At 35.6% G+C, this 227,556-nt stretch overlaps 2 protein-coding genes across 2 annotated transcripts in view; one reads left to right on the top strand and one right to left on the bottom strand.

Annotated features, from left to right (window-relative positions):
* Positions 1–1,180, top strand: part of LOC148954708 (uncharacterized) — a 46,836-nt gene extending 45,656 nt beyond the window's left edge. Inside the window, exon 3 of the mRNA XM_089086703.1 lies at positions 1,043–1,180. The gene's annotated coding sequence lies outside the window, so the exon portion shown is untranslated. The remainder of the gene's footprint in view (positions 1–1,042) is intronic.
* Positions 1,181–38,201: 37,021 nt separating this feature from the next.
* On the bottom strand, positions 38,202–222,095 carry Mad1 (Mitotic arrest-deficient 1). The gene is made up of 12 exons (XM_089086702.1): positions 221,858–222,095; positions 193,696–193,865; positions 140,961–141,128; positions 138,225–138,431; positions 131,891–132,106; positions 123,088–123,272; positions 121,854–121,989; positions 110,264–110,410; positions 103,770–103,879; positions 99,247–99,419; positions 80,691–80,878; positions 38,202–40,448 (listed from the first exon to the last, which is right to left on the bottom strand). Exons 1-12 carry the CDS (start codon positions 222,093–222,095, stop codon positions 40,275–40,277), a joined length of 2,112 nt encoding a protein of 703 aa, XP_088942828.1. The 3' UTR covers positions 38,202–40,274.
* Positions 222,096–227,556: the final 5,461 nt, after the last annotated feature.

Below are 227,556 nucleotides of genomic sequence, written 5' to 3'. Positions count from 1 at the left end.
ATTGGTACAATCTTGTGCAATTCTTATCAATAACAAAAACCTTGCCAGCTTTTTAAAATGTCCATGTCTAACTCTAATGTCAAAGGCGTGGGTTTTCTTGTGCAATTCAATATAAGTTTTCATGTAAGTTTAGAAGTACTAGATAGGTTACTACTCATAAGCAATAACATATAAGAAACGCACATATTGCGGTAGGATGGCATACTGTATTCAGCGGTATAAAACATAGTTCTGCAGTTCATTTTGGTTGCTTAATAATATTTCAATTTATTTTATCCAAATAATATTAAAATTCCAATTTATCCAAAACCTTATTTCATGTCATTTTGGTTGGTTATCTATATTGTTCTCATTTTTGTTGCATATTTTGCACATTCGCATAAATAAATATTCTGCGTATACTGCACATTTCTTAGTTAGGAACATAACCACAGTATATTTCATTATGATATGAAATGAATATATGCAATCAACCTGTTTCGGTATGAAAGGTTATTTTATTCAGCGGGATGAAATATAATCCTGCAGTTATATTTCATATTATTTGGTTGGCTAATTATACTGTTCATATCTTTTCACTTACTTTATACATTCATATAGATGAAGATTTTATATATAATGCAATTTTTCTTAATAAGAAGTTTAATCACTGCATGAAACAAATATATGAAATAAATATATCTTGGAATGAAAGTTTTTCCTATATTCCGGTATGAAATATAGTGCTGCAGTTGTATGTATATATGTTGTAATATATACGTATACGTATATATATAATATATACGTCATAATATCAAACTATCAGTATATATGTTAGTTAATCTTGTGTTTCATGTCTTTTCACATACTTTACGTTTTCGCATAAATAAATATTTGCACCTGTTGCACTTTTTTTTAGTAAGAGGTACAACCGCATTATATTTCATTGTGGTGTGAAATGAACATATTGTGTGATTATGTTCTATTTATTGGTGTGAAACGGTGCTGCGGTTACATATAGTGCTATTTCGACTGGTTAACTAAATTGTTTTAATTTTTTCAGGGTTTCTCCTTGCATTCTAGGAAAAAGAAAGACAGGACTGTTGATTTGAATGAATTAGTCCCTGAAGAACTGATCGAAGATGATATTGCTTTTGAAGAATTTGAACAAGATATAGAAGTAAAAGAAATTGCAATTGGGTACCTAGAGGGGGCTGCGTATATTTGTTTAACAGTTTTTAATTTTGTAACTGCAGTTGCAACACAGTTTGAGTTCTATCGTAAAAAACTAGAAGAGGAAGAAGAAGCCGAACACGGAGAAGAAGGAGAAGAACATCATCCAGAAGAGGGGCATCATGAATCTGGTCATTCTCACAACGAAGCTGGAGAAGATCACGAAGGATCAGAACATCATGGCAACGAGTTGGTTCATTACGAAGGAAAAATTGAAACAAGTGAAATTAACAAAGGTAACTCTGAATCAAATGAGATCAATGAATTACATATTTCAACTGATGAGCCTAAAGAAGAAGACGAAGAGCTCGTTGATGAAACGCCAGAAATCGTGCATGATAAGGTTGAAGACAATGAAATAGACACAGATTATACCGTTGGCAAATCTCTCTCGAAACGAGGGAAACGTACACTGCGAAATTTCGTTAAAAATTGGGTAGCTTCGAAAATATTTAAGTTTATTTAAATATTCTAGAGAGGCATAAATTTATTATTTAAAGTGACTAGTCAATAGTGCCAGTAAATCGAACCTTATATTTGAAAGCAAAAAAAAGAAGCGAAGGGGATAAAAAAAAAAATCAAGCAAGTGATAATGTTTATTTATTTTATTTATACCAATAAATTATTCCAACTATTGTAAATGCTTAATCGTTTGTGTTCAACTAAGGCTTTGTTCAAACGCATGTTTTCAAACAGTTCATGGTAACGAACTGTAAGTAAGGAGCGACCCGGCTCAATGGTAACCGAAACTGTAGGAAACGGAATTTTGATACCAATAGATACATCAAAAGAATCAGATTTTAATGCTGATTTCAAATATATAAGTTTCATCAAGTTTAGTCCTACCTTTAGTTACGCGCCTGAGAAAATTTGGCTGATTTTTGAAAAAGGGGGGAAATACCCTCTAAAAGTCATGGAAACTTAATGAAAATAACACCATCAAATTCAGAGTATCAGAGAACCCTACTGTGGAGGTTTCAAGCTCCTACCTACAAAAATGTGGAATTTTGCATTTTTTGCCAAAAGAAAGATCACGGATGCGTGTTTATTTGTTTTTTTTTTCCCCAGGGGTGATCGTATTGACCCAGTGGGCCTAGAATATCGTGGGAGGATTCATTCAAATGGAAATTAAAAGTTCTAGTGCCCTTAAATGTGACCAAAAAAAGGAGGGCAACTAGGCCCCCTTCCACGCTCATTTTTTCCCCAAAGTCACCCGATCAAAATTTTGAGATAGTCATTTTGTTCAGCATGGTCGAAAATATGATAACTATATCTTTTAGGATGACTTAATCCCCCGAAGTCCCCGGGGGGAGGGCTGAAAGTTATGAACTTTACCCAATGTTAACATATAGTACTGGTTATTGGGAAGTATACATACGTTTTCAGAGGGGATTTTTTCTGGTAGTGGCGGCGGGAGTGGGTAGGAGGTTATGTGGGAGGATCTTACCATGAAGGAAGTTTTCATGGGAGAAGAGACATTGCTATGAAGGGGGCGCCAGATTTCCCAGCATTATTTAAATAAAGATCAGAAATTATATATAAAAAAAACAAGTTTTTTCAACTGAAAGTAAGGAGCAACATCAAAACTTAAAACGACAGAAAACATTACGTATATGATTGGGTTCATCCCTTAGTCAATACCTCGCTCTTTAAGTCAAAGATTATTTAGTACTTTCATAAGAGCTATTTATTCTAATTAATGGCATTTGTGATTAAGAGGTCATTTCTAAAGAATTGGAACAAAATTCGAACTCTAGCTTAAAGAGCAAGGTAGTGACTAGAAGGCGAACCCTCTAATATACGTATTAAAAATATAAGAATATAGAGGTTCGTTACGTAAGTTAATTCGTAAGTTACGTATATTTATTACTAATAAAAACGTTCGTAAATAAAATTAAACATGTTTCGAGAAAGCCATTTAACCAAATAAAAGTAAAATTAATATTCAATTTTTTTTGTATTACTCATGCACGGTGAGCCAAAATCAAAACCTGCATTAATTCAAAAGCGTTCAAAAATTAAATAAAAGAAACAAGTTTTTTAACTGAAAGTAAGGAATGACGTTAAAACTTAAAACGAACAGAAATTATTCCGTGTATGAAAGGGGCTGTCCCCTCCTCAACGCCTCGCTCTTTACGCTAAAGTTTGAATTTCCCAAAACTCTATTTTTTTTTAAACAATGAAAAACTTTAGCGTAAAGAGCGAGGCGTTGAGGAGGGGACAGCCCCTTTCATATACGGAATAATTTCTGTTCGTTTTAAGTTTTAACGTCGTTCCTTACTTTCAGTTAAAAAAACTAGATTTTTTTTTATTTAATTTATAGTAAAAACGATCGCTTTCTTGCAACAATCGGTTTATGTTTATTTTCTGAACTTCCTTTTTCTTCTTAAGATACAGAAGTGAAAAACCGATTTTTATAGCCTAAAATACGGCCATGAACAGGGGCGTCGTTTGGGGGAGGAGGGGGCAGTTGCCCCCTCCCAATAATGTGGAGAGAAAAATTATTATATATCCCATGCCCCTTGACAATCCGGATATGGAACCCTCTTGCCCTCCCCCCAATAAAAACGCTGGAGATTCGCCCCTAGCCATGAAAAACGATAGTAGAAGGGGGGGTGCTACTCGTGACGGGACTCCTAATATGGGCATAGAGTCCCTAGGGGAAATTGATTGCGTAAGCGATTGGGAATTTGGTACACCTGTGCTGTCAGTCATTAATCAAATTGTTTCCGGGCAAAGTTTAATAATGTCTGACAGGTACTGTCAACATTTCTCCGGGAATAGATCCAAGTCTTTAATGTTCTTTGCCTCGGAAACAGTTCTACTGGTCGAACTCCAAAAGATATTAATAACCAAATGCCATGGAAACAATTCTCCAAGAAACATCTTAGAGACGAATTGTTTTAGCGCGGGAATCAGGTTTCTTATTAATTTGAAATGCGTTAGCGCAGAGATGCCAATAACAAAGGAATACGCTGAAATTACGTTTAGGGATTATTTGGGCGAAACTGTTTTAGACATTTTAGGGAATTATTTCGAAGAAACAGATAGAGACATTTTAAAAGAAGATTTTAGGAAAGGTTTTAGAAGAGAATTTGAGGGTCAAACTCTATGGTCGTTATAATACACAAGTTCCATTTGAACAGCGTTGTGAGGTCCTCTACCACAACCCCAAGGGCTTCCAATCCCCCGACCCAACCCCGAAGGAAGCCCCCGGTACTCAAAGGTCCCTCCAGCTCCCAAAGAGCCCCACCCCCCCCAAACGCCCTCCTCAGACCCTCAAACACCCTCCCCTGGTCCTCAAAGGGCCCTCGGACCCCCAAAGGGCACCCCGGACCCCAGAGGCCCTCCCCCCGGTCCTCAAAGGCCCCCCGGGACTAAGAAGCGCCATGGGCCAGGAATGCGCCGCAGGGGGATGCGCCGCGGGTCGGGGCGCGTTCCACAGGAATGCACCGAAGGGAAGCGCCGCAGGAAAGTGCCACAGGAATGCGCCGCTTTTTTGTTAGAGTTCTAGTTTAGTTTAATTTTAGTTAAGAGTTTGATGTTTTACCTTTGAGTTTCAGTTAGAGTTGTAGTTTAGTTTTAGTTAAGAGTTTAGAGTTTTTAGCATAGAGTCATAGCTTAGAGTTTTTGTTGAAGTTCTAGTTTAGTTTAGTTTTTGTTAATAGTTTAGATTTTTAGCTTAGTGTCATAGCTTAGATTTTTTGTTAGAGTTCTAGTTTAGTTTAGTTTTAGTTAAGAGCTTAGAGTTTTACCTTAGAGTATTAGCTTGAAGTTTTTGTTAGAGTTGTGGTTTATTTTAGTTTTATTTAAGAGATTAGAGTTTTTATCTTAGAGTCTTAGCTTAGAGTTTTTGTTGAAGTTCTAGTTTATTTTAGTTATAGTTAATAGTTTAGAGCTTTAGCTTAGAGTATTAGATTAGAGTTTTTTTTAGAGTTCTATTTTATTTTAATTTTATTTTCTAGTTTAGAGTTTTAGATTAGTCTTAGCTTAGAGTTTTTTTGTTAGAGTTATAGTTTAGTTTAATTTTAGTTAAGAGTTTGATTTTTTTTCCTTTGAGTTTCAGTTAGAGTTTTAGTTTAGTTTTAGTTAAGAGTTTGATGTTTTACCTTAGAGTCTTAGCTTAGAGTTTTAATTTTTTTTCTATTTTATTTTATTTTTATTTAATATTTTTTAATTTTATCTTATAGTTTTTTTGTTAGAGTTCTATTTTAGTTTAATTTTAGATAAGAGTTTGATTTTTTTAACTATGAGCTTCAGTTAGAGTTCTAGTTTAGTTTTAGTTAAGAGTTTAGAGTTTTTATCTTAGAGTTTTATTGAAGTTCTAGTTTAGTTTAGTTTTATTTAATATTTTAGAGTTTTAGCTTAGAGTCTTAGCTTATAGTTTTTGTTAGAGTTATAGTTTATTTTAATTTTATTTAAGAGTTTTATGTCTTAACTTTGAGTTTCAGTTAGAGTTCTAGTATAGTTTAATTTTAGTAAAGAGTTTAGAGTTTTTAGATTAGAGTCTTAGCTTAGAGTTTTTGTTGAAGTTCTAGTTTAGTTTAGTTTTAGTTAACAGTTTAGAGTTTTATCTTAGAGTCTTAGCTTAGAGTTTTTGTTAGATTTATATTTTATTTTAATTTTATTTTATAGTTTATAGTTTTATATTTGTCTTAGCTTAGAGTTTTTTTTTGTTATAGTTATAGTTTAGTTTAATTTTAGTTAAGATTTTGATTTTTCTAACTTTGAGTTTCAGCTAGAGTTCTTGTTTAGTTTTAGTTAAGAGTTTTGTGTTTTAACTTATAGTCTTAGCTTAGAGTTTTAATTTGAGTTCTAGTTTAGTTTAGTTTTAGTTAAGATTTTAGAATCTTAGCTTAGAGTTTTTTGTTAGAGTTCTAGTTTAGTTTAATTTTAGCTAAGAGTTTGATTTTTTTATCTATGAGTTTCAGTTAGAGTTCTAGTTTAATTTTCGTTAAGAGTTTGGTGTTTTACCATAATGTCATAGCTTAGAGTTTTTAGTTAGAGTTTTAGTTTAGTTTAGTTTTGTTTAATATCTTATAGTTTTATCTTAGAGTCTTAGTTTAGAGTTTTTTTCTATAGTTAAAGTTTATTTTGTTTTTAGTTATGAGTTTAGAGTTTTTGTTGAATTTTTAGTTTATTTTACTATTAGTTAATATTTTAGAGTTTCATCTTAGAGTCTTAGATTAAAGTTTTTGTTAGAGTTGAATTTAATTTTATTAATAGTTAAGAGTTTAGAGTTTTAGCATAGAGTCTTAGCTTAGAATTTCAGTTGGAGTCCTATTTTATTTTAAATTTATTTAATAGTTTATAGTTTTATATTATAGACGTAGCTTGGAGTTTTATTATATTTTAGTTTTATTTAAGATTTTAGAATTTTAGCTTAGAGTTTTTTTGTTAGAGTTCTATTTTAGTTTAATTTTAGCTAAGAGTTTTATTTTTTACCTCTGAGTTTAAGTTAGAGTTATAGTTTATTTTTATTTAATAGTTTAGAATTTTAGCTTAATGTCTTAGCTTAGAGTCTTATGTTTGAGTTAGAGTTTATTTTAGTTTTGGTTAAGATTTTATAATTTTATCTTAGAGTTTTCTTGTTAGAGTTCTAGTTTACTTCAATTTTAGCTAAGAGTTTGATTTTTTAACTCTGAGTTTCAGTTAGAGTTCTAGTTTATTTTTATTTAAGATTTTGATTTTTTAACTTAATTTATTATCTTAGAATTTTTAGATTTATAGATAGTTTATTTTACTTTTAGTGAATAGTTTTGAGTTGTACCGCAGAGACATAGCTTAAAATTTTAGTTTAGTTTTAGTTAATAGTTTAGAGTTTTAACATAGAGTCTTAGTCTAGATTTTTGTTATAGTTCTAGTTTAGTTTACATGTAGTTAAGAGTCTAGAGTTTTACCTTAGAGACATAGCTTAGAATTTTAGTTTAGTTTAGTTTTTGTTAAAAATCGAAAATTTTATCTTAGAGTCGTAGGTGAGATTTTTTGTTAGAGTTCTAGTTTAGTTTAGTTTTAGTTAAGAGTTTAGAGTTTTACCACATATTCATATCTCAGAGTTTTCTTTATAGTTATAGTTTCTTTTTATTTATGATTTTAGAATTTTAGATCAGAATATTAGCTTAGAGTTTTGTTAGAGTTATGGTTTATTTGAGTTTTATTTAATATTTTAGAGTTTTTAAATTAGAGTCATAGCCTATAGTTTTTGTAAACGTTCTATATTAGTTCAGTTTTAGTTCATAGTTTAGATTTTCAGCTTATATTCTTATCTTATAGTTTTTGTTATAGTTGAAGTTTAGTTTAGATATAGTTAATAGATTAGATTTTTTATATTAGAGTCGTATACTAGAGGTTTTGTTAAAGTTATAGTTTATTTTATTTTTATTTAAGTTTTTAGTGTTTTAGTAGTATTTTCTTAGTTTATATTTTTTTGTTTATTTTCTAGTTTAGTTTATTTTCATAGCTTAGACTTCGTTTTTCAATTATAGTTCTAGTTTTTTTGATTTTTTTTAGAGAGTTTTATCTGATATACATTTATAGTAGTTTTTGATATTTTACCATTCGATAGTATTTTTTTTTCATTTGTTATTTTAATTGCTTTTACGTTTAGTTTAGATTAGTTTTTTTTACGAGTTTATATTTTTATCATAGATTCTTAGCTTAGAGTTTTGTTATAGTTATATTTTAGTTTAAATTTAGTTAACAGTTTAGAGTTTTACATTATAGACATAGCTTAGAATTTTAGTTTAGTTTATTTTTAGTTAAGATTTTAGAATTTTAGCTTAGATTAATAGCATAGAGTTTTTGTTAGAGTTATATTTTAGTTTAGTTTTATTTAAGAATTTAGAGTTTTAGCCTAAAGTAGGGGTTAGTTTATTTTTATTTAATATTTTATATTTTTAACATATAGTACTATCTTGGATTTTTCTTTCTATTTAGAGTATAGTTTAATTTTATTTAATAATTTTATATTTTACAGATGAGTTTAAGTTATTGTTCTATTTTGGTTTAATTTTAGTTAATAGTTTATAGTTTTAAATCTGATTTTTAGATTAGAACTTTATCTGGTGTTATATTTTTACTTAGTTTTAGTTAAGAGTTTAGAATTTTATATTAAAGTATTAGCTCAGAGTTTTTGTTAGAGTTCTAGTTTAGTTTAATTTTTGTTAAGAGTTTATAGTTTTAGCTTATAGTTTTTTTGTTAGAATTCTAGTTTACTTTCATTTTAGTTAAGAGTTTTATTTTTTTAACTTCGAGTTTCAATTAGAGTTCTAGTTTAGTTATAGTTAAGAGTTTGGTGTTTCACATTAGTTTCATTTAGAGTTATAGTTTAGTTTTAGTTAAGATTTTGGTATTTTACCTCAGAGTCTTAGCTTATAGTTTTTTTTTTTTATGGTTATATTTTAGTTTATTTTTATTTAATAATTTTTTTTTTTAACTCTGAGTTAAAGTTAGAGTTCTATATTAGTTTTAGTTAAGAGTTGTTTTTTTTAAACGTGGTTAGTTGCCTAGATTTTTTATGTATATTTCTAGTTTAGTTTAGTTTTGTTTGAGTATTTTGTTTTTAATATTAGATCATCATCGTAGAGTTTTTTTTTTATTTTTCTAGTGTATTTTATTTTGTTTTGAGATTTTATTTTTAAAAATTTTTTAATATCTTATAGTTTTCGTTGTATTTTTAGTTTATTTTAGTTACATTTAATATTTTGTTTGTTTAGCTTAGAGTCTTAGATTAGATTTTTAGTTAGATTTATAGTTTAGTTTAATTAAGAGTTTAGAGTTTTTACTTAGATTCATAGCTTAGATCTTTTGTTGAAGTTCTATCTTATTTTAGTTTTAGTGAAGAGTTTATATTTTACTCTTAGTTTCTTAGCTTAGAGACTTTATTAGAGTTTTGGTTTAGTATAGTTTTAGTTAAGAGTTTAGAGTTTTATATTAGAGTATTAGCTTAGAGTTATAGTTAGAGTTGAATTTTAGTTTATTTATAGTTAATAATTTAGAGGTTTTTTCTTATATTAAAAGTTTGGAGTTTTTGTTATAGATCTAGTTAGTTTAGTTAAGAGTTTAGAGTTATATCATAGAGTCATAGGTTAGAGTTTTGTGTGAAGTTGAATTTTGGTTTAGTCATATTTAAGAATTGAGATTTTTTATATTATAGTCATAGCCTAGAGATTTTTTACTTATAGTTAATTTTAGTTAATTTTTTGTAGGTCCACCTTGGAGTCGTATATTGGAATTTTACTTATAGCTGTATTTTAGTTTACTTATATCTATTTGTTTAAAGTTTTAGCTTGGAGTTATAGATTAGAGCTTTAGTTAGAGTTCTAGCTTAGTTTAGTTTTAGTTAAGAGTTTAGAGTTTTACCTTTGATTCTTAGATTTTTGTTTCATTTATAGTTCTAGTTTAATTTAGTTTTAGTTTAAAGTTTTGAGTTTTAACTTAAAGTCTTAGATTAGAGTTTTAGTTAGGGTTGAAGTTCCGTTTAGTTTATTTACAGCAAATAGTTTATAGATTTAGCTTAGAGTCTTAGATTATATTCATTGCTAGTTGTTGTGTTTCTATTATTTTTGTGTAATATCGAGATCTTCAGAATAGACTCTTATATTCTATAGGAACTTATATTTTAATATCATTAAAAAATATAATATAAAAAATAAATAAAATAAGAGTAATATTGAATAATTTTTTTTATCAGCATACTAGTAAAGTTAAATTTAAAAACAATTAAAGAATATAAGGGTCAGAGTGAATAATTTTTTTTATCAACATCCTTTGTCAGATGCATCGAATAAAAATTTAAAAAATTTAAATATCAGAATGAATAAATGCTTTAACAACATCTTTCATTCGATTTGTAGGTTAAAATTGACAAAATCTAAATAACAGTCAGATTAAATTCTACATGAACATCCTTTTTCTCGGATACATAGATTAAAATTAACAAAATCCAAGTGCTAGTGTGTTAATATTCTTAATGGCTTGTTAGCTCAGCTGGTTAGAGCGTCAAGCTAATAACGCGAAGGTTGAGGGTTCGAGCCTCTCACGAACCATAGTTTCGACCTTCGTATGGTAACTCCATAGGTTATTTTGCGTTTATATTTTATATCAACATGCAAAGTCGACATAGCTTTATTTCATTTTTTAAGGTTCCTTGAGCCGAGGTTACTTGCGCGCACGTAACCTCGTCTAAATGAACCTTAAAAAATGAAACCGGTGAGTATGGTTAGGTTAGACTAGATTAAGTTAGGTTAGATTAGACTAGGCTAGGTTAGCCTACGTACGCTTCACTTAGGTTAGCTTAGGTTAGGTGAGAGACATGCGAAAAGTTAGGTGTATGATTAGGTTAGGTTAGGTTAGATTAAGTTAGGTTAGGTTAAGTTAGGTTAGACTAGGTTAGCCTACGTACGCGCGCGTACGTAGGCTAACCTAGTCTAACCTAACCTAACCTAACTTAATCTAACCTAACCTAACCTAATCATACACCTAACTCTAAGGTAAAACTCCAAACTCTTAACTAAAACTAAACTAGAACTCTAACTGAAACTCAGAGGTACAAAATCAAACTCTTAACTAAAATTAAACTAAACTAGAACACTAACAAAAAAAAACTCTAAGCTAAGAGTCTAAGGTAAAACACCAAACTCTTAACTAAAACTAAACTAGAACTCTAACTGTAACTCTAAGGTAAAACATCAAACTCTTAACTAAAACTAAACTAGAACTCTAATTGAAACTCAAAGGTAAAAAAATAGAACTCTTAACTAAAATGAAAGTAAACTAGAAGTCTAACAAAAAAACTCTAAGCTAAAACTCTAAACTCTTAAATAAAATTAAACTAAACTAGAACTCTAACAAAAACTCTGAGATAACACTCTAATCTAAAATTCTAAAATATTAAATAGAAATAAGTTAAACTATAACAATAACTAAACCTCTAAACAAAGACTCCGATGTAAAATTCTAAATTCTTAACTATAAGTAAACTAAACTAGAAATTTAGCTGAAACTCAAAGGTAAAATATCAAATTCTTAACTAAAATTAAACTAAACTCTAACTATAACAAAAACTCTAAGCTAGAACTCTAAGGTAAAACTCTAGACTCTTAACTAAAACTAAACTAAACTCGACTCTAGGCTAAAACTCTAAACTCTTAACTAAAACTAAACTAAACTAGAACTCTAACAAAAACTCTCTGCTATGACTCTAAGCTAAAATTCTAAAATCTTAACTAAAACTAAACTAAACTAAAATTCTAAGCTATGTCTCTAAGGTAAAACTCTAAACTCTTAACTGCATGTAAACTAAACTAGAACTCTAACAAAACTCTAAACTAAGACTCTATGCTAAAACTCTAAACTCGTAACTAAAACTAAACAAAACTAAAATTCTAAGCTAGGACTCTAAACTCTTAACCAAAACTAAACTAAACTAGAACTCTAAATAAAAACTCCAATCTACTACAGTAATTTAAAACACAAAAATATTAACTAAAATTAAACTATAACTGTAACTGAAACTCAGAGGTAAAAAAAATCGAAATCTTGGCTAAAATTAAAATAAACTTTAACTATTACAAATAAAATCTAAGATAAAATTCTAAAATCTTAACTAAAACAAAACTAAACTAGAACTCAAATTAAAACTCTAAGCTAAGACTCTAAGGTAAAACACCAAACTCTTAACTAAAACTAAACTAAAACTCTAACTGAAACTCAAAGGTAAAAAAATCAAACTCTTAACTAAAATTAAACTAAACTAGAACTCTAAAAAAACTCTAAGCTAAGACTAAGCTAAAACTCTAAACTCTAAAATAAAATTAAAATAAACTAGAACTCTAACAAAAACTCTAAGCTAAGACTCTAAGCTAAAACTCTGAACTTTTAACTATAACTAAACTAAAATTGAACTTCAACAAAAACTCTAAGCTAAGGCTCTAAGCTAAAAAATCTAAATTCTTAACTAGAACTAAACTAAACTAGAACTCTAACTAAAACTCTTAGGTAAAACATCAAACTCTTAACTAAAATTAAACTAAACTAGAACTCTAACAAAAACTCTAAGCTAAGACTCTAAGCTAAATCTCTAAACTATAAACTAAAACTAAACTAAACTAGAACTTCAATAAAAACTCTAAGCTAAAAACTCTAAACTCTTAACTAAAACTAAACTATAACTCTAACTGAAAATCAGAGGTAAAAAATCAAACTCTTAACTAAAATTAAACTAAACTAGAACTCTAACAAAAAAACTCTATGCTAAAATTCTAAACTCTTAACCAAAACTAAACTAAACTAGAACTCTAACTAAAACTCTAAGCTAAGACTCTAAGGTAAAACATCAAACTCTTAACTAAAACTAAACTAAAACTCTAACTGAAACTCAAAGTTAAAAAAATCAAACTATTAAATAAAATTAAACTAAACTAGAACTCTAACAAAAAAACTCTAAGATAATAATAATATAAAACTATAAAATCTAAAATAAAATTAAAATAAACTAGAACTCTAACAAAAACTCTAAGCTAAGACTCTAAGCTAAAACTCTAAACTATTAACTAAAACTAAACTATACTAGAACTTCAACAAAAACTCTAAGCTAAGACTCTAAGCTAAAAAATCTAAGCTCTTAACTAAAACTAAAATAAACTTCAACTCTAACAAAAACTCTAATCTAAGACTATAAGCTAAAACTCTAAACTCTTAACTAAAATTAAACTAAACTAGAACTCTAACAAAAACTCTAAGCTATGACACTAAGCTAAAACTCTAAACTATTAACTAAAACTAAACTAAACTAGAACTACAACAAAAACTCTAAGCTAAAAACTCTAAACTCTTAACTAAAACTAAACAAGAACTCAAACTGAAACTCAAAGGTAAAACATCAAACTCTTAACTAAAATTAAAGTAAACTAGACCTCTAACAAAAAGCGGTGCATCCCTGCGGCGCATCCCTGCGGTGCATCCCCTGCGGCGCTTCCCCCGACCCCGCGGCGCATCCCCCTGCGGCGCATTCCTGCCCCGCGGTGCTTCTCGGGCCCGGGGGACGTGTGAGGACGGGGGGGTGGGCATTGGGAGTCCGGGGTGCCCTTGGAGGGGCGGAGGGCCCTTGGCGGACCAGGGGTGGGTCTTTGTGGGTCTGATGAGGGCGTTGGGGGGGCGGGGGCTCTTTTGGAGCTGGAGGGGCCTTTGAGTCCCGGGGGCGTCCGGGGGGGGGGGGGAGGGGCATTGGAAGCCTTGGGGGTTGTGGTAGAGGACCTCACAACACTGTTCAAATGGAACTTTTGTATTATAACGACCACAGAGTTTGACCCTCAAATTCTCTTCTAAAACCTTTCCTAAAATCTTCTTTTAAAATGTCTCTATCTGTTTCGCCGAAATAATTCCCTAAAATGTCTAAAACGGTTTCGCCCAAATAATCCCTAAACGTAAATTCAGCGTGTTCCTTTGTTATTGGCATCTCTGCGCTGAGGCATTTCAAATTAATAAGAAACCTGATTCCCGCGCTAAAACAATTCGTCTCTAAGATGTTTCTTGTAGAATTGTTTCCATGGCGTTTGGTTATTAATATCTTTTGGAGTTCGACCAGTAGAACTGTTTCCGAGGCAAAGAACATTAATGACTTGGATCTATTCCTGGAGAAATGTTGACAGTACCTGTCAGACATTATTAAACTTTGCCCGGAAACAATTTGATTAATGACTGACAGCACAGGTGTTCCAAATTCCCAATCGATTACGCAATCAATTTCCCAGAAATCCATCTCCCCTAGGGACTCTATGCCCATATTAGGAGTCCCGTCACGAGTAGCACCCCCCTTCTACTAACGATAGTTTTTACAGAAAAAATCCATATGAACGAATTATGAAACTCTAGGGTTTATTAGACCCTGTAAAACCCATAACAAGCATCGAAGGCAGTGATTCCTCGACCTAACTGTTCCCATGCTGCTGCTGTGTAGGAGGGTTTCAAACAATGAAGGTAAAGGGGTACAATGCTTTAAGCAACTGAGACAGTTGTATGCGCCTGAGCTTGAGATCTTGGAAAAACTATGTTTTAAATATGACGCTCAAAAATGTAAATTAGGTATATATATATCTTGGATTTTTATCAAACCTTGGGATTTTTTGCAAGTGAGTTTTGGGATAAGGTTAAACTGTCAACGGCAACCCTCAAGTACTTTTCTAAATATCAAAATCATGGAAAATAAAACAGCGTCTTTTCAAAAATTTTGCAAATAATAAATAGTTTATTATTGTACTATGTTAGCCACACAAGTTGTTGGCAAGCCTACCATCTGCATTCCCCCCTACCCCTTAAGTTACGTCTTGTTTTCTTGATAATCTTGTGTTTTTAAGCAAACTGGTTTTTGTAAAGGGAACGTCAGTAAAAATTAAGAAGTAACTTCTGCCTTCCTGAAAGACAAATTTAAAAGTTTAGATTTGGAGGAATCCGTAAAATCGAAAATATTTTAGGTTGAGTTTCAATATCAAGCTTTTATTCAGACTGGACTTGGACACGAGGGTAATTTAAATTTGAATAGTTTGAATTTAACATTTCGGTAAAGCCAAAGTCAGCTCTTCCGTACACGGAAACCCTTTAGATCTAAAGCTGGTTAACTTGCGAATTTCGGTAAACAAGAAATTTTGAGATATCTAAAATTCGGGAGGTTAATTGCTAATTTCGGTGCTCAGAAAAATCAGGGAAATATTAGATTGAACGATAATAGGAGGATTACCTGCCAAAATTGTTACTGAAGAACATAGAATTCAAAAGTGTATCTGAAGGAAAACGAGGGGCATTTAGTTAATGTTCTGCCGCCCTTCCACAAAACCAAAAATGTTAGGTAATGAGAATAGGTAGTAGGATTGTTCCACAATTTGCAATATTTTTTTCTTTTAATTAACCAACAGCTTTTCTGAAAATTTTTTTTCCAACTGTAAGAAGGGGAGAGGATGCGTCGACCAAATTTTCACTCTCAGATTAATAACTGAGAAGTGACCCCTTAGTCCTCAATTTTATAGATTATGAGCAAGGATTTGATTCAGCCGATAGAAGAGTTTTGATGAAGGTTCTATCCTTGTATGGTATACCAGATAAATACATTGACTTGCTATATAGGAGAAAAAAATTGCTGCGATTAAGGTAGGAAATGAGGTTAGTAGCTGGTTTCGTATTGAATCAGGAGTTAAAAAGGGTTGCATTCTAACCAAATTTATACGGATCATTTTCGTGGACTTTGTACTAAAGAGCACGGCAAAGGCTACGGCAGAGCAAGGAATCATAAGAGACGGTAAAAATCTCCTAGATTTAGGTTACGCTGATGACTTGATTGTCGCAGATAAAAATGTTAGCAAAATTAATGAACGTTTAGAGGTTTTGAGGGTTCAGGATGCAAGAATAGGCTTGAAAATCAGTGTTCAGAAGACAAGTCGCTTAAACTAGGAATGGACGAAGGTGAAGAAGCGATGCTGGGTAACAAGAAAATCGATCAAGCGAATAGTTTCACTTACCTGGGCAGTATAATTAGTAAAGATGGTGGGTGCAGTGAAGATGCAAAAAGTAGAATAACCAAGGCCCAGGGTGTTTTTTTCACAGTTGAAAAAGTTTGGAAGAATAGGGAGACAAGTCCATGAACCAAGATTATAATATTGGAAGCTAAAGTGATGGACAGCGGTCAGGTATGGTTCTTCCGAAGACGGAGGAGAACTTGTTACGGTTTTCCAGAGGAATTTTGTTTGCAAATTGTTTTGAATACCCGTTTGACTGACCGTATTTCAGACAGTAAAATGTGTGAAAAATGTGACTCTATCCTCACTTTCTAGGGCTATAATAAAAGAAAGTTTGAGTTATAGTATAGGCAAACTAGAACTTGACCCCAATTAAATTGTAACAGAAATGATTTTTACACCATGTTGTAGAGAAAAAAAAAGCTGATCAACATATCCAAAGTTGCACATTCTAGGTCAACGCAAAACTAGTTTTTGTTTGCTTTTCGTGTCAATTTTTATCAGGTTTTTCTTAAAAAAATGAACTGTCGGTAAATGTTCGTTTTTCTCTATATGAAATACCGTCCCGACGTAAAATGAAGAGCTGAACCCGAAAATGAAAGCAAATTTGATGTACAATGTACCAGAAAAAGTTTCATAATCATCAATATGTGATTTTAGCCTTCTCATGGTTGTAACCTCTTTTTTACCATACTATCAGAAGGCAACTGTTCTGAAATAAAATGATGAGCTGAGCCCAAAAATCAAATTAATCTGATGTAATGTCTTTTAGAAAACACGTTTCATATTCATCAATATGCACTTTTTCATTTTCATTTGACATGTTTCTTTTAGCACTTATTGTCCACCAATTCGTCAATTGTTGGTAAAAAAAATTTCGACAGAAATGATTTTTACATCATGTTGTAGGGAAAAAAAGCTGAACAACTCATCCAAAGTTGCACACTCTAGGTCAACAAAAAACTAGTTTTTTTTGCGTATCGTGTCAGTTATTTCACTTTCCTAACATAAAAAAAATTAAGTTCCGGTAATTGTTCGTTTTACTACTACTACTAAAAACACCGCAGCACCAAGCCGCCTGAGGCCAGCCCAGCTACGCATAATCCTCCTCCATCCCATCTATTTACACCCTCCCACGAATTTCCCATTTCCTTTATATCTTTCTTTATGATGTCCTCCCAGCCCAGACGAGGATGACCTGCTTTCCGTTTAGCCCTAGACGGTTGGCCAAAAAGAACAATCTGTCATCCTTCTTCCGCACAACGTGCCCTAGCCACCTCAACCTTTCCTCAACCTCAACCGCAATTTCTCTGGAAAACATCTAGCAAATCTTCATCCGCTTTTCGAAGCGCCCATGCTTCAAAGCCATATTTGACTACTGTCATCACTGTAGCTTCTAATATTCTAATTTTGGTTTGCAGACTTACATTACTATTCTTCCAAACTTTTTATAACTGTGAAAAATCACCCTGAGCCTTGGCTATTCTACTTTTAACATGTTCACTGCTCCCACCATCTTTACTAATAATATTACCAAGGTAAGTGAAGCTGCCCACTTAATCAATCTTTTCATTACCCAACGTCACCTTATCATCTTCACCTATTCTAGCACCCTGAACTCGCAAAGCCTCTAAAAGTTCATTCATTTTGCTCACACTTTCCTCTAGGATGCTTAAATCATCAGCATAATCCAAGTCCAGGAGATTTTTTCCTCCCCATTTGATTCCATGGTCTCCCGTTGCCTTTCCTATGCTCCTTAAGACAAAATCCATCAAAATAATCTACATAAAAGGGGATACAACACAACCCTTCTTAAATCCTGATTTAATACAAAACCAGCTGCTAACCTCATTTTCTACCTTAACCGCAGCAGTGTTATTCTTGTACATAGCACTAACCACTTTAATGTATTTATTTGGTATACCATACAAGGATAAAACCTTTGCTAAAGCTATTCTATCAACAGAATCAAACCCATGCTCATAATCTATAAAACTGAGGACCAAAGGTGTTTGAAAACTCAGGCTCTTCTCAATTATTAGCCTAAGAGTGGACATTTGGTCGACACATCCTCTAGCTTTTCTAAAACCGCACTGTTCCTTCTCTTAAAATTTTGTCTACGGCATCTCTCAGTCTAAAAAGTATCATACTCCTAAGTAATTTGCTACCTAAAGAAACCAGACTAATGCCTCGATAATTACCACACTCACTTTTATCACCTTTCTTATAAAGTGGCTTAATTAAGGTTTTCCTAAAATCATTAGGTACTTCCCCTTTTTTCAAAAATTATATTCATAATCTGCAGTAGCTTATTTCTAGCCTCAGAGCCACCACATTTAAGAAACTCATTTACCCCCCTATCAGCACCTGGAGCCTTATAATTTTTTAATCCTTTTAGTGCTGCTGCTAATTCTCCCTCACAAAATAAATCTTCCTTCATATTCAAGGTGTCATAAACTTTTTCATTTTCTTTTGTATCTTTTCCCGTAACTCTATCTCGGTTTAGCAAATTCTCAAAATGCTCTTCCCATCTCTCTTTAATTCTTTCCTTATCACTAATTGTGGCCCCATTCCTATCTTTAACTGGGCAGTCCTAGCTTTCTTTCCTACGACATCTTCAGCAACTTTACAAATTATTTTTCTAAAATTATTCCAACCATATTCCACATTATCAAATTTTAAACTCTCAAGTTTAGTATTCAACTGTTCCTTGAAAGTTTCTCTCAAATTCTCATGCTGGAGTCTACCAATACCAACATCACAACATCCCGGGAAGTAGTTACCTTTCCGAAATTTGAGCTCTAAATTAACCCTTGACACTACTAGATGGTGATCCTTACTTTTAACATCAATAACAGCACTCCTATATACCCTAGTATCCTCTATTGATCCTGACAGTCTTCGGTTTATCATAACATAATCAATAAGGTTTGCTTATCATCACGTGAATACCATGTTAATTTATGATCCATTTTATGGCCAAACACCGTGTTGGTTATAACTAGATTGTAATACCAACGAAATTGCAAAAGTCTGTATCCATTACTGTTTTCTTTTCCTGCACCAAATTTACCTAGCTAGTATACCATCTATCCCTATTTCTACCGACCTGAGCGTTAAAACTCCTAGTAAAAACATCATATTAATACCTGGGATCCTGTCTATTTGCTCCTGTAACTGTAAGAAAAACTCATCTGAGTCACTAGTATCTCCATCAGCCGGTTTTACAGGGGCATATACTACTATAACAGATACCCTGAACTTTTTTGTCATAAAATGAGCAATTAGTATTCTATTATTAATATTTTCCCCAGCCTAAACAAGACTTAGCAGCTTCCTTATTCATCATGAGCCCTACTCCCTGGCTATGTACCCCATCCTTCCTGTCGGAGTAAAAAGATTCTCTGTCACCTAATTTCAGGCTTCCTACCCCTGGGATATGATTTTCTGAAACTCCTAATAAGTCCAGTTTGAATCGTCTGAATTCGTCAGTCAAAATGTCGATACGATGGTCATTTTTTAACGTTGTAAAATTCCAAGTTCTAATTTTCTTGTTCTTTAAATCATTGAAATTATTTTGGCCTCAGGAAAAGCAATGATCCCGGATACCACTGCAGGACGGGAATCACAAATCTTCTCAAGTCTACACCGAAGTGCTTAAGCCGGCTTAGAATTCGACAGCAAGAAGTCCGTGGGACCTCCATGAATGGAGGCTTTGTTCAATCCTGGGCCCATCTTGGTCACAACATGGTTTTCAGCACTTGGCGATGCTCTTCTATCAACAAGAGTCGAAATCCTGCACAGACATTCTCAAGCCTATTACCTCCGACTCCTTATATATTCATGCCTACAAATATTATGCTACGACGGGGAGGCAACCCGTAATAAATACTACGTAATAAATAAATACTACTACGGGGAGGCAGCACATAGTAGATAAATTAGCTAGGAAGAGGTTTTTCAGCCCGAAGAAGCCCTTCAAAACATACCAAACCCAGAAGAATTATCCATTGATCAGAATCCCGTGCGAATGCTGTGTCGTTTACTAGGCTATAGTTTCCCTGAGGGGCGCCACTCCTCAAGTGGGATAAGAGTTGACCGCAAGGTCTCCAGTCTTGCAGGTACCTCCAAAGGGTCGAGGCAGTTCGCTTTTCTTGAGCTGAATTATTATTCCAATGTAAAAAGGCGAGATGAATGCGAAAAGATGAATCATCAATATGGGATTTTACGCTTCTCGTCGTCGTGACCTCCATTCTTTTTTACCAGACTATCTTTTGCTGCATAAATTGTCGGTTTTGAAATCTAATAATTAGTTAGCCTGAATCTGTTCGTCGCTGGCTTCATCACCTGATGGGTCGGCCTAAAAAAAGTGATTGCAAGATTATTAAAACATGAAAAATATTAGAAAAGGGAAATCATCTACAAAACTAGTTTTCAGCGACCGACATTTAAAATCCCTCTTAGAATAAACTATTATGAACACAGTGACTAGTCTTCACAACTGATAAGATTATCGAATAAGATAAGATTTTATTCATTATCAGTACACATACAATAATACACTGTGCTAGTCCCCCCAAAGGCTCCTTGGCCTGTAATTAGGGGTGTATATACGGATCACAAACTCAAAGAACAATAGCCAATTACTTACTGAGAGAAAAAAAAGAAGAAGAAAAAAAAAACAGTACAAAAAAAAACGAACAAATCAGATATCAATAAAGCCTAACATAATTCATTTCTCTGCATATTATTCTCAAATCAAAAAGGTGATCTTCATACCCTTCTACAATCCACTGATCACAATCAGATTATACAGAAAAAAAAAGAAAAGAAAAACAGAAACGAAAAACAATTAAATGAAAAACTATTACCAACCATTCAAAACACAAAAATAAGCCATGAGGAAAAAAAAACTTATACTCGCAGTCACAGAAAAAAGAGAAAAAGGAGAAGAAAAAAATATAAATAAATACAAATTATAAAGTAAAATTTATTGAGGAAGAATTAAAAATTTATCAAGGCAAAAGTAAGGAAAATTAATCGCATGAAAACAAAATTTTTTTTACTGGTCTTTTGAAGGTGCCAAACGAGTTGCATTCTCGAGCCGAATCGGGAAGGTTGTTCCATATCAAATGGCACGCAACAAGAGGATTAAAATCGGATCTTATTGTTGGTGTGTGGGGAATTTTGATATTTAGAGATTTACGGAGTTGATAATTTGACCGATTAGATACAAAAGAAGACGTAAATCTAAGGGACCTAGGATTATCACCATGGAGCTGAAGAAAAGCGAAAGACGCACAGGAAAGAATATAAAGTCTTTTAATATCAAGTAACGGTTTAGTTGCCGAACGATTTACATCCTGGATAAGATTTATAGCTTTATCGTAAGTATTCGAAAGCGGGTTGAGAAAAGAAGTGAAATACATCCATATGACTGGACAATAGGAAACATAAGAATGGATTAAGCCATGAAATAGAATTCTTAGAATTGATCCTGGAAGAATATGTTTGAGTTTTCTTAGAATACCGAGGAATCAACTTCATGAGCATTTGAAAGACAGGATCAAACACCGACTACTATTCACAATTTATTCTTTTAATTCAGATATCTAAGCTTTGACATTCTTCTCATCGTTATAGCTTTCAATTCTTGGAGAGTTAGAACATGCTGTCCCTTTGCAAGTTTTACACGCTGCAGTGCAAGCTAAGCCGTTTTTAGATAAGCGATATCTCGTTGAACTACATTCCAGTTGACAGGAGCACTTCACGATTTTCAGAAGCACACGAGGGGCTGGTGGGACGTCAGTAGTCAATGGATACAAGGAGTTATCATTATTTTTCCAACACCATTCCTCGGCTTTAAGTTCAGAATCAGGATCTGTACTCCATACCTCAAGTTGGTAGAAAACCCCGTACCTTGGGAATATAGCCGCATAAGAAACTGGTGGTAACTGATTTGGGTAGACGAACGTGCTAGCAGTAGTCACCTTCTTTTTAAAAACTTCCCTGCGGAGTTCATTCAGATTTCCCCCTTTGATAAGCCATATATCATGAGCAGAGCGTCTGCTCCAGCAAACCTTACTTCCTTCTTCGAAGCTGACTTCAGTATGAAAACTGCAGCTGAAGCACAAAAATCGTCATCTACCATTAGCTTCTTCAGAGCAAGGCCTTTTCCCACACTGTGGACCTGTAAAGTAGAGTCAAAGCCTAAGATGGCGTGAGCAAAAACAATCAGATGGCATGTTTCTTGGCCTAGTTTCTCTTTCAATTAGTGAATATCCCATATTCGAGGAGCTTTGTTCGAATTTGGGTCAGGTGCAGAGAATAGTTTCTTGCTTGATAGGTCACTATGATAGCACAATAAAACCAAAGGATCAGTATCATCTCCAATGACGGCAGTGTCGTAATACCGGGCTGAATCAACAGCAGCTTGCACAATTGGGACATCTGCATCACCTGGTGCCTGAACTACGACAAAGCCTTTTGATCGGAGATAAACAGCTAACGCGTAGATAAACCTGCCCTTGTTTTTCCTGCAGGATAAGAACTCATCCTTTTTTACCTTCTGCTGCATATCTGCTGTGAAGAAGATCTCACGACTGATTACATGACTTCTCTTTGACTGGGTCATATCCTTTATGGTAGCTCCGCCATCGTAGACGTCAAACACAAAAGGCAGATGTATACTTTTGGGTCATGTAAGTAGCATAATGCTCAAGGATTTCGGAGCATTGTTCATTTTTGGCCCACGGAATTCTGTGCTGAAGAGCTCCACTGTCGATGGTATATTGATTGTCTTTGAGAAGGGGAGTATATCACTCCACAAGATTACAAGCTTGTGATATAGCCTTAGCGAACTCTGGCTTGTTCGGAGACCGGAGCACGCAAGAACTGTCAAAAAGTGATGCCGGGAGGAACACAGTTCATGTTGAAAGTACTCAGTCTCCTTGAGAATGATTCTCTTTGCTAGCGTGATGAACCTCTGAAAAAGGATAGTGGGATCCAGTCTTTTTCAATCTCCACCTGGATTCTACTTTGTAGTAATTTGAAGTGCCTGTTGTTTTCGTCGAAATACAAAATCGGCGACCAGCTTTCCAGACATGGAGTCAATGATTTTTAGGCCTAAATCTCTAGCAGAATCAACGTATGCTGTCAGACCGTTGGTGATATTTCTTAATTGAAGATCCCCATTAAATGGTGATCATTTTTCTAAGAAATCGATAACGATCTGGCGTCTGTACAGTCTCTTAGCTGTCTCGGCTAAGACTTTTCCTTATGTTGTTCACTAGTTGCATAGAAAACCTGTGACATACCTTCTATCAGCAGATTTAATGCAGAGCAGACTGGTCGAGACAAAATCCATAAAGATCTTTGAACCTCTGTCATACCCCTTCCATCGGTAAGACCACAAGCCGTATGGAGACAAGGCATGAGCTCCGATCATATGCATCCCATTCTGGAAGGCTTGATAAACCGTGAAGTGAAACTTGATAAGCATTCGCGTAAAACTTTTTTAGCTTGTTAGGTGGTGGATATGTCGAATGACATTTTTGTATGTGTAGATGGCAAGATATCAAACACGGGCATTAACGTGAATTAATAAATGATAAATTGGGGTAATTTTTAATTTTGACTGTTTTGGTTACGGCTTTATTCGAGAAATCACTTGGACAAAGCGTTGGGACGAAACGTTGATATAATATATTGCCTACGAAGGTAATGAAAGCGGTGTAGCTGCCTTCTGTGCGTTAACTGGTCTTCTAAACGAGTCAACCATAATTTATCAGCCCACTTTTTTTCTTCTTTTTTTTTTTTACCAACAATCGACGAATTGGTGGACAATAAGTGCTAAAAGAAACATATCAAATGAAAATAAAAAAGTGCATATTGATGAATATGAAATGGGTTTTCTAGTAGAAACTACATTAGTTTAATTTGATTTTTGGATTCAATCATTCATCATTTATTTATAATTTTATGTCCGAATACCTTCTGATAGTATATTGAAAAAGAGGTCACAACTGTGAGAAGGGTCAAATCACATATTGATGGTTATGAAACTTTTTCTGATACACTGTACACCAAATTTGCTTTCATTTTCGGGCTCAGCTCTTCATTTTACATCGGGAGGGTACTTCATATACAGAAAAACGAACATTTACCGACAGTTCATTTTTTTTAGAAGAAAACTGAAAAAATTGACGCTAAAAGCAAAAAAAAACTAATTTCACGTCGACCTAGAATGTGCAACTTTGGATATGTTGTTGAGCTTTTTTTTCTCTACAACATGGTATAAAAATCATTTCTGTTGCAAGTTGTTTGGGGTCGAACCATATTTTTGGCTAGTTTGACTGTACTATTAGCTAGGACGCGTTTTGTGGATTAAAGATTGCCATATATTGTCTTCTCAAGTTATCCACGCAGGGCCAAATGAAAAGCGGGTCGTCCCCAATGGGATGATAATGAAGCCAAACTTAAAAAGAATAAAAATTACAGGAGCGGGACTTTATTTTATTGAAAATAAAGTATATTTTAAACATGTTCTCTTTTATAGCGGTAAAATACCTTCAGGCTTCCCAAGATATTGCAGATACTCCCTTTTGACAACACGGATGTAAATATTGTCTTTTGACTTAGTTCAACATCTCTCTCATCATTCCCTAAAAATTTCAAGCAAATACCCTTAGCCGTTCCCGAGATATTGCGTACCCTCACTTGAGATAACCTGGATACACATAGTGTCTTCTGGATTAGCTCAAGACATCCTTAACATTCCCCAAAGATTTCAACATCATACACTTAAACACCCTTTTGAAAACATCAATGCACATAGTGTCTTTCGATTTAGATTAACACCCCCCCTACATTCACTGACTGTTTCAATTAGGTTCCCATAGCTGGTTCTGAGATATTGCAGATAGACCCTTTTGAAAATCTGGATGTACACAGTGTCTTCTTGTTTAGTCCAACCCCCTCCAAACAATTCATGACAGTTTCAAACTAAATGACGTTAGCCGCTCCTGAGACATTCCATAGACCCCCCCCCCCTGGGCAACCCCACTTCCCTTCTAAAATTAATATCAATGGATAAATGAGACCCAAAATGAACATAAATTACAATAAATTATCAAGTCAAACTTAAAGAAATAGGAATTACCGCAAATAGGAGAAGGGCTAACCCACTTAAGCCTTCTAAAGGCCAGAGCGACATTCGTGCTTTCCTAAAAACAGAGTACATTTTAAACATTTACTCATTTGTAACGTTATGATAACCTTAGCCGTTCCAGCAATGTTGCAGATACGATCTTTTGAAAGCTTGGATGCATATACTGTTTTTTGATTTAATTCAAATACATCTCTTTCAGTATTTCGAGTAAGTTTCAACTAAGTATCCTACCCCGTTTCTGGGATATTGCCGATGCTCCATTTTGACCACCTGGTGGCATATCGTGCATATTTGATTTAGTTCAACATTCCCTCAAAGTTTCAACTAAATACCCTTAAGTCGATCCATAGAAATTGCAGAAACACCCTTTTTACAATGAGGATACACTAAGGTCTTTTGATTTAGTTCAATATTCCCAGAATGTTTCAGCCTAATACCTTTAGTCGGTACTGAGATATTGCAGATACGGTCTTTCGACAACCTTAGCGTAAAGAGCGAGGGGTGAGGAAGGGGTAATCTCCCTCATATATTAAACAATTTCTGTTCGTTTTAAGTTTTAATGTCGCTCCTTACTTCCAACCGAAACAAACACTTTTTTAGCTATAAAACAATTAGAGAACTCCATGGTAGAGGTTTAAATCCCCTATATCCAAATGTATGGAACTGTAAAACAACAGGGAATTTACCTAAGACAGTGAAATTTGTTTAGACCTAAAAATATTTCGGCTAGTTAGGGAGGGAGGGAGATACCTCAAAGGGTGCATTTTAATACCAAAACAACCCAACTCTCATTTAACCTTCAGATAAATACAGAATTAGTTCTAAGGGAGAGATAAAGGGAGAGTGGAGGTAGAAGCTGATGTATAATCCCCAGAGCCGTATCAGGATTTTTGTTTGGACTTTTGAATTCAGACTCAATTTAAACTTTAGCGTAAAGAGCGAGCTGTTGAATAGGGGGAAACCCCTCTCATATACGCAATAATTTCTTTTCGTTTTAAGTTTTAATGTTGCTCCTTACTTTCAGTTCAAAAAACTCGTTTTTTTTTGTTTAAGTTAAGATCGTTTTTTAAATAATGCCAGGATACCTGGGTCGACCTCCACGGAAAAATCCCCCCCTCCATAGAAATATCCTCTGGACAATTCAATTCTGGCAAAAATTTACCCCTGACGATTACCCTTAACATCTTTACGCGTAAAATTGAATCGGTAAAGAGAAAGCAAGACATATAAAGAAATTTTGTATAGGAATTCTGGCAAAATCACCCACTATAAAAATTTCCCCTGAAAAGTTCAACCCCTGGCATTGGCGCCCCTATGCTGAATTTGGGGGGGGGGGCTTAGCTGGTCTAATCGGCACTTCCGATGCTATATAATAGAAATCTCAAAACAAAAACACAAAATATAAGGCAGCATCATTCAGCCAGGGGGACTGGAACCCCCTCTGCCCCCCATATGGGCATCCATGCCCCCTGGAAACTTCGCTCTCCGTGGAAAATTCTCCCAACAGAAAATTCGCCCTCCCCTCGCATCCGAAAAATATATGCATACTTCCAATAACAAATAAAGCAATGGACACATTTGATAATTAAAAAACCTTTCCCCAGGGGCTGTAGGGGGTCATCTTGTGTCCAAACCCATAGTTATTGGGCATTTTAACTATGCTGAACAAAAAAGCTAGCTCAAAATTTTGATCAGAAGATTTTGGGAAAAAGTGGCGTGGGAGGGGGCCCAGTTGCCCTCAAATTTTTTAGTCATTTAAAAATGACACTAGAACTAGAATCAACCCTCTCCCAACGTTCTAGGCCCACTGGGTCGATACGATCATACCTGGAAAAAAAAGACAAAAACAAAAAACAACAAATAAACACGCATCCGTGATCTTTCTTCTGGGAAAAATTCCAAAGTCCACATTTTTGCAGATATGAGCAGACAGTCCCCTTCATACAAAGAATAATCTGTTCAAATAGGTTCCAAATCTGTTCCTTGCTTTCAGTTAAAAATCTTTTTTTTTTTTAATTTATGATTGTTTTCCAAATCATACCCAGGCCTAACCAAGATGTAATTTGAGGTACCGGTCCCTTAAATCCCTGGTTAATTGCTTTTAAAATGTGTAAATAAATAATTGTAGGTTGATTAGTACCGTTCTACGTTTAAATTTACAATTTCAATTTTGGATATAATTTAAATGTATTTAAAAAATTGGCGATGAATAGTAGTTTTGAAGAAAAGTCATTGTTAATATTACTACTAAAGAATTTCGGTTGGATGAAAAGGAGTATTATTGTTTGTATTGTTTGTTTGTATGGAAATTCTGTGAGAATTTTGATCTTCTACAGAACTGAAGCCATCAAAAACTACAATAGGATTTTCTTATCGATGAATACATTATATACATTCGTTTATATGCATTGAAATACTTCATATAAATAGAAAAAGAAAAATATTACCATTTAAAATTGCTGAAAACTAAGTTCCTAGCAGTATTTGTCCCCCCGAAGATATTTCCTCGCAAGGCTGATGATGATCTTCCATGTCTTTTCCACCTATGTGCTGGTAGATATGGGAATGTAGCATTTTAGCTGTATGGAGAAACATTTTAATTAATTCCTACTCCCACCTACATCTTTTAACATTTGTCTGAAGCCTCATGAAGAGTAATCAGTCTGTCCGTTAAAATGTACTTTTGTAGGAATCTACCCTACCCCCACCTAAGAAATGACCCCCTCCCCATTATAGATGATATGCAATTACAGATCACCAAACGTAGCCAAATTTTCATTACAAATAAACCAAATCAACTTGGTTGAATCCAGTACTGGCACCATGTGGCATTACTTCTTTTGCAACTGGGAAGCCTAAAATATAGTTATTGATACTTTTAAATCAATTAGCTTCTCAGGATTTTAATTAATAGCAAATTCGTCCTCTTTGGGGTAAAGTCGTAGTTTGGTGCCCTAAACCACCTGTCACCCAACCACCACTGCTATTTTGGCGTCTGCCCCCTGGAAAATTTTCTGCCAGCGCCCTTGCATCCAGATATATCATTCATTTGATTACATCTTATCCAGATACATCATTTCATTTTCAAGAAATGAATAATTTTATTTTTCATTTTGATATTCGTTTTATTTCATTTCGTTTTCATATTCTTTGGGAGGGAAGCCAAAAGTTTCACCAACAGAAGAGAGGAAGAACTGAAGAATTCCTAATTTTTCACTTCAGCAGGGTATTTTGAATATTTAAGCACGAATGTAGTGGGATAATGTTTTTCGATTTTTTTTTGTTTACGAAGACGCGGGAAACAAAATTATTTTTCAAAATCGAGGCGTGGGGGAATTTCCATTTTTTTTCAATTTTTTAGCGGAAATACCAAAAACAGGATTTTATCAAATCAAGGAGGGACGTTGGTCATACGGCCCTAACCTCGAAGGGTGCATTTTAAAGCCAAAACATCATCACAACTCTCATTGAGCCTTCAGATAAATACAGAATTAGTTTTAAAGGAGAGACTAGGGGAGGTAGAGTTAGAAATTGAGATATGCCCCCCAGGGCGGTATTCAGGACTATTGTTTGAGGGGGGGGGGATTTTTATCAGGGGGATACAAAAAAACTTTTAAAGACGCATCAAAAATGTGTTTTTATATTTTTTTTACGTTTTCACAAGTTGGACAAACAATTCCACCCCCCTTTTAGCCTTCAGGTAAATACAGAATTAGTTCTAGGGAAGGGGCGGGGGAGCGAGAGTTAGAAACTGATATTCAATCCCTCTTCTGGGAATATTTCTGGTCTACGCTGTTACTATGAAAGTAAAGAGTAACATTAAACCTCAAAACGAGCAGAAAGGAAAAAAAATGAAGTTTAAAAATGGGGTTTGGTGGACATTTCAGCTTATTTGTTTTTCGTAAATATTAGTGTGTTTATTTTTGTGTGTTGTAAAAGTAAGCTGAAATGATAATGTAAAAGAGGTTTTTTTTTGGTTTTTTGTTGTTTTTTTTATTTTTAAATATATATTTTTTTTTTGTAGTGGCTTCTTTGCAGAATTGGAATTTAAGAAAATTTTGTCTGTTGTTGTAAATGGCCACCGCAAGCGGGGACTTCCTGTGGAGGGGGGACGTCCTCTCTGCGGGAGAGCATTTTATTTTATTGTTATTAATTTTTAAAAATTATTTTAGTAGAAGTACACTAATGCGAAGACCACTCTTTGGCTGCTAATTTTAGTAAAATGTAGAGTGTAGGTGGCATTTAGATTTTTTTAATGTTTAAAAGTAGTTTTTTTTTAATGTTAGTGCCCCTGAGAGGAGAGGAGGAGGGATTTAAAAAAAAAAAAAAAAAAAAAAAAAAAAAAAAACGAGCAGAATTTGTTCCATATAGGAGGGGGACTGCAGTCTGAAATTGAGAGTTCTAGTACTTTTTCATAAGTCGAAAGTGATTGGAGACCAACCAGCCCCCGTCCTAAAGCTGTTTTTGATATCTGGTCCTTTTGTTATCCCTTAGGACATCTGATCGACATTTTGAGGTGCCTATTTTGTACTTCCTCTTTGGCTGCTCAATTTTGCATGTGGGGGATTCTCTCCACTATTCTCCGCTAGGGGGGATTCTCTGGGGGGTGTTTTCTGGGGAGGGGGAAAGATTTTCCAGGTAAACACGGGCTCTCTTACTGTATGTACCAGGATCTCTAAATTATGCCAAAACGGTAAAACTGTACCGCGTTGGTAACAGCTGGTCATGTGCTGGACCAGTGGATTTATTGACAGCCTAGAGATACGTGGCCTGTAAACTTTTGAAAATTCTTTTACATTTTTCAGGGATTGGTAATGACTACAAGGCGGAATTCAGCGAATGTGGATATAAGTGAAAGGCGCATCATAGATAAATCCCTTCTCGGTCCAGACAAAGACATTGTTGAACTTTTAAGGAGTAAATACGAAGATGAGGAGGCTCAAGCCATCGCCTTAGCCTACTTGGAGTCTGTAGCCTACCTCTCTTTAAGTGTGTTCAACTTTGCAGAGACCGTAGCTAAACAGAAAGAATACTATAAGAAGAAGAAGAATCAAACAGTATCAGCTGACGCTAGGAGGCTCGATAAGGAAGATCATAGAAACACGCTTTTAAATCTTTTAAGAAAGTAGAACTAAAGTGAAAATGTTTTATTTTCTAAGCTAGTCAATATCCAAATATTAAACGTTTCTAGCAGCAAGTGAAACAACCAAAGCCACGCTTTCAATTATAAAAAAAACAAAAAAAACAAAAAAAAACAGAAGAACCTCCAATCTTGTTTCTCTAAAAAAGCAAAAAGAAGGAAAACATATTTTTCCAAACAGTAAATGAAACGCACTTAGATTCAACAATATGCTATATTTCTAAATGAATGGGCGCACTCAACATGTGCAAACACAGGGGGAGGGGCTATGCAGCGCACAAGTCCTTTAATATTCCCATTTGTTTTTTTTGATTGTTTAATGTAAAATAGTGAAAAAAAACGACCCATTTATAATAGTCCTCTATTTTTTATTTTTGTAAGACATTTTTGAAGCACAACAAAGACGAACACAATCTTAATCAGAATTAGTTGTGCGTGAATCAATTTAATATCTATTCAAAAGTTTTATAGCATAAAACGGGTTAAAACCAAATCTTATAGGTACTTCTCAGTTAGATGACCTATGGCTATATTGCTGCACGATACTGTATCGATATTATGTACCACTCAATGATTTTACTACACTGTCACGACAATCTGCATATTGTGATATTAATGACTCAACAAAGAAATATATCTAAGGCGAATTTTGATAAATACAAATGAATTTAAGTGCTTGCTGACAGTGTATTACCCTATTTTCTCGAAGATATATCCGTTGTGTATACCTTTTGTATTAATAATATATCCAGTTAAATGTCATAAACAAAAATGTATTAGCATCTTATTTTTTACTTCATAAATTGCACCTTAGCTTTAGAAAAATTTCTTCTGATTTTAAAAATTACTTTATATGGAAAAAGCAGGCGTCTCGATCAAATTTTATATGGAAAAGCAGGCCTGATCAAAACCGCTGATGGCAAAGAACTGTAAATAAAGAGCAACCCTTGCAAATAGTAACTCAAACTCTAAAAAGAGAAAATCAAAACATTCCATATATCAAAATAATAAAAATTTGTATTAAATTCCAAATGTATAAGCCAAGAGATGTGGAATATTAGGAGACATGTATTAACATTGGTAAAAAGAGTCATGTTTTTATATTAACTTAAATAAAAAAAAACAAGTTTTTTTAACTGAAAGTAAGGAACGACGTTAAAACTTAAAACGAACAGAAATTATTCCTTATATGAAAGGGGCTGTCCCCTCCTCAACGCCTCGCTATTTACGCTAAAGTTTTTTATTGTTAAAAAAAAAATAAGAGCTGTGAGAAAGTAAAATTTTAGCGTAAAGAGCGAGGCGTTGAGGAGGGGACAGGCCCTTTCATATACGGAATAATTTCTATTCGTTTTAAGTTTTAACGTCGTTCCTTACTTTCAGATAAAAAAAACTTTTTTTTTATTTAATTTTTGAATGTTATTGAATTAAGTCAAGTTTTGATTTTGGCTCACCTTACGTGAATATTTAAAACAAAATTTTCATTTTAATTTTAATTTTTTCTTGTTAAGTGGCTTCCTCAAAACTTGCCTAATTTTATTTACGAACATTTTTATTAGTAATAAATATGCGTAACTTACGAATTAACTTACGTAACGAACTTCTATTTTCATATATTTTTAATAAGTATATTAGGGGGCTCGCCCCCAAGTCAATACCTCGCTCTTTAAGATAAAGTTCGAATTGTGTTCCAATTCTGTAAAAATGAACCCTTAATCCCAAAGGCCGTTATTTAGAATAAATAGCTCTTATGAAAGTACTAAAAAATCTTTGGCTTAAAGAGCCAGGTATTGACTAGAGGGTGAACCCAATCATACACGTAATATTTTTCTGTTCGTTTTAAGTTTTGATGTTACTTCTTGTTTTCAGTTGGAAAACTTGTTTTTTTTTTACATTTAATTTCTGATATTTTTTTTAAATAATGCTGGGAAATCTGACGCCCCCTTCATAGCAAGGTCCCTTCCCACATGAAAACTTCCTGTATGGAAAGATCCTCCCATATAACCCCCGACCCACCCACCCCCATACTACCAGAAAAAATCCCACCTGAAAACGTCTGTATACTTCCTAAATGTTAACATTGGGTAAAGTCCATAACTTTCAGCCCTCCCCCCGGGGACTTTGGGAGGTTAAGTTATCTTAAAGGATATATTTATCGTATTTTAAATCATGCTGAACAAAATGGCTATCTCAAAATTTTGATCAGGTGACTTTGGGAAAAAAATGAGCATGGGAGGGGGCCTAGTTGCCCTTCATTTTTTTGGTCACCTAAAAAGGGCACTAGAACTTTTAATTTCCGCTCCAATGAGTCCTCCCACGATATTCTAGGACCACTGGGTCGATACGATCACCCCTGGGAAAAAAAAAAGTTCCACGTTTTTGTAGATAGGAGCTTGAAACCTCTACAGTAGGGTTCTCTGATACGCTGAATATGATGGTGTGATTTTCATTAAGGTTCTATAACTTTTAGAGGGTCTTTTCCCTTTTTTTTAAAATCAGCCAAATTTTCTCAGGCGCGCAACTTTTGATGGGTAGGACTAAACTTGATGAAAGTTATATATTTGAATTCAGCATTGAAATTTGATTCTTTTGATGTACCTATGGGAATCAAAAACCCGTTTTCTAGAGTTTCGATTACCGTTGAGCCGGGTCGCTCCTTACTTACAGTTCGTTACCACGAACTGTTTAATTCCAAATATGTCAACCAGGAAGGAATATTTGGAGGCATGTGTTATCCTTCATAAAAACAATCAAATTGTTATACTAATTCCAAATATGTTAACCAGGACATGTGGAATATTTGGAGACATGTGTTAATCTTGATAAAAAGAATCAAATTTTTATGCTAATTTCAAATATGTAAACAAAGACATTACCTATCACAAGTTAACAGCACAAGGAAATACGTACAGTTCTCGAAAAATAGGAAAACATCCCCATAAATGGTGTAATCTGGGTAAAATCGCATAACAAAATTCAACATATTTTGTCCCCACAGAGGAAGTTTTCTTATATAATGAAGAGGAAAATTTCGCATTATACTTGAGAAGAATTGTATTTTTTTTTTTTTTGCTTTTGCTTCACCATGGGTGGTCCTGCCAAACTTATTGGGTTTATGAAACTGCGAGAGCACCCAGTCAAACAAAAGTATAATCACCTACGGAACAAGTACTGACAAAACTCTCCAAAAGTGACCCCGCGTACCTCAGCGCCTCTAGACGCAAAATGTTGTACTACTTAATCGCTCCGAGCCAAAGTACTTTCCTTTAGCCAATAATTATGAAAGAGCGTGATTCAGAGAACAAGTGACCGGGATGAATTACGTAACTACGGTTTTTAGTTGCCAGGTTCGCATAGGTATACAAAGGGTCACTTTTTTTGTGTGGAGAGGATATATTTTGTCAGTACTTGTTCCGTAGGTGATTATACTTTGAGTCAAACCAAGAATTCGAGTTCTGGTTTTCATTTGCGTAATATATGTAGAGAAAAGAGCCATTTTCGGCCGTTTCGTGCATCAAAGCAACAGTTTTGTTCAAAGACGACCAAAGGCTATTCAAAATCAAAACATTGGCCTATAAAGGAAGATAAACTAACGCGACCCTTTTTAGAAAATCTTTCAATTACGTTAAGCTCATTTGGTTTTCGGTTATATCGCAATGAATAACTGCCAACAACAAATACAACCAGAGACGGAGTGAGAGAGAGAGAGAGAGAGCGGGGGGAACTCGAAAGAAAGAAAGGGAGGGAGAATGGACAGAAAGAGGGGAGGGAGAGAGATGGAAGGGGAGAGATTTATCACCTCTTTAGTTTGCTTGTGCTAACCGAACTAAGAAAATCGTTTTTTGTTCTTGCATGAACTTTCTACAGGGGATTGTTATTTTTGCTATTAAGTCTAACTATTACTTCATATTCACATTATTTAAGGTGCATGCAGCAAAGCCTGTCAACTTACAGGTAAAAAAAACCGTGGCCTGCCTAAACTTATTTTTAACAGTCGAGGAAAAAATTACCCCCCCCTCCCGTAAAAGTAAAAGGGGGAGGCAAGGATTTTTTACGTTTTCTTTTTAATGAAGGTACAAGAAACTATTTTTCAGATATACGGGGGACGGGCAGTTTTTTTCAATATCTCCAACGAAAATATTTACATTTTTTTCAAAATCTAGAAGGATTGCCCCTAAACCTTTAGGCAATCGTACTTGACATATAAACGTCAATCGGTATTTAATACCTTGTCACTGCCGCGGCAAAAATACTTAAGTAAACTTCCTGTATTTTTCTTTGCATTAAGACTCCGGTGTTAATTAGGACAGTAAATATCAATAGTGCTTTGTTCGAGAGATCTCCAACTTTCAGAAATCCCATACGACAGGTGGCGCCTGTCAAGCGTGGCGAAAGTGCCATGCGTGGCACTTTCTTGAGCGGGGTGGGGGCGGTGCCCCCCACGGCCCCCTGGATCCGTCAGTGTAGACCATGAGGCTAGAGAATCGCCGCATACGTTGAATACTAATAGGTTTTAGTCTACCGGCAGTTTGAGACAGGTACCTCTCTGCTTGGCTCCTAGATCCAGCTTTCCACTCAAAAGCAGAAACACGGTTTGAAGAATCCAGACCTTGGCAACAAACTTCGGACATCCCTCCAATAGAGACTATATAGCTCTACTCCAACATACATATATAGGCTTTAGCTCAAGGACAAGTAAAATCATACTTTTTACTCCAGGTACAATTACAATTACTTTCCAAATTAAAACGTCATATTCATGAATCCAGCAAGAGATCTGCAATTTCTGTAAAAACCCCAAAGGTCATATTCTCATCACTTTCTTGGGATTAACTGAAATCGACAATGGACAAAACCAAAGCGCTGATCCCCCAACACAATTAAAAAAGGTACTCACATATAGGAAAGAAAGTTCGGAATATTGCAGGGTTATTTTGACTGAAAGACAAAAAAAAATTACCCCCCCCCCCAAAAAAAAAATAGAGGAAAAGAAAATATTTTCTCTATTAAACCGAAACCGGCGATTCCCAAACAGGAGCACATATTCACGATACAAGGGAGGGGAGGCAATGATTTTTTTTTAGTTTAAAAAAAGGAGATTTAAAAAATACTTATAAAAATATAAGGGTAGGCCTATAGCTAAAGGACAAGACAACACCATCCTTTTGATGTTTTTTTTTTTAAGAAAAACATAATATATATATATATATATATATTAATATATATATATATATATATATATATATATATATATATATATATATATATATATATATATATATATATATATATATATATATATATATATATATATATATATATGTATATATAAATATATTACCCCCCCCCCCAAAAAAAAAAAATAGAGGAAAAGAAAATATTTTCTCTATTAAACCGAAACCGGCGATTCCCAAACAGGAGCACATATTCACGATACAAGGGAGGGGAGGCAATGATTTTTTTTAGTTTAAAAAAAGGAGATTTAAAAAATACTTATAAAAATATAAGGGTAGGCCTATAGCTAAAGGACAAGACAACACCATCCTTTTGATGTTTTTTTTTAAAGAAAAACATAATATATATATATATATATATATATATATATATATATATATATATATATATATATATATATATATATATATATATATATATATATATATATATATATATATATATATATATATATATATATATATATATATATATATATATATATATATATATATATATATATATATATATATATATATATATATATATATATATATATATATATATATATATATATATATATATATATATATATATATATATATATATATATATATATATATATATATATATATATATATATATATATATATACATATATATACATCAATATCTCCATAGGTAGAAATGCAGAAAAATAATGAAATATGCTTTTATTCAATAAAGAAAGAAGAAATACAAAATAAGCAAGAGCAAGTTAGTTAATGCAGCTAAGTGGGCAGGATGAGATTCTGCTACTGCTGAGCCCTAGGATCAAATTAAATGGCAGCACCTCACATTTATACAAAACGATACCCTTCAGCACCAAATCCTTTTTGATGCATCTAAAAGTCACAACTGACAAGAGCCGTATCCAGGATTCTTTTTCGGGGAAGAGGGGTATTTCTTCAGGGGGGAGGGTAGCAAAAACAGTTAAAAACACAACAAGATTTTTTTATACGCATTTTTGTTAATTTTTTACGAATATTTCGAGGGTGGGGTGGAGGGTTTAAACCCCCTGGATACGGCCTTACACCTGATACTAAGCAATTTCAAAGTGTTTTGAATCTTGAACCAAAAACCATTAAATGAGAATGTGGATTTCTGTAGACTCGAAAATAGAGTTAAAATTGTTTTATTGGAGATTAACAAAATATTTAAAATGGAAGAGCAAGGCCCACCCTCAGAAATTTTACATCCCGCATTGTAGGCCCATCAACTAAATGCTTTTCTCCACCGCCGAAACAAAAAACTGCTCTCTAACAATGTTAGAGAGAGAATTTACCAAACAAATCAAATTATTGCTAGATTTTTTTTAGAATTTTTTTTTGAGAATCTGAAGTGCAGTATTCAAGAATCATATAATACAGCCAAACAGGATGACTGGTGTATGCTTATAACACTGATGGGCAAGGGCGGATCCAGGATTTTTTTTCGGGGGGGGGGGGGGTACTAATTTTTGACTCAGTTTTCGACTAATTTTACTGATTTTTACCTAGGTTTTACTAATTTTCGACTTATTTTTGACTCGGTCGAAAATTTCGGGGGGGGGGGGGTTCAAACCGGGTAACCCTTCCCCCCCCCTGGATACGGCCTTGCTGATGGGGAATTCGGAACTGCTAATATTTCTAGACACAATTTTAAGACAAATTAGAGACAACTTTATGCAACGAATTGAAGACACAAACATTTTAGGCTATTATGACTTGATCAATGAATACACTGAATCCTTTTGCTCCCTTGAGGTCATCTTGGCCCGACAAACAATCCCTGAATTTTCAAGTTTTATTTCCAAGCTTGTCTTTTTTTCTTTTCTTTTTTTAATTTTAGTGTTTTTTTTGCGACTCCACCCCCTCCCCTTTTAAAGGCCAGAAACAAAAAGTATGTAAAAAATAGAACTGAAAGATTATTTCGACTCCATCCCCCTTCCCTTTTAAAGGCCTGAACCAAAGAGTATGTCAAAAAGAGAACTGAAAGATTATTTCGACTCCAACCCCTCCCCTTTTAAAGGCCTGGACCAAAGAGTATGTCAAAAAGAGAACTGAAACGACTCCACCCCCTTTTTTTAAAGGCCTGAACCAAGGAGTGTATCAAAAAGAGAACTGAAAGATTATTATGACTCCACTCCCTCCACTTTTGAAGGCGTGAAACGAAGAGTCAAAAGGAGAACTGATAAGAGATGAAACTGTGACTATTTGTCATTGTGATTTTGTCGTTTGTAATTTCCATCGTGATTTGGAAACTATTATTATAAATTACAAGCTACTAGGACCACTGAGAGTGCAGCTTTACAGGGGCGTCAATTGGAGGGAACAGGGAGCCAATTGCTCCCCAATAATTTTTGCCCTTCCCTAGATTTGCAAGAATTAATCCTTTTTTAGTATTTTCATTGAAAAATACCACTTCTTGGAATTCTCAATGAAATAAATAAATAAAAAAATTACCACCCCCCGTATTCTGAAAATATATATTCCCCCTCCACGTACAGTTTCGAAAATTAACGCCACTGCAGTGTTGCCCAGAAAAATTGAAACATTCATAATAACGTTCAGCTTAATTCACTTAATTTGTATTGTAGCTAAAACTCCAAGTTTATTTGGTCTATTAAACAGACATAAGTAAATATTGGCTCTTTGAAGCAAATTTTTCTCAATTAAAATCACTGCTACTGCCAATGTTGCCACTGTTCGCCCGAAATATTGGCCTGTAGCTCTTCCATAATTTGTGACTTATTTATAAAACTTTTCCTTTCAAATTCCTTTGAAATTTTGTGACCTCATAGGCCCACGTTGGGGCAAGTTTTTAAACTTGTTTGTATCCTAAATACTGAGCTCAAGAGTTACTTGTAAAAAACTACGTAAGTAAATGGGATCACATCCAGGATTTTTTATCGGGGAGGGGGAGTATTTTTGTCGGGGGAGGGAAGGAGGGTTGACTTAAAAGTAAAGATAACTGGAATTAAAATTCTGAAGTATATGTTTTTTTTGCTTTTTAGACAGGAAGATAATCCTTACAATGCAAATCTGCACATTTCAGAATCTAAGCAGGCAGTTTTTTGTACTTTTTTTTTATCAATCATAAAATAATTAGGGCTAGGTTATTCTGCAAAATATAGGCCAGTTAACGTGAAAAACAAAATTAACGAATATATCTAATCTGCCCTTCTGGATGAATTGGTTCTTTTACCTCCGTGCCAATTTGAAAACTAAAAACAAATTAAAGAATACGGAGCCGGATTTTACAGTCCGTACGGGCGGTGCTGACAGGGACTGTGCTGGTAGGGACAGTGTATGTGTATTCCACGATGAATAAATCTTATCTTATTTCACTGCCCTTCAGCCAGGTATTGCGATGGGGGTCGGGGCCAGCCATCCTGTGCTTTCGTAAACCCTTCCTGTTTACCTTCCCCAGATTTCTCAAGGTACCCATTTAGAGCTGGTTCGACTCTGACTGAGCTTACGAAGTCCCGTCATTGATCCCCGTTCAAAACCAAACAAACAGCGACACCAGGACCCGAATACCTGTCGGGTCCATCGAGGACAAAATAACTAACATTTTAGTTAAGGTGGTCATAACTAACTTTATGATATTGCCGGCAACACCAGATGGTACTAATACCCCCCCCTCCCTATTACCGCTACTGCATTTTAAGCTACTACAACCAAAATTACCCTACAACTTAAAAGGAATCAGCCGAAACTGAATTCGAGTGCTATTTGATAGACAAATTTCAATTGGAGAATTTAACAACAGTGTTTAAGGATACGGCAAGCCTATTGCTGTTTTATAGCGCTAGAACACTTCTCCATCTTCTGTACCAAAGTGAATTTTAGGAATTTTTACTTATCTCCTGATATAAAGAAATGCAATAATATTTTTTTTTTATGATTACCCAAATTTCTACTTCATTTATTAATTTGGCCACAATCAATGGCGCCAATTCACGAAAACACCGGGGGGTGGAGTGAATTTCTCAAACCTAGGGGGGGGGGGAGTACAATTTTGTTCAATTCGATTTTTTTTCAATGAAAAAAACAAGAGAAGAGTCTTTCAACAAAAATACCAAAATTTATGTTTTTTTTAGTGTTTGTTCGTTTTCTTGCATTCGAATATCTACTCTAGAGGGGTGCAATCCAGGGGGAAAATTTAGCAAAAATTTTAGTTTGGGGAATTTCAGAGCGCTAGAAAAGGGGGGAAATGTAGGACAACCAAGTGATTTTAGAGCCAGTGAAAAAAAAAATTCAGCCAAAACCTCCGCTAAGTCGTCCTCAGTACAAATAAAAAGACAAAAATTGTCAAAAAATTGTAAAGAATAAAAAGAATACACAATATATAGGAAGAAAGTCCATAAGGGAACTCGTATGTTGTTTTTTTTCATAAGAAAGGGACTTCAGAAAGGGTTCCTTCTCTTTTGTTTTGTGTTTTTTAAGGTCTGTCTTTTATAGAGACCCCATGACTTTTTCTTTACTATTTATTATTTACTCCAAGGACGACTGAGCAGAGTTGTCAGCCAAAATATATACATACTTCATTTTTTTCACTGGCTGTTAAATCACCTCGTTTTTCTTTGTTGTTCCACATTTTATCCTTTTATTAGCCAGTGCGGTTTCAGAAATTATTTTTGAAAACACGTCTTATAGAAATGTACATGGCGGTCCTTGTAAGTGTTAATTTGCCCCCCCCCCCCAAATTTTGAAAAATAACTTCCCCCTTAAACTTCCATGAATTTGGTCCCCTGTTTAGCTAGGGTGAAGGCCCATGGAATGAAGACCAGCACCGCCAGTGTATGCAATGAAGTCTAGTGCCGTTTCTTTCCTTTTTTGTCTTTACCTGTAAAGCTACAATTTTTAGTTTGAATTTATACTCTGCTGGGACAAGAAAATTTCAATGGAAAATTCAGAAGATTTTTCTTCTAAAAACCTAAATGGAATATTTGTGATTCATAATTTAGTTGACGGATAAATCTGGCGTCGGTACTGTAATCAACCCTTTTAAGTTAATCCACAATGGTGGTATCTTCTTCCATAAACTGACTATTAAACAGATCGCTAGTCAAAGCGCCCATGAACATCGGCACTGAATTGCTTTTTTGAAGATACTCCTCCATTAAAGGGCCAAGTTTTTCTGAAAATTCTGTGTGCATCAACTGAATATCTCCATTATCGTCCATCTGCAATATAATATGCTCATTATATGATTATAATATAATATATGCTCATTATATGATTTTAATGACAAAAGTATAATTTTAGAGTTTTAATTTTAGAGTATATTACTGATAAAAGTATGCCATAATGGTTGTATATTGCTCTTTATAATAATACAATCTGTGGCTCATATTCAGAGGCGGTTATACCAGAGGGACAGAGGGGACACTTACCCCGGGCACAGAAATTTTTGGGGCCCAAAATTTCAAACAAATAATCTAATGGTTTTTCAAATTAATAACGGATTTAATACTAACGGATTTGAAATAATAACGGAAATTAATAACGGATTTTCAAATTTTACCAGTTAATAAACGAAAATAATTAATAAATTATTGATTAATTAATAGAATAAAAATAGATACAATTTAAAGAATGACTAAATAATAATAGTAATAACACAGTTCATATAATTAGCAGTATGATCATTCTCTATCTCACCCATTATAAAAACCCGGACCGGGGTGCGAGTGCTCCGGAAAACGTTTTTGCAGATATAAACATAGGCGAAGTCAGATTAGCGGGAATGCAGGTTAGTCTGTTTCCGATTGTTTCCATCAGAGTGCATTGAAACAATCAGAAACAGACTAACCCGCATTCCCGCTAATGCAGAAATAAGTGGGAGGAGCTTTTTGTTCGCACCGAGAACGAAGACCAGAAATGATCTGCGATAAGCTTACTGGTATATTCTGTCTACTGTGAGTAATAATAATTAATACTAATTAGTTAATAACTTAAAAAAATTATGTTAATAAATGATAATTATGCTAAAATTTGGCCTGGAAATTTTGCGGGAGACAGGAGGGGGGCGCTAATCAGGATACTTCTCCGGATGCAAGAGAGGCCAGAATCGCAACTGCTCATATCATGAATAAGCTGCATGACCAACAGAAACCAAACAGGAAAACAGACACCCTCTTTTGGAGAGTAATCTGGATCTTTCGTTTATGCCTTTTGTTTCTTAGCTTGGCAATACCCTGATAATATTTTTTGCAGTAAATATCATATTAGACATGGGATCTGTACATAAAGTTAAATAATAAAAACAAAGTTTTTTCTTCAACTGAAAATAAGCAGCAAAATTAAAACTTCAAACGAACAAAAAATACTACGAGTATGAAGAGGATTGTCCCCCTCCTTAACACCTGGCTCTTTAAGCTAAAGTTTTTTAGTACTTTTAAAAAAGCTTCTTATTGTTCTAATTAGACGACCCTTGTGTTTCAGGAGCCTTTCCTAAAGAATTCCTAAAGTATTGTTTTAATGTTACTTCTTACTTTTAGTTGCAAAAACTTATTTTTTCATTTAATTTCTTATGGTTTTTTAAATAATACCAGGAAATCTGGCTGCACCTCCATGGAAAAATACTCCTCCCCCACGGAATAATTCTCTAGACAATTCAATCCAAATGAAAATTTAACCTAGACAATTACCCTTAATATCTCCGCGCGTAAAATTGAGACGGAAAAGAGTAAGACATAAAAACAACTTCGTATAGGAATTATGGCAAATTTCCCCACTGTATAACTTCCCCTGAAAAATACACACCCTAGAAACTTCCCTTCCATGGAAAATTCCCCCGTCGAAAAAACCCCTAGCAGAAAATGTGTCCCCCTCACCCGAAAATGTATGCATACTTCCCAATAACAAATACTAGGCGTAAACAATGGGCGAATTTTACAACTCAAGGACCTTACCCCTGGGGCCTGGGGGTGCGTCATGTTATATTCAAAGACACACTAATTGGGCCTTTCAACTATGATGAACACAATGGCTATTTCAAAATTTTGATCAGATGATTTGAGGAAAAAAGGGGCGGGGCCTAGTTACCCTCAAATCTTTTTGGCCACTTAAAAAGGGCACTAGAACTTTTTAATCTCTGTTCGAATGAGCTCTCTTTCAATATTCTAGGACCACTGGGTTGATACGATCGCCCCTTGAAAAAAACATCAAATAAACACGCATCCATAATCTTTCTTCTGGCAAAAAATAGAAAGTTTCACATTTTCGCAGATAGGAAGTTAAAGCCTCTACAATACGGTTCTCTGATACGCTGAATCTGATGGTGTGATTTTCAGCAAGATCCTTTCGACTTTTAAGGGGTCTTTCCCCCCTTTTACGAAAATAAGGCAAATTTTCTCAGGCTTGCAGCCTTTGATGAGTAACACTAAACTTAATGAAACTTATATATATGGAATCAGCATAACAAGCCTATTCTTTTTATATATCTATTGGTATTAAAATTCCTTTTTTTAGTTTCGGTTACTATTGAGCCACGTCGCTCCTTACTTATAGTTCGTTACCATGAACTGTTTGATTAAACAGAGCGGAACATTTGCATATTACACGCATTAACACTAATTTTTTACTTACCCAACAAGGGACAAAGGGACTTTGACACAAGAGACAGAGTTTTGAATTAAATCATGACTAATAATTTACTGACCTGTGTAGATGAGAAGAAAGGAGGAGCAGAGTTGGAGGAGTTGGAGAGTGGAGGAGAAGAAAGGAGGAGCAGAGTTGGAGGAGTTGGAGAGTGGAGGAGAAGACAGGAGGAGCAGAGTGGGTGTTGTTGGAGAGTGGAGGAGAAGAAAGGTGGAGCAGAGTTGGAGGAGTGGGAGAGTGGAGTAGAAGAAAGGAGGAGCAGAGTTGGAGGAGTGGGAGAGTGGTGGAGAAGAAAGGAGGAGCAGAGTTGGAGGAGTTGGAGAGTGGAGGAGAAGAAAGGAGGACCAGAGTTGGAGGAGTTGGAGAGTGGAGGAGAAGAAAGGAGGACCAGAGTTGGAGGAGTTGGAGAGTGGAGGAGAAGAAAGGAGGAGCAGAGTTGGAGGAGATGGAGAGTGGAGGAGAAGAAAGGAGGAGCAGAGTTGGAGGTGTTGGAGTGTGGAGGAGAAGAAAGGAGGAGCAGAGTTGGAGGAGTTTGAGAGTGGAGGAGAAGAAAGGTGGAGCAGAGTTGGTGGAGTTGGAGAGTGGAGGAGAAGAAAGGAGGAGCAGTGTGTGAGTATTTGGAGAGTGGAGGAGAAGATAGGAGGAGCAGAGTTTGTGGAGAAGGCGAGTGGTGTAGAAGAAATTAGGACCAGAGTTGGAGGAGTGGGAGAGTGGAGGAGAAGAAAGGAGGAGCAGAGTTGGATGAGGTGGAGAGTGGAGGAGAAGAAAGGAGGAGGCAGAGTTCAAGTCTAGCTCTATGAAATTAGAAAAGTTCACCATTTTCCAATAATTCATGTATTTTACAAATAAACTCGCCTATCCTTTTGTAGAATATTTTCAAATTTACCCCCCCCCCCAATAGATACCTGCGTACAAACTTTCTCTAAAACTTTTAAATACTATGCACAGATTAAAGCTTCTTTTTATAGCATAATTTTCAAAATAATACGCGAAGCTATTAATGCTTTTTGTCTTCTTATCGACCCCAGAATTTTCCACATCTAAAGGTGAGTTTTCTAAAATAATGATGTTCTAAATAAATTTGAAATCCTTGTTTAGATCGATAAGCTTCATAATTGGAATCACGCTTATGTCGGGGAGGGGGGGGGGGAGGTTTAAATCAGAATTGCGTTTTAAAATAAATTTCCTTGTAATTTTCATCATCTGAATTTTGCTATTCTGATGTTTAGAGATCTCCCAGAATAATGCCCCCCCCCATGAGAAATCTATTTACAGGTTTGTCTTATCAATACAGCTTAATGAATTGAAAAAAGCGACCGAGCCAAAATGATAAGACTATCAAGGAAGGTTGCACATGAATGGTTCAATGATATGCTTAGAGACTAATAGCGATCACTTTGCGGTAACTAACCATTTCAAGCTTAAACGTTGTCCTTACTTTACAAGGGCTGAAAAGTAATTTATAGATTCGAATCACTGGCAGAGCTTTTAAGCCTTACTATGGGCTTGAGAATTACCTTACCATAGTTCCGCATGTAGCATCAAGGAAGAGCTTCCAGTCACTCGTCAAGTTCGCTGCAGCTACGACGTCCTCGTTGGTTCTGCCTGATATTTTTGCCATGGCGTGATCCGGGACCTTCCCCTTTGACGGGTGCCCGACGGATGTAAGTACAGGACAGCCATAAGAAGCGTTTGGTTGTTCATTTGTAGGACATGCCCTAAATACCTCCGTCTTCACACTCTGATGAGGCTGGTCACAAGCGATTGTCTCGTTGCATCTCGTATTGATTGATTGATTGAAATGGTAAGAACGTCAGACGTTCTTACCATTTCTAGGTTTGGTTGATAATGGTATTTAAAAAATGTGGTAAGTGCCAGTTAAGTATGATGTAATTATTAGTTGAAAATAAAACCCATCTCATCTGATCTCAGGAAATATTGATGATTGAGCGTCAAAATTGTAGGTGGTGTCCGACCGATTCACAATGAAATTAAATACAAATTTTTTTTTTTTTCCTTGAAAGTAAGGAACAACGTTATAACTTAAAATCGACATAAATTATTCCGTATATCAGGGGGGTGGGTTGTCCCCTCCTCAATACCTCGCTCTTTACGCTAAATTTTGACTTATTGTTCCAATCATTTAAGAATGACTCCTACAACACAAGGGCAGTTTATTTAGAATAACAAGCTTTTTTTTAAAGTTCTAAACACTATAGCGTACAGAGCGAGTTATCGAGGAGGGGCAACCACCCTCATTTACGTAATAATTTCTGTTCATTTTAAGTTTTATTGTTGCTCCTTAATTTCAGTCGAAAAAACTATTTAATTTGTGATAGTTTTTTACTAATTCCGGGAAATCTGGCCCCCCTCCAGGGAAAACTCCTGGGCGAGGTCCCCCCCGTCCCCCTAGATCCACCAATGGCACTAGAACTTTTGACTTTCGATCAAATTAGTCTCTCCCGATCTTCTAGGATCACTGGTTCAATACGATCACCCCCTGGGAAAGAAAACAAATTAACACGCATCCGTGATCTTGCTTCTGGCAAAAATTCAAAATTCCATATTTTTGTATATAGGAGCTTGAAACCTCTACAATAGGGTTCTCTTATATGCTGAATCTGATGGTGTTGATGGTAAGATACTTGGTATTTCCCCATTTTTAAAAATCGGGCAATCTTTTCTGAGGCTCGTAACTTTTGATGGGTAACATTAAACTTGATGAATTTTATATATTTTGAACAAACATCTAAATTCAATTTGATGTATCTATTGTTGTCAAGACTCTGTCTCTTGAAGTTTTGATTATTATTGAGCTGCATCGCTCCTTACTTACAGTTCGTTACCACGAACTGTTTGATTTTTTTTTATTGGCTAGTTCAGGCTAGTTGAGACAGATAATTTTCCTTATACGGTAAAATTTCAATACAGTTAAAGACTCAAAATCAAACTTTCTGATTTGCTGGCCTTAGCTGAATTCCAAGAAGTTCACATAAATTGAACTTCTATGCCGGTTCTAGCTAGCTCCGAAATTTAACCCTATCTTAGAATGAATGAGCCTTCTATCAGACCTATTATTTCATATAGTCATGCGCGCAGAACTTTTTTCGAGGGGGTACCAATAAAAAAGCTTCATAATTTGAATAAGAAGTGCCCAGAATGCTTCAGTGATTTCACATACGTTCCACGATATCAACTTTTTAGTCATATCATATCCATACTGTAAATATTTAGGTAAAAGCAGGGGTATGCAAGCCGATTTTTAACTTGGAGATGAAGCAAAGAGGAGGGATTTGAGTAATCAACAGTAAAATAAATAATAATAACAATAGTCATTTATTTATAACCCACTATACAAACAGGAGAGATGGAATAGCAAAAAGTAATGAAATCTTACTGAAATTTCACCATCAAATTCAGCGTATCAGGGAACACTACTTTAGAGTGTTCAAGCTCCCATCTTAAAAAATATGGGATTTTGTAGTATTACCAGAAGAAAGATCACGAGGTATGTTTATTTTAGTTTCTTTTTCTTCAGGGGTGATCGTATAGAACTAAAGATCCTAGAGAATCAGGAGAGGGCTCACTCAAACGGAAATTAAAAGTTCTAAATCACTTTTTAAGTGACCAAAAACGTTTTTTTTTACCAAAAAAGATACTGGAGAGCACGGATTGACACGCATGGCAAATGGATTTTTTCATGCATCTAAAACCAAAAAATGGAGGTTTTGACCCCCCCCCATCCCGAAAAAAAACTCGCTTTTATGTAAGGGGAGCAGTGACGCGTCTTCTATTTTCCCTCTATTGTTCCTCCAGGGATAATAGGCTACTTCAAAATCGTAGAGAAATGTTTACTGACTCTTCTAAAAAGTACTGGTACATTCTGGTGCTATTTCTACAGTGGAAAGGCTGGAAAGTATTAGAAGAGCACCATTGTAATCTCTATGGTCGAAACTTCCTAACCAGTGGTTTAAAATCCCCCTTTTGTGTACTCTCCGTCCACCCCCCTTAGTTAGTGAAAACTAAAAAAACACGTTTTGAAGCAAAAATTATAATGGACAAAAATTCAGCGATTTATTTCATTTTTATGACAAAAAATAATTTCTTTTTGTCTCCAACTCTTCAATATACCTCTCGGACTTTACACAGTTGTACCTGCCTCGTCGGATTCAAACTTACATTTAATTGAAAACCTATATTTAATGCCCTGTTTTACAAAAAAAAAAACACATTGACTTCTTGGGTTTCATTGCCTATGTTAAACACAGATCTGTTTATAAAATGTATTGGGTATATTAAGAAAAAGATTAAAAGAGAACAAAAACAATTTGAAATGCAAAGTTTTTCTTACGGTAGTAAAGAGCGAAGCTGAAACATAAAACGAACAAAAATTGTTGCTTCGCAGATTATACAAGATATATCTACACAAACAGCTCAAGCAAACTGACACGTGATATTCCTGAATATGCGTAAATTCTAAACACTAGCGCTTTACTGAAAACACAAAACCAAGCCAAAAAAGCAAAATGTTCTCTTAGGAGCAGGAAATTCCACAAGTAGCCAGCAGAAGACATGAGATTAATTTATATGGCTGTCCACATTCATACGCCGGGCACGATATTGATAACTTTTAGTGTAAAATCATAATTATGTAAAAAAGCCAAGCGAGCTCGGTTTTCAGTAAAGTGATAGTTTATAGAATTCTACAAACATTGGGAAATATCACAAGTCAGTTTATTCGAGCTAGTTTTGCAAAGATACCATCCGTAGTCGGCCAAGCTATGATTAAAGAAAGCTTTATTTTTCACAAATTAATTTTGCTCGTTTTATTTTTTCTTAGCTCGTTTTGTCTCGTATTTACAATTTTAAAGATCCTGGAAAGAAAGAATTGTTTTTCAAGCTATGATCTTTAAGTTACGAGGCGTAAGCTACGCTTGAGACCTATTTTGGAGAGAAGACAAGGATAGAGAGGGGGAGCTTGAGTAAGCGACAGTAAAAGGTATTAGGCCAGTAAAATTATTTACAACGTGAAATATCCAAAAAACGAAGGACTCCTTTTTAACAGTTATAAAATTGAGAAAGGATGTCAATTTGTTAACCATTACATTTTCGCACCTTGCAAATTTATGTAAAATCAAGCTTGATACCCAGTTTGTAGAGTTAAAATGCTGAAACAGGGAGGGCGCGGCGGAGTACGGGGCGGAGGGAGGGCGGAGTACGTGACAATAATGGTATAAAATTGTAGGTCACACACATCTGAATGAACATCAATGATGTTCTGAAAGAACATCAACAAGTCACACACAATCTGAAGTTTATAGGAAACATTGCACTATTTTTAACAGTTTTAAAATTAAGAAAATACCTTTATCGGTTCTCGAATTAGGATAATGGTTCTAAATGGACCAGAACATGTATTAGATAATAAGCTGAATATAGATTATTGCGCAATTTGTTTATACAATTGATTGACATTCATGAAAACCAAGTTTACGCATGAACTATTATGCTCAAGCTTACAGAGCGTAAACATAACTAAATCAACATAATTGATTTTGATTGTTTTTTTCCATATTTATATTTGCATGTGTTTGTTCAGCCCATCAGGGCTTGAGATAGTTCAGTTTGCAAAATGAATCTTATTGAAACAGGCCACTGATAATCAGTCAATGGCAACACGCATATCCAGGGCACTTTGCATAGATCCCCTCCAAATCTTACGATTACTAAAATCTTTCCATTAAATTCCTACATATCTAAAAAAATTTGCCCGTTTTAATATATTTTTTTAAATTTTCCTCCCTCTCCCGAAATTAAATCATGGATATCTGATTACCCGGTCTTGGGTTTCTTAATGCTATCAAAAATCTGATGAGGCCGCCATTTTATCACTTCCCTTCTTTTTCTTGGGATTAATTAAAAAAAAAACTTTTTCCACAAAATAAGTTTTTCAAAGAAAATTAAAGAACTCAATTAAACAAAAATGAGCAAAAATAAAATCAAATAATCTACGAAGCGTGAAACTACCACAAATCAGCATCGATAAATAAATGAAACCCAAAACGAACAGAAATTAAATAAATTACCGAGTTAAACTCAAAACGAGCAGAAATTAACATAAGTTGGGCTCAAAACCCCTATGCCTTCCCAAGGCCAGAACAAAATTTGCACTTTACTAAAAAAAAATATAAATCCTCTTTCTTTTATAACTTTAATAAATCAAACGATATTAACATTTGATTAAAAAATATCAGTATATGTATATTAAACTGACAATGTAGATTCATTTGTATTTTTTTCAGTAAAGAGCAAATTATGTTCTGGCCTTGGGAAGGCATAAGAGTTTTGAGCCCAACTTATGTTAATTTCTGCTCGTTTTGAGTTTGACTCGGTTATTTATTGAAATTTCCCTTCGTTTTGGGTTTCATTTATTTATCAATGCTGATTTGCGGTAGTTCTACGCTTCGTAGATTATTTGATTTTATTTTTGCTCATTTTTTTGTTTAATGGAGTTCTTTACTTTTCTTTGAAAAACTCATTTAGTGAAAAAAGTTTTTTGTTTATTAATTTTTGTTCGTTTTATATTGACATAGTTTTTTCAGGGAAGAAGAAAATAATACTTAAAATCTTTTCGTTTTTTTAAGAATTTATAGTTTGGCCTGCTATTTGTATGCTGGAGAAAAATTTTCAGCAATTTTTAACAACATACACCCTTTTAAAAATCTGGACACAAATAGTAGTGTTTAATTTAGTTTCATACCTCTTCTAGTTGACCTGAAATAGAAAACTTGATACCATTCGCAAAAAAAATCTTCTTACTTTCTTTGATAGCTTGAATACACTTACGCTATTTTGACTTGGTTAAATTTTAAGAGCAGATGTAGCCCAAAAAGTTTGCACATAATACCCTCAGTCGTTCTTGGGATACTGCTGAGATGCCTTATTGGGACTAAGCATTAACACAGTGAATTTTGATTTAATTTTGATAATTTTGATAGCAACATTTAGATTTTAAACATAAAGGCAAATGGAACGGTTGGCATGGGAGGGGGATTAGTTGCCCTCCAATCACTTTTGACTATTAAAAAGGGCATCAGCCCTTTCTATTTTCAATCCAATGAGCCCTTTTCGAAGTTTCTACGACAACTCCTTCGATACGAGGTGCCCTGGTCTAAACAACAACAACAACAAAAAATCGTACATTATACCCACATCGATCTTTACTTTAAAAATTTCAAGCCTTCCAATCACTTTCGACTATTAAAAAGGGCACTAGACCTTTCGATTTCCAATCGAATAAGCCCCTTCTGAGTTTCTACGGCAACGCTTTCTATAAACACCTTATATGCCCCCAGAGCATAAATTACAACCCTTACCCTAAGGGCAGTAAGGGTGGTTGTCATCCTCAAACACGTAATTTCCAGAACTTTCAACTACGTTAGACAAAATGGCTATCTCAAAGTTTGGATTGGATGTGTTTAGGAAAATGGTGGGCGTGAGAGGGGCGTTGGTCGCTCTCCCATCACTTGCAACTGTTAAAAAAGGCACTAGCCCTTTCAATTTCCTATCAAATGAGCCCTTTTGAAGTTTCTACGATAATACTTTCAATAAAAACCTTATATACCCCCAGGGCATAACTTACAACCCTTGCCCCGAGGGCTGGGGGGGGGGTATCACCCTCAAAGACATAATTTTCGGAACTTTCTACTACGTTGAACACAATGGCTATCGGAAAATTTTCATTTGATGTATTTGGGGGAATGGTGCGCGTGAGAGGGTGGTTAGTTACCCTTCAATCACTTTCGACCATTAAAAAGGGCACTAGCCGTCTTAATTCCCAATTGAACGAGCCCCTTTTGAAGTTTTTACGACAACTCTAACTATAAAAACCTTATATGCCCCCAGGGCATGACTTACAACCTTCGCCCTGGGGGCTCTGGGGGGTTTGTCATCCTTAAATACATAGTTTCCAAACTTTCAACTACGTTGAACAAAATTGCTACCTCTAAACTTTGGCTAAAGGTGTTTGGGGAAAGGGTGGGCGTGGGTGGGAGATCAATTACTCTCAACTCAATTTCGACTATTAAAAAGGGTAATTTCCATTTCCATACAAATGAGTCCTTTTTGAAATTTCTACAACAGCTTTTTATATAAACATTATATGCCCCCAGGACATAACTTACAACCCTTGCACTGAGGGCTCTGACGGGGTTATCATCCTAAAAGACCTAATTTCCAGAAGTTTCCACTACGTTGAAAAGAATTGATATCTCAAAATTTTGATTTGATGTGTTTGGGGAAATGGTGAGCGTGAGAGGGGGGTTAGTTGCCCTTCAATAACTTTCGACTATTAAAAGGGCACTAGCCCTTTTAATTTTCAATTGAATGAGCCCTTTTTGATGCTTTAAAACATCGCTTTCTATAAAAACCTTACATACCCCCAGGGCATAACTTACGACCCTTGCCCTGAGGGCTGTGGGGGTGGAGGTGCTGTCATCCAAAATTTTCAACTACGTTGAATAAAATGGCTATCAAAAAATTTCGATTGGATGTGTTTGGGGAAAAGGTGGGCGTGAGAGGAGGGTTAGTTGCCCTCAAATCACTTTCGACTATTAAAAAGGGCACTAGCTCTCTGATATCGATAGATCTCTTTTTCAAGTTTCTACGACAAAAATTTCAATAAAAACTTATATACCCCCAGGGCATAACTTATAACCCTTGCCCTGAAGACTGTGGAGGGGGAGAGAGTGACCTGCTCAAAGGTATAATTTCCTGAACTTTAAACTGCGTGAAACAAAATGGCTATCTAAAAATTTTGATTGGATTTGATTGGAAAAGGTGGGCGTGAGAAGTGAGCTAGTTACCTTCTAATCACTTTTCACCACTAAAAAGAGCACTGGACCTTTGAATTTCCAATCGAATGAACCTTATTTCAAGTTTCTGCAATAAAGATTTCAATAAAAATTGACATGCCCATAAGGCATAACTCACGACTCTTGCCCTGAAGACTGTGGAGGGATTGCATTTCTCAATGGTATACTTTCCAGAACTTTAAACTGCGTGGAACAAAATGGTTATCTCAAAGTTTTGATTAGATGTGTTTGGGGAAACCGCGGGTATTAAAAGAGTATTAGGTATATTCCAATCAGATTCGACTATTAAAAAGGGAACTATCAATTTCAATTGCTTATCGAATCAGCCCTTTTTGAAGTTTCTACGACAAAGCGTTCTATAAGAACCTTATATGTCCCCAGGCCATAACTTACAGCCCTTACCTTGAGGGCTGTGAGGGGGGTTGTCATCCTCATAGACCTAATTTAAGGAACTTTAAACTACGTTCAATAAAATGGCTATCTCAAAATATTGATTGGATGTGTTTGGGGAAAAGGTGGGCGTTGCCCTCTAATCACTTTCGACTATTAAAAAGGGCACTAGCTAATTTCCAATCGAATGAGCCTTTTTTGAAGTTTCCACGACAACACCTTCTGTAAAAACTTATATGCCCCCAGGGCATAACTTACAACCCTTGCCCTTAGGGCTGTGGGGGAGTGTCCTCCTCAAAAACATAATTTCTATCTGGAAATCAACTATGCTGAACAAAATAGCTATCTCAAAATTTTGTTTGGATGTTTTTGAGGAAATGGTGGGCGTGGAAGGGGTGTTAGTCATCTTCCAATCACTTTTGACTATTAAAAAGGGCACACGCCACTCCAATTTCTAATCGAATGAGCCCTTTTCGAAGTTTCTACGACAGCTCCTTCGATACGAAGAGCCCGGGCATGGAAAAAAATAAATAAATACATTGTGTCAACATCGTTCTTTACTTAGGCAGCGCTATTGCGCTGCCTATGACTAGGACTCTCTCAAACAGGCTCAGCCCTCCGGATCTCACAAATATAACCTGACGCAACCTTCTTCCACCTGCTACAGTTAATCAATAGCTTGGGCCTCCGTCTCTCGCGAATTTGTCCTCACACGCTTATTACCATGAAGTGACATTCCAGGTTTAAAATTTTTCTGATTTATGCTAGATAATTCGTCGCTGTTACGAAAGGTCATATCTGCCGTTTTCATGCTTCTGATATACTTGCCAAAAACAGTTGGCTAAGCTGTTCTCAAAGGGAGGAACACAAGGCCGTGCCCAAGGGGGGTGTTACCTGGTTTGAACCCCCTCCCCGAAATTTTCGACCGAGTCGAAAATTAGTAAAACCTTAGTAAAATTAGTCGAAAACCGAGTCCAAAATTAGTAACCCCCCCCCCCCCGAACAAAAATCCTGGATCCGCTCTTGGAGGAACACCGAGATAGCGTAGATCAGGAGGATCGAAGTATGATTGAATCAGTGACGGTTCTGAACTTTCTTGCGCCCGGGGCAAAATCTTGATTAACCCTTCCCCCATGTCTCCCACAAAATTATTTTCAATTTATTAACTATTATTAATTATTTATTTATTATTTGTTCACAATTTTTTAGTTTATTATTTAAATTATTTAACTATTATTAATTATTTTAAATTTAAATATTCTCTTTATTATTATTTGATTATTGTTTTATTTTAATAATTAATTTTTTTCACATATTAACTGCGCCCTCTACTTTATTTTAAGAAAAGTAAATATCAAAAATTACAAAATGATTATAACCATTAAATTATTTATTTGGAATTTGGCACCCCGGGGCATCTGTACCCGGGGCATGTGCTCCCCTTTCACCCCTCTAAAACCGCCTCTGGATTGAATATGCATTAGCCTGCTGTCCTTTCCTTTAAATACAGCTCAGCAAACAGTTTTTGGTAACTGTTTCAGAAATTTGAATATGTCAGGTCTGACTTATACGCGTAACAGTGACGATATGTCCATTAACATCGTTCCAATTTTTTTCTGCCTTATTTTTCATGTTTCTTGCTTAATTAGATTAGCTTACTTTTCAACGCAAGAAAAATGTACGCACACACAGAAGCACATATTTGACGATATATTCATTATTTAAGACTTTTCTATGTTTTTCTGTTTTTTAATATAGTTCCCAATCATAAAAAAATACAAATTATTTAAGAACTTGAATAAGAAGCGCCCAGAAATTCGGTAAATATGCTAGGCTACTGTCAATTAGCATCGTTCCAAAGTTTTCTGTATAAACTCGCCTGTTTCTTGCTTGCCTTTTCGGCTTATTGTTTCGACTCACTTTTCAATAAGCAGGAAGAAATAAATGCACGCACACAAAAAAGTAAAAAAAGGTAAAGAATACGTAATTGGATTTTACAATCCCTACCGGCGGAGTTGATCTCCGTTTCAAGGCCCTTCGGCCAGGAAATGCAATGTGAGCCAGCCATCCTGTGCTTACGCATATCCTTCCTGCAGTGGCGTATTCAGGGGGGAGGGAGGCACCCCCCCTAACGTAGTCTGAAGTAGTCTAATTTACTTAATTAACGCAAGTTTGCGTTAATTAAACTTGCTCCTACCCCAAGTTTATCGGATGAACGTATTTTGCGCCCTCCCCTAAAAATCCTGGATCCGCCCTTGCTTTCCTGTTTACCTTCCCCAAATGGGGCGGATCCAGGATTTTTTTGAGGGGGGGGGCAAAACAGGTTGATAGGGCGTTAGGAGCAAGTTTATTTAACGCAAACTTGCGTTAATTAAGTAAATTACACTACTTTAGAGTATATTAGGGGGGCGCGCCTGCAGTGTCACGCCATTGACCGACGTTCAAACCAGATCACCAGCGACACCAGGACTCGAACCTCCCTTATGGAGGTTAAGGAGGTACTCGAACCTGTCCTTACGGAGGAAGTGTCCTGACTTTTCCATTTGTTTCTATTTTTCTTCATATACATCACCAGCTTTTCTTGCTGTTTCAGCAAATTTACCCTCCCCCCCCCACTAAAAAATCCGATGGCCGTTCCAGAAGATGAGTAAACTAGGCAGTCTCCCACTATTTCTGAGCCCAGTAAAAACACTCCATTTTGACAAGAAAAAAAAAATATGTAGCACTAATATTTACAGCAACCTAAACCAAGAAAGTTAAAAGTGGCAAATTATTCCAATATACTATATGCTATAGTTTTGATTAAGACTCAGTGGCATCAATTGAAAGAGGAGACATTTGCCCCCGCCCTGGATTTTTGAAAATACTTTTTTGTGGATTTTTCACAGAAAAATGTCTATTTTTGTATTTTCATTGGAAAAATGGAAAAAAAAACACACTAAATAACCCCCTCCCCAAGATTTTGAAATACATTCCTCCCTAATTTTCGAAAACTGACGCCAATGTTATGGCTCCTTGAAAATCAAAATTTTTAATGTTTATTTATGCTGTTTATCCAGAACTAGTTAAAGAAGTGAAATAACACTACCGGTACGAAAGGTAGCTTAATACAAGAAGCAAAAATAAAATTAGTCGAAAACTATTCATGTACAACTAATGAAGGAAACCGCTAATTTATAAACTTTACATGCTGAGTAAATAAATCAAAAATGCTAATAAGAGCACTTCTCATTTAAATTTATGTGCAGCTTCTCCCAATTCGATTTTGCGTTGGCTATAGAGACTGATTTTTCTCACACTTTCTTTTTTTTATTTTATTTTTGTTCAGCCAGGTGTAAAAAAAGAGAGAGAAAAAAGAAAGCGAGGTACGCAAAAATAGATTGGACCAACTGATCTAACGTGACAAGTTTAACGTTATGAATTTTGAACTGACGATTTTAACGTTAATATAACCGTGTTCAATAGTGGAGTTAGTTGTGCTTTTTTCGGTTTTTCTTCCTTTTTAAAATAGCGTAAATATATCAAAATGCAAAGTAGAACACTTATAGTTTAAATGTTTCAGTTTTGTTTCGTTCTATTTTGTTCCATTTGTTTTGTTCATTCATATATATATATAAAAAAAAGAGAGAAAAAAGACAGCTGTGTATCGTGAAATGGGTCGGACATCTGATATAGCGTAACGACATCGCCGTATTGGTATCGCCTTAGCAATGAATTCAAGAACTCCTAAGCCAAGTGAGAAAGTGAGGCTACCAGGTTGGCCTAAAAACAAATATGGAAAAAATAAAATGCATGGCCACCACAGATTCATCCCTGAGCATCGCTTGTGGAGACTAAGTTAGAACAAGTCGTTTATTTTAAGCACCTAGAAGCATAACTGAAAACACAAGATCTGCCATAAAAGAAATGCTAACAAGATTGAGTCAAGCCAAAGAAGCCTCCAAAAGACAATAGAAATTTAGGAGGTCACAAACTTTCTCTCTACGGCTGAAACTGTGACTTTTTAATAGCAACGTCAGATCAGATCTGCTTTACGCAGCAGAAACCTGGCACTTAAAACCACGAACAGGAGAGGAGAATAGCTTTCGAGAACACATGTCTCAAAAGAATTCTCGACATCCATTGACAACAGAGAACAACCAATCAGTCCATCCGCGACAAGAAGGGTCAATCTTTTTCGAAAGACGTCAAAAGAGTTCGCAAATGGAGATACCCTGGCCATGCAGTACATATGGACAATCCTCAGCTACCAAATGCAGTCCTTCGCTGGCAACCTTCGGGTGCACGCCGCAGAGGCAGACCCAGAAACACCGAAAGTACTAAACAAATCTGCGAAAACTGAACACCTAAATCCAGACTCAGCGGGAGGATATACTGGCAGCAACAAAAATGCCGAAGGCTCCTACTTGATGCCCTTGGTGCAACTGTAGGCACAGGCAGATCTAAGGTTTAAGGCACAGTTTATATAATATACCAGTAAGTTAACCGCAGATGATTTCTGGCTCTTCATTCTCGGTGCGAACAAAAAGCTCATCCCACTTATTTCTGCAATTATTGTCCACTTATTGGTTGAGCCGGCCAAGTGGTTTTGTCAGTACTTGTTCCGTAGGTGATTATTCTTTGTCTAACCGTGAAAAGATGTAATGCCGCTTATGTTTATATCTGCAAAAACGTTCTCTGGAGCACTTGCACCTCGGTCCGGGTTTTTATAATGGGTGAGATAGGGAAAGATCATACTGGATAATTATATAAACTGTGGTTTAAGGTAAGGATATAGCGTGACAACTTTAACGCTATTAGCGTTGATTTGACGTACATTAACGCTACACTGCACTAAGTCTAGTTGTCGCAAATTCAAATATGCTCTTAGCACAAAATATGAAAAAAAATGCAACTGCAGCTTCGAGTTACGAGGCTGAACGGAAATGATACAGCGAATATTGTTTCAATCAAGGTTAGGTAAACAAAAAAAGGGTACATCTAGCAATCTTACGAAAATCAAACAGTTCGTGGTAACAAACTTTAAGTAAAGAGCGACTCGCCCCAATAGTAACCGAAACTCTAAAAAACGAAATTTTGATACCAGTAGATACTTCAAAAGAATCAGATTTTTATGCTGATTTCAAATATATAAGTTTAATCAAGTTGATCGAGCCTGAAACAATTTGCCTTATTTTCGAAAAAAGGGGGAAACACCCCATAAAAGTGATAGAATTTTAACGAAAATCCAACCATCAGATTCAGCGTATCAGAAAACCCTACTGTAGATGTTTCAATCTCCTATATGCAAAAATGTGGACTTTTGTATTTTTTGCCAGAAGAAAGATCAAGGATGCGTGTTTATTTTTTTTTATTTATTTTTTTTTTTCACGGGTGATCGTCTCGATCCAGTAGTCCTAGAATATCGTGAGAGGGCTCATTCGAACGAAAACTGAAAGTTTTAATGCCCTTTTTAAGTGAAAAAAAATTGGAGGGCAACTTGGCCCCCTCCCACACTCATTTCTTTCCCAGTTACCCAATCAAAATTTTGAGAGCCATTTTGTTCAGCATAGTTGAAAATCTAATAAATATGTCTTTGAGGATGACTTAGTCCCCCACAGTTCCCGGGGGAAGGGTTGCAAGTTATGAACTTAGCCCATTATTTACATATAGTATTCGTTAATGGAAAGTACACAGAAGTTTTCAGGAGTGATTTTTTTCTGGTGGTGGGGGAAGGGATCGGAGGAGGGGGTTAAGTGGGAGGGTCTTTCCATGGAGGATTTTTCCTTGGGAGAAGGAACATTTCTATGAAAGGGGCGCCGGATTTCCCGGCATTATTTAAAAACAATCAGAAATTAAATAAAAAAAAACAAGTTTTTACAACTGAAACTAAGGAGCAATATTAAAACTTAAAACGAACAGAAATTATTACGTATATGAGGCGGTTTGCACCCTATTGAATACCTCGCTCTTTACGCTAAAGCTCTTTTTAGTACTTTCAAAAGAGCTATATATTCTAATTAAACGGCCTTTGTGATTCAGGGATTTGTGTTTCGAACAAAATTCGAACTTAAGCGTAAAGAGTGAGGTATTGACTAGGGGGCAAACCACCTCATATACGTAATAATTTCTATTCGTTTAAAGTTTTAATTGCTCCTTACTTTCAGTTGAAAAAACTTGTTTTTTTATTTAGTCACCAGTCAACACAGCAGGGCTCGTCAGAGTATATGGTGCTGCTACCCCCAATCCTTCTCTTGCGGGGAAAGTGTTTTAATCTTATAGGCGGTGTCGTATTTTAGAGTCGAAGAAATGGCAACAATATAATTAAAACATTAGAAGGGGGAGTACAGTCAGCATAGGGGGTGGTGGTGGTTAACCCTGCCCCCTATCTTTACCAAGGGAAAAAATACAGTTACCACCAAGAAAAGCTACAATTCCGTCAGTCAGCAGAATCAAAGAGAGAAAGGCATAGGCTATTACTTTCCAGTAATTCCATGCTAAAAAGTGTGCTTTAATTTTCTTCGTCTTTTGTCTGTGACGTATTTTCGTAAACCAATCATATTACTCCTTAACCATATGTCAGAAACAGCAGCCAATAACTCCACTTTTTATAAACCAAAGTAGTCTTGGTGTGTCTTTCTAGACAGTGAAAAGAAGAAAAAAAAAAGTTAAAATTCTTCCTGATTGGTTCTGCTACATTAAATTTTAAGCCACTCAAAGGAACGAAGCGTTTTTGAGTCATAAGATTTTTCTATCAATCCTCCACACATCATCAGTACCTTTTAAGTTCATTGGCACTAATTTGCCAGCATTTTTCTTGGACTAGTATGACCAAAGGCTATACCCAAACCATCTTTCGTAATCTTCACAGGTCTACTAAAGACCCCCTGTCCTTTTTATATCCCCCCCTCCCCCCTCAGAAGTCTTACGATAATTGGCCGTACATTAATCTAAGGTGAAAATACCACGAACATGGAAGCCTTTCGTTTTGAAACTTTGGAATAAGTAAGTTTCCTTTCTAGGTCCGTGAACTTCACTATTGGTTTCCTCTCCCTGTACTTTCTTCTATTCTTCGTCTACGACATTATTATATATATTTTTTTGTATTCTTTTAACTATTTCAGTCACAGGTTTCAGTCAAAAATTAAGTCCTCTGAAAGCGATTATTCACCCTAACTTGAAAATGGATAAATTGTGAAGATTCACTGTTTACAGATCTGGGCATACTGCCCGCTATTGTTGAAGAGAACTTGAACGCTGAAAGAACTATCCTACCATATTATTTTGAAGAAAGTAGAGCCGGAAGAAATTGTCCTAGGCTAGTATTTAATTACCTACTTTAGTTTTCAACTAACTATATCTAGGTATTCCAAATTTTAATATGGAAACATTTTCGAATAAGTCTCAGCCCTCAATTTCCCATATTCTAGTGGCGGGGACACACTGCCTATTGGCATAGAGGAGAGCTTAGCTTCTCAAAGAATCACTCTAATCGACCTCAATATGCATCAGATGGACCACTTAGGAAATGTCCCCTCAAGAGGTCACTTAGAAATTATCTCTTAAAATTTTGCGTTAGTTTTCTCTCACCAAGACTGTATCCAGTTGGGGGGGGGGGCAAGGTTTGAGTGGAGGCTGAGACTGTAGATGGACGGACTTCAAGAGGCCACTAACGAATTATCTCTTAAAATGTTGCATTATTTTTCTCTCACCAAGGCTGTGTCCAGTTGGGGGGGGGGGCAGGTTTGACCGGACCTCAAGAGGCTGAGACTGAATATGGACGGACTTCAAGAGGCCACTTACGAATTATCTCTTAAAAATGTTGCATTAGTTTTCCCTCACCAAGGCTGTATCCAGATGGGGGGGGGCAGGTTTGAACGGACCTCAAGGGGCTGAGACTGAATATTGACGGACTTCAAGTGGCCACTAAGAAATTATCTCGTAAAATTTTGCATTAGTTTTCTCTCACCAAGGCTGTATCCAGTTGGAGGGGGGAAGGTTTGAACGGACCTCAAGAGGCTGAGAGTGAATATAGAAGGACTTTAAGAGGCCACTTAGAAATTATCTCTTAAAATTTTGCATTAGTTTTCTCTCACCAAGGCTTTATCCAGTTGTGAGGGGGCGGGGCAGGTTTGAACCCTCCCCCCAAATTCTGGTCTGACTCGTAAAAACGTAAGAAAAATGCATATAAACAAAATTTTATGTGCTTTTGAAGTTTTTTTGTACTCCTCTACCCCCGAAAAAAAACTTTGAATACACCCTTGTCTCTCAAACTACTATAAGTAGCAACTCTGAAGCAATTATGAACTTATCTTAATATTTCCAAGATAGTATTTGATATGAAAAAAAGCTGATTAATTATCACTTACAGAGAAATTCCAGCTTTAATTCTATTGCATGTTAGATTAATCATATCGAATATTGAATTTTCTACTTTTTCAAATGATATCGCCAGACGCTACACTGTCGGTGGCGCTAGTTGTTTTTAATCCCTATCTTTCGACTATTCTAGGCCTAACTATTTCCAGATAGCCTATACTGTTATAATGTGGAAAACATCCTGCAATTTATAAAAGATACTCGATTCGAACTACGTACTTAACTTGCGGAGGAACGAACAAGATGCTTTGAGAATCGCAGGCATGACGCGGAAAAACCGCAAAGACCCTAGTCTTATATTGTAGAAGTTTCAATCCACTGGCTGCTCTTAGACTTCTATTAGTGCTATTAAATCTGTATATATAAAATCAAATGTATGTCTGTTTGTCCTTTATGCATTACTACACTGTTCATCCAATCGCGTAGGTTTTACGTATCATTTTTTTCTCCCCATCTCCAAAAGACTTCTTAATTCTTTTCGCACTGACTGAAATTAGAGATCACTCAACAAAAAAAACTTGACAGTTCCTTCCGATCACAATAGTCACATTTTACGTATATTCAACTAACGGGTTTGTTTATTATGAGTTATGTCATCTAACACACTTCCGTAATTATACAATTTCTTTTACAATAAATCCTCTGAATTTGGTATCCAACAGTTTCCGTAATTTGGTAGGCCCTATCCCACCCATTTTTTCAGATAATTTTCAAATTTAAAAATACTATTATAATTTTACAGATAGATAAAATTTTCCAGGAAGGCATTGTCGGAAGGGGATTCCACGGGGGAGGTGGATTTTCCATATTAAAATAAACTTGATTTGCATGTCCTTTTCCAATTCTTTGCACTTGTACCGTGGGAATTTTTCCACGGGGGAACATTTTTTTGGAAGATTTTTCTTGAGTTTCCTTTCTTTTGAGGTCGTAACAACGCGCCATGGGTAAGCTAGTAATCAATAAGATCTCACGAATTCCTAGGAAATTTCATAGAGATAATAAGTTTTTCAACGCAATCCGTTTTTAACAATTAACTATTCACTTGATTCCTGAGCCCGCTTCTTGCACGCGTTGGAAAATTTCAATGTATGCGAGTTTGGCGTTATTCCACAAAAATCCTGGCAAAAAATTGTACGCAATCAACAAATCACTGCGGCTTTCCGCAAAACACAGCTTGTGGGAAGTAAGGGTTAGATGAGCGTCCAGGAGAGAAACCTCCAAATGTGGGATTATGAACAGAGCGATTACATACTGCTTCGCTAGTGTTGGGCGATATTTTAATTAAACGATAAATCGATATTTTCACTTTCGATATCGACAATCGATATGTCGATTTCGATATTTCTGATCAATTTTTTGCCCAGATTAACTTTGGGGTTTGGCAAAATATAATAACAAAATTTGCAAATAAAGAGTATTTTGCGCATCTTAATTTAAATTTTAAATTAATTTAAATTTTTAATGAAATTTCAATTTAAATTACACATTACTTAAATTTTTCGTAAAATTAATAAACTTCCACTACATGAATGAACATTACGAAAACCCTGACTTGGAATTACTCGGAATCAGGATAAAGAAAAATAAACTTGTTATTTTTGGATATTCAAATAAGCAACATGTCAATATTTTCACCTCAGAATTGGTTCTGCCTTTCAGTGATCAAATAAAAAAAATTGGAATTTTTTCAACTGAAAGCAAGGAGCAACAGTAAAATTTAAAAGAACAGAAATTTTCCCGTATATAAGGGAGATAACCCCTCCTCAATACCTCGCTCTTCACGCCAGGGTTTCTTTTTGTATTTTAGATCTGCTAATATAATTAAGCAATTCTTGTGTTTCAAGAGTTGTTCTTAAATAATTGGGACAGAAAGTTAAAATTAGCGTGAAGAGCGACGTATTGAGGAGGGGGATCTACCCTCATACACGGGGTAATTTCTGTTCGTTTTAATGTTACTCCTTACTTTTAGTTGGAAAAATTAGTCTATCTCATTTAATTTCTAATCGTTTTTCAAATAATGCTGGAAGATATACCTCTTCTCTCCATGGAAAATCTACCCAAAAAAAATTTTCCTTGGAAAGTTTCTCCCGCGTAAGAAAAAAAAAACTTTTTACAGCAATTCCGCCTGGAAAATTGTTTTTAACCTACCTTCGTTTTAAAAAAAAATTATTTTTCTTTTTATTTCTAATCGTTTTTCAAATTACGCCAGAAATCCTCCCTCCGTGGAAATTTTTTTCCTGGAAATTCTCTCCTCCCAATGTCTCAACGGAGGTTTCTCTCGTGTAAAATTCCCCAATGGGGAATTTCTCCTGCGGAAAATTACCACCCCCACGAAAATATCCCCCAGACAACTTTAACTTCTTTAAAAATTTTACCTGGGCTATATCCACGGAATTTCTTCAAATATAAAATTTAGTTCGCAAAGAGAAAGTAGGTCAACTTAAAATGAATTTCGTATAAGAATTCCCGTAAATACCTACGTGTATAGTTTCCCTTTGAAAGTTCATCCCCAGAAACTTCCATCTTCACGGAAAATTCTCCCCTTGGAAAATCCCCCCCGCAGAAAATTCTCCCCACAAAAAAATCACCGCCTCCAAAAATGTCTGTTTACTTTCCAATAACAAATACTATATGTAAACACTGGACAAATTTCATATCTTACAACCCTTTCCCCAGGGATTGTAGGACCATGTCATCCCCAGAGACATGATTACTTGACCTTTCAACTATATTGATCAAAATGGCTATCTCAAAATGTTGATCAAATGATTTTGGGGAAAAGGAGCGTGGGAGGAAGGGGAAATCTAGTTGCCCTCCGATCGTTTTGGTCACAAAATGGGGAGCTAGAACTGTAATTCCCGTTCGAGCAAGCCATCTCCCGATCTTATATGACCATTGGTTCAATACAATCACCCTGGCAAAAAAAAAAACAAAAAAAAAAACAACAGAACCTACAAACACGCATCCGTCATCTTTCTTCTGGCAAAAATTACGAAATTTACCATTTTTGCACGTGGAAGCTAGAAACCTTTGCAGTATGATTTTCTGATATGCCTAATCTGATGGTGCAGTTTTTATTAAGATGTTTTGACTTTTTAGGGGCGTTCCCACTCTGTCTAAAAACAATTTCTACATAACTTTTCCTGCAAATTCTTTGAGGCTCGTAGCTTTTGATGAGTACATGAGTCTTGATGAATTTTATACATCTTGGGTCGGCATAAAGAGTCAATTTATTGAATGTTTTTATGGCAATCGAAATTCTATGTTTAAGAATTTCAGTAGCTATTTGGTTAAGTCACTCTTTACTAAAGATTTGTTACCACTAATTATTTAATTAAACTGATCAGGCTTGGAATCCATTTTCAGAAAGGACATTGGTGGCGGACATGGACAATAATTTTATGACAAGTTCGTATAGGTATTTCTGAGACCCATATTACAAGACTTCCACGACTTGAGTGGATCAGTTTTTCTTGGAACTAAAGACTCCCTACTGAAAATCTGGAGAGCCGTGATAGATGCAGCTGCTGATGAAGCTTACTTTGCATTGACTACTGAAACTCCGTCATGTGCTCCCCACAAACTGGCTTGATTCTGCAGTGGCTGAATCACGGCACTGCAGTTGTGACGGCACTTGCTTCTTTTGATACAGATTACAATAAGGCCCAATCCATGTCTCTTGCTATTGTACTCTTAACTTGGAGATGATTGTCATAGTTAATACACAATTTCTAGAAACGTGAATTGAGGTATGTCGCAATCGTGACCTGACCTTGAGTGTAATCTGAGCAATGCCTATAAGCTTAGAAGATATTTTATGTAGCCAAGACTTCTGGAAGTTCTCATCAACATTTGAGAGTCTACCCACATTAAAGGTAGTTTAAGAACAAGCCGTTGTCAGCTTATGGATACAGCTGTGCATGCTTTGTATCAGCAAATATGAGTCAGTGAATTGAATACATTATTCTTCTTCTCGGCCATTTGCGAAATAAATATCTATGTTGAATATTTTCTGCTGGAAGTTCCCTGGTAGATACCAGAAAGAGCCGAAATAATATAGTTTTGATATCGATATAAAGTTTCCGATATTCGATATCGATATTTGGTGCGATATATCGATACACCGATATCGATATCTAATATCGCCCAACACTATTATTCGCCTGGAATCTTATTTTAGGCATCAGTAACCAGTTGGCTCCCAGTCAATGCTGACATCATGCCATTAAAAAGGTTTGTTATCAACCTCTTGAAGTACCAAGGATAATGAAAATGAAATATGATTTCTCGAAAACTTCCATACCCATACATATTTTGAGAAATTAGGGGGAAATCAGGAATCCAATTTTTACTGAAAAAAAACTCCATAATGTAGTTTTTGGTTATGAGGGAGGGAGGGAGGGGGGGGAAATTAAAAAAAAGAAAAGTAGGTAAAAAATACGCCAAAAACATACGGCACTGAACACCTTAAGAAGGTGTAGCTTTTCCCTGAAGGTGTAGTTGTCTTTGGGAATCAACTGATCGCCATTGTTTATCTTTTACGGAAGGGAAGCGTTGTCATATTTAAATAAGTAGTTTTATTTATTTATTTTGACACTTCAACGTGACAACACTTACAAAAATACGGTACTACTAAAAAAAAAACAAAAAAAAACTTCATAATTCTTAACCAACCAATAGAAAAATCTTAGAAAATTGCAGTTTTTTTTTAATAAAACGAGGGTGGAGAGGAGACCTTAAAATTCACGTACCTGTTTTGGGAGAAGTTCTAAATCCAAAAAAAAAAACACAAATAAGGCGAATTATGTGGCATAACCTTTTTGGTGCTTTTTAGGTCAAGCAGAGACACAACAATTTGGGCATGGGCCCCATCTAATACATATATATATATATATATATATATATATATATATATATATATATATATATATATATATATATATTAAGCGCCTAATGCATTGAAAATATACACGCAAACCTACGCCTGAGGCATGAATATGCGTGTATATTTTCAAGTAATTGGGTTACCAGGGTCATTTGCCTATTACAATGACCTTCCGGTTTTTCTGGTAGGTAATTCTAATCTAGAGGTCAATACATCTTTCAAAGAGGAACGAGTACGCAATACCGGTCCTAGTGTGATTGATTTTTTGGACAATTGCCTTTAGTCAAGACTAGTTTGTTAGGAATGTGTTGTTGCTAAAGCTAACTCTCATTGGAATAAAGGGGTATAAAGCTTTTTGTTTTTGATCAGAATTGCACAATGAATGTATTGTTTGACGTGGGCATTTTTTATGAGCCAATCAGAGGTTGTTCAATATACGATAACTTGATTTGTGGTTGGGATTTGAATAAAAGAAATGGTTATGTTATTTGCTTGCGTGTATAGGAATTCCCATGTTATTTGCTTGCAGGTATAGATATTCCCTTGTTATTCGCTTGCATGTATAGGAATTCCCATGTTATTTGCTTGCGTGTATAGGAATTCCCATGTTATTTGCTTGCATGTATAGGAATTCCCATGTTATTTGCTTGCGTGTATAGGAATTCCCATGTTATTTGCTTGCATGCATAGAAATTCCCTTGTTATTTGCTTGCATGTATAGGAATTCCCATGTTATTTGCTTGCCTGTATAGGAATTCCCATGTTATTTGCGTGCTTGTATAGGAATTCCCATGTTATTTGCTTGCGTGTATAGGAATTCCCTTGTTATTTGCTTTCATGTATAGGAATTCCCATGTTATTTGCTTGCATGTATAGGAATTCCCATGTTATTTTCTTGCATGTATATGAATTCCCATGTTATTTTCTTTCTTGAATATTAATTACGAAGTTATTTTAGTACATGTAGAGTAATTCCCAGGTTCTGTGTTTGCGTTTACATGTATTCCAATTTTTTGTGAGTGAAGGGGTATAAACCAATAAGTTAATTTCTTTCCGGTACTGACATTGCCACGTTATTTTGCTTTCGGGTATTGGACGCCAAAGGTTATTTGCTAGCGAGTCTCGTAAGTTCAAGTTTATGTACGTTAAGGTCTAGATCTAAACAAGATCTATTATGGGATTTATAGGAATCTACATGTTATATGCGTGCATGTATAGGACTTCACTAGTTAGTTTCTTGCGAGTATAGGAATTCCCTTTTTATTTGATTGCGTGTATAGTAATACCCATGTTATTTGCTTGCATGTATAGGAATTCCCTTGTTATTTGCTTGCATGTATAGGAATTCCCATGTTATTTGCTTGCATGTATAGGAATTCCTATGTTATTTGCTTGCGTGTATAGGAATTCCCATGTTCTTTGCTTGCATGTTTAGGAATCCCCTTGTTATTTGCTTACATGTATAGGAATTCCCAAGTTATTTGCTTGCGTGTATAGGAATTCCCTTGTTATTTGCTTGCTTGTATAGGAATTCCCAGGTTATTTGCTTGCGTGTATAGGAATTACCATGTTATTTGATTTCATGTATATGAATTACCATGTGATTTGCTTGCGTGTATAGGAATTCCCATGTTATTTGCTTGCATGTATAGGAACTCCCATGTTATTTGCTTTGATGTTTAGGTATTTCCTCGGTTATTTGCTTGCTTTTATAGGAATTCCCATGTTATTTGCTTGCGTGTATAGGAATTCCCATGTTATTTGCTTGCATGTCTGTGTGAGCCTCTTTTGGCTGTTTGTGTCTTTTCGGGCATTGTGTCTCTCTGTTGGATGTGTGCGTCTCTTGTCTCTTTGGGCTGTGTCTCTCTTTGAGCTGTTTGAGTCTTTTTGGTCTGTTTGTGTGTCTCTTTGAGCTGTTTGAGTCTTTTTGATCTGTTTGTGTCTCTTTGGGCTGTTTGAGTCTTTTTTGGGCTGTGTTTGTCTCTTTGGGCTTCTGTCTCTTTGGGCTGTTTGTGTTTCTTAGGGCTATGTGTATCTCTTTGGGCTGTTTGTGTCATTTTGGTCTGTGTGTCTTTCTTTTGGCTGTTTGTGTCTCTTTGGGGTCGTGTGTGCCTCTTTGGGCTTTGTCTGTCTCTTTGGGACGTTTGAATCTTTTGGTCTGTATGTGTCTGTATGGGCGGTTTTTTTTTTTTGTGTGTGTGTGTTTCTTTTGGCGTTTTGAGTCTCGTTTGACTGTTTGAGTCTTTTTGATCTGTTTGTGTCTCTTTGAGCTGTTTGAGTCTTTTTTGGGCTGTGTTTGTCTCTTTGGGCTTCTGTCTCTTTGGGCTGTTTGTGTTTCTTTGGGCTATGTGTGTATATTTGTGCTTTTTGAGTCAATTTGGTCTGTGTGTGTGTGTCTCTTTAGGCTGTATGTCTCTTTGGGCAGTTTGAATCTTTTTGGTCTGTGTGTGTTTCTTTTGGTTGTTTGTGTCCCTTAGAGGCCATGTGTGTCTCTTTGAGTAATGTGTGTCTCTTTGGAGGGTTTGAATCTTTTTGGTTTGTATGTCTCTGTATGGGCGTTTTTTTTTATATTTTTTCTGTGTGTGTGTCTCGTTTGGGGTTTTTTTTATATTAAGAATGTTTGTATTTATATTTATACTGTGTGTTTATATTTTGGCAGTGTGTGTATATTTAGGCTGTATATCTCTTTGGGCAGTTTGAATCTTTATGGTCTGTGTGTGCCTCTTTTGGCTGTTTGTGTCTTTTTGGGCTTTGTGTCTGTCTGTTGGATGTATGCTTCTCTTTGGGCCGTGTAAGTCTCTTTGAGCTGTATGTGTCTCTTTGGGCTGTGTGTGTCTCGTTGTGATGTGTGTGTCTCTTTAGGCTGTGTGTGTCTCGTTGGACTGTGTGTCTTTTTGGGGTGTCTGAGTCTTTTTGGTCTATGTTTGTCTCTTTGGGCTGTTTGTGTCTCTTTGAGCTGTGTATGTTTCTTTGGGCTTTGTGTGTCTCTTTGAGCTATGTGTCAGTACGTTTAAGCAATAAATATCTTTAAGCTTAACCCGTCTTTATTCTTTAGAATAGTTCTATTGTAAGCATGTAACAAACTCGTTCCTGAAGTCACCTCTTGGATACACAATGCAGAAACTTCATTTAAGAAACTATTAAAAAATTGTAAGTAAGTAACAAACTCTTTATTGTTTTCACGAGTTAGATATACGATTTAGAAATTAAATTCAAGAAATTATGAAACAAAAAGACATTTCGTTCAAGAAATTATGACAAAATTCTAAGTAAGCAACAAACTCTTTCTTGAAGTTACATCATGGATACACAATGCAGAAATTTCATTTAAGAAATAATGAAAAAATTTTAAGCAAGTAACAAACTCTTTCATGAAGTCACCTAGTGGATATGAAAAAATTGTTAGTAAGTAGCAAATTCTTTTTTGAATTCACCTGCTGGATAAACAAAAAAAGACATTTCATTCAAGAAACTATGACAAAATTCAAAGTAGGTAACAAACTCTTTATTGTTTTCATGACTTAGATACACGATGTAGAAATTAAATTCAATAAATTATGAAAAAATTCTCAGTCTAAGTAGTAAATTCTTTCTTTAATTCACCTGTTGGATAAACGAAAAGAAATTTCGTTCAAGAAATTATGACAAAATTGTAAGAAAGTAACAAACTCTTTTTTGTTTTTGTGAGTTAGATAAACGATGTCGAAATTAATTTCAAGAAATTATGAAAAATTCTCAGTAAGTAACTATTTCTTTCTTGAAGTCAACTCGTAAGTAACAATTTCTTTCTTGAAGTCAACTCTTGGATACACAATACGGGAATTTCATTCAAGAAATTATGAAAAAATTGTAACTAAGTAACAAATTCTTTCTTGAATTCACTTGTTGAATAAACAAAAAGACATTTCATTCAAGAAATTATGACAAAATTCTAAGTAAGTAACAAACTCTTTATTGTTTTCACAAGTTAGATATACGATGTAGAAATTAAATTCAAGAAATTATGAAAAAATTCTCATTCTCAGTAGCAAATTCTTTCTTGAATTCACCTGATTGATAAACAAAAAAAACATTTCTTTAAATAAATTATGAAAAAATTCTAAGTAAGTAACAAACTCTTTATTGTTTTCACGAGTTAGATAAACGATGTATAAATTAATTTCAAGAAATTATGAAAAATTCTCAGTAAGTAACCATTTCTTTCTTGAAGTCAACTCTTGGATACACAGTACGGAAATTTCATTCAAAAAATTATGAAAATTTTTGTAAGTAAGTAACAAAATCTTTATTGATTCCACCTCATGGATATACAGTAAAGATACTTCATTCAAGAAATTATGAAAAAATCACAAAGAAGTACCTTTTTTTTCTCTTTATCACATACAATTTTCACTTAGCTACATGATGCGGAAATTTAATTCAAAAAATTATGAAAAAATTCTCAGTAAGTAACAATTTCTTTCTTAAAGTCAACTCTTAGATACACAATACGGGAATTTCATTCAAGAAATTATGAAAAAATTGTAACTAAGTAGCAAATTCTTTCTTGAATTCACTTGTTGAATAAACAAAAAGACATTTCATTCAAGAAATTATGACAAAATTCTAAGTAAGTAACAAACTCTTTATTGTTTTCACGAGTTAGATATACGATGTAGAAATTAAATTCAAGAAATTATGAAAAAATTCTCAGTCTAAGTAGCAAATTCTTTCTTGAATTCACCTGTTGGATAAACAAAAAGACATTTCGTTCAAGAAATTATGACAAAATTCTAAGTAAGTAACAAACTCTTTATTGTTTTCACGAGTTAGATATACGATGTAGAAATTAAATTCAAGAAATTATGAAAAAATTCTCAGTCTAAGTAGCAAATTCTTTCTTGAATTCACCTGTTGGATAAACAAAAAGACATTTCGTTCAAGAAATTATGACAAAATTCTAAGTAAGTAACAAACTCTTTATGGTTTTCAGGAGTTAGATAAACGTTGTAGAAATTAATTTCAAGAAATTATGAAAAAATTCTCAGTAAGTAACCATTTCTTTCTTGAAGTCAACTCTTGGATACACAGTACGGAAATTTCATTCAAGAAATTATGAAAAAATTGTAACTAAGTAGCAAATTCTTTCTTGAATTCACTTTTTGAATAAACAAAAAGACATTTCATTCAAGAAATTATGACAAAATTCTAAGTAAGTAACAAACTCTTTATTGTTTTCACGAGTTAGATATACGATGTAGAAATTAAATTCAAGAAATTATGAAAACATTTTCAGTCTAAGTAGCAAATTCTTTCTTGAACTCACCTGTTGGATAAACAAAAAGACATTTCGTTCAAGAAATTATGACAAAATTCTAAGTAAGTAACAAACTCTTTATTGTTTTCACGAGTTAGATATACGATGTAGAAATTAAATTCAAGAAATTATGAAAAAATTCTCAGTCTAAGTAGCAAATTCTATCTTGAATTCACCTGTTGGATAAACAAAGACATTTCGTTCAAGAAATTATGACAAAATTCTAAGTAAGTAACAAACTCTTTCTTGAAGTTACCTCACGGATACACAATGCAGAAATTTCATTTAAGAAATTATGAAAAAATTTTAAGCAAGTAACAAACTCTTTCATGAAGTCACCTCGTGGATATGAAAAAATTGTTAGTAAGTAGCAAATTCTTTTTGAATTCACCTGCTGGATAAACAAAAAAAGACAATTATGACAAAATTATGACTTAGATACACAATACGGGAATTTCATTCAAGAAATTATGAAAAAATTGTAACTAAGTAGCAAATTCTTTCTTGAATTCACTTGTTGAATAAACAAAAATACATTTCATTCAAGAAATTATGAAAAAATTCTAAGTAAGTAACAAACTCTTTATTGTTTTCACGAGTTAGATATACGATGTAGAAATTAAATTCAAGAAATTATGAAAAAATTTTCAGTCTAAGTAGCAAATTCTTTCTTGAATTCACCTGTTGGATAAACAAAAAGACATTTCGTTCAAGAAATTATGACAAAATTCTAAGTAAGTAACAAACTCTATATTGTTTTCACGAGTTAGATATACGATGTAGAAATTAAATTCAAGAAATTATGAAAAAATTCTCAGTCTAAGTAGCAAATTCTTTCTTGAATTCACCTGTTAGATAAACAAAAAGACATTTCGTTCAAGAAATTATGACAAAATTCTAAGTAAGTAACAAACTCTTTATGGTTTTCAGGAGTTAGATAAACGTTTTAGAAATTAATTTCAAGAAATTATGAAAAAATTCTCAGTAAGTAACCATTTCTTTCTTGAAGTCAACTCTTGGATACACAGTACGGAAATTTCATTCAAGAAATTATGAAAAAATTGTAACTAAGTAGCAAATTCTTTCTTGAATTCACTTGTTGAATAAACAAAAAGACATTTCATTCAAGAAATTATGACAAAATTCTAAGTAAGTAACAAACTCTTTATTGTTTTCACGAGTTAGATATACGATGTAGAAATTAAATTCAATAAATTATGAAAACATTCTCAGTCTAAGTAGCAAATTCTTTCTTGAATTCACCTGTTAGATAAACAAAAAGACATTTCGTTCAAGAAATTATGTCAAAATTCTAAGTAAGTAACAAACTCTTTATTGTTTTCACGAGTTAGATATACGACGTAGAAATTAAATTCAAGAAATTATGAAAAAATTGTCAGTCTAAGTAGCAAATTCTTTCTTGAATTCACCTGTTGGATAAAAAAAGATATATCGTTCAAGAAATTATGACAAAATTCTAAGTAAGTAACAAACTCTTTCTTGAAGTTACCTCATGGTTAACCAAGGAAGAAATTTTATTTAAGTACTTATGAATAAATTTTAAGCAAGTGACAAACTCTTTCATGAAGTCCCCTCATGGATATGAAAAAATTGCTAGTAAGTAGCAAATTCTTTTTTGAATTCACCTGCTGGATAAACAAAAAAAGACAATTATGACAAAATTATGACTTAGATACACAATACGGGAATTTCATTCAAGAAATTATGAAAAAATTGTAACTAAGTAGCAAATTATTTCTTGAATTCACCTGATGGATAAGAAAAAAGACATTCCATTCAAGAAATTTTGAAAAAATTATAAGGGATTAACAAACTCTTTATTGTTTTCACGAGTTAGATATACGACTTAGAAATTAAATTCAATAAATTATGAAAAAATTATCAGTATAAATAACAAATTCTTTATTAAATTTACCTGTTAGATAAACAAAAAGACATTTCGTTCAAGAAATTATGACAAAATTCTAAGTAAGTAACAAACTCTTTATTGTTTTCACGAGTTAGATATACGATGTAGAAATTAAATTCAAGAAATTATGAAAAAATTCTCAGTCTAAGTAGCAAATTCTATCTTGAATTCACCTGTTGGATAAACAAAAAGACATTTCGTTCAAGAAATTATGACAAAATTCTAAGTAAGTAACAAACTCTTTATGGTTTTCAGGAGTTAGATAAACGTTGTAGAAATTAATTTCAAGAAATTATGAAAAAATTCTCAGTAAGTAACCATTTCTTTCTTGAAGTCAACTCTTGGATACACAGTACGGAAATTTCATTCAAGAAATTATGAAAAAATTGTAACTAAGTAGCAAATTCTTTCTTGAATTCACTTGTTGAATAAACAAAAAGACATTTCATTCAAGAAATTATGACAAAATTCTAAGTAAGTAACAAACTCTTTATTGTTTTCACGAGTTAGATATACGATGTAGAAATTAAATTTATGGTAAGTAACCATTTCTTTCTTGAAGTCAACTCTTGGATACACAGTACGAAAATTTCATTCAAGAAATTATGAAAATATTTGTAAGTAAGTAACAAACTCTTTATTGATTCCACCTCTTGGATATACAGTACAGATACTTCATTCAAGAAATTATGAAAAAATCGCAAGTAAGTAACTTTTTTTCTCTTTATCACAAACAATTTTCACTTAGCTACATGATGTAGAAATTTAATTCAAGAAATTATGAAAAAATTCTCAGTAAGTAACAATTTCATTCTTGTAGTCAACTCTTAGATACACAGTACGGGAATTTTATTCAAGAAATTATTAAAAAATTGCAATTAATTAGCAAATTCTTTCTTTAATTTACTTGTTGAATAAACAAAAAGACATTCCATTCAAGAAATTATGACAAAATTCTAAGTAAGTAACAAACTCTTTATTGTTTTCACAAGTTAGATATACGATGTAGAAATTAAATTCAAGAAATTATGAAAAAATTCTCAGTCTAAGCAGCAAATTCTTTCTTGAATTCACCTGTTAGATAAAAAAAAAAACATTTCATTCAAGAAATTATGACAAAATTCTAAGTAAGTAACAAACTCTTTATTGTTTTCACGAGTTAGATAAACGATGTAGAAATTAATTTCAAGAAATTATGAAAAAATTCTCAGTAAGTAACCATTTCTTTCTTGAAGTCAACTCTTGGATACACAGTACGTAAAATTCATTCAATAATTTATTAAAATATTTGTAAGTAACAAACTCTTTATTGATTACAGCTCTTGGATATACAGTACAGATACTTTATTCAAGAAATTATGAAAAATCGCAAGTAAGTAACTTTTTTTTTTCTCTTTATAGCAAAAAATTTTCAATTAGCTGCATGATGTAGAAATTTAATTCAAGAAATTATGAAAAAATTCTCAGTAAGTTACAATTTTTTTCTTGAAGTCAACTCTTAGATAGACAAAACGGAAATTTCATTCAAGAAATTATGAAAGTATTTGTAAGTAAGTAAGTAACAATCTGTTTATTGATTTCACCTCTTGAATATACAGTACAGATACTTCATTCAAGAAACGTGATTAAACACGTTTTGAAACTACATGCTATTTGCATGCCTTTCCTTGGCACCTTTCCAAATGAGCGGGGATTCCCCACTGCTTCCTACACATTGCAAAAAGTGAGCAGTATGAAAACTCCACGTTTTCAACCAGACTGGTTTTTTAGAAAACACAACCACATAGATGACACACATACATAGAGACGAGACCCGCACAGACACGACACACAAACAGAGTCATAGTGAGAGAGATATCCAACACGTTGGGTTAATCTAGGTTCACTTAGACTGGCGCGCCAGTCTAAGTGAACCTAGATCAACCCAACTTTTTGGATATTTTTTCGATTTTTTCATAATTTCTTGAATGAAGTATCTGTACTGTATATCCAAGAGGTGGAATCAATAAAGAGTTTGTTACTTACAAATATTTTCATAATTTCTTGAATGAAAATTCTGTACTGTGTATCCAAGAGTTGACTTCAAGAAATAAATTGTTAATTACTGAGAATTTTTTCATAATTTATTGAAATTAATTTCTACATCTTTTTTCTAACTTGTGAAAACAATAAAGAGTTTGTTACTTACTTAGAATTTTGTCATAATTTCTTGAACGAAATGTCTTTTTGTTTATACAACAGGTGAATTCAAGAAAGAATTTGCTACTTAGACTGAGAATTTTTTCATAATTTCTTGAATTTAATTTCTACGTCGTATATCTAACTCGTGAAAACAATAAAGAGTTTGTTACTTACTTAGAATTTTTTCATAATTTCCTGAATGGAATGTCTTTGTTTATTAAACAGGTGAATTAAAGAAATAATTTGCTACTTAGTTACAATTTTTTCATAATTTCTTGAATGAAATTCACGTATTGTGTATCTAAGAGTTGACTTCAAGAATGAAATTGTTACTTACTGAGAATTTTTTCATAATTTCTTGAATTAAATTTCTGCATCATGTAGCTAAGTGAAAATTGTTTGTGATAAAGAGAAAAAAGTTACTTACTTGCGATTTTTTCATAATTTCTTGAATGAAGTATCTGTACTGTATATCCAAGAGGTGGAATCAATAAAGAGTTTTTTACTTACTTACAAATATTTTCATAATTTCTTGAATGAAATTTCCGTACTGTGTATCCAAGAGTTGACTTCAAGAAAGAAATGGTTACTTACTGAGAATTTTTTCATAATTTCTTGAAATTAATTTCTACAACGTTTATCTAACTCCTGAAAACAATAAAGAGTTTGTTACTTTCTTAGAATTTTGTCATAATTTCTTGAACGAAATGTCTTTTTGTTTATCCAAGAGGTGAATTCAAGAAAGAATTTGCTACTTAGACTGAGAATTTTTTCATAATTTCTTGAATTTAATTTCTACATCGTATATCTAACTCGTGAAAACAATAAAGAGTTTGTTACTTACTTAGAATTTTGTCATAATTTCTTGAAGGAAATGTCTTTTTGTTTATCCAACAGGTGAATTCAAGAAAGAATTTGCTACTTGGACTGAGAATTTTTTCATAATTTCTTGAATTTAATTTCTACATCGTATATCTAACTCGTGAAAACAATAAAGAGTTTGTTACTTACTTTTAGAATTTTGTCATAATTTCTTGAATGAAATGTCTTTTTGTTTATTCAACAAGTGAATTCAAGAAAGAATTTGCTACTTAGTTACAATTTTTTCATAATTTCTTGAATGAAATTCCCGTATTGTGTATCTAAGAGTTGACTTCAAGAAAGAAATTGTTACTTACTGAGAATTTTTTCATAATTTCTTGAATTAAATTTCTGCATCATGTCGATATGTGTAAATTGTATGTGATAAAGAGAAAAAAAGTTACTTACTTGCGATTTTTTCATAATTTCTTGAATGAAGTATCTGTACTGTATATCCAAGAGGTGGAATCAATAAAGAGTTTGTTACTTACTTACAGATATTTTCATAATTTCTTGAATGAAATTTCCGTACTGTGTATCCAAGAGTTGACTTCAAGAAAGAAATGGTTACTTACTGAGAATTTTTCATAATTTCTTGAAATTAATTTCTACATCGTTTATCTAACTCGTGAAAACAATAAAGTTTGTTACTTACTTAGAATTTTGTCATAATTTCTTGAACGAAATGTCTTTTTTGTTTATCCAACAGGTGAATTCAAGAAAGAATTTGCTACATAGACTGAGAATTTTTTCATAATTTCTTGAATTTGATTTCTAATTCCTATATGTACCTCTTTATAACAATAATAATTTTGTTACTTAATTCTAGTTTTGTAATAATTTCTTTAAAGAAGTGTCGATTTTTTTATTAGACAAGTGAACTCAAGAAGGAATCTGATCATTAATTACTATTTTTTAATAATTTAATGTTTTAAATTTACTCATTGTGTATAAATTAATTGACTTCAAGAATGAAAGTGTTACTTACTGAGTTGACTTCAAGAAAGAAATAGTTACTTACTGAGAATTTTTTCATAATTTCTTGAATTTAATTTCTACATCGTTTATCTAACTCGCGAAAACAATAAAGAGTTTGTTACTTACTTAGAATTTTGTCATAATTTCTTGAACGAAATGTCTTTTTATTTATCCAACAGGTGAATTCAAGAAAGAATTTGCTACTTAGACTGAGAATTTTTTCATAATTTCTTGAATTTAATTTCTACATCGTGTATCTAAGTCATGAAAACAATAAAGAGTTTGTTACCTACTTTAAATTTTGTCATAGTTTCTTGAACGAAATGTCTTTTTTTGTTTATCCAGCAGGTGAATTCAAAAAAGAATTTGCTACTTACTAACAATTTTTTCATATCCACGAGGTGACTTCATGAAAGAGTTTGTTACTTGCTTTAATTTTTTTCATAATTTCTTAAATGAAATTACTGCATTGTGTATCCATGAGGTAACTTCAAGAAAGTTTGTTACTTACTTAGAATTTTGTCATTATTTCTTGAACGAAATGTCTTTTTGTTTATCCAGCTGGTGAATTCAGGAAACAATTTGCTACTTACTTACAATTTTTTCATAATTTCTTTAATGAAATTTATGTATTGTATATCCAAGAGGTGACCTCAAGAAAGAATTTGTTACTTACTTACATTTTTTTCATAGTTTCTTAAATGAAGTTTTTGCATTGTGTATCCAAGAGGTGACTTCAGGAACGAGTTTGTTACATGCTTACAATAGAACTATTCTAAAGAATAAAGACGGGTTAAGCTTAAAGATATTTATTGCTTAAACGTACTGACACATAGCTCAAAGAGACACACAAAGCCCAAAGAAACATACACAGCTCAAAGAGACACAAACAGCCCAAAGAGACAAACATAGACCAAAAAGACTCAGACACCCCAAAAAGACACACAGTCCAACGAGACACCGCCTAAAGAGACACACACATCACAAAGAGACACCCACAGCCCAAAGAGACACATACAGCTCAAAGAGACGTACACGGCCCAAAGAGAAGCACACATCCAACATAGAGACACAAAGCCCAAAACGACACAAACAGCCAAAAGAGGCACACACAGACCATAAAGATTCAAACTGCCCAAAGTGATATACAGCCTAAAGAGACACACAAAGCCCAAAGACACACACACACATATAAAATAGACAAAAAAAACGCCCATACAGAGACATACAAACCAAAAAGATTCAAACCCTCCAAAGAGACACACATTACCCAAAGAGACACACATGGCCTCTAAGGTACACAAACAACCAAAAGAAACACACACAGACAAAAAAGATTCAAACTGCCCAAAGAGACATACAGACTAAAGAGACACACACACACAGACCAAAATGACTCAAACAGCCCAAAGAGACACACATATCCCAAAGAAACACAAACAGCCCAAAGAGACAGAAGCCCACAGAGACAAACACAGCCAAAAAAAGAATAAAACAGATAAAATATACAAAAAAAGAAAAAAAAGAAAAAAACATTAAAACTATACAAACACCCAAAAGATAAGAAAAACGACAAAAGAAACAAGCAAAGACCAAAAAAAAAACCGCCCATAAAGACACATACAGACCAAAAGATTCAAACGTCCCAAAGAGACACACATAGCCCAAAGAGGCACACATGACCCCTAAGAGACACAAACAGCCAAAAGAAAGACACATAGACCAAAATGACTCAAACAGCCCATAGAGATACACCTAGCCCAACTAAACCCAACCAGCCCAAAGAGACAGAAGCCCAAAGATACAAACACAGCCCAAAAAAGACTCAAACAGCCCAAAGAGACACAAACAGATCAAAAAGACTCAAACAGGTCAGAGAGACACATAAACAGACCAAAAAGACTCAAACAGCTCAAAGAGAGACACAGCCCAAAGAGACAAGAGACGCACACCTCCAACAAAGAGACACATGGCCTGAATACACACAAACATCCACAATAGTCTAACAAAGAGGTGCAAGCAAATAACCCGGGAATTCCGATGTAAGCAAGCAAAATAACATGGGAGTTCCTATACCAGCAAGCACATAACAGTGACAAAACCAAAAAATGAAAGAAATGAACAGGGGAGTTCCTAAACATGCACGAAAAAAACATGGGAATTCCTATACACGCAATCAAATAACATGGGAATTCCTATACATGCAAGCAAATAACATGGGAATTCCTATACACGCAAGCAAATAACATGGTAATTCCTATACACGCAAGCAAATAACATGGGAATTCATATACACGCAAGCAAATAACTTTGGAATTCCTATACATGTAAGCAAATAACAAGGGAATTCCTATACACGCAAGCAAATAACATGGGAATTCCTATACACGCAAGCAAATAACATAGGAATTCCTATACATGCACGCAAATAACATTTGTATTCCTATAAATGCAAGCAAATATCATTTTAATTCATATTCTTTAAAGAATCATAAAGGGTTCGTAAATTAAACTACCTAAAAAAAAATGGGTAGTAATTTTCCTTAAATATACGATCATGTGTCTTCCTATAGACGCAATAAAATAACTTTGGAATTAATATACATGCCAGATAATAACATGGGAATTACTAAACACGCAATCAAATAACATTGTAATTCCGATACAATAAAGCATAAAACCATGTAATTAAGTAAAACTAAAGCAAAATAAAGTTGCTTTACATATACATCCACGCAAATAACATGGGATTTCATATACAAGCAAGCAAATAACTTGGTAATTCCTATACACGCAAACAAATAACATGGGAATTCCTATACATGCAAGCAAATAACATGGGAATTCCTATACATGCAAGCAAATAACATGGGAATTCCCATAGAAGGAAGCCAAAAACATGTCATTCCCTTTACTCTCTATAACATCACATTTGAATCATTTGAAAGGTAATCAAATGCCAATGTATTTACTATACACGCAAGAAAATGACTTTGGAATTCATATACACGTAATCAAATAATAAATAAATACTTATACTTTAAATCAAATAAGATTTTCATTAATATCCATACAAGCAAATAACAAGGGAATTCCTATGCATGCAGGCAAATAACTTGGGAATTACTATACACGCAAGCAAATAACATGGGAATTCCTATACATGGAAGCAAATAACATGGGAATTCCTATACAAGTAAGCAAATAACATGGGAATTCCTATACATGCAAGCAAATAACAAGGGAATATCTATACCTGCAAGCAAATAACATGGGAATTCCTATACACGCAAGCAAATAACATAACCATTTCTTTTATTCAAATCTCAACCACAAATCAAGTTATCGTATATTGAACAACCTCTGATTGGCTCATAAAAAATACCCACGTCAAACGATACATTCATTGTGCAATTCTTATCAAAAACAAAAAGCTTTATACCCCTTTTTTTCAATGAGAGTTAGCTTTAGCAACGACACATTCCTAACAAACTATTCTTGACTAAAGGCAATTGTCCAAAAAATCAATCACACTAGGACCGGTATTGCGTACTCGTTCCTCTTTGAAAGATGTATTGACCTCTAGATTAGAATTACCTACCAGAAAAAGCGGAAGGTCATTGTAATAGGCAAATGACCCTGGTAACCCAATTACTTGAAAATATACCCGCATATTCATGCCTCAGGCGTAGGTTTGCGTGTATATTTTCAATGCATTAGGCGCTTACTACTTATATATATATATATATATATATATATATATATATATATATATATATATATAAATTGAACTGGTTCCAGATAGATGTGCCTGGCCGAACTAGGTTATCTTTAGAGTACCTTTCCCACGTATATCCTCCTTGAAGAAATCAGAGTGAATGGTGCTTAGGGTTGCTGCTCCTGAAAATTTATCGTCAAATTCTTTTTTACTTTTTTTCTGGATTTAAACCTGCTTCAGAAATATTCTCTTTTCCAGAAATAAATTTATGTGTGCGGACCTAGCCTCAGCAGTCATCTTCCAAGTGGACTCTCGCCTGACATAAAAAAAAAAAAAAAAAAAAAAAAACTCACCACAAACAGCAGACGATCGTTTTCAGAAGCGCTGTAAATAGACCTCATATAATATTTGGGCGGAATGGAGTCAATCTTATAGCCAAAAACTTGTCTTATGGTCTCCCGAAAATTTGAGGAAGTCGTACGAAACGCTTCTTTCAATCTTTCTTGGACACGATTGGATGACTCTAGCTGAGCTTTTAATGCTAAAATCCATCAAAAAATATATTGTATAAATATGGGTATCATTGCAGCATAAAAGATATTCAATACAGGTATGCATGCAGGAATCCTTTTTTTGGGAGGGGGAGGGGAATAGAAGTAAAGAAAGTCTATTAGACAGTTTGAATAAGAAGTACACAAAGATATGGAAAAAATTAGGATTTCAACCCCAACCCCTGCGTACGCCCCTCAGCCAATATAACCCTTTGGATAACCTTAACCTTTCTTAAAAACTACTACCCACATGGAAAGTTATAAATTTAGGGTTAAACTCCTTCGTCCTTTAGAAATATCTTTTATTATTCATTTTCAATCCAATTTAATTTGTAATTTAACAAACAATACAAAAAAAAACACAGTAAACCTTAGTTCCCCCTTCCCCAAAAGCAGGGTAACACAGCAGGGGCATCAAAAGAGATGCCCCTCAAAGAAGGCTTCGCCTTTGGGCCCCGGCAAAAGCAGGTCCGATTTCTGACAATGATATCTAGTAAGCTTCAAACTTTTGGTTTTCTTTTTTTTGGTTTTTGAATTGTTGTAAACCCTTGTTAAAATATATACAACTATTTTTGCAATTACCAGCCGCCTGGCCCGGGCACTAGGCACGTGGCAGGCTTCTATATATGGATTCTTATTGTCGCTTGTCTTCTAACCGCAGATAATTTGCTGTCTTTTCATACTGCAGTTTTCTCAAAGATATTTGATTATTCAAGAAAGTACAATTCCTAATGATGATTTCTACTAAGCTTCAAACTTTTGGTTTTTTTTAAGGTTTTTGAATTTTTGTCATCCCTTGTTGAAATATATACAAATATTTTAGCAATTAGCAGTTTTTTGCTCTTTAGGCAACGTAATATATATTCATACTGAAGTCTATTCAGATATTTGATTATTAGAGCATGTCCGACTTCTAACAAGAGTTTCTACTGAGCTTCAAACTTTTGTTTCTCTTTTTGAGGTTTTTGTATTATTGTAAGCAGTTGTCAAAATATATGCAAATATTTTTGCAATTACCGGTTTTTTGTTCTTTACGCAATTTAATGTCTTTTCATACTGGTATCTATTTAAAAATATTTGATTATTACAGCATTTCCGATTTCTAACGACGATTTCTACTAAGCTTCAAACTTTTGTTTCTCTTTTTTAGGGTTTGTTTCTCTTTTGTCAAATTAAATGCAAATATTTTTGCAATTACCAGTTTTTTGCTCTTTAAGCAATTTAATATAAACTTTTCCATGCATGAAAATCTACAATTTTTCCACATAAGTGTGACAAGTGTGACAACGCCTTTGCAATACTGATGTATATAAAAAGGACGTCATTCACATTTTTTTTTTCTAAAATTAATACTCTTAACGAATTTCCTCAAACTTCTGACCTATCTAGATCATTTTTTTTAGGCCAGAATATCACAGGATGCCAATTTTCCCGGAAAAACATGGAGCCGTCTTCGAGAACGTCTGGCATTGATACAATTAAAGCTGTCGAATTAAAGAAAAAAAATACCAAAAATATGTACATATATTTATAATATAATAAACAAACAACAAACATAAATTTTAATAAAAGAGAAAACCAGAACTATTTATAAGACAATTTATGAAGAGTATTTCCACCATCCCCAGTTTTTCAGAATTTCTCCGAATCCCCCCCCCCCCAAAAAAAAAACTTTATGCTCACCCAAATCCTCCAAAAACACATGTTCATAAATACAGGGACGTTAAGAAAAAATTCAAATTGTCACCAGTTAAGTTTAAATACATCCTTTTCGGAAGAATAGGAATATAAGTCTGCGAACCCAGATTAGAATACTGGAAGCTACAGAGATGACAATGGTCAAACATGATTCTGAAGCAAGGGCGCTCCGAAAGACAGAGGAGGACTTTTTAGATCTTTTTTTTTAGAGAAATCGTCAATGGATTGTTCCGGGTAGCCGCCTGACTGGCCGTATTTGAAAACAGTAAGTTGTACGAAAAATGTGTTTCAATTCTGCTTTCTAGGGCTATAATGAGAAAAAGGTGAGATAGCTAGGACGCGCTCTTCAGATGAAGGATCTAGGGTCAAACAAAAAACAGGTCGTCCACGAATGGGAATAGTATCCCTAAATGTCCTCAAAAGAAAGTTTTTCTGACGGTTTTTTCAACCGAAAAAGGAAAGCAAATTTCAGAAATGCTATTCGGTAGTAACTAACGCTATAACACAGCTTTGAAGTGCCAAAAAAGTATTCTTACGCTGAAACACTAAAATCATAGGACTGCAGGAAAATGTCATATCAAGAACTTGGACAGGGGACATAACCTTAACTCAAACTTTTAAAACAAATAAAATCCCCTCTTATATATGACCATTGTGGTTGCCGACTTTTTGGTCCATGAATGTGTTCCCTGAGCCTCCAAAAATGTTTCATCTTTAGCTAAAATGTGTTAATTTAACACCTCAAACACTAGAGGTGATTTTTTATCTGTTGTATTATTGACCAAAAGACGCTTTGTGAACCTCTTTCAAAGCGACCAGTTAACATTAAATATAATAAAAAACGAAAAAAAAATCCATATAAAACTTTCATACAAAATGACATATTGTGAAAAGCACGAAACTCATACAAACATGTAAATCCCTAACTTTGGAGACAATCCTTTACTTACGACATCTCTGGCGAAACCTGGATGCTAAAAAAAAACACAAAAAAAAAAGAAAAGGCACTACTTTGATGAAAAATAATATTTTTTCCAGAATATATTTCCAGTTGCGAAATGTTTCGTTATTTACAAAATATGCCCCTTCTTTGCCCTTTTATGTCCCAAATTTCTAAAATGTGCCACTTTTTCCCCCAATTTATGTCACTGTGTCCCGGCACATGGGAATGTGTTCTTTTGACATAAGTTGTGCCCAGTTGGCAACCCTGTTCAACAATAGTCGGTTTACTTTCTCACTATCATATTTACATAGCGCATTCAAAAGCAAATAACTACCGGTACTCATTTTAGTCCAAAAACAAGCAACAATTAACCTGGAGAACCACATTAAAAGAAACGGTTATTCTTCAATTATGCAGAGTTACTCATGCAAATAACTCTTTACAATTACCTTTAAACTTGATGACCTTTACATATTTAGAATCTTCATAAAATGCAAATTCTGTTTATGTACATTAATTGGCAAATTCTTATTTTTTTGAGTTTCTGTCACTATTAACAGGGTTTACTCTATACTTACAGTTCATTAACTATTTGAAAAATTAAATATGACAAATCGATGATAAAAAAAAATATTAATTAAGTTTCTCTGCCCCTCTTAAGCCCTGGATATAATTTCAAAATCTTGGGAGACAAGAGCCGGTTTTCAGGTCACCCCACATCCAAGACGAAGCTGGACACGGGTTATGCGGATTATCGAGTGCTTGTGCTCGGGTCAGTCAGAACTCGTACTGAACCATGCTATTCTGGGTTGTTCTAATTTTGAAGAACTGGGTTCAAATTCTTTCGAACCCGCTTAAAACACGCTCCAAACGCAGTGCCTGAAAACGGGATACAAAATATTTTTTCTTTTAAAACAAATTGTGTTCAAACAATTGTGTTTTAAAACGAATTTTTGTATTCTTTTAAAACACGCTTCAAACGCGGTGCCTCATAAAAGTGTATTACTGAGCCTAAACTTGTCACTTGTCACAAGGCCGTATCCAGGGGGGCTACCCGGTTTGACCCCCCCCCCGAAATGTTTGTTTGACTCGTAAAAACGTAACAAAAATGAACATAAACAAATTTTGTACGCGTTTTTTGAGGTTTTTTGTGTACCCCCCCCCCCTAAAAAAAATTAGTAACCCCCCTTCCCTCCCCCCCCGAACAAAAATCCTGGATCCGCTTCTGACTTGTGACACATCTCCTATTAGAAAAGTCTCATTTAGCGAGGGAAATTCCCAGAAAGTTGATTAATTCGCTAGTTAAAAGACAAATATACCATTCAATTCGCCTATACCATTCAATTCACCAGCTTCCTTTCTGAATATAATTACCGCCACCTCGCAATCGCCATTACATCCCAGCCTCTCCCCCTAATGTCTTGACACGGTCCCAGGCTAGACACTAAGTTTACTAATTTTTGCATATTCTTTTTTTAATTGACACTATCATCCGACTATTGATAAGAAATAATAAAAAGAAATTTAATTTACATATTTTCTAGAATGCCTTTTGTGAATGAAAAATGACTTTCATCAGTTTAAAAAGAAATGGTATTTTAAAAGATTAGTTCAAAGAAAGTACAGTTAAAGAAACCCTCCCGCTGCAGCTTGTGACCCAGTGTTCTATTTTTCAAAAATGCTCCTGACGGAAGACCTTCGCTTGTCTATGCAAGCCTAAATTTATAGCATCAATTTTTTAATACCGAGAAAACTTGTTATACTAATCTTTGCTGTTGCTAGTTTCAGGTAGAAAAGATAAATTTTTCCAGATCTGCAAAAGGTATTTATAATAACTTGCGCTTCAAGAGTGTACCCGGACGCGAATTGCACTGTAAAATTATTTAGTATTTTTATCAACAAATAGTAAAATTGGACTTAGGAATTATACTAATGATTGTAGCTAAATAGAGAAGGCGTGAATTGGGGAGGGAGGCCCGTGGCCCCTAGATTTTTTTGCTTCATCTAGATTTTGAGAAATTCTTGTTTGGGATATTTTCATTGAAAAACGGTTTTTATGTTATTTTCATTAAAAAAAAATAAAAATAAAAATAAAAGCGACGAATTCTCCCCCCTGACTTTGAAAAATAAATCCCCCCCCCTAATTTTGAACTGTAAAATTATAACGTTGCAAAAATTACTTATTATTTCTATCAGTGGGTGGCAAAATTGGGCTTTAAAGTTATACTAATCATTCGAGCTAAATAGCATTGGCGTCAATTGGGAAAGGGACTGATGACCCCTAGATTTTTTTGCTTCTCCCTAGATTTTGAGAAATTTTTGTTTGGGGTATTTTCATTGAAAAATGGCTTTTCTAGTATTTTCATTAAATAAATTGATAAGCAACCAATCCCTCCTTAACTTTTAAAAATACCCCCCCCCCTTTAATTTTTTTGAATTGACGCCATTGCTAAATGGTCACTAGCTTTTTTTGGAATTTTTTCAGAGAAATTAGTAGTTTTTTAATATTAATTTTGAAAAAAAAACTAAACAATTGTGATTTAACACGTTGACCAATTTTTAATTCATATTTTGTGTTATTAATTTAAAAAAGATTTTCCACAAGATGAGTTTTGCAAAGGGAAGTAAAAAGCTCCAATAAGCCAAAAATGAGCAAAAGTTAAGTAAAATAACCTTCTAAGCGTAAAACTACCAAAAATCACTATCAAAAAATAAATGAAACTAAAAACGAACAGAAATTACAATAAATAGCCGAGTCAAACTCAAAACGAGCAAAAATTAACAAAAGTAGAGCTGATAACCCCATGCCTTCTCAAGGTTAGAACATAATTTGGGCCTTACAGTAAAAAAAAAAAAAAAAAAAAAAAAAAAAAAAAAAAAAAAAAAAAAAAAAGACCGTGGATTGTCAGTTTAATTGACATATACTGATATTTACTCCTTAAAGTTTTGATAATTTTTAATTTATGAAAGTAAAAAAAGCGAAAACATTTCAAATGTGTTCTTTTTTTCAGCGAAGCACAAATTGTGTTTTAGTCTTGAGAAGACATGGGGGTTATCAGCAGGGGTGTCCCGAGGGGAGGGGCGTGCCCCCCCAACTTTTTTGCATTCGGTAAAATTACCAAATGCCGAATTTTCCGAAAATTTACCGAATTTTAGGTAAATTTTACCCCTCCCCAACCCTCGGGACGCCCCTGTTCCATTCAATTCCGATAAGATTTGTTGCCCCTTCACTTTTACTTGATATTTGCATAATATCAAATATCAATTTCCTTCTAAAGCTATGCAGATTTTAATATTGAATGCCATTTACCCCATATGTTAGCATAAGTGTTTTATTATCGAAATTGGATCTTTGATTGAAATCGTGGAATCTCGGTCTGAATTCAAATTTTGGGACTTTGTCTTATGAACAAATATTTGCATTAGATTTATAGCCCAATTGTCTCGGCTGCCGATTTTATAAGCAGCATCAAAAACAAATAAATTACTGAACGGAGAAAGGAAAATTATATTTTGCTGAAAAATAAAAAGTCTCAACCGTCTTGGAGGATATTGCAGGACAAACCTACATATCAAATTTACTATTTACCAAATCAATAAATTTATAAATGCTTATTAATTTTTCATATGGTAAACAAACGTAGCTCAGGCACAAACACTTTCTAGATAAAATGAGACACGCCTGGAACACCAGCTCAATTTATTTTACAGTATGATTGGTAAAAATAACACAGCTGCATTTTGAGCAATGGTACGACTTACAGTGATCTAGTTCGAAATGGTACTGAATTATTTGTTAATTATTGTTAAATCAAAACTGTATTAATTTATTGGTACTTATGTATTATACGAGAAACACACTCGAGAACTTGTATCGCGAACATGAGACATTGCCCGTTTTTCACGGTGTTAATACCAGACAATTAGCTTTGGCTGTGGAAACTACAACGAAGAATTACGGAAGGGGAGCCACCCAGAGCGCATTATATTAAATACGAAACCTAAACTAACTTAACCAAAATACCAACTAAAAATTTAATTAAAATATAGATTTAATTAAATAAAATTTAATTAGAAATATAACAATGTATTTTCCACCGAGCCAAAGCTAATTGTCTGATATTAACATCGTGAAAAACGGGTAATGTCTCACGTTCGTGATACAAGTTCTCGAGTGTGTTTCTCGTATAATACATAAGTAGATAAGTATGACGGCACTAGACCCTAAGGCCCAAATCGGCGGTGCTGATCTCCGTTTCGTGGCCCTTCAGCCAGGAAGTGCAATGGGGGGGGGAGGCTGGGGCCAGCCATCCTGTGCTTTTGCACACTCTTCCTGCTTACATCCCCCAGATTTCTCCAGGTACCCATTTTAAAGCTGAATCACCAATTTATTTCAAGGGCTAGGAATTAGTAAACGCTTGTTAATTTCATATACCGTAAATCTATGGCACAACCGCGTCCTGGGCACAAATTCGATTACTTAGGATTTTTTTTTCTTTTTTACAGCAGTTTTGGTAAAAACGACGCAACTGTGTTTTCAGCAATGGTACGATTTACTGCGATATATTTTGAAATCGGTTCTAAATTGTTTGTCAATTATTGTTAAATTAAAAACTGTTTAAAGGGTTTAAAACAATTTGTTTAAAGGGTTAGGAATTAGGAAACGCTTGCTAATTCCATATATGGTAAATCTCAGGCACAACCGCATTCTGGGCACGAATGCAACCACTTGGGACAGCGGATCGGGATTTTTTTTTTTTTTTTTTTTTTTTTTTTTTTTTTTTTTTTACGGCAGTTTTGGTAAAAAAGTTACGCAATTTTGTTTTTATGGTACTAAATTATTTGTCAATTGTTAAAAAATGCTTAAATCTTCTGAAGACCACATTATGTTCTAAAGGCCACAAAATTTTAATGTCAGAAACGTGTTCTATCAAATTCCACTCATAATCAATAGTCAGAAGAGATGTGGCAACAAGCTAACTCTGGTATACAACAATGAATATCCTAATTTTGTATTGAGCTAAAGGTAGGCTAGAGAGACCTGAGCACCAAACTTGAATCAAGTATGTCAAGCAAAAGATACATTTTATTTCATGTTGATATCGGTGATATAAGCGTGAAAAATGGAAGCAACGCGAGTTATCGAGGTGACTTACTTGTACGGCAACCCTGGTAGTAAGAGTTGAGCATTTAGCAGGATTTTTATTAGCTTTGGAGAAGGATCTTTAGATTCCAGGTGGGGTTTTGAGTAACTTAAAGTGGCTGAAATCACCCTCAAGGATCGGAAATGGAGAGGGCAGATTGAACGGACATGTGCCTATCTGCAAATCCAGATGCTATGGTAGATAGTGATGATGTTTTAAGCAACTTTTGCAAGAAATCAAGAAGCATTAGAATCAGGGGCGGATCCAGGATTTGTTTAGGGGGGGATAGGTTTATCCGATAAAAACATTTTAGGGAGGGGGGAAAAATAGGTTGATCCGGTAAACTTGCGTTAGGAGCAAGTTTAATTAACGCAAACTTGAGTTAATTAAGTAAATTACACTACTTTAGACTACGCTAGGGAGGGGGGAGCGCCCCCTCGCCCCCAGGATCCGCCACTGATTAGAATATAAGATCATATATGTTCATGTGATTGTGTATGTGATCCATAGTTTAGAAAGGCTTATTGTTGTAGAAAACACAGGTGACTGAGGGAGTGGCCAGAGGCGGTTTTAGGGGAGGGACAGAAGGAACACTTGCTCAGGGCCGCAGAAATTCTAGGGACGTAAAATTTAAATAAATAATCCAACAGTTGTAATCATTTTTTAACTTTGCAAAATTTATTTTATTAAAACAAAGCTGAGGGTGCAGTTAATAAATGAAAAAATTTAATAAATCTATAAATTAATTGATAAAATAAAAAATAGTAAAATAATAATAATGAAAATAATTAGATTCAAATAATTAATAATAATTAAATGATTAAATAATTTAAATAATAAATTATAAAATAACTAGCAGTAAATTATTAATTAACTAAAAATGAAAATTTTTGTTAATATGTGAAAACTTTGTTAAAATTTGGCCTGAAAATTTTGTGGGAGAAGGGGGGGGGGCGGCTAATCAGAATTTTACCCCAGGTGCAAGAGACGCCAGAACTGTCACTGGGGTGGTAGTCACCTTGCAGCCCTGAGTTTGATATCAAAACGTGAAAAGAATTTTTAACTGAAAGTAAAAATCTGCGCAAAACTTATTCTATATATGAGGTGGACTACTATGGAGGCTTATTATTTTAGCTCTCAGGTAAGCTTAGGAATGATAAAAATTCGGGGAAGGGGGGGGGGGAATAATAGAAAAACTAATAAGAAGTGCATAGAAACTCAAGAAACTCTTAAATAAGATAATGGAAATAAGCTTAATAATAATCTTGCATGCAAATGCCAATTGAGACGGAGAATGTGTCAGTAATAATCGATTGCTAGTAAACTTTTGATCATGCGGTAGTTCTTAGCACATGATCCAGGACCGTATCCAGGATTTTTTTTTCGGAGGGGGTTTTACTCAATTTTTTTGGGGGGTGGGGAGGGGGTTTACACAAAAAAACCTCAAAAAACGCATTCAAAATTTGTTTATGTCCATTTTTGTAACGATTTTACGAGTCAGAAAAACATTTCTGGCAGTGGGGAGGGGTTCCAACCCCCTAACTCCCTGAATACGGCCTTGTCATGAACCTCCCCGCTCCCTGAGCCAAAATTCTAAGTGCGGAATGATATGCACATATAAACATTAATAAAAACAAAAGTTAAGCTTGAACTATAAAGGTATTAAAAATGCGTTAAAAAACAAACGTTAAACACGTTAAAGCATATCTATAAATCGTACCTTCAATAAGACAAGCCAAAGCTTCGGAGCTAGTGAAGCTCCGCCTCTTTCCCGGTTCCTATCAAGCTCCGAGTCCTAACTCATTTTTTTTCTGTGAGCATTGCTTTACACTAAAAAGTTTGTTTTTAATCTTACAGCTACAGATTTATGTCAATGTAAGTCCTACAATTACAAGAACAAAATTTAACCACGTTTTATCTCACCTTGTATTGTCTTATTTAATTTAAGTAACTTTTTTCTTATAAAAATTTAATCGACGTTAGTAAGACGGATTACCACAAGTTTAATAAACATTCATTAAATAACATTTATTAAATATACCAAGTTTACTTTTTAATATTCAAATTCATCTAGGCAGAACAAAATAAATTAAACTTGGTAAAATTGATAAATTTACAACAGACTATTTTGTAAATTTAACACATATTTTAAGTAACTTTGGTGAAATTGGTCTGTCTTCAACAACTTATTTTGCAAATCTTTATGAGCCTGGGGAAATTATTTAATATGAAACAAACTATTTTAAAAATCATAGTTAGCGCAATAGCGCTGTCTAAGTAAAGAGCGATGTGGGCACAATGTATTTTTTTTTTGTTTAGACTAGGGCACTTCGTTTCGAAGGAGTTGTCGCAGAAACTTTGAAAAGGGCTTTAGATTGAAAATTGGAAGGGCCAGTGCCCTTTTTAATAGTCGAAAGTGATTGGAGGGCAACTAACACCCCTTTCACGCCCACCGTTTCCCCAAACACATCCAATCAAAATTTTGGTATGTCAATTTTGTTCAACATAATTGAAAGATCCGGAAATTATATCTTTGAGGATGACGCTCCCCCCCACAGCCCTCAGGACAATGGTCGTAAGTTATGCCCTGGGGGCATATAAGGTTTTTACAGAAAGTTTTGTCGTAGAAACTTCAAAAAGGGCTCATTCAATTGGAAATTGAAAGGGCTAGTGCCCGTTTTAATAGTAGAAAATTATTGGAGGGGAACTAACACCACTCCCAAGCCCACCATTTCCCAAAACACATCCAATCAAAATTTTAGATAGTCATTTTGTTAAACGTAGTTGAAAGGCCCGGAAATTATGTCTTTGAAGATGACAATCCTCTCGAAGCCCTCAGGGCAAGGGTTGTAAGTTATGCCCTGGGGCATATAAGGTTTATATAGAAGGGGTGATCGTATAAACTTTGGAGGGAGCTCATTGGATTGATAATCAGAGGTTCTGCTACTCTTCTTAAGATTCAGAGTGATCAGAGGGCGGATACCCCCCAAACACACACACACACACCTCGTATTTTCCCGAAATACAACCAATAGAAATTTGGAGATGGTCATTTGATGCCGTAGACACTTCGAAAAAATCTCATTCGATTGGAAATTGAAGGGACTAGTGTCGCTTTTAATAGTAATCAAAAGTGATTGGAAGTGAAATAAACCGCCGCACACGCCCACCATTTCCCCTAACACATCCGATCAAAATTTTGAGATACCCATGAACCGAAGTTCAAAGTAGTTAAAAGATCCGGAAATTATGTTTTTGAGGATGACCCCCCCCACACCGCCCTGGGTTAAGGACTGTAAGTTATGCCCTGGGGCCATATGAGCTTTTTTTTGTTTAGAAATGTTGGTCGTATAAACTTTGGAGGGGCTCATTGGATTGGTAATCAGAAGTTCTAGTACCATTTCTTAAGATTCCAAGTGATCGAAGGGCGGATACCCCCTAACACCTCGTATTTTCCAAAAATTTATCTGGTAGAAATTTTGAGATGGTCATTTGTTGTCGTAGAAACTTCAAAAGAGGCTCATTCAATTGAAAACTGAAACGACCTTTTCTAATAGTCAAAAGTGATTGGAGGGTAACAAGCCCCCCCCCCCTCACGCCTTCAATTTCCAAAATATATCTAATCAAAATTTTTAGATAGCCATTTTTTTCAGCGTAGTTTGAAGGTCTGGAACTTAAGTATTTGAGGATGACAGCCCCCCCCCCCCAGAGTCCTCAGCACAAGGGTTATACGTTTTGCCCCGAGGGCAAATAAGGATTTTATGGAAAGGGTGGTCCTATAAACTCCGGAGGGGGCTAATTTGATTGGAAATCAGATTTTCTATTTCCCTTCTAAGGTTCAAAGTTATTTGGGGCAGCTGTCCCCCCCCCTCTCTACGTTTCATTTTCCAAAAATACATAAAATCAAAATTTTGATATAGCCATTTCTTCAAAAATAGTCCAAAGATCATATAATGAGACCTATGAAGTTGACAGAATTCTCCAGAGTCTGGAAGAAAGGGTTGTAAGTTATGCCCTAAGAGCATGTAAGGTTTTTATGGAATGAGTGGCCGTGTGAACTTTAGAAGAGGCTCATTTGATTCGAAATGTATAGTTCTAGGTCCCTTTGAAAATTCAAACATAATGAAGAATAAATAGCCCCCCTCCCTGCCATCCTCTTTTCCCAAAAACGCATTTAATTGAAATTGCGAGATAGCCATTTTGTTACAAATAGTCCAAGAATCAGATAACAATGTTTTTAGGGTGGACATAATCCCCCAGAGCCCATCGACAAGGGTTGTAACTTATGCTCTGGGCATATAAGGGTTTTATAGAACGGGTAGTCCTATAAGCTTTGGATCGGATGGAGCCCCTTTGATTGGAAGTCCGAAGTTTTAGTCGCCTTTTTAAGACTCAAAAGTGCATGGAGGGACGTCAGCCCCCCCCCCCCCAATCCCATCATTCCCCAAAATATATCCGATCGAAATTTTAAGAGAGCCATTAGGTCCCGTTATTGGGGATGTCAACCTCCCCACAGTCCTAGGTACAAGGGCTGTAACTTAGGAAATTTGTTCATTGTTTATATATAATATGTTACGGTATTGAGAAAGGTATGCATGTTTGAACTTTATTTTCCAAGAAGACGAAGGGTATTCAGATCAGCCTCTCATGTTGAGGGGAGTGTCGAACTAAATCGATACACGTTGTTTGTATATGGATTTTAAAAAGGATATAGCACATAAATGACCGAATCTGCAGTTTTGGGAAATTGGTGAAATAATTAGACAGATGATCAAGACGGCAATATTTGTATTATATCGATACTACCGTAACTACTGCCTCTACTTCTACCTCATTTCTTTATTTAGAGTATTAAGTGTAAAGTCTGATTAAACCAAAAGACGCATTGTGCATGCAAACTGTCAAAATAGCATTTCTCAAGAATTGATTTGGTTGAAATGGAAATTTTCAGAGAATGCCTAAAGAGGAAGATCATCTGACCAAAAGGCAATATGTGCAAACTACTGCTAATGCTACTGATACTGCTACATTTACTACCACTACTACTACTACTTCAATTGCAACTACTTGTGGGGCTAAGAGCATTGAGATGAAAATTTCAAGGAAGTATATGAACATACAGGCTATCAAAAGGACATGTCAGCAATGTCATGGCAAGGGCTAATTGTATTAAGTTGAAACCTCCAGGACTTGATGAGAATGATATTCAACTGATCAAAAGGAAATAGGTTAATACTACTACTGCTAGTAATACTACCAATATACAATAATATTACTAGTAATATCAATAGGCCTACCACTGAAGGCACATAATGGGGCCTCAATCCTTCAAACCTTATTCCACCTCACCATCAACGTTTTAGCACAAAGGTTGAGGTGTTGCCTCTCATCTGATTTATTTCAATTATTTTCAATCTATATGATCAAAGACCAAAATGAGACAGTATCCCTTCCAACATCGTAGTTAGTTAACAATTTGCCATTTGTATGACTAGAGGCACAAAGAGGATCCTTGGACCCTCCATTACCACCATCCCACCCACCAGCTTTAGAGAAGAAAGGCAGTTATTTTTTTTCTAATCAGCTTGACACTTATGGGACAAGTACCTTGAACCAATGGGAAACGTGAATGACGATTTTAGGGGCGTACAGTCAACACCCACCTTTGCAAAAATGTGCTTGGGTTCATCTGAAGCTTTTTGGTCAAGAAGTATGGGTCAATGGGAAAGACGAAATGGATTTTCAAAGGCACAAACATCTTTCAACCACTACATACCTTCCCTACGAAAGTACCCAGTTTTGTTCGAAATTTGGTGGGTATATAGCTAGTATCAAGGAGACTTACCCAAAGGAATTTTAAACCACTACCCAATTCGGTATACCCACAACCCAATTAAACCACTACAACGCTTTACAGTCTCAAAAGGCGAAGATTCGCGAAACAGATCCTGTTAGCTCCTGAACTGCAAAGATATGCGACCTAACATTTCTTATGGAACATTTTCTTAGCCCTAGGTAACTAACTCCCCAGCTTCAAGTGAATCTAGCCAGTTTTGATTTCTTGGTGACTTCCCTGCCAAGCTATCACAGAAGTTATCAATCTCAAGCGACCAATCCAGGGTAGATCAATCAAAGAATTGTCAGTCTAAATTTGTTTATCACGGTAGAGTCTCCTGCCTATTGGCTTCTCAGCTTCACTACCTCACCCCAAAGCTATCCCTGTGTGGCAATTGTATCTCACGATTTGATCCCCTTTTATTGCACTGGATGAGTAAAGGCACTAATAGGGACCGTGATCACTCCAACTTCATCCTCAACACCAATAAGGCAAATATTCTAAATCCAAAAGTTTAATTCCCCTTCGAACCCCCTTCACATCTACCCCACTATTTTTCGTAAGAATATTATCAACCAACATCCACAGATGACCGACATTTCGACCAATTGGTCAAAATGGTGCCTAACATACAAATCAGAATCCAACATTTTCATACTCAAACAGAAAAGGTGAAAAGTCAATTAAACAAATAATCAACCACTAATTTCAAAAAAGGCTTTTCAGTGACTGATGTTTTGACCAAATATTCAGATTTCGTATTGGACCCGAAGGCCCTTACCCCCCTCCTCCCAACAAAATCTTATATTTCGTTGAATTTCTGTGCACCTCTTATTCAATTTAACAAATAAAGTTTTTAGATTATCCCCCCCTCCCACGAAAAAAAAAATCACAATCTCAATCACAGAAAAATCACAATCCATTATTTTGGTGCTTAAGCAGAAAAGGTTAAACATACTCCACAAATAATCCCAAAATCCCTTTGTTATAAAAATATGTTAATTAAAAAATAATAAAACAGCAATTTCGAAGAAAACTTTTACAAAAAAAAGTTGCCGAGAGAAAAGTAAAGAGCGATATTAAAATATCAATAGGCCTATTTTTTATTTATTAATATGATTGCATTTTTCTTCTCCTTTTGTTTTTCAATATATATGTAGTAAAATATTGAGTCCTGCCACAAACAAATCTGTATAGATTTTCACGTGGTAGGTCTGTTTGATATGATTTTTTTTGTGACTATAAGTCTTTAATAAAATTGAATTTCTCTCTCTTAATAACATAATAGAAGTAAAAAAAAAAATTATAGCGTTTTACTAGCCTTTTGTCACAACTAAAACAAGATCCAGCCTGTGACTATATTTTATGTGGTTGTCTACAACCCGTGTAACTTTTTCCCGGGAGATTCAGGACAAAGAGAAGGTAGACTAAAATTAATAAATTTTTGGAGTTTCAAAGAATTTCTTACGATACAACGAAATTCATTAGACAATACAATAAATGCTAGAATTCGATCATGACCAAATAATAATGACAATCATTTTAAACCCCCCCCCCCCGCCCAAAAAAAAGTTAGAGTAAGCTAATGCCTGCCACCTTAGCAGGCCAGCTAGGAATCTTACTTGTCCTAAGCCGGGAAATACCAGATTCATAAAATAAACCATGAGCGTGATGTGCAGTTTATCTACTCAACATAAAATAAACCATGAGCGTGATGTGCAGTATATCTACTCAACATAAAATAAACCATGAGCGTGATGTGCAGTATATCTACTCAACATAAAATGAACCATGAGCGTGATGTGCAGTATATCTACTCAACATGGCGAAACTGGGGACTGAGAAAATGAGAATATTGACCTGAACAAAAAAATTGAAATTGGATCGAAAAAAGATTACATCAATACTACTACATCAATACATACCCTACATCAATACTATTTTTAGCCCCCTCTAACCCATTAAAGCACCAAAAACAACCATACACATCTTAAAAAGTTAGGAAAGACCAGGAAGTCAATTTTTAATGAAAAAAACTCCATATGCAGTTATGTAGTTTTGGCAGTAGCGCGTTCTAAATAATTATAGTAATAATAATATAATAATAATAATAAAATATAATAATCATAAATAATAATAGTAATAATATAAAAAACGTCGGTGAAAAACCAGCCATATATATATATAGCACCAAACAGCTAAGGAGGGGCTTTTACTTTTGGTAATCAAAAGATTGTTCATATTCAAATTTTTGACAGACGAAAGGCATGGTCGAATATAACTAATTGGTCAAGTTTATTTTATTTTCATGGTTCAACGTGGCAACACTGACCAAACTGTGACACAACCTTAAAAACTTCATAATTTTAAAACAACCAAAGGATTTAGAAACCTTCAGTTTTCAAATATGATTAGAACAAAGATGGGTCCATAGTGCAAAAAAATAGTTTTATTTGATATCCTTGGTACTTTGAAGCCATGTAAATTCATCATTTGAAGCCGTTTGAAGACATTTGAAGCCACAATTAGACCTAAGATGGGTCCATGGTGCAAACAATATTTTTATTTGATGTCCTTGGTACTTTGAAGGCATGGTTTTCCATGATTTGAAGTCAATTGATTTGGAGCCATGATTAGATCTAAGCTGGATCCACAGTGCAAAAAATATTTTTATTTGATGTCCTTGGTACTTTGAAGCCATGGTATTTTGTGATTTGAAGCTATTTGATTTGAGGTCATTCGAAGCCATGATTAGACATAAGATTGGTCCATGGTGCAAAAAAATATTTTTATTTGATGTCCTTGGTACTCTGAAGCCATGGTACTTCATGATTTGACGCCATTTGAAGTCCATGATTAGACCTAAGATTGGTCCATGGTGCAAAAAAATATTCTTATTTGATGTCTTTGGTCCTTTGAGCCATGGTACTTCATGATTTGAAGCCAACTGAAGCCACGATTATATCTAAGATGGGTCCATGGTGCAAGAAATATTTTTAATTGATGTCCTTGGTGCTCAAAGTGATGATACTTCCGGATTTGAAGCCATGATTATAAATAAAATGGTCCATGGTGCAATTTTTTTTAATTTGATATCCTTGGTGCTTTCAAGCCATGGTACTTCATGATTTGAAGCCATTCGAAGCCATGATTAGACCTAAGATTAGTCCATGGTGCAAAAAATACTCTTATTCGATGTCCTTAGTGCTATGAAGCCATGGTACTTCAAGATTTGAAGCCAATTGAAGCCATCATTATACCTAAGATGGGTCCATGGTGTAACATTTTTTTTTATTTGATATCCTTGGTGCTTTGAAGCTATGTTACTTCATGATTTGAAGCCAATTGAAGCCATGATTATACCTAAGATATGTCCAGGGTGCAATTTTTTTTATATCCTTGGGGCTTTGAAGCCATGGTACTTCATGATTTGAAGCCATTCGAAACCATGATTACACCTAAGATTAGTCCATGGTGCAAAAAATACTTCTATTCTAAGATGGGTCCATGGTGCAAGAAATATTTTTAATTGATGTCCTTGGTGCTATGAAGCGATGATACTTCCGGATTTGAAGCCATGATTATAAATAAAATGGTCCATGGTGCAATTTTTTTATATTTGATATCCTTGGTGCTTTGAAGCCAGGATACTTCATGATTTGAAGCCATTCGAAGCCATGATTAGACCTAAGATTAGTCCATGGTGCAAAAAATACTTTTATTCGATGTCCTTAGTGCTATGAAGCCATGGTACTTCATGATTTGAAGCCAATTGATGCCATCATTATACCTAAGATGGGTCCATGGTGCAACATTTTTTTTTTATTTGATATCCTTGGTGCTTTGAAGCCATGTTACTTCATGATTTGAGGCCAACTGAAGCCACTAGTATGCCTAAGATGGGTCCATGGTGCAAGAAATATTTTAAATTGATGTCCTTGGTGCTCTGAAGCGATGATACCTCCGGATTTGAAGCCATAATTATAAATAAAATGGTCCATGGTGCAATTTTTTATTTGATATCCTTGGTGCTTTGAAGACATGGTACTTCATGATTTGAAGCCATTCGAAGCCATGACTAGACCTAAGATTAGTCCAAGGTGCAAAAAATTCTTTTATACGATGTCCATAGTGCTTTGGAGCCATGGTACTTCATGATTTGAAGCCAATTCAAGCCATGATTATACCTAAGATGGGTCCATGGTGCAACATTTTTTTTTATTTGATATCCTTGGTGCTTTGAAGCCATGGTACTTCATGATTTGAAGCCAATTGAAGTAATGATTATACCTAAGATGGGTCCACGGTGCAATTTTTTTATTTGTTATCCTTGGTACTCTGAAGCCATGGTACTTCATGATTTGAAGCCATAATTAGACCTATGCTCGGTGCATGGTGCAAAACACATTTTGTTTGATGTCCTTGGTATTTTGAAGCTATGTAACTACGATGGCTTTACCTGATACTTATATTTTACTTGGGAGGGAGTTGCTCTTTATTTAATGTTCACTGCTGTGAACACTATCATCCTGAGAATATGATGAATGAAACGAACGAAGTGTCGAATAAAAGAATAAAAAGGATAGAACATAAGAAACATAAGGAATGAAAGAAATGAAATGAAAAGAACATAAGAAACATAACAACATAATAACAAAGAAAAGAACAAAAGAACATAAGAACAAAACAAAGAAATGAAAGAACATAAGAAATGAAAGAAATAAAAAGAAAACAAACCTTCAATTTCTTTTGTTGAAGCGGATTTAACCCGCTGTCCCACTAATTCTGTAAGATCCTCATTTTTTCCTTCTTCCATAAGTTTTATTCTGGCTTTTAATGATTCATTCTCTTCTTCTATTTTCGCTATCTTTTCTGCACGCTCTTGTCTTGCAATCTCGACCAAACTATACCTACAAACATTTATGAAACAATTATAAAGATCTCCAAACTTTTTTTTGAAAAAAACATGCTTTTCAGAGCAATATTCCTAGGCAATGTGTTATAAAAACGAACATTCCCAGAGAAAATTCCAACTTGATTTTAATAAAATATATTCTAACTTGATTTTAGCACCATACTGGGGAAAACATTTTTGCCATTTTTTCTGAACGCTCTTATCTTACCATCTCCACCAAACTATACCTACAAAAAAAAACAACACATTTATCAAAAAAATTATATAGACATAGACTCCAAACATCTTAGAAAAGCTTTTAAAGGCAATGTTCCAAGGCAATGTTATAAAAACGTACATTTTCAAGGAAAATTCTAATTTGATCCTAGCTTTGATCCCAGGGTTTTTTTTTTGCCAGGCACAGTTTACACAAAAAATCTAGAAAAAATACAAACAAATTTGCTTATATGCGTTTTTGCAATAAATGCAAAAAATGTGTTTTTGCAAGTTGGACAAAGATTTCCTTGGGGGTGGGGTCTAAACCCAGTAACTAATTTGATCCTAGCTCCATTCTAGGGCAAACATTGTTGCTATCTTTTCTGCTCGTTCTTATTTTCTAAACTATGCCTTCATCTCCAAACTATATACTTGTATCTCTATCAAACTATACCTACAGAAATTTACCAAAGAAATTATAAAGAAGAAGACTCCAAATGATGTTTTTTCTGATGCTTTTTATATAGAATAAGATTCCAAATGATGTTTTTGAACTTTTATTTCTAGAGTTTTTAATGTCCACTTTTCTAGTTTAAAATAAAAAAAAATCATTTGAAAATAAAGAAAAGATGAAAAGGAAAAGCAAAGGGAAAAGAAAAATTTTAATTCTTACACTTTGAAATAGGAAGGTTTAAAAATACCCCTTCTAAGTAACAAATCAATTCTTATAATTTGTAATTTGTTCCATTAAGGATAGCGCTAAATTATTATTATTCAATTTGAATGCCGAGCCACCATGGTGGCTCAGCAACCTAAACAATTAATTATTTTCGCTAAAAACTTTCGTACACTTTTAAATTTACGTTTACTGTTTTCCGATTGAACAATACTTATTTAAGATCTAAAATTCAGTTTTTCACCCAGAATATAATAGAGGCCATCGGCATTGAATGGTCAAAAAAGGTCAAAGAGTTTGAAGTTTATATAACAGCAGCTTTCTTATACTTCATTTTTCCCGCAGAACATAATATAGGTTCCTATATTGAATAGCCGAACGGCAAAAAAAAAAAAAAAACTAAAGAGAAAAGCCGTATCCAGGATTCTTTTTTTTTTTGGGGGGGGGGGGGTTACAACCCCCTAACCCCCAACCCCGGGATACGACCTTGCCAACGAGTTTGAGGTTTAAACAGCAGCAGCTTCCTTATACGTCATTTTTTACTCAGAATATAATAAAGGTTTCGAAATTGAACGGTCGAGCGGCCGAAAAGAACAAAAAGTTTGAGCCTTATATAACAGCAGCTTTCTTATACGTCATTTTTTCCTCAGAACATAATATAGGTTCCTATATTGAACAGCCGAACGGTCAAACAAGACTAAGGAGCAAATCCGTATCCATGATTCTTTTTTTGGCGGGGGGGGGGGGTTGTACAAAAACTCTAAAAAACGCATTATAGAATCTGTTTATATTTATCTTTGTTACGTTTTACGAGTCGAACAATTTTTTTTTTTTTTTTGGGGGGGGGGAGGGCTTTTAAACCCCCTAGTCCCCATCCCTTGATACGACCTTGCCAAATAGTTTGAGGTCTAAATAGCAGCAGCTTCCTTATACGTCATTATTTACTCAGAATACAATATAGGTTTCGACATTGAACGGCCGAAAAGTTTGAGGCTTATACGTATAACAGCAGCTCCCTTATACGTAATTTTTTCTTCATAATATAATATAGGTTTCGACACTGAGCGGCCGTACGGCCGAAAAAGACCAAAAAGTTTGAGGTTTAAATAACAGCAGCTTCCTTATACGTCATTTCCACCCTCTCCAGAATATAATATAAGTTTTGACATTGAACGGCTGAACCGTTGAAGATCAGAGAATTTGATCTTTAAAGAACATCATTGTCATCTTACGACAATTTTTCCCAGAATATAAAATAGGCTTTTGGCATTAGGACGGCACAAAAATTACTTTATAACAGGGTTTATGGGCATTATCTATTTTATGAACCCGCCTTAGGCGTTTTTCAGCAGCAGTCCGGATAATAAACTCACAATGTCGATTGAAAAAACTGGCATTCCACCAACTATAGAACGAAAGGCAATTTCATCAGCAATCCGGAAATTGTTTGTTCACCCACACAAACTGTTCCAAAGAATGAAAAGTAGCACATCATAGTATATCAGATGGCACGAGGCCATAAATCAGGACGGCATACAAATTGAATTAAATTTTATTTTATGAATCAAACTTAAGTATTTTCCAGCAACAATATAGATAATAAAATTTAGAGTGTAAATTATATGAATTGGTTTCCCACAAACTATCTAATCCGATCTACCTGCTCATACCCCAATCCAAATTCCGGTATTCTTACGAGTATTAGTCACGAAAAGTAATGTTATCGGTTATTTTTTTGGTTACAAAAAAAAGAGTTAGCTACAGGTCTCATTGCGTTCGAAGGCCAAAAAACATTACCTTCTGGCCTTGTGTCTTTGCCAGCAACAATCTGAATTATAAACTCGGAGTCTTTGTTATAACCACTGAGATATGGTAAAAAAAGAAAAAAGAAAAAGATAAGTTAAAAAAGAGAAGAGAAGAACAAAAAAGGAGATACGTTAAAATTTAAAACCAACAAATTATATCCTCTAAAGAAAGGCGTTACCACCTCTCTCAACCTCCCATTCTTTGCATTAAGGTTTCCCTTTATTCAAAACTCTTCTCATTTGGCTTAAGACGTCTTTGGCTTAACAACAAAATTTTCATTAAAAATGATCGCTGAACACTAAAAACAGCATTAAAAAATTACCAAAAAACTATCGCTGAAGAGAACGCTTGGCATGTCCAGCTAGATGTATTTGTTACGTCTTAATACGGCTTCAGTTAACTAGAACTTAAACTAGCGATAAAACTGGGAAGGGGCAAGGGGGGAGCCTCATAATATTTTGGGCTGTTTATGTCCATTATAACGTTTAACCCTTCTTTTTACTTTCATTTGAAAAAAAAACTCCTTTTTACTTTAAATTTACCTTTGACTCGTTTTTAATTAACTAATTAAAATTTAAAAGCAAATAAGGGGAGCTACCAATAGTTCAATATTTGATTTCGTATCAGTGTAGTAAAATATAATAGTTTTAAAAAGACTTTAATCCTTTATTTCTACTTAATAAGGACAGCTTTAAAGCAGCAAAAAAGGCAAATAAATTTTGCAAGGATATAAAAGATATGATACTATAAGGATTATGATTTAAAGAATATAAATTCCATAAATTTATATCAGCATCTATATAGTGGTGGCGGGCGGGGTGGCGGTGTCGATTTTGGGTGGCTGGCTCTGGTGGTCGGTTTTGGGTGGCGGTGTTGATTTGGCTGGGGGGTGGTCCCGAAATGGTTAATCTGTAAGCTTTCTATTCCAAGCTGTTGGTTCACGTTCTGTTATATCTCAGTTGTATATTTTATTTCTTGACTTTCTAAATGCACTTTTTAAGTTTAAAAGCCAAAAATTAAAATAAAAAAAAAGGCCAATTGATGACAAAATTTCAGTATGTTTATGTTATAAGTGGCATTTACATATAAAAAAACAAATAAAGGTCAGCTTCTCGTTAGTTTCTCATAATTATTATATTCTTCAATACAAAAATAGCACGAATTTAGAAGAATGTTTTATTTCTAGTTTTTATTTTCAAAATTTTTCGATTTCTACGGATATTTTATGTAGTCTAATAATTTATTTTCTGTAATTATAGCAACCCTGCTTGGAGTTGTTATTCTCTTTTTGTCTTTTTCTTCTTCTTTATGCTCGTCTGTTTTTGAATTTTCAAACACAGACCATATTTTCAAACCAGTTTCTGAAGCTGTCCAGAAACTGGACAGCTTCTCGTTAGTTTCTCATAATTATTATATTCTTCAATACAAAAATAGCGCGAATCTAGAAGAATATTTTATTTCTAGTTTCTATTTTCAAAATTTTTCGATTTCAACGGATATTTTATGTAGTCTAATAATTTATTTTCTGTAATTATGGCAACCCTGCTTGGAGTTGTTATTCTCTTTTTGTCTTTTTCTTCTTCTTTATGCTCGTCTGTTTTTTATGTATTAATCGGACCGTAAACAAAAAAAGAAGGAGCCAAAAGAAAAAAAAAGACTTGGACTTACTTGGGTTTCAGAATTTTTACTCCTTCTTCCTTAGTTTTTTCCTTTAACTGTTCTTCCAAATCCGTTATCCTTTCTCTGAATTTTTGAATCTCCTCTTCTGTTACACATGTCTGAAACATTACAATTTTTGTTAAAAAACACCAAAATAATGTAAAGGCAAAGTCGTACAATGATTGCGAGATTTTAGGAAACACGAGTGCCTAAACAATCTTCAAAAAAGTTTTATACCTAAGCATTCTAGAAGTCAAATTGATCAAGTCCATAAAAACAACGAAAGAAATCGAAAAAGACAATTATTTACTGACTATTTACTTTAATTTTAACTAACTTTAGTTTAATTAATTAATTCAATTTAATTAATCATTCTAACTTATCACTCGCTGCAAAAAACGCAAAACAGTACAGGATTTTTTAGTATTTACTTAAAATACCAAGGACATCAAAATACAGTTCTGCCCCCTTCTTAAGTCTGTTCATACTTGAAAACGAAAGAAAGATTTTTCTTTCGGCTGTTTCAAAATTATGAAGTCTTTTAGGCAGACCAGATTTTCGTCAGTGTTGCTACATTGAACCTTGAAAATAAATGAGCAAAATCAAATGTTTACAAACCAAAATAAAATAAAGTGTTAGATAACCTGCATGTTTCTACTAGTTTTATTTGTTTAACAGTGAACGGGAGCAAAACTAATTATATTAGTTTTAGCCATACCAGGATTATTGATAATGTTTTCGGTTTAGTTAAATTTAATAGCATGGAGATTAAGTAAATATTTGATACAACGTATGTTGGTTTACATATTGATTGTAATTTAAGTTGAAAAAAAAAAACACATTTAAATATTTGTCAAAAAAAGTTGAGCAGGGTTTGGGGTTGCTTCGTCGATTCAAACATGTTTTTCCTGTTTCATTTTTAAAGTTCTATATAATTCACTTGTTCATCCTTACATTGTATAAGGTTGCTCTGTTTGGGTTAGTAATTTGGGGTGCTACCATTTCGGCGAACCGTCACAAGCACAAAACGTCATAATATGTCATATTACATGGTCTTATGACCAAAGATAACATGTCTTTGGTCACAACACCAAAGTCACAAGCACGAAACGTCATATAAGTTTATTTAATAGTAATAAGTATATAATAGTTTAGAAACAAATTTCGGCTATATATTTGCACATCAGGGGGTGGGGTAAAGCATAGCAAATAATAAATACGTAACCTAACCTAACATAGGTACCTTTTCCCCCCTAAGTCCCAAAAACCTAAAGTTTTAAAATTTTCGATGTTATGACGGTTCGAGGTTCTGACGGATTTTTTTGTCGATGTTATGACAGATTTTGTATTGCTTCTGACTTTCGTGCTCCTGACGGTTCGATGTTATGACGCCTTCCCATTTTATTGTAGATTTTAAGGGGATATTGATTCTGCAAAATAACAACCTTCCCATTATATTGTAAATTTTCAGGGGATATTGATTCTGCCAAACAACGCCTTCCCATTTTATTGTAGATTTTAAGGGGATATTGATTCTGCAAAATAAAGCGTTGTCAGACCAGTATTGTCAGACTGGTCAGACCAGTATCAGACCAGTATTTTTGCGTATCGGTGTTAAAAGAAGCTAGGACCTCATTATTTCTGTAATGTTTTATCGGCCAATTCTGTATATCACTCTTATGTTCAAAAGGAATTCAGCGGCCTAATACACGAGAGACGACATAATGCAAGGTCTCGTTTTGTACTTAGTCACCTGGTGTTTCGGCTCGGAATAGTCTTCCTGAAAGGACTAGGATTACCGAGAGTCTATCTTCCTTTAAAAATCAGATTAAGAACCTCTTAAAGAGCAGAGATGGGTAAGAAGGACGGGTGACTTCTGTAAATATCGATTCTAAGTTCCTATGAGGTTTATTTTTTATTTATTTATAAAAATTGTATTTTTTCTTCTTTCCTGTTCTTTTTTTATGTATATACCCTAATTTCTGAAGCTCAGAATTTCTTCTGAGAAGTACCCTTAAGTGACTGCACAGAATTTATTTCTTCTTTGCTTTCCATATATCAATTAATCTTACCCCTTTCATACCCCCATAAAATAAATATTTCCTACTAGTAAAGGAAAAACGGAAAACAAGAAAAATACAATTCTTCCAAAATCGCTTATTTCACGTTGATATGGTAACTGACAAGAATACTAATACCTACAAGATTGTGTTTATGTTGGAAATATGCTCCCTATCGCGGTCGAACCAATTATAATTTACTTGTATAATTTACAGTTATAATCATTAAAAATAAAATTACAGATTAAACACAAATTCCTAGACATTTCAAGATATAAATTACGCGTTTCAATAGTAACCAACAATCTAAAAAAAACACTTTTTGAATAAAACTGTACAATGAAAATCATTTTTTTTAGTCCTGCCAATGACAAATCTGTGCAGATTTCACGTGGCAGGTCTCTTTGATATGATTTTTTTTTTTTTTTTGTCAATATTGGTCTTTAAATTAAAATGAGTGTTTCTCTCAAAATATAAGTGAATCGAATATTTGGCTCCATGAAGATACTTTTTCGTTTGAAATCTGGCAACTGTTTTTAAGTTTATTTTAATTTTTCATTACCATCAGAAATTCCATTAAAATCCAAGTGCCAAAACAATTCTTTCTAACCATACTGCTTCCTAATCCGAATCCCTCCATTTCCCAAAAAAATCCAACCAACGCTATGTATTTTATTGTGTTGCCCCCTCCCCCCGAGAAATATAATTTGATTCCCCCAGATATTTTTGCATGAACTTCGGCTATCGTCGCTTAATTTGACTGCCCAGTTTGACTCATGTCACAACCTAGCTTTAATATTTCTCATGGTTGCAACAATAGGTGCATCCTAGTAAAGAGCAAACCTAACCCATTATAATAACCTGAAAATTTTTTTTTTAGATAAACCTTGGAACGTAAAAGAGCCGCCGTTTGAGACTGATTCAGTAATGGTGACTCTTATCAATGTTCAAATAAAAATTAAAAGTAATGACAAAAACAAATTTATGTGAATTTCTAAAAAGACCATGGAAACCGGCAAAAATAGTGGAAGATCGAAATAAAATTACATTATGTAACACTTTGTTGAACAAAAACTATCATAGGCAGCGCAATAGCGCTGCCTAATTAAAGAACTATGTTGGCACAATGTATTTTTTTTTTTTTTTGTTTCTTGGTTTTAGACCAGGACACTTCGTATCGAAGGAGTTGTCGTAGAAACTTGGAAAAGGGCTCATTCGATTGGAAATTGGAAGGGCTTGTGACCTTTTTAATAGTTGAAAGTGATTGGAAGGCAACTAACACCCCTTCCACGCCCACCATTTTACCAAACACATCCAATCAAAATTTTGAGATAGCCATTTTGTTCAACGTAGTTCAAACTTCTAGAAATGTCTTTGAGGAGAACACTCCCCCCAGAGGCCTTTGGGCAAGAGTTGTAATTTATGCCCTGGGGGCATATAAAGTTTTATTGGAAGCGTTGTCGTAGAAACTTCAAAAGGGGCTCATTCAATTGGAAATTGAAAGATCTAGTGCCCTTTTTAATAGTCGAATGTGATTGGAAGGCAACTAACCCCTCTCATGCCCACCTTCTCCCCAAACACATCCAATCAAAATTTTAAGATAGCCATTTGTTCAACGTAGATGAAAGTTCTGGAAATTTAGTCCTTGAGGATGACAACCCCCCCCCCCCACAGCCCTCAGGGCAGGGGTTGTAAGTTATGCCCTGGGGACATATAAGGTTTTTATAGAAAGCGTTGTCGTAGAAACTTCAAAAGGGCTCATTTGAATGGAAATTGAAAGGGCTAGTGCCCTATTTAATAGTCGAAAGTGATTGGAGGGCTGGTAACCCCCCTCTCACGCCCACCATTTTCCAAAACACATCGAATCTTAATTTTGAGATAGCTATTTTAGTGAACGTAGTTGAAAAGTTTGGAGATTCGGTAATTAAGGAAGATAACCCCCACCAGACCAACCTAGAAAAAGGCTGTATTGCAAGCCCTTGGACTATCAAAGGTTATCATGGAAAGTGCTGTCGTAGAAACTTCAAAAACGGCTCATTTAATTGGAAATTGAAAGCTCTAATACCCTTTTTAATAGTAGAAAGTGATTGGAGAGCAACTAACCCCCCTGTCAGGCCCATCACTTCCCCAAACACATCCAATCACAATTTTGAGATAGCCATTTCTTTTTTCAACGTAGTTGAGAGTTAAAGAAATTAGGTCTTTAAGGATGACACCCCCCCCCCCAAACACTCTCAGGGCAAAGGTTGTAAGTTATGCCCAGGGGAATATAAGGTTTTAATAGAAAGTGTTGTCGTAGAAACTTCAAAAAGGGCTCATTCGATTGGAAATTGACAGAGCTAGTGCCTTTTTTAATAGTCGAAAGTGATTGGAGGGCAACTAACCCCCTCTCACCCCCACCATTTTCCCGAACACACTTAATCAAAATATAGAGATAGCCATTTTGTTCAACGTGTTTCAAAGGTCCAGAAATTATGTCTTTGCCGGATTACAAACCCCCACAGCCCCCAGGGCAAAGGTTGTAAGTTATGCCCTATGGTCATATAAGGTTTTCATAGATAGTGTTGTCGTAGAAACTTCAAAAAGGGCTCATTTAATTAGAAATTGAAAGGGCTAGTGCGCTTTTTAATATTCCAAAGCAATTGGAGTGCGAATGCCCCCCCCTTCCCCACGCCCATCATTTCCCCAAACACTTCCGATCAACGTGTTGATATAGCCATTCTGTTGATCGTAGTTGAAGGGTCCGGAAATTATGTTCTTGAGTATGACAACCCCCCCCCACAGCCCTCAGGGCTAAGAGTATTAGTTATACCCTGGGGGCATATAATGTTTTCATTTAAAGTACTGTCATAGAAACTTCAAAAAGGAATCATTAGACTGAGATTGGAGATGATTAGTGCCTTCAGTAATAGTGCAAAGCGATCGGAGAGCGAATGCCCCCCCTCCCCACGAGCATCTTTTCCCCAAACACTTCCGATCAAAATTTTTATATAGCCATTTTGTTCAACGTAGTTGAAGGGTCCGGAAATTATGTTTCTGAGTATGACAACCCCCCCCCCAAAGCCCTCAGGGCTAAGATTGTACGTTATGCCCTGGGGGCATATAATGTTTTTTATAGAAAGCGTTCTCGTAAAATCTTCAAAAATAGATCATTGGATTGGAAATTAAGAGGGCTATAGTCCTTTTTGATAGTCGAAAGTAATCGGAGGGAGAATCATCCCCGCCCCATGCCCATCATTTCCTCAAACATTGGTGATCAACATTCGGATGCGGCCATTTTGTTCAACATAATTGAAAGGTCTGGAAATTATTTCTTTGAAAATGACAACCCTAGCCCCATAGCCCCCGAGACAAGGGTTCTAAGTTATGCCCTTGGGGCATATAAGGTGTTTATAGAAAGTTTTGTCGCAGAAGCTTCAAAAAGAGCTCATTCGATTGAAAATTGAGAGTACTAGTGCCTTTTTTATTAGTCGAAAGTGATCAGAGGGCAAATGCCCCCCCCCCCTGCTTATCATTTCTCCAAACGTTAACAATTAAACTTTAGATATAACCATTTTGTTCAACGCATGATACTAGTCTGGAAATATTACCTTTGAGGAGGATAAAAAAACCTTCCAGCCCTCAGGGCAAGGGTTGTAAGTCACGTCCTGGGGAATATAATATTTTTATAGAAAGCGTGGGCATATAAACTTCGGAGGGTGCTCATTGGATTGGTATTCAGACGCTCCAGTGCTCTTTTTAAGAGCCAGAGTGATGGGAGGGCGGCTACCCCTCTCCCCCACACGTCATATTGTCCCGTGTAAAGTAAAGAACTACATTAAACCAAAAATGAGCAAAAATAGAATCAAATAATCTACCAAGCATACAACTACCACAAATCAGTATCAATAAATAAATGAAGCTCGAAATCAATAGAAATTAAAATAAATAACAGAGTCAAACTTAAAACGAGAAGAAATTGATAAGAGTAGGTTTCTAAGCCTCTTGCTTTCTAAAAGCCAGAATATAAATTGTACTTTACTGAAAAAAATTCTTTTAAATGTTTTGACTTTTATAACTTTAAGAAATCAAAAATTAATTTAGACTTTAAGGAATAAATATCAACATATGTATATTAAACTGACAATACACATTTTTTTCAGTAAATTCATTTGAATTTTTTTCAGTAAAGTAAAAATTATATTCGGGCTTTTAGAGAGCATGGGGTTTAGGACCCTACTCATATGAATTTCTGCTCGTTTTGAGTTTTACTCTGTTATTTATTTTAATTTCTGTTTGTTTTGGGTTTCATTTATTTATTGATGCTGACTTGTGGTAGTTGTATGCTTGATACATTATTTGATTCTATTTTTGATCATTTTTGGTTTAATGGAGTTCTTTACTTTTTGAAAAACTTATTTTGAAGAAAAAGGTTTTTTTTAATTAACATAAATAAAGAATTACCAGAGGAGTCGACTTGTCACCAAAGTCTGTGCGATACTGTTCTAAAATCTCTTCAAGCTGTGACACCCTTTGGGTCATCACAGAGTCAAATCGGATCGTCATATCTTGCTCATAGCTATCAAGGAATTTTTTATACATATCTCTTTCCTGAAAAAAAATTCTCTAATCAGTTTCGACAATAACAATTCTTGAAACTATTTGGCCAGCCACAATCAAAATAACTTAACACAGGTCTTTTAAAAGTGAAACACTGACTGGTTCATCACCCAAGTACTTTGGAATCTGCCAAACTGAGCATACCAATTTCTTGGGCTACTAAATAAAAACAATAGCAAACATACTTCTAAAATACTAACAACTGATTCAGCAACAAGCCGTCTGAGGCCAAGACAGCTGTCCACGCTGCTCCTCCACCCCAATCCATTTAAAACCTCCCATGTTAACCCCTCCCATGAACTCAAAATGTCCTTTAACCCTTTCTTGTTATCTCTTCTCACTCCAGTCGGAAACTACCTACTTTTTGTTTAGCCCAATATGGAACCCCAAAAGCACTAAATTTGGCCTTCAACCGCAAAACGTAGCCTGTAATTATGCAGAATACATATACAAAACATCGGGTCGTATAAATCTGAGTAAATTAATTTCTTTGGCCCTCGAAAAAATAAGAAAAAATTAGCAAGCTTGCAACTGTTACTAATAACTATTGCAGCACCAAGTCAAATGAGGTCAAGAGAGTTGCACATGCTCAACCTCCACTCGTCTATTCAGAGCTTCTATACATTCCCACGAAGTTCTGATTTGCTATATACCATTTCTTAGGACCTCTTACCACTCTAGTAAGGGACGACCTGCATTTCATTCGACCCCAATTGGATGAGCGAAAAGCATAATCTTTGGCAACATTCATCAGTAAAACCTGCCTAGAACTATATAGAACATAAATATAATACATAAAAACATAGTTTATAATATTTATTGCCCAAGCAATGCCTCCCTCTCTTTAGTTTATGTTCAGTGAAGTTTCTTTGAAGCTCAGTGAAGTATGTTCAGGGTAGTTCCCGAAATATAATATCTTAAGAAATTATATGGTTTCAGATTGCGATGGTTTCATCCCTCTCCATCCCTACTTCAAAGTATTAATTATACAGCGTTCCAAAGCGAACCAGGCTAGCTTGGTTACAAAGAAAATGATTTGAGCCCAAATTCAGCAGCTGGACACTCAATGGCTACTTCAGACTTCAGCTTAGGATGGAGCTATTTTATTCACTTTCTGAAAAATTAGAGCTACATCAATTCAGCTAGATTGTCAATGGAGATTACAGCAACAAATAAAGCTTCTCTATGCACTATACACCAAAATGAGCCCAAATTCAGCAGCTGGAGTGTCAATGGTGACTTCAGAATTCAGCTACAAATGGAGTTAATTTACGCATTTTTTACCAAAATAGAGCCACATCAATTGAGATAGACTGTCAACGGAGACTTTAGCCACAAATAAAGCTATTCTATGCAATATATGCTCAAAATGAAAATAAAATCAGCAGCTAGACTGTCAAAGGCGACTTTGGACTTTAGCTACAAATGGAGCTATTTATGCAATATTTACCAAAAGTGAACCACATTGATTCAGCTAGACTGCCAATGAATATATTAGCCATAAGTGAAGCTTTTCTATGTATTATATACCAAAACGAGTCTAAATTTAGCAGCTGGACTGTCAAAGGCAACTTTGGACTTTAGCTACAAATGGAGCTATTTTATGCAATATTTACCAAAACAGAGCCAGATCAATTTAGCTAAACTGTAAATGGAGATTTCAGCCACAAATTGAAGCCACGAATTGAATCAGGCACAAATGAAGCTTTTCGATGTATTATATACCCAAACAAGTCCAAATTTAGCAGCTGGACTGTCAATGACGATTTCAGACTTAAGCTACAAATTGAGCTACTTGAAACAGTAATATCAAAATTAAGACCCGTTCTTCAGCTAAACTGTTTAACGGAGACATTAAACCTCAACTATAAATGGAGCAATTGTCGTGCCTGTACTACTATACGCTTCAGAGATGTAGGACTTAAATCAACAGTAAGAAAGACAAATGCAAGCGTTCAAAAATACCTGCCTTTCAGTGCTGACCATTTACAAGACACAGAGAATGAGTAATCAATCAGTCAATAAGAGATTGCAACGAGACAATCACTTCGTGACCAGCGTCCTCAGAGAGCGAAGATGAGAATATTTAGAATATGCTCTATGAATGAGCGACAAAAAGCTTTCAAATACTGTCAGTCACTCAGATCCATTGACATCATGATTGGGAGTTCATACTGTAAACACCTCTGTTGGATATAGTCTGGATATAATATCATTATACTGCAAGACTCAGTTATGATTCCCTATGGACTTATCATAATCAACCGTTTTGAACTTGGATTTGAACTTGAACTTTTGAACTTGGATTATTTGGTTATTTGATTTCCCTACGGACTTTTATTGAAAATAGTTTCAGAATCAGAATGAATTAACACCCTAATTTGGAAGGAAATTGATTTTGGACTTATTAACTAGTTGTATTACCATTAAAATTGTATGCTGAATTTGATACGAACCAGAGCTACTTATATCTGCCCTAGATGTGAAAGGCCGTGTGGGAAAGGTGTGACGATTCAGTGCTCAAAATGCCTTTTCACTCACCTTTGGAGACTTTCACTTCCCACCTGTGCTGGAACCACGCCAGTATTACGACAAAAAAAAAAAAAAACACAACTGGAAATGCAGCTCATGTGTTATGGCTGTTGTAACTGAGCACTCTGAGGCTAATGCTCCTGCATACTCTGTCGTTAACCCCAACAATATGTTTTCACCACCTTTGAAGAACTCACCCCCTAATATTGTTATGGCTCCAAAGTTATGGCTGTTGCAACTGAGCAACCTAAGCCTGATACTCCTGCATACTCTGTCGTTATTGCCAACAATATGTTTTCCCCGCCTTTGGAGAGCTCACCCCCTCAAAATTGTTATGGCTCAAAAGTTAAGGCTGTTGTAACTGAGCACCCTGAGGCTGATACTCCTGCATACTGTCGTTAAACCCAACAATATGTTTTCACCACTTTTGAAGAACTCACCCCCTCAAATTGTTATGGCTGTTGCAACTGAGCACCCTAAGCCTGATACTCTTGTATACTCTGTCGTTAACCCCAACAATATGTTTTCCCCACCATTGGAGAACCCACCCCTTCAAAATTGTCCCAAAAGTTGTGAAAGTTGCCTTTCAAGAGACAATTTAATCCTGCAACTAAAAAGACTCACAACATGGAAGTAAAACTTGAATCTCAAGCCCAATCCCTGTCGATGAAACAGACCGAAATCTAAGCTCTGAATTTACAGCTATTCGAAAAAAGCTGTGACGTTGTCGTGAAAATTGCTGAAGGACTAGGAATTACCGAAAGACGAGAAACTAAGAAAAAGTTGTTTTTTTTATATCAACTGTTGCATGCAAACTTGGTGAACAATGTACGTTTATTAATGAAAGCCAAACGTGAATGATAAGAAGAAACAACCAAATCAGCGAGAAAATTCCCGTGTAAATAAAGTTTGCAACCTCCTTCCTCCTTGAAAGTATTCCTCCTCAAACCTCCTTCGAAAGTATTTCGAAGGAGGTTCCTGCAACAAAAAAGAAAACTGTAAATTTTTACATATATGCCGAAAATACCAACTGAAAATGTGCAAAGCAACAAATTGCAATTTCGATCATGTCGATCTTTGCCCTATGATGGCTTGTGCCAACAAGTTGTACCGTTTTGCTCATTGTGCTAGGAATTTAAAATGTCGATTAATCGCTCAGTGCCTTTTAAGAATTTTGACCGTTTGTCTCGTTTTAAACGTGATCCAGTATTCAATTATAGTATGCCAAGCCATAGCCACATTGTTTATGGGAGCAATGCTTTAAGCAATAATCCTAGACCCAAGCCGGTGTAAAAAAAACTTGTCGAGGCGAGGGGCCAACAGCTGAGCCAAAGAAACCCGCCTTTCGGTTCCCCTCCTCCCAATCGCGCCCACGACAACCTTTTTCAATACCGACATCGTGTTACTAGATCCCTTCTTCGAGATCACCGCGGGTCAGACGGGCTCAGCCTATCCCTCCGGTTCCTTTCGGAGCTCTCCTCCTTCCTTTCTTCCCACCGACCCTCCCCCAACCCCTAGATCTATCCTTCCTAAAATATAAGCCTCCCGCGTTTCAACTATAAGCCAAGCCGTCCCACTTAGTAACAGGTTTTCGCCATTAGAAGAAACTAATCTTGCAGAATGGTTAGAAAACCCGGAAACTGTCTGCCCAAGGACTAAGGTAGAAACAAAGGTAAAAGAATACTCTTCTGACATTTTTGCTCTGCCTATTTTTTTGTATAGTAATGCGAAAAGTTTAAATACAGATAAGATTATTGAGCTGGAGAATTTAGCTCAAGTAATTGGGGCCTCAATAGTAGAGGTAACAGAGGTTCATAGGCAAAATCCGAATCTACTCAGTTTGTCCGGTTATAATAAAATGATAAAGTTACGACAAGATGACCACTGGCTCGGAAAAAAGGGAAGAGGTCTTGCAATTTATATTAATAAGACAATTCCTTCTTTTCAGATAGAGGTACCTATGCTTGATGATTATGATGAGATTCTTTGGGTATTTGCAAAGCCCAGACGTCTGCCCTCCCATTATAATGGTATAACGTTTGTGTTCTTTATTATCCGCCAGGACAAGATGTCAATTCTCAAAAAGCTTTCCGGGGAAAACTTCAATTAAGTGCTGACTACGTACAGGGTAAATACCCCACGGGTGGTATGTTCTTGCTTGGTGACGCTAACGAACTACGACTTGAGTATTTGGAAGCAGGATTAGGTCTAAAACAGTTAGTTAGTTGCCCAGCAACAAAACGTGATACGGCTCTGGACCGCAGAGCTACTAACATGTCTGAATTCTACAGGAAACCCTCCCCAGGCCCCCCAATAGGAGGAAGCTACCACTTCACCCTTGAGCTACACCCCATAAGCAAAGTCCAGGTCACGTATACTACAGAAACAACTACAAGTCGGCCAATCACAAACAGCGGATTGTTTGGTTTTGGTAATTGGCTCACGACTGAAAAATGGGACAGTGTAATTTCTACGGCTAATGCTGATGAAATGGCCACAACTTTTCAAGAAAAATTCCCGGCAAGTATCATTTCTATTTTCCTGAAAAAGTTAACAAACATTTTTCAGCAGGTCGTCCTTACATTACAAAAGAAATCAAAGCACTAAACAGGAAAATGAGACAACTTTTCATGAACAAAAAAGCATAAAGAAGCTACTACCCTGAAGAATAAAATCAGAGGAATGACCCGCCAGGCAGCGGCGTTGTACTACCAAAAAGGAAGTATCTCATTTATTGGATTCTAAGCCTGGACAGTGGTAAAAAAGGATAAAGCAAATGACAGGTAAAACGCAAACTGGATTTTGACTATGATGAGCCGGACAAAGAAACTGCAGATCGCCTAAACACTCACCTGGCAGCGATTGTTCAGTCACTTCCACTACTAAACTCGGAGGATTTTCCGCATCCATCTCCAGATCTTATGGATTTCCCAATAATCACAGAACCCCAAGTTCGCTTCAAATTGATGAAACTGAAGAGGACCAGTATTACACCACTCAACATTCCTGTTGATCTCATTAAGGCTTTTCCTGAATTTTTGAGTGCTACGTTAACTTATTCAACAAGATTATAATGTCAGGCCAGTATCCACAAAATTGGAAAAATGGATTTATAACCCCTATCCCTAAAAAAAGGAGCCCCCTGTGATTTTACTGGTGTGCGGCCTATGTCAATGACATCAATTTTTAGCAAGATGTTTGAAAGTTCCATCGCTGGGTGGCTGAAAATTTTTATTCCTGCATAAAATTGATCCTCAACAATTCGGTAATATTCCCAAGAGTTCGACAAGCCATTACTTTTTTAGTTTGCTTGATAAGATTTTAAAGCATCTAGATGAACCGGAATGCTGGGTCAACCTCATCAACGATTGACCTAAAGAAAGGCATTTGACCTGATTTGCCATAGAACCCTTATCCGCAAGCTATGGACAAATTTTAATGTTGATGTATATTTGATAAGAATAGTTGCAAATTTTCTTTCAGGTAGAAGTAAAAAGACTAAGTATAAATCAGCCTATTCTGATCCCCAGTCAATTTGCTGTGGAGTTCCCCAGGGAACAATTTTAGGCCCTCTACTTTTTTTGGTTATGCAATTGAGTTGGCAAATGATGAGTTGGATCACTTTAAGTTCGTTGGTGATCTATCCGTTCTGGAGCTAGATGAAAAGAGTGTTTCAACTGAGGCAAGCAGAATAATGGCGAGTTTATCACGCTAAGCTGAGGAGGGCAAAACGATCGTCAATCGTGAAAAATCGCTCGTATTAACTTTCTCTTTTCTGAGGGACAGTCCATCCCTTGCTTTCCAGAATGTTTCAGGTATCATAAATATTAAACTCTTGCGAATTTATCTCGCACATAACCTGAAGTGGGAAAAACAGACACAGGGAAAAACAATTGGCAAAACTGAGCGGAAACGCGGAATTTATCGAAACTGGAAGGTAAAATTGGTTTGACTTAGTAGAGTACTAAAGTGTGGCAGAATGTAAAATTAGTAAAACTGAGTAGAAATACTAGTCTGGCAAGGCTGGAAGGTAACTTTGGTAATATTGAGAAGAAATGCTAAAGTATGGCAGAGTTGGAAATTAACATTGGTAAATTGGAGCAATAAAGCTGGAATCGGCCAGTTGGAAGGTAAAATTGGTTAAATTGAGCAGAAATGCTAGAGCCTGCCACATTTGGAAGGTAACATGGACTATACTGAGTAGAAATACTGAAGTGTGGCAAAATGTAACATTAGTAAAATTAAGGAGAAATACTAGTATGGCAGAACTGGAAGATAATTTTGGTAAGACTGAGAGGAATAGGTGTGGCAGAGATGGAATGTAACATTCGTAAAATTGAGCAGAAATGCTAGAACCTGCTCCAGTTGGAAGGTAACATCGTAAATAGTGACGTCCTGGTTGAACTTCTTTGAAGTAATGATGCTAGGGCTGTTTGGAGAATATTTTAGTTTTAAAAGATTTAATTTTAATGTGAGTTCTTTTATATTCGTTTTATCTTCATTTGCTTTGCTGAGGACGGCCCTTGGATATAGGGAAGAAATATTCACTTAAATTTACGTTCCACTGTCTTACATAAAAAAAATTTCCCTATTGTTCTACTTGTTGTTTAAGGTAACATTGACTATACTGAGTAGAAATTCCGAAGTATGGCAAAATGAAACATTAGTAAAATTAATTAGAAATACTAATGCGGCAGAACTGGAAGATGATTTTGGTAAGATTGAGCAGAATTAGTGTGGTAGAGTTGGAGCGTAACATTCGTAAAATTGAGCAGAAATGCTAGAACCTACCACAGCTGGAAAGTAACATTGTAAATAGCAACTTCCTGGTTGAACTTCCTTGAAGTAATGATACTAGGGCTGCTCAGAAAATATTTTAGTTTTAAAAGATTGTATTTTAATGTGAGTTCTTTTATATTCGTTTTATCTTCATTTGCTTTGCTGAGGACAGCCCTTGGATATAGGGTAAAAATAACCATTTAAATTTATGTTCCAATGTCTTTTATAATAAAAATTTCCCTATTGTTCTACTTGTTGTTTAAGGTAACATTGAGTATACTGAGTAGAAATACTGAAGTATGGCAAAATGTAACATCAGTAAAATTAAGAAGAAATACTAGTGTGGCAGAATTGGAAGATCATTTTGGTAAGACTGAGCAGGATTGGTGTGCCAGAGTTGGAATATAACATTTGTAAAATAAACAAAAATGCCAGAGCCTGCCACAGTTGGAAGGCAACATTGACTATACTGATAAGAAATGCTGAAGTATGGCAAAATGTAACATTAATAAAATAAGGAGAAGTACTAGCGTGGCAGAACTGAAAGTTAATTTTGGTAAGACTGAGCAGGATTGATGTAGCAGAATTGGAATGTAAAATTCGTAAAATTGAGCAGAAATGCTAGAACCTGCCACAGCTGGAAGGTAACATTAACTATTCTGAGCAGAAATGCTGAACCATGGCAAAATGTAACATTAGCAAAATTAAGGATAAATACTAGCGTGGCAGAACTGGAAGATAGTTTTGGTAAGATTGAGCAGAATTAGTGCGGCAGAGTTGGAATGTAACATTCGCAAAATTGAGCAAAAATGTTAAAACCTGCCACAGTTGGAGGGTAATATTGACAATACTGACTAGAAATGCTGAAGTATGGCAAAATGTGACATTAGTAAAATAAAGCAGAAATACTAGTGTGGCAGAGGTGGAAGATAATTTTGGTAAGATTGAGCAGAATTAGTGTGGCAGAGTTGGAATGTAACATTCGTAAAATTGAGCAGAAATACTAGAACCTGCAACAGTGTGAAGGTATCATTGACTATACTGAGTAGAAATACTGAAGTATGGCAAAATGTAACATTAGTAAAATTAAGGAGAAATACTAGTGTGGCAGAATTGGAAGATAATTTTGGCAAGACTGAGCAGGATTGGTGTGCCAGAGTTGGAATATAACATTTGTAAAAATGAACAAAAATGCCAGAGCCTACCACACTTGGAAGGCAACATTGACTATACTGATTAGATATGCTGACGTATGGCAAAATGTAACATTAATAAAATAAGGAGAAATACTAGTGTGGCAGAGCTGGAAGTTAATTTTGGTAACACTGAGGAGGATTAATGTAGCAGAATTGGAATGTAAAATTCGTAAAATTGAGCAGAAATGCTAGAACCTGCCACAGCTGGAAGGTAATATTTACTATACTGAGCAGAAATGCTGAACTATGGCAAAATGTAACATTAGTAAAATTAAGGATAAATACTAGCGTGGCAGAACTGGAAGATAATTTTGGCAAGATTGAGCAGAATTAGTGCGGCAGAGTTGGAATGTAACATTCGCAAAATTGAGCAAAAATGTTAAAACCTGCCATAGTTGGAGGGTAATATTGACAATACTGAGTAGAAATGCTGAAGTATGGCAAAATGTGACATTAGTAAAATTAAGGAGAAATACTAGTGTGGCAGAGTTGGAATGTAACATTCGTAAAATTTAGCAGACATGCTAGAACCTGCCAACAGTTGGAAAGTAACATTGACTATATTGAGTAGAAATGATGAAGTACGGCAAAAATGTAACATTAGTAAAATTAAGGAGAAATACTAGTGTGGCAGAACTGGAAGATAATTTTGGTAAGATTGAGCAGAATTACTGTGGCAGAGTTGGAATGTAACATTCTTAAAATTGAGCAGAAATGCTAGAACCTGGCACAGGTGGAAGGTAACATTGACTATACTGAGTAGAAATGCTGAAGTATGGCAAAATGTAACATTAGTAAAATTAAGGAGAAATACTAGCGTGGCAGAGTTGGAATATAACATTCGTAAAATTGAACAGAAATACTAGAACCTGCCACAGTTGGAAAGTAACATTGACTATACTGAGTAGAAATGCTGAAGTATGACAAAATGTAACATTAGTAAAATTAAGGAGAATAAACAAATTATCGCTATCAATTTCCTAAGTGAAATGGGCGCCAAAAGTGACTTGCTGCGTCTAGTCGCTAATTTTCTTTCCCAGCGAGAGCAGTGCGTTTTCACACTTAGCGAAGACGATTCAAATTCTGCATCTATCCCAATCACTTGCGGTGCCCCTCAGGGCATTAAACTAGCCAGAATTATTTCCCTCGCTGTGATTAACTTCATCCTGCGTACTTTCAAGGACAGATATAAATTCGTGGATGATCTTTCATTCTTACTCAAATACCTACTAGAACGCCAATCAGCGATACCCCTTTTTGATCCTAGTCTACCCCCGGTTTTTCAGAATGAATGCGAGCGAGCTAGCCTTACCCTCAATGAGCAGAAGTGTAAGGTGTTGCGTTTCAAACCTCTTAAATCAGACTTTCAGGAGCCCCCTACCTTGTTTAAAACAGTTGGCAGTGAAAAATGAAAGGCGTAATTTTCTCCGTTGATTGCAAGTTCGACAACCACGTAAGTGACTTTGTGCGAAAAGGGGACGAACCGCTGCTGTCACTGGTTACCCTGAATCGATCCGGGTTCAGTGTGAATTCCATGATACTTGCCTTCAAGGCATATTTCCTACCCATCATTGAATATGCGTGCCCAGAGTGGGGCCCTAGTGTACAGTTAAGTGCTGGGATGTGTCAAGATATCGAAGCTATCCGAGTTCGGGCTTGTAAGATTATGCTGGGTCAGGCCTTCACTACGTATGACAAAGCGCTTAAGGTTTTTGGCCTCGAGTCGCCTTTTAACCGCTGTCAAAGAGTGATTTGCCAGTTCGGCCATTTCCTACTCCATAGTAGCAAACACTGGACGATTCTGCCCCCACTAGCCCCCGTTACGTCCTGTACCCGGAGACAATACAAGCTCAATTCAATGACATGGCGTACGACTCGCTACCAGCATTCCTTTGTCCCCTTTTTTACAGACATGGTCAACAAATCCTAAGAATAATAATATGTTTTTTTCAATTTTTTATTGTCGTATTTGTTATTTAACTTTGTCGTATTTGTAAAAACCCTTGGTATTAGTGCTTTTAGCGCTAAAAAGAGTAAGTTTAATAAAATATGTCTAAGTCTATGTATGTCTAAGATTCAGCAGAATTAGTGTGGCAGAGTTGAAATGTGACATTCATAAAATTGAGCAGAAATGCTAGAACCTGCCACAGCTGGAAGGTAACATTGACTATAGTGAAGAAATGATGAAGTATGGCAAAATGTAACATTAGTAAAATTAAGGAGAAATCCTAGTGTTGCAGAACTGGAAGATAATTTGGTAAGATTGAGCAGAATTAGTGTGGCAGAGTTGAAATATGAAATTCGTAAAATTGAGCAGAAATGCTAGAGCCTGCCACAGTTGGGAGGTAACATGACTATACTGAGTAGAAATGCTGAAGTATGGCAAAACGTAACATTAGTAAAATTCAGGAGAAATACTAGTGTGGCAGAACTGGAAGATAATTTCGGCAAGATTGAGCGAATTAGAGTGGCAGAGTTGGAACGTAACATTCGTAAAATTGAGCTGAAATGCCAGAACCTGCCACAGTCGGAAGGTAACATTGACTATACTGAGTGGAAATGCTGAAGTATGGCAAAATGTAACAATAGTAAAGTTAAGGAGAAATACTAGTGTGGCAGAACTGGAAGATAACTTTGATGAGATTGAGCAAAATAGGCGTGGCAGAGTTGGAATGTATCATTCCTAAAATTTAGCAGAAATGCAAAAATTTGCCACAGTTGGAAGGTAACATCGGTTAAATAGAGTAAAAATAGAGTAAAATAGAGTTAAATAGAGTAAAAATACTAAAGCGTGGCAAATTTGTAAGGTAATGTTGGTAATATTGAGCAGAAATAATAAAATACGGCAGAGTTGGAAGGTAACAATCTGGCAACGGTGCCACAGTAGGAGAATAAACATATTGAAATAAAATAATATCTACTTATACCTTAGTGATGAGGTTAAGTTTTTTATTTATTTTCCGTAGTTCATCTTCACCAATTTTGGGTTTCACAGCAGGCTGCTTTTCAGCAGTTTGAAGTTTATGCTGAAGCAATCGTACTTCGCTATTTGCATCTTGTAGCCTGAAAAAAAATCACTAACACGTACCGAAAATAACATAAAATCGAGTAAATAAATGAAGTAAACAAACTTGTGATTGCATAGCAATAAAAGTACACAGATGTATCTTAAGCATAGAAAAATAACAAGAAAAAAAACACGCAAAAGCTCCTAATTCATTACTGCTACTACATTTTTCACACCTATATATTTTATAGTTACCGAAGAAAAAAAGACAGTATAAAATATCACAAATTTCGTTTTAATTCAAAAAAATGCAAACACACAAAAGAAGCTGAAATCTGCTGACAAAAGAGTATTAGAAAATAAAGGCCCCAGTTCTAATGTCCAGTTACTTTTGAATAGAGATTAAAGAGAAAAACTGCAAAATAAAATTTATATAAAAATCTCAAATTTTGGTTTTACCTAAGGGAATAATGCAAAATACACAGAATATAAAAGGATATGGAGGAGCGGGGACTAATAACAGTTTCCAAGTATGGTTTTTATTTCAAAAAATAAGTTTAAAACCTGAATAAAGAAGATAAAAAGTCCCTGGTTAAAATACATGATTATTTAAAATGTTATTCAGCATAATTAAATGTTATTCAGCATATTCAGCATAATTAGTGAAGTGTTAAAATACATATTTTCGATAGTTTTTCACATTTTGGGACATCAGTGAACATTCAGAATAACAGTTTCCAAGTATGGTTTTTATTTCAAAAATAAGTTTAAAACCTTAATAAAGAAGATACTGGTAAACTAAGCAGGGGAGCAACGAGGATTTCGTTAAGGAGACCATGAATCCGTTAAGGAGGAAATGGAAAAGATCTGGGTCATTGTTAAAATACATATTTTCGATAGTTTTTCAAATTTTATGGACGTCAGTGACAATTCAGAACAACAGATTTAAAGGATGATTTTTATTTCAAAAAATAAGTTTAAAAGTTGAATAAACAAGATAATGACAAACTAAGCAGGGGCATGGCAAGGAATTCATTTCTTGGGGGGGGGGGTCTATGATGACAAATTTTGAGATCATTTTTAAAATACACTCTACAAAACTTTTTCACAATTTGGGCCGAGCGGTCTGAAACTTTTGAAATTATGAAACAAACCTCTGATTCAAATCTGCCAACCTCACAGCAAAATCCACTTCAACAGATTTCATTTTATCAATAAATTCGAATAAATGTTCAGTCTGTAATTCACCATCGACCTTAATAAATTCTCTCAAGCTGTTTTGCCATTTCTCACTGTCACGCTTTAATTTTTCAATGGTGTCATAAAGATCAGGAATAACCTACAAAAAAAAATAAAATAAAAAAAAAAGATTAAAGAAACGCTAGAAACTACAAATATGGTACTACTATGGTTTAACTCAAATTAGGTACAGAGCTTAACAGTAGGCCTATATGAATACTAGGTACCATAAATACAAACTGAAAAACAATGTTCAATTTACAATCTATCCTTGAGAATTCTCTTAAGCAATTTCGCCATTTCACACTGTCACAACTCAATTATCCAGTGGTGTAATAGAAATCAGGAACAACCTACATAAAGAAAAAAAAAGTATAATACATATTTTTAAAGAAATGAGAGTAAGGCAGGATTTGAAGCTTTGACGCTTCTGGGCCCAAGCGTTTTTGCACTCCGTTTTTGCAAGATTTTCGGGGAAATTCCCCAAAAAATCGCGGATACCGAAATCTCGGCTGCAATTCTTGAGGGGAAATCTGACTGTTTATTAGTAGCTACGGAATTCCTGTCCTATTTTAAAGTCACTTTTCTGTGAATAGGCAGCGTTTGGCGGCAGAGTGCATCTGGCACTCTGACGATAAATCAGATCAGTCCAGTTTTTGTTAAGAAAAATATCACCCAGTAATAATTTATTGCAACCCTGGCATTGTGCACCCCTAAGCCTTGGCCTACCAGGCCAATTGGGAAATCCTGGCCTGAATGAGATATATAAATTAAAAAGCGGGGTACAAGGGTTAAGGGTTAGGTTATGGCCTTTGCAAAACAAAAGTGATCCGTTTATCTGGCCTCCCCCAGGCCATTCAGCGTGTCCCCAGGTGGCGATAGGGGAACGCTCTACAGATATGTAGGGTACCTCCATAGGAGGCCAGCCAAGGGGGTACCTTGTCCTTGGGGGTCCATAATAGAATCTGGGGCACTCTCGCCCGGGGTCATATATACAGGCGGAGGAGAAAGAAGGCCCCTCAAACATAGACTCAAAAGGGCCAACTGGTTTGTCCACAAGTTCCATGAGTTACAAACCTTCTCCCAGTAATGGGTTAAATTGCATGGTGATGCAGAAAACCATCGCGGGAGGATCTTCTAGAGGAGAACATCTGTGGCAGGGCGTAAGATCCAGATCTATGGACAACGGCCTCTGCAAAGGGCTGCCACGACCTTTTCGGGGTACCTGCAAGACTGGGGACCTTGCGGTCAACTCTATTCCCACTTGAGGAGTGGCGCACCTCAAGGAAATTATAGAATAGTAAACGACACAGCATTCGCACGGGATTCTGACTAATGGACAATTCTTCTGGGATTGGTATGTTTTGATGGGCGTCTTTGAGCTGAAAAACCTCTTCCTAGCTAATTTATTTATTACGGATTGCCTCCCCGTAGTAGTATAATATTTGTAGGCATGAATATATAATGAGTCGGAAGTAATAGGCTTGAGATTGTTTGTGAAGGATTTCGACTCTTGTTGATAGAAGAGCATCGCCAAGTGCTGAAAACAATGTTGTAACCAAGATGGGCCTAGGATTGGACAAAGCCTGCGTTCATGCATGTCCCGGGACTTCTTGCTGGCCGGTTCTAAGCCGGCTTAAGCACTTCGGTGTAGACTTGAGAAGATATGTGATCCCCGTCCTGCACTGGTATCCGGGATCATTACTTTTCCTGAGGCGGAAATAATTTCATTGATTTAAAACATAAAAATTGGAATGTTACGACATTAAAAAATGACTATCTTACCGACATTTTGATTGACGAATTCAGACGGTTTGAATTTGATTTATTAGGAATTTCGGAAATTCATTTCCCAGGGGTAAGAAGCATGAAAATACGTGATATAGAATTTATTTACTCAGGAAAGAAGAATGGGGTATATAGACAGGGAGTAGGACTCATGATGAATAAGGAAGCTGCTAAGTCTTGTTTAGGCTGGGAAGGTATTAATAATAGAATATTAATTGCTCATTTTATGACTAGAAAGTTCAGGGTATCAGTTATGGTAGTATACGCCTCTGTAGAACCGACTGACGGAGATACTAGTGACTCAAATGAATTTTACTTACAGTTACAGGAGCATATAGACAAGGTCCCAGGTAGAAATAAGATGTTATTACTGGGAGATTTTAACGCCCAGGTTGGTAGAAATAGGGATAGATGGTATCCCAGCCTAGGTAAATTTGGTGTAGGAAAAGAAAACAGTAATGGATACAGACTTTTGCAATTTTGTAGGTATAACAATCTAGTTATAACAAATACGATGTTTGGTCATAAAATCGCTCATAAGTTAACATGGTATTCAAGTGACGGTAAGACAGCAAACCTTATTGGTTATATTATTGTAAACCGAAGACTGGCAGGATCAGTACAAGATACTAGGATATATAGGGGTGTTGTTATTGATGTTAAAAGTAAAGATCAGCATCTAGTAGTGACAAGGGTTAATTTAAAGCTGAAATATCGGAAGGGTAATTACCTCCCGAGAAGTTATGATGTTAGTAGACTCCAGGACGAGAATTTGAGAGAAACTTTCCAGGAACAGTTGAATACTAAACTTGAGAGTTTAAAATTTGATAATGTGGAAGATGGTTGGAATAATTTTAGAAAAATAATTTGTGAAGTTGCTGAAGGTGTATTAGGGAAGAAAGCTAGAACTGCAGCTAAGAATATTAGTGAAAAAGCTTTATGTTTAATAGAAAGGAGAAAGGACTTTTACAAGAATTATCTGAGTAATAGATCGTATGAAAACAAAAGAAATGTAAAGAAAGTAGAGAAAGCATTGAAATATGAACTAAGGAGGTGTGAAGTGGAGGCCATGGATAAAATTGCCGAGGATCTGGAAGATGCAGCTAGACGGCATAATAGTAAAATATTGTACTGGCACGTTAACAAATTGAGTGGTAGTAGTCAATCTGGACTTGTCCCAGTTAAAGATAGGAATGGGGTGGCAATTAGCGATAAGGAAAAAGCTAAAGCGAGATGGGCCGAACACTTTGAGAACTTGCTTAACCGAGATAGAGTTGCAGGAAAAAATATATAGGAAAATGAAAAAGTTTGTGATACCTTGGATGTGAAGGGAGATTTGTTTTGTAAGGAGGAATTAGCAACAGTACTAAAAGGATTAAAGAATAAGAAGGCTCCCGGTGCTGATAGGGTGGTAAATGAGTTTCTTAAATATGGTGGCTCTGAGGTTAGAAATAAGTTATTGAAGATTATGAATATGATTTTTGAAAAAGGGGAAGTGCCTAACGATTTTAGGAAAACCTTAATTAAGCCACTTTATAAGAAAGGTGATAAAAGTGAGTGTGGTAATTATCGAGGCATTAGTCTGGTCTCTGTAGGTAGCAAATTGCTTAGCAATATGATACTTTTTAGACTGAGAGATGCCGTAGACAAAGTTTTAAGAGAAGAGCAGTGCGGTTTTAGAAAAGGTAGAGGATGTGTCGACCAAATTTTCACTCTTAGGTTAATAATTGAGAAGTGCCTGAGTTTGCAAACACCTTTGGTCCTCAGTTTTATAGATAATGAGCAAGCGTTCGATTCTGTTGATAGAGGAGCTTTAGTAAAGGTTTTATCCTTGTATGGTATACCAGACAAACACATTAAAGGGATTAGTATTATGTAAGAGAGCAGCGCTGATGTGGTTAAGATAGGAAATGAGATTAACGTCTCTTTTCGTATTTCATAAAGAGTTTAGCAGAACTGTGCTGTATCCCCCTTTTTTTGGATTATTTTGATGGACATTGTTTTAAGAACCCTAGAAAAGGCAATGGGACACCACAGAATCAAATGGGGAGGAAAAAGTCTCCTGGGCTTTGATTATGCTGATGATTCAAGCATCCTAGATGAAAGTGTGAGCAAAATGAATGAAGTTTTAGAGGTTTAGCGAGTTCAGGGTGCTAGTATTGGTTTAAAAATTAATGTTAGGAAGACTAAGTCACTAAGTCTAGGAATAAATGAAGATGAAAAGGTGACGTTGGGTAATGAAAAGATTGATCAGGTGGGCAGCTTCACTTACCTTGGTAGTATTATTAGTAAAGATGGCAGGAGCAGTGCAGATGTTAAAAATAGAATAGCCAAGGCTCAGGGTGCTTGTTCACAGTTAAAAAAAGTCTGGAAGAATAGGAAGATAAGTCTGCAAACCAAGATTAGAATATTAGAAGATACAGTGATGGCAGTGGTCAAATATGGCTCTGAAGCATGGACGCTCCAAAAAGCGGATGAAGATTTGCTAGATGTTTTCCAGAGAAATTGCTTAAGGATTGTTCAGGGTACCCAGCTGACTGACCGTATTTCAAACAATAGGCTATACGAAAAATGTGGTTCAATACCGCTCTCTAGGGCTATAATGAAAGAAAGGTTGAGGTGGTTAGGGCATGTTGTGCGGATGAAGGATTACAGATTGCCGAACATTGTTCTTTTCGGCCAACCATCTAGGGCTAAACGGAAAGCAGGTCGCCCCCGTCTGGGGTGGGAGGACGTCATAAAGAAAGATTTGAAGGAAATGGGAACTTCGTGGGCGGGTGTAAAAAGGGAGGCTTTGAATAGATTTGGGTGGAGGAGGAGCGTGCGTAGCTGTGTTGGCCTCATGCGGCTTGGTGCTGCGGTGAGTTGTTAGTAGTAGTAGTAGTACTGCTTTACTTTGGCCCAAGTTAGGTAATAAACGTACTTACTTACTTAGAACTTAGGTCCTCCTGAGCCATCTGTGGTGCATAAGGCATCGACAAAGCCTCGGTAAACGTCACATATTGGTGCTGCGGCGACTACATCCTCCCACTGGGCTGTGATATGTGAGCACTGCATAGATCACGATCGTACGTGCGTTTGAGCGTCTTTCTCGGTCTTCCCCTCTATCGACGCCCACGCGGCTGCCATTGTTGAACCTGGTATGGGATTCTGGAGTCCTCCATCCGAAGGACCTGGCCAAAATAGCTCCATCTCTTCTTCTTAATCACTTCAGTAATAAATGACTGGCCAGTTCTTCTGCGGACCTCGATGTTGCTGACTATTGGACGCCAACTGATATTCAGCATGCGTCTCAAGCACATATTTTTGAAGGCTTGAATCTTTTCTCTGTCCTAATATATAGTTTACAGCACTCACCGGCATACAATAGCACGGAAAAAACGTTGCTATTAAGAAGTCGCAGCTTTACTGCAAGAGAGTACTTCTTTGTTTTCCATACTGGCTTAAGTTTGTTGAAAGCAGCGTTTGCCATGCCAATTCTTGTCTTGACGTCATTTTGCCTCTCCTGTATTGACCTCTCCTGTGTAATCGATCCAGCTTCCGATGTACTTAATTTCTGGACTGGTTCGACTCTGCCATTTTTGTACAGGAGCTCGACTCGCGAGCTTGATGTTGCCATTGATTTTGTCTTGTCTATGTTGATGTTTAGGCCGACTTTCTCAGCTTTAACGCTCACTTTGTTAAGGAGCTCCTGGAGTCTCTGCTTTGTCCTCTCCAGAAGCGCCACATCATCCGCAAAGTTGAGGTTCGAGAGGATTTTATTTCCAACTGTTACTCCAAAGCCCAGTCGCTTCTCGCAGAACATAGTCCATTAAAATGAAAAATAAAAACGGTGATAAAACGCATCCCTGTCGCACTCCTGACATATTTTTGAAGTATCTAGTTGTTCCGCTCTCTGTCTTTACGCAAAATTCCGTATTTCCGTATAAGGCCATGACAAAACTTATTATTTTCTTGGGGACACCATAATACTGTAGAATTTTCCAGAGTGTGTAATGGTCCACAGAATCTTAGGCCTTTTCAAAAACAATTGAGAGCAAGTATATCTTCTTGGACCACTCATTCGCTTCTTCTATCAGAGCCCTGAGCGTGAATATTAGGTCTGAACAAGATCTACCTGTACGAAAGCCATGTTGCTCTTCTCTCAAATACCGATCGAGTTCTTTTTTTCAGGAGGTCGAGTTTTTCAAGCACTACAGCCTTACTTGGTACTGATATTAGGTTTACACCTCGCCAGTCATCGCAGATAAGTGCATCACCTTTCTTAAATATCTTAACAATTATCCCTTTGGTCCAGTTGCAAGAGACCTTTTCGGACTTCCAGACTGTTGCAATCAGTGTATCCACACTGAGAGGCGTGTCCTCATTGATGCCTTGATCATTTCCGAAGTTATGCAGTCTTCACCTGGCGATCTTCCATTCTTGAGTTTCTTCACTGCAACAAGTATTTCCGCAGATGTGGGGGGATTTTTGTAATTTGCAGGTTAAGAAATGGCATTGAAGAAATACTGTATTGGTCAGTTGGTCTAGGTCTATTTAAAACCTTTTCGAAGTGGGATACCCACCTCTCGTCAACTTTCTCAGTTTCGGTGAGAACATTTCCGCTCTCATCTTTGACTTGGCTGGATCTGCTGGGCAGCTTTTCTAGCATTTCATTTGTTAGCCTGTAAACTACTTTGGAGTCTCATTTTCTAGCTGCTTCCTCTGTCAGTCTAGCCTTCTCTTCTACAGATCTCCGCATGTCAGCTTTTGCCGACTTCTTGATTTCTATGTCCTTCATTCTACACAAGACATTTGCGAAAACCGAAGGTTTGTCGCCGACATCAGAGAGAATTTGCTGTCTCGGGCCATTGCGCTCATCGATTAGTTTCCAAGTTTTTTGTCGTATCTATCTTTCCTTCGGAAACATATAAACTATATGTTCAGAATAGTTCTAGACCATGTTTCACGGATAAAGAATGATAGATTACTAAAGTTTGTGCTTTTAAGTCATCCACTTGAAGCCAAGCGAAAAGCAGATCATCTCCGATTGGAGTCGGTAGAGATCATAAGAAAGAACTTAAGGAAATTAAGATTTTATTGAACGGAGTCAAAAGGGAAGCATTGAACACATTGATGTGAAAGAGGAGCATGCGTAGCTTCTGGCTTCTGTCTTGGCCCAGCTTAGGTAATAAGCCTGATTATAGACGTTGACAACAAACTAAACTATGTCTTCAGTCTGAGCTTCATCATTGACTCTTACGAGCCCTCCCGAGGTACTTTGTGATTTCTCACTTTGGAGCTCAACTTTTCAAGCGCATAAAGAGATCGAAGTTTGTTTTTTAAAGTTATCCTTTTGAAGTATCTATTGAGATACTAAAAATGAGACTAATCTACTAGTTAACCCACGTTGATTCAACTGTCCGGTACCAGAATTGTCCAGTGTATTAATTCCTAATCATGACCCAATGCAGCAGCCAGTTCAATAAAGAGGTAAAAGAGCCTGCCCTTGGACCTCGTACTTTGTTAAAAAGAATAAGATTAAGATTACGCTAATACACCTTTGGCCAGCCAACTTGCGGTCTACCAGACACTGTCTTGTGAATATTCTACATACCTAAGCGTCTTTTGGGCTATTTTTGGAATTATCTATTATTTTTCGTCAATTCCAGAATTTAATTGCCTTATTGTTTAAAGTAGCGCCAGTCCAGAACACTATTTATAATTAATAGCTGGCAATATACAGTCCTTAACCTGTGGTAGGACAGTAGATTAATACTCTGCTTGGCCATATAGGGCCCAGGGATCAATCCCCGCTGCAGCAAGTTGGGCGACAGGCTTACTAATTGTCCCTGTGAAAAGACCCAGCAAATGACATGTTGAATCAACGCCCTATGCGCCAGCAATGGCTGTGGAGTACCTTTATTTTTTTTTTATATGTGGCCTCGGGTCACACAGTTCCAAATTCATGCAAAAAAGCCATTTCTGCAATTTTTGCTGATTTTGATATAATTTTATGTTGTAAGTAAGAAAATTTTAAATGAAAAAATATAATAAAAACAAAATTAAATTAAAGGAGACAAATTGAAAGTAGATTATTTGATATAGTCTGACTCAAGTTAGGAAACTGACAATGAATGTTGATCACAAACAACAAATCAATGAATCTTCACTTTGTAATTCTCTTAGACTTTAATCAATCCTCTTAGAACATTTCGTCATTTCACATCGTAACAATTCAATTTTCCAATGGTGTAATAGAGATCAAAAAGAACCTTTAAATGAAAAAAATGGGTTAGTGACGAGACTCTGTAAGCTCAGTGAGAGTCAACCCAGCCCTAAATGGGTAACTGGAGAAATCTGGGGAAGATACCGGAATAGTGTGAGAAAACACACGATGGCTGCCCCACTCCCCATTACAGTTCCTGGCTGAAGGGCCTTGTATTCTTTTAGCACTCTTTTAGCTTAAATTGGTTTCAAGCGTCAAGATTTTCTCACGCAATAAATCTTTTTAATTCCATGCATAAAGATTTTTGGCTACTCATAAATTCTTCTATTTAAGTCCGTGCATAAAGGTTAAACTCTAATAAAGTGTTAACTTGAGGGGAGGAAAAGGAGAAGGAACTTAAAGGTTTTGGAAAATTAAAAAAAAGTATATTTAAAGAATGGAAAGAACTGAAAATTAAAGGAAGGTTAAAGAAATTTCTATGTTTTAATTATTTAAGTGATTTTTAATAAAAAAAAAAATATAATAAAAATTGCTTTTGACCAAGTCTTGCAAGGAAGGCAATAGAGTTATTTTTCCAAGAGATAAGGGCCGAAAAACAGAAATAAGAGTGAACTTCAGCCCATTTTTCTACTTCTTTCAGAGGGGGTTCTCGTAGAACTCTAAGGAAGGATTACCCCCTACCTCTTCATATGCGCAGATTCAGTGGATATATAAGTACTTACTTTCAGACGCTCTTTTGTTGAGCTTAAATTGGCTTCAAGTGTCAAGATTTTCTCTTGCAATATATTCTTCTCTTTAAGTCCATGCATAAAGGTTCTATTCTGCTGTTCAAGACGAGCAATATCTGACTTCAGTTTTGGCAGTAGGCCAATTTCTTCGGTGTAAATACTCGACAGCTTCATTTGTTCCTCCAATCCTGACACTTGTGACTTCAATTCCTAAAAAGAATCAGAATCATTGAAGCTACTGTAGCCAAAAGTAAATTCTAATTGAACGGCGTTCGTACTTACAGTACAAGAATAAAAAATAATAAACACCAAAAAATTGGCTGTAGGGCCTTGTAGGAGTAAACAGTTCATCCTTTAAAGGTCAGGTCAGGGGACAATTTTGACTTGGTATCATGACTCGTACTTATGTTTAGAAATCTTTTTCTTGATTTGCTAAGTAAGCTAACTCCTAAATTTTTTCAACTCCTAAATTCTTTTCATCAGAACACCTACCAGAAGTGACCGTTGGAGCTTGACCAAACTTGGTCAACAGCAACACTTATGGTAACGAGCGTCCATGCTTGAACTAACTTTTATGAGGAAAGGCGAAAAGTAAGATTGGAACTAAAATCTGACACGTCTCGTGACACGTAGCTCATGTCTGTAATGACTCAAGTTGTTCACTTAAGTAACATTTGATCTTAATTTGAGGGCTCCGTACAAAAGGTGGAACTAGAGCAAAATCCTGGGGGAAGGGCAATGTAATAAGTGCGTCAGTAATTGAAAAAATTGGCAAATTTGTTTAAAAAAGAGTGAATTCAGAAAAACACCGAATGAGAGCGCAAGAAAAAATCTTGTGGGGAGAGGGAGCGGAGTCTGCTCCCTGGATCCGCCGGTGCTCCGTACAGAACAAACATATTCTTAATAAAAATTTTGAGTTTTATTTAATTTTTTTTTATTTTGGTGCTTTCAGCAAAGTTAAAATTCCTCAAATTTAACTCTCCACCTTAGGAAAATTAAAAAAAATAAATGACTTATAGCTAAAAACTAAAAACCTAAAAAACCTCAAACTTCACAATGTAAGTTAGAATTACTAAATAAAAAACTCTATACTTTATTGTCCTATTTAAAGGAAATATTGTAGAATTTAATTTCATTAATTAATTCATTTTATTGGAAAATTTTAAAAAAAATGACTTATAGTTAAAAACTAAAAAACTAAAAACCTCAAACTTCACAATGTAAGTTAGAATTACTAAACAAAAACTCTATACTTTATTGTCCTATCTAAAGGAAATACTGTAGAAATTAATTTCATTAATTAATTCATTTTATTTATGAAATTTAATTTCATTTGTTGTAGGTTGGGTGGCTTGTGACTTCTGCAAAGCTATAATGCCTCAACTTCGACTCTTTCCCTAAGAACATTTAAAAATATTAAAAAGTAAAAATACTTCCAGACACGTAGACTTTTAATTTTGTCGGCTGGATGCTTATACTACTACTAACAACAACTCGCTACAGCACCAAGCCACCTGAGGCTAACAAAGCTAGGCATGCTCCTCCTCCGTCCCAACCTATTCAAAGCTCCACGCTCCTCTTTGCACCCTCTCAGAAAGTTTCAACTTCCCTTAAATCTTTCTTTGGTAGCTCCTCCTACCCCATTCGGGAATGGACAGATTAGATACCTCAAATATTTGAAATTCGAGTGGAAGAAAAAAAGTTCTCTTTTTATTAGCGCTTCAGATGATTAAATACCACTTGCCACTGATGGCTGACAAGTGATGGGTGACTCTCTTCTCCAGTGGTGCTTGCACAACCCTGTCTAAATCTGTCATATGGAGAGGGGGGGGCAATTGTGGACACCATGACACTACCAAGGAAGGCTCTTTAAAAAAACGGGAAAAATACAGCCAAGCCTTATCTCAAATTACCACACCCGAGGGTGGAACAATAATCCAATGGCTATGGGCCTTAGTGGCCTGTGCCTCTACTCAGAGACGTTAGACTGCTAATCATAATAATGACAATAGTCACATCAATAGACTGGCGACAGAAGACGCTCAAACACCATCTTCAAACCACCTTTTTTGAGGTGGTAGCGCATTCTTTAAATCATGGTGGATTCTGGTGGTAGATTCTTTAAATCAGCGCATATTTCAACGCAAATTTTTTAAAAGATTCAGCTTTGGTTCAAATTAAATTAATGTCGAAACAGAAAGTTTCCAGAAGTCAAAGCAAAAATTGAACATATCTGACAATTACTAGAAAGCTTTATCCATTTACAAATTATTACCCCTTTATGAATAATTGCCCCTTTACGAAACATCTACGTAACAGGTAAATTAACCGTTTATGAATAATTACCCCTTCACGAAACATCCTTTGTCCCTGGGGACAGATTTTTTCATACGTTTGCCCCCAATAAAAAAAACACAATCAAATATGTAAGTTAGATAGAAAGAGAGAGAGAGAGGGGGAGAGACAGAGAGAGAGAGAGAGAGAGAGAGAGAGAGAGAGAGAGAGAGAGAGAGAGAGAGAGAGAGAGAGAGAGGGAGGGAGAGACAGAGGGGAGGTATTTTCTTGGCAGGGTTCGATTTACTGAAACTTCTGAATAAACGGAGTAATCAGTATTTAAATGAGCTAAGTCCTTTTTCGGAATTATAAATGTAATTTCTAAAAATTTTACAAATATTTTCTGAAAAATATCCATTATATTTCCTTTTTTTAATCCTTATAAGGTGGTTTGGGAAAATTTAGAAAAAGAAATTCCCCGATTCCAATATGTAAACCCAATGTTTTTCAATCCAATCACTAACTCATGAGGTGCCTAATATATATCAGCACATACTGCAGTCAACACCCTCCTTAATGATTAGCTCATGATTCATACGCCTAACATAAGTAAGTTATTTAACAGAGTTTTGTCATCAACCCCCTAACGGGTTTATGATGGCTCAAAAAAATATAAGATATTTTCTCAGAGCAATACCAGATCTATGAAGTATGCTTCCTAGTACCTTTCCTAGTAGCTAACTCCCAATAGTTTTCAGACCTAATCCTTCTCACCTGATGAACAGAAAGTTAAAACACTTCACATAACAAATTAGACAATAGATATACGTAGATTAATAGATATAAGCCATTTTTACATTTCCTGTTCTTCCCATTTTCCCATTTTTTTTCAGATATTTGACGCGAAATTTTTAAATGCAACACATTTTACGAACCTGCAACAATTTGCTGAAAAATATTTGGTTGAAATGAAATATATATAAAAAACAAGAATATATAACTTTAAAAAAGTGAATGTTTCTTCTATTTGGTTAGAGTTCACTTAAAAGTTTTTTGTTTTTTTTACTTAGGATAGCTTAACGTAGGTACTTGCCAAAATATCTGCTTTTGTTTTTTCGCTTCAATCACCCAAGTTTCCCTAATTATTATTATTTTTTTTTTGTATTTTCTCTCTTTTATTCAAACGTCATTATAGGTATTTAAAAGGTATTTAATGTAAAAATCTAAGAACTACAAACAAAAAACTTGAAAAAAAAAACAAAAAAAAAACAGGTGCTAAAAAAAAAACAACTTTTTTTTTGTTTTTTGTAACTTGTTTCGCCCCAACAGAAACAAAATAATGACACAAATTAAGTATTTACTGTATCTTAAATGTTTTCTCAAAATAGCGTCTGTGGATAGTCTTAGGTACTCCTTTAGCTGACCGTATATAAAGCAATAGGCCGTACGAAAGATATAGTTCGGCCCTACTTTCTGGGGCTGTACTAAAAAAAAAGTTAAGATGGCTAGGCCACATTGTACGGATGAAGGATGACAGATTGCATATGATTGTGCTTTTTGGCCATCCATCTAGCTGCGGAATCCAACCTAGCTGCGGAAGGGTAAAAGTCGTAGGTGACCTTTGGGGATAGGAGTGACGGCATTCTAAGTAGACATACAAACCAAAGTGAGGTTTGTTCAGCAATTCCGAAAACCATTCATCAATTCAGCAATTCAGATTGATTGGTGAGCTGAAGCAACCTTTCGATGCTAACTAAGTCAAACTATCGCGAAACTTCGATCCTTCTAAGGCTGTTTGACTGATAAACGTCTACGGACTTGAATTGCGACTGATGATTGTCACGTCTCTGCTCAGTAAAGCAACAGAGGGAACGAGGGCGTTGAAAATCCGCAGTTTTTTTGTACGCCTATTGATTGTTTTCTGCTAGAGTTAACGGTTCAGCCTATCCATGGCAACTTGGATATTCTCGCTTTCTTCTCAGAGAGAATCAAGTCATTAGAAGAAATTATGGAGTCCAAGTAGGTGAACTTTGGAAAAGATTAACTGCGAGTGATGCTGTCCATGTTGACTAAAGAGTCAGCAACAGGAAATGATGGGTCAATGGCCTAGATTTTTTTTTTTCAAGTTTTTTTTTTATCAGAAGTTTATTCAAGTTTCTTTCTTCAAGTTTATTTTTTATTTTTGTGTTTTTTATCTGAAGTCTAACTTTGGCTGCTTCATGTCACAGAATTTGTAGTGCTTCCAAAAGTTGCTCCATGAGCCCAAGTCATCAGGAAGGTCAGCGTCTGAAATAACACAATCTCCAAATCTGAGCTTGAATCTGAGATGAGAAGTAGTTTTTGCAATAAGTAAGGATTTAGGATACTTGAACTTCATTGGAACTTCGTCGTTAGATTAGGGTGGAGGAGGAGACTCTCCAAATGTGTTTGGAGACTCCATCACCAAATTACTGCAGCACCATCAGGCGGATTGGTGCTGCAGTAATTCACTAGTAGCAGTAGTAGTATTTAAGAAATTTCTTTCACATTCCAAAAATATAAGGTTTTCGAAATCACAAGGGTTTAAATTGCCTGAATTTTCGATAAAATTTCCCGAACCACTTATTTTCGGGTTGACTCCAAAATTTTCTCAGAAAAGTATAAATAAAAACAGCTATAGATATAGATCAAGTATAGTCTCATCATGGTGAGAAAACACAAATGCTAATACTTATTTCCTGAAATTTCTGAGGTGTCGAATACGAAGGTTTCAGGGAAATAATACTCCTAAAAATTGCTGCAGGAAATTTCCAAGGTATCCAATATGAGGATTAAGGAAATACTATTGCGAAAAATGATCGCCAGATTTTTCTGGGCTCTCAAATATGAATATTTCTAGGAAACTTTATTACCCGAAACTTATAAAATCTTAAATATGAAGGTTTCCAAGAAAATTATAGCCAAAAACTATTGTTGAATAGTTTTGACCTCTCAAATATGAAGGTTTCCAAAAAAAATTACGGCCAGAAATTTTTGAGCTCTGAAATGTTCATTATTTGTCTAAAAATTAATGCCAGAAATTTCTGAGCTCTCAAATATGCAGGTTTCTAGGAAATATTGACAAAAATTTCCGAGTTTTCAGATATGAAGGTTTCAAGGAAATATCATTTATCTAAATATTATTACTGGATATGTCTGAGCCCTCAAGTATGAACCTACCCATAAAATATTGTGCCTGGAAATTTTTTAATAATAAAATTTGAAGGTTTCCAAAAAAAATCATTACCAGAATTTTCTGAGCTCTCAAATATGAAGGCTTCCGGGGAATATTATTGCAAAAAATTATTAAAGTACCAAGGCCATCAAAACAAAAGCATAATTGTCCCCTGGACCTACCTCATGTCTATTCATACTGGAAAACCTCGAGTTTCTAAGATTCGTCTTTTGGCTGTTTCAAATTATGAAGTTTTTAGGACAGTATAATATGTTTCGTCAGCATTGCCATGATGAATCGTAAAAATATATAAGCAGAACTAATTCGTCAAATTAAACAAAAATTTTCGTTCGTGAAAATTCAAATATATTAATCTGTTTACTCTTAAAGACAACTACACCTTCAAAGACCTTCTACACCTGCTAGACCTTCTTGAGCTGGTTGATGACAAATTTAACCTTATTTTAACATTTAATTTTTTATTATTATTTTTATTTAATTATTTTTTTAATTTGGCAGCCACTTCTACAAGAAACTGTATAACAGTACATAAGAAAATTTTCTATTAAAGACTTAATTCCCAGCTTTTCCGAATTTTTGATTGTCGAAAATTTTACCTTGAAAGCTACTTTTTAAAGGACTAAAATTACTCGCCGATGTAATCATGATGGGAGTTTTACTTTTGTTTATTTAATTCTATTTATTACTAGATTTTACTTTTTTTATGTTATTCTTTGTTCATTTATTTCTTTTAGTGTGCTATTTATAGCTTTTGTGATATTAGAATCGATGATTTCGAGAATAGTTCAATATTTACAACAATAAAAGCTTTCTAAGTCAACAGAAACCCTGGCAACTTGCCATATTCTCATTCCGTAATCTTTGCTTTTCTTCTTCTTCTTTCATCGTGTTTTGACAGTATTCCTTTAATTCACCATTTCTTTTTTGTAAAGACGATATTTGATGTTCATACTCTGCTTGCTGGCCTTTCAATTCATAATTTTCTTGGTTTGCTTCCTGAAGTTGACATCGGAGACCGACTACAACATCGTGCATGGAAATTTTGTACTAAAAGAAATGCGCAATATATGTACATTAAAATATTGGTACATGTACAACCACAACGTGTATGTACATATGCGTACATGTATAAGTGTACATATATGTGCATAAGTACAACCATAACACATAGAAAAGTTACGCTAAAGAAATAAAAATTACATCGTTGCTGTCACACCTAAAGGTCTCACACTTCTAAGATAAAAACTGTTTCCTAAGCTGTTCTCAAAGAGAGAATTAGCAGCGCAATATAAATGAAGAGAATTAAACTTTGATTAAACGGGCATTGCCTTGCTGATTCTAGTTTTGGGAACAGCTTATATAACGGTTTTTGGAAATTAACTCAGAAATTTGAAAATTTCAGATAGGACATTTAGGCGTAGGATACGCGCATGGAGAGAGTAGGCTATATTTGCCATTTATGTACCAGTTTAAAGTACACTGGAAAATTTGTGCTAAAAAACAAGCAATGTATGTATGCACACGGCGAAAATATATTGTGTCCATCGTGCATGTTATTTACAGTCATAGCATCGACCAAAAAAATGTTGCGCTAAAAGAAATAAACATGGCATCGTTGCTGTCACGCTTAAAGGTCGTATACTTCTGAGATAATTGTCATAAACTGTTTGCTAAGCTGTTCACAAAGAGAGGATCAGCATGCAATGTACATGAGGAGAATTAAAGATAGATTAAACGGGCATTGTCCTGCTGATGCTCGCTTTGAGAACAGCTTAGATAACGGTTTTTGGGAATTAACTCAGAAGTTCAAAATGTCAGAGAGGACCGCAGTCAAAGCAGGCACTTAAAAGAAAAGTGGGACAGAGGAGGAGCATTAGGCCACAGACAGTTTAAAGGTAGGATAGGTAAGCAACAAAAGCAGTCGAACATATGTCGGCAGCGAATTAAACCCAGATTCTCCTAAACATTATTCTTTCTACTATCGAACCCCTTATACAGCAGCGACAAATAGACTTGCTGATATAGTAGCCTACAGCAGATGTTGCTGGTACTCAAGTAGTTTTTTTTTGTAGGTATGGGAGAGACGCTGGTTGTCCTATGATTAATTTTGACCCTTGGAAAGGACAAAAGAACGTCTACTTTCCAATCGAAGCCCTTTCACAACTTTCTACAACCACTTCTTCCATAACAAGAGGCTGAACAAATAGTTTTTGTTCTTTTTGATCCCTTTTCGGAACCTGTTTTGGGGGGATGATTTTTTTTTTTCGCATCTTTCCTTCTCCGTTGAGGTACCCTTGGTCTAAGAACTTTAGAATACAATTTTCGAGGCAATCGAGAAAACAGGTTTTTTTAACTGTTTTATATTCCTTTTCGTAGTGAATCGTGAACACGAACAAAATTTTTTACACTAGCTTCCACTTATGACCATAATTTCCAAAATGAAAAGGGACGAAAAACTTGCTGGAACCATTGATCCCCCCCTTCTGTTTGACAACAAAATGTTTGATCCTTTGACCTATAAAAAGATTTCATGACAGCTTTGAGATAATCGCTCACCAATGTCCAACAATCCCCCCGTGAACCATTGGAAGACCTATGCATAGACCACTGGTGATTTGCATCATTTACTACCCGTTAACCAGGGGTATTAGAGGTCATTTCATCCCCGGAGGAACAATTATTGGACCTTTCGACTCTTTAGAACAAAAAGCCAAACTCTAAATTTTGACTGAATGTCTTCCGGAGGCAAGGGAGGGATTGGGTAACAAAAAAAGGGCACTGGGATGGCTGCCCTCGCATCATTTTCACGCTAAAAAGAAAACAAAACAACTTGAACTTTCAATCTCGAGTCAAATGAGCTCCCTCTAAGTTTCTACAACCCGAAGTCATCACTCTAGCGTTCCAGCACTTCAAGGCTCTAGCAGGGTTGCCTACCAGTTCAATTGGTGCAAACTTTCTCTGTGTTATGTAATAAATGTTAAGATACTTGAGAAACTTCTTTTATGGAAAGTTCCTTTTTTAATTACTTAAAGGCAATAGAGAAAGACACATAAACACAGTACTGCCTCCTGCGTCAAACTACTTCAAACACCGAAAAAGAGATCTTAAGAAACCTTCGCTGGTGGCACATACGACCACACTACGGCCTGTATCTTATTATGAATTAAATAGCGGCAGAGACTGTTGAGCGACAGGCGCAAAAAAAAATAAGAAAATCATATACTCTTTTCAATGACCAAAGAAAAATTATTTTTGCCACGTTTCCCTTACATAAAATTCAAATTCTCATTGCCCTCCCTCCAAAAATAAGTTGTTCTATAAGTTTAAACCGATCCCCAAACCATGAGGCAAAACAGGGTTAGCTTACCAAAAATTCGTATGAAATTCGTCACCATTTCCATGAAACATACAGGCTGGATAACGAAAAATACTCACTTGGCTTCAGGTACCCGTCGCACAACGTCACAAGATTGTTCTCAGAGCTTATGAGTAAAGGTATATCCTACTATATTTAAAAGATAAGGTAAACAGATTCTCAAGGATGAGATATGCTAGAATAATGAAAGAAGGACTTACTTTTTCTTTTTCTTCTTCCATATTCCTTTTTTGCTCATGAACTTGGCCCTTCAGTAGGTTCATTTCATCTTGAACGTCCCTTAGCTCTTTCCGGCTCTTGGCTGAGTCTTGCTTTGCCTTTTCAAGTTCTCCTTTGAGATACTCATTTTTCCTTCCAAGACTTTCAAGCTGAAAAAAAAAAAAAAAAAACTGAATTATTAAAAGATTTCAAGCATTGGAGCTGTTAGACTTATTGTTAAGGTTAAAAGTAAAAAAAAAATGTCAAAGAATCTAGACAATATCTTTTGGAAAACAACAAAGACACAATACAAAAAACGTTCAATATCAAATTCCCCCCCCCCCCCTAGAAAGGCTCAATAGTCAGGAGTTCAAAGAGAAAGATTAAAACAAAACACAGAACATTTTTGGCCTAATTAAAAATCTGACATAATTAAAGTATGGGTAGAATTGGAGTTATTTTTAAAAAAGTTAAAGAAAAAAATTTCGGAGGATTTCGAGTCTAGAGCCATAATTACTGCTTTGTTATAGCAACATTATCGCAATATTGGATCCTGGCCAAATTGAAAATCTGACCTAATTCAAGTATGGGTGGAATTGGAGTTATGTTTAATAAAGTCAAAGAAGAAACTTTTGGTAGAATTTCGAGCCGGGAGCATTATTGCTCTATTATAGCAAAATCTCGCCATATTAGATTCCGGCCTAATTAACAATCTACATAATTCTAATATAGTAGAACTGGAATCATTTACAAGGTTCGAAAAAAAAACGATTTCAGAGAATTTCAAACAGTGCGTGGCAAAGCACTAGTTTCCCATCTATCATTTCTTACTCTTAAAAATGGGAATAGAAATTTGAATTTTCAATCGAGTCAATACTATCCCCAGTTTCTAAAACCACCCCTTTCGATAAGAAAAAAAAACTTCACACTAGGGTAAACCAACTCACGTGGAGCCTAAACTCGTAGAAAACAACAGATGGCATTGATAGTCTGAACATGGCACACAGTAGCTAAACTTGAACACCATTTTGTATGTATTTCCGACGGGTCCCTCTCTCTCTCAGAATCATGGACACCCAGTTGGCACTTCCTAAGCATGGGGATACTGTTCGAAAAAACGGAAACGGATTGAAAAAAATACACCACTGGAATCGCTAGGGTTGAAAGCCCTGTACAGAAACTTACTCCTCTGATTTGAACAACAAGGAAAATCACTTTTCTGCATGGAGCAGGGATGTGTCCTTTTTTTCTATTTCCTTTCTTCACTACTTGCGGGGCAATTGAACATCATAGAGACCTGTTTAAGAGCCCATTTTAAAGAAAGTTGCTATATCTATTGCTTTTTGTCAATACCAAACCATAATATTTTAAATAAAATCCATTTTTTGACAAAGAAAAAACTAAATCTTAATATGCAAGATAATGAATGACGTCGTATATTTCAACAATACATGACGTTACAGTAAAAATAAAAGATGGGTTCAGTTGCAACGACGTCAGTACCAATATAAAGGATGACAGATCAAGTCGGTGATGATAGCTACAAAGAAAAAAAAGATATCTACAAGGCCGTATCAAACCATAGGCAGCGCAATAGCGCTGCTTAAGTAAATAGCGATGTCGCCAGAATGTATGTTTGTCTTTTTTCACCGGAGCATTTCATATAGACGGAAATGTCGCAGAAACTTCGGAAGGAACTCATTCGATTGGAAATCAAAAGTTCACGTGAACTTTTTTAAGAGTCAGAAGAGCCAGCACTCCTATCAGGCCCATTAACTTCCTAAACATACCCAATTAAAATTTTGATACACTAGCCATTTATCTGTTCACCATAGTTGAAAGGTCCAGTAGCTATGTCTCTGGGAATGTCAACCCCCCCCCCCCCACAGAACTCAAGATTGTAGGTTATGCGATTCGGCCATTGCTTACATATAATATTTGTTATTCAGCAAGAGGTTATATTTGACCTATGGTCATGTGGGAGCAACATATTTTTTTTTTCTATCAAGGCGGTTCGTATAAAGGATATTGAGATAAAAACTTGATGAAACATAGAGGGGAAGGTTTAAGTAGATCAAAACACACTATGTATATATCTATAAGTAAGAGGGCGTATATAAGTTGTTAAAGGGCAATGACAAGCCGCCATTTTCAGGCGTTGCCTCTACGGTTGACACAACCCTCCAGAGCCAAGGGCCAAGAGTTGTAAGTTATGCCCTTAAGGCATATAAGGTTTTTACGGAAAGGGTGTTCGTATGGGCTCATTGGATTGGAAATAAGAAGTTCTAGTGGCCATTTTAGAGTCAAAGGGATCGGAGGGCAGCCACCAACCCCTCCCCCACGTCGTATTTTTCCCGAATACATCCGATATAAATTTTGACATGGCCATTTGTTGTCGCAGAAACTTCAAAAAGGGCTCATTCGATTGGAAATTGAAAGGGCTAGTGCCCTTTTTAATATTCAAAACTGATTGGATGTCAACAAGCTCCTCCCCCCGTCTTTGATGATGAAAAACCCTCCACAACCCTCAGCACAAGAGTTGTAAGTTATGCCCCGAGGGCATATAAGGTTTTATGGTAAGGACGGTCGTATAACTTTAGAAGGGGTTCATTGGATTGGAAATCAGAAGTTCCAGTGCCTTTTTTAAGAGTCAAAGTGATGAGAGGGGGTAAGAGTTGAAAGGTATCCCCCAGGGGCATATAAGGTTTTTATGGAAGGGGTGGTCGTGTGAATTTTAGAATTGAAATTGTGAGATAGCCACTTCGTTACTTATTATCAAAAAATCATGTAACAATGTCTAGAGGAGACAACTCCCCAGAGCCAGGGACAAGGGTTGTAAGTTATGCCCTGGGGCATACAAGGTTCTTATGGAACGGGTGGTCGCATAAAATTTGGATCGGATGGAGCTCATTTGATTGGAAGTCTGAAGTTTTAGTGCCCTATTTAAGAGGCAAAAGCGAATGGAGGAAAATCAACCCCCCCCCCAAGCCTATCATTCCCCAAGACACATCCGATCAAAATTTTAAGAGAGCTGTTTTGTTTAAGAGAGCTATTATTTTTGCTCCTTTTTGGTTTAATAGCCTTCTGCTTTTCTTTGAAAAACATGCTTTGTGGAATTTTTTGTTAATTAACTACTCATAGAACTTTTTTTTTTCAAATAGCTTTAGTCTCCATATATCTCTAAGCAAGGTTTTCATCCTATTTGAAGTCCCCTTGTCTTTTATCTGTATGTCCTGTAGGTCTACGCTAACCCGAGGAAAAAAAAAGACTGTTGACCCAAGTTCAGATGTCACAACTGATTTTCAAATTATATGAGTATTTAGTTCTAACTTGCCTAAGTGCCCTGTAAGTTACAAGTCTATCAGAGAGATACAAAACTGTGCGTCATTTTTGGGTGTCACAAACCATAGCACCCCAAATTTAGTTTCAAATGTAATCTCTGCCTAATGATAATCAGAAAACGTATGAGTAGTCTACTACATTGATAAGTTGGAACTAAACGGCAGTTAAGTCACTTTCACTTTCTTCCTCGTGATCCAGCAGAAAAAAGCCGCAGTAGAAATACCTCCTACTAAAGCAGCCACAAGAAAAAATGAATTGGGTTTTTCCTCGTTCTCATTAGTTTCATTTGAAGAGTTGGTTGGTTGGTTAAGTAATTCGGATTTATTCAATATATTGTTACTACTGTTTACCTCGTTCTTTATTAATGTTGCATTTTTTGTTAACTTTGCATTTTTCTTTATTTTTGGCTTCGTTTAATGTAACACTATCCGTTTTCTTCAGTCTCAACTTTCTTGTTTAACATTTTCTTTGCTGTTTGCTTCCTCTGTCTCATGTTTAACTGGTTCTGTGTTTTCTTCCCCTTGTTCTTCAGTATCGCGAATGTCCTCGTTGTCTCATTGTTTTCATCTGACAAGTTAGTTGGTTGGTTAAGTAATTCGGACTTATTCAATATTGACTACTGTTTAAATTACCTTCGTCGATCTTTATTAACTTTGGATCTTCTTTCTTTTTCGCTTCGCTTATTGTAATTTTACTGTCATCTTTTGACTGTTTCTCTTCGGTCTCAAATTTCCTTTCTTGTTTAATTTCTTCATTGCTTTTTTCTTCCTCTGTCTCATTTTTCACCGATTCTGGGTCTTCTCCCCCTTGCTCTTCAGCTTTAGACTTATTCATTATATTTTTTCACTTTCCCTATCATTATTTGCCAGTTTCTTCAGTCTCAGCTTTGCTTTCTTGTTTAAGTCCTTCATTGTTTTTTTCTTACTCTGTCTCATTTTTCACCAGTTATGGGTTTTCTTCCCCTTGATCTTGAGCTTCAGACATAGTCATTAATATTTTCCCTACTGTTTAAATTACCTTCCTCGGTCTTTATTAACTTTGCATTTTCTTTATTTTTGGCTTTGCTTAATGTAATTTCACTATCATCATTTGCCAGTTTCTTCAGTCTCAACTTTACTTTCTTGTTTAAATTTTTCTTTGCTGTTTCCTTCCTCTGTTTCATTTTTAACTGATTGTGTGTTTTCTTCCCCTTGTTCTTCAGTATCGCTCCTTTCATTGGTCTCATTGTTTTCATTCAACAAGTTAGTTGGTTGGATTATTCAATATACTGTTTATAAGTAGAAGTGACCCTATTGACACCATTGCCCACCCCTGCTGCCATCTATAATTTAGTTTAATGCTGACGGGACATAATTTATTCAAGGATTATCGATCGAGTCTAATGTGGGTGTGTCAAGGTCAATCGATCTGTTGTTGTTTGGCCACGTGCGAATGGCATGAGGGATGATTTACATAATCGATGGGGGAATTATTGATTCACGAAGGGGGGAATTAAGAAACAAACATGGCTTCATTGTTGTTTGGCTAACCTAACCTGTGAAATTGATTTACATAATCGTCGGGGAAATTGTTGATTCACGAAGAGGGAATTAAGAAACAATCAGGCTTCTTTAATCTGTGATTTACATACTCGCTAGGGGAAATTATTTATTCACGATGGTGGAATTATGAAGCAAACATGGTTTCATTATTGTTTGGTTAACTTAACCTGAGAAATTGATTTACATACTCGGCGGGGAAATTGTTGATTCACGAAGAGGGTCTTAAGAAACATTAAGGCTTCTAATCTTTAGGCCTGAGGGATTTATTTATTATTGTTGTTTTTGGACAAGTGCATGCTAGGGGTGAATGTCAAGGTGTCCTGGAATAGGAAACAGTTAGATCACATGTTTCTTTCTCAGCCAATCAGAGAGTCGGATACATCCTCCTTCTCAGCCAATCAGCGGCCTGCTTACATATGATTTCCCCGTTACTATTTCGGCAAAACAGATAGAGACATTTTAAAAGAAGATTTTTGAAGAGATTTTAGAAGAGAATTTAATGGTGAAACTCTGTGGTCGTTATAATACACAAGTTTCATTTGAACAGTGTTGTGAGGTCCTCTAACCCAACCCCAAAGGGTTCCAATCCTCCTACCCCAACCCCGAAGGAAGCCCCCGTCCTCAAAGCCCCCCAAACTCCCAAAGGCCCACCGGCGCCCCCCAAAGGCCCACCCAGACCCCCAAAGGCCATCCCCAGGCCCCAAATGTCCCCCAGGCTCCCAACTGTCCCCCCGCACACTCAAAGGCCCCCCAAGCTCCCAAAGGGCCACCGGCGCCCCAAAGGCCCACCCAGACCCCCAAATGCCATCCCCGGGCCCCCCAAAGGCCCATCAAGCTCCCAAAGGACTAACGGGGTCCCAAAGGCCCTCCACCGGTCCCCAACTGCCCCTCCGGACCCCCAAAGGCCCTCCCTGTGCTCCAAAGGCCCTCCCTGTGCCCCCAAAGGCCCCTCCTCAGGTCCCCAAAGGCCCATCGAGCTCCCAAAGGACCAACGGGGTCCCAAAGGCCCTCCACCGGTCCCCAACTGCCCCTCCGGACCCCCAAAGGACCTCCCTGTGCCCCAAAGGCCCTCCCTGTGCCCCAACGGTCCTCCTCCGGTCCCCAAAGGCCCATCGAGCTCCCAAAGGACCAACGGGATCCCAAAGCCCCTCCACCGGTCCCCAACTGCCCCACCGGACCCCCAAAGGCCCTCCCTGTGCCCCAAAGGCCCTCCCTGTGCCCCAAAGGTCCTCCTCCGGTCCCCAAAGGCCCATCGAGCTCCCAAAGGACCAACGGGGTCCCAAAGGCCCTCCACCGGTCTTTCGTTGAAATGCGAGAGTTGGAATATTTCAGTAGTGTTTGGTTGTGGTTTACCTTGTCACAGTTACATTTTCTTGATTTTTCAAAGTTCATTTTGAATTTCTTTCGTTGAAATGCAGTTCATTCATCTAACCACCAAAAACAATAGGTTAGGTTAGGTATAAATAAATATTAATAAATAATTAGAAACATTTCTCCATGTTTAAGTTAGGTTAGGTAAACTTATCACGAGCGCTCATGATAAGCTAACCTAACCTAACTTAAACATGATAAAAAGATTAAATTAGGTTAGGTTAGGCTAGATTAAGTTAGGCTAGATTAGGTTAGGTTAGGCTAGGTTAGCCTACGTACGCACGCGTACGTAGGCTAACCTAGCCTAACCTAACTTAACCTAACCTAATCTATCCTAACCTAACCTAATTTAATCTTTTTATCATGTTTAAGTTAGGTTAGGTTAGCTTATCATGAGCGCTCGTGATAAGTTTACCTAACCTAACCTAACTTAAACATGGAGAAATGTTTCTAATTATTTATTAATATTTATTTATACCTAACCTAACCTAACCTATTGTTTTTGGTGGTTAGATGAATGAACTGCATTTCAGCGAAAGAAATTCAAAATAAACTTTGAAAAATCAAGAAAATGTAACTGTAACAAGGTAAACCACAACCAAACACTACAGAAATATTCCAACTCTTGCATTTCAACGAATGAAATTCAAAATGAACTTTGAGAAATCAAGACAGTGTAACTGTGACAAGGTAAACCACAACCAAACACTATTGATATATTCCAACTCTTGCATTTCAACGAAAGAAATTCAAAATAAAATATCAACAATCAGGAATATGTAACTGCGACAAGGTAAACCATAACCAAACACTACTGAAATATTCCAACTCTTGCATTTCAACGAATTAAATTCAAAATGAACTTTGAAAAATCAGGAAAATGTAACTTTGATAATGTAAACCAGAACCAAACACTACTGAAATATTCCAACTCTTGCATTTCAACGAAAGAAATTCATAATGAACTTTGAAAAATCAGGAAAATGTAGCTGTGATGAGGTAAACCACACCCAAATACTACTGAAATATTCCAACTCTTGTATTTCAACGAAAGAAATTCAAAATGAACTTTAAAAAATCAAGAAAATGTAACTGATATAAGGTAAACCACAACCAAACACTACTGAAATATTCCAACTCTTGCATTTCAACGAGAGAAATTCTAAATGAACTTTGAAAAATCAATAAAATGTAACTGTGACAAGGTAAACCACACCCAAACACTGCTGAAATATTCCAACTCTTGCATTTCAACGAAAGAAATTCAAAATGAACTTTGAAAAATCATGAAAATGTAACTATGACAAGGTTAACCATAACCAAACACTACTGAAATATTCCAACTCTTGCATTTCAACGAAAGAAATTCAAGATGAACTTTGAAAAATCAAGAAAATGTAACTGTGACAAGGTAAACCACAACCAAACACTACTGAAATATTCCAACTCTTGCATTTCAGCGAAAGAAATTCAAAATGAACTTTGAAAAATAAAGAAAATGTAACTGTGACAAGGTAAACCACAACCAAACACTACTGAAATATTCCAACACTTGCATTTCAAAAAAAAAAAAACAAAATGAACAATTAAAAATCAAGAAAATGAAACTGTGACAAGGTTATCCACACCCAAACACTACTGAAATAGTCCAACTCTAGCATTTCAAAGAAAGAAATTCAAAATGAACTTTGAAAAATCAAGAAAATGTAACTGTGACAAGGTTACACACGACAAAACATTACTGAAATATTCCAACTCTTGCATTTCAACGATATAAATTCAAATTGAACTTTGAAAAATCAAGAAATTGTAACTTTGACAATTTAAAAAGCAATAAGACACTACTGAAATATTCCAACACTTGCATTTCAAAGATAGAAATTAAAAATTAACTATTAGGAAAAAAGTCAATGTAAAAGTTAAGAGGTAAACAACAATCAAACACTACTGAAATATTCCAACTCTTGCATTTCAACGAACGAAATTCAAAATGAACTTTGAAAAATCAAGAAAATGTAACTGTGACAAGATAAACCACATCCAAACACTACTGAAATATTCCAACTCTTGCATTTCAACGAAAGAAATTCAAAATGAACTTTGAAAAATCAAGAGAATGTAACTGTGACAGGGTAAACCATAACCAAACACTACTGAAATATTCCAACTCTTGCATTTCAACGAAAGAAATTCAAAATGAACTTTGAAAAATCAAGAAAATGTAACTGTGATGAGGTAAACCACAACCAAACACTACTGAAATATTCCAACTCTTGCATTTCAACGAAAGAAATTCAAAATGAACTTTGAAAAATCAAGAAAATGTAACTGCTATACGGTAAACCAAAACCAAACACTACTGAAATATACCACCTCTTTCATTTAAACGAGAGAAATTCAAAATTAACTAAGAAAAATCAAGAAACTGTAACTTTGACTATTTAAACCACACACAGAAACTGCTGAAATATTCCAACTCATGCATTTCAACAAAAGAAATTCAAAATGAACTTTGAAAAATCAAGAAAATGTAACTGTGACAAGGTAAACCACAACCAAACACTACTGAAATATTCCAACTCTTGCATTTCAACGAAAGAAATTCAAAATGAACTTTGAAAAATCAAGAAAATGTAACTGTGACAAGGTAAACCACAACCAAACAATGCTGATATATTCCAACTCTTTAATTTCATTTAAAGAAATTCAAAATTAACTTTGAAAAATCAAGAAAATGTAACTGTGACAATGTAAACCAGAACCAAACACTAGTGAAATATTCCAACTCTTGCATTTCAACGAAAGACATTCTAAATGAACTTTGAAAAATCAAGACAATGTAAATGTGACAAGGTTAACCACACCCAAACACTACTGAAATATTCCAACTCTTGCATTTCAACGAATGAAATTGAAGATGAACTTTGAAAAATCAAGAAAATGTAACTGTGACAAGGTAAACCACAACCAAACACTACTGAAATATTCCAACTCTTGCATTTCAACGAAAGAAATTCAAAATGAACTTTGAAAAATCAAGAAAATGTAACTGTGACTATTTAAAACAAAACCTAACACTACTTAAATATTCCAACTCTTGCATTAAAAAGAATGAAATTAAGAAAGTACTTTGAAAAATCATTAAAATTGAACTGTGACAAGGTAAAAAAAAACAAAACACTACTGAAATATTCCAACTCTTGCATTTCAAAGAAAGAAATTAAAATTTAACGTTTAAAAATGAAGAAAATGTAACTGTGACAAGGTAATCCACATCCAAACACTACTGAAATATTCCAACTCTTGCATTTCAACGAAAGAAATTCAAAATGAACTTTGAGAAATCAAGAAAATGTAACTGTGACAAGGTAAGCCACAACCAAACACTACTGAAATATTCCAACTCTTGCATTTCAACGAAAGAAATTCAAGATGAACTTTGAAAAATCAAGAAAATGTAACTGTGACAAGGTAAACCATAACCAAACACTGCTGAAATATTCCAACTCTTGCATTTGAACGAAAGAAATTCAAAATGAACCTTGAAAAAGCAAGAAAATGTAACTGTGAAAAGGTAAACCACAACCAGACACTACTGAAATATTCCAACTCTTGTTTTTCAACGAAAAAAATTCAAAATGAACTTTGAAAAATAAAGAAAATGTAACTGTGACACGGTAAACCACAACCAAACACTACTCAAATATTCCAACTCTTGCATTTCAACGAAAGAAATTCAAAATGAACATTGAAAAATCAAGAAAATGTAGTTGTGACAAGGTAAACCACAACAAAACACTACTGAAATATTCCAACTCTTGCATTTCAATAAAGGAAATTCAAAATGAACTTTGAAAAATCATGTAGATGTAACTTTGACAAGGTAAACCACAATCAAACACTACTGAAATATTCCAACTCTTGTATTTCAACAAAAGAAATTCAAAATGAATTTTGAAAAATCATGAGAATCTATCTGTGACTATTTATATAGCAATCAGACGATACTGGAATATTCCAAATTTTAAATATCAACTAATTAAATTCAGAAAGAACTTTGTAAAATCATGAAAATGTAACTGTGACAGGTTAAACTACAATCAAACACTACTGAAATATTCCACCTCTTGCATATCAATGATAGAAATTTAAAAGAACTTTGAAAAATCAAGAAAATGTAACTGTGACAAGGTAAACCACAACCGAACACTACTGAAATATTCCAACTCTTGCATTTCAACGAAAGAAATTCAAATGAACTTTGTAAAATCAAGAAAATGTAACTTTGACAAGGTAAACCACAACCAAACAGTACTGAAATATACCAACTCTTTCATTTCAACGAAATAAATTCAAAATTAACATTGAAAAAACTAGAAAATTTATTTGTGACAAGGTAAACCACAACCAAACACTACTGAAATATTCCAACTCTTGCATTTCAACGAAAGAAATTCAAAATGAACTTTGAAAAATCAAGAAAATGTAACTGTGACAAGGTAAAGCACAACCAAACACTACTGAAGTATTCCAACTCTTGCATTTCATCGAAATAAATTAAAAATGAACTTTTAACAATATAGATAAGTTATATGTTACTAGGTAAACCACAACCAAACACTACTGAAATATTCCAACACTTGCATTTCAACGAAAGAAATTCAAAATGAACTTTGAAAAATCAAGAAAATGTAACTGTGACAAGGTAAACCACAACCAAACACTACTGAAATATTCCAACTCTTGCATTTCAAAGAAATAAATTCAAAATGAACTTTGAAAAATCAGGAATATTTATTTGTTACATGGTAAAACACAACCAATATCTTCCGTTACATTCATTAACGTTCATTACATCGAACGAAATTCAAAATGAACTTAGAAAAATCAAGAAAAGGTAACAGTGACCAGGTAAACTACATCCAAACACTACTACATTTGTCCAACTCTAAAATGTCAACGACAGACATTAAAAATAAACTATGAAAAATCACGAAAATGTAACAGTGACAAGGTGAACCACAACCAAACACTACTGAAATATTCCAACTCTTGTATTTCAATGAAAGAAATCCAAAATAAACTTTGAAAAATCAAGAGAATGTAACTGTGACACTGTAAACCACATCAAAGCACTACTGAAATATTCCAACTCGTGCATTTCAGCGAAAGAAATCCAAAATGGTAAACCATGACTCTGAAAAATCAGGCCTGTGGGGCGTCGGGGGCCCGGTGGGGGCGCCGGTGGCGCGTTGGGAGCCCGGGGGACCATTGTGGACCGGGGGGAGGGCCGTTGGGGTCCGGGGTGCCCTTTGCGGGTCCGGGGGCCCTTTGAGGACCAGAGGAGGGCCTTTGAGGGTCTGAGGAGGGCGTTTGGGGGTCCGGAGAGGCAGTTGGGGACCGGTGGAGGGTCTTTGGGACCCTGTTGGTCCTTTGGGTGCTCGCTGGGCCTTTGGGGACCGGCGGAGGGCCTTTGGGTGCCTGGGGGACCTTTGGGGACCGGTGGTGGGCCTTTGGGGGTCCGGAGTGGCAGTTGGGGACCGGTGGAGGGCCTTTGGAACCCCGTTGGTCCTTTGGGAGCTCGATGGGCCTTGGGGCGCGCGGGGGGACCTTTGGGGACCGGTGGAGGGGCTTGGGGGGGTCGGGAAGGGCATTTGGGGGTCTGGGTAGGCCTTTGAGGCGCCGAGAGGGTCTTGGGGGGCCTGGGGGACATTTGGGGACCGGTGGAGGGTCTTTGGGCCCCCGGTGGTCCTTTGGGAGCTCGCTGGGCCTTTGGGGACTGGAGGAGGACCTTTGGGGCACCGGGAGGGCCTTTGGGGAACAGGGAGGGCCTTTGGGGGTCCGGAGGGGCAGTTGGGGACCTGGGTAGGGCCTTTGGGACCCCGTTGGTCCTTTGGGAGCTCGATGGGTCTTTGGGGACCGGAGGAGGACCCTTGGGGCACAGGGAGGGCCGTGGGGGCCCAGGGTGGGCCGTGGGGGGCCCGGAGGGTGTGGGGAGGAGCGGGGGAGGGCCTTGGGGTCCCCGTCGGTCCTTTTGGAGGCACGATGAGTCGTTGGGGACCGGAGGTGGGTCTTTGGGGCACCTAAAGGACCTGTGGGCCCCAGGGAGCTCCGGTGGGGGACTGTAGGGCCCGTTGGAGACAGCGGGAGGCCGTTTGGGAGCGCGTTGGTCATTTGGAAGCCCGTTGGGCCTTTGGGGGCCGGAGGATGGCCTTTGGGGGTCTGGGTGGGCCTTTGGGGCGCCGGTGGCCCTTTGGGAGCTTGGGGGGCCTTTGAGTGTGCGGGGGGACAGTTGGGAGCCTGGGGGACATTTGGGGCCTGGGGATGGCCTTTGGGGGTCTGGGTGGGCCTTTGGGGGGCACCGGTGGGCCTTTGGGAGTTTGGGGGGCTTTGAGGACCGGGGGCTTCCTTCGGGGTTGGGGTAGGAGGATTGGAACCCTTTGGGGTTGGGTTAGAGGACCTCACAACACTGTTCAAATGAAACTTGTGTATTATAACGACCACAGAGTTTCACCATTAAATTCTCTTCTAAAATCTCTTCAAAAATCTTCTTTTAAAATGTCTCTATCTGTTTTGCCGAAATAGTAACGGGGAAATCATATGTAAGCAGGCCGCTGATTGGCTGAGAAGGAGGATGTATCCGACTCTCTGATTGGCTGAGAAAGAAACATGTGATCTAACTGTTTCCTATTCCAGGACACCTTGACATTCACCCCTAGCATGCACTTGTCCAAAAACAACAATAATAAATAAATCCTTCAGGCCTAAAGATTAAAGAAGCCTTAATGTTTCCTAAGACCCTCATCGTGAATCAACAATTTCCCCGCCGATTATGTAAATCAATTTCTCAGGTTAAGCTAACCAAACAATAATGAAGCGATGTTTGCTTCATAATTCCCCCGTCGTGAATCAATAATTTACACTCGAGATTATGTAAACCAAAGATTAAATAAGCCTTTTTATTTAATAATTTACCCTACGTGAATCAATAATTTCCCCATCGATTATGTAAATCAAGTTCTCTGGTTAAGCTAACCAAACAACAAAGAAGCCATGTCTGTTTCTTAATTCCCCCCTTCGTGAATCAATAAGTTCCCCAGCGATTATGTAAATCACCCCTCTTGCCATTCGCACGTGGCCAAACAACAACAGATCGATTGACCTTGACACACCCACATTGTACTCGATCGATAATCCTTGAATAAATTATGTCCCGTCAGCATTAAACTAAATTGTAGATGGCAGCAGGGGTGGGTAATGGTGTCAATAGGGTCACTTCTACTTTTATATTACCTTCCTCGGTCTTTATTAACTTTTGATCTGCTTCTCTTCGGTCTCAACTTAGCTTTCTTGTTTAATTTCTTCATTGCTTTTTTCTTCCTCTGTCTCATTTTTCTCCGGTTCTGGGTTTTCTTCCCCTTGCTCTTTAATTTTGAACTTATTCATTGTATTGTCGCTGCTGTTTAAATTATCTTTCTCGGACTTAGTTAACTTATTTTTGGCTTCGCTTAATGTAACTTCAATGTCATCTTTTGACTGTTTCTCTTCAGTTTTAACTTTACTTTCTTGTTTAATTTTTTCATTGCTTTTTTCTTCCTCTGTCTCATTTTTCACCGGTTCTGGGTTTTCTGCCCCTTACTCGTCAGCTTTGGAATTATGAATTAAATTTTCCCTACTGTTTAAATTCCCTTCCTCGGTCTTTATTAACGTGCATTTGCTTTATTTTTGGCTTCGCTTAATGTAATTTCACTATCATCTTTGTTAATTTCCCTTCAGTCTCAACTTTAATTTCTTGTTTATCTTTTTCCTTGCTGTTTTCTTTATCTGTTTCATTTTAACTGGTTCTGGGTTTTCTTCCCCCTGTTCTTCACTACCGCTCCTTTCCTCGGTCTCATCGTTTTCATTTGACAAGTAAGTTGGTTGGTTAAGTAATTCGGACTTATTCAATATATTTTCACTATTGTTTAAATTACCTTCCTCGGTCTTTATTAACTTTGGAACTTCTTTATTTTTGGCTTTGCTTAATGTAATTTCACTGTCATCTTTCGCCTGTTTCTGTTTTATCTCAACTTTATTTTCTTGTCGAATTTCTTCCTTGTTTTGTTCTTCCTCTTTCTCATTTTTTACTGGTTCTGGGTTTTCTTCCCCTTCGACTTTAATGTGAAGTTTGGCGACAAGTTTCTGTTATCTGTTCATTTTTATTTCAATGTCGGATTTAGCTGCTTTTAATTCCCCTTTTTTAATTATACCAAAGCCAACTCGCTTACCTCTGTTTATTAGTCCAAGCTATATCGTCAATATATTGTTACTACTGTTTAAATTGCCGTCCTCGGTCTTTATTAACTTAGGATCTTCTTTATTTTTCTTAAATTTGTTAACTTTGGATCTTCTTTATTTTTGCCTTCGCTTAATGTAATTTCACTGTCATCTTTTTACTGTTTCTCTTCAGTTTTAACATTGCTTTCTTGTTTAATTTCTTCATTGCGTTTTTCTTCCTCTGTCTCATTTTTCATCGGTTCTAGGTTTTCTCCCCCTTGCTCTTCAATTTTGGACTTATTCATTATATTTTCCCTACTGTTTAAATTACCTTCCTCTTCTTTATTAACTATGCATTTTCTTTATTTTGGGCTTCGCTTAATGTAATTTCTTACTTACTTACTTTATTTACTTAAGTCCCATACATCCTCATAGGACGTCTTGGGACCACTCCTTCCAGAATCTAATGAACTAGGGCTCGATATGCTGTTCTGTCAAGTGCAGCTGGGGATAGTTGGGCAATGCGTTGTCGGTCCAAGCTTTCGATCCATCTTTTCCGCGGCCTTCCCCGTGGTCGAAGTCCTTCAGTTGTCCCTTCAAGTGCGATCTTGGGCAGGCGTTCGGGATTCATTCGCTTTACATGGCCGAACCCGCGCAGCTGCTGTTTTCGGATTTTGTTCAGAATAGTGTCTTGCGACTTCAGCCTTCTTCGGACTTCTTTGTTTGTGATATGGTCAGTATATCTGATCTTGGCTATCCAGTGCAGACATCTTATTTCGAACGCAAGGAGGTTTCGCTCGTTTTCAGCTTTTAATGTCCAGGTATCACACCCATTCAGAGCAGTGGGTATGATCAGACTGTTGAATAGATGTACTTTCAAATGGTTCGAAAGGTGGCTAGATTTCCAGATCTTTGATAGCCTTTTGAAGCTAGTGCTGGCAAGACCAAGGCGGCGTTTAATGTCGACAGTGTGGCAGTTTTCAGCCGTCAAAAGACTGCCGAGGTAAAGGAATATATCGACTGTTTCCACTTGTTCACCGTATATTACTATCGAGGGGGGTTCGTTATCTCCTGTCGTAATGTTTGTTATCTCCTACCATCATTTACCAGTTTCTCTTCAGTCTCAACTTTAATTTCTTGTTTAACTTTTTCTTTGCTGTTTCCTTCCTCTGTCTCATTTTCAACTGGTTCTGGGTTTTCTTCCCCTTGTTCTTCAATATCGCTCCTTTCCTTGGTCTCATAGTTTTCATTTGACAAGTTAGTTGTTTGGTTAAGTAATTCAGATTTACTCAATATATTGTCACTATTTTTTAAATTACCTTTCTCGGTCTTTATTAACTTTGGATCTCCATTATTTTTGGCTTCACTTAATGTAATTTCACTGTCATCTTTCGCCTGTTTTTTTTTTTTTTTGTCTCAACTTTATTTTCTTGTCTAATTTATTCCTTGCTTTGTTCTTTCTCTGTCTCATTTTTTACTGGTTCTGGGTTTTCTTCCCCCTCGACTTTAATGTGAAGTTTGGCGACAAGTTTCTGTGATCTGTTCATTTTTATTTTAATGACGGATTTAGCTGCTTTTAATTCCCCTTTTTTAATTATACCGTAGCCAACTCGCTCACCTCTGTTTAATAGTCCAAGCTATATTGTCACTACTGTTTAAATTGCCGTCCTCGGTCTTTATTAACCGATCTTCTTAAAGAAACCGATCTCTTTAAGGATCTTCTTTATTTTTCTTAAATTTATTAACTTTGGATCTTCTTTATTTTTGGCTTCGCTTAATGTAATTTCACTGTCATCTTTTGACTGTTTCTCCTCATTTATTTACTTTGCATTTGCTTTATTTTTGGCTTCGTTTAATGTAATTTCACAATCATCATTTGCAAGTTTCTCTTCAGTCCCGACTTTACTTTCTTGTTTAACCTTTTCTTGCTGTTTTCTTTCTCTGTCTCATTTTTAACTGTTTCTGGGTTTTTTCCCCTTGTTCTTCAGTATCGTTCCTTTCCTTGGTCTAATGGTTTTCATTTGACAAGTTAGTTGTTTGGTTAAGTACGAGGCATGTTTTTTAAGTAAGTACCGTTTTGGAATTAAAAAAAGACGTGCAAAGATATTGCAATAATTTTATTTTTACAAGAAAGCCTGTACCTTAATCTACTTTTCTAATTAATTTATGTGTAATTTGGATTACACAATAATATGTGTAATTAATTTATGTGTAATATAATCGTAATTTGGATTTATTCAATATATTTTCACTATTGTTCAAATTACCTTCCTCGGTCTTAATTAACTTTGGAACTTCTTTATTTTTGGCTTCGCTAAATGCAATTTCACTGTCATCTTTCGCCTTTTTTTCAGTCTCAACTTTATATTCTTGATCTAATTTCTTCCTTGCTTTGTTCTTCCTCTGCCTCATCTTTTACTAGTTCTGACTTTAATATGAAGTTTAGCGACAAGTTTCTGTGATCTGTTCATTTTTATATCAATGACCGATTTACCTGGTTTTAATTCCCCTTTTTAATTATACCATAGCCATCTCGCTTAATTCTGTTTATTAGTCCTACAGCTTTCTTTGCTCTTTCATTTGGAACTTTACCTCAAGTAATTCATTTTCGTTGGCATTGAGATTAACTGCATGATTCCAGATGGGTCTGAGGCCATTCTCCACTTTGCTAGTAGATTAATCCTTACCATTGCATGAAATTTTAATATAAAGCGTTGGGTTTGGGTTTCTTTCAAAAACAGACTTTTCTAAAACATAATGTTCTACAGTTAATGTCTCATTTTTAAATGTTCCAGGGTTTTCTTCCTCTTGTTCTTCAGTATCGCTCTTTTCCTCGGTCTCATTTTCATTCGACAAGTTAGTTGGTTGGTTAAGTAATTCAGACTTATTCAATATATTGTCACTACTGTTTAAATTACCTTCCTCGGTCTTTATTAACTTTGGATCTTCTTTATTTTTGGCTTCGCTTATTGTAATTTCACTGTCATCTTTTGAGTGTTTCTCTTCGGTCTCAACTTTGCTTTCTTGTTTAATTTCTTCATTGTTTTTTTTCTTCCTCTGTCTCATTTTTCACCAACTTTGGATTTTCTTCCCCTTGCTCTTCAGCTTTGGCCATATTCATTATATTTTTACTACAGTTTAAATTACCTTCCTCGGTCTTTATTAACTTACATTCTTCTTTATTTTTGGCTTCGCTTAATGTAATTTCACTGTGATCATTTGCCAGTTTATCTTCAGCCACAACTTTACTTTCTTGTTTAACATTTTCCTTGCTGTGTTCTTTCTCTGTCTCATTTTTAACTGGTTTTGGGTTTTCCTACCCTAGTTCTTCAGTATCGCTCCTTTCCTTGGTCTCATTGTTTTCATTTGATAAGTTAGGTGTTTGGTTAAGTAATTCGGACTTATTCAATATATTGTCCCTACTGTTTAAATTACCTTCCTCGGTCTTTATTAACTCTGAATCTTCTTTATTTTTGGTTTCGCTTAATGTAAGTTCATTGTCATCTTTTGACTGTTTCTCTTCGGTCTCAACTTTATTTTCTTGTTTAATTTCTTCCTTGCTTTGTTCGTCCTCTGTCTTATTTTTTACTGGTTCTGGGTTTTCTTCGCCCTCCACCTTAATGTGAAGTTGGGCGACAAGTTTCTGTGATCTGTTCATTTTTATATCAATGACGGATTTACATGCTTTTAATTCCTCTTTTTTAATTATACCATAGCCAACTCGCTTACCTCTGTTTATTAGTCCAAGCAGCTTTCTTTGCTCTTTCATTCGAAACCTCACCTCAAGCGATTCATTTTCGTTCGCTTTGAGATTTGCTGCATGATTCCAGATGGGACTGAGGCCATTCTCCACTTTGTTAGTTGAATAATCCTTACCATTGTATGACATTTTAACATAAAGCGTCGGGTTCGGGTTTCTTTCAAAAACAGACTGTTCCAAAACAGAATGTTCTACGGTTAATGTCTCATTTTTAAATGGTCCTGGATTTTGTTCCCCTTGTTCTTCAGTATCGCTCCTTTCCTGGGTCTCATGGTTTTCATTTGACAAGTTAGTTGGCTGGTTAAGCAATTCGGACTTATTTAATATATTGTCACTACTGTTTAAATTACCTTCCTCGGTTTTTATTAACTTTGGATCTTCTTTATTTTTGGCTTCGCTTATTGTAATTTCACTGTCATCTTTTGACAGCTTCTCTTCGGTCTCAACTTTGCTTTCTGGTTTAATTTCTTCATTACTTTTTTCTTCCTCTGTCTCATTTTGCACCAGTTCTGGGTTTTCTTCCCCTTGCTCTTCAGCTTTGGACTTATTCATTATATTTTCACTAATTTTTACATTACCTTCCTCGGTCTTTACTAACTTTGTATTTTCTTTATTTTTGGCTTCGCTTAATGTAATTTCCCTGTTATGATTTGCCGGTTTCTCTTCAGTCTCAACTTTGCTTTCTTGTTTAATTTCTTCATTGTTTTTTTCTTCCTCTATCTCATTTTTCACCAGTTCCTGGTTTGCTTCCCCTTGCTCTAAAGCTTTGGACTTAATCATTATATTTTCCCTACTGTTTAACTAACCTTCATCGGTCTTAATTAACTTTGCATTTTCTTTATTTTTGGCTTTACTTAATGTAATTTCACTATCATCATTTGCCTGTTTCTCTTCAATCTCAACTTTACTTTCTTCTTTAATTTTTTCCTTGCTGTTTTCTTCCTCTGTCTCATTTTTAACTGATTCTGGGTTTTCTTCCGCTAGTTCTTCAGTATCGCTCCTTTCATTGGTCTCATTGTTTTCATTTGACAAGTTAGTTGTTTGATTCAGTAATTCGGACTTATTCAATATATTGTCATTATTGGTTACTTTAATGTGAAGTTTGGCGACAAGTTGCTGTGATCTGTTCATTTTTATATCAATGATGGATTTACCTGCTTTTAATTCACCTTTTTTAATTATTCCATAACCAACTCGCCTACCTCTGTTTATTAGTCCTAGCAGCTTTCTTTGCTCTTTCATTTGGAACTTCACCTCAAGTAATTCATTTTCGTTGGCATTGAGATTAACTGCATGATTCCAGATTTTTATATCAATGACCGATTTACCTGGTTTTAATTCCCCTTTTTAATTATACCATAGCCATCTCGCTTAATTCTGTTTACTAGTCCTACAGCTTTCATTGCTCTTTCATTTGGAACTTTACCTCAAGTAATTCATTTTCGTTGGCATTGAGATTAACTGCATGATTCCAGATGGGTCTGAGGCCATTCTCCCCTTTGTCAGTAGAGTAATACTTATCTTTGCATGACATTTTAATATAAAGCGTTGGGTTCGGGTTTCTTTCAAAAACAGACTGTTCTAAAACAGAATATTCTACAGTTAATGTCTCATTTTTAGATGATCCTAGGTTTTCTTCCCCTTCTTCTTCAGTGTCGCTCCTTTCCTCGGCCTCATTGTTTTCATTTGACAAGTTAGTTGGTTGGTTAAGTAATTCGGACTTATTCAATATATTGTCACTACTGTTTAAATTACCTTCCTCGGTCTTTATTAACTTTGGATCTACTTTATTTTTGGCTTCGCTTATTGTAATTTCACTATCATTTTTTGACTGCTTCTTGTTTAATTTCTTCCTTGCTTTGTTCTTCCTCTGTCTTATTTTTTACTGGTTCTGGGTTTTCTTCGCCCTCCACCTTAATGTGAAGTTGGGCGACAAGTTTCTGTGATCTGTTTATTTTTATATCAATGACGGATTTACCTGCTTTTAATTCATCTTTTTTAATTATACCATAGCCAACTCGCTTACCTCTGTTTATTAGTCCAAGCAGCTTTCTTTGCTCTTTCATTCGAAACTTCACCTCAAGCGATTCATTTTCGTTCGCTTTTAGATTAACTGCATGATTCGAGATGGGACTGAGGCCTTTCTCCACTTTGTTAGTTGAATAATCCTTACCATTGTATGACATTTTAACATAAAGCGTAGGGTTCGGGTTTCTTTCAAAAACAGACTGTTCCAAAACAGAATGTTCTACAGTTAATGTCTCATTTTTAAATGGTACTGGATTTTGTTCCCCTTGTTCTTCAGTATCGCTCCTTTCCTGGGTCTCATGGTTTTCATTTGACAAGTTAGTTGGCTGGTTAAGCAATTCGGACTTATTTAATATATTGTCACTACTGTTTAAATTACCTTACTCGGTTTTTATTAACTTTGGATCTTCTTTATTTTTGGCTTCGCTTATTGTAATTTCACTGTCATCTTTTGACTGCTTCTCTTCGGTCTCAACTGTACCAGGAGTAAAAGGCGATATATTTAAAATACAGGATTCTTTCCTTCTAAAGATGATTCGGGCAGAAATTAAACGTCCCCTAATTGAGTTCAAATACCGCTTCCAAGAGTCTAAATTCTTAATCAGCAAAAAGAGAAATTGCATTTCGATCTTCAGTCAAACAACGACGTAGTCGTTCGAATTTCGCTAAGATAATTAGTAGCCAAAAAAATGCTATGCATAATATTTCTAAGGAAGTTTAAATGGCAAAAAAACCGTGTGAACGCCTGAATCATCAGGAATATTTAAAAGAAATTATTGGACGAAAGACTCACATCCTTGATCCACTTGAGCCAATGGCGAGCAGTCCTTACAGCGCAGGACGAAAGAACTGCGTTTGGTAGTGGGGTAGATGTGTTTTTTAATTGAAATCTTAAGTCAGATCTGAAAGGATTAGTACATCAGACCTAGAGAGATTCAGACGAAATTATTATATTTTGGTCACCGTTATTGTCATTGAAGTGACCCGTTCCTGTGCAACTAAGCATGTAAGTTCAATAAATCTATTATCATTTTTATCTGTGTTTATTTCATTTATATGTCTGCGTGTAGTCTAATAATAGGTAATTAGTTCGCATGTCTCCAAGGTAAACGCTCCCAAAGGAATCTGATCTCCAGATAGCTCGAGAAGAAGAGGCCACGTTTTTCATCCCTACAAACACCAAAAGTCGTTATCGCCACAGCTTAGAAAAAGTTTATAACCCCTGCTAGCCTATAAGAATTCGTATCTCTTAAGTCAGATCTAATTGTGCCATGGAAACAAAGCTCTGAGACGTCAAAACTTATAGCTCAATAAACCTTAATTCCTCTAAAACCTTACATAACAAATGGCACGATTCGGAAATTAGAGAAAAACTTGCGAACTAGTTAGGATAAGAAACTTTGTAATTTTAATTTAATTATTGATAAAGATACAGATATATTGGAAAAGTTTTTAGGCATAGTGATACTAGGCTACGATAGGAAACCCTTTATATCTCATAGGAGATAGTAGTATCCCCCAAAATATGTTAATTAAAAATAAATTTATTTTCAATTGATTCAAAAAAAAAATTGAAGAACTGAACGATTTATTAATAGTGCAGAAGCTAGTCGCAAAAAATATAGAGATTGTAAAATCTATACCAGAGTACAATGGTCAGTCAGATATTGACGAATTTAATATCCAATTGACCCAGTTTGTACAGCTAACAAAAACAGCTGTCAGAGCGTTAAAAGACATGCTCCTACTACGATTAAGAGGCCAGGCCCTAACCTTTCTAAAACAGGTCGAACATACAATAGGCAATAACGCCAACTTGCCAATAAATACGGTTGACGACTTGTTAAAAGAATTCAAAGAAAGATTTATAGAAACCAGTTCAATAAACAAATTAAAACAAGAAGCGGTAAACTTTGATCTTTCACAGAATATAAGGAAATATCTTGATAATATACGGATTTCTGTAGAAGCAAAATACGGAAGTGGTTCCGGACAACTGTAAGAAAAAGTCATACTAAATACATTTTTGCAAGGGCTACCCCCAAAACTATACAGAGTAGTAATATCCAAAAATATTCAGCCGTTGGATCTTGCAGTCCAAGAGGTAGAACGACTAATTGAAGTTGATAAAATGGTTGCTAATCATAGAAATGCAAAAATAAATAGCCTAGATGACTCAAACGCGAACCTTCAAGGGCGATCAGGCATCCTCCAATTTCTTTTCAAGGGATAATTCCCCAGTAGCACAAAGAAACAAAACGCCAGAACCCGCTAGGCAGAAAACAGTACGTTTTCAGCCCATTAACCCTACAATAATAAAGTGCTATAATTGTACTCGTGTTGGCCACATAGCGAGAGAGTGCCACTATGTCCCCAATCCCATACCAAGAAATGCTGTCGGTAATACGCAAAATCACGGTAACCATTTGTTCAGAAGAACAAATTTTAGCACCGGTCGTGCAATAGGCTATAGCCAGGCGGGACTGCGCCAATCAGTACCTTATAATGCGTACCAACCAAATTCGTATAACCCTCCCCCCAACAGGCAAATTAATTATCGGTTTGAAAACCCCAAATACTCGCCAAGGCAAATATAATGCGAGAATGCAATATAGAAATCATGAAAATTTGCCGATGATAAATGAAAATTTTACAAGCCAACGGCACTGGCAGTCAGCGCCAGCAAACGGCACTGACACGAGACATCCACGTTACCATAATAATACATGGCGGAGACAGGCAGAAGTAAATCATTTAAATATGCCTACGGAACCTAATACGTCTGAATATCTATTACAGGCACTGACACATGAAATAAATTCTCAGGGAAACGCTTCAGGCCCCTCAAAAACATAAATTGGACCCAGAGGGTGCCAGGAATATTTAATAGGTTCAAGACAATATTAGTGCCTTCTTGTAATTATATTATTAACAAGTAACCTATATTAAATGATTTTTGTGAAGAAAATATTTATTTTAAAGCTTTGATTGACTCAAGTGCAACAATCAGTATCATAAACTCTTGCGTATTCAATATGTTGCCTCTTCACATTAAACGACAGAGGAACCCTAATAATCCCAATTTAACAAGCGTGACAGGTCATAAGTCAAATGCAAAAGGGTAAATTTGGCTAAACTTAAGAACAGACAATAGAACGTTCACGACAAATTTTATTATGTGTGATAATTTCCCATATGAAGCTATTATAGGGGCAAATTTTCTAAGATCTAATAGAATACTATTAGACGTAGCCAACGAGAAGCTTGTCTACACAGCAAAGGTAGGGGTAGAAATTTCTACCTTAAGAAATCGTAACAGAGGTTACAAAGACAACATAACAGTAAAAAAAATTTCTAGTGGTATAATGTCGAAGTATTTTGAACCTCATGTCTCGCAAAGACATGGTATAATTGGAAATTTATTCAATTACCCTAAGAGATATTGCACAAATGAAGTAAACTTAAACAATAGAAGTAGTGAACATGTAAAAATAAAAATAGGAAATATGCGACAGTACAGATCAAACGAAATAAAGAAAATACTGGAATTATGGAAAAACATAATAAAACCCAACGTGACGCCACAAGATACAGCAATGGCGCAGCATAGCGCCACCATGAATCTAATAAACAATGAAAATGAAGAGAAATATTACGGATTTGCGATAAGGAAAACAAAAGTCCCTCCCAAAACGATTCAAAAAATTCAAATATCACAGATGATCGAGCCAGTAATTAGCAAATCAGAAATATGGTTTGCGACACCGTCTGAGATACCCGAAAATTTGTCATGCGAGGAACATATTATATCTTTAGACAAAGTGGAAGTTTTTTTTTGGGTAGCCAATAATAACTAAAACGATACAATTACAATTAAAAAGGGAACATTTTTAGCCCAAATCCAGGTTTTAACAGAGAATGATCTATATGGATGGGAAAATTCTAAAATAAACCTAGTCAACGGCATTAAAACTTCAAATAACAAATATCCTCTAACTAAATCGCAATTTTTAAACAAATTTAAAATGGATCATATTACGGATATGGAAATTAAGAAAAAATTATGCGAATTATTTTGTAATTTTAAGGATGTATTTTCTGCATCTTAAGATGACATCGGGTTAATACAATTTTACGAACTTTCAATTTTAACGACTGGTAATCCCGTAGCAAAACAGCCATATCGTGTGCCATATAAGCACAAAGAGTGGTTAAAAAATAAAATCCATGAATTAGAAAAAAAAACGAAATTATACGCCCAAGTATAAGGCCGTATAGCGCACCAGTGATTTTAGTACCTAAAAAGAATGGAGATCTTAGACTCGTAGTAGATTATAGGGCTCTCAACAAACAAGTAGTTAGCGATAAATTTCCTCTACCAAGAATAGACGAAATTCTTGACTCTATTTCAAGCAAAAACAAAATTTTTACTTCTTTGGACCTTACCCAAGGCTACCACCAAGTGAAAATAGCCGAAAAGAATGTCCGTAAAACTGCATTTTCAGCATCCAAATGTGGTTCTTATGAATACCTAAGAGTACCACTTACACGTAAAACAAGTTCAAGCGCGTTATGTAGATCTCCTTTGCATCTGTTAGGAGGATTAAAGAGTATGATTCATTTTGTTGATGATATTATATGCGTGGGGGAAAACACTGAACACCACTTAGCAACGTTAGCTAAGGTGCTCGAGAGGTTCCGACAAGGCAATTTAAAATGCCGGCCTGAGAAAGTAAATCTATTTCAATCTAAGGAGTAGTAGTAACCCAGGGAGAGATATCCCCAGGCCCTGATAAAATAAAATGTGTTGAAAACCTCAAGCCCCCCAGAACTATGAAAGAATTAAGGGGAATTTTAGGACTTACTGGCTACTTTAGAAAATTCGTATGCAATTATGCCCAAATTCCGAAACCCCTCACGGAATTAACCAAAGGAAACTCCCATAATGTTACCTGGTCCCAGGAAGCTCAAACTTCCCTAGACCGACTCAAAAAGGCGCTCACTTCTGAACAAGTTTTATCAGTCCGTGATTTCAAAGACTGAAAATTCATCGTTACCACAGATGCTAGCTCAAAAGAAATAGGCGCTATCCTTTCGCAAATAATCCCTGTAGAAAACCCTAACCCCCTACAGGGAACACTCAAACAAATAGAAAAGTTATATGCCATTCAATTAAAACTTTATCAAAAGGCGAAGGTAGTTGTTCCGCCACAAACGTAGAATTATTATCCTTTTTCTACCACTTGGACAAATTTAGACATTATTTAATTTGTAGAAAATTTATATTACAATCAGACCATAAAAGCTTGCAGTACCTGCGCACATTTAAAAACCCCACGGGCATTCTAGCTAGATGGATTTTGAAAATCCAAGACCTAGATTATGAATTTGAACATTTAAAGGGAAACCAAAACGCAGCTTGCAACTTTTTAAGTAGATACCCAGATAATATTCCATCGGAAGCTGAAGAAAATGAAGTTGACGCCATAATTGCTAAGAGCAGTCATGGATGTAAGAAAAACAAAATCAAAGACGAAGTAAAAGAAAATAAGATTAACTATTGCCCCTTGTCTTTGGAAAATATAAAAAGAAAGCAAAAAAAGGACGAAATGTGTGTAGCACGAATTGATTATTTTGTGAATGATAAGGCATTACCCGATAAATTCAAAATTCTAAGAAAAGAGATAGACAATTTTTACTACGAAATCAATGAAGAAATTACTGTGTAGAAGCATGATTACTGAGACAAACGAAAACCAAATTTCGATAATACCTGTGTTACCACAAAAGTTAAATGAGCCTACCTTTGAATATTTTCATTGGGACACAGGTGGACATTTAGAATCTATGAAAACGTTCCATAAGTTAAAACAATACATTTACGCACAATCTGCCCTGACAAAACTAAAAGAATTTGTAAGTACATGCAAAGCATGTAATTTGAGAAAAATCCACCCAGCGTATCCAAATCCTCCATTGGGAAGGGTCCTGTTAGCAAAGTACCCCTTTAATATTATCTCATTTGACCTATACGGGACAAGTGGAGGCTTACCTGTTTCTAGCAGAGGTAATACTTGTATTTTTTCGGTTATAGATCATTTTTCCGGATTTACTTTTGCAAAAGCATTAAAAAATCAAGGTGCTTATGCCACAAGTAAGGCATTAGCAAAATTATTTTTACAATTTGGCATTTCTAATAAAATTTTGAGTGACAACGGGAGCAATTTTGTTGCAAAAGTAACAAAAGATTTAATGAGTTTTCTCAATATAGAGAAAATGGTGACAGCGCCGTACCATCCACAAGCTAATGGCAAAATAGAAAACAAGCATAAAATATTTTCGAACGTTCTAAGTATTTATACGAAAAACAATAGGAGCGACTGGGATAAATTCTTACCTTATTTAACCAACGTAATCAACACTGTTTATTCCGAAACAACCAGAGACAATCCATTTTATTTACTTTTCGGTCGTGATTTTAGAATCCCGTACGATGAGATTATTGAATCTCGGCATTATTATAACGACTCAGAAGATTATAAACAAGAATTCATAAATAGGATGAGGAAAACTTATAAAATAGTTAGGCAAGAGCTGGAAAAATGTAAAATAAACCAAGAGCTTAGAAACCAACCTAAAGTTAAGGGGAATATAAATTTCAAAATAGGAGACTTCGTTTACCTAAAGAACGAGGCAAAAACGGAAGGAAAAAAACTTTTCAACAAATATTCTTGACCGCACAGAATAGTCAAAAAGTACGATAATGAAGATACATTTAAAATAGAAAACCCCGATAGCAGAAGAACTTACAAGGTACATGTTAGCTAAATAAAAAGAGCAAAATTCCCAGAGAGACGCGCGCGAAATCCCTTTTCTACTATTCCGTCAGATTCGGAAAATGAGCCCCCTAAGTCAAGACTGGCAGAACTCAAACCCTTTAATTTCAAGCAAGACTATTTTGAGAATGACAGTGACCAGAGAAATTTTGAAGAATTTTTAGCAATAGAAAATGTAGTTGTTCCTAAGAAAAACTCCCAAATACCAGTAAAAATAAGAACGCCAAAAAGTCCAAAAAGTTATTCATCGGCGAGCGCAGGAGATTTAGATTATACAATATCTCCAAAAACCCAATTTTTCCCTAATAAAATTTCGACCCCATGTCCCCCCAAAAGATTTCCTGACTATGTGTTTTCCCCTGCAATACCAAAAAAAAGATACATGTCTATAAAGGAAGAATCAAAGTGAGCTATAAAAACCCCCGGCATTAATGTGAAGAAAACTCCTCCCAAAGCTTTAACTAAAAAAAACCTGCGATAGGCTATGGATTTAATTAATTTTCCTATTAAACCGAGTCAAAGCACATTGCCCGGGAATAAAACTCCAACGGATGACCAGCAAGATCAATATCATGACATAATTGTGTCCAAGGTCAAACCTAAAAAGTGGACTTCATGGAGAGAAACTCTAGTGCAAAAAATGCCCCATCGCTCTGAGGATATGGCCTTCAAACAATGGAGGAACCCCGCAGAGACTAATGATTCCTCCCAAAACTCTCAAGAATCTTTTAAATCTCCCGAGTTGAGGACTCAAAATGAGCACTTAGAGAATAAACCTTTTACGTCCAGAGGAATAGAAATTTATGAAGAAATGACAGGTGAAACCACAAAAAGTACCACCTCTAAAAGTTCCGAATCAGATTTCTCATAAAGAAGCTGCAAAGAATCCGAAGGCGTATAAGACCATATAGTAGCTAAAGAAATAGAAAAATCTAGACCGAAATCAGCAGCCGCAAACGGAAACAAACTAAATTAAAAAACAAATGATTTTTGAAAAAACAATACAAAAAGTTCTACTTTATTTCAATAGAAAAACTGAAAAATAAAAAACTGCAAGAAACAGAGGAGAAAATAACGACACAGTGAGGTAGAACGGTTAAAAAACCTGACAGATGGAAATATCCCTAATTAACGTAAAGACAAATTTCAAAGATAACAAATTTAACACCATAATAAATTCAAAAGTGTGCAAGAAAAGTTAACTAAGTAAATGTTAATGAAAAAAAATATATATAATACAAGTTATGTCAGAACGTGGGCGATCAGGGAGAAAGGCCCAAGGTGGGAAGCTCGTGGTCGACCGTAAGGACAAATAGTATTTTTAGGTCCTGTGTGGCACATTCTGCCTACTAGGTAGCTACCTTACGAAAAAAAAAATAACTATACCCCTATAAATGTGAATTAATCAGTTGGACAACCTATAATGTACCCAATCATCGAGATCAAGAACGGAATTTATATCATGGGGAGGGGAGGTTCGGTTTCCCCTACCGACCGTGTTTTCGGGGTCAATGTCGTCAATTCTATACGTGTGGTTCCAATGACCAAGTATAACGGTGGCACGTGTGGAGTCGACGATATTGACTTTGAAATCAGAGAATTTCGGGTGCTCACCTAACCCAAGTAGCCTATTCTCCATGGAATTCAACTTATATTCTACAAATGAACTATGGAAATTATCCCCTACTCAGTATTAAGTTGTGTAATTAAATCTAAATAGATGGACAAAGTTTTGTGGGAAGCCTGGGGATAAACTCAAAGCCCTTGTAGCTTTTAATTTTTTGGTTTTTGGCGGTCCCCTCGGATTTTCTATAAAAAAAAATCGACCCAGGTCCTGACTGTGAGCATTTTCAGATCATGACAATGGAATCAAAACCTACTGGAAGGGCGATAATTGATACTGAAGTTCATTAGCATAATGAACGCGAAGGAAAACATTGTATATTCGGCAGCTATGTTAGTCGTGGACGAACAAGGAAATCAAATATATGAGAAAGAATGGGATGTAACCTACAACCTTAAAGGGTATGCACCCCACACTTATAAGTATGGTTTAGCACTTGCAAATTCCCCCAAGTATCGTCCGGCTAGAGAGGAGGTCAAAACAAAATATAGGAGAAGAAGCGCAAAGCAACTTGGCAATTATTGATAAGACGCCTACAAAAGAACCTCAATATCAAGTATTTCTATTGCAAGGGAACCACTCAAAAAGACTTATTACTCCTTGATAAATGCAGAGCCCCCAAAATTTGCTATAACCTCGAAAAAAATCCCCAATGTCTCAAATATGAAGGCATACATCATCCTTTAGCGGAAATCCAATATTACAAACAATTTTTATTTGACCCTGAATCTGAAGAATACAAATCCCTCGGTAGCAAATTATTCCTGAAACGGATGAAAACTTACCAAAGGAAAAGAGACGCCCATAAAAATAGTAGCAAGAAAATTAAGAAAAGATTCTAAACTCAAAACTACCCATTAGTAGGTAACTTTAGAAGAAATTAACCTCCTATGCATAAACTATTTTGTCATAGTGCAGATTATAATTATTTTAGGCCTACACACAAAATAGGATACCAGTGTAATTATGTGCTGCACGCCTGCTTACTCATATGTTCCTTACTCGAGAAATATAATGTAAAAAATTAAATGATATAACGATTACTAGCTAAGCTTTAAAGTTATATCTCAACCAGTCTTAGAGGTATATCACGACCAGAATTAAGCTCTGAAGTCTCAACTTTACTTTCCTAACCTATCTAATCATTAAATAATCATTCTGTTTTACGCTTAAAAATCAGTTTTCTTTGACCAATGCCACAAAATGATTACATAATAAGAAACAAACTAAGTAAAAATTAAGTTGCCTTTGAAAAAAAAAATACATATATATAATAATAACAAAAGGAGTATACAAAATAAGTTTGCAAAAAAAAAAGAGGTACAATATATGATAAATTAATTCTAGAAACAAACAATAAGATGAGGCCTAAGAATATCATCCTTATCCTCGTTGTTCACGCAGTGGCCCAAGATATTGTAAAACACGGAGCAATATTCAAACATGAAAATTCACTCCTAGTCAGCCATGACGTATGGAAAATCTTCATGAAATTGGATCCCAAACCTTTTGAAACTTTGTTCCAGCAAGTAACAAGGCTAGAAAAAAAAAACACGAATGAACTCAAGGAATCGACATTTCAATACCTTAGATCGAACAAAGGACTATAGGCCAGTAAAATAATGCATAATAAAGATAATAAAGTTTCCAACTTCAGTTGTACCCATACAAAAATCAAAATTCATAATAGATGACCCTGATGAGAAAAGGACAGGAATTGACATGGCACTTGGAACGAGCACTGAGGAAGACAAAGAGAAAAGACTGGCGAATAATATGGAATACTTAGCGAAAGACGTTGCTAAAACAAAGTCGATACTAAACCCTAAACTACTGACTAAAGGGAACGGAAAACCTTACGATTGAAACTACGCAACGACCGAAAAACAACCATTGCCAAATCTAAATGAGAAAAGCACGCAAACAATTTCAACTCACCAAGCCTACTTAATACAATATAGACAAAGATTAAAGGCCCTATTTGAATTATTCAGCACGGAAATACAAAAAATAAAACAAAGTACCACGAAGATTTTCGAAGTATTCTTTCAAAGAAATAAATACCGTAGATCTACAGGCCTAATTCCCATCATCGGAGAACTCGCCTCCCAACTTTTCGGTTTAACGACAGAGGAAGACCTAAACAGCCTAAGGGAAGGTGTAAGAAAGTTGAACAATGTCATGAACGTAACATTACACGTTGAAGAGATACAAGCCAGTGTAGCAAATTACCAGAGAGATAAAATCGATATAATATCTAAGAGAATCTCAAAAACTATAAACGTAATGAATTACTTAAGGAATGAAGTGGACCGCGTGGTGATAGACGCGAGCTTAACCATGGTTTCACTCGATACAATTACCATGTCATTACTAAATTTGGCAACAGACGTCAGCAAGTTCGAGTTTGCACTATTTGCCCTCACGGGGGGAACTTTGTCCTACGACCTAGTAAATCCTTCTAGCCTAAAAAGTATGCTAGACAAAATAAAAATGCACCTAACGTTTGGCTTACATTTGCCCATAGAACCAGAAGTATCAAATTTATTCCATTACTATGCTAAACTAAAAGTCCACGTCACGGAAATAAATGAAGAGCTATTTGTGGTAGTAACAATTCCATTGATAAATCAACAATCCGTTTACGACCTGTACAAAATTTTGACCTTCCCGGCTAGCATAAGGAAGATGAATTCATCTATGACTATCACGCCCGAAGCAGAGTACTTGCTTATCGATCAAGATAGACGAAAATATGCCCTAGCCAATACACAAGACTTAAAAGAGTGCGTACGATTCAAAAACTTAGTATGCCAACTTACGTTACCTATTTATAATGTCAAGTCTGGATCCTGTATGTTAGATATATTTTTGAAAGACACACAACAGGAAGAAACACCGAATTCATGCGAAGCCGTGGTAGGAAGTACTAAGCGAGAAATATTCATTCACCTTAGAAATGACCTTTGGTTATTCTCAGTTCCAAGAGAAACCGTCGGAACTCTGTCTTGTTACAATAATACAGAAAGAATAGACCCAAGTTACAAAACAGAATTACTGTTGCAAAATGTGGGTACGATAACCATAAAATAAGGGTGTCGACTCGTAACTAAAGAGTCAACCGTCCGAACGCCGTTAATTACCACAAGCACAAAGGTAATAAGTCCCGAAATAACTAACTTCAAGGCGATCAACCTGTCGTACACTATTCCCAATCTAGAAAACGAGGAAATGAAACCCTCGATATGGTCAAAAATAGAGAAGAATAAAGGAACGATAAGGCTTACAAAAATAAGAGAAGCATTAGATTCGCAGATTCCCCTATTTACAAATGAAGACCAAAGATTAGCGTATTTAGATAATAAATACGGATTGTTCTCGACCAATTTCTGGTGGAACATATTATTGGCCGTATGTTTCGTATTCGCAACCTCCCTGACCATAAGAACCCTATTGACTTTTAATTACGGAAAAGTCTTAAGAATAAGAAGACGAAAACCAAAAGAAGAACACGGGGAAACAGCTGAAATGCTGAGGTTAAACCCGGAGTCCCATGAGAACGTCCAAGCCAAGAAATAGGGAAGACATTAGAAAACGAGTGGGTAGAGAGGTCTCCATTCGTCCTTGTTATGTCTTGTTCCCTCATTGTAGTGTCGTTTACGTAAAACCGTGTGATTATGACGCTGCAACATGCGTTTCTTAAAAAGCACGGAATTGCGTGAACAATGAAGGCAAGGAATAAGTTTTAAAATTAGAACTCAAAAAATAAGTCATGTAAAATAAACTCTGTTTAAACGATTATTTTAAATCTAATTAACTAAGTGCTGAAAGAAGTTAAAATAAAGTGTATGTAGTTGTATATAATAGAAAGTATAATAAGAGACCATACTTAAAGTTGAAGAATTAATATTTTATAAGAAACATCTATGTATTGAACCTCCCAATGGGAACAATTATAACCCAATTAATGCGTGAATTATTGTATGTGTATTTGCTTAAAAAAACATGTGATTCTGCTGCGTTGTTTTTATTACAGGAAAGTAAATGGACACATTGGTCATTGAGTATTACAAAAATCTACCCAGTACAGATACGACCCAGTAGCATCTATTTTCATCATATCTCAACCAACGAAGAGTACTCATCATAACTTCAGGCAACTTTCATCCCAACTTCGTCTACGAGAACAACAGTTACCCTTGATCGTTGTTTCTTCGACCATGAACCATATTACGTATCAGGTAACACTATATTTGAACCAAAGTATCAAGTGCTTTAACGAACTATATAATCACATAAATGCTGAGAAACCCATTGGTCAGTAAAAGATATAAATACATAGATATCACCTTTGATACTCACTATGGACCCCAGAATAATTTGACAGTATAGTGATGATATTTGAAGCTAAATGATATTTAACGATATTTGAAGTTAAATGATACTTAAAGACATTTGAAGATATTTGAAGCTGAAATAAAGACAGTTTGAAGTTTAAATCTGAGAACCCCATCGATCAGCACACGATAACCGATATTTAACGATGTTTGAAGTTAAATGATACTTAAAGACATTTGAAGATATTTGATGCTGAAGTTAGAGACAATTTGAAGTTTAATTCTGAGAACACCATCGAGCAGTACAAGATAAACGATATTTAACGATATTTGAAGTTAAATAATATTTAAAGATGTTTGAAGTTGACTTTAAAGACAATATATTAAGAGAGTCACTATAGTAGGACGACAACCCGTTTCAAAAGGCACAAATTAACAATTTTACGCGAGAATACATTCTCTATGTGCCTCAAAAATCCTAAAAGTGATATGCTGAGAAAAAAAAACACCAACACCTGTAGTGGGAAGAATCATTTCTCAGTTGACTATTAGAACGATATTTAACGGTCATTTCCCAGTTGACTATTAGGAGAAACTTGTCGTGTAAAGACAACTAGACTCGAACGGTTCCATGAAGAAACCATAACGTAAATGCTTCAAAATGTTTGCCAAGACAAAAAGAGTGAAGGACAACAATTTACAACAGAAGGGTGTAGTACACTAAGGACACGAAGGTGATGAATAGATGTGAATCTACATGTGTTACCTCCTAATAACTTGGACAATTCAAAAATCCCAATAGTGAAAGTGTTTTAATGTTACCAGTGAATATGATGAACCCAATATTGTATGTTATAAATCATTCATGTATGTACCACAGGTAGAATTAGGTGTAATATTATCATGTTATTCATTTAACGTAGTGTAGATAGTATGCAGTACGTCATATAAACAGCAAAATAAAAAAAAACCTAATGTAAAAGTAGAATAGCCCCAACTTTGTTGGAAATGTAAAAGTAATCAGTGCTAAATATAGAAAAAAAAAAATCTTAGTATAGTAACTAACCTAGCACCATAAATAATTTTAGTCCCAGAAATGAAATTTAGATAGGAATTTAGAATAAAATAAGAAAAAATAGGTGAAAAATTTTAATCACTCCTAATGAGCAGTTACTAATGACGGGACGTCATTAATTGTTGGGAAGGGTGATGTGTACCAGGAGTAAAAGGTGATATATTTAAAATACAGGATTCTTTCCTTCTAAAGATGATTCGGGCAGAAATCAAACGTCCCCTAATTGAGTTCAAATACCGCTTCCAAGAGTCTAAATTCTTAATCAGCAAAAAGAGAAATTGCATTTCTAGCTTCAGTCAAACAACGACGCTAATCGTTCGAATTTCGCTAAGATAATTAGTAGCAAAAAAAATGCTATGCATAATATTTCTAAGGAAGTTTAAATGGCAAAAAAAACCGTGTGAACGCCTGAATCATCAGGAATATTTAAAAGAAATTATTGGACGAAAGACTCACATCCTTGATCCACTTGAGCCAATGGCAAGCTAGTCCTTACAGTGCAGGACGAAAGAACTGCGTTTGGTAGTGGGGTAGATGTGTTTTTTAATTGGAATCTTAAGTCAGATCTGAAAGGATTAGTACATCAGACCTAGAGGGATTCAGACGAAATCATTATATTTTGGTCACCGTTATTGTCATTGAAGTGACCCGTTCCTGTGCAACTAAGCATGTAAGTTCAATAAATCTATTACCATATTTATCTGTGTTTATTTCATTTATATGTCTGCGTGTAGTCTAATAATAGGTAATTGGTTCGTATGTCTCCAAGGTAAACGCTCCCAAAGGAATCTGATCTCCAGATAGCTCGAGAAGAAGAGGCCACGTTTTTCATCCCTACAAACACCAAAAGTCGTTATCGCCACAGCTTAGAAAAAGTTTCTAACCCCTGCTAGCCTATAAGAATTCGTATCTCTTAAGTAAGATCTAATTGTGCCAGGGAAACAAAGCTTTGAGACGTCAGAATTTATAGTTCAATAATTCTTAATTACTCTAAAACTTTACATAACACAACTTTGCTTTCTGGTTTAATTTCTTCATTACTTTTTTCTTCCTCTGTCTCATTTTGCACCAGTTCTCGGTTTTCTTCCCCTTGCTCTTCAGCTTTGAACTTATTCATTATATTTTCACTAATTTTTACATTAGCTTCCTCGGTCTTTACTAACTTTGTATTTTCTTTATTTTTGGCTTCGCTTAATGTAATTTCCCTGTCATGATTTGCCGGTTTCTCTTGTCTCAACTTTGCTTTCTTGTTTAATTTCTTCATTGTTTTTTTCTTCCTCTATCTCATTTTTCACCAGTTCTGGGTTTGCTTCCCCTTGCTCTTCAGCTTTGGACTTAGTCATTATATTTTCCCTACTTTTTAAATTACCTTCATCGGTCTTAATTAACTTTGCATTTTCTTTATTTTTGGCTTCACTTAATGTAATTTCACTATCATCATTTGCCTGTTTCTCTTCAATCTCAACTTTACTTTCTTCTTTAATTTTTTCCTTGCTGTTTTCTTCCTCTGTCTCATTTTTAACTGATTCTGGGTTTTCTTCAGCTTGTTCTTCAGTATCGCTCCTTTCATTGGTCTCATTGTTTTCATTTGACAAGTTAGTTGTTTGATTCAGTAATTCGGACTTATTCAATATATTGTCATTATTGGTTAAAATGCCTTCCTCGGTCTTTATTAACTTTGGATCTCCTTTATTTTTGGCTTCGCGTAATGTAATTTCACTGTCATATTTCGCCTGTTTTTTTTTCGGTCGCAACTTTATTTTCTTGTCTAACTTCTTCCTTGCTTTGTTCTTCCTCTGTCTCAATTTTAACTGGTTCTGGGTTTTCTTCTCCCTCCACTTTAATGTGAAGTTTGGCGACAAGTTGCTGTGATCTGTTCATTTTTATATCAATGATGGATTTACCTGCTTTTAATTCCCCTTTTTTAATTATTCCATAACCAACTCTCTTACCTCTGTTTATTAGTCCTAGCAGCTTTCTTTGCTCTTTCATTTGGAACTCCACCTCAAGCAATTAATTTTCATTGGCATTGAGATTAACTGCATGATTCCAGATAGGTCTGAGGCCATTCTCCGCTTTGTCAGTAGAGTAATACTTATCTTTGCATGACATTTTAATATAAAGCGTTGGGTTCGGGTTTCTTTCAAAAACAGACTGTTCTAAAACAGAATATTCTACAGTTAATGTCTCATTTTTAGATGTTTCTATGTTTTCTTCCCCTTGTTCTTCAGTATCGCTCCTACCCTCGGTCTCATTGTCTTCATTTGACAAGTTAGTTGGTTGGTTAAGTAATTCAGACTTATTCAATATATTGTCACTACTGTTTAAATTACCTTCCTCGGTCTTTATTAACTTTGGATCTACTTTATTTTTGGCTTCGCTTATTGTAATTTCAGTGTAATCTTTTGAATGTTTCTCTTCGGTCTCAACTTTGCTTTCTTGTTTAATTTCTTCATTGCATTTTTCTTCCTTTGTCTCATTTTTCACCGGTTCTGGGTTTTCTTCCCCTTGCTCTTCAGCGTTGGACTTATTCATTATATTTTCACTATATTTTAAATTACCTTCCTCGGTCTTTATTAACTTTGCGTTTGCTTTATTTTTGGCTTCACTTAATGTAATTTCGCTGTCATGATTAGCCAGTTTCTCTTCAGTCTCAACTTTGCTGTTTTCTTCCTTTGTCTCATTTTTAACTGATTCTGGGTTTTCTTCCGCTTGTTCTTCAGTATCGCTCCTTTCATTGGTCTCATTGTTTTCATTTGACAAGTTATAGTGTTTTGATTAAGTAATTCGGACTTATTCAATATATTGTCATTATTGGTTAAAATGCCTTCCTCGGTCTTTATTAACTTTGGATCTCCTTTATTTTTGGCTTCGCGTAATGTAATTTCACTGTCATATTTCGCCTGTTTTTTTTCGGTCGCAACTTTATTTTCTTGTCTAACTTCTTCCTTGCTTTTTTCTTCCTCTGTCTCAATTTTTACTGGTTCTGGGTTTTCTTCTCCCTCCACTTTAATGTGAAGTTTGGCGACAAGTTGCTGTGATCTGTTCATTTTTATATCAATGATGGATTTACCTGCTTTTAATTCCCCTTTTTTAATTATTCCATAACCAACTCTCTTACCTCTGTTTATTAGTCCTAGCAGCTTTCTTTGCTCTTTCATTTGGAACTTCACCTCAAGCAATTCATTTTCGTTGGCATTGAGATTAACTGCATGATTCCAGATAGGTCTGAGGCCATTCTCCGCTTTGTCAGTAGAGTAATCCTTACCTTTGCATGACATTTTAATATAAAGCGTTGGGTTCGGGTTTCTTTCAAAAACAGACTGTTCTAAAACAGAATATTCTACAGTTAATGTCTCATTTTTAGATGATCCTAGGTTTTCTTCCCCTTGTTCTTCAGTGTCGCTCCTTTCCTCGGTCTCATTGTTTTCATTTGACAAGTTAGTTGGTTGGTTAAGTAATTCGGACTTATTCAATATATTGTCACTACTGTTTAAATTACCTTCCTCGGTTTTTAACTTTGGATCTACTTTATTTTTGGCTTCGCTTATTGTAATTTCAGTGTCATCTTTTGACTGTTTCTCTTCGGTCTCAACTTTGCTTTCTTGTTTAATTTCTTCATTGCATTTTTCTTCCTTTGTCTCATTTTTCACCGGTTCTGTGTTTTCTTCCCCTTGCTCTTCAGCTTTGGACTTATTCATTATATTTTCACTACATTTTAAATTACCTTCCTCGGTCTTTATTAACTTTGCGTTTGCTTTATTTTTGGCTTCACTTAATGTAATTTCACTATCATCATTTGCCTGTTTCTCTTCAATCTCAACTTTACTTTCTTGTTTAATTTTTTCCTTGCTGTTTTCTTCCTCTGTCTCATTTTTAACTGGTTCTGAGTTTTCTTCCCCTTGTTCTGAAGTATCGCTTCTTTCCATGGTCTCATTGTTTTCATTTGACAAGTTAGTTGTTTGGTTAAGTAGTACGGACTTATTTAATATATCGCCACTACTGCTTAAATTTCCTTCCTCTGTCTTTATTAACTTTGGTTCTTTATTTTTGGCTTCGCTTAATGTAATTTCACTGTCATCTTTTGACTGTTTCTCTTCGGTCTCAACTTTATTTTCTTGGCTAATTTCTTCCTTGCTTTGTTCGTCCTCTGTCTTTACTGGTTCTCGGTTTTCTTCCCCCTCCACCTTAATGTGAAGTTTGGCGACAAGTTTCTGTGATCTGTTCATTTTTATATCAATGATGGATTTACCTGCTTTTAATTCCCCTTTTCTAATTATGCCATAACCAACTCGCTTACTTCCGTTTATTAGTCCTAGCAGCTTTCTTTGCTCTTTCATTTGGAACTTCACCTCAAGCAATTCATTTTCGTTGGCATTGAGATTAACTGCATGATTCCAGATGGGTCTGAGGCCATTCTCCACTTTGTTAGTGGAATAATCCTTACCATTGCATGACATTTTAATATAAAGCGTTGGGTTCGGGTTTCTTTTAAAAACAGACTGTTCTAAAACAGAATATTCTACAGTTAATCGAGTAAACATCATTTGAATACTTTTAAACAACTTTATCCAAAAGATAAAATCGTTGCCTCAATAGTGTTTACCTCTCTATGTAAAACTGAATTTTAAAAATATAATGAAAGGTAAATATTTTTTTTGTCTCGTATCGATTTATAGTCAAGCATCAAAGTTTTTTTTGCGATTACTTGAACAACAAAAATTATTAAATTGTGTTACTTAAAAAACCTATGGCAAAAAAGACATAATTTTTATACAATTCTGAAAAAGCGTTATGCCAGCTTTGCCTCTCACTGACACTATCAGTCTTGGCTTTACTCCAATTATCCATGGCTCTCATGTCTTTAATCATTTCCACCAACTACTAGTAACAACTCACCGATTAACCAAACCGCCTGAGGGCAACACAACTACGTACGCTCTTCCTCCATCTCAATCTATTCAAAGCCTCCCTCTTTACACCCTCCCAGGACGTTTCCATTTCTCTTGAATATTTCTGTATGACTTCCTCCCACCACAAACGAAGACGACCTGCTTTCCGTTTAGCCCTAGACAGTTGGCCCAAAATGACAATCTTCGTTAATCTGTCATCCTTCATCCGCAGAACGTAACCTAGCCATCTCAATCTTTCTCTCATTATAGTCCCAGAAAGCGGGATTGAACCGCACTTTTCGTACAGCCTACTGTTTGAAACACGGTCAGTCAGCCGAGTACCCAGAACAATCCGTAGGCAATTTGTCTGGAAAATATCTAGCAAATCTTCTTCTGCTTTTCGGAGCGCCCATGCTTCATAGCCATATTTGACCACTGTCATCACTTCCAATATTATAATCTTGATTTGCATACATATCTTCCTATTCTTCAAAACTTTTATTAACTGTGAAAAAACACCATGAGTCTTGGCTATTCTATTTTTTGACATCTTCAATGCTCCCACATTGAAGCTGTCTTTACTTTAATGCTGTCTTTACTAATGATATTACCAAGGTAAGTAAAACTGCCCACTTGATTAATCTTTTCGCTACCCAACGTCATCTTTTCATCTCCACTTATTCCTAGCTTAATGACTTAGTATTCTTAACATTAATTTTAAACCTATTCTAGCACCCTGAACTCGCAAAAACCTCTAAAATTTCATTTATTTGCTCATGCTTTCATCTAGGATGCTTAAATCATCAGCATAACCCCAGTCCAGAAGATTTTTTCATCCCCATTTGATTCCATGGCCTGCCATTACCTTTCCTGTGCTCCTTAAGACAAAGTCCATCAAAATGATCAATATAAAGGGGGATAGAACACAGCCCTGCTTAACTCTTGATATAACACGAAACCCGCTGTTAACCTCATTTCCTACCTTAGTCGCACCAGTGTTATTCTCGTATATAGCACTAATCACTTTAATGTATTTGTCTAGTATAGCATACAAGGACAAAACCTTTGCTAAAGCCCTTCTATCAACAGAATCGAATGCTTGCTCATAATCTATTAAACCGACGACCAAAGGTGTTGGACAACTCAGACACTTCTCAATTATTAACCTAAGAGTGAAAATTTGGTCGACACATACTCTACCTTTCCTAAAACTGCACTGTTCTTCCCTTAAAACTTTGTCTACAGCATCTCTCAGTCTAAAAAGTATCATATTACTAAGGAATTTGCTACCTAGAGACCAGACTAATGCCTCGATAATTACCACACTCACTCTCAGTGGTTTAATTAAGGTTTTCCTAAAATCACTAGGTACTTACCCTTTAAAAAAAAATCACATTAATAATCTTCAGTAGTTTATTTCTAACCTCAGAGCCACCCCTCAGGGGTAACAAGTAACTCGTTTACCAACCCTCAGGGTGAGGGTTATAAGTTGTGCCCTGGGGGCATATAAGGTTTTTATAGAAAGGGTAGTCGTATGAACTTCGAAGGAGGCTCATTGGACTGGTAATCAGAAGTTCAAGTGCCCTTTTGAATAGTCAAAACTGATTGGAGGACAACCCTCCCCCCATGCCAATCATTTAACCAAACACATCCAATCAAAATTTTGAGATTTTTTAGCGTAATTGAAAAGCCCAGAAATTATGTCTATGAGGATAACATCCCCCCCAACAGCCCTCAGAGAAACAATTGTAAGTTATGCCCTAGGGTCATATAAGGTTTTTATAGAAAGGTTGGTCGTATAAACTTCGAATGGGGCTCATTGGACTGGTAATCAGAAGTTTAAGTTCTACTTTTAAGAGTCAAAGTGAACAGGGAGCAGCTACCACCCCCTTCATGACGTCATATTTTGCCAAAATGCATATGATAAAAATTGAGATAGCCATTTTGTTCAGCGTAGTTGAAAGGTCTAATAATTATGTGTTTGAAGATAACGACCCCCCCCCCCCACACACACACACACACACAAGCACAGCCATCGGGCCTTTTTTTTATGGAAAGGGTAGGAGTATAAACTACGGAGAGGATCATCGGGTTGGAAATCAGAAGTTCTACTGCACTTTTTAAAGTCGAGTGATTGGAGGGCACCCACCCCCCCCCCACGCCAATCATTTTTATAAACAAATCCAATAAAAATTCTAAGATAGCCATTTTGTTTCGCATATTTGAAAAGTCTAGTTATTATGTCTATGGAGATGACAACCCCCCTCCATTTCCCTCAGGGCAGGGGCAATACGCAATACTAATTGCCCATTGTTAACATTAAATATTTTTCTGGAAAAGAGGGTTATATAGACTTCGGGGAAGGCTAGTTCAATGTAAAATCGAAAGTTCTAGTTCCATTTTTAAAAGTCAAGAGTGCCCTTTTTTTCAGCCCTTCTCTCAAGCCTATTAACTTTCCAAACACATCCAGTCACAATTTTGAGGCAGTCCTTTTGTTCAGCATAGTAAAACGGTCCAGCAACTATGTCTTTAGGGATAATGGGCATGTCAACCCCCACAATTATGCGATTGCTCCATTATGCATTAAAGCTAAATGTTGCTTTAAAACTAAATCAAAAGGGACAGTTTGTATGGTTGCCAATAACACACCTCAGAAATATACCGAGAACGACTGGGGGTATTAAGTTGAAACTTTCGGGGCTATTACTTTTACTACTTCTGCTCTTACAATTTCAATCATGGGCAGCGCAATAGCAGTGATTAAGTGGAGAGCGATATGGCCACAGTGTATTATTTCTTTTTTCTTTTTCTTTTTTTTAGACCAGGGTATTTCGTATAGAAGGAGTAGTCACAGAGACTTCGAAAAGGGCTCATTCGATTGGAAATAGAAAGGGTTAGAGCCCTAACAGTCGAAAGTGATTGAAGGACAACCAACCCCCTCCCACACCTATCATTTTCCAAAACAAATCAAGTCGAAAATTTGAGATAGCCATTTTGTACAGCGTAGTTGAAAGGCCCAGAAATTATGTCTTTGGGATGACACCCCCCCCCCCACACACACACACAGCCCTCAGGACAAGGGTTATAAGTTATACCCAGGGGATAAATAAGGTTTTTAAAGAAAGGGTGCTCGTATAAGATTCGGAGGGGGCTTATTGGATTGGTAATAAGAAGTTCTAGTGTCCCTTTCAAGGGTCAAATTAATCGAAGGGCAACAAGCCCCCCCCCCCCCTATGCCCATAACTTCCCAAAACACATCCAATCAAAATTTTGAGATATCAATTTTGTTCAGCATAGTTAATAGGTCTAGAAAATATATTTTTGAGGATGACACCCCCATCTCACAGCCCTCAGCACAAGGGTTGTAAGTTATGCCCTGAGGGCATATAGGGTTTTTTATGAAAAGGGTGATCGTATAAACTTCGGAGGGGCTCATTAGATTGGAAATCAGGAGTTCTAGTGCCCTTTTTAAGAGTCAGGAAGGCAGCCACCAACCCCCCCCCCCCTAACCCATGGCTATTTTCCCTGGATGCATCCGATATAAATTTGGAGATGGCCATTGGTTGTCATAGAACCTTCGAAAAGGAGTCATTCGATTGGAAATTGAAAGGGCTAGCGCTAGCCCTTTAAACTTTGGAGGGGGCTCATTGGACTGGTAATCAGAAGTTCAAGTGCCCTTTTGAACACTCGAAAGTGAGTGGAAAGCAACAAGCCCTCACCCCCGCACGGCCAGCATTTCTCTAACACATCCGATTAAAATTTTGAGACACCTATTTTGTTCATCGTAGTTGAAAGGTCTTGAAATTATCTCTTCGATCTATAAACTTTAGAGGGGACTCATTGGATTGTAAATCGGAAGTTCCAGTGCCTTTTTTAAGAGTCAAAGTGATGGGAGGGCAAAAATAGTCAAACTAGTCAAAAGATCATATAACAAGGCTGTTGGGGTTGACAGAATCCCCCAGAGTCTAGGGGTAAGGGTTGTAAGTTATGCCCCACGGGCATACAAGGTTTTTATGAAAAAGGTGGTCGTTTGAACTTTAGAAGAGGCTCATTTGATTGGAAATGTATAGTTCTAGGTCTCTTCTAAGAGTCAAAAGTTGTGGTGAGCAACTAGCCCCCCCTCCCTGACAGCCTCTTTTCCCGAAACGCAATCAATTGAAATTTTGAGACAGCCATTTTGTTACTTATAGTCCAAAAATCATATGACGATGTCTATAGGGTGGATACAACTCCCCAGAGCCCAGGGGCAAGGGTTGTTAGTTATGCCCTGAGGCATATAAGGTTATTATGGAACGGGTGGTCGTATAAACTTTGGATCGGATGGAGCTCATTCGATTGGGGGGGGGGCTATCATTCTCCAAAACACATCCTATCAAAACTTTAAGCGAGCTATTTTGTTCAACATAGTTGAAAGGTCGAGTAACTATTTCTTAGGGGATGTCAACCTCCCCACAGTCTTCAAGGCAAAGGCTGTAAGTTAGGCAATTCGTTCATTATTTACATAAAGCATATTTTATTGAAAAAGGTATGCTTATTTGAACTTTACTTTCCAAGAAGACGAAATACATCCAGGTGAGCCTTTCTGAGAATTTTGAGAGGAGTGTCGAAATAAATTAAAAGATGCTATGTATATACGGATTGTCAAAAGGGCGTAACTCAGAAATGACTGACGATGACAAAAGGTATCGGAATATTGGAGCCTCTCGAATAAAAGTCAATTTAATTTATCAGCCAACCGAACCTTTGAAAGGTGAAAATCATGATTGAATGACTTGACAGTTCGGTTTTAGAGTACAATTTTATCAAAAGGTGTTCGGCTTAGCAATGGGCGCTCCTTTAAGTCCAGTCCTGGCTAATTTATTTTTGGATTCAATTTAAATGTTCGCTATTCAGTGTTTTCGTCTGTCTCCTTGTTTCTTGGGTAGGTTTATGGACGATATTTTATGATTTTGAGAACATTGATTGGATTCCTTCAATTTGTTTCTTGACCATTTAAAAAGGTTTGACAAAAATATTAAATTTACTCTAGAACTAGAAAAATAAGATAGGTTACCCTTTTTAGATATTTTCAAACAGATCGTGGTAACGAACCGTAAGTAAGGAGCGACCCGGCTCAATAGTAACCGAAGCTCTAAAAACGGGATTTTGATACCAAAAGATACATCAAGAGAATCAGATTTTAATACTGATTTCAAATACATAAGTTTCATCAAGTTTAACCCTACTCATCAAAAGTTACGCGCCTGAGAAAATTTGGCTGATTTTCGAAAAAAGGGGAAAAGACCCCCCTAAAAGCTATAGAACCTGAATGAAAATCACATCATCAGATTCAGCGTATCAGAGAACCCCACTGTAGAGGTTTGAAGGTCCTATCTGCAACAATGTGGAATTCTGTATTTTTTCCAAAAGAAAGATCACGGATGCGTGTTTATTTGTTTTTTCCCCAGGGGTGTTCGTATCGACCCAGTGGTCCAAGAATATCGTGGGAGGGCTCATTCGAACAGAAATTAAAAGTTCTAATATCCTTTTTGAATGACCAAAAAAATGGAGGACAACTAGGCCCCCTCCCACGCTCATTTTTTTTCAAAGTCACCCGATCAAAATTTTTAGATACCCATTTTGTTCAGCATGGTCGAAAATATAATAAATATGTCTTTTAGGATTATTTAATACCCCAAAGTCCCCGGGGAGGGCTGAAAGTTATCAACTTTACCTAATGTTTACATATAGTATTGGTATTGGGAAGTATACCGACTTTTTCAAGGGAGATTTTTTCTGGAAGTGGGGGGGGGGTCGGGGGTTATGTGGGATGATCTGTTAATGGAGGACTTTTTCATGGGTACAGGGAATTTGCTTTGAAGGGGGCTCCGGATTTCCCAGCATTATTTAAAAAAACGATCAGAAATTAAATACAAAAAAAAAACAATTTTTTAACCGAAAGTTAGTAACAACACGAAAAATCAAAACAGGAAGAAATTGTTTATTTAATGATTGAGTTTGCCCCCTAGTCAATAATTCACTATTTAAACCCAAGATATTGTATTAATTTATTAAAAGCTATTAATTATAATTAAAGGCATTTGTGATTAGTTTTTTTTTTTTTAGTTCAGAGTTTTTATTCCACAATACATACAGAATCCAATCACAACACTCCTAATCCCCCTCGAAAGGCTCCATGGCCAGGGATACAAGGGGGAATGAAAAAAAATACAATATATCCAAACAACCATAAAAAGGAAATCAATCGTCAAACAACATATAAAATTAAAAAGCGACCATACCTGAGGCCTATCTACAAAACTATATAACAAAACTAAACATTCAGGGGACATCAACTCCACATAAAAAAAAAAAAAAAAAAAAAACTTCTGTTTGATTCTTAACTAAATAGTCCTTAAGAATCTTCTTGAAAGTACCAAACAAGTGGCATTTCTGTACTGAAGAAAGCAGGGAGTTCCAAACCTGATGACAAGCGATGCGATGAGGGGATTGAAATCTGACCGCACAGTGGGAGTAGGAGGAATGCAGATATTATGTGACGAACGAAGGTTATATGGAGCTGAATCAGAAATAAACTGAGGAGTTTTTTTGAAGGTCATTTTTAAAGAATTGGAACGAAATTCGAACTTTAGCGTAAAGAGCGAGGTATTGACTAGGCGGCGAACCCCCTAATATACGTTACATAAGTTACGTATATTTATTACTAATAAAAACGTTCGTAAATAAAATTAAACAACTTTTGTAGAAAGCCATTTAACCAAATAAAAGTAAAATTAATATATAATTTTTTTTTAATTATTCATGTACGGTGAGCCAAAATCAAAACCTCCATTAATTCAAAGACATTCTAAAATTAAATAAAAAAACAAGTTTTTTTAACTGATAATAAGGAGTAACATTAAAACTTAAAACGAACAGAAATTATTCCGTATTTGAAAGGGGCTGTCCCCTCCTCAATGCCTCGCTCTTTACGCTAAAGTTTTTTTTATCATTTTAAAAGAAAGGGTTGTGAGAAATAGCCTAACTTTAGCGTAAAGAGCGAGGCGTCGAGGAGGGGACAGCCCCTCCTGGAGTATATATTGATAGCGAATTATTGTATTTGAGGGATATTTTATTTTTCAACGGGTATCCTGTAATTTGTAAATGAAATAAAACAGAAAAGGCAGATTAAGCATGAAAAAGGTAATAAAACGAAGGTTCTCAACTTTTGGACACTACAATTTCCGAATGATACGTTTCATTACCTTACATACCAATTCTTTGGGAGAAAATTAAACGGACTCTAATGAAGCAGAATATTTCAACTTGTTTTAAATCAATCAGACCATTGAGTAACTTTCTAAATTCTGGAAAAGATATAACACTAAATAGTTTGACAAGTGGAGTATATAGCATCCCTTGGTCTTGTGGGAAATTTTACATCGGTCGAACACATCAGCAATTTGTGGAACAATTTATTGAGCACCAGAATTCAATAGATAATGCTCTAAAATTTACGAAACCTCCTGACAGTTTCACTTCAGCTTTAGCAGAACATATATTATTTATATTATTTAATTCGGACCATTTTGTGCAGTTCGGGGAGGCAACAGCCATTTTCAATGATAAAGTTTCACGCAATAAACATATTTTTGCGGGTTTATCAATTAATAGAGATACTGGGAATATAAATATTGATCGTATTATGATATTATTTTAAAAAATGAACCCATATTTAAAATAAAAATAAAGTATTGCAAAATGTCCGAGGGGTTAGTTCAAAAAACAAACCTAAGCGAATAGCAGCATCAAAAGCTTAGCATAAAATTATGTCGCAATAACCTATTCCTTGTTCATTTGCTCTTTTAAAAGGTTTAATCCAATTACTTCTGTGAGGTGGTTTCAGTAAGGTAGCTTCAAATTGTAAATGTTAATTGTATATTATATTTTTAGGTTAGTCTATTTTAGTTTTGTGTATATTTTTTAGTTTTAATTTATTTTTTTTCTCTACGCTGAAGGCGCCTTGTTAGATTAAATAAAAAAACAAGTTTTTTAAACTGAAAGTAAGGAGCGACATTAAAACTTAAAACGAATAGAAATTATTCCGTATTTGAAAGGGGCGGTCCCCTCCTCCACCCTTCGCTCTTTACGCTAAAGTTTATTATTGTTTCAAAAAATAAAGTTCTGAGACAGAGTCAAACTTTAGCATAAAGAGCGTGGCGTTGAGTAGGGGACAGCCCCTTTCATATACGGGATAATTTCTGTTCGTTTTAAGTTTTAACGTCGCTCCTTACTTTCAGTTTAAAAAACTTGTTTTTTTTGTTTAATTTCTGATCGTTTTAAGCTAATGCAGCTTTTATTTTGGCCCACCGTCATTGAATAAGTAAACAAAATTTGCATAAAAATTTTACTTTTCTTTTGCTAAATGAATGTCTCTAAATTTGGTTATGACGTAATTTACAAATTAAACTTACGTAACTAACTTCTATATTCGTATATTTTTCTTCTGGCAAAAAATACAAAATTACAGATTTTTGCAGATATGAGCTTGAAACCTATGTAATAGGGTTTTCTGATACGCTGAATCTGACGGTGTGATTTTCATTAAAATTCATTCACTTGTAGGGGATGTTTCCCCCTCTTTAAAAAATCGGGTAAATTTTCTCAGGCTCGTAGCCTTTGATGAGTAATACTAAACTTAATAAAAATTTATATATTTAGAATCAGCATTATAAACCCATTCTTTTGATACATTTATTGACATCAAAATTCCGTTTTTAAAAGTTTCGATTACTATTGAGCCGTATCGCTTGTTTTTTTTATTGTTTTTGTTTTATTACGTATATGTTATTACGTATATGAGGGGGTTCTCCCCTTAGTCAATACCACGCTCTTTACGTTAAAATTTAAAAAAAATTTTAATTCACAAACCTCTGAATCACAAAGAACGTGTAATTATAATATATATCTCTTTTTAAAGCACTAAAAAAAAAACTGTAGCGTAAAGAGCGAGGTATTGACTTGGGGGAGAACCCCCTCATATACGTTATAAATTCCGTTCATTTTAGGTTCTAATGTTGCTTCTTATTTTCAGTTGAAAAAAACTGGTTTTTTTAAATTTAATTTCTGATCGTTTTTTAAATAATGCTTGGAAATCCGGCGCCCCCTTCATAGAAATGTCCCTTACACCAAAGAAACATCCTCCACGGAAAGATTCGCCCGAGTAACCCCCTCCTACAGCCCCACCCTCCAGAAAAAAATTCTTCCTGAAAATGTCTGTATATTTCCCAATAGTCAATAAGTAATGCTTGCAAGTCCGGCGCCCCCTTCATCGCAGCTTCCCTTTCCCCATGAAAACTTCCTTCATGGACAAATCCTCCAATAAAACCCCCTACCAACCCACCCCCCCACTACCAGAAAAAAAACCTCCTGAAAACGTATGTATACTTCCCAATAACCAATGCTATATTTTAACATTGTACGATGCTCATAAACTTCAGACCTTCTCTCAAGAACTTTGGCGAATTCAGTCAAATTAAAAGACCTTGTTACCATACTTTCAAGCATTCCGAAAAAAATGGCTATCTCAAAATTTTATCAAGTGACTTTGGGAAATAATTTAGTTTGGGAAGGGGTCTAGTTGCCCTCTATTTTTTTTTTCACTTAATAAGGGCACTAGAACTTTTAATTTCTGTCCAAATGAGCCCTTTTATGATATTCTAGAAACACTGGGTCAATATGATGACCCCTGGAGGAAAAAAAACAAATAAACACGCATCCGTGATCTTTCCTCTGGCAATAAAGACAAAATTTCACATCTTTGCCGATAGGTGCTTAAAACCTCTACAGTAGGGTTCTCTGATACTCTGAATATGATGGTGTGATTTTCATTAAGGTTCTATAACTTTTAGGGGGTCTTTCCCCCTTTTTTTGAAAATCAGCCAAATTTTCTCAGGCGCGTAACTTTTAATGGGTAGCACTAAACTTGATGAAAGTTATATATTAGAAATCAGCATTGAAATCTGATTCTGTTGATGTATCTATTGGTATCAAAAACCCGTTTTCTAGAGTTTCGGTCTACCATTGAGCCGGGTCGCTCTTTACTTACAGTTCGTTACCACGAACTGTTTGATACGGGCGAAATATTCGTTTTTTTCTTCGTTTTCTTTTACTGGCCTTAGACCCATTTGTCGTCTTTATATTTATTTTTTGTGCTTTATTAACAGAAATTAATTAAAAAAAACTTTCCGAAATAGATGTTTTTAACACCCCCCCCCCCCCGACAAAAAGTCCGACTTGAAAAAATGTAACAAAATTGTATATAAACAAATTTTTTATCCCTTTTTTAAAGTTTTTTTGTTGCATATTGCGTCATTCTATATTTTCTATTTGATATATAGCATATATATTAAATAGACTGTATAAAATTTAATAATATAATGAAAATACACAAAATAAAATAAAAATTAAATAAAAATAAAAAATAAATAAAAATAAATCAAATAAAAAAAATCAGTTTTTTCAACTGAAAGTAAGGAGCAACATTAACAATTAACGAACAGAAATTACGTACATGAGGGAATTTGCCCCCTATTCAATACCTTGCTCTTTACAATAAAGTTTTAATTTTATTCCAGTTCTTAAAAAATTACCCCCGAAACAGAAAGGCCGTTTAATTAGAATAGATAGCTCTTTTGAAAGTATTAAAAAAAACTTTAGCGTAAAGAGCAAGGTATTGACTGGGGGGCGAGCCCCCTCATATACGGAATAATTTCTGTTCCTTTAAGTTTTAATGTTGCTATTTAATTTTAGTTTAAAAAACTTGTTTTTTTATTTAATTTCTGATCGTTTTTTAAATGATGCTGGGAGATCCGGCGCCCCCTTCATAGAAATATCTCTTCCCCTATGAAAACATCTTCCCTGTTAATATCCTCCCACGTAATCCCCTCCCCCCGACCCCCCACCCACCAGAAAAAATCCCTCCTGAATACGTCAGTATACTTCCCAATAAAGAATACTATACTAAGTAAAGAATACTAAGTAAACAATGGGCAAAGTTCATATCTTGCAGCCCTTCCCCCGGGGACTGTGGGGGATTAAGTCATCCTCAAGGACATAGTTTTTAGATTTCCGACTATGATAAACAAAATCGCTGTCTCAAAATTTTGATTGGGTCACTTTGGGAAAAAAATAAGCATGGGAGGAGGCTTAGTTGCCCTCCAATTTTTCGGTCACTTAAAAAGGGCACCAGAACTTTTAATTTCCGTTCGAATGAGCCCTCTTGCAATAAACAAACAAATAAACGCCCTGGGAAAAAACAAACAAATAAACATGCATCCGTGATCTTTCTTCTGGCAAAAAAACACAAAATTCCACATTTTTGCAGGTAGGAGCTTGAAACCTCGACATCAAGATTTTCTGATACACTGAATCTGATGGTGTGATTTTCATTCAGGTTCTATTCCTTTTAGGGGGTGTTTCCCCCTTTTTTCAAAAGTAAGGCAAATATTTCAGGCTCGTAGATGGGCAAAATTAAACTTGATGAAACTTATATATTTGAAATTAGTATAAAAATCTGATTCTTTTGATGTATCTATTGGTATCAAAATTCCATTTTTTAGAGTTTTGGTTACTATTGAGCCGGGTCGCTCCTTACTTACAGTTCGTTACCACGCACCGTTTGACTATATGTGCTTTGAACAGTCTTGGAAAGAACTAATAAAATCAAGCTGAATATTTGACATATAACGATATTAGTAATTGATAAGCTCATCCGTTCAAGATTTTATTTCACTGTAATTTTTATTTTTATATCCGATGTTGTATGTACAAATAAAAAATATTTTTGATATAATTCGTTTTCAGTAAAGCGCCAATGACGCAGCAGGCATTAGACTTTTACAATTAGCGAAAGGGCCAGTAGCCAAACTCTTGTTCGTGGTGATTTCTTTTCGTTTTAAGTTTGATTTGCGTATTCAATTTTAGTTTTACTAGTTTTAACGTTTATTTATTCATTTATATTAGTACCTGTTGTGTGTTTGTTTGCTATGATTGTAATTTAATTTCTGTTCACTTTGGTAAGCGTCATAAACTATTCAGGGATTGTGTGATAATGGCAGGGAAAGTTGTATTTCACACAAATGGATGGACGTCAAAAGGAACTGCAGTATGCCTTGCCCACTTTCAAAAGCAGAGTCGATATAACGTTTCCTCTAATCAAGTCTGAGCATGAGCATGTTAACATACACACAGTGTTTAAACCTTTAAGCTTCTAGAACATATTTTCTATTCAAATCCTAAATCATGTTGCGGCTCTTAAGACAGCCAGCTCTTGTGTGCTGCTCGTGCACCTAGTACATACTGCTTCAGGATGCTCCTAGAACTGGAACACATGTTACAGCTCTTTAAAACAGCTTGACTGAGAAATATTTCATTTGTACGCCCAATGTTGACCCATCCAAGTTGTTTATCAACTCAGTTGTTTATCAATATACTAATACACGGTTAAATACATGTTTTCAATGTGTGCTTCACGTCTTTAGAGCACATTGATTGGGAACGTCATATTTTTGCCCTATTTTGGCTATGTTTGCCCAATTGTGAAATGAGCATTTTCCTTTTTTTTGCATTCCTATATTCCTTGGAATATTGTATTCCTTATTGTATATTGTATTCCTTGGAAAGTAGTATTCTTTGAGATCACTGGTATCACTAAATATTGACAGGTTGAGTAATTTGAATGGCTGCACCATTAACATTAAATACACTGGATGCACGAATTACACTCTCACTCAGACTGTTTAGAGGACACGGTTAGACTATTCTTTCTTATACTAGTGCTGGCAGAGAAGCAAAATAATTACACTCCACTAAGCCTGCACTTGCTAGAAAAAATTGAAACAGATAAAGCCTTTCGTAATGCGGTAGAAGAAGATTGTATAAAAACTACAAATTAAAAAGTTAAGAATTAATATGAAAGGGCATATCTATTCTTTTTCAATCACTTTTTGATTTTGACTTCTCAGTCTTGAAAGATCAACATTTGACGTAGGCAATTAGTTTAAAAATGTTAAAATACACAGCATGATAGTGAAAATATTAGTGACTTTGGTTGCAGACAGTCCATTGCATGCTATGAAGAGTGTTACATACAAGATATATTGCTCATCTTGGTCACACTTTACCCCGCCCCCTTCCAGTAGTAAAAAAAATTCAGAATCTTGAATTTACTTTTCTGTTTAAGCATAAAAAATACGGTGAAGTCATTAAAAAAATCGGGAGTGGGGAGGGGGATGCAAAATTTATATTTCGAACTTTAGAGGGCGCAACTTTGTTGTATTTTCATTCTTTTCAATGAAATACCAAAAACCCAGTTTTCACTGAAAGAATTAGTTGTGGAAATCTACAGAGGGGGGGACAAATAACCTGGGGTAGTGGGCAAATTAAGGTGGGGTGTAAAGAAAAAATATGAAAGAGCCTACCTTTTCTTTCTCAATCAAATACTTTTTGATTTTACCTCTCAGCCTTTCTCCATATTTCAGAGTCAATTTTGTGCTAGCTTTCTAACTGTGCACATTTGTATTCTAATGTTTTCAAGTTGGTTTAAATATTAACAAACAGTACTTTCCTCAAAGCTACAAAGCTACAAAGCTCAAAGCTACAAATTAACAAGTCAAAGAGATATGAAAGGGCTTACCTTTTCTTTTTCAAATTGAATTACTTTTTGATTCGACCTCTCAGCCTCTTTCCACGCTTCCGAGTCAATTTTGTACTTGCTTTCCAGCTGTGCATATTTATTTTCCAGTCTCTTCAGATTGGCTTTAAGGTCAGCAAGCTCAACTTTCCTTTCTAGCTCAGCTCTGACAGCTAAATCAGAAAACATCTTAGAGATTTTAAATTTGTTGGGGTACATAAGACATTTTTGAGAAAACAGGCACAACTTATTGAGGTGAGTTAGCTGCACAGCTTATGAGGCACAACTTATTGAGGTGAGTTAGCTGCACATTAATAAAGAAAAAAGCACCACAGGGAATTCTTAAAGCTGCCAAATGGCTCAAATGGTTTGATTTTAAGCGTTTTCCTAGCAAGTATGATAGAATACTTTTAGAGACTGCAGTTCCCCAAACTTTAAAAAGAAAATTCTACTCTGTTTAATTGAAAAAACTAAATTCACACTTTCTAATGATCTAAATTTATTTAACTGAATATCTCTATCTCTGGCACAAAACAAGAGAAGTTAAATACTTGTTCTAAGATTCCTGGGAAAGCAGGTGTCTTTCAGTTTTCTGTTGCTTATTCAGATCTCTTATCTATACTCTACAAGTTATGGCAAGACTGACCAATACATTATAAATAGTTTAGTAACATGAACTAAAAAGTTTATAATTCACAAGACAGGGTGATCCTTTAAGATATCAAATCCTTTTAAAAGTTGGACCTTCTCTGAGATGTCACGTTTGCCTAGAGTGTACAAGTTCTTTAATTACAACAAGTAGTATTTGCCTTCTCGCTATTTGTATCTTAAAGATTTGACCTTCAATTCTTTGTCAAGTCTCTTTTTGGAAAGATTCAGCTGATGCTTAGGATACCACCTTGTCACATAAATTGTTCAAATCATTGACAATTCTATGGCCAAAAATAAAAAATTGGGGCTGATTTTGAAGCAAACTGAGAGCTTGTGAAGTTTCTTTCAATTGCCCTGCATTGGTTTACAAAAGGAAAAGAAATAAGAAGAAAAGCAAGCAAAAGAAAGGAAGAAGAAGGAAAAACGAAGAAAAAGACAAAAAAAGAAGAAGAAGAAAAAGAAAGAAAGAAGAAAGAAAATATGCTTGTGGTACACCCTTATGCTTAAGTAATGTTACCATTAAAATTTCAACACAAAATGATAACACACAAGAGGCTCTGTCTTGGAATTTTTGCCTCTTCTGCATTATTCCTATCAATGCTGCTACTCAAATTCAAATTCAAGCCATTTTGATTGTCTTAGCTGGGATAGAACCACTGGTTTCTGGTTTGTAGTATATTTGATTAAGTAGCAAGTTCAAAAATTAGAGAAAACACTATTTAATTATCTCTTGTTCTGGAAAATTGGTCTTCTGGATTCCATAGTATCAATATTATGTGTGAAGTGTCTCCGATTTGCCTGCAATACATTCCCATAGAGTCTGCTAAAAGAAAACATCCCAGATAGATGTCCCGCTAAGATCACTGTTGCAGAAAAAAAAAACTTAATTTTAAAAAGTAGGTATCATTCATAGAACCCGGCCCAGAGGTAGCAACAGGATTAAAAATGATAAACAGTCAGTTCAAGATAACTGACCTCAAAATAACAGCCAAAAGACTAGTCTATAACAAAAAAATTGAAAGGTTTTCAAAGGTACTGCTCATTTTTTGAAGTTATTGACTAAATCATAAGCAAAAAGTTAAAATTAAAATATTTTTTTTTATTAATTGAATATCAAGATAGCCAAGAAATGGACATAGCTTTAGGATCATAAATATATCCTGAATCCATCTATAACATTAATTTGCATTGCAGATTTACCATTGCATTGCAATGAATTTACCATTGTTCTAATAAGCCACTTAATCAATTTAAAGAAAAGAGAAATATATGCAAAAGTGCATATTAGTACATATATTGTATGTGTGTATATATTCAGTGTATATGTTACAGTGAATGTCCGAAATCTGGTTGATGTCGAGATTCACTGGTGAATGTCCGAAATTCCTTTTTCTCTGCTTGGATTCAATCAAATTTGTGAGTCAGCTTTTTCAGTCTTAGCAAGCTATAATGGTAAAAAACTAAAGTTAGGTTAAACTATGTTAGTTTAGGTTAGATTACAATAAATTCGGTTATAAATATCAGAAATGGGTTAATAACCTAAGCTAACCCAACCTAAGCAAATCTAACCTAACCTGTCATCATGAAACCTTGCACTAAATCGAAAAAGTTGACTGACAACACTGACTAAATTCAAGGTAAAAAAGGTATTTTGGACATTCACTGGTAAATGTCGACATTCACGAATATCGAACATTCACAGTAACATAGGCCTATATATTCAGTGCGTATTGTACATTCCACACTTTTTATTTGATCATAAGTGTTGCAAAAGAATGTTATATTTGTAATCAGGATGAAATTCTAGCTCTAAAGTATGAATATTTCTTGGCTATCTCAACATCCAGTTAATAAGAAAATTTAGTAAATTTTTGCTGAATAAAATAAATGAAATTAAATTTATTAACAAAGATGGATTAAAGTTTTTAAAACTATCCCTCTCACCAATAAAGCCTGGTCCCTGGTACTTATCCTTTATTCATTCTCAGGTAAGTATTGTGAAGGTGAAAAATTGTAGTTGAATAGGCTAGGATGTAAGCAACTAAGCATAAATTTAGTTTGACTTCAAATTAAAAAAAAAAAAGTTTTCTAAGATTGTAGCCAACCAACCTTATTTACCCCAGTCTCAACAATCAAAAACTGCATCATATTCAAGATTAGGAGCTTACTGTATATGTTTATAGAAGATGCATTTTAATCAAGGCATGGCAAATTTATACTTCATCATATAATTTAGCAGGGAAGAAACTAAATACATTACTTCATGCCTTTTTTTATGCTCTTCATAATAATCATTTTAGGGCAAATTCTTTGGCAGGCTTTTTTTTTTTTTTTTTTTTTTTTTGCTAGCAGAACACAGTAGCCAAAATTTTTAAAAGATATTTTAAAAAATGTCTGGTGAGAAACAGTTGTCATTTGTAGCTGATCAGAAATTGTAACTATTATTTTCGACTAATCTTAAAAGTAAAATGTTATTTTAAAAAAAAATTTGTGTGAATCTTTAAAAAGAGTCTGATATCCCTAAAAACATTGTCAAAGAGAAACAAAAGTACACCATTGGAATCACCATTGTTTAAAACCCTAAGCAAGACAGTTATGGTCCCTACCTTGAACAAAAAAGGAAAATGACATTTTTCATAGGTAGTACTGATCCCTTTCATTTTATTTTTTCTGCTTTTTTTCTTTATTGTTAGCAGGGCACTGAAACATCATAGAGGTGTTTAAGGGTTCATTTATAAGCTAACTTCTATATCTAATTATTTTTTTTACTAATTTTCAGCTTTACATCATAGCCTAAAAACCGTAATCAGTTACCTTTTGAGCCCCCCATTAAGGTTAAATTCAGAGAAAGCATAAAAAAGGCACCAAGTGATATATTCATTTTTTCCTAGATAAATTATGTGAAAAAGTAGACAAATTAGCCATGGAACCCCATCTCTTCTATATTAAGTAAATGCCTTAGATGTATTGCGGGGATCACCTATGTTGACCAAGTCTCAAATGAAGACCTCTGAAAGCTACTCCATTGCCCCAAAACCATCACGGACTGAATCAAAAGCCAACGACTCCACTGGCTTGGCCATATTCAGTAAATGTCAGCCAACTATCTACCAAAAATCACCTTTGAAGGATGGGTTCACAGCACATACCCCCAAGAAAACATCATAAGAGAATGACTAACAACTTCCTGGCCTGTAGCATCGCCCAGCTACTACGTCTAGCGCCAAATAGATTGAGATACCGTTGCCGGAATTACCCATATTACTTCTCCAAGATTTGGCATCGTCTGAGCCCTGTAAATATTAAGAACAGCAGCTCTCCAGAAGGAGACATGCTTGGACAAAACCTGAGACATTTTTATATTGCTACTATCGTGTTCTTTTCAGGATTCAGTATAAGTTTTAAAGATTCATTCCTATCCTCCCCTTTTCTGTGTAGTCTTTGGCTATGTACAAAAAAAATGGCACATTTAAACTCCCTATTTTATGCTCCTTTTCAACACAATAGTCAGTACCCTGAAAATACCCTCCCCTGATCGACGCATGCGTTCCTACTATTACTACTGACAGCTCACTGCAGCACAAAACCACCTGGGGCTAACACAGCTATGCATACTCCTCCTCCATCCCAATCTGTCCAAAGCATTTCTCTTTACACCATCATAAAAAGTTCCCATTTCCCCATTCAGAAAGAACCTGCTTTTTTGTTGGCCCTAGATGGTTTGCCAACAAGGACAATCTTTGGAAATATGTCATTCTTAATCTGCAGAACATGTCTTCACCATTTCAACCTTCCTCTCATTATAGCCCTAGAAAACAGGATTGGGTGGAATTTTTTTTTACACAGCTTACTACTTGACATGCAGTCAATTAATTACGTACCCAAAACAATCGGTTAGCAATCTCTCTGGAAAGCATCTAGGAACTCCTCTTCCATTTTTTGGAGCACTCAATTTTTTTGGAGTTCAGAACCATATCTGACCACTGTCATCATTGTGACATCCAATATACTAATCTTGGTTCATAGACTTATCTTCCAATTCTTCCATTTTTTTTTTCAACTATGAAAAAAAAAACCTGAGCCTTGGCTATTCTGCTTTTAATATTTTCACTGCACCCACCATATTTACAAATAATACTACCTAGGTGAGTAATGCTGTCTGTCGATTGATCTTCTCATTACTAAATCTCACCTCTTTGTTCCTGGTCTTAGCAACAAAGTCACCATGAACTTGCAAAACCTCTAAAAGAAGTCCATTCGTTTTGCTATCATTTTCATCTAGGATGCTTAAATCATCAGCATAATCTAGTCTAGGATAGGTTCACTTCCCCATTTGATTATGTGTTCTCTCATTGCCTTTGCTGAGCTTCTTAGGACCAACTCCAACAAAATTATCCATATAAGCGGGGTATTGAACAAAACTTCGCTTAACTCCTAATTTATTACAAAACCAGCTACAAACCTCATTTCCCACCTTAACTGCAGCAATTTTATTCTTGTACATAGCACTATTTACTTTAATGTACTTATACAGTATACAGTACAAGGATAGGACCTTGACTAAAGCTCTTCTATCAGCTGAATCAAAAACTTGCTCGTAATCTATAAAACTGAGGACTAAAGGTCTAAAAAAATTCTATTCTATAGGCTTATTAAAGTCATATTCATCTGCACAATGCGTATTTGTGCAGATGTGTATTTGTGCAGAAAACGGTAGAAATACTACAATTACAACACGGAAGTAAATTTGGCAATGATAATCGAAAAAATTCCTTTGTCGCACGATACTGTATTGAATATAATTTAATTTTAGCCTAGACCAATTAGGGCAGCTTATTGCAAGAACTAAAGAAAGCCCAAAGTTTTCGGTTCAGTTTGACAAGACACCTAGTGTTACTAAATTGGCTGAGTTGTCAGTATATGTCACGCATGTTTACAAAGAAAGTGTGTATTAAGAATCGTTATGACTTTTAATTGTTATGACACATTATGTGATTGAGAATGTTTATGTAAGTGTGTATTAAGAATTGTTTGGACCTTGACTAAAGCTCTTCTATCAGCTGAATCAAACACTTGCTAGCATTCTATAAAACTGAGAACTAAAGGCATTTGAAGACTCAGCCAAGTTATAGAACATAGTTACCAAATACTGCCAAACGGGTAAAGCACAAGTGTTTCTTTATATGCTATTCATCCAACATCATACAAGTCTAGTCTACCAGAGTGCTTAGAACTATAGTGAAAGTAGTGATAAACAACCACTTGAACAGATTGCCTGAAAACCATCTTTTAGAACAAAGTTACTATATTAACTAAGAATAAAAACAGCACCAATAACCCAGTAAATATAAAAAGATAATGTGTATGGTATCAGAGGCAACGCTATAGCGTTGTCTATAGTAAAGGCCATACAGCTCCAATGTTTTATCGTTTATTTATTATTATTATTTTTTTCCCCAGAGGCACTACTTATGGAAGGGGTCATCGGATAAACTTCAAAGGGGGCTCACTCGATTGGAAATCAAGAGTTCTAGTGCCCTTTTCATAGGAAGCGCAATAGCGCTGCCTAAGTAAAGAACAAGGTTGTCGTAGAAACTACGAAAAGGGCTCATTCGATTGGAAATTGGAGTGGCTAGTTCCCTTTTTAATAGTAGAAAGTGATTGGAGGGCAACTAGCCCCCCCCCCCACGCCCACCTTTTCCCCAAACACATCCAATCAAAATTTTGTGACAGCCATTTTATTCAACGTAGTTAAAGTTCTGGAAAAGAGGTCTTTGAGGATGACAAACCCCCAAAGCACTCAGGACAAGGGTTGTAAATCATGCCTTGGGGGCATATAAGGTTCTTATAGAAAGCGTTGTCGTAGAAACTTCAAAAAGGGCTCATTCGATTGGAAATTGAAATGGCTAGTGCCCTTTTTAATAGTCGAAAATGATTGGAAGGCAACTTACACACCTTCCACGTCCACCATTTCCCAAAACACATCCAATCAAAATTTTGAGATATCAATTTTGTTCAACGTAGTTGAAAGTCCTGGAAATTAGGTCTTTTAGGATGATAACCCCCCTCAGAACCCTCAGCTCAAGGGTTGTAAGTTATGCCCTGGTGGCACATAAAGGTTTATATAGAAAGTTGTTGTAGAAATTTCAAAAAGGGCGCATTTGACTGGAAATTGAAACTGCCCATGTTGATATTCAGATTTGGGTGGGGAGTAATTAGTCACCTTCCCACGCTTAGTGTTTCCCCAAAATAATGAACTTAACGTTTAGGGATAGCCCTATAGTTCATTATCGTGGACATTTCTAGAACGCATACACTCAAGGGTGACAAACCCCCCAGAGCCCCCCTGGCACAGAGTGTCAGTTATGCCCTGGGGGCATATAAGGTTTTTATAGATACAGTCGTCGTAAACTTCAAAAGGGGCTCATTCAATTGCAAATTGAGAGGGCTAGTGCCCTTTTTAATAGTCGAAAGTGATTAGAGAGTAACCAACCCACCTCTCAAGCCCACCATTCCTCCAAACACATCCAATCAAAATTTTCCGATAGCCATTTTGTTCAACGTAGTATGAAGTTCGGGAAATTAGGTCTTTGAGAATGACAACCCTTAGCCCTCAGGGCAGGGGCTGTAAGTTAAGGCCTGGGGGCATATAAGGTTTTTATTGAAAGTGTTGTCGTAGAAACTTCAAAAGGGCTCATTTGATTGGAAATTGAAAGGGCTAGTGCCTTTTTTTATAGTTGAAAGTGATTGGAGAGCGACTAACGTCCCTCTCGAGCCCACCATTTCCCCAAACACATCAAATCAAAATTTTGAGATGGCCATTTTGTTTAACGTATTTAAAGTTCTGGAAATTAGGTCTTAGAGGATGACAACCACCCTAACAGCCCTTAGGGTAAGGGTTTTAATTTATGCCCTGGGGACAGATAAGGTGTTTATAGAAGGTATTATCGTTTCAAAAAGGGCTCATTCGATTGGAAATCGAAAGTCCTAGTGCCCTTTTTAATAGTCGAAAGTGATTGGAAGGCTTGACATTTTTATAGTAAATATCGATGTGGGTATAATGTATTATTTTGTTGTTGTTGTTGTTGTTGTTTAGACCAGGGCACTTTGTATCGAAGGAGTTGTCGTGGGAACTTCGAAAAGGGCTCATTCGATTCAAAATAGAAAGGGATGATGCCCTTTTGAACAGTCGAAAATGATTGGAGGGAAACTAATCCCCCTCCTACACCCACCCTCTCATTTGCCCATTATGTTTAAAAACTAAATGTTGCCTTAAGATTAAATCAAAATTCACTGTTTTAATGCTAATTCCCAATAAGGCATCTCAGCAGTATCCCAAGAACGACTGAGGGTATTATGTTCAAACTTTCGGGGCTACTTCTGCTCTTAAAATCTAAGCAAATCAAAATAGCGTAAGTGTATCCAAGCTACCAAAGAAAGTAAACAGATTTGTATGTGAATGGTATCAAGTTTTCCATTTCAGGTCAACTAGAGGAGGTATGAAACTAAATTAAACACTACTATTTGTGTCCAGATTTTTAAAAGGGTGTATTTGGTTAAAAATTGCTGAAAATTTTTCTACAGCATACAAATAATAGGCCAAACTATAGTCTTAAAAAAAACAAAAAGATTTAAAGTATTATTATCAAAGATTTAAAGTATTTAAAGATTTAAAGATTTCCCTGAAAAAACTATGCCAATATAACACGAAAAGAAATTAATTAAAAAAAACTTTTTCCACAAAATAAGTTTTTCGAAAAAAGTGAAGAACTTTATTCAACCAAAAATGAACAAAAATAAAATCAAATAATCTATGAAGCACGAAACGACCACAAATCAGTATCAATAAATAAATGAAACCCAAAACGAACAGAAATTACAATAAATAACCGAGTCAAACACAAAACGAGCAGAAATTAACATAAGCTGGGCTCAAAACCCCTATGCCTTCCCAAGGCCAGAACATAATTTGCAGATTACTAAAAAAAATATAAATGTTTTTTTCTTTTATAACTTTAATAAATCAAATAATATGAACATTTTGATTACTAAATATCAGTATATGTATATTAAACTGACAATGCACATTCATTTGTATTTTTTTTCAGTAAATTGCAAATTATGTTCTGGCATTGGGAAGACATAGGGGTTTTGATTGAACGTTCTAGTTCACTTTTTAAGCGTCAAAAGATATCGGAGGGTAACCAGCCCCTTCCCCTCCCACGCCCTTTTTTCCCAGCATTCAATAAAAATTTTGAGATAGCTATTTTGTTAAAAATAGTTCAAAGATCATATAACAAAAACTCCGGTGTCGACACAACCCCCCCGGGCCCCGGGGGCAGGCGTTTTAAGTTATGCCCTGGGGGCATATATGGTTCTTATGGAAGGGATGCTCGTATAAACTTCAAAGAGGGTTCACTTCATTGGAAATTGAAAGTTCTAGCTCACTTTTTAAGAGTCAAAAGAGATTGGACAGATTCTCACCTAGCCCCCCTCCAAGCCCTTTTTCGCTCAAACCCATCCGATAAGAACTTTGAGATAGCCATACCCCGGCCCTGTTGTAAGTTATACCCTCGGGCATATATGGTTCTTATAAAAGGGATGCTCGTATAAACTTCAGAAAGGGGTCATTTGATTGGAAATTGAAAGTTCGAGCTCACTTTGTTATACTGTTGTAAGTTATACCCTCGGGCATATATGGTTCTTATAAAAGGGATGCTCGTATATACTTCAGAAAGGGGTCATTTGATTGTAAATTGAAAGTTCGAGCTCACTTTTTAATAGTCAAAATAGATCCGAGGGCGACTACCCCCCCCCCCCCCACGCCTTCTTTTTCCAAGACCATCTGATGAAAATTTTGAGATAGACATTTTGCTGAAAATAGTTCAAAGGTCGGATAAGAAAAACTCCGATGTCAATACAACCCCCCAGTGTCCGGGGGAAGGCGTTCTAAGTTATGCCCTAAAGGCATGTATGGTTCTTATAAAAGGAATGCTCGCATAAACTTCATGGAGGGCTCATTTGATTGGAAATCGAAAGTTCTCGTTCACTTTTTTACGATTCAAAAAATATCCGAGGGCAATTAGCACCCCCCCCCCCCATTTTCCTCAAACCCATCCAATACAAATTTTGAGACAGCCATTTTTTTAATAGTTCAAAGGTCAGATAACAAAAACTCCAGTGTCGACACAACCCCCGGGGCCTGGGGGCAAGCATTGTAAGCTAGGTCCTGAGGCATTACATGGTTCTTATGAAAGGGATGCTCGTATAAACTTCAGGGAGGGCTCACTTGAATGGAACTTAAAAGTTCTAGTTCATTTTCTCAGAGTAAAAAAAGATCGGAGGGCAACAAGCCCATCCCGCCCACCACGCCTTTGGTTTAACGAATGGATAAACCCATCCGATAAAAATTTGAGGTGACCATTTTGTTAAAAATAGTTCAAATATCAGATATTAAAACTCCGGGGTCGACACAACCCCCCAGGGCCCAGGGACAGGCGTTATAGGTTATACTCTAGGGGTATGTATGGTTCTTATAGAAGCGATGCTCGTACAAACTTCAGAGAGGGCTCATTTGATTGAAAACAAAAGGTTCCAGTTCACTTTTAAATAGTCAAAATAGACCGAAGAAAACTTAGCCCCCCCCCCACGCCCTTAATTCCCCAAACCCATCTGACAAAGATAGTGACATAGCCGTTTTGTTAAAAATAGTTCAAATATCAGATAATAAAAAATCCAAGGTTGACACAAACCCATTTTTTCACTTTGATGAACATTTGATTTTTTTTTCTTTTTAAGTTTGATTCTGAAATAAGGAATTTTTAAAAACTTGAAACTTTTTGCAATAAAAAACAAACAAAAATTAATTAAAAAGACTTTCCTAAAAATAAGTTTTTCAAAGAAAAGTAAAAGCCATTTTATACTTAAGCTCAGCAGATACAAATACCTGTTAAAATTCAAACTCAAAACGACCAGAAATTATTATTAAAGAATCAATGACACCCAAAACAAATAGAAATTAAATACACAATCATAGCAAAAAACATACGTATATATATATATAATATATATATATATATATATATATATATATATATATATATATATATATATATATGTATATATGTATATATGTATATATGTATATATGTATATATATATATATATATATATATATATATATATATATATATATATATATATATATATATATATATATATATATATATATATATATATATATATATATATATATATATATATATATGTATATATATATGTATATATATATGTATATACATACATATATATACACATATATGACCTTAAATTAGAAGTGGTGCCTTTGTAAAATTAAACTTTTTTATTGGAACTGTAACTTTTGCTCGGCTTGTGTTTTGTCATTATGAAAGACATATCACCGAACCTTTGTTTCTTTCAATTGTTCAGGTGGTGGGACAAAAACTTACTTTCTTTCCAACGATTTATCTAGTCCAGGTTTTTCGTTTTCAAAGGTATAAAAGGCATTGACAAACACCTTTATTTCTTTTAATTGTTCAGGTGGTGGGACAAAACTTCTTTTGCCTTGTCTTGTCTTTTGTCATTATGAAAGACGTATCGCAGAATCTTTTATTTCTTTTAATTGTTCGGGTGGTGGGACAAAAACTTCTTTTTCTTCCAACAATTTATCCAGTCCATATTTTTCAGTTTCAAATGTATGGTAGGTATTGATTACCTTATCCATGTCAAAATCCAAAACCCAATCATCATCGCATTCATTTTCAATTTGTTTGGTTCGTTACACCTTGGCTTATCTTTCGTCATTATGAAATACGTATCGCCGAACCTTTGTTTTTTAACAAAGGTATGGGGCACGCGGCAGGCTTCCATATATCGATTCTCACCGTCGCTTGGCTTCTAAACAAAGACCATTTGAGCCTTTTCTTGATGTCATTACGTCCGAATGGACCTTAAATTAGAAGTGCCTTTGTAAACTTACATTTTTTTTTTTTTGACCTTTAACTTTTGCCTCGGCTTGTCTTTTGTCATTATGGAAGACATATCGGCAAACTTTGGTTTCTTTTTATTGTTCAGGCTGTTGGACAAAAATTTATTTTTCTCCCAACGATTTATCTAGTCCAGGTTTTTGATTTTACAAGGTATGGAAGGCATTGACGACCACCTTCGTTTCTTTTAATTGTTCAGGTGGTGGGACAAAAACTTCTTCTTTTGTCTTGTCTTGTTTTTTGTCGTTATGAAAGACATAACGCCAAACCTTTGTTTCTTTTAATTGTTCAAGTGGTGGGACAAAAACTTCTTCTTCTTCCAACGATTTACCCAGTCCATATTTTTTTATTTTTAAAGGTATGGTAGATATTGATGACCTTATCCATGTCAAAACAATCATCATTGCTATCATTATCAATTTGTTTGCTTCGTTACACATCGGCTTATATTTCTTCTTTATGAAATACATATCGCCGAACCTTTGTTTTTTTTTTAACAAAGGTATGGTAGGCATTGATGGCCTTATCCATGTAAAAACTCCAAACCCAATCATCATTGCTATCATTTTCAATCTTGACACGTTTTGATTCTCGCTGTCCAGGTTGATTCTCATTGACTCGCTGCTCTTTATTTTCATTTTCGACTCCCTCACTTTTTAGCAATGGCCTTTGCTTTAGCTACCCGTTTTGGTGTTCTCACAATTGATTGTTAATGTTCTCAAATTTCACATCCTATCACATTTAATATTTCAGGTGTTGGTTCCAAAGAATCATCATTTAAAGTAACTACAACCGCAAATTTTCGTTTTTTGGGCCTTTCAACAGAGATTATATTACATAAATAACTGTTGTGTTGGAAACTCAACAATCTTATTTGCTATGCATGACATCATAAAAGAAAATACTTATCTGATGCCATAGGAAATGCTTATATGATGTAATAACATAGTACATGACGTCATTTCCAAAAACCAAAATTAAGACTCAACGATTTTTCTCAGACTTCTGACCTATCAAGATCGTTTTTTATGCGAGAATATTCCAAGATACGAATTTTCCCGAAAACATATTAATATTTATTTATTCATTTGCATTGAAACCTGCTATCTGCATGTTTACTATGGTTGTTTATTTGGGTTTTTGAAATTGCGCTGTCTATGAAAAACCAAAAAGATTTAAAATCAAACAGTTTGTGGTAACGAACTGTAAGTACGGAGCGACCCGGCTCAATAGTAACTGAAACTCTAAAAAAACAATTATGCCAATAGATTTATCAAAAGAATGGGCTTTTTATGCTGATTTCAAATATATAAATTTCATCTAAGTTTAGTATTACCCATAAAAAGTAACGAGTTTTACCCATAAAAGTTACAAACATAATTTGTACTTTACTGAAAAAATATAAATGTTTTTACTTTTATAGCTTTAGTAAATCAAATAATATTAACATTTTGATTACTAAATATCAGTATATGTATATTAAACTGACAATGCACATTCATTTGTATTTTTTCAGTAAACAGCAAATTTTGTTCTGGCCTTGAAAAGGCATAGGGGTTTTGCGCCCAACTTATGTTAATTTCTGCTCGTTTTGAGTTTGACTCGGTTAATTATTGTAATTTCTGTTCGTTCTGGGTTTCATTTATTTATCGATGCTGATAGGTGGTAGTTTCACGCTTGGTAGATTATTTGATTTAATTTTTGCTCATTTTTTGTTTATTAGAGTTCTTTACTTTTCTTTGAAAAACCTATTTTGTGGAAAAAGTTTTTTAAATTAATTTTTGTTCGTTTTATACTGACAGTCTTTTCAGTGATAAACAAAAAGATAATTTAAATCTTTTTGTTTTTTAAGACTTCATAGTCTGGTCTGCTATTTGTATTCTGAAAAAAATATTCAGCAATTATTAACAGCATACACCTTTTTAAAAATCTTGACACAAATTACGCTGTGTAATTTAGTTTCATTTCTACTCTATTTCACCTGAAACGGAAAAGTTGAAACCATTCGCAAAAAGTTCTGTTTGCTTTATTTGATAGCTTGGATACACTTACGCTATTTTGATTTTGTTAAATTTTAAGAGCAGAAATGGGAGGGTTGGCGTGGGAGGGTGGGAGGGTGGTAGTGGAAGGGGGATTAGTTGCCCTCAAATCACTTTCGACTATTAAAAAGGGCATCAGCCCTTTCTATTTTCAATTAAATGAGCCCTCTTCGAAGTTCCTACGACAACTCCTTCAATACAAAGTACTCTGGTCTAGACAACAACAACAACAAAAAATAATACATTATACCCACTTCGATCTTTACTATAGAAATGTCAAGCCTTCCAATCACTTTTGACTATTAAAAAGGGCACTAGATCTTTCGATTTCAAATTCCATGAGCCCTTTTTGAAACAACAACGCTTTCTATGAACACCTTATATGCCCCCAGGGCATAAATTACAACCCTTACCCTAAGGTCTGTTAGGGTGTTTGTCATCCTCTAAGACCGAATTTCCAGAACTTTCAACTTCGTTAAACAACATGGCTATCTCAAAATTTTGATTGGATGTGTTTGGGGAATTGGTGGGCGTGAGAGGGGTGTTAGTCGCCTTCCAATCACTTTCGACTTTTAAAAAGGGTACAAGCCACTCCAATTTCCAATCGAATGAGCCCTTTTTGAAGTTTCTACGACAACTCCTTCGATACGAAGTGCCCGGCCAAAGAAAAAAAAACACACATTGTGCCCACATCGTTCTTTACTTAGGCAGCGCTAGCTCTCTGCCTATGATTTGTTCAGCTGTTTTGAAGCTGAAAACATTACTACTATTTTTGGTTAGATCATCGTTTACATTGAATGAAGCTAAAGCAAAACATGAGTTCCAGTTTAGTATTTGTTTGTAAAACGCTTTAGAGAGCAAGTGATATCCTATGACAGGCCAAACATATTCATTTGGAAATTGTTCATGCAAGAACGCAATTCGACCAAGCAGACAGCATCCCCCAAATAAATCATCTTTGTTGGCTATTTTTTCTGTGGGAGAATGGAGAACTCCACAGTGAATACATACAGTGTTGAAGGGTCCTATTGACTTGTAAATAACACTTGCATTGTTGACGGCATCTTTGTGTGTTTTTACTGGATTTTATGCCACAATTTATTGGCATTAAAGATTGTAATGGTGTTTTTTTCCTAACATAATTTTTCTTCTGCACTTTCATTTTTGACTCGTTCTAATTCTCGTTTTTCTTTAACAGCAGACTTCTTTGATCCTCATTGTCATTTTTGACGCTTTCTGATATTTGCTTTAGCATCTCTGCTAATCCTACAATTCTTTGTTCTTCACTTTCATCTTTGACGTGTTGTGATTCCTACTATTGCTTGTAATTTTTGCTACTGATTATCTTCTAACTGCATATTTCTTTGATCTCGCGGTCGTATATCTTATAACCACACATTTCTCTGTTCTTCATTTTCATTTTGGTTTGTTCTGATCCTCACTGTTGCATGTCTTGTAACCGCATATTTTTTTTCCTTTGGTTTTTCACTTTTGTTTTTGAGTCGTTGTGATTCTTGCTGTCACTTGTCTTTTAACTGTATATTTCTGTGTTCTTAAATTTTGTTTTTGACTTGTTTTAATTGGCGATTTTGCTAATATTCTAACTACATGCCTTGTTGATCTTTATTTTCGTTTATCACTGCTTCAGATATTTTTTCAGTGTCTTTTGCCTCAGCTGCTTGGATTGGTTTTGTCACTTTTGATGGTCTACATTGTTCTTTATCACCCGTCGTACATTTACATCTCTCATGTCGTTCTCTTGATCTTGTCTCATTTGATGGTCCAGTTTGTTCGTTTTGAGCTTACGATTTTGTCCTCTTTTGTTCATTTTTGCATTCATTTTGTGCTTATGTTAATTTACGTTCATGTCCCCAAGATATTATGAAACTGCTGAAAATGCCTTTTGATATTTACATCACCAAATATGGGCACATGAATTTAGATATTTTGTAAATTTTTGTTGGGCAAATACTTCTAAAACGGTTTTAAAATCTGTTTTCCTTGTGTCTTCACTTTCAATCAAAATAAATGCTAAACTATTTAGTCTGTCCTGATTTATTGTTGATAACAGATATTTTTTTTTATTGGTTTTAGCCTGGAAAATGATCACTCTCCAGAAGCAACACTTACTGGAATTGTTAAGAAAATTTAAAATTGCGAAAATCAATTGTTCATTTTGACGGTGACGCGGTGCCCTTTAAAACGCGGGGCCCGACTGGGCCGAATCGTCCTGTTAAACTTATAATATCCTGTTAACTTATGGCCCACTTTATGATCAAATACTGTATTGGTTGTAAATATTTTGTTATACCTACTAAAATTGTAGCAGTCTGTAACCATTACTGTTTCCTTTTCCTAAACTAAATTTACTTAGCCTAGGATCTGGACCTCATGAAAGAGGCCAAGACATTATTGAAAGAGGATGATACAAGGCCTCAGAGCCTAAAGAAAAGTGGATTTGCTCAACTCTAGCTTTGGTACAAATTTCTCCACTCAGCCCATAGCTAACCCTCCGCCCACATTACCAGAGCAACCAATCCAAGAACCAATGTACCTGACAACTATAAGTATAGAGAATGTCTCAAAAAGGCTTACAAGACTGAATGCAAAACAAGCTGCTGTGCCAGATAACCTGCAACCCAGAGTTCAAAGAGAAGTAGCTGAACAAATTGCTGAGTCAATAGCAGTGATGCTTGAGATGTCACTCACTTCCAAAGTACTCCTTGCCTGGTAGCAGGTCAAAATCAAGCCTATCTTCAATGATTCAAGAATCATTGGCCTATAATTCTCACTTCAGTTGTATGCAAGGTCCTTGAGAGCATCATAAAAGATGCACTGATCTCTCACCTTGAAAGAAATCAGTTAATTCCAAAAAGTCAGCAGGGTATCTTTAAAGGTTGCTCAATTGACGAAAACTTCATTGAATCATATGACTTGGTGATCAGACTCTTGGAAGGTGGCCTTCCAGTGGATGTCATATTGCTCAATCAAGTAAGAGCCTTTTATAAAGTACAGCATCATCTTCTTCTCTTGAAACTGGAAGCATACAGGGTGCATGATGATACAGTTGCCTGGATTGAAGCCTTTCTTACTGGAAGAACTCAGAGGGTAGCAATTTATGACCCCGTTGGTAAACCTGTTTCAGGCCTCTCGTTAGATTTTTTTTGTGAAAAACATGTACTTTAGGAACTTTTGACCACAAATATATGAACTTTTACATGAAGTTGCACTTTTGCAAAATATGAACAATGCAAGAAGATTTAGATAAACTATCAAGATGGTCATCTGAGTGGGGTTTGCAGTTCAACACAACAAAATGCGAAGTCCTGCATTGTGGACACAACAACCCTAGATGACCTTACCATATTGGATATGACCTACTTGAGGCTGTAAGCGAAAAGGAACTGGGGGTTATTGTAAATCACAAATTCAAGTTCCACAGCCACACATAGGCTCTAGGTGCTAAAGCAAACTGAGCCCTAGGGTTCATAAAAAAAATGTTTATCACCAGGAAGCCATTTGTGGTCAAGAAGCTATACAAAGCTATTGTAATCTATATCTTGAATTTGGAATGACACTGGTATCTACCCATTATAAAATGGATGATATAGCACCCGAGAGTGTCCAAAGATGAGCAGCCAAGCTCGCGCCAGCTTTGCAAGACAAGCCACATGAGTAGCGCCTTGTGTCCCTCAAAATCCCCACCCTAGTCTATCAAAGGAAGAGAGGAGATGCAATTGCTATTTGCAAACTGCTTGGAAACAACCTCTAATGTCAATCTTCTCCTTATTCCTTGCAAATAAGACAAGAGGTCACAAAAAGAAGCAGCAAGTCCCCCATTACCATTGACATGAGCATCAGCACTTCTTCTCTGTACACACTGTCCCTCGCTGGAACAGCCTCTCCAAAGCCATCATCCAGTCCTGAGCCATAGATGTGTTCAAGAAAGGAATTGATTGTGACTGGGCCAATACAGAGTGCAGGCTAACCTGGGATATCAAAATATAGTCATGTCACACCACCAGCAAGATGTTCTACAGGCGGCTCAGCACCACCTTATCTTGCTGGGAATGCAATTCAAGGTACTTTAAGGATACCATCAATCCCTATTTCTACCAAACCAGGTATTAAACTCCCCTAATAAAAAACCACATTTCTACCTGGGACCCAGTTTATTTGTCACTTTTCACTCCATCAATCAATCCTTCAGGGGTATCTACATTTCATTTCAGCAGCATTTCATTCCTTGTTGAATGAACATCTCTGCTGTACACTGTTTGTTAGCTAGCTATTTTGTAGTCATAACAGAAACTGTTATTTTTGAATACAGATAAATTTAACTTGGATAATTTGAATAGCAGCAGTTTGGGATGTTGGAATATGGTGGGAAAAATTGACAGGCTCCAACGTTCCACTGGGCCCTATCCATAAGGGTGTCTGCCTTTGAATAGCGTGGCACTGCCCACTAAAGATAAATAAACTTTCCTTTTCTTGGATCCTTATTTTCATCATGGTACAGTTTCAAAAGGGTGTTTTGGCATTAACAGAGTTCAAGGGATATCCCTTTGGCCTGTTCAGAGTGTTAGTATTACTAGCCAAGAAGAGTCTCTGCCCAAATTCATTGTATTTTGCTATGGATCCCATGAATTTTAAAATGTGTTAAAAGTGAATCTTCTTTTGTATATTGACAATTATTTGAAAGCTTTGAAAAAAAAAACAGCTAAGGCCAATAATCATGCTTTAGCACAAGATGAAGTAAGAAAGCTTAAAGCTGGCCTAGTTAAAGATATAGAGAAGTTCAAGAAAAAGTGGATGCCATTGGAAAAGCAGGGGGCTCAGTACAACTAGCCACTACAAACTCTGAGTTGATTGTTTTGGAAATATATGATTCAATCACACTGGAATACAACAGAAAATTTGAGAAAATTGAAAAATTGTTTTCCACTCTGAAAAGCCAGATTGAGACATTAGAACTTTGGGTAGCTACTGTAAAGAAGATCATTTAGAGGCCTAAATTGGATGTGATGATTTACTTATTATTAATTCAAAGCCTCTTCAAGAGAGTTTTTATATATTGCCATCACAAGTTAGCTCAGACAAGTTACCTTAAATTACCTTAAATCGCATTGTTCAGCGAAATAAGGAAAGATCCTGTAGAGTCGCTGGTCAGTGACAATGGGGAGTCACTGGTTCGGCGGCGTCCCACTCTGTTTTCCATGGTTTGGTGGACCAATTCTTATCAATGGCGATCTTGAATGCATTGACAGAGGGAGCGGTGACAGCTGCATTGGGAAGACTGTTCCAGAGGCCCACCACTCTATTGGAGAAGTAGGGGTTGTAGAGTCTGCTAAAAGCTTTCTTCCTGAATAGCATCTTACTATGTCCTCTGATCATGGATGATTTCTCAAGTTGTATAGAACTGTGAGAAGACGGCTCAATATTCAGTAGCTTGTAAGCCATAATGAAACCAACCCTCTGCTGTTTGTAGACAAGTGGTGGGAGCTGTAGTTTGTTCAGGTAGGATGGATAGTCGAGGTTCTTGCATCCATCAATAGCTTTGGTTGCGCGCCTTTGAAACAGACTCTATTTTCTGTTGGTCACTCTTATTCAGAGGAGTGGCAACACACATCCCAAACTCCAGCAATGGTCGCACGAGACCCTTGTACAGCTTCGTCACGACTTTAGATGATCTGCTACGTACAGTACGCTTAATTATTCCGAGGGTCTGAGATGCTTTGGCAACCGCTGTTTGTGTGTGTTGGTTAAATTTTAATTCTTCATCGACGACTATTCCCGAATCTCTTTCAGCTACCGAGGAACCAATCGATTGTCTAGAGCCATCCCCCCCACTCATATGGTACTGCCACTTCTCATTCTTTTTCCCGAAATATACCGCCTTGCACTTCTGGATGTTAACCTCAAGCTTCCATTGACGGGCCCAAAGGGAAAGTGCATTCAGGTCTTCCTGTATGGTGTCTTGAGTCACTGACGACTCCGCGGGCCCAATAAGCTTTGAATCATCGGCATAGAGGCTCATCTTATTTCTTAAAGCCCGTGGAGCATCATTAATGTAAATATTGAAAAATGGTGGGCCCAAGATTGTTCCCTGGGGCATGCCACTATCAACTCCAGCAACTTCTGAGAAAAACTCTTGCACATTATCCCCAAACACTCTAACTCTCTGCTTTCTTCCTGAAAGGAACTGCATAACCCATTCAACAGCCTCCACATGTATCCCGGTAGATAGAAGTTTAGCCTACAAACGACGATGGCAAACTTTGTCAAAAGCTTTTGCAAAGTCTAATAGAATCATATCAACAGGGATACCCTGGTCTAGCAGTTCGGTGACACATTCATATGCGTCAATAAGATTTGTCTCGACCGAGCGTTCAGATCTGAATCCATGTTGGCTATTGGTAAGTAGTTTATTGTCAATCAGGTGTTTCATAACAGCAGTGTTTGCAATTCCTTCGAGGATTTTACTGACTGTCGAGGTAATGCTAATTGGTCAGTTATTGGCAGCACAGTTCCTACTACCAGCCTTGTGAACAGGTGTAATATTCGCATTTCTCCAATCTTGAGGGACTTGTTTTGTGTCAAGATATTTCCGGAACAGTTTAACTAGGGGGAGGGCAAGCTCCGTATGAGCCTCTTTCAAAGTTCGAGGGTGAACCCCATCAGGACTAACTGACTTATTCGGGCTCAATCTTTTGAGCTGTGATTCTACATCCAAAGTACTGACAGTAATAATTTGCATCGGTTTCTGAATATCATGTTCCGGAATTTGTGGCAAGTGGTCATTATCTGGAGGTGTAAAAACTGACTTGAACTGCTGGTTCAGAGCTTCAGCTATATTTCCAGGGTTGCTTATGGTATTCCCATTAACTGAGAGTTCGGTTACTGAATGTCTTCCGGGCTTTTGAGTGGAGGCATACTTCCAAAATGCTAAAGACTCCTCATACTTGCTAGTAACTTCTCTTGTAAGGTAGCGGACTTTGTTTCGTATTGGTTTTAATTTGTCATGATTAGCCTGCGTTGGGACGTCCTTGTATCTTCTCCAGAACTTCTTTTTCTTCCGGACTGCTAGCTTGATTTCTCGTGTGATGAAAGGGAGCGTTCTTGGTCTTCGTTTCCAAGTGGTTGTTGGGTGTTTTGTAATTGTCTCACTGAGGACCCTTTTCATCTCAAGCCAAGCTCCCTGTACATTATTCTTTTCGACAAAAGACCAATCTTGGTTACCCAAATTTTGCCTGACCTTGTTGTAATTTGTAAACACATGTTTTCTAAAATTGATGGTCTGCAGGTACAACTTTAGTCAACAAGTTATGGCTATATGGTCGCTTGCGCCAAAAGGTGGCTCTGAGTCTATACTTTGGATTGCCTCCTCATCTTTGACAAATAGGAGATCTAAGAGAGATGGGTTCTGGCCCTCTCTGTACCTAGTTGGGAAATTGATTGTCTGGTACAATGAATGTTCTTGCACGTATTTGAGGAGTGTGCCAATCTGGCTATTGTTATCTCCTGTGGCAGCATAAACACTAATACATTGGATCTGAGGCAGATTGAAATCTCCAACAATTACAATATTATGGCAAGGACGACTCATCACCGAACTTATAGAATTTGCAATCGCAAGGTGAGAACTTTTCTGGCAGGGAGAGCTTGGGCTTCTATAAATACAACCTATAATTAAGGGGTGACCCTTTAGCTCAATTTTTATCCAGACCTGCTCCACCCACAGCTCATACTGAGAACCAAGATTAAGGTCTCCTACCTTCAGTGATGATTTGACGTACAGGACAATTCCTCTTCCTTCTGGTTTTGACAGGTTTGAGATTATTCTGAATCTGGTAATCAGGATTTGTACATCAGTCAGTGGCACTGAAGTATACTTTGGTTTAACTTCAGTGAAGGCAAACACACTCACTTCAGGTCTTGCCAAAACTACAGTTTTTATTTCGTCCTTTTTTGTGGGGATGCAATCCACGTTACTGTAAAGCATTAATAGTCCATCTTCATTTTCAATATGGGCATCGCCAATATCTCTAAATTCCGACTCACAAGATTCGAAAGTGGAACTATCCAAAGGTTCTCCGCTATGATTACTTTATAATGCACTTGCAAACGATTGTTCATTATCGATCTCAAATGTGGGGCTTGCGTTTGAATCACTCACACTAAAGTTTCTATGTACAGTACTATTTACATTGTTTTGACAGGTATCAACTCCTAGATCTCCATCACCTGCGACCCCAGCGTAGCTGGAGGCTGCTGGGAGTTTTTTGGGACAATCTTGTTGCCTTTAATCACAATATTTGATTCACCACATGCCCGCCTTCTGTATAGTTCTTCATATAACTTCTGCCTTTTGTCAGAGTCTGCTTTCGATAAATCATTTCTGAACTGAACTGCCCCTTTTTTCTGTGGCTGTGTCTGCTGTGTCTCTGCTTGTAGAATTGCCACCTCACTATAGGATATTTAGATGTTCTTCAGTTAATTGAGAAATCTTCTTCAAGTTTTTATACAATTGGTATTTGTGAAACTTTTTTGAGTGATGATCAATCTCTCTTGGCTTATTCTTTTCCAGGATATGATTTTGAGGTAAGGAACCAATCAACTATGAACCAATGGATATGACTATGAACTAAGGAGGCTATGACCCAAGGGATATGACTATGAACCAAGGAGGCTATGAACCAAGGGATATGACTATGAACCAAGGAGGCTATGAACCAAGGGATATGACTATAAACCAAGGAGGCTATGAACCAGGGGATATGACTATGAATCAAGGAGGCTATGAACCAAGGGATATGACTATGAACCAAGGGATATGACTATTAACCAAGGAGGCTATGAACCAAGGAATATGACTATGAACCAAGGAGGCTATGAACCAAGGGATATGACTATGAACCAAGGAATATGACTATGAACCAAGGAGGCTATGAACTAAGGGATATGACTATAAACCAAGGAGGCTATGAACCAGGGGATATGACTATGAACCAAGGAGGCTATGAACCAAGGGATATGACTATGAACCAAGGGATATGACTATTAACCAAGGAGGCTATGAGCCAAGGAAAATAACTATGAACCAAGGAGGCTATGAACCAAGGGATATGACTATAAACCAAGGAGGCTATGAACCAGGGGATATGACTATGAATCAAGGAGGCTATGAACCAAGGGATATGACTATGAACCAAGGGATATGACTATTAACCAAGGAGGCTATGAACCAAGGAATATGACTATGAACCAAGGAGGCTATGAACCAAGGATAATGACTATGAACAAAGGAGGCTGTGAGCCAAGGGATATGACTATGAACCAAGGAGGCTATGAACCAAGGGATATGACTATGAACCATGGAGGCTATGAACCAAGGGATATGACTATGAACCAAGGAGGCTATGAACCAAGGGATATGACTATGAACCAAGGGATTTTCAATTAAGAAGAATATGAAGTATATGGTGAGGGAGGACTTGGGTGTGTGGAAAGAAGGTAAGATGAAAAGTTTTCTTTAGGAATTGGAAATTGAAAAAAGAAAAGTTTAATTAGTATGGTGTATAAGCTGCCCAGTGTTTGCTTTGAGGAGTTTATTGCAGGTTTTGATGAGTTGTTGAGGTTTTTGTCTGCTACTAGAATGGAATTTTTTTGTATGGGGGATTTTAACTTTAATCTTTTAGATCTTTCAGGTGATAATTTGGATTTCTTTAATTATATGGTTGTGAATGATTTATACCCTTTAAATTGTGTACCTACTCAAATTTCTAGTCAATCTGTGATGCTAATTGATAATGTTTTTGTGGAATGTAGTTATTTGAGCCAAAGCTATTGATACTTACTAACTGCAAATCTTTTGATTGAGCTTTACTCAATTTATGGTTGACATGATACTCCATCCAGGCTTGGATCATCTCCCAGTGGTTGCTCATGTAACTTGTCTGAAAAAGGACACATCCTGGCAAAGAAAATTCTGATGTGTGAGGTGAAAAAGTAGAGCTTGAATGTTTTTGCCAAGGAGTTGAGTTGTATCAAGCGGGACACCATTCTGGAGATCCCCAGAGATTAAAAAAAAAGGATTGGAAGCCATGAATTACAAAAGAAATAATAGACATGATGAAAAAAAGAAATCTGCTTTATGAGCAATCTCTAAATAGTCAGGATGATGCAGATTTTACAGAGTTTAAGAGAGTTAGAAATAAGGTGAATAGCATGAGGAGAAAGGCAAGAAAGAAATATTATGAATACAAGTTTTCAAATCATAAGGGAGATACTAAAGCGACATGACAAGTCATTAATGAGTTTGTGGGATTTCAGAAAGGTAGTCAGTCACCTTGCACTGATATTCATGAAAGTTCTGTGAGTGAAGAAAATGTTGTAGTAAATCATTTTGCCCAGTCTTTCTCATATTGGCTTGTCAATTCAGGAGAATGCAAAGTATGACAGGGAAAATTTTCTTAGTGAAGAATTTGTTGACTCTTGTGGTGACAATCTTGAGTTCCGGTTTGAAAAATGCACAACTGACAAAGTGATGAAAATAGTGAGTAATGCAGCCATTCATCTTGTTAATTTTGTAAACAATTGTTTTGAAAAAGGTGAGATCCCCCTAACAATCTTTTTTTGATTTTACAAAAACATTTGATATAGTTGATTTTAGAATTTTACTGCAAAGATTAGAATGTCTAGGCATTAAAGGAGTGAGTTTAAAGTGATCTGAAAGCTATTTGTGTGGATGGTCTATTAAAGTAGTGGTTGATGATGTTTCTTCTTTGCTGTATTGGGTGTCTTGTGGTGTGCCCAGGGGTCAGTCCTTGGTCCACTTCTTTAACTGGTTTATGTAGATAGCATGAGGTTTTATCTTCCAGGTTGTTGCCTAACATCATTCACTGATGACACTGTGGTTATGTTTTCAAGATGTTGTTTGAATAGTCTTGTGTTGAAAGTTAATAGTGTGTTGAGAAGTTTCTATGTTTTTTCAAATTTGAGTTTATTATCAGAAAATGTTACCAAGACTAATTTTATATTGTATTCTAGAGTAGGCAAGTTTCATGATATTGATGGTAGAATTATGTTCGAAAATAAGCCTGTTGGTGCAAGTTCAGGAAATCCGTTATTTGGGTTTTTATATTGGTTGCAATCTATCACAGAAACGTCACAGTGATATTGTTGCAACAAAGGTTGCCCGTGGTCTTGGTGCAATTCAACACTTTATGAGTTTTTTTTACCTCCAAGGGTATTAGTGTAATCATACCATGCTTTGACTTGCCCCTATGTTTCATATGGATGCTTGTTATGGTCAATCAATTTTTATACAAATTTCAAATGGGTTCAGATCCTTCAGAATAAAGCAATATGTCTTATTGGAAGCTATGTAGAAGATGTCACCAACACTTCAACTTGCTTTGACGAATTACAAGTGGGTTAATGTAGGACACTTGAATTGACTACCAGTTAGGAATTTTTGTATACCATTGTTAGAGCTCTATGAGTCCTGAGGTTTTTTGTGGCTATTTTAGTGACAATAGGTCACTACACAGCAATGAGACTTGTCTTGCTGATAATTTGTTGTACCACATAAAAGTGAAACCAGGGCTGGTTTCCCTAGTAGCTTTTCAGCACCCCATGTATGGAACTTGATTCAAGAGAGCATTTGGGTGGCCAAGCACCACAGTTTATTTAAAATTAATTTGAAAAAATATTTATTAGGAAAAGGTTTGTAGTTTTATTTATTTATTATTATTGTTCCTATTATTATTATGGTAGAATGGTTGATGAGATGTTGGTTATAGTTTTTATTTTGGTTATGTAATATATTTATTTTTTGTTTAATTTAATTTTTTGTTTATTTGAATAATTTTTTTTTTCAAAAATGTAAGTAGTCACCCTGCCACAAGTACTTTTTTGTATCTTTTTTTGGGTGGTTATTAGTAATTTAGCTGTTTTTTGTAAATGAAAAAAAATTTAATTGAATATGCCTGATACCCTGTACTTGTTAGTCATAAAATGAGTGACCAGCATTCTATTATTACTACCTTCTCAACCTAAATATGACTTAGCAGCTGCCTTATTTATTGTGAGCCATACTTTCTGACCATGCACCCCACCCTTCCTGCCAGAGTAAATAGAATCTTGGTCACCTAATTCCATGTTTCCTAATCCTAAGATATAAGTTTCAAAAACTCTTAATAGGTCCATTTCAAAGCATTTGTATTTGTCAGTCAAAATGTCAATATAATAGTATTTTTTAACATCATAAAATTCATTAATAAAATTAAAAGTTGTAGTGTTCATATTCTTTAAATCATTGAAATTATTATGGCCTCAGGAAAAATAATGGTCTCAGAACCAGTATATGATGGGGACTAACATATCTTCTCTAATCTATGGGAAGCACTTAAGCTGGCTTAGAGCCAGACAGCAAGAAGTCACTGGGAGTTATAGTTGAATGGAGGATTTTTGCAATCATGTGCCCTTCTTGGTCACAACATGGTTTTCTATGCTTGGTGATGTTCCTCTTTTGGTAAGAGCCAAAATCACTAGGACTTATAGTTGAATGGAGGATTTTTGCAATCATGTGCCCTTCTTGGTCACAACATGGATTTCTATACTTGGTGATGATGTTCCTATTTGGTAAGAGCCAAAATTCTGCACTGACAATCTCAAGCCTATGATCTTCAACCTGTTAAATATTCATACCTACAAATATTCCAATACTGTGGGAAGACACCCATTATAGATAACATAGAAAGGAAGAGGTTTTTCAGCCCACCAAAACAAACCAAACCCAGAAGAACTATCCATTCATCAGAATTCAGTGCACATTCTGTGTCATTTAATATGCTATAATTTTATTGAGGGGGACCACTCCTCAAGGTCATTCTGCAGCACTGTTAGCAACCACAGTTTTGGTTAAGAAAACTTATGAAAGGCCTGCCCTGATGCCACTATGAGGCCATGCAAGTGGGATAACATGTTGGGGTTGGAAATGAGGTCTTGGAGGGGCAGTTACTCCACCTGCCCCATAAAAAAATTACACCCCTGGCTAAAATGTGAATAATATTACATGAAAACATGACAATCTGATTATTGTAGATACACTGTGCATTATAATGTAGCCTAAGATATTTTTTTTTTTTTACAGGCTAGCCTAGGTTATATTAGATCATTAGTAAGGGGAGTGGAGGTCAAAGGATAAATTTTTCATATGTAAACAAAACCCTAAAAATAGATGTACAATTAGTAATTTATAAAATGTATCTCTTTGTTCTAGCATGTCTCCTGGAAAGCTACTATTCTAAACCTTTACTGTTGACCCCGTTCTGGAGTTGGATATCCATAGGCTCTTTATTTATTTATTCAAAAAAAAAGAAAGTAAGCAATAAGGGGTTTAGAGCCATACAGCAAGAAGTCCCTGGGACTTCCAGTTGAATGGAGGCTATCTAGGATACCACCAGATGGCTAATTTGAAAGTATATATATATATATATATATATATATATATATATATATATATATATATATATATATATATATATATATATATATATATATATATATATATATATATATATATATATATATATATATATATATATATATATATATATATATATATATATATATATATATATATATATATATATATATATATATATATATATATATATATATATATATATATATATATATATATATATATATATATATATATATATATATATATACTTTCAAATTAGCCATCTGGTGGTATCCTAGATAGCCTCCATTCAACTGGAAGTCCCAGGACTTCAGTATATATATATATATATATATATATATATATATATATATATATATATATATATATATATATATATATATATATATATATATATATATATATATATATATATATATATATATATATATATATACATATATATATATATATATATATATATATATATATATATATATATATATATATATATATATATATTCATATGTAAACAAAACCCTAAAAATAGATGTACAATTAGTAATTTTAAAAATGTCTCTCTTTGTTCTAGCATGTCTCCTGGAAAGCTACTATTCTAAACCTTTACCCTTGACCCCTTTCTGGAGTTGGATAATCATAGGCTCTTTATTTATTTATTTAAAAAAAAAAGTAAGCAATAAGGGGTTTAGAGCCGGACAGCAAGAAGTCCCTGGGACTTCCAGTTGAATGGGGGCTATCTGGGATATCACAAATGAACTTTACACCCATATTAGCCATGTGGTGGATGTCTATATTTATTTCTAACAGTTTTTAAATGGAATTCAATATTTTTAAAAGTTTGGCTAATCAAACCTACAAACTGCAATTTTGTTATTTTGACCTAGCCCATCATTTTTTGCATGCCACAAGAGCAACTTCTACTGAGTAACATAAAGTAGATCTAAATGGAATCTCAAAGACTAAATATTTGAACTTACATGTCTTTTTGGGACTCTCAGAATGAGTCAGAAAATTCAACCTTTTTGTAGCAGTTCTGGATAAGCTTTGTTGATGGACAAGTACTGAGGATTGGGACCCAGTGCTGGAGAGCTGAGACACAGAACAGGAAGGATTTCTTAAGTGAATACCGAAGCTAGGAGTTTCTGACGACAGACTGCCATAATCCCTCTTGATAATATTCACAAAAGTATTTTCATACTCTTTCTCTTCTTCCATATTCACGTGTTGATATTTTAAAATTTAAGTTATTTATTTCTACCAGTATTTCCAGTCGACTGATACCAAAAAGCGGTGCCGGTCGATGCAAAAAGCGTTGTTTTTGCGATATTCTCTCTACCGATACACGGTATAATTTAAGGTATACTTTGATACCCGTAATGGAAATACGTCGCCGCTAGTTTCAACAAAAAACTTACTTTTAAAAAGCAATTAATTCCTTGCTACTTTTCTAGCAAACGGATACTATTCTTTATTATTTTTTTTAAGTGGTAGATTTTGCCATGAACTTTGAACAAGTAAGGTAGAATAAAAATGAAAAAAGACATCCACCAGATATCCACTCCATTTTTCAACTTTCTGGCACTCACACCCATTCTTCATCATTAGTAGCTCTTCCAGACCATCCGTTCTCTTGAAAATTGGAAGCAGGATAATCTGCTCTTTTCTGTTTTAAACTAGATTAAAAGTTTATCTATCAATTTTTGTTTCATTTTTGGTGCTTTCTCCAGAAACACTGTTTATACTGTCATTTTTGTTCCATTTTTCTATTTTTGAATCCTCTGATATACCGGCCTTGAAAACGAAAAAAAAAAGACAAATGTGCCAGTCTACACCTCCAGTCTGCCGTCACATTTTTTATTAAGAAAGTAGACAGTTTGACGCACTCCAAAAGACGGCAATGCTAGATTTAAAAGTTTTTCCTGGCTCAGCACTTACTGGGTTTTCGGTGACCTCAAAGCCATTTTTTTTACCAAAAGTAACTTATGCAGCTTTTATGGAAGAAATTATGTATAATGACCGAAAGCTTTGGCAGTGTCTCAAAAAAGAGATGGAAAAATAGAAAACGAAATGGCTAGAAAAAGAGCCTTACTCACGACTAAATTTTAATGACAATTATCATATTAAAGATACTAAAACGTTAAAAGGAATCATTCCAATAGGCAGACAAAGGTCACTCGGTATCAGACACCGTGGTCATGCTCGTCAAGACCTACAATGGCCACACTACACAAAACATTTAGATTCACAGCGGTGCTGTTACTTGAGGTTGTTTTACCATTCACTTGAAATACACGTTTAACAAGTCCCAGTTCTACCTCCCCCTTATCATGACTTGACCTACCTTTTTACTGACAGTTCAGACCACATTCCGTTTGTAAAGTCAACGAGAATTAGTAAATGAATCTGCTGATGTTTTATTGAACTAAGATGATTTTGCTGACGTTTTATTGATCTAAGATGATTTTGCTGATGTTTTATTAAACTAAGATGATTTTACATGTCAGTTTTTACTACCTCTAAAAAACAAAAAAGACGCTCAGCAATGACATTTGATATTGGCAATCAAAGAATTATTGCATCAATTTTGAAACATTTGGAAACATTACTGCTCCAGTGGCAGATTTTAGTGTAAGGATATGGCACCAATGCACCAATATGTCAGAATTGTCTAAATTTTCAAGATTCAAATCTTCAGATAAAGTTACACTCGATATGAACTGCCATTCCTGGTCCATCTTTGCCTTATCCCGTATGCCAGAGGTATTTCTTCTTCACTAAAAGAATTACTGATGACTAGGAACTCTTAGCTCGTAATTAGAGGGGTCAAAACATAGAGGAAGTCATTTATCTTTTCAGAGAAGCAAAAAAGATGTAGTATTGGTTTGATATTCACATGTGAGGGAATTTCAAAAACGAAAGAGTCTCAATACAACGTGTGATTCTCCCACAACTCAAAAATATGCCTTGTAAAGTTTTCAAATGAAAGCCAACAGGTGGGAGCCACAGCAAGGAATATGGGTTGTTCCACCTGAGTGAAGACTCAGATATATTTATTTCTATGTGCATCTTGTCATTTTGCACTGTGTTAAAAGTGATTGCAAAACTTTTCGCATAAATCCTCCAGACTCTTAGATTTTTTTTTTACAATTATGACTTGCAACCCGGGCATATTAATAACAGCTAAATTTCACGACTATAGCCCATGGTCAGTTTTCTTCAACAAACCTCTTGACTAAGTGATTTATTAACATTGATGGTGCAATCTCGAATCTAGTTCTATATGGGAACGCCCGTCTTCTTAACATAGTCTGTCCTTCCAACTAATTGACTGAAAATAACAAATACTGATCCATGATTAAACTCTAACAGAGCAAGTAAATCTAACAGTAAATCCATTATGACATTGCATCGAACAACTCCCCTTTTACCTGGTCAATATTCACCCCTTCGACCCCGCCTCCCGCGTTCTGTATCAACAAAAATCCACCTTCTTGCCCCAATAAGAGTTTGCGCTGAAAGATATAGAATAACTTTTATCCCTTACATAGTTGACATTTTCAATCAGTGAATCTCCGCAGCCCCCTCACTCACTTTTTACCTCATAGTTATTAATTTTAATGTCCATTTCGCAAATTTGGAGGTTTTTTATTTGTTTTTTTTTCTTAGTCACTAACTAACTTATGTTTTTGTTTGAATTTTTTTATCCCCTTGTTAATTTTGCGAGTTTTCGTTTTTTGCATTTTGCTGACTTGACATTGGCCTTCTAATTTTATGAGTTTAATTTGTTTTTGTTTTTAACATTTTTAAGTATTTGACATTGACCCTTTTATAATTTTATGTTGTTGTTTGATTGTTTGTTTTTGTTGTTCTTTTTTCGCTTTATTTGACCCTAAAGTGCGACTTTCGGCCCTTTTGGGCTTTTGATAGCCGTTTTTCAGCAATAAATCTTATCTTATCTTATTTTATCTAAAGGAATAATTGCTAGCCTATATTTTAATACAGTATTAAGTTCTAAATGAAATAGCATTTTTATTTCTTAACCATTATTCTCTATTCTGAATTTCATACATATTTACAAGAACTTCTTTTACTGTATACTATTCAGTCTATTGGGCTGTAAAAGTGGAATAGTAATGCCCTTAAAAAGCAAGACAGGATTCTAATAAAGTATTCCCTCTGCTTTGCAGTGTTTGTACACATTTACCATACTAATGGTTGAAAATTACTTTCATTCAGGGGCCTGACTGATATGTAAACTATTTGCTCTTGGAAGCACGTTAACTCCGCAGTAGCTTATCCAGCCATAAATCATTAGAAGCAGAGAAAGAATATTTGTCCCTTTTCCCGTACGGTGACATTACTTAGTATAAATTCAGTGATAAGAGTCATTTCGCGATATAAATACGCTGATCAAAGTCATTTCGCGGTATAATTGCGGTATGCGGTATGATCAGAAAAAAGTGCGGCATTTCTCTCGAGATTGCGGTATTATACCGCAAAAAAAGGTATAAGTGGCAACACAGATTTCTGAATCCTAAATTACGCGTTTGCTCAAATTTGATATTTCGGAAAAAAAACGAAAAAAGGCGTAAAAAATACCAATGAAAATATCAAACGCATTAAAAATCTCAAATATCCATAAATTTCCAAGCAATACTATATTCCACTAACCTACTATTTTGAAAATTAAAACAAACTAAGAATAACAGTTCGTGGTAACAATTTTTTAAACAAAATGAAAATAAGAACCGACTTTTGCCAATAGTGACCAAATCACAATAAAATAAATTTTGATAAAAATTCATCGAACAATTTGAGTTGACAAACTGTAATTAAGGAGTGATTTAGCCCAACAGTAACTAAATCAGAAGCTAAGAGCCCGAGAGAATTTGCCAGATTTTCAAAAAAGTGGTGGTGGTGGGGGGGGGGGTAACCTCAAAAAGTCAAATAGCTCTAATGAAAATTAAACCGTTGAAATCAGCTTATTAAATAGCCCTATTGTAGAGGCTTGAGCTCCAATTTACAAAAAAGTGGAATTTTTTTTTTTTTTGCTGAAGAGAGATAAAGAATGCATATACTTACTTTCGTTTTTTTTCCGAGAGGTGATCGTATCGATCAAGTGCCCCCCAATGGTCGTAAAAGATCGACAGAGGGCTCATTCAAACAGAAAATAGAAGCTCTAATGCTCTTTCTAAGTGAAAAAATGTAGGACAACTACCCATCTCCTCCAACGCGCCATTGTTCCTGAAGACATTCGATCTTAAGATAGCCATGTGTTTCAGCATAGTTGTACGGTCCAACAACTATGCCTCTTAAAACCGCATAGCCTCTCACAGCCCATGAGGAAAGGATTGTGTGTTTTGCGATTTAACCCTTGTTCACACATAGTATTTTTTATCAGAAAATAAGGGAGAAATTTTCGGAGGGAATTTCTGTGAGAGTGGGGAGGATTTTCCGCGGGCAGAATTTTTCATTGAGATAAAATTTTATGGGGAAATTCTGCAAGAGAAACTTTCCACAAAAAGAATTCTCCGGAGTTCATATGGAGATTTTTTTTTTTTTTTTTGTCTTATTTTCTCTTTGGCTATTCATTTTTATATGTGAATAAAATGTTCCTGGGAATTGTCCTGGGGAAAATTTCAGCGGGGAGAAAATTATCCAGGGGAAACTTTTCGGGTGGGAGTTTTCCTCAAGATGAATTCTTCGCGGTGGGTTAGTTTTTATGGTTGAAATCATCCACTGAGAGGGAAAGGGGATTTCCCGACAGGGTTTGAAAAACAATCAGAAATTATATAAAACAAATATTTTTTCTATTGAAAGTAAGGAGCAACATTAAAAACTAAAAACAAATAGAAATAACTCCGTATATGAGAGGAGCTGCCCCCTCCTCAATCCCTCGCTTGTTATGCTAAATTTTTTAGAGCTTTAGAAAAGCTTATTATTCCAAATTTGATGGCCCTTGTATTTCTGTAGTTGTTTCTAAAGAATTTCAACAAAAGTCAAACTCTATTGGAAAGAGCGAGGAGTTGAAAAGGGCAGCCCATCCCTTCTAGGGAAAAATTTCCGTTTGTTTTAAATTTTCATGCTGCTCCTTACTTTTAGTGGAAAACAAAATTTTTTTTATTCAAGTCATTAAAAGAATTGGCTTTTTATGGTGATGTCAAATATATTCAATTCATTAGGTTTAAGGGTACCCACAAATTTTAAAATCTTGAAAAGCGTTAATTTAATTTTGAAAAAGGGGAATAATTCCTTCAAAAAATTGACGAACCTGACGAAAATTGTACCATGGAATTCAGCAATTCAGAAAACCATATTGAAGAGGGGTTTGGCCCTTATCTACAAAATGTGAAATGTGATTTTTTTTTTTTAGGGGGGAGGGAATTAAAAACAAACAATCTTAAGAAATAAGGCTTTAAGTTTTGTAAATAATGTATGTGGGATAAAGAAGGCGCTAAGGTAGCAAAAATAAAGGCGCAATTGGCGATAATATTGTTCAAGTTAGAATAACCAAAAAAGTTTTAGTTTTGCCTCCGGTTTTCCTAAAGTTTTGCCAAGCAATATAATCTGTCTTGACTTATTTCAAGTATATAGCATTCATCACATTTAAGATTTCTTATAAAAAGCCATAAGTCTGAGCAAACATACATTTTAGCAAAAGCCAAAAGGGGAACGC

Source organism: Artemia sp. Qi Xiang Cuo, chromosome 3, assembly GCF_049724085.1.
Source record: "Artemia sp. Qi Xiang Cuo chromosome 3, ASM4972408v1, whole genome shotgun sequence".
Taxonomy (NCBI): Eukaryota; Metazoa; Arthropoda; class Branchiopoda; order Anostraca; family Artemiidae; genus Artemia; species Artemia sp. Qi Xiang Cuo.
Note: the sequence above shows the minus strand (reverse complement) of the source record. Positions and strands in the feature narration are given on the sequence as shown.

Excerpts from the sequence above, each read along its gene's own strand:
- Mad1 (XM_089086702.1), bottom strand. The coding sequence starts at position 222,095 with ATGGAAGAAGAGAAAGAGTATGAAAATACTTTTGTGAATATTATCAAG. Across the intron at positions 138,432-140,960 it reads TGGAAGAAGAAAAAGAAAAA|TACAAAATTTCCATGCACGA; the intron begins GTAAGTCCTTCT and ends CATTTCTTTTAG. Across the intron at positions 121,990-123,087 it reads TTGGCAGATTTGAATCAGAG|GCTACAAGATGCAAATAGCG; the intron begins GTTTGTTTCATA and ends ATTTTTTTTCAG.